Source organism: Schistocerca americana, chromosome 9 (genome assembly GCF_021461395.2).
Source record: "Schistocerca americana isolate TAMUIC-IGC-003095 chromosome 9, iqSchAmer2.1, whole genome shotgun sequence".
Classification (NCBI taxonomy): domain Eukaryota; kingdom Metazoa; phylum Arthropoda; class Insecta; order Orthoptera; family Acrididae; genus Schistocerca; species Schistocerca americana.
The window spans coordinates 180,457,684-180,746,041 of NC_060127.1; the positions used below are offsets into that span (position 1 = coordinate 180,457,684).

The 288,358-nt window shown below is 43.8% G+C and overlaps 1 protein-coding gene and 1 non-coding gene across 2 annotated transcripts; one reads left to right on the forward strand and one right to left on the reverse strand.

Annotated features, from left to right (window-relative positions):
* Window positions 1-28,819: 28,819 nt before the first annotated feature.
* LOC124550801 lies at window positions 28,820-216,969 on the reverse strand. The gene is made up of 4 exons (XM_047125526.1): window positions 216,781-216,969; window positions 60,087-60,280; window positions 51,827-52,058; window positions 28,820-29,101 (listed from the first exon to the last, which is right to left on the reverse strand). The coding sequence occupies exons 1-4, from the start codon at window positions 216,967-216,969 to the stop codon at window positions 28,928-28,930; spliced, it is 789 nt and encodes a 262-aa protein (XP_046981482.1). The 3' UTR covers window positions 28,820-28,927.
* On the forward strand, window positions 128,236-128,313 carry Trnad-guc. Its single transcript has one exon. It is a non-coding gene; the product is annotated as a tRNA-Asp (tRNA).
* Window positions 216,970-288,358: the final 71,389 nt, after the last annotated feature.

Sequence of the window (288,358 nt, forward strand, 5' to 3'; positions counted from 1 at the left end):
AACAATACTGTCCGTTAATTCTGTTTCTCAAATTACACAATAAATTGCAGGAAACCACCCAAGGAGCAATATTGCTATTTTTTATTAGTTTTGGGCCTAAGTTCATTATCAAATCATCTGCTAAGCTATGCAACAAAATCAGTTACTACAGCCAAATGCCTTTACATTCCAGTTAAACACATCGAGTAAATTAGAGCAGCACTGAACTTCACGATGTTTTGAAAAAACCAGAGGCAACTTCAGCAGTTATACCCCAAGCAGTTGATAGAATAAGTGTTACTAAATTCTTTGCTATTTTAGACGATGGCCAGAAAAGTCACTTATATCCACCTCATAGGGTTTACAATGTAGAGGAAATCAAAGTTTTGACTGTAAAATCAAAATTATTTAAAATTTTGCACTAAAAGATAGATTTGCATGTAGGCTTGCTAACATCCACAGAGATGTCTTCCCTCTATGCCTGCAATTTTTATGTCAACAGGAGGGTCTTTTATCCCTCCTTTTGTCTTCTTCCCCAATCAGCAGATGGAAGTAGAAGTTAAAGATGGCTCTCCACTTGGAACAGTTTTTGCTTGTCACCTGTCAGGGTGGATATGAAGTGAGATATTTACGCAATGGTTTGACAATTTTTTGAAGTATGCTGAATCAACAAAAGATGACCCTGTATTATTAATGTTTGATGGACATGCTATGAACATGGGACACCTTGACTTCATTAAAAAGGCCAGGAATAAGCAAACAACTGCATTTTGCATCCCCCCCCCCCTGCCACTGCAGCCACAAGCTGCAGCTGCTGGATATAACTTTTATGGGATATTTCAACACCTCTTACATTTCTTGCAAAATAACCCTGGCAGGCAAGTAAATCAGTATTAGGTGTCTTGCCTGCTTGGGGAGGCATTTTTAAGTGCAGCTACTCCTGTTGTTGCCATAGATCTTTTTCAAAGACGTGGCATAGTAGCAAACAACAAGGACTTGTTTACTGAAGCAGATTTTGCTACAGCTACAACCACAGAAGTTCCCAACACATATGCCTCTTCAAAATGCCCATCAGTTGTATATAATCAAACTCACAGGTCCTAGGCCTAGAAGAAACTTGTTCTGCTGAGACTGAATATGGATCTGCAGATCCTCAACCCCAGCAATGCACTTCCTGCACTTTCTGGAGATGGCAGTACAGCATTTACTGTAGGATCTGGAAACTCCAACAATGAATTTGTTCTGGTCTATTGAGACTGATGAAATGCTAGTGCCTCATCTGTAGTTAATCCATCCATAAAGCCCACTGTATCTAGTGAAGGGAACAATCGGTTGTTGGAAAACGATCAACTCACTCACTTGTAACTTTATACATATCAGTTGAATTATTCATTCATTCTATTGAGTGAAATCACTCAATAGGAACAACTGAATGGAAACAACTGAATCAGCTGAATTACTATTCATTCATTTCTTTCATGTGAAACAAGTCTCTGGGAGTAACCGAATGAAAACAATTGACAGAATCTGGTAGTGTTTTGCATACTGACTCAGTTATTCATTCTTTCTTTCCAAGTGAAACCAGTCTTTAGTTTTTCTGTCAGTTGAAGCATGTATTCATTCATTCATTCAATTGAAACTAATGTTTGACGATTTAGGGGACTGAGTTTTCTAGTCATTCTCCTGAGTGAAATCTGTCTGTAGTGCTTTCATTAGGTAAAGTGATACAGTGATACACAATTCAAACTGGAGTACACATACTTCCAGATAATAGCCCCATCCAGGACTATGTGAAGACATCTCAGTGGGTATGCCAAAGTTAAAATCAGATATGTGAATTATGTGGAACACATGTATTTGAAATGCAAATACAAAGTGCAAAATACCTATTTTTATTTTACATTTGTAATACTTTTTTTCAAAAAGCACTTTGCATTTTATTTGAAATATTTAAGCTATAGGCATTTTGTATTTGTAAAGTTCAAAATGCTTCTCTTGAATTTTTTTTTAAATTTATACTTTGTAGTTTTTATTCATTTAATGAACCATTTGCCTGAAAAAAAAATAGTTTCACAACAGATACAGATGCTGCAGTATGCACCAAAGTCAAGCGAATATGACAATGATGCTAAGTATTAGAAAAGGCAGTAAGAGTTCACTGCACATTATGTGTTTATGTTTGTTTGTGTAATGTAAAGTGTACCAAAATCAGCTGAGAATGCCTACTTATCTCAAAAGGAAGTGAAGGAAGGAGGGAGTGTCAACATTACATTTTTGTGAGGTCATGAGTTTCCTCGCAGCTATACCTTTGTAAACAATGTTTACACGTGTGGAGAACTAGAAACACTGCTTTTTCATTTCATCAGTTAGATTAATATCAATAATTTTTTACTATCATCAACCTGTTAAACATCATAATATAGTTATTTCTAGTAATTTAACCCATTTACTGTTATCAACCTCTGTTTGGTAACGAGTAAAATAGTATTCAAAACTTTTTAATTTATGCTGGCTGGAGTACACAGCATTGCTTGTGAATCTACATTTTATGAACTTCATAATGTACCCCAAGAGTTTCTGGTGTTCATCATTATAGTACTCTCAGGTATTGTATATCTACATGACAGGAAATGTCTTGCTGCTTGGTTCTTTTCATGCCATGTCAGTAGAATTCAGAACATTTCGTACAGGCTGTCTTCTGTTTTCAAGTTCTGCTCCTGCTGAATAACTATGATAATGAGGCCACGTTGGTAGAACATGGAAGATGAAATATTTGAACAATTTGTGGTGTTAAAATCAGTGAAATAAAGGATACATATAATGTTCTCTACCTAGAGGTATTTTATTTGAATGTTAGAATGAAATCAGGCGATGATTCTTCTTCTCTGCAGGCTCGTGCTTTGCGGCAGTCTGGTAATCTGTACAAATAGAATGCCTCATAATTTTGGGAGCGTTGTATAATCAGTCGGGAAACCTCAGATCAAGCGGATATTTGGCTTTGATGAAGTTTAACCTTCCGAAGAAGTAATGGAGCTCTTGGATTATTAAATGCAGGTTTGTATCCAGTCTTTCGGAAGTTCCCTTCTGATTAACAACTACGCAATATATCGATGAATATCAAACCTACTTTGCGCATGGATTCTGCTAGTATGAAGATAGAAAATTATTAAAGGTCATTCAAGGGTACAATCGTATCAGAATAATTCATTTTTTTTTTTTTTCCTTTATTGTAATTTTCAGCACCTCATACAAGGCGGGCTGGCAGCAGTTTAATACGCCGCTCTTCAGCCGTATGAGGTACAATAATATGAGATAGGTGACACAGAAAATACAAAAAATGGCGGGCAAAGAAAGTAGTCACAAAAAAACAAAAAAACAAGAAGCCGTTCACGTTGGACGAAAAAACACTAACACTTGTTGACACGGCGCACAAAACACGGAGAGCTGCGACGGCACATGTGAACAGTGGAGTTGTAACTGCACGAAACACAAAACGAAGACACACACTAGACACTGACGGCGATGATCTCCGGCGCGCGAATGTTCACCATGCGTGTGCGAGTCCGGGGACCTGCCAAGAGAGGGGGAGGAGGAAGGGGAGTGGGAGAGGGAGAGGAGAGAGCAGAGATGCCACGGGCAGGGGAGAAAGGGGGGAGGGAGGAAGGGGGAGGGGAAGCCCGGGGGGGAAGAGTGGTGGAGGGAGGGGACGGGGGAAAAGGAAAGAGAAGGGGAGGGGAGGGAAGGGAAGGGAAGAGAAGGGAGGGAGGGAGGGAGGGTGCCTTAAGGAAAGGACATCGGAATTGGGTGGTGGGGCAGGGTCAAAGTTGATAGGAGGGGTAGATGGAGGGGAGGAGGACATCATCAGGGAGGGGGAGCTGGCGGAAGCCACCTTGGGAGAGAGTAAGGAGGGTGGAGAGATGGAGACCGGGCGGGACGTGGGAATACAGGCGCGGCAGCGGGCGGGGATGGGAGAGGATTGGGGAGACGAGCGGGTGAGGAGGATCGAGTTTACGGGAGGTGTACAGGATCCGTATCCTTTCAAGGAAAAGGAGGAGGTGGGGGAAGGGGATGAGATCATACAGGATCCGCGTGGGGGAGGGGAGACGGATGCGATAGGCGAGGCGGAGAGCATGGCGTTCAAGGATTTGGAGGGATTTATAAAAGGTAGGGGGGGGGCGGAGATCCAGGCTGGATGGGCATAACAAAGGATAGGGCGGATGAGGGATTTATAGGTGTGGAGGATTGTGTAAGGGTCCAGACCCCACGTACGGCCGGAAAGGAGCTTGAGAAGACGGAGTCGGGAACGTGCCTTGGCTTGGATTGTATGGAGATGGGGAGTCCAGGAGAGGCGACGGTCGAGGGTGACGCCAAGGTACTTAAGGGTGGGAGTGAGGGCGATGGGACGGCCATAGACGGTGAGATAGAAATCAAGGAGGTGGAAGGAAGGGGTGGTTTTGCCTACAATGATCGCCTGGGTTTTCGAAGGATTGACCTTGAGCAACCACTGGTTACACCAAGCGGTGAATCGGTCGAGATGGGATTGGAGAAGGCGTTGGGAGCGTTGCAGGGTGGGGGCAAGGGCGAGGAAGGCGGTGTCATCGGCAAACTGGAGGAGGTGGACGGGGGGCGATGGCGGCGGCATGTCCGCCGTGTACAAAAGGTACAGAAGGGGGGAGAGGACGGAGCCTTGGGGCACACCGGCGGAGGGGAAAAAGGTGTAGGAATCTGTGTTATGGATGGTGACATAGGAAGGACGGCGGGAGAGAAAGGAACCGATCAGACGGACGTAGTTAATGGGAAGGGCAAAGGTTTGGAGCTTGAAGAGGAGACCGGAATGCCAGACGCGGTCATAAGCGCGTTCGAGGTCAAGGGAGAGGAAGATTGCGGAGCGACGGGAATTAAGCTGTTCGGAAAGGAGATGAGTGAGGTGAAGGAGAAGATCGTCGGAAGAGAAGGATGGCCGAAAGCCACACTGGGTGACGGGAAGGAGGCGGTGCTGGCGGAGATGCTGGTGGATGCGGCGGGTGAGGATAGATTCCAGGACCTTGCTGAAGACCGAGGTAGGGCTGATGGGACAGTAGGAGGAGACGGCGGACGGCGGTTTGCCAGGTTTAAGGAACATGAGGATACGGGAGGTTTTCCACAGGTCGGGGTAGTAACCGGTGGACAGGACTACATTGTAGAGCCTGGCCAGGGTGGAGAGGAAAGAGACAGGAGCTTCACGAAGGTGACGGTAGGTGGCACGATCGTGACCAGGAGCGGTGTTGCGTTTTGTGTGGAGTGTATCAATGAGATCCTGTGTAGTGATAGGGGCATTGAGTTCCGTGTGGGTAATGTTGTCCAAGTACTGGAAACCAGGAGCGAGGGGAGGGACAGAGGGGTCAGTTCGACCGCGGATATCCGGGAAGAGGGAGTAATCGAACTGGGGATCGTCGGGGATGGAGAAGACATCGGAGAGGTAGGAGGCAAAGTGATTGGCCTTACTAAGGGTGTCAGGGAAGGGGTGATCATCGTGGAGAAGAGGATAGTAGGGGGAGGGTTTAGTTCCGGTAAGGCGACGGAAGGCCGACCAGAACTTGGACGAGTTGATTGGTAGGGTGGCATTTCAACGGGTGCATGTCTGTCGCCAGTCCCGGCGTTTCTTAGCCGTGAGCAAATTACGAACGTGTCGCTGGAGTTGCCGGTGGCGTCGTAGTGTGTCCGGGTCACGCGTGCGGAGGAAGGCACGGTAGAGACGACGGGATTCACGGAGGAGGAGAACGGCCTGTGGGGGTAAGGTAGGACGGTGGGGGTGGATGGCGACAGTAGGGACGTGGGCCTTCACGGCCTCAGACAAGGTCTGCTGGAGAAAGGAGGCGGCATGGGTGACATCCTCAGGGTGGTGGTAGGTGAGAGGGTGGCTATCGACCTGGGTGGAAAGGGTATCCCGGTAGGCATTCCAGTCGGCTCGGGAATAGTCGTGGACATACTTAGGGGGAGGGTCAGTACGAGGGTCGGGGTGAGGGCGACGACCGTCTGAAACGGTGAGGAGGACAGGGAGATGGTCGCTACCAATAGGCTCCAGGACATCCACCGTTATGCGGCCAAGGAGGTTGGGGGAGGAGAGGATAACATCAGGAGTGGAGTTGGATTCAGGACGGGTATGCCGGGGGATGGGGACGAGGTCACCTTGAAGGGTGGAGAGGAACCGATGCCATCGCCGTAACTGGGCAGCGGAACGACTATGGATGTTGAGGTCGGCGGCGATCACGTAGGAGGAAAAGGTACGATCGACGTGGGAGAGGAAGTCGAAGGGAATAGGAGTGTTGGGGCGGACATAGATGGTGGCGCAGGTAACGGTAAGGCCGGGGAAGAAGAGACTAAGGATCAGGTGTTCGGTGGGGTCGGGAAGGAGAGGTTGGAGCCGAACGGGGATCTGGCGGTGGTGACCAATGGCAACTCCGCCACGCGCAATCGGGAGGGGATTATCGGAGCGGTGGAGGAGGTAGGGCGAAGTGTGAATGGTGTGATGGGGTTGGAGGAAGGTTTCATTAAGGAGGAAGGCATCCACGCAGTGGGTGGCAAGGGTGTGCAGGAAGAGGTTCCTGTTGGCGGGTAGGGAGCGGATGTTGTTGAAAAGGATACGTTGCTGTCGCGCCATGATAGGGATTTAGACGAGGGAATAATTCATCGAATATAAAGAGATATTACACTTTTTTGTTATTACACATGCAAAGAACGTTGGTACGGCACACACGAGTTTCCATTTTCCATCTTTTTTTTATCCAAAGTAAAAGAGCATGCTCATTGTTGTGGAAGGCAGTCCGACTTTCAACCAAATGAAGCCCGCCATTCGTAATCGAGTGTATGGTGTCACTTTTGTAAAGAGAATATGATAACTGCTACAATATTATTTCAGTGGTACAGGGTGGCGCACGAAAAATCGGCCCCGGGTACTAGACTGCTCATTGTCGCCCAGAAATCGTCACCTATTGTTTGGAAGTTGTTTTTTGCATTAGCTTATTTTTTATTTCTTCACTGCCTAATTATTACATGTTTATCTATTCTACTGGTAGCAGTCAACAAATCGGCGAGCACTCTGTACTCGGGGCCGGATTTTCGGGTGCCACCTTACATTATTTCACTGCGCTCAGCTACATAACGTTACAGTTGAAACTCTGTACTCCAGGGCGGAGGCCAGTGCCCCCTCTTGGCGCTTTCCATCTTCAGTCACCTATGCTACTAATTTTCAATTTTTCATAAGAACTATATACCAATCACAATAAATGGTGAAAGAGTAAAAATGAACGGTTCCCAAAAAATAGAGCGATCACCAGTGAACTAGTTCCCAAGGATGAATGAGTTTGCCCATCTCTAGTCCCAGCAATGCTGCGCTCACAATGAACACCGCGCCACCTCCTCGCGGCGGCTGTTGCCCAAGCCCAGGTCCCGGTCCCGGCAGCCCCTCACTCGGGCCGCCCACTGCGCCACCTCCTCACCGCGGCTGTTGCCCTAGCCCAGTCTCGGTCTCGGCATCCCTTCGCTCGGACCGGTGACTGCGCCACCTCCTTGCGGCGGCTGTTGCCCTGGTGCTGGCAGCACGACCGTCGTCGTCCCCCCCCCCTCCACCCCCCACGGAAATAGATGAAAAAAGTGAATAAATATGTAAGTGAAATTATCACTCAAATCAATAGAGTGAATGAAAAAATTCGTGTAAATGGCGACGATACTTACGTCAGTCAGTTGTCTCACGTTAAGTGGAAACCAGTCATATCTGTAGAGCGACGAGGCCACAGACTAATTTCATTCGATTGTTGAATGAAACCACCGACTTAACGAAATAACAATCGACTGACCAAGCGGTTGTTGAAAACAGTCAGTTGTTACAACATTAACGGCACATCCGCTGCACTCTCCACGTCCAGTAGGCCAACCTCGTCCCAATCTCAATAGTAAACATTAACAAACGACAAAATAGTGAAAAAGGGTTCAGCAGCAGTTTTAAGTTCAACCCTGTACATGACTGTTCCTGTAACAGGAAAGACAGGAAACGAAGAAGTAGGAAGATTGAAGAAAATTAAAATACAATTACAAAACGAAGAGAAGGATAAAAATAAGGAATTAATAAAGAAGAAAGAAGTTCAAGGAAAAAAGAAATCGAAAATGGCAAAACAAGCTTCGTTGTGAGACACTGATAGTGATGTCATTGACACGGACTTTTAAGTCCAGAGAAAATGAACGACGCATCACGTGCCCAGACTGTCTAAACAGGACACACAATGATTGCGCCAGGTTTATGGACGAAGGCAGTGAGTTCATCTGCGATTTGTACAAATACAGGCAGTAGGCAAAAAAATGTTGCGAAGAAATATTGAAACGCCATTTTTGATAAATTGTTTAATTTAGCTTAGGACACAATTTTAAAATAGTTTTCTAATTTGTTAAAGCTTTCTATAAAATGACAAAGGTCTTATTATTTGAGACAATTACACACTTCTAAAATGCAGTTAAATGTTATTTTTTATATCGGGCACACAGTGGCCATTTTACCCTACTCAACAGTAACTTAAAAACTGTTTTTTTTTTTTCACAGAAGTAACTGAAATACAGTAAAAGTGAAAATTTTCGCATAAACGTAGATGACTAAGCTAACTATCGCCGAATTTTAATTTCCCTGTCAGTTTTTACTTATGAAAACAGAAACATTTTTTCCTTACTGTGGCCACTATCCCCATCCTTCCCCTAAACGGAAAGTGTTGATGTGTCTAACTGCAAACCTCTGGAAGCTTCTGACTAATTGCTTTGAAATTTTGACACAAAATTCTGTTCATCTGTGTGTTCTTATTCACCTATTTCTTAAAATATATGTTGCACATAAATTTATATGAACGTAATAACAGGGAGACAGTGTTGCAAAAATCTCAAAAAGTTACGTATGAGGTATGTGCATTATATATCATATATTAAAGAAATAGATACCTAAACACACACCTGTGTTAGAATGCAATGTAGTGTCATAATTTCAAAGCAACTGCTCACGAACTTTCGGAGATATATGATTTTGAACAAACAAAGATTTATATATTTATTTATATGAATTTCTTACTGTTCAGGATGTCTCGATTAATGTCAGAAGACACTTTGACTCTTTTGCAATCCTTGCCATACAAGAGAGATGATTCAGATTCAGAGCAGTCTGATTCTGATTAACAAGCAGATTTGCCAAACACTTCAGAATTCAAACAACATTAGGAAATTTTTATACTGAGTAACGTTAATGGTTTGGAGCTTACAACAGAAGCTCATGACACTGGAAATGTTTTCCAGTGTCATCCTAGTGCATCTGCTAATTTGACCCTAAAAACAACTGCTTCCGCATCTCTCCCAGCGCTTAGATATAAAAAGAGATCATTTCTTACATTGAAAATCTTTCAGAGCGTCTGGAAAAAAAGTCTAGAACATCTAACAGTTCTGAAGATACTACAACTGTGATTAGAAGGAATAAGACGCTAGCAGAAGTGAAATATTCTGCGCTATGGCTGTGGTTGAGCTACAGCAAATTAATGGGAGGGGTTGAGGAATTTGACCAGTTGCGAGAACGATGTACTGTAGGGCACCATTCTTCGAAGTAGTGGAAGACACTGTTTTTCTTCACCTTTGTACATTTGGCAAATGTCAACTCTTACATAATGTGGAAGCTTCATAAAACCAGCAAAATTTTTGGTGACATCTAGCCAGGCGGTTCATATCTGGCTTCTCAAGTCGTAATCAAGAAGAAATGTCTGTACATTTCCACACACCAAAAAGACGTTTATCTTTATGTTGACTGAAAAGTAATGCCCCCACCTTCGTAACTCTTCAACAGTTTGCAGCATTGGTATGCGGCAGGTGCTGGCTTGTTCCGTAGCCTCTGCTCTACAGCTCCAGTTGGCGGGAAGCCTTAGCATTGACCGGTTGTGTTGTTGCATTGTAAAGTATGGAAACCTACACAGACGGTCGACCCCAAAGGAGATTCATCAGAGAATGAAAGCAGTTTATGGTGATTGTGCGTCGTTGGGCGAGTGAGTTTAAAGACGTTGAGGCAGGACCATCTGACATGCGTGGCAAACAAAGAGTTGGACGTCCTTTGACAGGAACCAGCGAGTTTCACTAGCAAAATGTTGACAGATTGAGTCAGGACGATCGTCGCATCACTCAGATGCAAGCACAATCGGCATTTCACAAGAACGTGTGGGTCACGTTATTGCTTTGTTTGGTTATCAGAAGATCTGTGCACACTTGACGTGCCACCACAGCAGAACTTCAGAGACTGAATATCACCACCGTACAGCATCGTCCATGCAGTTCAGATTTAGCACCATCTGACTTCTATCTGTTCCCGATAATGAAAGATGATCTGCGGGGACATCATTATGCTTCCGATGAAGACGTTGAGAGAACTGTGAGACTGTGGTTGCGGAAACAGAGTGTCGACTTCTTCTGTGACAGCTTTAGATAAGTTTCCAGAATGATATTTTCACTCTGCAGCGGAGTGTGCGCTGAAATGAAACTTCCTGGCAGTTTAAAACAGATAACTTGTTCGTTGTTGGCAGAAATGTATCCGATTGGCTGGTGATTATGTGGAAAAGTGAATATTGAGAATTAAAGATCACATTCTAAGGATTATTTCTGCATTTGATTTATTAAAATATTTCGATCCAAATTCAGTTAACGGAGGTGGAGGCATTACTTTTCATTCATCCCACGTATTTGCAAAATGCTCCATTACTATATTTGTAATACTGCATCTTTTATATGTGTGTGTGTGTATGCTGTAATATTCATGTAGAGGTAGAGGGTAAAACACTGTGCTGGCACATAGCCTACCCCTTGCCAATGGCACCTAGGGGGCCGAGAAGCTTAACGACCCCATCTGACAGACGGATTGCCAACAACAGTGACGACTTCATGAGACTCAGCAGAGAGGTTTGAGGTAATCCAAGACGCGGCATTTGGCCTGCAAGGAGAGAAGAGGTGGTGGTATAAAGTACTTGATCACCAGACTGAGCTCTGCTATTATTTCACGCAGTGTTGCTTGTCTGCTAGCACTGACAGCCGCTGGCCATTGCATCGTCTGTGATGAGAGGTACTGCCTGAAATTTGGTGTTCTTGGCACACTCTTCACAATGTGGACCTCGGAATATTGAATTCCCTAATGATATCCGAAATGGAGTGTTCCATGTGTCTAGCTCCAACTATCATTCCATGTTCAAAATCTCTTAATTGCCGTCTTGTGGCCGTAATCACATCAGAAAGCTTTTCACATGAATCTCCATATTGCCCTCTTTACTCTTCTTCCAAATATTAATAGCTTTTCTGTTACGTCTGCCACAGACGGCCCCTGCCAGAGAGACTACACTCAAGACACCCCTGTGTACCATATAACATACACAAGCACTTGCAGGCGCAACCAAGAGGAAAACAATTCTTCAAAACAAACAGAGCTTGCTAGAGACTAATGCAAACCTTTTTCTGCAGAGGTCGCCTCACTGATACAGGGAAAGTTGGAGTACTCTGCCGGCCTCCGCCAGCTTTATAAGGCCAGCACAGCAGCAGCACAGCCAGTTCCTCACTGAACTAGGACCATCTATGACGGACCTCACTGACACTCTTGATGTATGGTCGTCTACAAGTTATTTGTTTGTGTGTGTATATAGTGATTGTTCGAGAAGAGTAGTTCAGTTTCAATAAATGACATTATACTGAGTGTTCTACAATACCGTGTATTCTCCAGTGGCGACGAGGATGGGATACTGGAGAATACTCCTATAAGTTATTACAGTGATATACACTCTCAACTACACTATGTGATCAAAAGTATCCAGACATGCCCCAAAACATATGTTTTTCATATTACGTGCCTTGTGCTGCCACCTACTACCACATACCCCATATCAGCGACCTCAGTAGTCAATAGACATCGTGAGAGAACAGAATGGGGCACTCTGCGGAACTCATGGACTTCGAATGTGGTCAGGTGATTGGGTGTCACTTGTGTCATACGTCCGATTTACATACTCCTAAACATCCCTAAGTCCACTATTTCTGATGTGGTAATGAAGTGGAAACATGAAGGGACACCTACAGCACAAAAGCGTACAGCCCGACCTCGTTTGTTGACTGACAGAGACCGCTGCCAGTTGAAGATGGTCGTAATGTGTAACAGGCAGACGACTATGCAGACCATCACACAGGAATTCCAAACTGCATCAGGATCCTCTGCAAGTACTATGACAGTCAGGCTAGCGATGAGAACACTTGGATTTCATTGTTGAGCGGCTGCTCATAAGCCACATATCACACTGGTATATGCCAAATGACGCTTTGCTTGGTTTAAGGAGCGTAAACATTTGACGATTGAATGGTGGAAAAGCATAGTGTGGAGTGACGAATCACGGTACATGATGTGGTGATACGATGGCAGGATGTGGGTATGGCGAATGCCCAGTGAACGTCATCTGCCAGCGTATGTAGTGCCAACAGTAGAATTCGGGGGCGATGGTGTTATGGTGTGGTCATGTTTTTCATGGTGGGATATTGCACCCCTTGTTGTTTTGCGTGGCACTATCACAGCACTGCCCTACATTGATGTTTTAAGCACTTTCTTGCTTCCCACTGTTGAAGAGCAATTCGAGGATGGTGACCACATCTTTCAACACGATCGAGCTCCTGCTCATAATGCACGGACTGTGGTAAAGAGGCTACATGGCAATAACATCCTTGTAATGGACTGGCCTGCACAGAGTCCTGACTTGAATCCTATAGAATACCTTTGGGATGCTGGGGTGTTTTGGAACGCCGACTTCGCGTCAAGCCTCACCGACCGACATCGATACCTCTTCTCAGGGTAGCACTCTGTGAAGAATGTGCTACAGTTCCCCAAGAAACCTTCCACCACCTGGCTGAACGTATGCCTGCAAGAGTAGAAGCTGTCATCAAGGCTAAGGTTGGGTCAACCACATATTGAATTCCTGCATTATTGATGGAGGGCACCACAGACTTGTTACTCATTTGCAGCCAGGTGTCCTGATACTTTTCATTACATAGTGTGTGTGAGTTTAACTTTGGATGCAAATGACATTGTACCTGTACCTTAGATTATGTATACGGTGCTGTTTTTATGTTTGTTTTAGTTCGCTGCCTCTTTGATGGATCTGGAGATGTTCATTAGTGAAGGACGTTTATTATCTGAGCATTTAAAAAACTGAATAAAATAGTTCCAGTAATATCAGATTTTTAGTCTATTTATTTTTCCAATCATAGATTATTATTGATACCTTAGGAAATGTGTAGGGAGAGGATATTGGCTACAACTTTCAATTAGTGTCATAATTGTGTGCATTAAGTGTCAAAGTGCCCTGATTTGTTTCCCAGGAAATATAACAGTTATGTATTTTGGCAATTTTTAGATTGTGGTATGCTTTTTGCTAAATGTGTACAAGAAGTGGGTTCCCTGTTGCTATCAATAATGGTTTCAACTGCATCATAGGTATGCAGAAAATGCACAAAAGATTATTATTTTGTCACCTAAAACCATAAATAAAATACCTGTATGTACCAGAAGTGTAGTAGGTTATTATATGGAAATCAACAATTTGGTCAGCTGACAGTTTGACACAGCTTGCAGGCAGCTTATGGAGCAAGCAATCATTTTTCTTTGTAGTGTTGTAAGTCAATTTTTTTTTTGTTATAATGGTGAGGTATTGGGCAGCATTCAATTGCACTAAATTTTCTTTTCTGTGCAACAGATCAACAGGTATGGTTATTTCAAACATGCTAACACATTTATCGAGACCAAGTGGAAGAATTATAATGTGAAGCTAGGAAGTTATATTATTACTGACCTCATGCTAATGGTTTTCCATTTAAAAATATGTATTTCCTTGTAAGAGTTATGCATTTATTGGTGAAGGTCATAGCCTACGTTTCTCATAAATGTATGTCGAGAAATTTGTTAAATACTAATTATAATATCTTTTTTTCTGTTCTCTGTATATCACATGTGCATTTATATTTTTTCTTGGAACCGATCTGTAGTAGAGCTTCAGAAAGAGATGAAATGAAAGTTAGTTAACAAATCCCCACATTATTTATTCATATTTTAATATTTCTCTTGAGTGGATAATAAACTGTAGCAATGGCAAAACAAAAAAATTAAATCCAGCAATAATCATTATTTGAAAATTATTCAGCTTACACGAACTTTTTGTTTACACATACATGGAGCATGGAGCTCGGCCACTACCTCAACAAACTGATTTCATTGGTAGGATAATATGAAAATACAATCACCCCACGAAGAAGAGTGCTTTCGTAACACTCATGCAGCTCACTCTAGAATGTTGCTCAGATATGTTCTGTATTGAAGAAGGGAGATTAGTTGCGGATCATTGAGCTACACAGATACAGTGGAATATCTCAATGGCTAAACAAAGAGTATGAAGCATGCAGACAACTTAACATGATGGTGATTGTGATGTTGATATTCAAGATGAACTTGTAGTAGGATTTGAAATCACTGAACAAGGATCTTTGATTACAATTTTTTCGATACCAGATAAAATAGTTTCAATAGTATTGAATGTCTTCCTTACCTTTACAGTCATAGATTACTGGTGCCCTAAGAAATGTGTAAAAATTAATTTTAAACAAAATGAAGGCCCAGAACAGATTCAGCAAGCAAATGTTGAACAACTTTATTTAAATAACAACCACAAAGTGTAGAAAAGGCTCATTTAAGCAAAATAAAATAGTACTTGTCTGAATATAAATATTATTTTATCTTAATAGGAGAGATTTGCCGGGTGTATGTTTGTATATATTCTTTGAACTGATCTGTAGAAGAGCTTTGAAAAGAGTTGTAGCGGTAGCTAATAAAAGAAAGTTATCTTGTTCATCCAGTCACATTTCAATATTTTTGGTTGTGTGTATAATATAACAAAGTGAGTGAATTTTTTGATCCTTGCATAGTCTATATGTCAAATTTACAAATAATATATGGTTTCTCGATGAAGCAACTGATGTCAGGTGAGACTACAACTAATTTTTTGTTGTTAAATTAATTGTGTAAATTTTGAATGAAACAAAGTGTTGATTGGGTTTTCTCTCTCTTCTTTTTTAGAACAATAAAGGGCCATGGATATGACATTGTGTATTATGCTGTCATTAAGTTACAAACTCTTGAAGAGAAAAATAATTACTTTTTTGGCAATGTACTCACACTGTACAGATATAAACATTTCCCAGATGTTTTATATTAAAGAGGAGTTTGTTAATACTTGTACTCATAACATTAAGGAATAATAAGTCATGGAGAAACACTGTGTATGCATGTTTATTAGTATAATTGCAATAGAAATGCCCACACATATAATGAAGTGTTTACACACAAACCACTCCCATTACCTGTAGGGCACACTATCTATCCTATTACATGACAACGATGTGACACAGACATTAATTACACATTTTTACACACATATTAATAATATTTTCCATAATTGGAATTAAACAACAACATACATATGTATATATCACTTTATATTTGCTGCCAACGATTGTGCTATATTGACTATTAACATGTGAACGTTTGGGTCATCAGTACATACAAATAGATAGTTACTAACACAGACGCCTACTGACATTCTTTCCAGCTGTCTGTCGTTTTATCAACAATTGGCTATGGAAGCCTTTCAAAGCGTTGCACATCAAATAATTAACACTTGTAATATTCACAGAATGACGCTACATATCAACATTTTTATCAGTTAACACATTCAGTAGGAGAATGTCTGAATGTTCACAAACAAAACTGGTCGTTTCTGTATAAGACACAGAAAAAAAGTTCGTTAACTACATTTCAAGAAATAACTTTGCCTCTTCCTGGCAAAAAGCTGAAATAGAGGTCTCCTCGAAAACCTGTGGTAAATTTCCTCTTAAAATATCAAAACGTGTAGTGAAGGCAACTAGATCCACATTTTATTTATGTCATCTCTCTAAATGGGGTACGTGAAATGGGAAAGTAGATTCAAGTAAAAATATAATATTTAGTTTTGTCTGATATTGAATTACTTATAGAAAAAGTACTATCATTTTGAGTAACCTGGTGAAAAAGTTTGTTTTGGTGAAGTCGTTGAGGGTGGTAGGGTTTTGTGCCCTTATTTTACCATGGAAAGAAAACTAATAGTGTGGACAGTTTTTTATAGGAACAATTATCCTTTTTTCCCCGAGAACTTCCAAGAACGTTGACAAAATACTACTTCTGGGGATGGGTAATGTTTACGAAATTTGGGAATTCCACAGAATATCCTTGCGATCCAGTCCCTGAGCTTATAAAACGTGCACCGTATTTTCTTTTAAGTCAAAACCAGTCTGGTGTATCCGACACATATAACTCATCCAATACTCCACGATTATGGAATGCGTCTTGATACGTTCTCCTGGGATATTGATACATGTGTGGGATTTCAATATTGCACATGGATTTCTTTGACCAATTTCCACGATGTTTCGGCTGACAGTCATAAGTTGGGTACCCCGAAGGAAGGTGTGAACTAGAGGGAACAGAACAAAGACAGCTGATTGCCGCATTCAGATCTGCCATTATGCACAAAATTTGTTGTTTCTGTACGGTATCCTACTACCCCGAAACGGGCGTACAGATTTGCTTAGAGGTTTGCATTTCGATCCTACCTCTGTATAGATCTTATATGTTTACCTGTTATTTTCAGGCCATTTCATTACTTTGTACATTTTACTCCCCGTGAGGAGCCCCTCTTTTACCTTATAATTTTTAATTCTGAAGTGATGCAGTATTGCTGCATATTGTATATAAAAATATTTTTGCGAGACGATACCAGACTGTTCTGTAGTGGGGGTCCATCATGTTGTTTTACGAAAAAGTCATATCTCTTCTGTCACCTATCATATCAAAGAAGTGAAAGTCGTCAAATTGTGAGATGTAGAGACAGAGCTGACACTGTACATAGCCAACACAGTTCTGATTTTTGGAGTCTCAGTTTTAATTAACTTTCTTTAAGGCGAATAAATACATTGAAAAATAAATTAGAGCTCAGATTTTATATGTGCATGTGTCAACTATATGTATTCTATATAAATTACCTTACTCATGGTTGTTCGTGTTTCTTCAGATTTTTATTTGCAATTTTGAATATGGTGGTGTGCTATACAACCTTGTATTTTTTGGTGCTATGTATTTTATGATGAAATACATTCAGTGTATATTGTCTCTGGATGAGTAAGCCATTACATCACTTGTGGAAGTTCAAATGGCTCTGAGCACTATGGGACTTAACTTCTGTGGTCATCAGTCCCCTAGAACTTAGAACTACTTAAACCTAACTAACCTAAGGACATCACACACATCCATGCCCGAGGCAGGATTCGAACCTGCGACCGTAGCGGTCACGCGGTTCCAGACTGAAGCGCCTTTAACCGCACGGCCACACCGGCCGGCTTGTGGAAGTAATTCATTCACGAGGTATAGGTGATGTCATGTGTGTGACATGAAATGACAAATGTTTAGTGCAGACTGACGCAAGAGAGTTGGAAGCATGAACTGGTAACGATGCTGAGGACAAGAAACGCAGAAGTGCGTTGCACAAGTGCCAGTGACATTTGTACACTGGGAATCAGTGGACCTCTATCCCATATGAAGTGACAACTTAACTAGTCAATAAATAATCATTTGGAGTTCAACTGTTATAAGGAATTATATCTAATATCTGTAATACAGTTCCTCATACATTATATACAAGCTACAATAGTATACAGTTCAACTGGAAAATGAAACTTAATTATACCTTGAAGGGATGAGGTGAAGAATTCTGAACTGGAACAGACGAAAAAGGCCTAAAACTTGAAGACAGCGATGATAACAATCATGCGTACCAGAGATTTAAAATTGATGGTTAAATTCCAATAATAATGTATATTTTCAGGACGTGCAGTATAGCAACGGTACAAGCCTCATCTACATCTATTAAGTATTAATTAAAAGATGCGAGGCAGTCCATGCATTGGGTTCTCTTTGTAGTGGGTGGGGCAGAAGAAAGTGTGGAACACTTAAGACACTCGCCAGTGGAACTAACGCAGTTGAACTATGGACCTAACCGCAAACTCCTCATCCACACAGTAGCTTGGCGACCCAGCCGGCATGCATATGAAGGACTTATTATAAGCCAAAGACCTCGAATATATTCTTTCCCAGGAATCCAGCTTACTGACCCCAATCAGCAGCAATGACTACCAAGAGCAGAGAACGCTCGTCAGATACTGTCGCAGCAAATCAGAAAACGGAGCTGACTGGAGTCATACACCAACAGCAAGAGAGAAATGCATGCAGCGACTTCGACTAGTAATCAAAATGTCCTGCATTTGATCTCACCCAGTGCAATATGCTACATGACAATCTATGGAAGGTAAATTTGCTAAATCGGGACAAACTGCAGGAAACAGTATGTGAGAGCACAAGTAGTCAGTAAGGTCATATGGACACATGGCGAGAAACACGTTCCAAAGCAGGTACACGGACTAGAATATGCATGTAAAAGATCTTTGACAGTTTTTGTTTCATTGATTAAAAGCACACATGAGAATACTCCAAGCAAGTGGGAATATTATGTGGTATGGTAGCAGCAAACCAACAGTATTTATTCAGCCACAGTACATGGGTCGGGATTATTGGTGACTGCCTCACAGCTAATGTCACATAGATGAGGCATATGTGCACTTTCTGTGTGTCACCCTGGCTGTCATGGTGGAAGATGTACCTTTGGTGGTATAAAGGGTGCTGTGGCTATCCCACTTTTTAGTCTGCCCAGCACCCCTTCATATCTTCCACATACCTCATGCATCTCCCTTCCCCTCTTCCTGTCAATTTTCTCCTTCCCCCCCCCCCCCCCACTCTACCCACCTCAGCCTGTCCTCAGTCATGCTCATTGGCACATTTAGTCCCTGCATCACAGTCCAATAAAGCATACCGATATTACTCCCACAACATTGCTGTCATGCAGGACAGGCTAAACATCAATGGCTTAAAAATGATTAATTTGCCCTGATGTACGGGCTGCCATACAAAGCATGTCGATATAGCAGTCCAAACTACTCCAACACAGCACACCTGGCAGAGCAACCTACATGTTGGGGCTAGGAAACCACTTCCTGTCCCTGACATGTAGGCTGACCTACAAAGCAAGTTGATTTTGGCAGTTTGATGCTGTTCCCTAACGCCATGTCTGTCATGCAGTGCAGCCTATGTGCCTTGGATAAAAAAAACAGATTTTTGCCCTTATCTCCGCACCTGTTGAAGCTAGGAGGTTATAAACCCCACAGCACTGATATCTGTGAGGTCTGGTGTTACTGTGCTAAATTGGGTTGAAACTGGTCTAGTGGTTCGGGAGCAGATCCTGAACAGACACATATACGCTCTGCTTTATATGCCTATAACGTATATTAATGAATTTTAGTCAGTCTTGTCATTGGTACTTCAGCACATGGTGTTCATTACTTTTTTTCAAGGAGTGCCAGAAGTGGTTGAGGTGTGAGTTGGAGAAAATTGAGGCTTGTAGTGGGACAAAGTTCTTGAATTTGAAGTGTAGGAGATATTGGGAAATCTATGGTGAGATGTTGACTTTTTATGGAGATTATTTCCTGTCTTATGACACTATTGTGCGGTGGAAAAGGAATAGGAGCACGCCACTGATGGACAAGCCTAGTGAAAAAGTCAGCTGGGTAGGTCATGCTTTCATGTTTTGAGACTGCCAGCGAGATATCCTCACAGATTACCTTAACAAGGGTGAAACCACCACTGGTAGACACTACAGCAACATTCTGGACAAGTTACGAGAAGCTCTGATTAAAAAAAAAAAGTCACTGTAACCTCTCCAGAGGCGTTCATGTCATGGCTGACCATATACTGGTTTGTTCGTTTCAAGTTATGATTGACGAAACGAAATCATGTGGCTTTGCACTTTTGCAGCATCTTCCTTGTTTTCCTGGTCTCGCTCCAAACGAATTTTCTTATTCCCAGAAATTACGAATTCGTTGTGTAGCCATCGACTTGTCAACATGTATGAAGTCATTAATGAATGGTTTAAGAGAAAATCTGCAGACGTGTACATCAAGGAATTCTGAAGGTCTTGAAACGCTGGGAAAATGTATAAATTTGGATGGTGACTGAGTAAAGAAGACTTAACACCAACAAATCAACACAAACTCGTTATCATGTTTGTTGAAGGTGATAATTAGAACTGTACAATATACCCTTGTATAACCAATGTGGATGACATTATGGTGTTTGTTGAGGGTGATAATTAGAACTGTACAATACGCCCATGTATAACCAAGGTGGATGACATTATCACATGTTTTCTCGACATTATATCAGAAATACCTCATCATTACTTATTTTTAATTTGGTTTCCAATTCTAAGACTGTAAAAGATTTATGGATGCTGTTTTACCCCTTTATTTACAACTGACATGTCTTACTAAATTAAGGTATATTGCATGCGAGACAAAAGCAGCATGACTTGGTCTCTATAGCTGCCAGACCCCTGCTGTTTACTGAATAGTTCTGCTCACCACTTAACAGATGCGGTTCGGTATTACCCTGACACTCACATCGCTGCTGCCTGAAATGTAAGGCTTTCAAGTATTTCTCCACTTTTTTGCTGTGTTATGCCAAAATTTTAGATCTTATGAACCCCATTTTGTCTTTAACAGGTGCCCACTGGCTGGAGACACTAATGGCAGTAGGTAAAACGAGATTGTTTACCAGCCTAACTGGCTTTCAAAGATTCTGAGAAAAAAAAAGCATTTGACATTCCGGATAGGGAGGGCCTGTGGAAAATTATGGCAAAGTGTGGTTGCCCAAATCACTTAAGAAACTGGATCGAGAGTCTGTATAATGGAACTTACACTATACGGACTGTAGAGGATGTCTTGAGGCACAAATTGGGGACAGGAACCTGTACTGGTAAACACCATTCAGCAGTGTTACAAAGGATTGAAGTTGTAGGCTCTGGCGCCTGTCATTAGGCTACCCACTCAGCACCAAACGTGACTTTGTACATAGATAGCCTGTAGGCGGAATGTCTCTCAACGGTGTTCGTTATTCAGTGATTGTGCTTGATGGACATGATCGTCAGTCTCTGCTGCATAGACAGTCCTTGTCTCCTATGAATGCGATACTCTGTTGCCTTGGTGGACGATGGTTTCATACACATGTTTCCATTTGCAGTCTATTTTTTTTTCCTGTTTCAGAGGGTCTCAGGAGAAAAATAAACTCCATATGTACACCCTTGTCTGAAACCTTCATCCACCTATGGAACAGATCGTTGCATGCACAGGAGACAAGGACTGTTTAAGCAGCAGCTAGCGCCATCTTCTCCACTAGCAATCGTGGCAATCAGTCACAATCGCTGAATAACAAACAAAATTGCGAGACGTTCCGACTACGCTCCGTCAGCGTACAAAGTCACTTTTGTTGCTGAAGGGGTGGATTAGTGGCAAGTGTTGGCAACTATGACTTCGACGCTGTGTAGAATCGTTTTATTATGTTTCCAGACACAATGTTCTATCCTCGATTTGTTCCTCAAGATACCCTCTACACAACTCGAAGTTTGTCACGCTTATGGGACACACTGTGTGGCTTTTCATGAATATAAGGACGTAGATATTAAATTACAGAGATATGAGAGTATATGTGCTCAGTATAAGCAGGACATTAAAAGACACATAAGGAGACAAAAAAATTAAATGGTGCTGGCTTTTGCTATACAGCAGTGAAACCTGTGTTATGAAGAGATAAAGTTCTACCCGTGTTGAGGCGGCTAATATTAATTTTTTATGAGCAGTCAAACGATGCTCTAAGTTTTACAGGATTCCTAAAGAAAAAATTAGACAAGAACTGAATATTTTATTTTTGCAGTAAATGACAAAACAGAAGAACAGAAATAAAACTGGAAGGAACATGTGAATCGAATGGCAGAAACAGGGATTCGTAAGACGTTTTTACAATACAAACCCAAAGAAAGAGGGACATGGGGCGACCAGTTAAAAGAGAGAATTGAAGGTAGAACAGGTCATATATGTGGAAAACAGAATAACAAGAAGAGACCATTTTTATAAATAACTTTAGAGCGAATTGCAAAATAACCATGTAGAAGTTGAAACTGAGATGTGGATAGAAAGAGAGAGAGAGAGAGAGACAGTGACAGTTGAATACCATGAGAAACAGTAAGTTTGAAACAAAATTTTAAGTTGAAAAATATGTAAAAGTCTGCCAACCAGTTGCATAGCTTTTCTATATATCTTGACCAGGTTTCGTCACCTCTAAGGGTGACTTCATCAGAAGGTAAGGTAATTATCTAAAATGAATATGTCAGATTAAACATCTTATCTAATAAAAATTTACATTAATGTAAACGAGTGTAAAACAAATAGTACTTACATGAAGAACATCTTTGACCATATGTTCTTCAATTTTAATTGAAGATTAGAGGGTTGTGTTGGGTTGCTTGGGGAAGGAGACCAGACAGCGAGGTCATCGGATTAGGGAAGGACGGGAAAGGAAGTCGGTCGTGCCCTTTGGAAGGAACCATCCCGGCATTTGCCTGGAGCGATTTAGGGAAATCACGGAAAACCTAAATCAGGATGGCCGGACGTGGGATTGAACCGTCGTCCTCCAGAATGCGAGTCCGGTGTGCAAGCCACTGCGCCACCTCGTTCGGTGAAGATTAGATCGTAGCACAAGTTTAACACTTCAATTACTTAGGGCGCCAAACAGGGTGTCCCAGAAATATTGCAATAAGCTTTGACGGATTGTAGAGGGTGTCTTGAAGAATAAATCGAGGACAGGAACCTGGGAGAGAGAGAGAGAGAGTGCGTGGGTGGGGAAGAGGGGTAGTCACTATTGACAGGCTGTGACGTATTGTTGTAGCGGGCACCGGTGCGTGTCGAGCGCTGGGAGATTCACCCTCACTCCGTCCCGGGAAATTTAATGGCTCCGCCAGCCACGCCCCAATCCACAGCCTCCACCCCCTCCCCCACCCTCGGACACCCCCGTAATTCCGTAATGAAGTGGCCCGCCGTCCGCTAATGAGTCCGAAAACAGTCGACAGTCGGCACGCGCCGGCCATCAACGCTAATGGGATGACAGGATTCGGAGCCCAGTAAAGGGCCCGAGCGTGGGAATCTCTGACGGCCCCTCCCTCGCTATTGCGTAGCGTCCCACGGCTTCGCGAAAAGAATCCATTACGATATTGCCAGCTAGCGTCCTTACGAGTACCCCTTCATGTACTGAGCTGCAACGCGCTACACACTGGTCAGCAGCGTGTGAACAATATATCGTAAGAATTTGAAAAGAGTACATTTTGTCGAAAAATGACAGGCTGAGACACCGTGTAAATAAAATTTTTAATTCCTATAAAAAGAAGGAAAAGCAATAACCAGCGACTGTAAATAACTGTGTTGTTAACGACAAAAATCGTCGTTAGGGGCGAATAACTTAGTTGAAATATATGGCACGCAGAGTTAGTCAACTGCAAACAAATTACTCAATTGTTTAGAGAAGAAAAATAAACACTGCAAACTGCACTGAATTTTGGTGATCTGTTTCGAGTGAACGTCTGGAAGAAAAAGAATGTACCACGAGCCAATTACCCAAAAGCGATGGAAATTGGTACATTTGATGTACATGTACAGGAAAATAAATGATTAGACTTTCATAAAAATTGGATGTTTTATTCAAGAAAAGAAATTGGGCAAGTCAATGACGCGTTGGTCCACTTCTGGACACTATGAAAGTAGTTATTTGACTTGGTATCGATTGACAACTCTTGGAAGTCCTCCTGAGGGATATCGTTTCCAGTTCTTTCCAACTGGTGTGTTAGACTGTTAAAGTCATGAGATGGTTGGAGTGCCCTGCCCAAAATACTCCAAAAAATGTTCGAGAGAGATTTGGTGATCTTGATGGCCAAGGTACAGTCTGACAAGCATCAAGATACGCAGAGAAACTCTCTGCGTGTGCAGGCGGGAATTATCTTGATGAGAAGAAGGCCCAGGGTAGCAAGCCATGAAGGGCACCAAAACTATGAGTGAAATATCGTCGACGTTCAGCTGCACTGTAAGGCTGCTGAGGATGACAACCAATGGGGTACTGCTACGAAATGAAATGGCTCTCCAGGACATCAATCCTGGTTGCAGTGTGGTGGGCAACAGGCAGGCTCGTATCCCACCACTGCCTCGGGCGGCCCCTGACATGTATTTTCTGGTCATGAGGATCTGGAATCTCATGGAGAATAATTGTCTTCAGTGATAAGTCCAGCACCGAACTGAGCTCCAGTGGCCAGCGACGACGTGCCAGGAAATAGTATGTCACCTGACCACCCGCCATAAGGCTCGACAAGCGGAAGTGATGGTCTAGGTGCAGGACCCCTTTGGTTGCCACCCACGGCACCCTTACAGTACAGCGGTTCGTCGACGATATATTACGCCCCGTTTTGACACCTTGGGCTTACATTTCAGCAAGTTGATGCCCTCCCGCACACAGCGAGAGTTACTACTGCTTGTCTTCTTGCTTGCCAAACCCTACCTTGACCACCAAGATCATTGGATCTCTTCCCAATTTGGAGGATCATGGCTGTGGGCCTCCAACTGTCTTGTGATTTTCACGACCTCATGCACCAGTTGGACGGAATTTGGCGCGATATCCCTCAGGACGACATCCAGCACTCACTGCCAAGCGGAATAACTGCTCGCATAAGGGCTAGATTTGAACTATTGTGTTATTGACCTACTTCAGTTTGTGAAGCTGTTTCTCTTTAATAAACCATTCAATTTTTCTGAAATTGTAATCATTTGTTTGTCTCTACACGTATGTCACATATCGTGTTTTTCATCCCATTCGGATAATTCCTATGTGGCTCGTCTTTTCTTTCTTGTCTTAGACTGTAACACAAGTATACGGTCACTGATCTGCCCAGATAGCAGCGTGCGCTAGCGGGATTCGGAGAGAAGCGGGGCCAGAGGATAGAGTCCGGTCGGCAAATTAACGACGAAGGCTGGCTTGCCAGCCAGCCTGGATATGATTTTAAGCGGTTTGCCACGTCCGATTAGGTGAAAACTGGGCTGGTACCCATGGCTAGCCTCAATTACACGATTCGCAAACATACTGAAAACGTTCTCACATTTTCACATGGGATAACATTAGATGTGGACGGTTGGAGTTTACAGATTGTGTTCCAGGGTGGGAAGAAGTGGGTATGGGAAAGAACATCCAGCCATCGTCTACCTCCAACACTGACATATCCAGATTAAGGTACCGTCCTCTTTAAAATAGGGGATATGCAAGAAAAACGACAAGAGGGAAAAGAAGAGCTCTAAAAGTGCGACAGATTATGGGACTAAATTGATAAGTGAAATATTATTGTAACTATATAAAATAAAATTATAAGGAAGATAAAATAAAGTAAAATATGGAGCATAAAAAAATTAAAAAATCACTGATTAAACTGGATTACATGTGAATGAAGAAAAGACAGAGTAGTGGCTCATAAGAAAGAAAATCCAAAGTGACGCACTTTTGAATCTAGGTGGAGTCATTTTCATTGACTACTCCAGTACGTAGTGCGTTTTTTCAGTAACAACAGTAGAACAAATACAAAAATAGAAGCCCATCTAGCAGAAGTGAAAAAAGTCAATTTTCAGTTGTAGCAACATATTAAGGAAAAGATCACTTAGTAACAACACAAAAATTCGGTTGTATCAATCAGGTGCTAGACCCATGACATTATAGAGGTGTCAAGCATTCATATTTACGAACGAAGATGAAGAAAAACTGATAATATTCGACAGAAAAATATTAAGGAAAATTTTGAGACCTGTATGCGAGAAAAATAACATGGAATGAAGGGTAAGAAAGAATGAAGAACTACGGGAACTGTACGAATGACTTAAGACTGTCGAAGTGCTGAAGAAGAAAAGGTTACGCTGGACTGGTCACATAGCATGAACGACGTAGACTACGTAGAATATCATTCTGCAGTAGAATTGAGGGAACGAGAGGAAGAGAAAAACCCAGCATTAGGTGGAGAGATAAAATCCAAAAGGACACAGCTGTGACGAACATTAGCTTCAAATGGGCAAACAGAATGGGAGAGGCTGCTAGAGCAGGTGTACTGTCGGTGGGGTCGTCCCAGCATGTGAAGTAGTGAATGGGGCCGATAAGTAGGAGAGGTAATTTACAAAGTAGTCTGGATGAGTTTATTTGCAGTGCTTTTGCAGGTGGTAATACGCCCCATGCTTAACTTCATTTCAATTATTGTGGTTTCACTGACCCTATAATTTAAAATTGTATATTTACAGTTATTTAACTTACAGTTTAGTCTCATCTTTGTCTCATTTATAATTTGTTTAAGACAAGTTTATGTTGATCAGTCATGCCCTTGAAACCTGTCACTCAAGTGTACTGTATTTTTTTCTATTTATTATAATTCTCTGAACAACTCGTACAATTTTTTATTTAGTTCATTAACTCAGTGTGTCATACATTTTATCTAAATTAATTGTTTTACTTCGCATTTTAATCGAAATGATTCTTCTCACTTTATTCTTGTGTCTAACGATAATAATTGTTATTTTTGACAGCCTCTTGAGAGATTCTTTGGGTTCACCAAGTTTAAAATCTCTGTTCTCTCACATTTCACAGCCACAGACGCTAATCTCTGTGTCTGATGATGGCATAATAGATGAAAACAGTTTACTTAAATAATAAATATTGTACTGTATGATTTTCAGTAATAGCCTTTAGGTCCTTTGGAGAATTACAGAACCAATATTTCCCACTGGTGTATACGATTTAGAACAGTCTTTGCCATTTAAGGCACTCCAGCGCGGACTATGTGTGGAAGGACATTTCGTAATGTCATCTAAATACTGCGTTTCAACATTTAAAATTTTGGGTGGCGTCTGGTATTTCCGAGCAATCAGTCACGCCGTTGAAAGATGATGACAGATTGCCGCGCACCTCCTTGCAGTCATTGAGAAAGGAATGCGGTCGCATTCGCTCTAATTCGAGTAGGGATTTGTCTGTCCACTCGTAACCATTTACTTGTGACAGAGAACATACTTTGTGATGCTTGCGTTGTACGCATTTGAGCATTCCCTTTTTCATTACGTGTATAATATTTTCTGACATGTGGAGAATGGCGAATCCGTCAAGGGAACAGAAAACGTTACTGAAATGTCAGAACAGGATAAGTTGCTTAGAATCGAGAAAAATTTGCTGCATTATAATAAGTTCGATATGTACCACAGTGGAATTACGCTCACAAAACTTCAGCCAATTAATGACCAGGCGTAGAAGCGAACAGCCGTTGAAGGCTGGTGGCAAGAATTGTAGGGTTTACTGCGAAAAGCATAGGGGATGAGGGTGGGAATGATAACTCCATCCTGGGAAGGTTTGGTGTTGTGTAAATTACCTTGTTGTAAAAGCGAGTCTCTCCCAGAGTCATTTCAGTTAGTAGTTCTTTTTAACCCAGGAGATAGGGCTGCCAGTATTGATATTTTGTCACAAGGTGGAGGTAGCTCCTGGTATTAAAAAAAGTTTCATTAAAACTGTATACATTTATTAAAGCACCACCAACAACTAAATCCAGCACGCGTAGCTTTGAGGGAAATGTTTCTAACAATAAACATTTTCCTAGATATTAAGCTGTGGTCGCGTGGATTTCCTTGATAAGCCCAACGCTTCGTCCCTACCTGTGGAGAACATCTTCATGAAGATCATGACCTAGATTCACTGAAAAGATTGGTTCATTGCTGCCACTGTGTGTAGTAACTCGAAGCTACGAATATAGTGAGTATATCCTCTGTGTGTGGCAATGAAGTGATACGTTTCTGAAGAAGATCCATTCTGACCACCGCTTAGCAGCCAGGAAACTGTTTAATAATTGTACTATTCTGGGCGTGTAAGCTTACATTTTACGGTCAAACCATGTAAGCGCGAGGGAAGATTTTACCGGAGGGCATATCTAAACTCTAGCGACTATAGACTTTCTCTCTGTTGAGCTGATTACGATATACGCCCACACTGGATTTCTGTTACTGGTGGGCAGTATGAAGACCGCATCTGTACCACAGATACTGCGATTTTCTTTGGTAGAGACTAGGTTCAAAAATTAAATTCTTCATTCACCGTGTTAATCCTGAGAAATTTCCATGAAAGCTGTATCTAAACCATCGAAACTACTTGGAAAATATGTTCGCTCGAATGTGTGCTCTTCCACTAATATAGTTCCCATTGAATTTCTCTTACTGGTGGGGTAGTCTGGGTAATCTCAAGAACATGCCTGTACCACAGACCCAGGCCTTTTTTTGGCGGATCTGATGCTGAAAAAGTTATTTATGGACCAAGGTCACCCTCAACACTAACATGAGCTATATCTACACCATCTATATGGGCAATATGTTTGCACAAATGAGATTTCTGTACTGATATAGCTGTTTATAATTCTTTTGGCCTTTATGTACTTCTCCCAGAGAACATCCTTTGTTGGTGAGTAACCTCACGGTCATGTAACAGAACCTGGGACCATTTTTCCTCAAAGAGGGGCTTTTCATAAGTTCATTTCTTCGAGCTTCATCACGATGAGAACATCCCTAGCTGCTAGTACGTCCATCACAGATACCATGTGAATACTGCACTTGATATATAACGTGCCAGACAAATGGTCAGATCCAGAACTGTGGATGGCACGGGCAGTGGTCCACTATCGTAATGCTTGTGAACGTCCCTGGAAGGCTCCAGTGGTGCCGTCGGAAGTTCCAGCTCCACCGATACGGCTAGTGTTCCAGTTGGGAGCCTGGAGGGGCGCTGAGGACCCCAGGTTCGTCAGCTGGCGACTCCTCACGAGGACTGCTCCTTCTGCTGCACCTGCGGGTTGTCCTGTGCGTTGTTGAATCCGTTGATGAGAGTCTCGATGATGAGTTTGATGGTCGCCCGGTAGAGAGTGTCCACGTTGTCCGTGTACCGGTCTCCCAGCGTCGTCTTCACTGCGTCAAGGAAAGGCTTCTCGATTTTCTGAAACATACGAGAGACATACCATAAATAATGTACTGGTTGGTATGACTGTGAATCGTTTGATGCAACAACAATGAAAATTACGTCAGCTATAGTTGGGAGGTTGGCCGATGACATTGTAATTCTGTCAGAGACAGCAAAGGACTTGGAAGAGCAGTTGAACGGAATGGACAGTGTCTTGAAAGGAGGGTATAAGATGAACATCAACAAAAGCAAAACGAGGATAATGGAATGTAGTCGAATTACGTCGGGTGATGCTGAGGGAATTAGATTAGGAAATGAGACACTTAAAGTAGTGAAGGAGTTTTGCTATTTGGGGAGCAAAATAACTGATGATGGTCGAAGCAGAGAGGATATCAAATGTAGACTGGCAATGGCAAGGAAAGCGTTTCTTAAGAAGAGAAATTTGTTAACATCGAGTATAGATTTAAGTGTCAGGAAGTCGTTTCTCAAAGTATTTGTACGGAGTGTAGCCATGTATGGAAGTGAAACATGGACGATAACTAACTTGGAAAAGAAGAGAATGGAAGCTTTCGAAATGTGGTGCTAGAGAAGAATGCTGAAGATTAGATGGGTAGATCATATAACCAATAAGGAGGTATTCAATAAGATTGAGGAGAAGAGAAGTTTGTGGCACAACGTGACTAGAAGAAGGGATCGGCTGGTAGGACGTGTTCTGAGGCATCAAGGGATCACCAATTTAGCATTGGAGGGCAGCGTGGAGGGTAAAAATCGTAAAAGGAGACCAAGAGATGAATACACTAAACAGATTCAGAAGGATGTAGGTTGCAGTAGGTACTGGGAGATGAAGAAGCTTGCACAGGATAGAGTAGCATGGAGAGCTGCATCAAACCAGTCTCAGGACTGAAGACTACAACAACAACAACATAGTTGGGAGCTTGAGAAGCATGTGTTTTTGTTTTTTTGCTGTGAATTCTAACATTGAATTGGTGAGAGATAGAAATGGACCCTGCAGTGGTGTCGGGTACTGTGACTGTACCAGAGGTCGTACGTCAAGATCGAAACTTAATGCAGCAAAATCCCGACAGAAATCCAGAGTGCGTTATGTGAAGTCTGTGGTGGGTTTACAGTGGACCGTAGTACAGTTTCACGTTGGGTTAATCGTTTTCGGAGTGGTCATATGAACACAGGCGATAATCCAATACTGGGAAGGCCTAAAACGTCAACAGATGAACGGTTGGTTCGTTGGTTGGTTTAAAAGAGGGGGGAAAGGACCAAACAGTTAGGTCATCGGTCCCTTGTTACGAATAAAACAATGCCACACGGGTGAGAATAAAACAAGTAAGACTGATAACACAAAATGGAGAGAAAGAAAAAACGACAAAAACCATGGAAGGGCAACAAACACTTAAATGAAAAAAAAAAAGGGAAGAAGAAAACCACAGATACGCAAGAATCAGATAGAAGAGATTAAAACGACAAAACAGATTACCATGGCTGGCTGACCATGAGAATAAAAAGGAGAAGCCAGCCACTCTGCAACACATTAAAACCTCGACCCTGAAAGCACTAAGGTGGAGGACACAGAGGGACAAAGGATATGCGCTAAAACTCAATCATCCTATGAGGCGTTGTTAGATAAAAGTAGCGGCAACGAATCCGGTAACCGAAGATTTCGTCGCAGGGCTGTCAACCTGGCGCCGCATCGACGCTGAGACGGGTGTTCACGGCGCAGGAGGAAGCCGTGGGTCGCCCAAGCGTGGCCAACGCGGAGCCGGCAGAGAACCACAGAGTCCCTGCGAGAGGCCCGCATGGAGGACTGCCACACAGTCGTAGTCTCCTCAATGGCACGCAGTTTGTTGTGCGTACTGAGACTATGCCATTCAGTCTCCCAGTGCCGAAAAGCAGGTCAATTATTGGAATGCCGATCTCCATAAGCGTGTAAGTAGGCTGTTTAGGTTTTTATGTTGGTAACACCACGTAGCGCTCTGTATAAAAATCACCGACTGTGCTGTGTGCAGTCTGTTGCTGGTTGGCATTGCTGAAATATTCGCTATTGTAGCGTTGGGCAGTTGGATGTGAACAGCGCATAGCGTTGCGCAGTTGGAGCTGAGCCGCCAGCAGTGGTAGATGTGGGGAGAGAGATGGCAGAATTTTAAGAGCGGACGATCTGGACGTGTGTCCGCCAGAAAGAGTAAATACTTGTAATATTGGATATCATGAACTGACATATACACTCCTGAAAAGGAAAAAAGAACACATTGACACCGGTGTGTCAGACCCACCATACTTGCTCCAAACACTGCGAGAGGGCTGTACAAGCAATGATCACACGCACGGCACAGCGGACACACCAGGAACCGCGGTGTTGGCCGTCGAATGGCGCTAGCTGCGCAGCATTTGTGCACCGCCGCCGTCAGTGTCAACCAGTTTGCCGTGGCATACGGAGCTCCATCGCAGTCTTTAACACTGGTAGCATGCCGCGACAGCGTGGACGTGAACCGTATGTGCAGTTGACGGACTTTGAGCGAGGGCGTATAGTGGGCATGCGGGAGGCCGGGTGGACGTACCGCCGAATTGCTCAACACGTGGGGCGTGAGGTCTCCACAGTACATCGATGTTGTCGCCAGTGGTCGGCGGAAGGTGCGCGTGCCCGTCGACCTGGGACCGGACCGCAGCGACGCACGGATGCACGCCAAGACCGTAGGATCCTACGTAGTGCCGTAGGGGACCGCACCGCCACTTCCCAGCAAATTAGGGACACTGTTGCTCCTGGGGTATCGGCGAGGACCATTCGCAACCGTCTCCATGAAGCTGGGCTACGGTCCCGCACACCGTTAGGCCGTCTTCCGCTCACGCCCCAACATCGTGCAGCCCGCCTCCAGTGGTGTCGCGACAGGCGTGAATGGAGGGACGAATGGAGACGTGTCGTCTTCAGCGGTGAGAGTCGCTTCTGCCTTGGTGCCAACGATGGTCGTATGCGTGTTTGGCGCCGTGCAGGTGAGCGCCACAATCAGGACTGCATACGACCGAGGCACACAGGGCCAACACCTGGCATCATGGTGTGGGGAGCGATCTCCTACACTGGCCGTACACCACTGGTGATCGTCGAGGGGACACTGAATAGTGCACGGTACATCCAAACCGTCATCGAACCCATCGTTCTACCATTCCTAGACCGGCAAGGGAACTTGCTGTTCCAACAGGACAATGCACGTCCGCATGGATCCCGTTCCACCCAACGTGCTCTAGAAGGTGTAAGTCAACTACCCTGGCCAGCAAGATCTCCGGATCTGTCCCCCATTGAGCATGTTTGGGACTGGATGAAGCGTCGTCTCACGCGGTCTGCACGTCCAGCACGAACGCTGGTCCAACTGAGGCGCCAGGTGGAAATGGCATGGCAAGCCGTTCCACAGGACTACATCCAGCATCTCTACGATCGTCTCCATGGGAGAATAGCAGCCTACATTGCTGCGAAAGGTGGATATACACTGTACTAGTGCCGACATTGTGCATGCTCTGTTGCCTGTGTCTATGTGCCTGTGGTTCTGTCAGTGTGATCATGTGATGTATCTGACCCCAGGAATGTGTCTATAAAGTTTCCCCTTCCTGGGACAATTAATTCACGGTGTTCTTATTTCAATTTCCAGGAGTGTATATATATGATTACTTTTGAACACTATTAAGGTAAATACATTGTTTGTTCTCTATCAAAATCTTTCATTTGCTAAGTATGCCTATCAGTAGTTAGTGCCTTCAGTAGTTAGAATCTTTTATTTAGCTGGCAGTAGTGGCGCTCGCTTTATTGCAGTAGTTCGAGTAACGAAGTTTTCTGTGAGGTAAGTGATTCATGAAAGGTATAAGTTATTATTAGGGCCATTCTTTTGTAGGGATTTTTGAAAGTCAGATTGCGCTGCGCTAAATATATTGTGTGTCAGTTTAGTGTCGATCAGAATACGTAAAGAGAGTACTGTCTGAGTACGTTCAGTTTTGCTCAGCTGTTTGAAAATCAAATAACGTAAAGGTTTATCAGCACAGTAATTCATTAATTTTTCTAAGTGGACGTTTCAAGCGGTCTCCGTGTAGCCTGTTTGGCCACCCTGTCAGCAAGTTCGTTGCCTGAGATTCCGACGTGTCCTGAGGTCCACTCAAACACCACTGATCGACCGGACCGTTCCTGGGCATAGATGGACTCCTGGACGGTCGCTACCAAAGGAGATGAATGAAGTGTGGAACTTGTGGTAGACGCTCTTGAAGAAGATCACAGTGTGTTTTTTGAGGAACTCTCTGAAGCCACGGGAATTTCCCAAACGTCAGTATTCCGTATTATGAGAAATGATCTGAAGAAGAGAAAAATTTCTGCGATATGGGTGCCACGTTCTGTGACTGCTAAGGAGAAGCGGAAAAGCCCGGACATTGCAACTTGCTCAAACAACGATCGACAGTAACTGTCAAGGATTCTTGTGACGAATTGTCGCTGTTGATGAAACGTGGACTAGAGACTTTGAACAGGAGTTGAAATCATTGTCCAATGAGTGGAGAGCTTCAGATTCTCCACGCCCAAACAAATTTTGGCGCACTCAATAAAAGCCCAAGCAAATGATGCTTTTGATTATGATCACCAAGGAATCATCACCTCAGACAGGGCTTCGTGTGAAGAAAGTGACACAGCAGGGTATTACCGTAACTTCATGCAAAACCTGCGCAGAGAAATCCACAAAACTCAGACCTCAGCTGCTCGAGGCTGGGTCACTCATCTTTCGCGACAATGCTCGCCGCATATCCGCGGTTTTGAAGCCCAAAAGCAGCGCGAATACGGATGGGAAGTGTTGCCGCATCCTCCCTACAGCCCGGATATGTGTCCACCAGACTTCGACTTGTTCCCGAAGTTGATAAAGAAAAAAACCCGCATGTGGACGTCGTTAACTTCCTGTGGGAGAGCTTTCTACCACCGTTGCCCGAGCCATTCGACAGATGTACAGAAGTGGTGTCCTGGCTGGAATAACAGAGCTTCCGAGACGAGATTCAGTCACAGAGAAGGAAGGAGACCATACTGAAGGGCGGTAATACTGAAAAAAAATAAACGTGAAAGTAAAAAGATTTGTGTGCGTTATTTATGAAATGTCTCTCGATACATGAAAATGGAAACTTTAGAACCATGGACCTTATTACTACTGTTACAAAAATCACCATCAGTCTACATTTTCAGAAATGATTTTATTTACACGACCAGTTTCGGAATCACATTAATGACGTCTTCGGGTTTCTGCATGTTAAAACAACGAGTATGTAGTATGTGTCAAGCCTTACCACTAACTGACATTACAGAAAATGAAGCGTAGTAGTAGAAAGTGCTTAAAACCTACAAAACGGCAGAGGGTTCATCGAACCACCTTCAGAATTCTCTGTTATTCCAATCTCGTTTAGCGCGCGGAAAGAAAGAACACATCTTTCCGTACGAGCTCTGATTTCCCTTATTTTATCGTGGTGATCGTTTCTCCCTATGTAGGTCAGTGACAACAAAATATTTTCACATTCGGAGGAGAAAGTTGGTGATTGAAATTTCCTGAAAAGATTCCATCGCAACGAAAAACGCCTTTCTTTTAATGATGTCCAGACGCCTTTCTTTTAATGATGTACAGCCCAAATCCTGTACTATTTCTGTGACTCTTTTCTAAACCGTTTTGCAGTTTCTTTTGATCTTCTGATGACTTTATTAGTCGATAAACGACAGCGTCATTTGCAAACAACCTTAGACGGCTGCTCAGGTTATCTCCTAAATCGTTTTATAGATAAGGAACAGCAAAGGGCCTATAACACTACCTTGGGGAACGCCAGAAATCACTTCTGTTTTACTCGATGACTTTCCGTCAATTACTACGAACTATGACCTCTCTGACAGTAAATCACAAATCAAGTCACATAAGTAAGACGATATTCCATAAGCACGCAATATCACTACAAGCCGCTTGTGTGGTACAGTGTCAAAATCCAGAAATACGGAATCGATCTGAAATCCCTTGTCAATAGCAGTCAACACTTCAAGTGAATACAGAGCCAGTTGTGTTTTACAGGAACGATGTTTTCTAAATCCATGTTGACTGTGTGTCCGTAGACAGTTTTCTTCGAGGTAATTCATAATATTTGAACATAATGTATGTTCCAAAATCCTGCTGTATATCGACGTGAACGATATGAGCCTCTAATTTAGTGGATTACTCCTACTAACTTTCTTGAATATTGGTGTGACCTGTGCAGCTTTCCAGTCTTTGGATACGGATCTTTCGTCGAGCGAACGGTTGTATATGATTGTTAAGTATGGAGCTAATGCATCAGCATACTCCGAAAGGAACCTAATTGGTATACAGTCTGGACCAGAAGACTTGCTTTTATTAAGTGATTTGAGTAACTTCACTACTCCGGGGATATTTACTTCTACGTTACTCATATTGGCCGCTGTTATCGATTCCAATTCTAGAATATTTACTTCGTCTTCTTTTGTGAAGGCATTTCTGAAGGCTGTGTTTAGAAACTCTGTGTGACGGTACCTCACATAAATGGACATTTGGAGAAAGGGAAAGGAAGTTTTTGTTATGAGACGTGTGAATTATAAATTATTTCAAGACTGTGTACGTGTGCGCGATGTATAACAAATGGTAAAGAACGTAAGTTATTATTATCAAAACACGAATATCGATGTAATTAACAAAACATTGTTTTTTTTGGTATAATCTCTGTGTAACATAGGCCATGAAGATCAGAGACAATGCTTTGATTGAACTAGCTCTCCTGTTTTGTTTCGTCTAGCGGTAGGCCCCCATTGCAGTGCTGTCTGATAATTAACGTAAGTTTTATCTGTATTTTGAAAAGTATAATAGAAATTGTTATTAGAAAGTGTGTATTATTGACTTAGTTGTCACCTCTCATGATCGCAACCAGTAATTATAATTAAAAAAGTTTTTACAGAATTTCGCAGTACAGGGAGCTCATCTCCCCTAACAGGATTTAGTCGGCCACTACGCCAACTGTTTTATTTAATTAAAATATCACCTCATAATGTTAAATGTAAATGCGAGAGACTTCTCAATTTTGATCTTTCATTAATTTCAAAGTTAAAAAGAGTCAAAATAGATTTCGTTTATCAATATTTAGAATACTGAGTGAGTTCGGTATGTTTCATTTTGGCCGCCTAACGGCAGACGAGATTCTCTCCAGTTTTGCCTTGCAAATAATGAAAAATAAATATTAAAAAATCATTACATTACGCAATATCTCAGTTCATCTTTGTGTACTTCGGTACATAAATAACCAGTAGCCCCTGAGACTTACATTAATAATTACAGTTTGCGTAAGAATACGCATATTTTCTTTTCTAAATAGCAGCGCATACGCAAACTATTTATTAGAAGGCGGTGAGTCGCGCGCTGTGTTTTAAAAAATATTATATCGTACGTACTTCGGGGCAGCCGATGTCCATACAGTGTTATCGCGGGATAAGTTAATTAAAAGTCTCATTCTAGCCCACAATATTTAAAGCCACCCCAACCAAAATCATGAAATATATAATTATAAAAATAAAAATATACACTTATACCGTGATATCTGCTTTGGCAGCACTGACGTCCATAGTACCTCCATTGCTGTTGCGCAGAGAAGGCGTTGATTGTTTCTTGCCGCTAACGTACTTCACATACGACCAGAATCTTTTTGGATTTTCTGCCAGGTTTCGAGACAAAGTTTCGTTGAGGAAACTGTAACATCTCGCACTGAATTCCGCGCTAAATTTCGAGCTTCTGTAAAGAATCGCAAATCTTGGGGGTTTTGCGTCTGTTTGAATTTGGGATGTTTGTTTAGTTGTTTCTGCAACAGTGTTCTAACCTTCTAACCAGTTTTGTGTACCAAGGAGGATCAGCTCCGTAGTTTGTTAATTTATTTGGTATAAATCTCTCCATTGCTGCCGGTACTATCTCTTTGAATTCAAGCCACATCTGCTCTACACTTCTACTATTAATTTGAAATGAGTGGAGATTGTCTCTTAGGAAGGTGTCAAGTGAAGTTTTATCTGCTTTTTTGAATACGTATATACTTCGCTTATTTTTGGAACCCGTGTTAATCCCTGTATCATTGCGCTAAATTGTGATGGTTCAAATGGCTCTAAGCACTATGGGACTTAACATCTGAGGTCATCAGTCCCCTAGACTTTTTTTTTCTTTTTTTTGGTCATCAGTCTACTGACTGGTTTGATGCGGCCCGCCACGAATTCCTTTCCTGTGCTAACCTCTTCATCTCAGAGTAGCACTTGCAACCTACGTCCTCAATTATTTGCTTGACGTTTTCCAATCTCTGTCTTCCTTTACAGTTTTTGCCCTCTACAGCTCCTTCTAGTACCATGGAAGTCATTCCCTCATGTCTTAGCAGATGTCCTATCATCCTGTCCCTTCGCCTTATCAGTGTTTTCCACATATTCCTTCGATTCTGCGTAGAACCTCCTCATTCCTTACCTTATCAGTCCACCTAATTTTCAACATTCGTCTATAGCACCACATCTCAAATGCTTCGATTCTCTTCTGTTCCGGTTTTCCCACAATCCATGTTTCACTACCATACAATGCTGTACTCCAGACGTACATCCTCAGAAATTTCTTCCTCAAATTAAGGCCGGTATTTGATATTAGTAGACTTCTCTTGGCCAGAACTGCCTTTTTTGCCATAGCGAGTCTGCTTTTGATGTCCTCCTTGCTCCGTCGGTCATTGGTTATTTTACTGCCTAGGTAGCAGAATTCCTTAACTTCATTGACATCGTGACCATCAATCCTGATGTTAAGTTTCTCGCTGTTCTCATTTCTACTACTTCTCATCACCTTCGTCTTTCTCCGATTTACTCTCAAACCATACTGTGTACTCATTAGACTGTTCATTCCGTTCAGCATATCATTTAATTCTTCTTCACTTTCACTCAGGATAGCAATGTCATCAGCGAATCGTATCATTGATATCCTTTCACCTTGTATTTTCATTCCACTCCTGAACCTTTATTTTATTTCCATCATTGCTTCCTCGATGTACAGATTGAAGAGTAGGGGCGAAAGGCTACAGCCTTGTCTTACACCCTTCTTAATACGAGCACTTTGTTCTTGCTCGTCCACTCTTATTATTCCCTCTTGGTTGCTGTACATATTGTATATGACCCGTCTCTACCTATAGCTTACCCCCACTTTTTTCGGAATCTCTAACAGCTTGCACTATTTTATATTGTCGAACGCATTTTCCAGGTCGACAAATCCTATGAAAGTGTCTTGATTTTTCTTTAGCCTTGCTTCCATTATTAGCCGTAACGTCAGAATTGCCTCTCTCGTCCCTTTACTTTTCCTAAAGCCAAACTGATCGTCACCTAGCGCATTCTCAATTTTTTTTTCCATTCTTCTGTATATTATTCTTGTAAGCAGCTTCGATGCATGAGCTGTTAAGCTGATTGAGCGATAATTCTCGCACTTGTCAGCTCTTGCCGTCTTCTGAATTGTGTGGATGATGCTTTTTCGAAAGTCAGATGGTATATCGCCAGACTCATATATTCTACACATCAACGTGAATAGTCGTTTTGTTGCCACTTCCCCCAATGATTTTAGAAATTCTGATGGAATGTTATCTATCCCTTCTGCCTTATTTGACCGTAAGTCCTCCAAAGCTCTTTTAAATTCCGATTCTAATACTGGATCCACTATCTCTTCTAAATCGACTCCTGTTTCTTCTTCTATCACATCAGACAAATCTTCACCCTCATAGAGGCTTTCAGTGTATTCTTTCCACCTATCTGAGCTCTCCTCTGCATTTAACAGTGGAATTCCCGTTGCACTCTTAATGTTACCACCGTTGCTTTTAATGTCACCAAAGGTTGTTTTGACTTTCCTGTATGCTCAGTCTGTCCTTCCGACAATCATATCTTTTTCGATGTCTTCACATTTTTCCTGCAGCCATTTCGTCTTAGCTTCCCTGCACTTCCTATTTATTTCATTCCTCAGCGACTTGTATTTTTGTATTCCTGATTTTCCCGGAACATGTTTGTACTTCCTCCTTTCATCAATCAACTGAAGTATTTCTTCTGTTACCCATGGTTTCTTCGCAGCTACCTTCTTTGTACCTATGTTTTCCTTCCCAACTTCTGTGATGGCCCTTTTTAGAGATGTCCATTCCTCTTCAACTGTACTGCCTACTGCGCTATTCCTTATTGCTGTATCTATAGCGTTAGAGAACTTCAAACGTATCTCGTCATTCCTTAGTACTTCCGTATCCCACTTCTTTGCGTAATGTTTCTTCCTGACAAATGTCTTGAACTTCAGCCTACTCTTCATCACTACTATATTGTGATCTGAGTCTATATCTGCTCCTGGGTACGCCTTACAATCCAGTATCTGCTTTCGGAATCTCTGTCTGACCATGATGTAATCTAATTGAAATCGTTCCGTATCTCCCGGCCTTTTCCAAGTATACCTCCTCCTCTTGTGATTCTTGAACAGGGTATTCGCTATTACTAGCTGAAACTTGTTACAGAACTCAATTAGTCTTTCTCCTCTTTCATTCCTAGTCCCAAGCCCATATTCTCCTGTAACCTTTTCTTCTACTCCTTCCCCTACAACTGCATTCCAGTCGCCCATGACTATTAGATTTTCGTCCCCCTTTACATACTGCATTACCCTTTCAATACCCTCATACACTTTATCTGTTCATTCTCAGCTTGCGACGTCGGCATGCATACCTGAGCTATCGTTGTCGGTGTTGGTCTGCTGTCGATTCTGATTAGAACCACTCGGTCACTGAACTGTTCACAGTAACACACCCTCTGCCCTACCTTCCTATTCATAACGAATCCTACACCTGTTATACCATTTTCTGCTGCTGTTGATATTACCCGATACTCATCTGACCAGAAATCCTTGTTTTCCTTCCACTTCACTTCACTGACCCCTAATATATCTAGATTGAGCCTTTGCATTTCCCTTTTCAGATTTTCTAGTTTCCCTACCACGTTCAAGCTTCTGACATTCCACGCCCCGACTCGTAGAACGTTATCCTTTCGTTGATTATTCAGTCTTTTTCTCATGGTAACCTCCCCCTTGGCAGTCCCCTCCCGGAGATCCGAATGGGGGATTATTCCGAAATCTTTTGCCAATGGAGAGATCATCATGACACTTCTTCAATTACAGGCCACATGTCCTGTGGATACACGTTACGTGTCTTTAATGCAGTGGTTTCCATTGCCTTCTGCATCCTCATATCGTTGATCATTGCTGATTCTTCCGCCTTTAGGGGCAATTTCCCACCCCTGGGACAAGAGAGTGCCCTGAACCTCTATCCGCTCCTCCGCCCTCTTTGACAAGGCCGTTGGCAGATTGAGGCTGACTTCTTATGCCGGAAGTCTTCGGCCGCCAATGCTGATTATTTATCAAAATTTAGGCAGTGGCGGGGATCGAACCCGGGACCGAAGACGTTTTGATTATGAATCAAAGACGCTAACCCTTTTTTTTTTTTTTTTTTTTTTTTTTTCGTTGCTGATCGCTGTGTTTGGTCGTTGCGGACGTCACATGACATCGAGTCAAGTTCGTTTTTTGATCCTTCCACTCAGTTTTTCATTACAGAGGCCAACCAGCTCTCTGACTGAACACGCTGAGCTACCGTGCCAGCTATCCCTAGACCACGGCCAGACTTAGAACTACTAACTAACCCTAACTAACCTAAGGACATCACACTCATTCATGCCCGAGGCAGGATTCGAACCTGGGACCGAAGCAGCAGCACGACTCCGTACTGAAGGCCTAGAACCGTCCGGCCACAGCGGCCTGCTAAACAGTGATGCCAAACGGGGACATACTGCAAGAAACGATCCTAGAGAGGATAATACGCAAAAAAGGCAATGTGGCAAAAAATGCGTTCCAAGGAAGTTACATTAACTTCAAGTGGAGCTAAAAGATCTTTGACAGCGTAGGTTTAAAGTGGACATGAGAAAGCACCAGGCAAATGAGATTGTTCTGTCTGTACTCATGTTTTAGCTCGATACTCAAAAGGGCAGTAATGTTGTCCACGTCGGCAGCACGCCCTCGCATTGATACCACTCACTTCACTGCTGTTGCAAACTCACTGTGTCGTGGACCGGTGTCGTGAAGTGCAGCGCTGACAGGCGATGTGCTGGTGTACCAACCAGGAATAGAATAGTTTTCTATGTCCATCCTTGTGATTGGAGGTCTGAGGAACTTCGGTCGTCCACTTATATGATAAAATAGAACACCTACACCCGTCCTTACGATGTCATTAATTATATGGCTACCAGTTTCGGTGCTTTAGTCGACCATCTTCAGGTCTTAAATGACGCTGAGAGGGTTAACACCACCCGTATACACGATTGATCAGTGGCTAACATCTACAACTGGCTATCGCAGACTACCTGAAACAGCGATGTTGTCTCTCCAACTATCAATTATCAGTTTGAGTTGATAGCTGATAATTTTTGCCTCGCAAGGGCTGAGTGCACCCTGCTTGTCAACAGCGCTCGGCAGACTGCATGGTCACCCATCCAAGTGCTAGCCCAGCCCGATAGCGCTTAACTTCGGTGATCTGACGGGAACCGGTGTTACTACAGCGACAAGGTCGTTGGCAATTAGACAATATATAGCTTCAGACAAATAATTCCGGTTTTTTTGCATTTGCCCTCGCACAGAAGATCCAAAAAGAGCAACCCTTTCTTTTTACACGGCGACGCTCGCGCAGCTCCTGCGGTAGACACTAAAAGACGCGTTGTGTATCACGTATGCTTTACTGGTAAATATCCAGGAGAGTGCGCTTCTAGAAGAATGAAGTAATGAATTTCTTACTTGCTTGTGTATTATAGTGAGGTAGAATCAGAAACGTTTGAGTTCACACGGAGACATACCAACAATCGCGGTTCCCGCACACTATTCACTACTGGAACAGGAAAGGGGTGAAATATCAGTAGCACATATTATATTCTCTAACACTCACTATCGGGTGGCTTGACAAATACAGAAGCAGATGTCGGATCTCGCCTTTCATTAGGCAAACAGTCTGAGAACGACACCCGTCCCACAATGGATGTACACTGCAGCTCCAAAGAAACTGGTATAGGCAAGCGTATTCAAATACAGAGACATGTAAAGAATACGACGTTGCGGTCGGCAGCGCCTGTACAGCACAAGTGTCTGGAGGCGTTGTTAGATCGTTACTGCTGCTACAATGGCAGATTATCAAGATTGAGTTTGAACGTGGTGTTATGGTCGGCGCACGAGCGATGGGACACAGCATCTCCGAGGTAGTGATGAAGTGGGGACTTTCCCGTACGATCATTTCAGGAGTGTAGCGTGAATATCAGGAATCCAGTAAAACATCAAATCTCCGACATCGGTGAGGCAGGAAAAAGATCCTGCAAGAACGGTACCAACGACGACTGAAGAGAATCGTTCAACGTGACAGAACTGTAGCCCTTCAGAAAATTGCTGCTGATTTCAGCGATGGGCCATGGAGAGCTGTCAGCGTGCGAACCACTCAATGAAACATCATCGAAACAGGCTTTCGGAGCCGGAGGCCCACTGGTGAACCCTTGATGATTGCACGACACAAAACTTTACGCCTCGCCTGGCCCCGTCAACACCGACGTTGGACTGTTGATGGCTGAAAACATGTTGCCTGGTCGGACGAGTCTCGTTTCAAATTGTATCGAGTGGATGGACGTGTACGGGTATCGAGACAACCTCATGAATCCACGGCCCCTGCATGTCAGCAGCGGACTGTTCAAGCTGGTGGACGCTGTGTAAAGGGGTGGGGCGTGTACAGTTGGAGTGATATGTGATCCCTCATACTTCTGGATACGACTCTGACAGGTGACACGTACGTAAGCATCCTATGATCCCTTGCATCTACTCATGCCCATTGTCCATTCCGACACACTTGGGCAATTACAGCAGGACACTGCGACACCCCACACGTCCAGAATTGCTACAGAGTGGCTCCAAGAACACTCTTCTGAGTTGTAAACACTCCCGCTGGCCACCTACCTCCCCAGGCATGAACATTAGTGAGCATATTTGTGATGCCTTGCAACGTGCTGTTCAGAAGAGATCTCCACTCCCTCGCACTCTTGCGGATTTATGGGTAGCCCTGCAGGATTAATGGTGTCAGTTCACTCCAGAAACACTTCAGACATTAGTGGAGTCCACGCCACGTCGTGTTGCGGCATTTATGTGTGCTCGTGGTGGCGCTACACGATATTAAGCAGGTGTACCAGCTTGTTTGTGTAATTTGCTGTAAGCTGTTATTTCAGAGGAATTGATGTCAACTGGTAGTTAACCTTCATTACGACAGTCTGTAACATTATTACAGCAGCCGGTCGGGGTGGCCGAGCGGTTCTAGGCGCTACAGTCTGGAACCGCGAGACCGCTACGGTTGCAGGTTCGAATCCTGCCTCGGGCGTGGGTGCTTGTGATGTCCTTAGGTTAGTTAGGTTTAAGCAGTTCTAAGTTCTAGGGGACTGGTGACCTCAGAAGTTAAGTCCCATAGTGCTCCGAGCCATTTTTTTATTACAGCACAACAATAGTACTTTTTATTGATCAGGAGACAGAACTACGAGCAAATGAAGTATTCAGAATGAGATTTTCACTCTGCAGCGGAGTGTGCGCTGATATGAAACTTCCTGGAAGATTAAAACTGTGTGCCGGACCGAGACTCGAACTCGGGACATTTGCCTTTCGCGGGCAAGTGCTCTACCAGCTGAGCTACCCAAGCACTACTTACGACCCGTCCTCACAGCTTTACTTCTGCCAGTATCTCGTCTCCCACCTTCCAAACTTTACAGAAGCTCTCCTGCAAACCCTGCAGAACTAGCACTCCTGAAAGAAAGGATATTGCGGAGACATGGCTTAGCCACAGCCAGGGGGATGTTTCCAGAATGAGGACGGGGAGTGAGTCGTGCTTGGGTAGTTCAGTTGGTAGAGCACTTGCCCGCGAAAGGCAAAGGTCCCGAGTTCGAGTTTCGGTCCGGCACACAGTTTTAATCTGCCAGGAAGTTTCATATCAGCGCACACTCCGCTGTAGAGTGAAAATCTCATTCTGGAAACATCCCCCAGGCTGTGGCTAAGCCATGTATCCGCAATATCCTTTCTTTCAGGAGTGCTAGTTCTGCAGGGTTTGCAGGAAGCTTCTGTAAAGTTTGGAAGGTGGGGGACGAGATACCGGTAGAAGTAAAGCTGTGAGGACGGGGTGTGAGTCGTGCTTGGGTAGCTCAGACGGTAGAGCACTCGCCCGCGAAAGGCAAAGGTCCCGAGTTCGAGTCTCGGTCCGGTACACAGTTTTAATCTGCCAGGAAGTTTCAAATGAAGTATTGTTTGATTCACGATGAGGTAAACTTTAGGCGGTAATGCACAGTCAGAAAAGTAGCATAATAACGCGAGGATGAAAGGTATGCAATGTCCAGACAAAAATTATGAAACAAATAATTTATCGGATATCAAATTTCATTTCAATACCCTTTACTTTCAGCATTCTCAAGAACGTGAATTGTCACAACGACGCACAAAACTACACGTGATAAATGAAGAAAGTATAAGAGGTAGTCAATTGAAAACGAGACAGATGGAAAAAAATCAGTTAAACTACATCATTTCAAAAGTAATCGCCGTAACTGTTAATACATTTATCCCACTATATGATAAGATGATCAATGCCGTCACGGAAAAATGTGATTGCCTTCGGAGCCTTGATTGTACCCAGTTGTGCATCTCTTCGTCCGAAAAAAAACGACGACCATGAATGACTTTCTTCAGGGCTCCAAAAATATGGAAACTGCATGGGGAGAATCGGAACTGTATGAAATATGTGCAAGGGCTTCCCAGTGAAATTACTGCAGCGTATTCGAAATTGGCACCGCCCACATGTTACCATTGTTGTTTCTAGTACGCTGCAAAAGTTTCGCCGGGTAAGCTCTTACACATCCTGAAGAGTAGATAACACAACGTCTTAATTTAAAAGTTTCAGCCAAGTATGTGCATCAATCATACTAAGTAACTGATTTCCCAATAAACAATTTAAGGCAAAAGTCAAAATCATTCCTTTGAAAAAGTCACGGGTGATGTGCTGTCCTGTTATTGGCGAGTCTAAAGTAGTTCTCCGACTCCAATAACCACGTCGGCAGTGGAATGTTAAACTAGAATCTTTTGTTACAGCTTCCTGTCCGTGCATATAAAACCCATGTAATCAGCACAAATATTTCTGTGTGGTTTTTGTATTTATGTTGAGTGCTGCTGAATAAATCTGATCATATCATCCGCTATTTTATAATAGGAATGAGTTAGGACGTTTGAATGTAGGGCTGAATCTGAATTACAATTGGAATAAAATAATTTGTAAGCAACGTAGTGAAAAAATAATCGTACAGATGAACAATGAGTCATAGAAAGTAGTTGAAGAGTTTCTGTATTTAGGACAGTTAAGGATATTGACTGGATGGACGTGAAAATCAATGAACAAAAGAATAAAAGTGACCTGCTAACCTGGAGGTTTCAGTGTGGCTGGAACAGTAAATATACAGTATTATCAATGCATATTTTCTCTTTTGACTTAGCAGAATGAGACTTGGTTTAAACGTCAAAACTACTCAATCCCCAACGGAAAGACACAGGTTGGGAAGTATTGGGAGAAATAGGAGAATAAAAAAATAGATCAAAGAAAAAGCTGATGTGGAAGATGTAATTAAAACTGTAATAAAAATGAAATGGAGATTGACAGAACATATATCCAGATGAGGTAGCGTTCGCTGTGCTAGGGAATTTCTTTAACTAAATGGAGAACTTGGCATTAGAAAACACAGAGGACCTACATGGATGTGTACAGGAAATTATGGGGAGCTCTGGAAGAGAATTTATCGAGCGTAGAACGACTATTGACCTGCTGCTAATGAATCAGGAATACAACATACAATGGCTATTCCTTGCCTAGCAGTATAATTATCGTCTCTGGCAGGCATGACCTAAATGTATACGTATAAGTTGTTTCTGCGTCATGGCAACACTTGTAGACTATCTGCAGTGAGCCGAATAGACCTAAGTAGGAATAGCATAGGAACCAACACTGAAGTGTGTGGGACACTAATGATAAGATCTTTCCTAGTACTATTATTCCTACCTAGTACATACACATTACATCCAGCTGGCTCTACCTCTCCCTATGACGACAGTAATTGTGGGACATCAGCAGTGAGCTGAATAGATCAAGCTAGGAATAGTACAATTGGTACTTTCTTACCTAACAGTATTATTATTACTTCATATGTGCAGTACCTAATCAGCTATGTAAGGACTGGTTCTCTCTCTTATGTTTCAGGAAAATTATTAGGTCAGAGCGATAGTAAGTTGAACGGACGGAGGTACGATTATTTTAAGACCAAATATTGACCTTTTGGGATGCAACTGTTAACTTCTTTGCTAGCAGTATTATTATTATTATCTGTAATATGCATCATCTAAGCAATATGTAGTGGCTGATACTATCTCTCTCTGACGCAGTATTATTGTGGAACAGCAGCAGACTGGGACAGGAATAGCAGTGCAACCAACATTGAACCCTGTGAGACTGAAGTTGTTTCATTCCCAACAGTATTACAGTTACCTCCTGTACCCATTATCCTATCACCTGTGTAATGGGTGGCTATCTCTCGCTGTTACAGAAATGATTATAGAATACAGGTGGAAAGCTGGACTGAGGCAGGAATAGCATAGGGCGAACTTTGAATTCTGTGGAATGAAACTGGTAGCAGATAATATTCTTATTACTAATGGCATTGCTTAACAGTCTATATAAAGGCTGGTTCTGTCTCTCCCTGTCTGCGTGATAATTGTGGAACAGTAGCTCTAAGTTGAATGGATTGTCGTAGGACTAGCAGAGAACCTTCAGTGGACCCCTGTTTGACACAATTGGTACTTCCTATCATAACAGTATCATTCATATACACTTCCTACATTCATTAATTTGTCAGCTAAGTGGATAGTAATTCAGTCTCTCTCTATTAAGGTAGTAATTTTGTATTAGTAGTGTGGAAGCCACACTGATGCAAGTGAGAAACATCTGATAACTTCTTTGGCAACAGTATTATTGTTATCTCGTATCTGAAGTATGTAAAATGTAAGCAATTATGTCAAGGCTGGTTCTACATATTCGTGTCAGCGCGATAACTGTAGTACAGTAGCAGTAACTAGACTTAGCTAAGAACAGCAGAGAAACCAACTTTGAACCCTAAAGACGCAATTGGTTCATTGTTTCCTAGCAGTATTAATACTACCTTCTCCATCTATTACAGTAAATAATTAACGATGTAAATGATGTTTTCATCTCTTTCTGTCTGCGGAACAAATGTGAGTAATGGTGAGATGAGTATACCGAACTACAAACAGCACAGACTGAGATAGGACCAGCAGAGAAACCAACTTTGAACCCTAGAGAGGCAATTGGTTCATTTTTCCCTAGCAATATTATTACTACCCTCTACATTTATTACGGTAAATAGTGAACTATGTAAAGGATGTTTTCATCTCTCTCTCTGTCTGAGGAATAACTGTGAGTAGTGGTCAGATTAGTATACCAAACTACAAACAGCATAGACTGAGGTAAGAACAACAGAGAAACCAACTTTGAACCCTAAAGACACAACAAAGAACCCTGTGGGACACAGTTTATTGTTTCCTAGCACCATTATTACTATATACTACGTGCAGCACTCAATAAACTATAAAGGATGGTTCCATACCCTACCATGGAAGTAACTGTGGATAACAGCAGTGAGCTAAAAGGGGCTCGACATTGGTCCTTGGAGGCAGAACTAGTAATTCTCTTCTGACCAGTATTATAGTAACCTCTAATATGTGTTCCCTAACCAACTATAACTTCTTCTCCGCTGATCCCATGGCTTGTATAAGGTCGTAAAATGACATCATCTTTATACTTTTGATAAAATTAGCTGCAAATTGCTTCATGTTAATTACGTAAGTTCACGGCAAGCTTGTTTCGGCACATATGCTATTATAAAGTGTTCCTGTTGACATTGCATTTACGTATTATTTTATTCTTCGTCTATGGACTGGTGCTATGTCAATAAAGTTTTCCACATAATTTTTCTGTTTGATGTCTGTCTATTCGTTGACATAATAGAAAAAGAAAACAGGTAAAGAACACGATAAACAAAAAACAATAGACAGCATCAACATCGTACATTCACATAACGTACAGTATGTCTGACAAAAACATCTCTAAGATACAATTTACTTGTAAACATAAAACATCATCGGAAAAATAGTCTGTCATTTTGCTATTGCTAAAAAAAACACGACATTTCGCTATTACTCATCTATAGAAAGTAAATATGTAACCAATGTTTATAAAAGATCTCACGTTCCAAGATGGTTTATGGACTTCTTCTCTCCATCTAGATGTAGTAAATCATAGTAGCATCACACAGACTTACTAAAAAATTACATACACTACAAGACAAAAAGAAGAACGACGTTCCAAAAAGAAATCATCCGAATGGGAGGGAATCAGTAGATGTGATGTCGATGTACAGACAAAGAAATGATTACTGTTTCAGAAAAACTGGATGATTTATTCAAGAGAAAGAGCTTCGCAAACTGAGATAGTCATTAATGTGTTGAGCCACCTTTGGCACTGATGCAAGCAGTTAATCGGCTTGTCGTTGATTGACAGAGTTGCTGGATGTCCTCCTGAGGGATATCGTGCCATATTACGTCCAGTTGTGGTGTCCTGCCCATAATGCTCCAAATGTTCTCAGTTGGCAAGAGATCAGGCAACCTTGCAGGCCGAGGTGGGGTTTGGCAAGCAGTAAGACGAAGAGTTGAAACTCTCGCTGTGTGTGGTAGGGCATTATCTCGCTGAATGTAAGCCCAGAATGGCTTGTCATGGATGGCAACGAAATGAAACCTAGAATGTCGCCAACGTTGCTCTGTGCTGTTAGGATGCCGCAGATGACAACCAAAGGATTCTGCTATTAAATGAAATGGCCCCTGGACCATCACTTCTGATTTTCAGGCCGTATGGCGGCCGACAGCCAGGTTGGTGTCCCACCAGTACCCATGAAGCCATCAGACACTTCTTCGCTGGTTATCGAGGCGCATTTCGACGTGAGACTCATCACTGAACACAATTCTGCTCCAGTCAGCGAGCTTGCAGGATGAAGACAAATCCGGACACGGCCCAGACAGCAGTGGGATATCGACCTGATTGTCGGCCGCCATATGGCGGGGGACTTGGGTCGATTTGGGGGAGGAGACCAAACTGCGAGGTCATCGGTCTCATGGAAGAATGGGGAAGGAAGTCAGCCGTGCTCTTTCAAAGGAACCACTCCTGCACATGCCTGAAGCGATTTAGGGAAATCACGGAAAACCTAAATCAGGATGGCCGGACGTGTGATTGAACCATCGTTCTCCGGAATACGAGTCCATTGTGTTAGTCACTGCGCCACCTCGCTCGGGCCGTCATGTGGCCCGAAAACCAGACGCGATAGTCTTGTGTGGCATTTCATTTCATAGCAGGATGCCTTTGGTTGTCGTGCGCTGCACCCTTGCAGCACGGCGGTACGTCGACGATGTTCTACACCTCGCTTTGTTGCACTTCATAGGAAGCCACCCTCGGTTTACATTTCACCAAGATAATGCCCTCACTCACTCGGCAGTCTCTACCCATTATCTCCATTTTTGCCAAACCCCACCTTGGACAGTAAGGTCGCCGGATCTCACCCAAACAGAGAAAGTTTGGAGCATTATTGGCAGGATTCTCCAACCGTGTCGGGATTTTCACAATCTAACGCGCCAGTTCGAAAGAAATTGGCGCGGTATCCCTCGTGAGTACAAGGCGAATAACTGGCTGCATAAGGGCCAGAGGTGTACGAAGGCGTTGTTGGCTTGCTCAGTTTGTGAAGCTCTTTCTCTAGAATAAATCGTCCAATATTTCTGAACCTGTTATCATTTAGATATAATGAAATTTTGACCAAGAGATCTAATGATGGAAGGTGAAAAAATGAATTAAAAATTTGTGCTACGGCTGGGACTTGAACACGGGTCTCCTTGCTCTAGCAGTTCACGGGTGTACTGCCGGTCCATAGTGTCCAACGGGCACAATATTTCGGCTATCAGACATGTCGCCATCGTCAGGTGCGCTGACGAACTGAGCTCCTGAGGGCGGACGGCCTCGCAGGTGGAGGGGATTTAAGACGGCCACCCGCCCTCAGGAGCTCAGTTCGTCAGCGCACCTGACGATGGCGACATGTCTGATAGCCAAAATATTGTGCCCGTTGGACACTATGGACCGGCAGTACACCCGTGGACTGTTCGAGCAAGAAATACGCCGGGAGAAACTGAAGAATCACGGGTCTCCTTGCTTACTAAGCAGAAATGGTGACCATTACACCGCCTTTGCGATGCTATTCCGGTACCAGAGAGTCCCTGCAAAGCGACAATTTAGGGGAGGGGGGGAAATAAGCCGAAGATATGAATTGAAGTTTGTATTGGGGAGGGCGTAGTGTGCTGCCGTGACGTAGCGGTCAGAATTTCTGTCTACTAAGCAAGGACGCCTGGGTTCGAGTCCCAGCTGTAGGACAATTTTTAAGTCATTTCTTCAGTTCCCGTCATTACTGTTATCATTTGCTTGACTGTACAAGTGTCACATGTATCAATTTCCGTCCCATTCAGGTAATTCCTTCCTGGTGCGTCGATTTTTTTGTCTTACGGTGTATAACTATAATGTCAGCAGAAATACTTGAATACTTGATAATGTATGTTAGAAGAAGCTTGTCGTGAACTTACGTAATCAACAAGAACAATTGGAAAATGTACCGGGTGATCAAAAAGTCAGTATAAATTTGAAAACTGAATAAATCACGGAATGATGTAGATAGAGAGGTACAAATTGACACACATGCTTGGAATGGCATGGGGTTTTATTAGAACAAAAAAAGAAAAATACAAATGTTCAAAAAATGACCGACAGATGGCGCTTCATCTGATCAGAATAGCAATAATTAGCATAACAAAGTAAGACAAAGCAAAGATGATGTTCTTTACAGGAAATGCTCAATATGTCCACCATCATTCCTCAACAATAGCTGCAGTAGAGGAATAATGTTGCGAACAGCACTGTAAAGCATGTCCGGAGTTATGGTGAGGCATTGGCGTTGGATGTTGTCTTTCAGCATCTCTAGCGATGTCGGTCGATCACGATACACTTGCGTCTTCAGGTAACCCCAAAGCCAATACTCGCACGGGCTGAGGTCTGGGGACCTGGGAGGCAAGCATGACGAAAGTAGCGGCTGAGCGCACGATCATCACCAAACAACGCGCATTTGTCGCACATTGTGTGGACTTTGTTTTTTTTTGTTCTAATAAAACCCCATGTCATTCCAAGCGTGTGTGCTAATTTTTACCTCTCTATCTACATTAATGCGTGATTTATTCAGTTTTCAAATTTATACTGACTTTTTGATCACCCGGTATGTTTGAAGAAGCTTGTCGTGAACTTACGTAATCAACAAGAACAATTTGGAGCTGGTTTTGTGAAAAGCATAGAGAAGATGTCATATTCTAACCAACTGGGAAAGGGTGGTTCTGTCCCTCCCTCTCAGGGCAGTAACTGTGCAAGAGTAGGAGTGACCTGCTGGTTCCAGTAGTTGCGCAGGGCGGTGGGCTGGGTAGCGCTGCGACTCACCCAGAAGAGCTCCGGCTGGAAGCCCGGGATGCGGCGGTGCGACGCGCCGACCTGCTCCACGAAGGTGAAGAAGGTGTCGGCGTCGTCGAGCGCCCGGATGGCCTCGTCCAGCGAGTTCATCACGGTGGTCGCGTGCTCGGCCAGCTCCATGCTGCTCGCCTGCTCCTCGCGCGTCTTCAGCGACCGGAAGCGCTCGAACAGCTCCAGCAGGTCGGAGTGCTCCTCGAACAACCTGCAACCAGAGCGAGTGGTCCGTCACTGGGGGTCCTCGGCAGGTACTGGCGGTCAGCTGAGCCTGCACTACGAGCCGGGTATACGAGGGCCGCTGAATAAGTAAGGCTACACATTTCGTTCTCGGCCAATTTCGGTTGAAAAGATCAAAAATTTGTTGTTGAATAGCGTTGAATATTCGCGCTTCAACCACTGTATTTTCATGAAATTCTGTTATGGGGCGGCGCCGCTACACACAGCCTTGAAAATGCGTATACAGGGTGAAAAGTATTTAAACCGACAAACTCTGGGAGGTTGTAGGGGACATCAAAACAAATATTTTTCCCTAATTTCATTTTTTCCTATGAGGTTTAAATACTTTTCACCCTGTATAACGGTGGTGTGTTCTTTTCGCGGAAAATCAGGCATTGAAGTTATTCGTATGCGCTTGCAAAATGTGCACAGACACAGTGAACAAAAGCGCGGTGAGTCGTTGGGCGAGGCATCTGTTTTCGTCGGCTCTTCTCCGTGACGACGCATGGCCTCTGCGTACCGAGAAGAGCTGACAAAACTTGATTGGACTTCTTCCTAATCCAGCCTACAGCTCTGATGTCGCACCTTCCGACTTCCATTCGTTTGGCCCAATGAAGGATGCACTCCGCTGGAAGTGATTCATGGATGATGAGGAGGTTATTGATGGAGTCAGCCGTCGGCTCCGACGTCGACTAGCAGACTGGTACCTCACAGCCGTACAGCACCTCCCTCCTCCCACATGGCCTTCGCACTGAACGGAGATTATGTTGAAAACTAGGGTTTTGTAGCCAGAAGATTGGAATCCTGATTAGAACCAACCCACTTTTAGAAAAAAAAGTGTTTATCATTACTTAGTGAATGCCACTAGTGGACACTTGTTTGTTTATTTACAGGCTGTGCAGTGAAGGACTCCCTGATTTCAAAATTACATATCTTGAAAACTTTTAATTGAATCAGCTTTGGGTTCTTGGTGAAACATTGTAAATTTACTAAACGAACACTGTTTTTAGCCTTGTTTCATAATTTATTATTAATGTTATTTCTTATCCAAGGTTTCGGGTATAAGCTCATTTTTCAGTGCATTACTGATTCCCAAAGATTATAATGCACAGAGAAACATGATGACAAGGCAAAGATAATCGTCTCAACTTCTTAGGGTATCGATCCAAAGCTTAATGTGCAATTACGTTAATGACCATTTTTAACAAATTACGTACGTTATTATCCATTCAACAATTATACTACAATGACCGGACTAAAGTTATGCATCAACCGAGATATTTTTAACTACGATGGACTGGGGCTCAAAGTTTTGCCTCTATCTTGGAGTTGTGATGTCATCTAAAAAAAGTGAATAATTGAATTTGGTTTGCTCGTTTAATAATAGGTATGGGGTATACACTTCATCTAAAATTTCTAATTGGTTGAGTTTGGCACCCTTTTCCTCTGTTAGTAGGACCTGTACATCTATTGTATATGTGTGATTATTGTTCAGGCAATGTTCTGCAAAGACTGAAACAGGCTTCCTCAATCTCCAGCTTCTGTGGTGTTCCTTAAACCTGGTACAGATTGACCTCCCAGTCTGTCCAATGTAGCAAGACTGACACTCACAACATGTGATTTTATGAACCCCAGTTTCTGTGATAGCCCGTTGTTTGTCTTTTGAATTAAACAAGAAACTACCTACTGTCTAAGGGACATAGAAAAACCCAGAGAAACCCTTTGCCTTCAAGATGTTATTTATGCTATTTGATGTTTTCCCTATAAAAGGTAATCTGCACCATTTCTTTTACTGTTTGTATTTTTCATTGGCAACAGTAGGGACCAGACTTGCTTCTTCTTCTTCTTCTTATCTAAAACTTTTGTCAGTGGTGTTGGGGTCAAATTCATTATTCATGGCTACTGTTTTTATTGTGTTATGTTCCTGGTCAAAGTCTTCTTGGCACATAGGGATAGAAAGGAGAAGGTGGTTCATGTGATGGAATGCTGCACGTTTGTAGGTTGTAGGCTGTTGGCAGGAAGCTCTAGTATCATGTCCTGTCTTCTTTTCAGTGTTTTCCATACATTCTTTTCCTCGCCTAATCTCCGGAGAACTTCCTCGTTCCTTACCTTATCAGTCCGCCTAATTTTGAAAATTCTTCTGTAACACCATATTTGAAATCGTCCGATTTTCTTCTTTTCCGGTTTTCACGCAGTCCATATTTCACTATCCTACAATTCTGTGCGCAGAACGTACATTCCCAGAATTTGATCCTCGCATTAGGCCAATGTTTGATACTAGCAGACTTCTCTTCGCCAGGAATGCCCTTTTGGTCAGTGGCAATATACTTTTGATGTCCTCCTTGCTCCATCCATCATGGGTTATTTTGCTGCCTACGTAGCAGAATTCCTTAACTTCTTCTGCTTCGTGATCACCAATTATGATGTCAAGTATCTCGCTACATCTACATCTACATTTATACTTCGCAAGCCACCCAACGGTGTGTGGCGGAGGGCACTTTACGTGCCACTGTCATTACCTCCCTTTCCTGTTCTAGTCGCGTATGGATCGCGGGAAGAACGACTGTCTGAAGCCTCCGTGCGCGCTCTAATCTCTCTAATTTTACAATCGTGATCTCCTCGGGAGGTATAAGTAGGGGGAAGCAATATATTCGATACCTCATCCAGAAACGCACCCTCTCGAAACCTGGACAGCAAGCTACACCGCGATGCAGAGCGCCTCTCTTGCAGAGTCTGCCACTTGAGTTTGTTAAACATCTTCGTAACGCTATCACGGTTACCAAATAACCCTGTGACGAAACGCGCCGCTCTTCTTTGGATCTTCTCTATCTCCTCCGTCAACCCGATCTGGTACGGATCCCACACTGATGAGCAATACTCAAGTATAGGTCGAACGAGTGTTTTGTAAGCCACCTCCTTTGTTGATGGACTACATTTTCTAAGGACTCTCCCAATGAATCTCAACCTGGTACCCGCCTTACCAGCAATTAATTTTATATGATCATTCCCCTTCAAATCGTTCCGCACGCATACTCCCAGATATTTTACAGAAGTAACTGCTACCAGTGTTTGTTCCGCTATCATATAATCGTACAATAAAGGATCCTTCTTTCTATGTATTCGCAATACATTACATTTGTCTATGTTAAGGGTCAGTTGCCACTCCCTGCACCAAGTGCCTATCCGCTGCAGATCTTCCTGCATTTCGCTACAATTTTCTAATGCTGCAACTTCTCTGTATACTACAGCATCATCCGCGAAAAGCCGCATGGAACTTCCGACACTATCTACTAGGTCATTTATATATATTGTGAAAAGCAATGGTCCCATAACACTCCCCTGTGGCACGCCAGATGTTACTTTAACGTCTGTAGACGTCTCTCCATTGATAAAACATGCTGTGTTCTGTTTGCTAAAAACTCTTCAATCCAGCCACACAGCTGGTCTGATATTCCGTAGGCTCTTACTTTGTTTATTTATCAGGCGACAGTGCGGAACTGTATCGAACGCCTTCCGGAAGTCAAGAAAAATAGCATCTACCTGGGAGCCTGTATCTAATATTTTCTGGGTCTCATGAACAAATAAGGCGAGTTGGGTCTCACACGATCGCTGTTTCCGGAATCCATGTTGATTCCTACATAGTAGATTCTGGGTTTCCAAAAACGGCATGATACTCGAACAAAAAACATGTTCTAAAATTCTACAACAGATCGACGTCAGAGATATAGGTCTATAGTTTTGCGCATCTGCTCGACGACCCTTCTTGAAGACTGGGACTACCTGTGCTCTTTTCCAATCATTTGGAACCTTCCGTTCCTCTAGAGACTTGCGGTACACGGCTGTTAGAAGGGGGGCAAGTTCTTTCGCGTACTCTGTGTAGAATCGAATTGGTATCACGTCAGGTCCAGTGGACTTTCCTCTGTTGAGTGATTCCAGTTGCTTTTCTATTCCTTGGACACTTATTTCGATGTCAGCCATTTTTTCGTTTGTGCGAGGATTTAGAGAAGGAACTGCAGTGCGGTCTTCCTCTGTGAAACAGCTTTGGAAAAAGGTGTTTAGTATTTCAGCTTTACGCGTGTCACCCTCTGTTTCAATGCCATCATCATCCCGGAGTGTCTGGACATGCTGTTTCGAGCGACTTACTGATTTAACGTAAGACCAGAAATTCCTAGGATTTTCTGTCAAGTCGGTACATAGAATTTTACTTTCGAATTCACTGAACGCTTCACGCATAGCCCTCCTTACGCTACCTTTGACATCGTTTAGCTTCTGTTTGTCTGAGAGGTTTTGGCTGCGTTTAAACTTACAGTGAAGCTCTCTTTGCTTTCGCAGTAGTTTCCTAACTTTGTTGTTGTACCACGGCGGGTTTTTCCCGTCCCTCACAGTTTTACTCGACACGTACCTGTCTAAAACGCATCTTACGATTGCCTTGAACTTTTTCCATAAACACTCAACATTGTCAGTGTCGGAACAGAAATTTTCGTTTTGATCTGTTAGGTAGTCTGAAATCTGAAATTATTACTCTTGCTAAACCCTCCTCCCCTTTTTTATATTCCTATTAACTTCCATATTCAGGAATGCTGCAACGGCCTTATGATAACTGATTCCCTGTTCTGTACATACAGAGTCGAAAAGTTCGGGTCTGTTTGTTATTAGTAGGTCCAAGGTGTTATCTCCACGAGTCGGTTCTCTGTTTAATTGCTCGAGGTAATTTTCGGATAGTGCACTCAGTATAATGTCACTCGATGCTCCGTCCCTACCACCCGTCCTAAACATCTGAGTGTCCCAGTCTATATCTGGTAAATTGAAATCTCCACCTAAGACTATAACGTGCTGAGAAAATTTATGTGAAATGTATTCCAAATTTTCTCTGTTGTTCTGCCACTAATGCTGCTGAGTCGGGAGGTCGGTAAAAGGAGCCAATTATTAACCTAGCTCGGTTGTTGAGTGTAACCTCCACCCATAATAATTCACAGGAACTATCCACTTCTATTTCACTACAGGATAAACTACTACTAACAGCGACGAACACTCCACCACCGGTTGCATGCAATCTATCCTTTCTAAACACCGTCTGTACCTTTGCAAAATTTCGGCAGAATTTATCTCTGGCTTCAACCAGCTTTCTGTACCTATAACGATTTCGGCTTCGGTGCTTTCTATCAGCGCTTGAAGTTCCGGTACTTTACCAACGCAGCTTCGACAGTTTACAGTTACAATACCGATTGCTGCTTGGTCCCCGCATGTCCTGACTTTGCCCTGCACCCGTTGAGGCTGTTGCCCTTTCTGTACTTGCCCAAGGTCATATAACCTAAAAAACCGCTCAGCCCACGCCACACAACCCCTGCTACCCGTGTAGCCGCTTGTTGCGTGTAGTGGACTCCTGACCTATCCAGCGGAACCCGAAACCCCACCACCCTATGGCGCAAGTCGAGGAATCTGCAGCCCACACGGTCGCAGAACCGTCTCAGCCTCTGAATCAGACCCTCCAGTCGGCTCTGTACCAAAGGTCCGCAGTCAGTCCTGTCGACGATGCTGCAGATGGTGAGCTCTGCTTTCATCCCGCTAGCGAGACTGGCAGTCTTCACCAAATCAGATAGCCGCCGGAAGCCAGAGAGGATTTCCTCGGAACCATAGCGACACACATCATTGGTGCCGACATGAGCGACCACCTGCAGATGGGTGCACCCTGTACCCTTCATGGCATCCGGAAGGACCCTTTCCACATCTGGAATGACTCCCCCCGGTATGCACACGGGGTGCACATTGGTTTTCTTCCCCTCTCTTGTTGCCATATCCCTAAGGGGCCCCATCACGCGCCTGACGTTGGAGCTCCCAACTACCAGTAAGCCCACCCTCTGCTGTTGTTATTTCTTCTACTTCACACAACTTTCATCTTTTTTCGATTTATTCACAGTCCACATCTGTACAAGTTATGATCAGATTGTTCGTTCCATTCAGCAGATCCTGTAATGCTTCTTCATTTTCACTGAGGATAGCAATGTCATTAGCGAACCTTATGACTAATATCCCTTCACCCTGAATTTTGATTCCACTGTTGTGCCTTTCATTTATTTCCGTGACTGCATCATCAATGTATAGGTTAAACAGTAGCGGCGAGAGACTACATCTCTGTCTTACACACATTTTAATTCGAGCACTGCTTTCTTGGTCTTCCACTCTTACTGTTCCGCTTTGGCTGTTGTAGATATTGTATATTACCTTCATTTCCCTACATCTCATCCCTGTTTTCCTCATAACTTCGACTATATTGCACCGTTTGACATTGTGGAACGGTTTGCCATGTCGACAAATCCAGTGAACATGTCTTGATTTTTCTTTAGTGTTTCTTTCATTACAGCAAGTGGTAAGTCTTGTTTAAATATTGCAGGGTAGAACAGAAAATCCAGCAAGCTCCACTTCCGAAACCCGTATCTGTTCCGACTGAACGTGTATACAGGGGGAAAAGTATTTAAACCGACAAACTCTGGGAAGTTGTAGGGGACATAAAAACAAATATTTTTCCCTAATGTCATTTTTTCCCATGAAGATTATTTAAACCGGTGGAAGCCGTATTACGCTCTTCAGTTGTAGGCAACTGCTGTACACCAGTGTAGTAGTTCATTGTTTCTGTTTACAAATGGAACGATACACCTGGAGTGAGTACACTGATATGGTTGGTGCGTACTACGTAGCGCACCACAACGGACGAGCTGCACAGCGGGTTTATCAACAACAATATCCTAATCGCCGTATCCCGCATCATACGACCTTTGCTGCTGTGTACCAACGTCTGCGTGAGACCGGGCCATTTAGCAGATTACCTGGACAGGGACGCCGTCGCACGGCAAGAACGCTGCAATTTGAGGAAACTGTCTTGCAGCTTGTGGAGCAGGATCCTTCAATCACCACTCGTGCAATTGCACGTAACATGGGAACGAATCAGACGAATGTAAGAACAGTCCTTCTAGAGCAATTGTTACGTCCATTTCACTTACAGCGTGTCCACAACCTGGAACCAGTTGATTATCCACCCAGAGCCCAGTTATCGCAGTGGAACCTGGAACAGTGTGAAGTGCATCCTACATTTCCATGTTCTGTGTAGTTTACCGATGAAGCAACGTCTTCAACATGCACAATTCGCATTTTTGGAGTGAGGATAACCCACATGCCACAGTTACTAGCGCTCATCAAGTGCGGTTCTTCGTTAATGTGTGGGTCAGTGTTAGTTGTTTAATTGGGCCGTATCTCCTACTTAGGCCATTAAATGGCAGGCACTATTACAATTTTCTCGCCAGAGCATTGTCAGAATTTCTGGAAGACATCCCGCTCCCTACAAGACAACGCATGTGCTTCCAACATGACGGGGCGCCGGCACATTTCAGTCGTCGTGTGCGTCGATTCCTGGACCGACGGTTCCCAGAAACGTGGATTGGCAGAGGTGGTCCTGTACCATGGCCTGCTCGATCCCCAGATATGTCCCCTCTGGACTTTGTTGTGTGGAGAGAGATGCGCAACCTTGTTTACGCAACTCCTGTTGCATCAGACGAGGATCTGGTTTTCCGGATAGTAGCAGCAGCAGGAACAATTCGGGATTCTCCTGGGGGTTTTGCCTGTGTCAGACAGAACATGATCCGACGGTGTAACCTTTGTTTACGAGTCAATGGAGGCATTTTTGAAAATCTACTGCAATTGAAATTGGGTTGTGTTAGTGTCATGTCTCTTGTTCATAAAAAAATGGAAAAGTGTTTGTTGGTTTAGTTAATTTGCCGCCAGAGAAATCTTCCTCTGCCGGTTTAAATACTCCTCATAGGAAAAAATGACATTAGGGAAAAATATTTGTTTTGAAGTCCCCTACAACCTCCCAGAGTTTGTCGGTTTAAATACTTTTCACCCTGTATACAGTATCCAGACATCATCGATATAGAAAAACTGTGAGAGGGGCTCCACACGTGGGTGGAGGAATCATGGGACACGGCTCGTGTGAGACAGCAACTGGCTACTGGCTTCTGGCTACCCCAGCTGTGCGGCAGCTTCTGCGGTGTCGCAGAGCGTGGCGGGGCGGAACCAATCTGCTGCGGAGCCCATCTTGCCAGCTGATAGGCTATTAGGAGCACACTGCCGTGACGTCACTGCGTCGTCCGTGGGGGGACGGCGTCCCAACCCCACACCTCTGGTGCCCCACAGGGCGGCCGCGAGGGACAGCCAGGTCTGGCCAACGGAAGGGGGCTGTCACCCAAACCGAGTCACGTGAACCTCCTTCCAGTACAGAACCTGCGATTCTGTACGACTGAGCGTCTTTACGACGAGGTCGTCCGGATGAAAACCCTCAGAGCTCTCCCACCACTTTCTCCGCTATTTTTTTTCTTTTACTAGCTGACATACTGGACAATGTCCAGGTATTCATTTTGTCAATTTTGTTTTTTTTGGTCTACTGACTGGTTTGATGCGGCCCACCACGAATTCCTTTCCTGTGCTAACCTCTTCATCTCAGAGTAGCATTTGCAGCCTACGTCCTCAATTATTTGCTTGACGTATTCCAATCTCTGTCTTCCTCTACAGTTTTTGCCGTCTACCGCTCCCTCTAGTACCATGGAAGTCATTCCCTCATGACTTAGCAGATGTCCTATCATCCTGTCCCTTCTCCTTATCAGTGTTTTCCACATATTCCTTTCCTCTCCGATTCTGCGTAGAACCTCCTCATTCCTTACCTTATCAGTCCACCTAATTTTCAACATTCGTCTGTAGCACCACATCTCAAATGCTTCGATTCTCTTCTGTTCCGGTTTTCCCACAGTCCATGTTTCACTACCATACAATGCTGTACTCCAGACGTACATCCTCAGAAATTTCTTCCTCAAATTAAGGCCGGTATTTGATATTAGTAGACTTCTCTTGGCCAGAAATGCCTTTTTTGCCATAGCGAGTCTGCTTTTGATGTCCTCCTTGCTCCGTCCGTCATTGGTTATTTTACTGCCTGGGTAGCAGAATTCCTTAACTTCATTGACTTCGTGACCATCAATCCTGATGTTAAGTTTCTCGCTCTTCTCATTTCTGCTACATCTCATTACCTTCGTCTTTCTCCGATTTACTCTCAAACCATACTGTGTACTCATTAGACTGTTCATTCCGTTCAGCAGATCATTTAATTCTTCTTCACTTTCACTCAGGATAGCAATGTCATCAGCGAATCGTATCATTGATATCCTTTCACCTTGTATTTTAATTCCACTCCTGAACCTTTCTTTTATTTCCATCATTGCTTCCTCGATGTACAGATTGAAGAGTAGGGGCGAAAGGCTACAGCCTTGTCTTACACCCTTCTTAATACGAGTACTTCGTTCTTGATCGTCCACTCTTACTATTCCCTCTTTGTTGTTGTACATATTGTATACGACCCGTCTATCTCTACAGCTTACCCCTACTTTTTTCAGAATCTCGAACAGCTTGCACGATTTTATATTGTCGAACGCTTTTTCCAGGTCGATAAAGCCTATGAAAGTGTCTTGATTTTTCTTTAGCCTTGCTTCCAGTATTAGCCGTAACGTCAGAATTGCCTCTCTCGTCCCTTTACTTTTCCTAAAGCCAAACTGATCGTCACCTAGAGCACTCTCAATTTTCTTTTCCATTCTTCTGTATGTTATTCTTGTAAGCAGCTTCGATGCATGAGCTGTTAAGCTGATTGTGCGATAATTCTCGCACTTGTCAGCTCTTGCCGTCTTCGGAATTGTGTGGATGATGCTTTTCCGAAAGTCAGATGGTATGTCGCCAGACTCATATATTCTACACACCAACGTGAATAGTCGTTTTGTTGCCACTTCCCCCAATGATTTTAGAAATTCTGATGGAATGTTATCTATCCCTTCTGCCTTATTTGACCGTAAGTCCTCCAAAGCTCTTTTAAATTCCGATTCTAATACTGGATCCATCTCTTCTAAATCGACTCCTGCTTCTTCTATCACATCAGACAAATCTTCACCCTCATAGAGGCTCTCAGTGTATTTTTTCCACCTATCTGCTCTCTCCTCTGCATTTAACAGTGGAGTTCCCATTGCACTCTTAATGTTACCACCGTTGCTTTTAATGTCACCAAAGGTTGTTTTGACTTTCCTGTATGGTGAGTCTGTCCTTCCGACAATCATATCTTTTTCGATGTCTTCACATTTTTCCTGCAGCCATTTCGTCTTAGCTTCCCTGCACTTCCTATTTCTTGTATGACGTGGCAAGTCTGTTGTGCCTCCTCTCACTTTTAATTTTTAAAACTTGCGAAGCATTCGCTGCATCTGTACTTCGTAACTTTCATACTAGGGACGGTACCATTCCGCAGTGTAGCCGTTGTCTGAGAACAACAGTGAGAAACTGCTTTATAGACCAGGTGGGAGCATGTCTTGCACGTTGCAGGCACATGCTTACCGTCTAATGTACCACACTACGTGCCATCTGGTAACCGTTGTGTCAGCAGTGCCGTGCTGATTCTTACATCAGTTCTCAACTGCCCTCATTCTTTTCGAAATTGGACTGATACATTCTACTCTGAAGTGCCAAAGATGCTGGTATAGGCACGCGTATTCAAATAAAGAGATACGTAAACAGGCAGAATACGGCGCTGCGGTCGGCAACGCCTATGTAAGACAACAAGTGTCTGGCGAAAGAGTTGGATCGGTTACTGCTGCTACAATGGCAGCTTATCAAGATTTTAAGCGGGTTTGAAGGTGGTGTTGCAGTCACCGCGCACCAGCTATGGGACACAGCATCTGCAAGGTAGCGACGGAATTTGGATTTTCCCGTACGGCCATTTCACGAGTGTACCGTGAATACCAGGAATCCGGCAAAACATCAAATCTCAGACATGGCTAAGGCCGGAAAATATCCTGCAAGAACGGGACCAAAGGCGACTCAAGAGAATCGTTCAAGGTGACAGAAGTGCAACCCTTCCGAAAATTGCTGCAGATTTCAATGCTGGGCCATCAACAAGTGTCTAACCATTCAACGAAATACCATCGATATGGGCTTTCGGAGACGAATGATCACTCGTGTACCGCTGATGACTGCGCGACACAAAGCCTTATGCGTCGCCTGGGCCCGTCAACACCGGCATTGGACTCTTGATGTGTGTGTGTGTGAATTCCTAGGGGACCTAACTGCTTTGGTCATTGGTCCCTAGACTTACACACTACTTAAACTAACACTAACTTATGCTAAGAACAACACACACAGACATGCCCGAGGGAGGACTCGAACCTCGCCGGCCGCTTCTGTCTGGAACCGCGCCGTTGCTACGGTCGCAGATTCGAATCCTGCCTCGGGTATGGCTGTGTGTGTTGTCCTTAGGTTAGTTAGGTTTAAGTAGTTCTAAGTCTAGGAGACTGATGACCTTATATGTTAAGTCCCATAGTGCTTAGAGCCATTTGAACCATTTTTGTCTCGAACCTCCGGCAGGAGGGGGGCTCTTGATGGCTGGGAACATGTTGCCTGGTAGGACGAGTCTCGTTTCAAATTCTGTCAATCAAATGGACGTGTGTGGCTATGCAGACAACCCCATGAATCCATAGACCACGCACATCTGCAGTGAGTGGTGCTAGCTCTGTAATGGTGTGAGGCGTGTGCAGTTGGTGTGATGTGGGGCCCCTGATACGTCTAGATACGACTATGACAGTGACACGTACGTAAGCATCCTGTCTGATCACCTGCATCCATTAATGTGCATTGTGCATTCAGACGGACTTGGGCAATTCCAGCAGGACAATGCGACACCCCGTACGTCCAAAAATGCCACAGAGGGTCTTCAGGAACATTCTTCCGAGTTTAAACTGTTTCGCTGTCCACGAAACTCCCCAAACATGAACACTGTTGAGCGTATCTGTGATGCCTTGCAACGTGCTGTTCAGAAGAGATCTTCATCCTCTTACGGATTTATTGACAGCCCTGCAATATTAATGGGGTCAATTCCCTCCAGCGCAACTTCAGACATTAGTCGAGTCCATGCCATGTCATGTGCTCGCGGAAGGTCCTACACGATATCAGGCAGGTGTACAAATATCTTTGGCTCTCCAGTATAAAACGGCACAGTATTTCAAAGCATTGGGATTTTTACGAATATACATTACTATGTTTTCTAAAAAGAGTCATTTAAAACCGAAGAAATCTAGCACTGCTGCTAGGCTAAATTGATATGCTAACTTTTTTACCTTGTTATAAGCCAGACCAAAGAAATACCGAAAACATAGGTTACGCGGAACTAAAAGTTTGAACCGGTCGGTTTTTTCCGTCATTACCTCATACCAGACTGATGACCATACATGTTAAGTCCCATAGTACTCAGAGCCATTTGAACCATTCGAACCTCATACTATGACGCAACCGCTGTGCCTCTCCAGAGCTGTGGAAGAAAGGGTCTCCTCCCCTGGTTGCTCTCGTACCCTGAACAATGATCATTTGGATTAGTGCTGAACCGGATTGATCACTAAGGACAATGCAACCCCATCCATCAGCAGTCCAGCCCTCCCAGTCACCACTCCAAATGGAGGCAATTGTGTTGTGGTGTTAACGGCAGCCAACGCATGAGACTGTAATTACCTAGTGTGGCTGCTACTGGATTCTGACCGTTGGTGCTGGATGACACAAAATGTTACTGTGACACCATTTCTCAGACAGCAGGTGTAGATGTGATGATGTGGTGCACAATACGGCAATCCTCCTTCGTGATGGTCAAATACGGTCAACTAGAACCTTGATGAGGAGTATGCCTGCCCTTACGTTACCATTTAGTCCAACATGCCAATGCCTCACAATTCTGGCTATTACACAATTCGACCAGTCGGCAAAATGGAGACAACTCTGTGAAGTGTTGAAACATTGTCTCACACGAGTATGTGGCATCTCCATGCCGTTGACAGTGGTCACTCAACATCTGAGCTGTTGACGCCCCTTATACACCCTACCAGGCGTTCACTTCCTCAAAACACGCCTCAGAAGGCCGAACGGTACCAACCGACCGCCAGCCCACCCTCAGCCGATAGGTATCACCAAATGCGGATACAGGGCAGCATGTGGTCAGCACAATGCTCTCCTGACCATTGTCAGTTTTCATGACGGCAGCTGCTACTCCTCAATCAAGGAGCTTCTCAGTTGGCCTCACAAGGGCTGAGGGCACTCCACTTGCCAACAGCACTCGGCAGACCCAGACGGCGAGCCACCCAAGTGGTAGCCAAGCCCGACAGGCCTTAACTTTGGTGATCTGACAGGAACTACACTCATGCTCATAAATTAAGGATAATTGCAGAATGTGGTGCCACACATAACGTGGCACTACACAAAACTGGCGCTAATAGCACAGGCACATAGGAAACACACACGACACGGATCTGCAAGTCCACGGTATTGGTGTTGAGAAAACCGTCCCGAAACACATGTGCTACGAAACGCCACTGTTTCCTGCGCATGTACCCCGAAAACAGTATGGGATATGATCACCATGCAAACGAACACAGGCTGCACAACGGGTTGGCATACTCTGGATCAGGTGGTCGAGCAGCTGCTGGGGTATAGCCTCCCATTCTTCAAAAATGGCTCTGAGCACTATGGGATTAAACATCTATGGTCATCAGTCCAGAACTTAGAACTACTTAAACCTAACTAACCTAAGGACATCACACAACACCCAGCCATCACGAGGCAGAGAAAATCCCTGACCCCGCCGGGAATCGAACCTGGGAACCCGGGCGTGGGAAGCGATAACGCTACCGCACGACCACGAGCTGCGGGCCTCCCATTCTTGCACCAGTGCCTGTCGGAGCTCCTGAAGTGTCGTAGGCGTTTGAAGACGTGCAGCGATACGCCGACCGAGAGTATCCCAGACGTGCTCGATGGGGTTTAGGTCTGGAAAACAGGCAGACCCCCCATTCGCCTGATACCTTCTGTTTCAAGGTACTCTTCCACGACGTCAGTTCGTGGGGCCGTGCGTTATCATCCATCAACAGGAAGGTGGGACCCACTGCACCCCTGAAAAGCGGATATACTGGTGCAAAATGACTTCCCGATACACCTGACCTGATACAGTTCCTCTGGCAAAGACATGCAGGGGTGTACGTGCACCAATTCTAATCGCACCCCAAACCATCAAACCACGACCTCCACACAGGTCCCTTTCAAAGACCTTTAAGGGGTTTGGTATCTGGTTCCTGGTTGACGCCAGATGAAAACCCGGCGAGAATCACTGTTCAGACTATACCTGGACTCGTCTGTGAACATAACCTGGGACCACTGTTCCAGTGACCATGTACTGTGTTCTTGACACCGGGCTTTACGGGCTCTCCTGTGACCAGGGGTCAGTGGAATGCACTTTGCTCCTCTGTGGGCTGTGTGTCTGGAGACAACTGTTCCAGTGGCTGCGGTAAGGTCCCGAGCAAGGCTACCTGCAGTACTCCGTGGCCGTCTGCGGGCACTGATGGTGAGATATCGGTCTTCTTGTGGTGTTGTACACTGTGGACGTCCCGTACTGTAGCGCCTGGACACTTTTCCTGTCTGCTGGAATCCTTGCCATAATCTTGAGATCACACTTTGCGGCACATTGAGGGGCCGTGCTACGACCTGCTGTGTTTGACCAGCCTCCAGGCGCCCTAGTATCATACCCCTCATAACGTCATCAATATGAGTTCTGTGAGCCTATTTCAACACACAGTCACCATTAGAACGTCTGAAAACGTCTGCACACTTACTCGCTGCACTGTACTCTGACAAGCATCAAGACACCTTTGCATATTTGGACTGCTGCCAGCGCCACTGCGCGATGACCGCAGGTCAAATGCACTGCATGGTCATACCTCGAGGTGATTTAAACCTGCAGGCCGCCCACCAGAGCTTTGCTCCACCATGTATCAGCATTATCCTTAATTTATGAGCATGAGTGCAGTATTACTTATGTGGCAAGACTGTTGGTTTAGTAGGTTTGGCAATAACACCAAACATGTACAACATTAATGCAGTCTGGAGTCCGTCCTACCTGTCAAAATACAGTTCTAATCATTTACATACCCACTGATGGTGTGACGAAGATATATTTACCTCTAAGCATCTTCTATGTGGTTCGCTTTTTTGTCAGGGAGTGCATTTAAATAAGAGAGACAGGAATAACATTTTGGTGTCGAAATCTTGGGTCCAGAAAGTGCATTTTATCTTCCTAGTCCCGTAACCAGCCTCTAGAGGTGTACAGGTCCATTTGTGAAAGGCCCTGTATACAGTAGAATAGCAAACATCAGTAATGAAGCACCGATAAAGTCTGTTGCTGGAGAGACCTAACAGGTATTTGTAAATTTAATGAGTTCGTCGGAGGTACGCCGGTCGCTGGGACAGGGGGCACAAAAGACAGGGGGATGGAGATCGAGAAAAAACAAAAGAGAATCGAAGGCTGGGAAGAGGGGAACGGGAAAATGGAGTAGCATTCGGCGTTGCTCCGATGCAGCTGTTATCGGGAAATATGGGGGCGGAACGGCTTCCGCGTGATTGGCTGCCGGGGTAACGATGTGACATCATTACGGCCGGTCGGCCCGCCTGTTAAGGTTGAGGATCGCGTCCTCCCTCTCATCCCTTTCTGCGAAGGAAGAACTTCACCATTCCCGTCTCTTGCGAAAGCGCTCTCGTCTTGAGTGGTAGCGAGAGGCGGAAGGGGCGATTTGCTAGCAGCTGGTCCTCTCTCTCGTTATGCGCACGTTCTCTGGCACACAATAACAACAATCGTTCCTAACGGTTCTAATAACAGCTGCACCACACGTTAATTTCGTGGTATTACCCTGAAAAAGCAAAGTCTTGCCTTGTTGCTTCTGACCTTCTTGACAATTTCTACTACGTTTCTTTGAAACTAATTTCATTGTCGTGGACCTACATGCAGGGTGTTTAAAAAATGACCGGTATATTTGAAACGGCAATAAAAACTAAACGAGCAGCGATAGAAATACACCGTTTGTTGCAATATGCTTGGGACAACAGTACATTTTCAGGCAGACAAACCGAGCGGGGTGGCGCAGTGGTTAGACACTGGACTCGCATTCGGGAGGACGACGGTTCAATCCCGCGTCCGGCCATCCTGATTTAGGTTTTCCGTGATTTCCCTAAATCACTCCAGGCTAATGCCGGGATGGTTCCTCTGAAAGGGCACGGCCGACTTCCTTCCCAATCCTTCCCTAATCCGATGAGACCGATGACCACGCTGTCTGGTCTCCTTCCCCAAACCAACCAACCAGGCAGACAAACTTCCGAAATTACAGTAGTTACAATTTTCAACAACCGATGGCGCTGCAAGTGATGTGAAAGATATAGAAGACAACGCAGTCTGTGGGTGCGCCATTCTGTACGTCGTCTTTCTGCTGTAAGCGTGTGCTGTTCACAACGTGCAAGTGTGCTGTAGACAACATGGTTTATTCCTTAGAACAGAGGATTTTTCTGGTGTTGGAATTCCACCGCCTACAACACAGTGTTGTTACAACAAGACGAAGTTTTCAACGGAGGTTTAATGTAACCAAAGGACCGAAAAGCGATACAATAAAGGATCTGTTTGAAAAATTTCAACGGACTGGGAACGTGACGGATGAACGTGCTGGAAACGTAGGGCGACCGCGTACAGCAACCACAGAGGGCAACGCGCAGCTAGTGCAGCAGGTGATCCGACAGCGGCCTCGGGTTTCCGTTCGCCGTGTTGCAGCTGCGGTCCAAATGACGCCAACGTCCACGTATCGTCTCATGCGCCAGAGTTTACACCTCTATCCATACAAAATTCAAACGCGGCAACCCCTCAGCGCCGCTACCATTGCTGCACGAGAGACATTCGCTAACGATATAGTGCACAGGATTGATGACGGCGATATGCATGTGGGCAGCATTTGGTTTACTGACGAAGCTTATTTTTACCTGGACGGCTTCGTCAATAAACAGAACTGGCGCATATGGGGAACCAAAAAGCCCCATGTTGCAGTCCCATCGTCCCTGCATCCTCAAAAAGTACTGGTCTGGGCCGCCATTTCTTCCAAAGGAATCATTGGCCCATTTTTCAGATCCGAAACTATTACTGCATCACGCTATCTGGACATTCTTCGTGAATTTGTGGCGGTACAAACTGCCTTAGACGACACTGCGAACACCTTGTGGTTTATGCAAGATGGTGCCCGGCCACATCGCACGGCCGACGCCTTTAATTTCCTGAATGAATATTTCGATGATCGTGTGATTGCTTTGGGCTATCCGAAACATACAGGAGGCGGCGTGGATTGGCCTCCCTATTCGCCAGACATGAACCCCTGTGACTTCTTTCTGTGGGGACACTTGAAAGACCAGGTGTACCGCCAGAATCCAGAAACAATTGAACAGCTGAAGCAGTACATCTCATCTGCATGTGAAGCCATTCCGCCAGGCACGTTGTCAAAGGTTTCGGGTAATTTCATTCAGAGACTACTCCATATTATTGCTACGCATGGTGGATATGTGGAAAATATCGTACTATAGAGTTTCCCAGACCGCAGCGCCATCTGTTGTTGAAAATTGTAACTACTGTAATTTCGAAATTTTGTCTGCCTGAAAATGTACTGTTGTCCCAAGCATATTGCAACAAACGGTGTATTTCTATCGCTGCTCGTTTAGTTTTTATTGCCGTTTCAAATATACCGGTCATTTTTCAAACACCCTGTACCATGCATATTTTACTAGCAGTATATACACCGGAGAACCAAAAGATAACGGCTACGTGCTTAGCAACATGTTGGGCCACCTCCGGAACGGAGTAGAATAACAGTTTCTCCATGACATAAATTCAACTAGTCCATGGTAGGTTTCCGAAAGTATGTCGCATCTAATGTCGAGGCACAGGTCACGCAATTCGTATTTGCTTGTTTTCTGGGAATCGTCTTGAATAGTTAATTATGTCTTTTTTCCCTCGTGACTTGCAGTATAGAAATAAGCGGAACTGAAATTCAGATAATTTCAAAACGCATTAAAATGCTCCATTTGGGTCACGTGATGCTGGTGACGTCACTGGCTGGCATGCTGCTCCTACTGTCGTAAAGTTCATTGACACTGATATTTTGTTCTGGAACTTATTTTTCGGAAAATTGGTTACAAATTGTGTGTCGTACCATATTGTACAAGTGCATCTATAAAAACACCCGAAGAATTGTTTCTCAGCATTTCAAAGAATGAGAAGATATATAAAATGTTGTTGCAGCTCGCTCGTAGAGATCAAAATGATATAGTCGTCACTGGATTTGTTTATTTACTTCTATGAGGAACATTTTGATGTAAGTAAACTCTACACAAGAACACATTGCTTGTAGCATAAGATGTAGTGTGCTAGACTCCTAAAGCAATTCATGGAGGTATGTTCAGTCTACGCAAGTAAATAAAAGGCGGTTTGTTTTTTGCCATATGCGTTTCGCTTCTTTTTTTTAAAGATCTTCAGTTGCCTGCAATACATATTTATTTTTATACCTATAGTAAATGTATAATGTGGTAGTTACAACGTGTTTGGTGTTTCATTTTGTTACGTTTTTCCCTTGTTTTCAATTTAGGAGTAACGTTTGTAGCACAGATGTCGAGAGATTAAAATATCGATTTGTGTTACTTACGATTTCTAGTGTTGTTAGTCCATATGTGTGGTCTTGGAGATGTGTTCATTCTGTTCTCACGCTCCAGTTCGCTGATTTCTAGCGTTTTTTTCACCTGCATGCATCACATTGTATCATTTTGTGATCAACATGTGTTTGTTTGCAGTGTGTAGTGTTGCCAACTGTGGTTGTGTTTCTTTCTTTCGTCTATTGTCGGTGCTGTGCTATGGTCTCATCTGCTTTGGGTGTGTTTGTGTGTATGTGTATTTTGTTATGTGTGATGTGTCGTTTCTTGAGAGAGTTGTTTGTGTTTGAGTGGTGTGCGACTGTGTGTGTGTGTGTGTGTGTGCTTGTGTGTGTGTGTGTGTGTGTGTGTGTGTGTGTGTTAGAGAGAGAGAGAGGGAGAGAGAGAGAGAGAGAGAGAGAGAGAGAGAAGGGGGAGGAGACGAAGATTCATTAATTATTTACTCTGCTTATGTTTCACATTTCTTTTTGTTATTGTTGTAGTGGCTAACATGATCAGTCACTTGTTATTTATATTCATTTAGTCATTAATTACTTTCTTTGTAAGGGCTTTTTGTGTCGAAAGTTTTTTGTATTGTTGTGATTCTTCACTCTAATAACTTTCCTGTCTTGTTCCATGTTGGATGGTTCATGTTCATGTTTTATCAGCTGTTTGGCAAAGATAGAGTGGCTATTTTCATACTTCCAGATTCTTATTTGTTCTTAATACGCAGCTTTTGAAATTTCTGCCTGCCATCGCCAGATATACTGATTCACGTTCTTGGCACTATAACTGGTAGATATCTGTTCGTTGGTATTTATCTGGTTTGTCTGTTGTTGGTTGTAAATGTGATTGGTGTGTGTTTCTTGTTCTGTTTCTTTAATATATTTACTGTCCTGTGTATTGATTTGTGTTTTTACGTTAAATTGCATCATTTCTTTGCGTTAGTCATGTCATGAGTGTTACTGTTTTGTGTTTCTGTGCGTGCTGTAGCGTCTGTGGGCGTTTTGGGTGTTCGTGTTCTCGGCTTGTTTTCATTTTTTCTTCAGCTGTGTTTTGACTCTTTGGTTAAGTCTTTGTACTGTATAAGTCTTGCAAAAGTTGTTTGTGACTATAAGCTGTATTTTTTTCTGTAGCTTTATTTCCTTAGTGGGATGTTATTTAGTGTGTATAACATGTGTCGTAGGACCGCTAATTCTTGATTTTGCAAGTGGTTGGATGAAGCATGCATTGTTATATCTGTGGCTGTTGGCTTTCTCAAGATGTTAGGTAGTAGTTTTTCTTTTAATTTCTTAGTGGTGTTGTTTTGTGTTTGAAGTTTCCTTTCTTGCTCTTTATTTGACACGGTGATTATGTTATTAATTTCTTTCTTCACTAGTTCTCGTGTTGGCTCCATATTTACAGTGTTATTTTCTGGTTTCTCTTCCTCTGTCACGATGCGTTCTTTTCTATGTAGTGGTCGCCTACTGGGGGTTGTGTTTGAGTCCTTTCTCTAACAGCTCTGTTCCATTATCTGTTAAGTCGATATCTGTGACGTTTATTTGTTTTGGGTGAAATTGTGCTGGTCTGTGTGTTGTAATTTGTCATGTTCTCCTTTCTGGTTGTTTTTGTTAATGGGTGTTCTAATTTTTGGTTTGTGTTTGTTCTGTATATACTGAAGTGTTCCCGCTGTGATGCTTTCAGTTTTTACTGTTGAGCTGTTAATAAATGCAGATAAATCAAAATGTACATCACGTAACATTTTATTAAGCATTGATATCTTGGTATAAAGCGATTGGATTTCATTTTCTTACCACGTCTTTCCTGCCAATAATGTCGTTCTTTGTGCTACCAACAAGTTGTTTCTGATCTTTACATTAATATCACTTGGAATTACATGATTTATTTCGTAAGCCTGATTGAATATGATGTGTTGGATGGTCTTGTGGAGTCTGAGATGGATATTCTTGAAACTGTTGTACAATTTGACTGGGAAACCGTGACATGGATAGCCACAACCAACGGTTACAATACCTATGTAGTACAAAGACTCAACCAAAAAATCAAAACACAGCTAAAGAAAAAAAGAAAACAAGCGGAGAACACAAACACCGAAAAACCCCGTAGATGATACAACACACAGAAACGCAAAACAGTGACAGTAACGGTAATGACCTAGAAGATAGTGTTGGAAGTTCCATGCGGCTTTTCGCGGATGATGCTGTAGTACACAGAGAAGTTGCAGCATTAGAAAATTGCAGCGAAATGCAGGAAGATCTGCAGTGGATAGGCACTTGGTGCAGGGAGTGGCAACTGACGCTTAACATAGACAAATGTAATGTATTACGAATACATAGAAAGAAGGATCCTTTAATGTACGATTATATGATAGCGGAACAAACACTGGTAGCAGTTACTTCTGTAAAATATCTGGGAGTATGCGTACGGAACGATTTGAGGTGGAATGATCATTTAAAATTAATTGTTGGTAAGGCGCGTACCAGGTTGAGGTTCATTGGGAGAGACCTTAGAAAATGTAGTCCATCAACAAAGGAGGTGGCTTACAAAGCACTCGTTCGACCTATACTTGAGTATTGCTCATCAGTGTGGGAACTGTACCAGGTCGGGTTGACGGAGGAGACAGAGAAGATCCAAAGAAGAGCGGCGCGTCTCGTCACAGTGTTATTTGGTAAGCGTGATAGCGTTACGGAGATGTTTAGCAAGCTCAAGTGGCAGACTCTGCAAGAAAGGCGCTTTGCATCGCGGTGTAGCTTGCTGTCCAGGTTTCGAGAGGGTGCGTTTCTGGATGAGGTATCGAATATATTGCTTCCCCCTACTTATACCTCCCGAGGAAATCACGAATGTAAAATTAGAGAGATTAGAGCGCGCACGGAGGCTTTCCGGCAGTGGTTGTTCCCGTGAACCATACGCGACTGGAACAGGAAAGGGAGGTAATGACAGTGGCACGTAAAGTGCCCTCCGCCACACATCGTTGGGTGGCTTGCGGAGTATAAATGTAGATGTAGATGACACACCTAACACAAAGAAATGGTACACTTTAACACAGAAACACAAGTCGACACACAGGGTAGCAAATACATTAAAGAAATAGGAATTGCACATTGCTTACAGAAAAAGAAACACACTCCAATCACATTTACAAACAACAATAGACTAACCAGATATATACCAAGGAGCAGCTGTATATCAGTTGGAGTGCCAAGAATGTGAATCAGTATATCTGAGGATGACAGACAGGAATTGCAGAACTGGGTATAAAGAATATATAAGAAGCTGGAAGTATGAGAAGAGCCACTCTACCTTTGCCAAACAGCTGATAAAATATGGTTATGAACGTCCAACATGGAACAAGGCATGAAAATTATGAGAGTGAAGAATCGCAACCTACTACTCCTGACGTTACAAATAAAACCTTCACGCAGAAAGAGCCCTTGCAAGGTAAGTAATTAATGACCAAATGAATACAAGCAGCAACTCACTGATCATGTTAGCCACTAAAACAATAACAGACGGAAGTCTGAAGGTAAACCGGAGTAAATAATTAGTGAATCGTCTTCACCTCCCCCTTCTCTCTCTCTCTCTCTCTCTCTCTCTCTCTCTCTCTCTCTCTCTCTCTCTCTCTCTGTGTGTGCGTGTGTGTGTCACACAAACACACACACACACACACACACACACACAAAACATTCTGACAAGAAACGACACATGCACACATAACAACAGACACATACAAGCAAACATACACAAAAATATCACACCTTACGCAAAACACAAACAAAAGACGAAAAAATAAACACTCAACAACAGTTGGCAATGCTACGCGCTGTAAACACACACAAATTGACCATAAAATGAAAAGCGCAAGTGATGTAATATATGTGGATGAAAAAACGCTCGAAATTGGTCAACTGACGCAAGTGGCCAAAAGAATACATCTCGAGGACCACAAATATGAACTAAAACCACTAGAAATCGTAAGTAAAACAAACGATAATTTAAAATCACAAAATCTAGTCTACAAAAGTTGTTTCTAATCTTGAAAACGAGAGAAAAACCTTACAAAATGAAACATAGTAACACATTGTAAGTACTACATAACATATTTGTTAAACGTATAAAAATTAACATATATTACAGGCTACTGAAGATGCTTCATAAATAAAAGATGCGAAACGTGCATGGCAAACAACAGACTGCCTTTCATTTAGTTGTATACGTGAAACGTATCTCCATGAAATTTGAAGCAAATGACGATTGGTCCTCTGCCGCCCGGTCTAGGCGCTGCAGTCATGGACTGTGCGGTTGGTCCCGGCGGAGGTTCGAGTCCTCCCCCGGGCATGGATGTGTGTGTTTGTCCTTAGGATAATTTGGGTTAAGTAGTGTGTAAGCTTAGGGACTGATGACCTTAGCAGTTAAGTCCCATAAGATTTCACACACATTTGAACATTTGAATTTTTGGTCCTCTCGGTGCATGGTTGGCTTTTTCCGCTTAATACTGCCGTCTTTTTAACTTTACGTTATTCGTAATGCATTTATGTAATAGCTTTAAATTGTATATCATATTACATTTTAATATCTATTTTCATTTATTGTCTTCGTTGTACACCTAGTCAATTTTAAATGAATCACGAGGATGGTGTTTGGAAACTGTGAATGTTGCCTCATGTAACACTTATTCTGATGAACCTAAGGAACTATTTAACGGTTTACGACCACATTATTCTTTCCCAACAAGTCGGTGAAGGTAATATTTGCCACTTCCTAGTGTCTGCATTGAGTGTGTTGTAAAGCTGTATCTTTTGACAAAAAGAACACTTGAACACTTGCTCGCAAAAGGCAATGGTCCCGAGTTCAAGTCTCGGTTTGGCAGACAGTTTTAATCTGACAGGAAGTTCAAAAATTGAACTTTTCTTGGAAACTACGAGGAAATGTAATAAGACTAAGGTATCAAGATAAAATGAAAGTTGGTCCTGCTTCAGCACTTTTAAATTATGGTATTAAGTATGCAGTAGAACAACAGATACCATAAAATTTTGCTACGTCAACTGCATATTTTCCAGACATAATTTTTCAGTGGTTTAAATTAATGATCTGGAGGAACAGAAAAACTGCAATGTGTAAAGCTGTTGATGGCAAACACGATGGTGCCCTCCTATTCCTCATGAGTGTTATTACGCTGTCTGGTAATTTGAAAACTGAGAAAAGAAATATCCGGAAAACAGTAGTAGTTTTGGCAGCAATCACAGCAATTAATAATCAGAATTATCTTCTGAACGAAGAAATTTCCAATTTGCTTTATTGTACAGGCTTGCACAAGTTCTCTTGGAAAACGTTTTCAGCACGATCTGTGCAAATAATCCAGAAGTAAAGCTGTGAGTACCGGGCGTGAGTCGTGCTTCGGTAGCTCAGATGGTAGAGCACTTGCCCACGAAAGGCAGAGGTCCCGAGTTCGAGTCTCGGTCGGACACACAGTTTGAATCTGCCAGGAAGTTTCATATCAGCGCACACTCCGCTGCAGAGTGAAAATCTCATTCTGAATCCAGACCCATTTTCCCTCAGTTTTAAGACAATTCTGCGAACTTTTGTTGTGTCACAGTGCTTCCTTCACAGTCGCCATGCAGTGCAGTTTTCACGTTTCTTATTTCCGAAACATAATTATCTGCATTGTTTTTGAAGAAATAAGGGATCATAAACGCACCAACTTTTGAAAGGTTCCAGCCATCAGCCTTCACAGAATTCCTTTACATTGCTAGTAAAAGTTCTAAATGCATTTTCCAACTTTAAATAATTAAACTGTTTGCGAAAAAACACTAGTTACTTCAGGTAACACTGCTGGAACACACAGATATTTCCTAGCCTGTGACGTCACCTGAGCTTCAGCCAATAGCAGACCGTTTTCGATCAGTGAGTAAACCTTGAGATTTAATGTTTTTTAAGCATTAGTTACATAAAAATAGATATTTTGGGAGAATTGAGGGAAGTCGATGCGTTATTGTCCCTAAACATGCTTAGTGAGGTAGTACGCTGTTTTCATCTTATTAACTCTTGCTTCGATGGCTGCTCTCTTCGAAATGTTCAATGACTTCTCCTAGATACATATATTTGTTAACTCCTCCAATTTTTCCATATTTAGTTTTCCCTATCTTGGGAGCACCCTTAATGTTTTCTATAAATTTGGTTTTTCCCCAAGGAGATTCGTAAGCCCGACTTTTCAGCTTGTTCTTTCAGCATCTGTGTCTGTCTAGTAGCTGTTTCCATTGTCTGAAAAATACTTAGGCTGCCAATTTTTAGCTCGTCCCTATTGTAACCTTATCTAACTCGCTCAATGATTTGGCTTTCTCTTAATGATGTTGTCCATTCACCTCTGACATTTCCTAGAACACATCTAAAGACCAGTACGGAGAGATACTCTACCTTTCTGACTCCAGTTTTAATCCCAAAACTTCTACAAATGTCACCTTTACATTTCACATTGGAATGGGCTTTTGTAACTGTTTGCTTAAATGGAACTGTGGTTTTACTATCTAAGCCGAGTTCACTGAGAATTTTATTTTATTTTTGACACCACAGGAAGATCCTTGCCATATAGCCGGCCGGAATGGCCGTGCGGTTCTAGGCGCTACAGTCTGGAGCCGAGCGACCGCTCCGGTCGCAGGTTCGAATCCTGCCTCGGGCATGGATGTGTGTGATGTCCTTAGGTTAGTTAGGTTTAATTAGTTCTAAGTTCTAGGCGACTGATGACCTTAGAAGTTAAGTCGCATAGTGCTCAGAGCCATTTGCCTTGCCATATAGGCTGTTCATAAATAATTTTATCTTACTTGACGATGAGTAGTTCATCGAAACGGGTATTGACTAAAGGGCTGTTTCACCAGCAGCAACTAGTGTTTGGGAAATACGGCTTTTTTCAGGTACTAGTGAACTGTGAGGCACCATCAGCACAAAATATACCGACACTGAACAAATGAATAAAATCCAAAAATTAAAGTCAGTCACTTTAAAAATAAAAGGTCTCCACGCTTCATATTGATCTTGTTGTTCCTTTTTGTACCCCGTTATTACTGACGTAAAGCGCATCCAAAATTTGTTGAGAAGGAGAAAGAGAGAGAGAGACGGAGAGAAGAAGGAGGTAGAGAGAGGAGGGAAGAGAAGCTCAGAGAAATCAGGCAGCTATTGCGAGGCAGTGTGCCGGAATCCAATGCCCCGGCCAGCTGCGATTTTCCGCGCAAACCGCTGCCTCCGGGCCGCTTGCGTCATCACCCCCACCACCTGCCGCTGCCCCCCTCCCCCCCGCCCCCGCGTTGTGATAAACCACATGGCCCGGCTCTCGCTCCACAGGTCGCCGCCAGGTGTCGCACCAGTCGCTTCTCCCGCTCCGCTATCTGTTGCTGACGTCACAGTTTTCCAGATTTATGACGAATCACCCGCTGTCTGTCACTAAGTGATGACTTCTTTAATTCTGCACTTCCAGAGCCGGGTCTCATCCCGCCATCAGGTATGGCGCAACTTCATCAAAGTCATCATCAGTCATTCGAAACCCTCTACTGGATGAATGTCTCCGCCTCTAGAGTTCCATCACACCGACCACTGGCTCCCAATCTCCACTACTTGGACAGCACATCACAAACAGATTAAACACATCTGTCACAGTACATGACTACAATAAGTACTTCACAAAAAACGGAACACTTGCCCTGGTCACGACCGTATTACCTACTGGCACCTCAAAGAATGACCTATTATCTTTCTTGCCACCTTTGCAATGCTTTATAACACGATCTTCTCCACAGGTTATCATCCTTAACTGTGAAAAACCTTATAAATCCCACTTTTTTTCGAACCACCTCTTATCATCTCATTAGCCTCCACCAGTATTTGAAAAGTTCTTTGAGTCCACCCTCTCCCAACAGATCCAGCAACATGACCTCCACCCTGATAGTCAGTACGGTTTCCATCCCAGTTTTTCCTCCGATAACGAACTCCTTTACCTCGCTCACCTTCTATCTTACCAGCTAAACACCGAAAAACCCAGCATTTTTGTTTCCCTCGCCATGGAGAGGCATTCTGGTCTCGTTTTCAACCTCCAAACTTATTCATCTCCAATTAATTAAGTCCGCCTCATTGTATGGTTCGTATCTAATAGCTCATTCTTTGTCACTATTAACAATATCATCTCACATACCCTCCATATCACTGCAGATGTGTCCCAAGGCTCTGACCTCTCTTCATTCCTTTATCTCCTTAAAAAGGCCGCTGAACATGGAAACGCTATATGAAGGCATATTAGAGGCACTAAATGGAGCACCACTGCGCAGGAGAATCGATATGTAGCCCTAATGGCGAAAAGCAACAGACATCTCACTCCTAAGCAGATCACTACAGACATACCACTGTTACCGGTATACGTATCTCATGCCGATTAAATCAGGCTGGTTTGTATGCTTAGAAGCCGGTTAAATGTATTTTCACTTCAACCGCGTCTTTGTCTAGAAGGGGTTCGTTGGTGTAGAGAGTACGTTGGTTGGTGTCATCAACAGTGGTCCGTAGTGATGTTCTCCAACAAAATTTATTAACTGTGTCTTCTCCTCGCAATTGCTGATATGCCTGAACCACCTGCACCAGTCCACCTCCTTCCATATGCTGACGCTGCTTTCCTCATTCCAGAAATTCCAACGAACTCTGAAAATCTCCATCAGTTTACCTCCTGGTGTAACCAATGGCAGATAAAGGTAAACCCCTCCAAAACTAAGCCAATAATTAAAGGATGAACTACCTGCAGCTTCCTGCTACAGGATGTCTACCTCACCATCTGCAACTGTCCTGTCCAATTAGCTAACACACTATAATATCTTCTGCCAACATCCATCGACTAATTTTTCAACAGAAAGCCTAGTATAGACTAAAACTACTAACTGTCCAAACTTGGGGTTTTCACCTCTCCACTATTCTCCACTCTTACAAAACCCTGATCCAGCCCATCCTCTCCTACCCAAAAGCTGCATGGATAGCTTCTCCTCCAAAATTCTGTAAGTCCCTCCAAATCCTTGAACATCTTCCACTCCATCCCGCTTTCTGCATCCTTTTACCTTCCTCCTTCTGCCCTGAACACCCTCATTGGACACCTCCACATATTCTAAACACCTCCGCATATTCCATGCTATTTGTGAAGTTGATTCCAACCTTATTGGTTCCCCTATTATCACCAATTCTTGAGCACTCTGGATTCTGTCTTGCCTTCCACATCCACGTACCTTCCAAACATAGTTTCTCTACTATCTTATCATATTTCCACGCCTCATCACCCATTCTGGACATCTCTGTGTGTACTACATTTCCTGTAAGCTAGATTTCAAGAACCCCTCTGTACCAATCATGGTACACTGCCACAGCATTATCAATGCAGCCCACCGTGCCTCCACTTATAGACACTGTAGCTACATAACTTCATCCATTCCAATGTATTAGAAACAATTACTTATTTATCTTTACTTTTTAGTCTTTTCGATTTTAATTAAAGAATGGAGAAAATCAAGAGTCCAGTTATATGTAAATAGTTCGACATCAACAGGCTGCAGGTGGCACTTCTAGCGGGGCAGATATATGAGACGCATCGAGGGATGCAGAAAACAGTGTAGGCGTTCGAATTCAAATGGCTCTGAGCACTATGGGACTTAACTGCTGAGGTCATCAGTCCCCTAGAACTTAGAACTACTTAAACCTAACTAACCTAAGGACATCACACACATCCATGTCCGAGGAGTGTAGTCGTTGTCGAAATGTGGAGACGGAGTGCTTTATGTAACGTCCAGAAGGATGTTCAGGCCAATGGTAGGACAACTTCGAAAAGGTGAAATTTGTAAACTGTTTCCTATTGTGGGTAAAGTATATATTGCATGGCAAAACGGCGCTATCCAAAACTGGCGTTGAGGCAACTGTGATGCACCATGGTGGATAGATTACAGAGTGAACAAGGGCTGTGGAGATGTTTTCGGGCGAATAGATCTGCAACTGTAGAGCAGCTGACCGCCCAGATAAACCAAGGGGCTACGAACAGTGCCTCCATAAGCTTTCCCAGCATAATAAGTCTTGAAAGTCTCTTCGGGTTTGCTGCTGGGTTCTAAAATGAACTGGATCCAATATTTCAGCGATTCAGCTGCTCGCCATCTTCAGGAGAACGCTGCTTCTACTGCAGAGTCCCGCTGAGAAGTGATGACAAGGCTTTTTTCCTTTATTGTATTTCAATGCCCCATATGGGGCGGGCTGGCAGTGGTATTGGCGTCGCTCTTCAGCCGGGAGGCAAACATTAAGTACAGAACATGGAGACATAAAAAAAAACACACACAGAAAGGAGGAAATACAGCGAAACAGACATATGAACTGGGAAACATAATAGTAGACAGTGTAAAAAAAGGGGGTGACTGCAAAATATTGATAAAAAGCTAAAAACGGTACACATAAAACCACTCACTGCGACAATTAAAAGAAACACAAGGCAAAACATGGCCAGAGCATAAAAGTAGCGATGGACGGCGTAGCACATAACAATCACTGACACTAACACTATGTAGGAGACCAGCACACAATGAAAATCAGAGCTCGATGTCACAGGAGAACAGGACCAAACACGAAACGTAGCACACTGATGATGATGAGCAAACTGTGGGGATCCACCAGGGGGATGGAGACAAGGGAGAAGGGAAAAAGCGAGGGAGAGGGTAGGAGAGGGGGGGGGGGGAGATGGGAGGGGAGCACGCCGAAGGGGGCCAGGGAGGGAAGGACATGGGAGAGACTCAGGAGGGAGGGGAAGGAGGAAAATCCTCTCCGGGAGAAGGAGGGGAGAGGGAATGGGGGGCCCTGGGGGAGGGGAGGGGCAGGCTACAGTCAGTGGGAAGGATAGATGTCACAGCGAAGTTCAGCGTCCGGGAGGGGGAGGTGCTGGAAATTTCCCTGATGAAGGAGTGTCAAGGCTGCAAATCGACGTCCTATATAGGTGTCCACGTCTCACACAGCACATGCGCTGCCAGTCACAGTTGCTGCCCTCCAACAACTGAGCAGGTTGCGCCGCCCTTGGCATCAGCTCTCAGTGGGACTCACCAGCAGAAGCAGGGTTCTCCTGAAGATGTGGAACAGCTGGATCGCCGAAATATTGGATCCAGTTGATTTTAGTATCCGGCAGCAAACCCGAAGAGACTTTCGAGGCTACCGACAGTGTCTCCTCAATGAGCACTCAGGTAAAGTAGCTGAATATGGCGTCCACAGTAGGTGCCTGGTCGGAGTGTGCAGGCCAGTACTGTAGCTGGACCTTTGCAAAGGAATCGCGTTTATTCTCCATCGGACAGATAGTGGTCGGCGAATTCGGCGGGAAACTTCTGAAAGCAAACATCCTGCAACCATGAGAGGGGTTATGGTCTGAGAAATGTTTTCGTGGCAGTGTCGTTATTCTGGAAGGCATAGTGGACCAGCACGAGTATGCATCTACCCTTGAAGACCAAATCCATCTGTACATGTTGTTTATTTTTTCTTGGCACAATGACATCTACCAGAAGGTCAATGCAAAAAAAAAAAAAAAAAAAAAAAAAAAAAAAAAAAAAAAAAAAAAAAAAAAAAGGGTCAAATGGCTCTGAGCACTATGGGACTTAACATCTATGGTCATCAGTCCCCTAGAACTTAGAACTACTTAAACCTAATTAACCTAAGGACATCACATAACACCCAGTCATCACGAGGCAGAGAAAATACCTGACCCCGCCGGGAATCGAACCCAGGAACCCGGGCGCGGGAAGCGAGAACGCTACCGCACGACCTGGAGCTGCGGACAAAGCCAATGCAACGTGCCACACAGCTAGCAGTGTATCTGTGCAGTTCGGAGAGCACCAGGATGAGTTTACCTTACTGCCTTGTCGACCAGAGTCCCAGGAGAATTTGTGGGACCACCTCGATCAGGCTGTTGGTGCTATGGATCCTCAACCGAGAAACCAAGCGCAGTAGGCCACAACAATGAATGAACTGAGACATCGCATAACAGCAGTCGTCGAAGGAGTAACTCAAGACGTGATCGCTGCAGTGTGGGAACAATTTGAATACCGCATTGACATATGCGGGCCAAAAAAAACTTTTTAAGTTTCCCATTCACCAAAAAGCAAAATTCATTGTATATGTTTATTAATTCAGAAACACAGACGTGTCAAATCGGATGACTCTTTTTTGATGCGCCCTGAATTTTCAGCAGTGTAACTTGCAAAAATAGCGTTAAGCTTTGTTGACACGTTTCGCCTTTTTCAGGTATCTTCAGAAATTCTACACGGTAAAAATACAGAAAAGCGGATTAGAGATATGGTCGCATCCAGCATGTAAACGCCACCTAACGGAGATTCGGTCCGCTGCAACGGTAGCGTCCGATCTGCCGGTCTCACGCAGTTTGCGCACACGTCATCGTGTATTCGGGGCCACTACAATTTGTATACCAATGTTTGTGTCAAGATTAGAAGTGTGGCCTCAGCCTAGCACAGCTGCATGACTTCTCCAAAGGTAAAGATTGTCGTCTCTTTCGCGGTTACACTGCCAATGTCCAATCTGACTCTCCGTTACGAGTCTAAGGCAACGTCTTTTTGAAATTCTTTTCCGTTTGCACTTTATGTGTACACCAGAATTTCGGCTACTTATGACTATGCGTTACACGCAGTTCCTACACGTAAGTCCCTCTTCACTCTGATGGTTTTATAAAATTTTAAAAGAAGGTTTTACCACCTTTTCGTGCTAGATAGGGCCATCTAATCTGCTTTTACGTATTTTTACCATGTAGGATTTCTAAAGATGCCTGAAAAAGTCGAAACGTTGCAATAAAAGTTACGCTACTTTTGCGACCTAGATTATTTTTTTCCTACTGAAGAGCTCATATTTGTGAGTAGTTTTCTTTGAGAATAAAACTTTAACTTTGGGCCATGATACAACCGCGAGTGGGTACTTTACAGTTCGTTGTTTTGCAGCCTGAACCAGTAAGCGCAAGGATTTCCTTTCAACAGAAATTTCGTCTCCTTTCAGTAACCGGCCTTTGTCTACTTCTTTAATGGTCGCTATTGAGACAGGGTTGCTGATGCAGTATATTTAAGTACAAACGCTGCGAGATCCCACCGACAGCTCCTGATGCAGGCTTAAATTTGGGAACTTAGTGAGAATCTGCCGGTGGATGTCTGAGTAAATGAATGTTTCCTTTTGGAAGCCACGCATAATTGTCGCTTCCTCACCACCGATCGATGCCGTGCAAGGTTAAGCGACCCAAAGTCTGATGGAATTCAGCTTAAGGGAACGTTTTTATAATAAATATTTTTTCTGCACTGGAAATTAAAGATAACGTAAGCTCTTAGCATGTCAAGTTTGGTTCAGTCACCCCGAATCTCTTCTTTCCCCGCCATGTCCTCATTGTAAGCAACTTAAAAACTCTATTTGTTACTATATGACGCGCAGTACAAATAACAGAAAGAGCTGATTACCTATATCAGCGAAGGACAGAAAATCTCCCACGTTTATGACACAATTCTCTCCAATCGTTACAAGCTCGTAATTATTCGTGTAGATCAGCATTCATGTTATCCGTTGCGTGGTTAAATAATTTATTAATGATCATTTCAGATTTTTTTATCTGACCAACCGTTTGGTCTCTCGGCTAGAATCCCAGCATTGGTGTATTGGGAAACGAATTTGGGGCAAGTAAATTGAAAATGCACGACCTCAGTCGGTTGTGGCAACAAATACAGTCAATATCAGCGATTTAAGCGCGTAGTTTAAACTGAAAGCAGGTGAAGAAACCTTTCGATATGTCCAAAATTGTTAAGGCTTTCGTCACCACTTGCTGACTGTTGGCGCCTTTATCGGGTTCTTCAAAATGGCTCTGAGCACTATGGGACTTAACATCAGGGGCCATCAGTCCCCTAGAACTTAGAACTACTTAAACCCAAATAACCTAAGGACATCACACACATCCATGCCCGACGCAGGATTCAAATCTGCGACCGTAGCAGTTGCGCGGTTCCGGACTGAAGCATCTAGAACTGCTCGATCACCGCGACCGGCTCTCGGGTTCTTCGGTGGACGTTTCTTTGGTGATTTTTTTCTGACGTTCCGCCAGCATGAGTACTTGGCGTTGTCAAAGCTTCACCCATCATTCCTGGTGGTGCCCTGGAGTCGAGCTGGTGATCTCAAATTACACACTGAAGAACCAAAAAACTGGTACACCTCATATCGTGTAGGGCCCCCGTGAGCCCCCGTGAGCACACGAGGTGGCATGGACTTGATTAATGTCTCAAGTAGAGCTGGAGGCAACTGACACCATAAATCCTGCAAGGCTCTCCATAAATAAGTACGAGGGGATGGAGATCTCTTCTGAACAGCACGTTGCGAGCCATCCTAGGTATGCTCAATACCATCCATGTCTGGAGTGTTTGGTGGCAAGTGGAACTGTTTAAACACAGAAGAGTGTTCCTAGAGCCACTCTGTAGCAATTCCGGACTTCTGGGGTGTCGCATTGTCCTGTTGGAAATGACCAAGTCTGTTGGAATGCACTATGGACATCAATGGATGCAGGTGATCAGCTATGATGCTTATGTACGTATCACCTGTCAGAGTCGTATCTAGCCGTAGCAGGGGTCCTATATCACTCCAACTGCACACACCCCACGCCATTACAGAGTCTCCACCAGCTTGAACAGTCCCCTCCTGATATGCACGGTCGATGGATTCATGACCTTGTTTCCATAACCGTGCACGTCCATCCGCTCGATACAATCTGAAACGAGACACGTCCAACCAGGCAACGTGTTTCCAGTCATCAACAGTCCAATGTAGGTGTTGACAGCTCAGGCTAGGAATAAAGGTTTGTACCGTGCAGTCATCAACCGTACACGAGTGGGCCTTCGGCTCCGAAAGCCCATATCGATGATGTTTCGTTGAATGGTTCGTACGCTGACAATTGTTGATGGTCCAGCATTGAAATCTGCATCAATTTGAGGAAAGGTTGCACTTCTGTTACGTTGAACGATTCTCTTCCGAAGTCGTTGGTCCCGTTCCTGCAGGGTCTTTCTCCGGCCCCAGCGATGTCGAATTCTTGATGTTTTACCGGATTTCTGATATGTACGATACACTCGTGAAATGGTAGTAAGCGAAAATCCCCACTTCATCGCTACCTCGGAGATGCTGTGTCCCACCGCTCGTGCGCCGACTAGCAAGTTCAAACTCAGCTAAATCTTGATAACCTGCCATTGTAGCAGCAGTATCCGATCCAGCAACTGTCTTTTATAGGTGTCACCGTCCGCAGCGCCGTATTCTCCTCTTCACGTATCTCTGTATCTGAATACGCACGTCTATACCAGTTTCTTTACCGAGCGAGGTGGCGCAGTGGTTAGGCACTGGACTCGCAATTGGAAGGACGACGGTTCAAGACCGGCCATCCTGATTTAGGTTTTCCGTGATTTCCCTAAATCGTTCCAGGCAAATGCCGGGATGGTTCCTTTCAAAGGGCACGGCCGACTTGCTTCCCCGTCCTTCCCTAATCCGATGAGACCGATGACCTCGCTGTCTGGTCTCCTTCCTCAAAACAACCAACCAGTTTCTTTGGTTCTTCAGTGGGGCACGCCAACGTCCGAGGGCTTTTCCGTGGTCACTTCCGGTGCGGTTCTCCCCTTTCATTCCCGTTGAAGCTCCTCTCTCATGTGAATTTTTATAGCCTCACTAAACAAGCGCGTGTGATAACTTTTCTCTATAGCGAGAACTACGTGGTCGGTCTCACACAGCGCGTGCTCTGTCACGGCCAATTTCTCCATCTGCCCCAACCCACTTGTGTTCTTTGAACCTCATGTTGATTGATCGTCCAGTTATATACTGTCCGACTCTTCCCGGGAAGCGCTCTCTCGAAATTTCAATAGCGAACCTCTCCGTGACGCACAACGCCTCTCTTGTAACGCCTACCGTAACGGTCTCGCGCCGACTGCACGATCCCATGACGAAACGCATCGCCCTGTGTTGGATCATCTCCATCTCTTGTATCAGTCCTAACCGGTAAGAATTCCGTACTGATGAACAATATTCAAGAATTCAAAATGAAATTTTCACTTTGCGGCGGAGATGGTGGAGCACTTGCCCGCGAAAGGCAAAGGTCCCGAGTCTTAATCTGCCAGGAAGTTACATAACAGTGCACAATCCGCTGCAGAGCGAAAATTTCATTCTGGAAACATCCCCCAGGCTGTGGCTAAGCCATGTCTCCGCTATATACTTTCTTACAGAGTGCTAGTTCTGCAAGTTTCGCATGGGAGCTTCTGTGAATATTAAAAAACTAAAACCCGCCTCGATTGCGAAAAAAGCACCTAGTGTTAAGTGTTACCCAGGTTTCGGCGTAGATAACACCTTCTTCAGAACAACAATAAAACCCACAAGTGCCTAAGAAGACCTTTGTCAGTGATTAAAAGAACACCATAGCTATACATTTATAAACTAAAAAGAAAAGGAAAACACAAACAGTACATGTGTACAAAGTCAGAACCACTACTTAACTTGATAGTGTACGCTCCACCTCACACCGGCCTATGTTCGATGGGCCATGACCCGCCATAAATATATTAACCAACGATTGCTGACGCGCTGCGATGTTGAAGGTTCTTAGCTTCAGTGAAGTTTGGAAGTAGGAGACGAGGTGCTAGCGGAAGTAAAGCCGTGAGGACAGGTTGTGAATCGTGCTTGGGTAGCTCAGATGGTAGAGCAGTTGCCCGCGAAAGGCAAAGGTCCTGTGTTCGAGTCTCGGTCCGGCACACAGTTTTAATTTGCCAGGAAGTTTCAATACAGAAGAATTCGTCGAACGAGTGCCTTATAAGCCAATTACGTCCTAGCTAAATTACATTTCCTTGAGCTTCTTCTTACGAATTTCAGCTTTAACTGTTATTTGTTTTGTGTGACCATTGCAATTAACGTCGTTCTGAATAGTTACTCCTAGTTTTTTTGCAGTTTGTCATCAATAACGTAGTCGTACAGTAGTGGATTTCTTTTTCCGTTTATGCGCAGCATGCGATATTTTGTTTATGTTCACGGTCAACTGATAGAGTCTGCACCATCCATCAATTCTCTGCAAGTCATTGCGTAAATCGTTCCTGCCTTCTGGCGTTGCTACTTTCTTATAGACAACCTCATCGCCGGCCGGGGTGGCCGAGCGGTTCTAGGCGCTACAGTTTGGAACCGCGCGACCGCTACGGTCGGAGGTTCGAATCCTCCATCGGGCATGGATGTGTGTGATGTCCTTAGGTTAGTTAGGTTTAAGTAGTTCTAAGTTCTAGGCGACTGATGACCTCACATGTTAAGTCCCACAGTGCATACAGCCATTTTGAACAACCTCATCTTCTGCGCATAGTCAAAGATCTTGCGACGCTTTTTACAAGAGCATCTACATATACTGTAAACAGTAAGGGCCCCATGACACTTCCCTGGGGTACTCAGGAAATTATCTTAGCATCTGTCGATTTTGTTCCATCAGGAGCGACGTGTTTAGTTCCATCTGCAACCAAGTCGCAAGTCGCAAATCTGGTCAGGTACTCGTTAAGCTCGTATTATTTTCACTAAAAGGCAGTGCGGGACGGTGTCTAATGTCTTTCTGAAGACAAGGAACGCAGCCTCAACCTGAGGGCCATTGTCTACGGCGCTGTGGATCTCATGGAGATCTCTGTTCGCGGAATCCATGTTGGTTTTTATATTGAGGAGATTTCAGTTCTACAACAATGTAATAATTCCTGACCATAAAACATATGCCACAATTCAACAGATTGATTTCAACGGTATAGGCATATAAATATGTGCGCCTATCCTACGGCCATACTTGAAAACTGGAATGACCAGCGCTTTCTTCCAGTTGATAGGTACCCTCCGTTGCTCCAGCGATCTACGATAAACTACTGCTAGAAGTGGTACAAGTTTTTTCGCATAATCTTTGCAGAATCTTATAGATATCTCATCTGGTCCTTCCACTACTAAACGATTGTCGTTGCCTTTCTATTCCTTGATAGGTTATCTCAATATCTATCATTACGACGCTCGTAACATGACTGGAAGCAGGCGGCGCGTTACTATCTTCCGCGGTGGGATAGTTTTGGAAGACCGAATTCAGTATTTCGGCCTTCTCTCTGTTATCTTACGTATCGGTGCCAGTGTGGTCTCTAAGTGAATGAACAGAGGGTTTCGAACCACCAGTTGAAATGGTTCAAATGGCTCTGAGCACTATGGGACTTGACGTCTGACGTCATCAGTCGCCTAGAACTTAGAACTAATTAAACCTAACTAACCTAAGGACATCACACACATCCATGCCCGAGGCAGGATTCGAACCTGGGAACGTAGCAGTCGCGCGGTTCCAGACTGAAGCGCCTAGAACCGCTCGGCCACACAGGCCGGCGAACCGCTAGTAAGCCTGCTTCGTGACCTCCTTATCGTACAGTCGTGGTACGACAGAAGTTATGGCCCTCTAGGCGCCAAACGGTGCAGTTACATTGGACGGTTGCGAGTGGTGGGGGCGGTAACGTCCTCCATCAAATAGTTATTACAGTTGTCTGCCGTTCCAGCCTCAATAAACGCAAACCTTCTTTATGTGTTCTGTTGTTATTAGGGCAACTGCACTCACAAACCGGCTAAATTGGATATGACCTTTTATTATGAAAATAATCGCAGTGTTTATTACATACACGTCAAGTTCCGTAGTACCAAACTGAGGAGCAAATCTCCAAGGTCATGGAACGTGTCGGTACATGAAGTTACATCATAAAAGTAATAACAGATAAAAATAAAATATTTATGAACCCGAAAAAAGTCAATCCATAAGTTTAAGTAAGCGCAATCAATAATACAACGAGAATCAGCTTAATTTTTCGAGGAACTCCTCCACAGAATAGAAGGCGTGACCCATGAGGAAACTCTTCAGTTTCGATTACTGCCATGATTTTTTAATTCTTGTGGTAGCTTCTTGAAAACGGATGCAGCAGTATACTGCACACCTTTCTGCACAAGAGCTAAGGAAGTCCGATCCTAATGCAGGTTTGATTTCTGCCGAGTATATACTGAGTGAAAGCTGCTTATCCTTGGGAATAAGCTAATATTGTTAACAAGAAATGACAGTAAGGAATGTATATGTTGAGAGGCCAATGTCAAAATACCCAGACTCGTGAATATGGGTCGACAAGAGGTTTGTGAACTTACACCACTTATTGCTCGAACCGCACGTTTCTGAGCCAAAAATATTGTTTTAGAATGGGAACAGTTACCCCAAAATATAATACCATACGACACAAGCGAATGAAAATAAGCAAATCAGACTAATTTTCGTGTCGAACGATCACTTACTTCAGATACCGTTCGAATAGTAAAAATGACAGCATTAAGTCTTTGAACAAGATCCTGAACGTGAGCTTTTCACAATGTACTATCTATCTCAACACCTAGAAATTTTAAGTGTTAAGTTTCACTAGCCATATGGCCATTGTGTGAAATTAAAACGTCAAGTTTTGTTAAATTGTGTGTTAGAAACTGTAAAAACTGAGTCTTACTGTGATTTAGCGTTAGTTTATTTTCTATAAGCCATGAACTTATGTCATGAACTGCAGTATTTGAAACAGAGCAAATGTTGCACGCAACATCCTTTAGTACCAAGCTAGTGTCATCAGCAAACAGAAATATTTTAGAAGGCGTATCATTTATACGAGGGTTGGAACTTTAATAGTGGCAACTATTTATTTACAGCGCGTACAAAATAGATACGTGTTTCAAAGTTCTACTGACCTTCAAAGCAGTCACCAGCATTGTGTATAACCCGCTGCCAGCGATGTGGAAGTCGTAGGATACTCTTAGCAGTGTCAGTTGTGCTGACAGTTCGAACGGCGCTGTCTGTTGCCCGACGAATTTCTAGCAGTTCTGAAGCGCATGCCGTGAAGTGTTTCCTTCAGTTTAGAAATCGAGTTGAGCTTACAAGAGCTTAAGTCAGGGGAGTGCAGAAGGTGGTATAGCACTTAGCAGTCCCATCAGTTAAACAAATCAGTAACAGAAACTTCCTGGCAGATTAAAACTGTGTGCCCGACCGAGACTCGAACTCGGGACCTTTGCCTTTCGCGGGCAAGTGCTCTACCAACTGAGCTACCTAAGCACGACTCACGCCCCGTCCTCACAGCTTTACTTCTGCCAGTGTCTCCTCCCTTCCAAACTTGCGCGATAGGCAAAGATCCCGAGTTCGAGTCTCGGTCGGGCACACAGATTTAATCTGCCAGGAAGTTTCATATCAGCGCACACTCCGCTGCAGAGTGAAAATCTCATTCTGGAAATCAGTAACAGCTTGCACTGTACGTGCTTGAGCATTGCCCTGCAAAATGATTGTCAGGTCCAGCACAAAGTGGCATCACTTTTGCTTCTATGCTGTTCATTTTTGGAACACAACCTACGACCAGCTTAGAAGTGATGACACTTTCCGCAGGTGTGTTGCTATTGTCAATGTCCCTGTAATGATCATGAGTTCACGTTGTTTGTAAAGATACCCATAGTTACCGTGAGCGCTACCTGTGTGTAGAACGCCACAGTCAAATGGATTGCAGCATTTCAGCTGAAGGTATTAAAACGGTAGAGACGTCTGTGGACCTTTAGAAAAGTCGGGTGAACATCCACCACGCCACGAGCGAAAATCGCGACTAGAGAGTGGGTCCATATCACGGGTTACGGGCAGATGGGTTGTCAAGCAGGGAAGTTGCTCGAGGTCTGTATTTTTACAGTCTTCAAGGCAGCTTCTCCATTACTTTCAATCAAATAGGCGCTGTTCTGAAACTTTGAGGTTTCCCGATGACATTGTAATTCTGTCAGACAGCAAAGGACCTGGAAGAGCACCTGAACGGAATGGACAGTGTCTTGAAGGGAGGCTATAAGATGAACGTCAACAAAAGCAGAACGAGGGTAAAGGAATGCTGTCGAATCAAATCAGGTGATTCTGAGGGAATTAGATTAGGAAATGAGACACTTAAAGTAGTAGATGAGTTTTGCTATTTGGGGAGCAAAATAACTGACGATAGAGAAAATGGCTCTGAGCACTATGGGACTTAACTTCTGAGGTCATCAGTCCCCTAGAACTTAGAACTACTTAAACCTAACCAACCTAAGGACATCACACACATCCATGCCCGAGGCAGGATTCGAACCTGCGACCGTAGCGCTCGCGCGGTCCCAGACTGTAGCGCCTAGAACCGCTCGGCCACCCTGGCCGGCGACGGTAGAGAGGATATAAAATGTTGACTGGCAAGGAAAGCGTTTCTGAAGAAGAGAAATTTGTTACTATCAAGTATACATTTAAGTGTCAGGATGTCTTTTCTGAAAGTATGGAGTGTAGCCATGTATGGAAGTGAAACGTGGACGATAAATGGTTTAGACAAGAAGAGAATAGAAGCTTTCGAAATGTGGTGCTACAGAAGAATGCTGAAGATTAGATGGGTAGATCACATAACTAATGAGGAGATATTGAATAGAATTGGGGAGAAGGGAAGTTTGTGTCGCAACTTGACAAGAAGAAGGGATTGGTTGGTAGGACATGTTCTGAGGCATCAAGTGATCACGAATTTAGTATTGGAGGGCAGCGTGGAGGGTAAAAATCGAAGAGGAAGACCACGAGATGAATACACTACGCAGATTCAGAAGGGTGTTTGGTGCAGTAGGTATCCGGAAACGAAGAAGCTTGCACAGGATAGAGTAGCATGGAGAGCTGCATCAAACCAGTCACTGGACTGAATACCACAACACAACAGCCGGCCGGTGTGGCCGTGCGGTTCTAGGCGCTTCAGTCTGGAACTGGGTGACCGCTACGGTCGCAGGTTCGAATCCTGCCTCGGGCATGGATGTGTGTGATATCCTTAGGTTAGTTAGGTTTAAGTAGTTCTAAGTTCTAGGGGACTGATGACCACAGAATTTAAGTCCGATAGTGCTCAGACGCCACAAGGTGGAACAAGGGTACTTTTTAAAGGAACCACTTTATTTTCGTGTCTATTACTTTCAATCAAACAGGCGCTGTTTTATATGGTCTTTATTAGATTCTTTTACCTCTCTATAGAACTAGACGTCACAAGGTGGAACAAGAGTAGTTTTTGAAACAACTACTTTAATTTCGGGTCTACTACTTTCAATCAAAGAGGCGCTGTTTTTGCATGCTATATAAAAATTTTGTACCTTTCAATAAAAATAGACTTCAGAAGATGGAACATGAGTATTTTTTGGAGAAACCTCTTTAATTGAGCGTCTCTATTATTTTCATTAAAGTAGGCACTCTTTTGTGTGTGCTTTATTAGATTTTTTTACATGTCTGTAAAAATAGACTTCACAACGTGGAACGTGAGTACTTTTTGGAGGAACCTGTTTAATTTCGTGTCGCTGTTATTTTCAATCAAATAGGCGCTGTTTCGTATATTCTTTGTTAGATGTTTTCGACCTATCTATAAAAATAGACTTACAACATGGAACAAGAGTACTTTTGAAGGAACCACTTCAGTGTACATGTTGGTGATATCTCGTCACACTGAAATATTTCGTCATAAAATTCAGGCTTTGCTTGCCCTCCCCGAGAGCTAATAATTAATAGAAACTGTTCTTTTCCAACACAATACTTTAATCGAGGGTATACAGTCCTGTCGCTAGTTCCCAGATTTCGGAGATAATATTTTAGACAACTAACATTATTTAAAAGTTGTTATAATTACAAAACATTAAAAAAAAAATAACAACTTACCTGGATGTAGGATAGAACGCGGATCGACCGCGTAACAAGCTAGCTGCTACAGGGACAGCCATTTCGCTGTGCTACCAGAGCGTATAAACTGGCCGGTATACAACGAAGTGACAGAAGTCATGGCATAGCGATATGTACATATACAGATGGCGACAATATCGTGAACACAAGCTGTAAAGGGCAGCGCATTAGCGAAGCTGTCGTTTGCAATCAGGTGACAAAGTTTCAGACGTGATTATGGCCGCACGGCGGCAATCAACAGAGTCTGAACGCGGAACGGTTGTCGAAGCAAGACCCATTGGAAATAACATCTCGGAAATCGTCAGGGGAATTCAATATTGCGAAATCCACAGTGCCAAGATTGTGCCGAGAAACCCAAATTTCAGGCATTACTTCTCAGAACGTGTAACGCAGTCGACGACGACCTTCACGTAGCAACCGAGAGCAACGGACAAGCAACACTCTGCGACGAAATTTGGCGTTAATGGGCGATGGCAGCGGACGACATCGCCTGCAGCGCCTCTCCCGGGCTCGTCACCATATTGGCTGGAACCTAGACGAATGGAAAACCGCTGTCTGGTCAGATGAGTCCCGATTTCAGTTGGCAAGAGGTGATTGTAGGGTTCGAATGTGGCGCAGACCCCACGAAACCATGGACCCAAGCTGTCAACAAAACACTGTGCAAGTTGATAGTGGCTAATAATGTCGGCTGTGTTTACATGGAATGGACTGAACCGATCACTGAATGGAAATGGTTATATTCTTTATTTGCAATCATAATAATTATACAAGAATAACCCACAACAGGGTTGTAGCCTCTCCCCGATGTTATTCAATCTGTATATTGAGCAAGCAGTAAAGGAAACAAAAGAATAATTCGGAGTAGGTATTAAAATTCATGGAGAAGAAGTAAAAACTTTGAGGTTCGCCGATGACATTGTAATTCTGTCAGAGACAGCAAAGGACTTGGAAGAGCAGTTGAATGGAATGGACAGTGTCTTGAAAGGAGGATATAAGATGAACATCAACAAAAGCAAAACGAGGATAATGGAATGTAGTCAAATTAAATCGGGTGATGCTGAGGGGCTTAGATTAGGAAATGACACACTTAAAGTACTAAAGGAGTTTTGCTATTTAGGGAGTAAAATAACTGATGATGGTCGAAGTAGAGAGGATATAAAGTGTAGACTGGCAATGGCAAGGAAATCGTTTCTGAAGAAGAGAAATTTGTTAACATCGAGTATAGATTTAAGTGTCAGGAAGTCGTTTCTGAAAGTATTTGTATGGAGTGTAGCCATGTATGGAAGTGAAACATGGACAATAAATAATTTGGACAAGAAGAGAATAGAAGCTTTAGAAATGTGGTGCTACAGAAGAATGCTGATGATTAGGTGGGTAGGATTGGGGAGAAGAGAAGTTTGTGGCACAACTTGACTAGAAGAAGGGATCGGTTGGTAGGACATGTTTTGAGGCATCAAGGGATCACAAATTTAGCATTGGAGGGCAGCGTGGAGGGTAAAAATCGTAGAGGGAGACCAAGAGATGAATACACTAAGCAGATTCAGAAGGATGTAGGTTGCAGTAGGTACTGGGAGATGAAGAAGCTTGCACAGGATAGAGTAGCATGGAGAGCTGCATCAAACCAGTCTCACGACTGAAGACCACAACAACAACAACCCACCACCTTAATGATTAGAGGGTCCTAGTATTCTACAATGTTATTTACAATTGCAGCTACTTCATATTAATTTGCAAGACTACAGACAGTATTACTTGTGTTAATGGGCAGACTATTTCTAATGTTAACATTACTTTCTAATAACTACTGGTGATTTATGTTAACTGCCTGCAGCGTTGCATGTGTGCCAGTGTTAGTATAAACCTACTTGAGTGCCATGCTCATGGACCTAAAGCCGATGAGCGTGCCCCTGACACAAGGCAGGCCAGGAGTTTATTGTCGCTGCAGGTTCCTGCTCTACTATCCTATTCTATTCTACTAAACTAGTAACTAATCTACGTCATATCCGGCGCATGTGTCAAATCCGTGAAATACATCACCCCACTCCCCCTAGTCCTGCACGTGGCGGATTCCAACTGTTTATTCGACCTATCCACGAACAGGCGGTACGGGATCGGGGTGCTGGACGCGATTGGTGATTAGCAACTAGTCACGAAAGTCTTTCAAGAATATTGTCGATACTTTTCGTGATACCTCGTTGGCTAATGTATTCAGTGTTTGAAACGTCTCTTCTTGTCTCAGTAGGTCGTAAGTATTGTTACTCGGCAGTTGTTGTCATAGTGAGGCTGCTGCATCATCGAAAAGGGGGCACTCGTAAGCCACATGGTCAGGAGTACCCTCTGATGCGCCACAGTCACACGCGGGCGTCGCCCTCTTCCCAAACCGACATAGATATGTGAGGAAGTCCAACAATCCCCGAGTCGGCTCAAAATATTTCATTCCCACTCTCTTCCTCACATTCGGTAAGAACTGAAAAATCCTTCTGCCAATTTCGTCCATCTCCCATAACTCCTGCCATAAATCTTCACCCCTCCTCCTTATCTCACCCTTATCCCTAACAGGTGCTCCCATAATTTCTTCTATTTTTGTGATGTTGTCTGTCTTAACCCAGTACCATGCGGCCTGCTCTCTGATTTTGATGTCCAGAGGACAGAGCCCCATTAAGACTAAGAGGGCTCCCCCTGGGGATGTTCTATAAGCCCCCACAGATCTTAGTTAACATGTTGAAATGGTTATATTCGGGTACATGGTCAACATTTGCACCCATTCACGGACTTCATTTTCCCAGACAACGATGCAATTTTCATCGGGCCACAATCGTTCGCGATTGGTTTGATGAACGTACTGAACATTTCGAGCGAGCGATTTGGCGACCCAAATCGCCCGACATGAATCCCATGGTAGATTTATGGCGCATAACCTAAAGATGGCGCATAAAATCCTGCAGCGGCAACACTTTAGCAATTATGGACGGCTATGGAGGCAACATACTCAGCCTCGTGAAGCCAATTGAGGAGCTACTCGACCGAATAGTAGCGGCTGCGGTCAAAGAAAACCGTCATAACGACCGGTAGAGCGGTGTGCTGACCACACGCCCCTCCTATAAGCTTCGTATGAGCAGTTGCCAGCGACCTCGTGCGCATGCGCAGAGCTGAATTCGCGTATGAGCAGTGCCTTCCTCCCGCTTCTGGCTACTTGGAGCGTGGCTGTTTGGTGTATGAGCAGTAGCAGCAAGCAGCCAGAAGCTACCCGGAAAAATTTTCCTGGCGCGCCCAAACTGCCAGATTCGCGCATGCGCAGAGCAAGCTGAGTTATAGTGGGGGGTCCTTCCCCACGTGACCCGTAGCCGTGTATATGTTTCGTGTCTTCGTTTACAGCTCCCACGACAAATGAAAACAAAACAGATTTCTGTGGCCGGGAGCCATCAAGTGAATTAATATACATTCTCATAACCATGAAAGACCAAAATAAGTTAGTAGTTTCAATTTTCTGATTTTATATTATTTCCACGTTATTAGCAATCAACCATTAATGTCTTAATGAAGCTATTTCTGTCTGTTTTATAGAGAAATTTGCTTCAGTTAATTTTTTTTCCGCTGAGGCAGTTAGTTTATACGAAACGAAGTGTTTCATTCCGCGCTATTGGCTACTTTCAACCTCATTCAATTTAAAGTGCAAATTTTCATTTTCTGGGACGAATGACGTTATACCATAATAAAGAACCAAACATAAGAATACAGTACTGGACCTCCAAGAAAATTGGTATCACAAGAACCACATGAGAAGCTGAATATCAGGTACTTCAGTGTCCCTCTGGACATAGAAATGTGCAATTAGAGCGGAATGAAGCATTTTAGAATGGTTTATGAAATTCCGATGCTGCTGGAGTAGTCTCTGATGTCCTGTTCCTTTTATGACACTGTAAGATCTCTTAATGCTATATATGTACGAAAATATGTAAACATTGACTTGAAGCTAAGTAGGCAAATTTGGTCAGTAGTTTTGAACTAAATATTTTGTTTCAAATATAATGACAGCTGTCGCAGAATTTTATAGATCTGCCTTCTGTGAAAGTGTTGTTCAATCACAAGGCACTTGTCTAGTACTTCCTCTGGGCCTGAAGTTATTTCTTAATTTGTGTTTACGTCTTAAATTTATAGAATGCCATTCTACGCTAAATTTTAGACTGGCAGCATACCATGTTTTATCGTTCTAACTTCCCACATGGCTTCATATTTATTCCTAGAGTAGAATATAAACTGTCAGTTGTACAGTTTCTTTGCCTCACAGACAACCATGTTAATTTTTTCACATTTTGAAATAGTATTGAAATTTATTGTCCCTTATTCCGGTGTAAGCTACACAAGAAACTGTCTTTTTTTCTTGCAAGTAATTTGTATTCCATCCTAGTAGCTTTTTGCAGTGCTGTGCAGATGTAAACCTGTTGGAAATGCTACGTAACAATACTGCACAGTACGAATTAAAAAAAAAAACTGTCAGTCACCCCTTAGCAAAATTTTATGGTACTTCGAGCTGTGGAGTCTAATTTTGAAATGATATTTTGCCAAGAACTGCTTCCTTATTTACATCCTTTATCTGTATGGGATATGATAAAACAATTGCTCTAAGTACAACTCAGTATGTCCTTTCAACAACATGCCACACGAGCGGCACGGCTGCACACGGTCACGTGATGCCCCACCAGAAATACGACGAAAAGCGTATGAGCAGAGCAAGCACCAAGCACGGGCTGCCTACGTCATCGTAGCTTCGCATGCGCAGTACAGCCTGTTGTCTGGCGCTTTCTGGTAACTGCTCAAACGAACCTATAGTCTGTCGGTAAACTGAAGAGCGAGCGAGCGAGTCCCCACTTTGCCTACCCAGCTACGTCACGAGGCGCTTCTACAGGCTGTTTCACACCGTAGTACCGCCCCTGCCGCGGCGCGCGACTTAAATCTGTGGCAGCGCCGTGTAAAGATACGTCGCGGCTGCGTTTATTTTTAGACAAATGCTTTAATACCATAAGGAATATAGAAAACGATAGCTTCTTTCGAAACACAGCATTACTGAGTAAATAATATCAACATAAGAACGGAAGTCAGGGTTCTACTACAAACATAGGACCGAACGGCTGTTCATGTGAATGTATGTTCCTCTATTGCTATTCGTAAAACGAGCCCCATATAATGCAATCAAAATGTTGAATTTAAAGCTTGTTCCTACTTTGTGTTTCTACTAAAAGGTAGAAGTTTTCTTTGCAGGACTGCACTGAAACTGAGCGAGGTGACGCAGTGAGTGGCTAGCACACTTGACTCGCATTCGGGAGGACGACGGTTCAATCCCGCGTCCGGCCATCCTGATTTAGGTTTTCCGTGATATCCCTACATCGCTCCAGGCAAATGCCGAGATGGTTCCTGTGAAAAGGCACGGCCGACTTCCTTCCCCGTCCTCCCATAATCCGATGGGACCGATGACCTCGCTGCCTGGTCTCCTCCCCCAAACAACCCAATCCCAACCCAACCCCAACCCAATTGCACTAAAACTTAACAATTCTTGCAACACGAAGGTTGTTTAAAAAGTAAGCAGAAATTTATAATTTTGTGTATTGTATTAGTCCGATCTGCACTACTTCATTATCACTGTATTCGTAAACATGTCTCAAAAGTATATCTACAATGTTATGCGTATTGGGTATTTACTCTGTTGTCAGCTGTCAACATGTGTTGTGGTAGCATCAACGAATATTTGTTTTGTATAAAAATAGATTAGGGGTCCTGCATTATTTATTTATTTTATATATTTATTGTTCCGTGGGACCAAATTAAGGAGAAGTCTCCAAGGTCATGGAACGAGTCAATACATGAAATTATAACACGATATTAGAAACAGATAAAACGAAATATAAAAAAAAACATATTCAGGTGACAAGTCGTAAGTTTAAATAAAGAAACTCAACAATGAAACACAGGAGTTTGCTTAATTTTGTAGCTCTTCCAGGAGCTCCTCGACAGAATAGAAGGAGTGAGCCATGAGGAAACTCTTCAGTTTAGACTTAAAAGAGTTTGGGCTACTGCTAAGATTTTTGAGTTCTTGTGGTAGCTTATTGAAAATGGATGCAGCAGAATACTGCACTCCTTTCTGCACAAGAGTCAAGGAAGTGCATTCTACATGCAGATTTGATTTCTGCCTAGTATTAACTGAGTGAAAGCTGCTAACTCTTGGGAATAGGCTAATATTGCTAACAACAAACGACATTAAAGAAAATATATACTGTGAGGGCAATGTCAGAATTCCAAGATTTTTGAATAAGGGTCGACAAGAGGTTTTCGAACTTACACCACATATAGCTCGAACAGCCCGTTTTTGAGCCAAAAATACCCTTTTTGAATCAGAAGAATTACCCCAAAAAATAATACCATATGACATAAGTGTATGAAAATATGCGAAGTAGACTACTTTTCGTGTTGAAGTGTCACTTATTCCAGATACTGTTCTAATGGTAAATAAAGCAGCATTTAGCTTCTGAACAAGATCCTGGACATGGGCTTTCCACAACAGCTTACTATCTATCCGAACGCCTAGGAACTTGAACTGTTGTGTCTCGCTTATAATATGCCTATTCTGTCTGATCAAAATATCGGATCTTGTTGAATTGTGAGTTAGAAACTGTAAAAACTGGGTCTTACTGTGATTTAGCATCAAATTATTTTCCACAAGCCACAAACTTATTTCATGAACTGCATTATTTGTTACTGTTTCAATATTACACACAAGATCCTTCACTATCAAGCTGGTGTCATCAGGAAACAGAAATATTTTTGAATCACCTGTAATACTAGAATGCATATCATTTATATAAATAAGAAACAGCAGTGGCCCCAGCACCGACCCTTGGGGAACGCCCCACTTAACAGTGCCCCATTGAGACTGAACATCACTACCACTCTCAATATTGCGGAGAATTACCCTCTGCTTTCTGTTCTTAAAGTAAGAGGCGAACCAATTGTAAGCTACTCCCCTTACTCCATAATGGTCCAACTTCTGCAGTAATATTTTGTGGTCAACACAGCCAAAAGCCTTCGTTAACTCAAAGAAAACACCTAGCGTTCGCAACCTTTTATTTAATCCGTCCAAAACCTCACAGAGAAAAGAGAATATAGCATTTTCAGTTGTTAAACCATTTCTAAAACCAAACTGAACATTTGACAGCAAATTATGTGAATTTAAGTGCTCCAGTAACCTTGTATATACAACCTTCTCGATAACTTTAGCAAACACCGATGGCATAGAAATAGGTCTAAAATTGTCAACATTATCAATGTCTCCCTTTTTATAAAGTGGCTTCGCTACCGAGTACTTTAATCGGTCAGGAAACCGACCACTCCTAAAGGAAAAGTTACAGATATGGCTGAGAACTGGGCTAACATACATAGAACAATACTTCAGTATTCTGCTAGATACCCCGTCATATCCATGAGAGTTCTTGGTCTTTAGTGATTTAATTATTAACTCAATCTCCCTCTTGTCAGTATCATGGAGAAGCAATTCAGGTAACAGTCTCGGAACACTTTTTTTTAAGAGCGCTATATGATTCCCTGTTGGGACTAGGTTTCTATTTAGTTCGCCTGCTATATTCAGAAAGTGATTATTAAATACTGTACATATATGCGACTTATCAGTAACACGGACATTCCCACTACGCACTGATTCTATATCCTCGACTTGACTCTGCAGACCAGCAACTTCCTTTACGACTGACCATATGGTTTTAATATTATCCTGAGACTTAGCTGTTCTATCTGCATACCACATACTTTTTGCCTTCCTAATAACATTTTTAAGCACCTTACAATACTGTTTGTAATGGGCTGCTGCATTTAGATTTTGACTGTTTCTAACGTTTTGATATAATTGCCACTTTGTTCTACAAGATATTCTTATCCCTCTAGTCAGCCACCCAGGCTGCCTGTTTGTGCTAGTACCCTGTTTTAAACGTTCTAACGGAAAGCAACTTTCAAAGAGCATGAGAAAAGTCTTGAGAAAAGCATTATATTTATCGTCTACTGTATCAGCGCTACAAACATCTTGCCACTCTTGTTCCTTTATAAAGTTTACAAAGGTCTTTACAGCAACTGGATCAGCTTTCCTGAACAGCTGATGACTATATTTAACACGTGTTGCAGCAAAAAAATCTTTTAAAGTTAAAATTTGTGCATCATGATCTGAAAGGCCATTCACCTTTTTGCTAACAGAATGCCCCTCTAGTAATGAGGAATGAACAAAAATGTTATCTATGGTTGTTCTACTGTTCCCTTGCACTCTCGTTGGAAAGAATACGGTTTGCATAAGATTATATGAATTAAAGAGGTCTACCAGCAGCCTCTTCCATGCACAATCACTTATAAATTAATATTGAAATCACCACATATAACTAACTTTTTGTATTTCCTATAAAGTGAACCGAGAACCTCCTCTAGCTTTAGCAAAAATGTTGTGAAATCGGAGTCTGGGGATCTATAAATAACAACAGTTAGAAGTTTAGCTCCGTTAAATTTAACCACACCTGCACAACATTCAAACACCTTTTCAGTGCAGTACTTTGAAACATCAATTGACTCAAATGGGATGCCGTTTTTCACATACATGGCTACTCCCCCACACCGCAAAGAGCTCCTCGAAAAGCTGCCAGCCAAACTGTATCCTGGTAAAGGAAGCCTCTGAATTATCTCCTTATTTAAGAAGTGTTCAGATATACCAATAATTTCAGAGTCAACATCTATAAGCAGTTCACTAACTTTATCTCTAATACCTTGTATATTTTGATGAAATATACTAATTCCCTCATTACTCGGATACCTAAGCTTTGTCAAAAGTGATTCCCTTGTTAGAGAGACTTCCCTTAAGCAGGAATACCTATCAGCTGACTTCAATCTAAAAAAGGTGCAGCTCTAACACCCAATACTGCAGGAATTTTCCCATGAGTGATCCCACCAACCCCACCTATGCTGTCACCTACAAGCGTTGCCAACCTCCCCTTCCCATAGCTGTTGAGGTGCAGGCCATGTCTAGTGAAACCCGTCCTGCTAATAGACTCCACCGACACCACTGAAATGTGACCCATGCTTTCTGTCATCAGCGCACCCGCAAGTCTCATGTTATTACGCCTGACGGCTGTATTAAGATGAGGCCGATCGTGACGCTGGAACAGTTCCACGAAATGCACATTCGTGTTGCCAGTCTGAGTGGCTATCTTTTCCAGGTCACCATCTATGTTATACTCCCCATCCCTATCAATACTATTACCAGCCCCACCCACAATCACTACCTGATCCTCTTTAGTAAAATCCCTACATAACCCCTCTATGTTGTCACCTGAACCAATCCTGCATTAGGCTTCACAATGCTGGTGACCTGGTACTCATTCCCCAGCACTTCCTGCAACTGCTGGCCTACACCTCTGCCATGAGAACTACCTAAGAGCAGAACCTTCTTCTTCCTCTTCGACTTTGCAACTGTTCTAGGCACAGTAACTACTGAGGTCTGCTGCATACTTCCTATAACTACTACTAGAGATTCCTCTCCACTGCCGGCCGTGGTGGCCAAGCGGTTAAAGGCGCTGTAGTCTGGAACCGCGCGACCGCTACGGTCGCAGGTTCGAATCCTGCCTCGGGCATGGATGTGTGTGATGTCCTTAGGTTAGTTAGGTTCTAAGTTCTAGGGGACTGATGACCTTAGAAGTTAAGTCCCATAGTGCTCAGAGCCATTTGAACCATTTTAACCATTCCTCTCCACTAGACTCTGACAGTTAGTCATATCTATTGTAAACACCAATAGTAAAACTATCTGAAAATCTTCTTCTCCTAGCAGATCTCTTGCCAGCAGCCAGCTCCCATTCCCCAACCCCCTTCTCCCTCCTCATCCTATCTAGCTCCTCCTGTGCGTTTTCCAGCTGCACCTGAAGGGCACAGATCTTACGCTCCTGCTCCTCTATCAACTTACTCTTGCTACATAACCTGCAGTTCCAGGAGAGGATCTCACCAGAATGCCCACTGGCTTCCCCACTGCATTCCCCCCAGTGAAAATACTTCGAACAAGTCTCACACCGCAATCCACTACTCACGAACCTACGGCAAAGCCCACCCTTCTCACTCATGGTAAAATTTTACTTTTTCCTAAGTTACGCTACTACAATAAGATGTTAAAACCTGACTACAATAATCACAAGCTTACTCTACAAGGGAAGTAACTACTATTATTAACAGTATTAATAAACAACAAATGTGAATATAACAAAAGACTAATACAGAAAGAGAATCAAACGTCTAATGACACAGTAACGAAGCTGAAAACAGTTCCCAAAAGGTTCTTCTGAAATTATTTCACCAGATAACACCAAGAACACCGGTTGATTCCTAAATAAACCACTGTACACAAACAATTAATTAGTACTTAGCTTTCGATGCGCCGCTACAGCTGCAACTGGTCAGTGCGGAATGTAAACACAGGCAAGAGGTTAAGTTGCTCGATACGAAACAGTCACAAATATCAGGTCACAACACAAGAAAGGCAGAGGTGAATGAAGAAACCACTAATACGTCACTTATATAGTAAATATTATCACAAAACCCGTTAAAATATGTATCTGAAACCTAAAAATACATGAAAAACTTAGAGAGCGATCTCACACGCAGTCACTCGCTTATGACGTCACACCAAAATTTTGTTATAAGAATGGAACAAAGTTTATGAAATTTTTAGAAATGTTACATTTTGCTTTTGGTGAACCTGCCGCGCGGGATTAGCCGAGCGGTCTAAGGCGCTGCAGCCATGGACTGTGTGGCTGGTCCCGGCGGAGGTTCGAGTCCTCCCTCGGGCATGGGTGCGTGTGTTTGGCCTTAGGATAATTTAGGTTAAGTAGTGTGTAAGCTTAGAGACTGATGACCTTAGCAGTTAAGTCCCATAAGATTTCACACACATTTGAACATTTAGTGAACCTCTTATGAGTAAACCAAGGGCATAGAAGTAGTACAAACATTTCAAAGCAGGCCTTAAAGGACAGCGGTTTTACATGCATGGATGAGATTAAAAATTCACAGTTAAGAGACCTATAAACTATCCCGAAGAAACGGTTTGTAAAGTGTTTCGGGAATTGGAAAAAGCACTGGCATAAGTGTACAGTATGTAATGAGGAATATTTTGAAGAGGATAACATTGCTGTAGATTAACAAATAAAGTTCCTACCAAAAAATAAAAATTAATATGTGAACGAACCTTGCAAACTTTTTACTTAGAAGTCCAGAATCGGTGTACATGTTTCGAAGAAAATTTCAGCAATGTTTGGAATAGCTATAGGGCACATGTTTTAAGCAATTTTTCTTAGAATCATGTGAATAGTGACTGAGACAGAGATTTAGTGTTCCATAAGCATCAAAGGCTTGCGTGCCTCAACGATACAGATAGCCATACCGTAGGTGCAACCACAACGGAGGGGTAACTGTTGAGAGGCCAGACAAACGTGTGGTTCCTGAAGAGGGGCAGCAGCCTTTTCAGTAGTTGCAGGGGCAACAGTCTGGATGATTGACTGATCTGGCCTTGTAACACTAACCAAAACGGCCTTGCTGTGCTGGTACTGCGAACGGCTGAAAGCAAGGGGAAACTACAGCCGTAATTTTTCCGAGGGCATGCAGCTTTACTGTATGGTTAAATGATGATGGCGTCCTCTTGGGTAAAATATTCCGGAGGTAAAATAGTCCCCCATTCGGATCTCCGGGCGGGGACTACTCAGGAGGACGTCGTTATCAGGAGAAAGAAAACTGGCGTTCTACGGATCGAAGTGTGGAATGTCAGATCCATTAATCGGGCAGATAGGTTAGAAAATGTAAAAATGGAAATGGATAGGTTGCAGTTAGATATAGTGGGAATTAGTGAAGTTTGGTGGCAGGAGGAACAAGACTTCTGATCAGGCGAATACAGGGTTATAAATACAAAATCAAATAGGGGTAACGCAGGGGTAGGTTTAATAATGAATAAAAAAGTAGGAGTGCGAGTAAGCTACTACAAACAGCATAGTGAACGCATTATTGTGGCCAAGATAGACACAAAGCCCACGCCTACTACAGTAGTACAAGTTTATATGCCAACTAGCTCTGCAGATGACGAAGAAATTGAAGAAATGTATGATGAGATAAAAGAAATTATTCAGGTAGTGAAGGGAGATGAAAATTTAATAGTCATTGGTGACTGGAATTCGACAGTAGGAAAAGGAAAAGAAGGAAACGTAGTAGGTGAATATGGATTGGGGCTAAGAAATGAAAGAGGTAGCCGTCTGTTAGAATTTTGCACACAGCATAACTTAATCATAGCTAACACTTGGTTCAAGAATCCTGGAGATTCTATAATGGTAAGACAGAGATTTAGGAACCAGGTTTTAAATTGTAGGACATTTCCAGGGGCAGATGTGGACTCTGACCACAATTAAAACTGAAGAAATTGCAAAAAAGTGGGAATTTAAGGAGATGGGACCTGGATAAACTGACTAAACCAGAGATTGTACAGAGTTTCAGGGAGAGCATAAGGGAACGATTGACAGGAATGGGGGAAAGAAATACAGTAGAAGAAGAATGGGTAGCTCTGAGGTATGAAGTAGTGAAGGCAGCAGAGGATCAAGTAGGTAAAAAGACGAGGGCTAGTAGAAATCCTTGGGTAGCAGAAGAAATATTGAATTTAATTGATGAAAGAAGAAAATAAGGATGTGGAGGCTTATCTCACTAGGGGTAAGATAGATACAGCCTACAGGAAAATTAAAGAGACCTTTGGAGGAAAGAGAGCCACTTGCATGAAAATCAAGAGCTCAGATGGAAACCCAGTTCTAAGCAAAGAGGGGAAAGCAGAAAGGTGGAAGGAGTATATAGAGGGTCTATACAAGGGCGATGTACTTGAGGACAATATTATGGAAATGGAAGAGGATGTAGATGAAGATGAAATGGGAGATACGATACTGCGTGAAGAGTTTGACATAGCACTGAAAGACCTGAGTCGTAACAAGGCCCCGGGAGTAGACAACATTCGATTAGAACTACTGATGGCCTTGGGAGAGCCAATTCTGACAAAACTCTACCATCTGGTGAGCAAGATGTATGAGACAGGCGAAATACCCTCAGACTTCAAGAAGAAGATAATAATTCCAATCCCAAAGAAAGCAGGTGTTGACAGATGTGAAAGTTACCGAACTATCAGTTTAATAAGTCACAGCTGCAAAATAATAACACGAATTATTTGCAAACGAATGTAAAAACTGGTAGAAGCCGACCTCGGGGAAGATCAGTTTGGATTCCGTAGAAATGTTGGAACACGTGAGGCAATACTGACCCTACGACTTTTCTTAGAAGCTAGATTAAGGAAAGGTAAACTTACGTTTCTAGCATTTGTAGACTTAGAGAAAGCTTTTGACAAAGTTGACTGGAATACTCTCTTTCAAATTCTATAGGTGGCAGGGGTAAAATACAGAGAGCGAAAGGCTATTTACAATTTGTACAGAAACCAGATGGCAGTTATGAGAGTCGAGGGGTATGAAAGGGAAGCAGTGGTTGGGAAGGGAGTGAGACAGGGTTGTAGCCCTTTCCCCGATGTTATTCAATCTGTATATTGAGCAAGCAGTAAAGGAAGCAAAAGAAAATTTGGAGTAGGTATTAAAATCCAGGGAGAAGAAATAAAAACTTTGAGGTTCGCTGATGACATTGTAATTCTATCAGAGGCAGCAAAGGACCTGGAAGAGCAGTTGAATGGAATGGACAGTGTCTTGAAAGGAGGATATAAGATGAACATCAACAAAAGCAAAACAAGGATAATGGAATGTAGTCGAATTAAGTCGGGTGATGCTGAGGGAATTAGATTAGGAAATGAGACACTTAAAGTAGTAAAGGAGTTTTGCTGGGGAGCAAAATAACTGATGATGGTCGAAGTAGAGAGGATATAAAATGTAGACTGGCAATGGCAAGGAAATCGTTTCTGAAGAAGAGAAATTTGTTAACATCGAGTATAGATTTAAGTGTCAGGAAGTCGTTTCTGAAAGTATTTGTATGGAGTGTAGCCATGTATGGAAGTGAAACATGGACAACAAATAATTTGGACAAGAAGAGAATAGAAGCTTTCGAAATGTGGTGTTACAGAAGAATGTTGAAGATTAGGTGGGTAGATCACATAACTAATGAGGAGGTATTGAATAGGATTGGGGAGAAGAGGAGTTTGTGGCACAACTTGACTAGGAGAACGGATCGGTTGGTAGGACATGTTCTGAGGCATCAAGGGATCACCAATTTACCATTGGAGGGCAGCGTGGAGGGTAAAAATCGTAGAGGGAGACCAAGAGATGAATACACTAAGCAGATTCAGAAAGATGTAGGTTGTAGTAGGTACTGGGAGATGAAGGAGCTTGCACAGGATAGATTAGCATGGAGAGCTGCATCAAACCAGTCTCAGGACTGAAGACCACAACAACAACAAGCAACAAAGGTTTTACATGATTTTGAAACTGTTTATAACGATGGGTTTTCTGTCAAAATTATTAGTATTCCTTCGTGGCGATTACAGTAAAGCATGCGGCTTATTTTCACGTTCCTTCCTTAGTCGTCCTATTGCGCGCGGCTGACGTTAGCATAAATTGCCGCCCTTTGACTGGGACTGGTAATATTGTTATAGTTCTTTTTGTGTCGCCTCCTTAACACAGGCTGTAATAACGTTAGAGACGATTGAACGCTCGTTATTCCGCAAATACCTCCTCTTCTTCGTATTCTACACATTTTCTTGCAATGCTAGACGATTATCCATCACCTCCGGATATCGAAGCATATCAGTAAGTATACAAACTTAACTGATTGACACCGGCAACTAAGATCCAACGGACAGAAAAGACGTATATCACCGCACACCGATCTACGCCTCTAGACAGGTAATGGGCAATAGATTTTGGGTGCCCCTGTAGGCCACTTCCCCCAACAAAAGCGTTGCTCGCTCTTCAGTTTACAGACAGACTATACCCGCATCCTCATCTGAGGATGACACGGCGGTCGGATGGTCCCGACGGGCCACTTGTCGCCTGAGTGCTATAGAGGCCACATTGCTGCATATTTTTGCAGGGGAACTTGTTGAGTCGGTGTCACGTCGAGTTGCTGGACTACCGCGTCAAAAGGAGGTCCGACACGGTATTAAGAGGTATTCTTTGACTCTTGTCGCAGTATATGAGCGGCGCGTAAAACTTTAGAGCTTTTTTGATCGGAATTTCATGGCGGGTGCGCTTTACAACTTTTACGGTCGGCCCACCAACCTGCGAAGAGTCATCCCGAACTGAATCGGAATCTCACAACTACGGCCGAGGTAGTCCGCCATATACCGTCCAGCGTGACTTGGCTCGGCGCGGCTAGCGGTTCGGCAATCGATAGCCGCGCGCGCCGTCGCGACCTGTGTCTGGCTGCAGCCTGCTCCGCTACCTTGCGGCTGGCTGCTACGTCGGGCCCCCGGGACACGAGGCGACGACTGCCCGCGGCTGTGGTCGGGACTCTTCAAACACCAGCAGCCGCCGCTTTGCTCATTGCCCGAGACAGGACCCACAGGTGGTTGTAGCGGGGGTGGCGGGCGTCGCTTCAGTCGCCGCACTACGGTTATCCGCCAAACACCTGTTCGCTTAACTTCGAGCGCAGCACGGAGGCAGCATTGGGTATTTCCCACGATAGCGGACTACTACTTCTAAAGCTCTCCCTACCGTGTCGTCCGAATCTACAGGGTGAAAAGTATTTAAACCGACAAACTCTGGGAGGTTGCAGGGGACATCAAAACAAATATTTTTCCCTAATGTCATTTTTTCGTATGAGGATTGTTTAAACCGGTGGAGTGCGTATTACGCTCTTCTTTTGTTAGAGGCCGTACTACGCTCTTCAGTTGTAGGCAACTGCTGTCCACCAGTGCAGTATTGCATTGTCTCTGTTTACTAACGGAGCGATACACCTGGAGTGAGTACACTGATATGGTTGGTGCGTACTACACTACTGGTCATTAAAATTTCTACACCAAAAAGAAATACAGATGATAAACGGGTATTCATTGGACAAATATATTATACTAGAACTGACATGTGATTACATTTTCACGCAATTTGGGTGCATAGATCCTGAGAAATCAGTACCCAGAACAACAACCTCTGGTCGTAATAACGCCCTTGATACGCCTGGGCATTGAGTCAAACAGAGCTTGGATGGCGTGTATAGGTACAGCTGCCCATGCAGCTTCAACACGATACCACAGTTCATCAAGAGTAGTGACTGGCGTATTGTGAGGAGCCAGTTGCTCGGCCACCATTGACTAGACGTTTTCAGTTGGTGAGAGATCTGGAGAATGTGCTGGCAAGGGCAGCGGTCAAACATTTTCTGTATGCAGAAAGGCCCGTACACGACCTGCAACATGCGGTCGTGCATTATCCTGCTGAAATGTAGGCTTTCGCAGGTATCGAATGGAGGCTAGAGCCACGGGTCGTAACACATCTGAAATCTAACGTCCACTGTTCAAAGCGCCGTCAATGTGAACAAGAGGTGACCGAGACGTGTAACCAATGGCACCCCATACCATCACGCCGGGTGATACGCCAGTATGGAGATGACGAATACACGCTACCAATGTGCGTTCACCGCAATGTCGCCAAACATGGATGCGATCATCACGATGCTGTAAACAGAACGTGGATTCATCCGAAAAAATGTTTTGCCATTCGTGCACCCAGGTTCGTCGTTGAGTACATCATCGCAGGCGCTCCTGTCTGTGATGCAGCGTTAAGTGTAGCCGCAGACATGGTCTCCGAGCTGATAGCCCATGCTGCTGCAAAAGTCGTCGAACTGTTCGTGCAGATGGTTATTGCCTTGACTCAGGGATCGAGACGTGGCTGCACGATCTGTTACAGCCATGCGAATAAGATGCCTGTCATCTCGACTGCTAGTGATACGAGGCCGTTGGGATCCAGCACGGCGTTCCGTATTACCCTCCTGAACCCACCGATTCCATATTCTGGTAGCAGTCATTGGATTTCGACCAACGCGAGCAGCAATGTCGTGATGCGATTAACCGCAATCGCGATAGGCTACAATCCGACCTTTATCAAAGTCGGAAACGTGATGGTACGCATTTCTCCTCCTTACACGAGGCATCACAACAACATTTCACCAGGCAACGCCGGTCAACTGCTGTTTGTCTATGAGAAATCGGTTGGGAACATTCCTCATGTCAGCACGTTGTAGGTGTCGCCAGCGGCACCAACCTTGTGCGAATGCTCTGAAAAGGTAATCATTTGCATATCACAGCATCTTCTTCCTGTCGCTTAAATTTCGCGTCTGTAGCACGTCATCTTCGTGGTGTAGCAATTTTGATGGCCAGCAGTGTACGTAGCGCACCACGACGGGCGATCAGCACAGCGGGTTTATCAACAACAATATCCTAATCGCCGTATCCCGCATCATACGACCTTTGCTGCTGTGTGCCAACGTCTGCGTGAGACCGGGCATTTAGCAGGTTACCCGGACAGGGACGCCGTCGCACGGTAAGAACGCTGCAGTTTGAGGAAGCTGTCTTGCAGCATGTGGAGCGGGATCCTTCAATCAGCACTCGTGCAATTGCACGTTAACATGGGGACGAATCAGACGAATGTAAGAACAGTCCTTCGAGAGCAGTTGTTACGTCCATTTCACTTACAGCGTGTCCACAACCTGGAACCAGTTGATTATACACCCAGAGCACAGTTTTCGCAGTGGTACCTGGAACACTGTGAAATGCAACCTACATTTCCATCCTGTGTGTTGTTTACCGGTCGTGATGGAGTCTTCAACATGGGCAGTTCGCATGTTTGGAGTGAGGATAACCAACATGCCACAGTTACTAGGACTCATCAAGTTCGGTTCTTCGTTAATGCGTGGGTCGGTGTTGTTGGGGACTGTTTAACTGGACCGTATCTGCTACCTAGGCCATTAAATGGCAGGCACTATTATAATTTTTCCGCCAGAGCATTGCCAGAATTGCTGGAAGACGTCCCGCTCCCTACAAGACAAAGCGTGTGGTTCCAACATGACGGGACGCCGGCACATTTCAGTCGTCGTGTGCGTCGATTCCTGGACCGACGGTCCCCAGAAGCATGGATTCGTAGAGATGGTCCTGTACCATGGCCTGCTCGATCCCCAGATATGTCCCCTCTGGACTTTTACGTGTGGAGGGAGATGCGCAACCTTGTTTACGCAACTCTTGTTGCATCAGAAGAGGATCTGGTTGCCCGGATAGTAGCAGCAGCAGGAACAATTCAGGATACTCCTGGGGTTTTTACCTGTGTCAGACAGAACGTGATCCGACGGTGTAACCTTTGTTTACGTGTCAATGGAGGCATTTTTGAAAATCTACTGTAATTGAAATTGGGTTGTGTTAATGTGTTTTCTCTTCATCATAAAAAAAATGGAAAAGTGTTTGATGGTTTAATTAATTTGCCGCCACAGAAATTTTCCTCTACCGATTTAAATACTACTCATAGGAAAAAATGACATTAGAAAAAAATATTTGTTTTGATGTCCCTTGCAACCTCCCAGAGTTTTCGGTTTAAATACTTGTCACCCTGTACATGTTCAAGTTAGTACAGGCGGCAGACAACTTGGAAATACGACGTCGATTTTGATCTGATGATCTGATGTTAGCTGGGTGGTACCGTGCTCGCCTCCCATGCAAGCGGAAATTTTTGGAAATTTGTGGTAAGTTCCTATGGGACCAAATTGCTAAGGTCATCGGTTCCTAGGGTTACACACCAGTTAATGTAACTGAAAGTAACTTACGCTAACAACACACACACCCATGCCCGAGAGAGGACTCGACCCTCCGACTGGGGTACCCGCGCGAGCCGTGGCAAGGCGCCCCAGACCGCACGGTCTATGCAAGCGGGCCCGGGTTCGATTCCCGGCCGGGCTGGAGATTTTCTCCGCTCGGGGACTGGATGTTGTCCACCTCATGGTTCAAGTGGCTCTGAACACTATGGGACTTAACATCTGAGGTTATCAGTCCTCTAGAACTTAGAACTACTTAAACCTAACTAACCTAAGGACATCATACACATCCATGCCCGAGGCAGGATTCGTACCTCCGACCGTAGCGGTCGCGCAGTTCCAGACTGAAGCGCCTAGAACCGCTCGGCCACAGCGGCCGGCTGTCCTCATCACCGGCGCTGAAATCGCCCAGTGTGGTGCCGACTCAGATAAGACTTGTACTTGGCGGCCGAACTTCCCCAATTGGGGCGTCCCGGCCAACGACGCCATAGGCTCATTTCCATCTTTTTTTATGATCTGTTGGTTTCAACGTCGTTCGCCAACAGACAAAAAAATGTGTGTGAAATCTTATGGGTCTTAACTGCTAAGGTCATCAGTCCCTAAGCTTACACGTAAACTATCTTAAGGACTAACACACACACCCATGCCCGAGGGAGGACTCGAACCTCCGCCAATAGACAGCGTAGAGGCACAGGTATCAGAGCGCCGTCTGTGTCTACCCTGAAGGCTCAGTGGGTTGCAAACGAGTGAAGCAAGCAGACGACCATGCCGCCCAGATGCACTTGTGCCAACTGAGCGAGTTTGGAAGGGATCAAACTGTGGCAGGGTGCTTTCAGAGAACTGTGCAACGATGCTGCTATCACGTGAACATTCCCACAATCGTAGAAGAGGTTCTGGACGTCCGCACGCCCTTCCAAACCGATTTCATACGAGCGTGAGTCAAATGAAAACCTTAAATTTGTAGTAACAAAACGAAATTTCGCGCCGGTATCCTGTAAGCTGGTAAGCGTGCTACAAACAGCCTGCAAAATGGCCTGTAGGTGGAAGCATAGTGCAGATGCACCTATACCGTCGCAGTATCAGTATAAAGATGGCCGCCCCACTTACACCAGGGAAGAACAACGTTCTGTTATTTGGTTTTTGGTTTTTGCGCAGTGAAGGTGTGAAGCCTATTGAAATTCATCGACGAATGAAGGATCAATACGGTGATGCACGTTTGTCACAGCAGCAAGTCTATGAATGAAGTAGGAAGTTTGGAAGGGTGTGACTTTAGTGGAAGATGCACCTCGTCCAGGTCAGGGACGAGTTGTGACTCCACAGAACATTGGCAGCAGTTGAAGCCATAGTGAAGGAAAACCGCCGAGTGACACTGAATGACATTGCAGCATGTTTACAGATTAGTCATGCGTCAGCACACCACATTATCCATGTCTGCAAGATGGGTGCCTCGGCAGCTGACTCCTGAAATGAGAGAACGACGTGTTGATAGTGAAGAACTTCTTCGGCGCTTTGAACGGGAAGGTGACAGCTTCCTTGCAAGAATCGTCCCTGGAGACAAAACCTGGGTTCACTTCCACCAACCTGAAACGAAGAGAGCGAGCAAGGATGGCGCCATTCCTCATCACCAAAACCAAAGAAGTTTCGAACAGAAGCATCACAGGGAAAGTTTTGTTGGCTCTTCTGGGACGAAAAAGGCGTCATTTTGAAGCATTAGTGCCGGCCGGTGTGGCCAAGCGGTTAAAGGCGCTTCAGTCTGGAACCGCGCGACCGCTATGGCCGCAGGTTCGAATCCTGCCTCGGGCATGGATGTGTGTGATGTCCTTAGGTTAGTTAGGTTTAAGTAGTTCTAAGTTCTAGGGGACTGATGACCTCAGATGTTAAGCCCATAGTGCTCAGAGCCATTTGAACCATTTTTTTGAAGCATTAGTTGCCTAGAGGGACCACTGTCACCAGTGCATCATACACAGATCTCCTATGAAATCATCTGCGGCCTGCAATCAAATCAAAGAGACGTGGATTGCTGTCAGCAGGTGTCCTTTTGCAACGTGACAATGCAAGGCCCCACACTGCCCGTACAATAGTTGCAACAATCACAGACCTGCGTTTTGAGTGTCTTCCTCATCCACCACACTCAACAGACCTTGCCCCCAAGTGATTTCCATACGTTTGGACCACTCGAAGACGAAATGGGAGAAAAGAAGTTCGGTTCTGACGAAGAGGTAAGCCACACGGTGCATGAGTGGTTGCGCGGACTATCAAAAGAATTTTTTTAAAGGGAATTTATGCACTTTGTAAGCGCTGGAGTACTTGCATTGAACATGGGGTGGATTATGTTGAAAAGTGATACAGTTCTGTACCACTTCTGCACAATAAATAATGTTTAAAAAAATATTTAAGGTTTTCATTTGACTCACCCTCGTAGGTGCATCCAACGACAGGGGGTGAGAGATCAAATTTACAAGCTGGTTCATACTGCCAAGTTCTTTGTAAATTTTACTCCATTTTGCAATGACTGAAATAACATCACCTATTTTCTCAACGAATGAAGTAACGACTACTATTTCTCTTCTCCGTCAGCTACTGTAATTCATGCGTTCTTTAATATTTACTGATATAAGAGAGCTATTTGGAAAGTATGTACTGATCAGTCGTTAAAAGGAAACCACTGTGAAAATCAGAAATATTTTATTTGCAACAGTTATCTACACCTTTTTGTATCCTGCCTGGATAGGCGGCCCCTGGGTCTGCTCCTGTAAACTGAAAGGTAGGCCAAAAGTACGAAGCGAGTAGCAGCAGGTGAGGTAAAAATCTCTCGGTACAGCTTTTAATTTAAAGGTGGTTTTACTATCTCACAACAATAATAACATGAATACATAATGACGGAATACCTAACTTTGCACTGAGGAGCACATATGTGCGAAGCCGGATGTATCAAAGGTCACAAAAGTTACACAGGCAAAATCTGTAGTGGCTCGCCCACTAAGAAAATGAAACAATGTTGCTTGGCCGCCTGCTCGGCATCAGATGGGTAGAATCTGGACCGCCGCTCGTAGATCTGCACAGCGCCGGCTAGAGGGCGCTGTCGTCGGTGTCGGTCTCGTAGTGCCAACCTAAGAACTTGCACCTACGCCGTGGCATCGTAGCTATCGACACCACACACCTCCCAGCTACTCTACATAGTCGCCGCTCTCACTTATACATTTGTCGTAGCGTAGAGTCAACTTCCTAATACTCTCGTGGTAGAAGGCAGCCGCCTGTGCTTTCCGCCAATACTCTACATCGGTCTACATCTCGTTGACTGGCCCAAAGTATTGTCTTCCAAGCCAGTGGTTCATGTGGGCAGAGATGAAACTCAGGAGCATCCAGTTATGGGCTGTACTGTTGGTGACCAAACACATCCCATCGAAAACGTTGCAGGAGCATCTTCATTGCCCCTGCAGAGTGCGGCCGAGAATTGTCGTGAAGAAGGAATCGCATGAGAGTTGTGTCATGTGGGCTGCATGAGATTAGGCGAAATCTCTCACCAGGCTTCATACTTTTCTTGATACAATAATTCACCAAAGCCGCATATATTGCAGAAATCTATTTCCTGAACTTCTTACAGGCAACCAGTTTCGGCATTACATTGATGCCATCTTCAGGCCCCTGTACAATGAGTAGAACAAATGTACTATTATATAAATTCGTGAATGCTATTGGGTTTTAGGACAAACTTTTTCATGCTTCTTATCGTCAATATTGCGGCAGCTATTAATCGTACTGCACATAACACGACCTGGGCTACACATACTTAACTTATGTAGTCTGGCATGGTTATGTCACATTGTGTTGTATTTTAATTTATTTCATTATTCATTTACATTAGTTAATTATTATAATAAAAAAATTCTTCCACTGGGCATATTATTGTATCCAGTACAGACAAACGTCTCAAAAATGAGATCGACAGGAAGGGCAAAATGTCTAAGCAGGCATGGCTAGAGGACAAATGTAAGGATGTAGAGGCTTAACTCACTAGGGGTAAGATAGATACTGCCTACAGGAAAATTAAAGAGACCTTTGGAGAAACGAGAGCCACTTGTATGAATATCAAGAGCTCAGATGGAAAACCAGTTCTAAGCAAAGAAGGGAAAGCAGAAACGTGAAAGGAGTATAAAGACGGTCTATACAACGGCGATGTACTTGAGGACAGTATTATGGAAATGGAAGAGGATGTAGATGAAGATGAAATGGGAGATATGATACTGCGTGAAGAGTTTGACGGAGCAATGAAAGACCTAAGTCGAAACAAGGCCCCGGGAGTAGACAACATTCCATTAGAACTATTGTTGAGCAAGATGTATGAGACAGACAAAATACCCTCAGACTTCAAGAAGAATATAATAATTCGAATCCCAAAGAAAGCAGGTGTTGAGAGATGTAAAAATTAACGAACTATCAGTTTAACAAGTCACAGCTCCAAAATACTGACGCGAATTCTTTACAGACGAATGGAAAAACTGGTAGAAGCCGACCTCGGGGAAGATCAGTTTGGATTCTGTAGAAATATTGGAACAAGTGAGGCAATACTGACCCTACGACTTATCTTAGAAGAAAGATTAAGGAAAGGCAAACCTACGTTTCTAGCATTTGTAGACTTAGAGAAAGCCTTTGACAATGTTGACTGGAATACTCTCTTTCAAATTTTGAAGGTGCCAGGGGTAAAATACAGGGAGCGAAGAGCTATTTACAATTTGTACAGAAACCAGATGACAGTTATAAGAGTCGAGGGACATGAAAGGGAAGCCGTGGTTGGGAAGGGAGTGAGACAGGGATGTAGCCTCTCCCCGATGTTATTCAATCTGTATATTGAGCAAGCAGTAAAGGAAACAAAAGAAAAGTTCGGAGTAGGTATTAAAATCCATGGAGAAGAAATAAAAACTTTGAGGTTCCCCGATGACGTTGTCATTCTGTCAGAGATAGCAAAGGACTTGGAAGAGCAATTGAAAGGAATGGTTAGTGTCTTGAAAGGAGGATATAAGATGAACATCAACTAAAGCTAAACGAGGATATTGGAATGTAGTCGAATTAAGTCGGGCGATGCTGAGGGAATTAGATTAGGAAAGGAGATACTTAAAGTAGTAAAGGAGTTTTGCTGTTTGTGGAGCAAAATAACTAATGATGGTAGAAGTAAAGAAGATATAAAATGTAGACTGGCAATGCCAAGGAAAGCGTTCCCGAAGAAGAGAAATTTGTTAACATCGAGTATAGATTTAAGTGTCAGGAAGTCGTTAGTGAAAGTATTTGTATGGAGTGTTGCCATGTATGGAAGTGAAACGTGGACGATAAATAGTTTAGACAAAAAGAGAGTGGTGCTACAGAAGAATGTTGAAGATTAGGTGGGTAGATCACGTAACTAATGAGGAGGTATTGAATAGGATTGGGGAGAAGTTTGTGGCACAACTTGACTAGAAGAAGGGATCGGTTGGTAAGGCATGTCCTGAGGCATCAAGGGATCACAAATTTAGCATTGGAGGGCAGCGTGGAGGGTAAAAATCGTAGAGGGAGACCGAGATATGAATACACTAAGCAGATTCAGAAGGATGTAAGTTGCAGTAAGTACTGGGAGATGAAGAAGCTTGCACAGGGTGGAGTAGCATGGAGAGCTGCATCAAACCAGTGTCAGGACTGACGACCACAACAACACATTTGATTGTTGTGATGCATGACCTATTACAACTGTGTGGTACGGATTTATGAATAATAGCGAATACATATATTCATCTATTATGCTATATTCCAGTAAAACAGTGAAAACTATTAACAACAACATGACATAGGTTGAAGCATATTTGCCCTAGTATTACATATAATTTTAATGATATACAATACATCTTTTTGAGACACTTACATAGTTAAGATAGATACTTGTCAGTTGTTAACGTATGTTCTATATTTTTATTGTATCAGGAAATACATGTCAGCTGTTGTCCCACAGTCCATAATGGATGAACAAAGACTTCATACTCGTCGGGAGACGCTATTTCCTCAGCATCTGACTTGCTCACTATGCACTCAGAACTCAGAAGCGCAACGTGACACGGTTGACAGGCGTCATCGAATTTTCACAGTGGTTTCAATTTCGCGACCGATTGGAACTTCCGAATAGCCCTCATATAACTGCATAGCATTTTTTCTTTATTGTCTCAATAAGTAAGAAAAAACTTTTTGGAGAGCCAGTTTCGTAAGGTCAAATCAGCAACTGGTTCTACTTATGATCTTATGAGATGATGTTATCACGCATGTGTCGCCCTAGAATTATGTGTCGTTTCGATTATCCAGTGCCAGTGTTGTTCAGACGTATGATGCCACGTTCCTTCGGACACACATGCAGGCATCTTTGAAGGAATACTGCGTTGCATTTCTGAACAACACAGCCACTGCAATATCATATTTATCCGACATCACTGGGCAAGTGGCTTTCAGTTAAAATGTCTCCCTAGTGTGGGGATATACACAAAGAATGTACGAGTGCAGATTGTAGACATATGGTTGTCGACACATGGAAGTTTGAGTCGGGCTGTGACTGATGCTCAGATAGTCTAACAGTAAGTTGACCGCTCACAATAAACGGGAAACCCGGTTCGAGTCCTGCTTTGGAAAAAATTTTCAATGTCATCATTCCTTTATACAGGTCATGGTTGCTCACATTCGCTACTCCGAATGCATTTCTTACATTAGGTAAGCGTCGCTGTCCTTCATACACCACGTGTACACCAATACGTTGTAGTTTCAGCATTGACGGTCACATGTCCCGAAATTCTTCACATTTTCATAATGTTTCTTGTTTTATCTTTTTTTTTTTTTTTTTGAACTGTCGCTGTGTGTTGTGTGTTTTTCAGTCTTCATTGTACTGTGTGTGTGTGTGTGTGTGTGTGTGTGTGTGTGTCTGCTGTTGGATATTGCTTTGTTTCTTATGTAGGTGCATGTGTTGTTGTGAATGGTGGGGGATACTCTGAGCAAATAGAGGCATCTGAATCGATCTTTAATGGAAATATCAGTGGTTAGAGGGACTACGTTATTATTTCATCCGATTATGCAATACATCTCGGTTTGTTATTGTTATACCGGTACACATTAACAGTGATTTGCTATTTTTATTAATTTGTTCATTTATTGCTCCCTCGATCACTGAAAGGCCTCTTGCAGTAGACAAACCCTATAATTGGTTTCAAAATTTGTGGTTCGTCACTACCAGCCGTCAGAACGTCTGGAATCTTATTGAAACTATATGTTACAGACCACTGCACATTTCTGTACCCTTGCAGCGTGTCCAAAACCAATGGATGACTGATGGACAAGCATTGGCACCTACAACGACACGACCAACTCTATCCTTCTTGGATCAAACAGACTTTCAACTTGAGCTGCGTCAAGATGTCGCATTGCATCTGCTTGGTTGAATGCAGTGCCCACAAATGACAACTGCCATCCGTGTACGCACCTAGAGAACGCTAGGACAACGCCACTCACTTCTTTCTGAGGAGTCTCCTGATGCTGTAAAGCATAACACAGCCGACAGATGACGAATGACTTTAGTTATTGCATACACTAAAAATGAAGATCTCTAGCTATGCAATAAGACCACAGGTACTGCCTGTACGAAAAACAGATTTCACATACGGGACGTTGTCAGATGTGTGTCTCTAATTCTTTTGAGCAGTGTATTTGTTCCCTGACGTAGAAAAAAGGCCTGTGAAATACCGGTGTGCTCCCAGAAACTTACTTACTGAGGAGTTGGAATAGGTGGTAAATTTGAAACGGCAAAGGAATAATGGTGTGTCCACACGATGCCTTTTTTGTGTTCAACTTTGCGCACGCGCCTTCATTTTCAATAGCGCAACTACGGTTGCGCATTTGTTCATGCTTAATTTCCTGGAAACTAAGGCCATCCGTAAAGTGTATTAGTACCCTCCTTCTGTGAGAACCTTCGCACTTTGCCGGCCGGAGTGGCCGAGCGGTTCTAGGCGCTACAGCCTTGAACCGCGCGGCCGCCACGGTCGCAGGTTCCAATCCTGCCTCGGGCATGGATGTGTGTGATGTTCTTAGGCTAGTTAGGTTTAAGTAGTTCTAAATTCTATGGGACTGATGACCTCAGCAGTTAAGTTCCATAGGACTAAGAGCCATTTGAACCATTTTGAACCTTTGCGCTTTTTAGCAGACAACAGGAGGCTGGGCCCCATGTGTTTGATTGTTTAGTCTATTGAGGTTATGCTGTAAAGCGACTTCTACGCAAGTGTCTGTTGACTCCAAAGGAAACACGTTTAAGTTTATAGGAGATTACAGACAAAGAAGAAGTCGTGTGGAACGCCACTTCTGAAAAGTATTTGAATAAAAATTCTAGATGTGTTGCCCTGAGTATCACTTATTAGACAGAATTTCTCCGATTACACTTCTGCAAAGCATAAGATATCTTAAGTATTGAAGTATGAAAACTGAGAAGAATAAGCCAAAAGTCTGTGAAAAGTGAACATGTATGAAAACTTAGAAGCATAACAACTGAGCAGCCTGACGTATGTACAAAAGAAGTGGTGTGGTTTGTGTAGCTCCTCAACAAACTACTAGAAATGAAGCATTTTGATGATGCAAAAAACTACGAAACTGAAAAGCACAACTTCGTTATAGTGGATTCTGACGTCTATGAAATTCCCACATTTGAGGATGTTAATCTACATATCATATTTCATGATTAAATATACACTACTGGCCATTAAAATTGCTACACCAAGAAGAAATGCAGCTAATAAACGCGTATTCATTGGACAAATATATTATACTATAACTGACATGTGATTACATTTTCACGCAATTTGGGTGCATAGATCCTGAGAAATCAGTACCCAGAACAACCAGCTCTGGCTGTAATAACGGCCTTGATACGCCCTGGAATTGAGTCAAACAGAGCTTGCATGGCGTGTATAGGTACAGCTGCCCATGCAACTTCAACACGATACCACAGTTCACGCTTCCAATGTGCGTTCACCGCGATGTCGCCAAACACGGATGCGACCATCATGATGCTGTAAACAGAACCTGGATTCATCCGAAAAAATGACGTTTTGCCATTCGTGCACCCAGGTTCGTCGTTGAGTACACCATCGCAGGCGCTCCTGTCTGTGATGCAGCGTCAAGGGTAACCGCAGCCATGGTCTCCAAGCTTATAGTCCATGCTGCTGCAAAGGTCGTCGAACTGTTCGTGCAGATGGTTATTGTCTTGCAAACATCCCCATCTGTTGACTCAGGGATCGAGACGTGGCCGCACGATCCGTTACAGCCATGCGGATGCCTGTCATCTCGACTGCTAGTGATGCGAGGCCGTTGAGATCCAGCACGGCGTTCCGTTTTTCCCTCCTGAACCCACCGAGTCCATATTCTGCTAACAGTCATTGGATGTCGATCAACGCGAGTAGCAATTCGCGATACGATAAACTGCAATCGCGATAGGCTACAATCCGACCTTTATCAAAGTCGGAAACGTGATGGTACGCATGTCTCCTCCTTACACGAGGCATCACAACAACGTTTCACCAGGGAACGCCGGTCAACTGCTGTTTGTGTACGAGAAATCGGTTGGAAACTTTCCTCATGTCAGCACGTTGTAGATGTCGCCACCAGCGCCAACCTTGTGTGAATGCTCTGAAAAGATAATCATTTGCATATCACAGCATCTTCTTTCTGTCGGTTAAATTTCGCGTCTGTAGCACGTCATCTTCGTGGTGTAGCAATTTTAATGGTCAGTAGTGTGTGATAAGCATTGAAAGTAAATTAACCTTCACGTAACGACTAAGAACGTCCCTTGACTATTTCGAAGTTTAAGGAATAATCACTTTTATTTTTATTTATTTATTGGTGTTCTGTTGATCCAGTATGCAAGAGGATTGCGTGGATATGGAACGTGTCAATTATACATGAGAACAGTACTTGTAGATGCTTCAAATGGTTCAAATGGCTCTAAGGACTATAGGACTTAACATCTGAGGTCATCAGTCACCTAGGCTTAAAGCTACTCAAACCAATTAAACCTAAGAGCATCACACAAATCCGTGCCCGAGGCAGGATTCGAACCTGGGACCATGGCAGCAGGGCGGTTGCAGACTGAAGCGCCTAGAGCACTTATAGATGCTAATATATAGAAATTGTAGTATTGCGTAGGAACAAAATATGCTAATAATTTGAAGCTTAGACATTTCCTTCAGTGAGAAGAGGTAGAATTATTCCACGTTTCAAGCTACAAATTTGATAGAATTGAAACGCTTCGTTTTAGGATGACGAAGAAATAATTTAAACAAGTATATAGTTACCAGTTAGCAAAATTTTATTGCTAGTCTTATCGCTGCAGCTTTCCGAGCAGAAAATCTAAAATCTCGTTGTGACCTCTTCCTGGAATTTGTAGAAAAAACGTCTTAATAACTTTGTATTTCTCGTACTTCTCTTGTTTGTATACTTCTTTACCTACTATCGCTTTTGCGTTTTCTTTTTTTGTCGCCTTTCATCGCAATGCATTGGCGCAGTGGTAACACCGGTTGTCGTGAGATCGTCGAAGTTAAGTGCTGTGGGAGTGGGCTAGCGCTTAAATGGTTGATCATCAGGTGTGCCGAGCGCTGATGGCAAGAGGGGTGCACTCAGCCCTTGTGAGGCAAACTGAGGAGCTACTTGGCTGAGAAGTAGCGGCTCCGGTCTCGGAAACTGACGTACGGACGGGAGAGCGGTGTGCTGACCACATGCCCCGCATCCAGTGACGCCTGCGGACTCAGGACGACACGGCGGCCGGTCGGTACCGTTGGACCTTCACGGGCTGTTCGGGTGGAGTTTTTTAGTTTAGTTTTCAGCACGATAAACGTAGCTCAAGCGCCCAAGCAAAGAAGGGGTTTCACAGCAGCCGGCTTGCGTAATGAGGTAATGTGTGGACGCGTGAATGCTCCATGCTTACATGCGTTCCTTCCACAAATTTTTATGCAGGCCATTTTATTCCTGTCCGTCTGCGGTTGCGCACAATGACAGAGGCATCGTGTGGACATACGTTAACAGAGAGCTTGTTGGGTGATAGAATACTTCGCGCCACTTTTGAGGCGAGGGATGGTATGATGTGTTTGTAGGCGATGCGGCACAGCTGCGAAGGGAGCAAAATGGAAGGAGGGTTGAGAGTGCGTCTGGAGGGATGCGTGGGGAGGGGGTGGAGTTAGAAATGGCAGTGACGTGCCGACGCGGAAAGTGCCGACTCGCAGGCCATCTTTTATGGCCGCCAGCGACGCGACCAGCGAATTGAGCGGACTTGTGCGTGGGTGTACCCTCCTCGCAGGAGAGAGTGTGAGAGAGAGAGAGAGAGAGAGAGAGAGCGGGAGGGAGGGGGAGGGGGGAGATTTGCGGTGTTGTGTGGAGGGATGGTGTGAGGCGGGACAGTTTTACTGGGGTCCACGCGCAGCGGGCCGGAAAACGCCGACGGAAGCCTGGCCAATGCGATGGATTGCTCGCCGAGTTATCTGCGCGGGCTTTCCGCTGCGAACCCCTGACTCATGTCCAGCAAGCACGCTACTAACGACGCGAGATACACGGCGCCCTCCTATGCCGCACTGTGCATTCATCACTGCAGCAGGCTCCGCATGTGCCTGTTGTGACTAAACACTAAAAAGTGTCACGTACCCCACATTAGTACTAAAAAATTCCTCTAATTTTCGGTTACGTGACAAATAACACAATTAAAGGTTGTAGATTCAACTAAATACGGGAGCTGAAACTTCCTGGCAGATTAAAACGGTGTGCCGGACCGAGACTCGAACTCGGGACCTTCGCCTTTCGCGGGCAAGTGCTCGTCTAGGAGACGAGCTACTGGCAGAAAAAAAAGCTGTGAGGACGGGGCGTGAGTCGTGCTTGGGTACCTCAGTTGGTAGAGCACTTGCCCGCGAAAGGCAAAGGTCCCGAGTTCGAGTCTCGGTCCGGCACACCGTTTTAATCTGCCAGGAAGTTTCATATCAGCGCACACTCCGCTGCAGAGTGAAAATTTCATTCTAAATACGAGGGCTATTTGGAAAGTAAGGTCCGATCGGTTGCGAAATGGAAACCACTGTAAAAATGAAAAACGTTTTTAGAGTGAAATTTTCACTCTGCACCGCAGTGTGCGCTGATAACCTGAGGAACGTCATATATCTGATGTTGTGAAAACAAACAATATGTCAAAGTCTGGGATCAAAAATAGTTTTATTTTGGAAATTTTTAGTAAAATTCCATTAAAAAAACGTAATTTTCCGACAGTCAAGAATTTAAATAAATACAGTGATGTAATAGTTCACTTTCAGTGACTATGTACGATGATCTGATAACACTTTCAGTGTTCATATATAAATTTGGAAAGTTTTTAGTTTCAGAAAACCTCTGTGACTTTTCTATTATAATAATTTCAAGAATTCTAAGTAAATATGTGTATTGTGTGTTACGGTGCGTGTAGCTGAGAATGCGTGCGTGAGAGTATGTGGGACGTCCGGCATTATTAAAAATCATTCATGTAATTCTGTACAGGAACTGGCAAGTGTTCCAACTCTGTAACGTGGGAACGAATCCACTAGTGGTTCCCCTACTAGTGAATGTCGGATGTCCAAGTATGTATGCTTATGTATAAGACAGCCAGAACATTCGCGACTACATAATAAATTTCCAGATGTAGAGAATGCTTATAGTTCATTTTGTTTTGTTTATTTGATTTGAGAGCTTTGTGTTGCTGAAATTGATGACGTCAATTAGCCTAGAGAAGTGGTTGGTGCCTGCTAGATTTTGGCGCGAGCCGCTCCCAAGAAATGAGTTTTCATTGGTCGTAAGTGCTGACAGCCAATGAGAAGCGGACGGTTGGCCGCCTAGCGACGAGATATAATTTTGAGTGTGGGAGAGCGACAAGGAGAGTCGCGAGCTAGCTTTGATTGGAGGCGGTTATGCTGGATGTGACTTTTCGCATTATGTGTAAGATGAAGTCTTGGGATGACTTCCGCGTTATGGTCCAGTGTTAATGGTATTTGGTAGTGACCGGAAACTGTTTATGAAAACTTTAGAGTGTTGTGATAATTCGTTGCGACGACAATCGCGAGTGAACTTTGAATTATATAGCGTGGCGCTACTGAGTATATTCTTACTGAGTCTTTTATGACGAGCATAAACTTCAACTAAAGACAACCACTGAATATCGTGTGCAGAAGTAATTGGCCGATCATTTACTGTGTTACAAGTAATTGGTTTCGGAATTTGGGAAGGTAAAAGTTCTGGCTGTTTTATGTATGGTGATAACTGTGAGCAGAAACTTTATTAATTTTCGTAAATGCTGATGATCTTGCTTAATGGCAATAAATATCTATTGAAGGTTTTAATTTGAACTTCATGTTTAAAGTACGAGTGACATCCCCTTTCCGAATCATTTCTTTAAAGTACATAGACAATTTTCAGCAAATTTTACTTATAGCGGCCTCCGTCGTGTAGCTGTGAGGTTACGGTTTCCTCAACACTGCTTTTCTGTGATCTCGTAAGTAGCTGCAGTCAGGAGTTTACATGCGAAGATCTACCGCTGTTAAGAGGTAGGTCAACAAAAATGATAAAAGAAATTGCATTGCAGCAGCAACGCATAATCCGTCGCAATTGGAGCATCGCACGCACGCATGTAAAAAAATGCGTCGCAACTTCCCATCGAAAACGCTGCAGGAGCATCTTCATTGCTCCTGCAGAGTGAGAGCGAGAATTGTCGTGTAGAACGAAACGCATGACAGTTATTTTATGTGGGTTGCATAGCTTCAGGCGAAATCTTTCACGAGGCCCTCATACTTGGCGGGAGACACTACTTTCTAGCCGTCTTTACCTCCTGTGACCTCATAACTGAAAAGAGCGATGTGATGCAATCGATGGGCATACTAGATGCAGTGCCCAATGCATCTGTGAAAAGTTTCATGAGATTTTCGCTGTGTTCTCTTTCACTCCAGATCGGACCCTACTTTCGAAATAGCCCTCACACCTAGGCATCACAGTTATGGAAAACGTTAATTTGGACAACCACATATAATTTTTTGTCTCCATCATAGTTTTTGTCCGCCTCCGGTAGCCGAGTCATCAGCGTCACAGAATGTCAATCCTAAGGGCCCGGGTTCGATTCTTGGCTGGGTTGGAGATTTTCTCTACTCAGGGACTGGGTGTTGTGTTGTCCTAATCATCATCATTTCATCCCCATCGACGCACAAGTCGCCAAAGTGGCATCAAATCGAAAGAATGGCACCTGGCGAACTGTCTACCTATGGGAGGCCCTAGTCACACGACATTTATTTATCATAGTTTCTTATTTCTTATTATTTATCAAGAAATAATAAGGACAGAAAAATGGTTGTGTGTTAGCGCATGATTATAGCCGCTGGTATTTTAAACTTTATTTGAAACTATCAAACAGAAAACGTAGTGTGGAAAATTACTAATCCTATTACTTCAGGAAAATGTAACACTGCTATTTTTCCTTCAAACAACTATGGATAAATTTGTCAAGTACAAAGGATGTGTTAGATGACGACCAGTTTGGCGTTAGGAAAGGAAAAGGCACCAGAGAGACAATTCTGACGTACCGGCTGATAATCGAAGCAATTTCTAAAGGAAAGTCAAGACACGTTCATAGAATTTGTCGACCTGGAAAAGCATTCGACAATGTAAAATGGCGCAAGGAGTTCAAAATCAGGAGAAAAATTGGTGTAAGCTATAGGAAAAAAATGGTTCAAATGGCTCTGAGCATTATGGGACTTAACGTCTAAGGTCATCAGTCCCCTAGAACTTAGAACTACTTAAACCTAACTAACCTAAGGACATTACACACATCCATGCCCGAGGCAGGATTCGAACCTGCGACCGTTGCGGTGGCGTGGTAAGCTATAGGAAGAGACGGATAATACACAACATGTATAAGAGCAAAGAGGGAATAATTAGGGTGGAAGTGTTCGGATCAAAAAGTGTATAAGACAGGGCTGTAATGTTTGACTCCTACTGTTCAGTCTGTATATCGAAGAAGCAATGATGGAAATGAAAGAAAGGTTCAGGAGTGGGATGAAAATTTAGTGTGAAAGGATATCAGTGATACAATTCGCTGATAACATTGGTATCCTGAGTGAAAGTGAAGAAGATTACATGATCTGCTGAATGGAATGAACATTTTAAAGAGTACAGAATATCGATTGAGAGTAAATCGAAGAAAGACCAAAGTAATGGGAAGTAGCAGAAATGAGAATAGCGAGAAACGTAACATCAGGATTGATGATGACGAAGTGGATGAATTTAAAGAATTCTGCTACCTAAACAGCAAAATAACTAATGATGGACAAAGAGGACAGCGAAAGCAGAGTAGCAACGGTAAAAGGGGCATTCTTGGCCAAGAGAAATCTACTAGTATCAGACATAGGCCTTAATTTGAAAAAGAAATTTCTGAGAATGTACGTCTGGAGTACAGCATTATAGGGTAGTGAAACACGGACAGTGGGAAAACCGGGCCAGAATAGAATCGAAGAATTTGAGATGAGGTGCTGCAAGCGGATGTTGAAAATTAGGTGAACTGATAAGGTAAGGAATGAGGAGGTTCTGCGCAGAATAGGAGATGAAAGGAATATGTGGGGAACACTGCCAAGGAGAAGAGACAAAATGATAACACATCTGTTAAGACTTCACGGAATGACTTCCACGGTGCTAGAGGGAGATGCAGAGGACAAGAAGTGCAGAGGAAGACAGAGATTGGAATACATTCAGCAAAAGTTGAGGACTTACGTTGCAAGTGCTACACTGAGGTTCTGGCAGGAGAGGAGGAATTCGTGGCGGGCCGCATGAAACCACTGATGACTGAAAAAAAAACGCGTGTTGATGACTATAGCATCATGTGATAGTACACTGTCCAGTCACATTAATGCGACTAGCTTGTCCGTCCCCGGTAGCTCAATGGTCAGAGTGACGGACTGTCAATCCTCTGGTCCCAGGTTCGATTCCCGGCTGGGTCGGGGAATTTTCTCTGCCAAGGGACTGGGTGTTGTGCTGTCCTCATCCTATCATCCTCACCAACTACAGGTCGCCGAAGTAGTCTGCAAGCGGTCTGCCCAATGGGGGACCCTAGCCATACGATTATATTAAATTAAAATGCGACCAGCTGTCAGAAGCTTGAACAACCGCCTTTTGCAATGTGGGCAGCTGCGAAACGCCTAGGAAGAGAGTCAATGACGTCCTGGAAGGTACCGACAGAGATGTCGAGCCAAGGCGATTCCAGTCTCGTAGCCAGCTGTGCCAGGTTTCTCAGCTGAGACTCAATGGCGCGTACAGCCGATCGTGGTGTCACCACAGATTCTCGTTTGGGTTTAAATCCAGGCAGTGTGTTAGCCAGGGAAGCACGGTAAACTCACTGTGACGCTCTTCCAATCACGGACGTACACTGGGAGCTGTGTGTCACGTTGCCTTGTCCTGCTGATAAATGCCTTCGTGCCGAGGAAAAACAAATTGCATGAAGTGGTGGACGCGCGCCCCAAGGATAGGTGTATATTTGTGTCGATCCGCTGTGCCTTTCAGAATGACGCGAACAACCAGAGAATGCCACGAAAATATTCCCCAGATCATAGCGCTCCCTCCTCTGGCCTGGACTCTTCCGACGGTTGTTGCAGAGTATGCGCTTTCAGTCCAATGGAGCACAAACCTTGATTCATCTGAAAAGGCCACCTGTCATTCAGTGGAAATACAGTTGTGGTACTGGCGTGTAGATTCCAGCCTTTGTCGTCTATGAACAGCAGTTTGCGAGGCGCCGGGGCTAGCAGTGTATTTAACACTAAATTCTTCTAGAATCTACATATGTAAATGATGCTCTAAGCCCCTCCCCCCCCCTTATTCTAACTCCGACTTTTGCTGTTGCACATGGATTAAAAAGAAACTCGAACTGACTGTAATCGACCCTGCAAGTGGAGTAGAAAAGAGTTTGGCACCTGCAATAATTTAATTTGATAAAAAGTTAAATAAAGGGAAGTTTCATTAACGTAGTGAGAAATGATAGGATTATAGTATGAAGGCTTTCACGACCGGATGACATATCTTCTGGTAAACCTTCCGGGATGTAAGGTCGTGGTCCATGAAACTCTTCAGCCCCTAACGTTTCGACCAGAGCTGCGCTGGACATCTTCAGAGGGGTGTTTCTCCTCTTTTTTTTCCCGGAAAGACTCACCGGAGGAGAAACATCCCTCTGAAGATCCCAGCGCAGCTCTGGACGAAACGTTAGGAGCTGAAGAGTTTCATGGACCACGACCTTACATCCCGGAAGGTTTACCAGAAGATAAGAAATGATAGGATTGCTCTACCGATTAACAGAATGAAAGTTCTGTCCAAAATAACAATATGATTTATTATGACTAAACTCAAAATAATAATCAAAAACACATGAAACATTTACAATACATCAAATTGGCTCCAATTGGATACTCAAATAAATGTTGTGAAGGTGAAGTTGTCCCTAAACTAGATTGTGACATTTATAACGAAGTGGTATGTGGAGCCAATTCCTTGCAACTCAAATCTTAAGAGAGACACACAGCCAACCCAACATTAATTGCTGCTACATTAGTGAGAGCTCAGACAATGAACACCCAAGACAGAACAAAGTTAGAAAAGACAAACAGGCGCGCTCTGCTGAGCTCTGATTATCACCTAGCAAAATTGCCTTCTTTGCCAGTGCTGTGGACGTACATTACCAAGCTGTCTTCTTAAATGCACGGACACGATCTGGCTTACTGGAGGCGATGGCTGGTTGCTTCGACGTCCTGTCGTGGTGATGATAATGCCGCGAGTATAGCCCGAAACAAATTATCCTAGTCTGGTTGTTCCTGACTAAAGACTTCCTAACAATACAAATGGACCTCTGAGGGAGACAAAGAAAGCTCGCCACACAACTGATTGATTTTAACAAGCGAAGTCACATGGTAACTCCGATACAGTCAACTTCAGCCAAAACTGCTCAAGACATAGGCCGCTTGTACGCAGAACGCTCAATTGCCAACTGTACTCGGAAAGTTACGTTGAAGTCGAAACTTCAGCAACTTCGTCAAACAGCTCCAATTAAATAAAAGTATATTAGACAGCCAACGGAAGGCAGGCTGTCCAGAGCAGCGAGAGCTTAGTCTTGTAACCTACTCTGACCAAAAGGCGAGAGCCGACCACCACAAGAGCACCCGTACAAACCGAACACAGAACATTCCCGCCCCCACGACAGTGGCCGTGGTTAAACGTTCCAATCAGCAACTCGAAAACCGGGGGAAAAATCCACTCTATTGCCGAAGCACTACCATTCCACCAATGGAGATTCTTGGCGCCAATTTCTGCGCCGATTTTGCTACGTCACGGAGCTATGCCCTGAGCAAGCCAATCACAGTTACGATTTTTCAGGAAACGCGGGATTTGCCCGCCAAGACTGCTTGGGAACACAAGTCATTCCCACGCCTCGCTGGTAGCCCACCAGAAAGTGTTTTGGCTAAGTTTCTGCTAAGCCGCTCCTTCAGGCCCCTGCAGGCGTGTCTCCGCCGCTATTATGACAATGTCGGCGTCTGGAAAGCATTCACTCGATTCCCTCACACCCGTCGGCTTAACCCTTTCAAGATCAGCTGACCCTGCCTGTCACCGGACCCCCCTGGTGACGAGAGACGCTGCGTGGTAAGTCTGCGTGTGAAGGAATAGCAACTTTTCACCGCATGCAATTAGAGAGGAGAATCTAATTACTTAGAGTAAGATAGAAATATGAGAACGGGCTTCTTCCACCTCTCAGCATAGGTGCATGAACTCGGCGTCTGCAGAATAGGCTGACATACAGCCATGTCCGGTGAATAGTCATTGAGGAGACACTGTACGTGGTCCCTTGGTTGATCTGGGCAGTCTGTCGCTCAACCGTTCCATGTCTCCAGAGTGAGGTTTTCACTCGGGTCCCGAGTTCGAGTCTCGATCCGCCTCACAGTTTTAATCTGCCACGAAGTTTCATACCAGCGCACATTCCGCTTCAGAGTGAAAATCTCAATCTGGAAACATCCCCCAGGCTATGGCTAAGCCATGTCCCCGCAATATCCTTTCTTTCAGGAGTGCTAGTTCTGCTAGGTTCGCACAAGAGCTTCTGTGAAGCTTTGAAGGTAGGGGACGAAGTACTGGCAGAACTGAAGCTGTGAAGACGTTTCGTCAATCGTGCTTGGGTAGCTCAGATGGTAGAGCACTTGCCCGCGAAAGGCAAAGATCCCGAATTCGAGTCTCGGTCTGGCACACAGTATTAATCTGCCAGGAATTTGCGTTCCATGTCTATTCGCGCGCACATATCTGCGCAGCCGGCGTTCACCCCAGTTTTCTCGGAGTCGGTTTTAGACAGCTCTGTTTTGTCATGCTCAGTATACTTTAATCAGGGCGGCAAGAAAGCAGTTTATAAACATAGCCGTTTAGGGAATGCTTGGCGTAAAAGCTAATGATCACGCTCTTTGGGACTCAGATAAGCTGCGTTTCTGCATTACGACACTAAGCGACTGCACCCCCCCCCCCCATTCGCTTTATATACCCTCCACTGCCAGTGCTGCCATCAGCCGTCTGTGATTGGTTATTGCACGTTGCCCTCGAACATAGGCGGTGGTCACATAAATGTTACTGGGCCATGTAATACGCTCAGAGGTGCATCACATGGAGTTAAATCCCAAATTATGGACGCAGACACGCTAGGTACACACCATGGAGCAGGTAATTTATCTAGCCGCTCAGCCAACTATGTCACTGAATACTCAGGTGCGAATCGAAGGACAGCAGGAACTACGACTGTTGATATTTTTAAAAATATAGGATCCGAGATATATCGAGATTAAAAGATGTCGCAGTCGGCCAACGGTACATCGATGAAAGGGTCTATATACCGACGGAAAAGATATCGATGTGCCGGCCCGTAAAAATATCGGCTGGACATTGTAAAATACACTCCTGGAAATTGAAATAAGAACACCGTGAATTCATTGTCCCAGGAAGGGGAAACTTTATTGACACATTCCTGGGGTCAGATACATCACATGATCACACTGACAGAACCACAGGCACATAGACACAGGCAACAGAGCACGCACAATGTCGGCACTAGTACAGTGTATATCCACCTTTCGCAGCAATGCAGGCTGCTATTCTCCCATGGAGACGATCGTAGAGATGCTGGATGTAGTCCTGTGGAACGGCTTGCCATGCCATTTCCACCTGGCGCCTCAGTTGGACCAGCGTTCGTGCTGGACGTGCAGACCGCGTGAGACGACGCTTCATCCAGTCCCAAACATGCTCAATGGGGGACAGATCCGGAGATCTTGCTGGCCAGGGTAGTTGACTTACACCTTCTAGAGCACATTGGGTGGTACGGGATACATGCGGACGTGCATTGTCCTGTTGGAACAGAAAGTTCCCTTGCCGGTCTAGGAATGGTAGAACGATGGGTTCGATGACGGTTTGGATGTACCGTGCACTATTCAGTGTCCCCTCGACGATCACCAGTGGTGTACGGCCAGTATAGGAGATCGCTCCCCACACCATGATGCCGGGTGTTGGCCCTGTGTGCCTCGGTCGTATGCAGTCCTGATTGTGGCGCTCACCTGCACGGCGCCAAACACGCATACGACCATCATTGGCACCAAGGCAGAAGCGACTCTCATCGCTGAAGACGACACGTCTCCATTCGTCCCTCCATTCACGCCTGTCGCGACACCACTGGAGGCGGGCTGCACGATGTTGGGGCGTGAGCGGAAGACGGCCTAACGGTGTGCGGGACCGTAGCCCAGCTTCATGGAGACGGTTGCGAATGGTCCTCGCCGATACCCCAGGAGCAACAGTGTCCCTAATTTGCTGGGAAGTGGCGGTGCGGTCCCCTGCGGCACTGCGTAGGATCCTACGGTCTTGGCGTGCATCCGTGCGTCGCTGCGGTCCGGTCCCAGGTCGACGGGCACGTGCACCTTCCGCCGACCACTGGCGACAACATCGATGTACTGTGGAGACCTCACGCCCCACGTGTTGAGCAATTCGGCGATACGTCCACCCGGCCTCCCGCATGCCCACTATACGCCCTCGCTCAAAGTCCGTCAACTGCACATACGGTTCACGTCCACGCTGTCGCGGCATGCTACCAGTGTTAAAGACTGCGATGGAGCTCCGTATGCCACGGCAAACTGGCTGACACTAACGGCGGCGGTGCACAAATGCTGCGCAGCTAGCGCCATTCGACGGCCAACACCGCGGTTCCTGGTGTGCCCGCTGTGCCGTGCGTGTGATCATTGCTTGTACAGCCCTCTCGCAGTGTCCGGAGCAAGTATGGTGGGTCTGACACACCGGTGTCAATGTGTTCTTTTTTCCATTTCCAGGAGTGTATATTGCCGGTTTTAGAAATGTATATTTAAATACTGATCAGATATTCAGTACGTCAAAAAGCTAGCAGACTGCGTATCCCTCTCAGAACAAGAACTGAAAGGAAAACGATGTATGTTCACCGTTCGCAGTAACTACTTTGCCAGTAATGGTAACTGCATGTTTGTGGCACAATAAGAGATGTCCGATGCATCCGTCGTTCGGTTTATTCACATATCTAATTTGTTGAGAACACTCCATGTCGACTTTCCTGTTTTTTTCATTTCTGCAAACGCCAGCGACTTAGCAGCTGTCAAAACTGCGTGGTAAAGTTAAACGTTGCTGTTTTGTTGGTAGCGTTGAGCGCCGAAAACGTCAACAAATCCTAAGTCTCCGCGCACCGCAAAGACCAATCTTTGTTCATTATTGTCAGCAACTGTTTTTGAAGAACGACGAAGTGAATTCACAACGCCACCATGCCCCCCCCCCCCCCCCCCCCAGTGCAGTCGGATTTTTTTTTATGTCATCTGTCGTCTATACTTGCTTAATAACTCGAAGAGAAAGACTGGTCGTGATGACGGCTGAAAAAATAGTAAGACTCCTTCACACAGTGCAAGAAAAATTACTAAGGGCGTCTCAATTTTTATTTTTATTTTTCGCAGGATGAGAATGATATGTTTTGTGAGGATACTTGGAACATTTAGCTATACGTTGGCATATAAAAGTATTTTCTTTCATTTACGGGTGAGCCATAATGGAGCGTGAAGTAGATGTCAGGTTGCGACGACGGTCGGTGATGGAGTTCCTCTTCAAGACCGGCGATGACCCTGCCACATCGATTCACAGGAAGTTGCTCCCTGTTTATGGGGAGGACACAGTGGATCGCAGCAGCATCCAGCGGTGGTTGCAGACGTTTAAAAAAGGTGATTTCTCTCTACTGGACAGTCCACGATGCGGTAGCCCATCGACAGCAGTGAGTGATGTGAATAAAGGGACCGTTGATCAGATAATCCAAAATGACAGATGTGTGACGACACGACAGCTTGCTGGAATGACTGGTTTGTCATTGGGTAGTGTGGTATCACTGGTACAGTCACTAGGGCACAGAAAAATTGGTGCACGGTGAGTGCCGAAATTATTGACAAGAGAAGTGAAAACGACGAGGAAGAATGTGTGCGAGGGTCTCATGAAGACCTTTACTGAAGAGTGGAAACAGTGTTCTGACGGCGTCATTGCCAAGGACGAAACATGGTTGTTTTTGTCCGAACCTGAGAGCAAAACCCAATCCGTGGAGTGGCGTCATCCGGATTCCCCTCGGAAGAAGAAACCAAGACTTTCACGAACAGCAGGTTGAAAGGTGATGGCCTCCTTCTTCTGGGATCAGTGTGGTATCATTTTCATTGCCTTTTTGGAACCTGGCTCCACAATTAACCGGGACCGTTACTGTTTGTCACTGGACAAGCTGCGACTTGCCATCAAGACCCACAAACCACAACTTCAGGGTCAGCTCATCAGACTGCACCATAACAATGTCAAACCCCATACAGCCCTAATGACACAGGAGAAAATCAGGAAAAGTGGTTGGAAAATTGTTCCTCATCCTCCCTACAGTACGGAACTGCCTCCGTCTGATTTTTACCTCTTTGGTCGTCTGAAGGCCCACCTGCGAGATAGAACACTTCATAGAAAATTCTTATTTCCTGTGTCAAGCGATGGTGTAAAAGTCAATCCCCTGACTTTTACCAAAGTGCATTTACATCATGGAAAGAATGTCGGGCCAGATGCGTTACAGCTGATGGAGGCTACATTGAGTAGTCTCAGTGTATAGCAAAATGCTCCAAGTATGTTACACAAAATTTCATTCTCCTCCTGCAAAAAATTAAAAAAAATAGAGGCGACTGTGCAAAACTTTTTGAGCGCAATTTGTATGTTCTACCACAATTTCGGAAGAATAATTTCAAACATTTACCGAAAATGGCGAAAAAATATTATATAAAAGTAAAATATCACCACTCGATCACTGCCGTTTAGATATCGATATATAGGCAAAAGAAATATCGCCGATATTTTTCCCTATTTTTATGAACAATATTGATGTATCGATAAAACGATATTTTATCAACAGCCCTAGTAGGAAGGGAGACACAGTCCTAAAAACAAAGAACGTATTAAAACATTTTACTATTGCAATTGTTATTAAAACCCTATGAATCTGTGGCACGTTAAATGTAGGGGCTAAGCAAATTATATTTTTTTTTGGAGGGGGGGGGGGGAGGAATGGGATGGGGGTTGAGAGGAACAATGAAAAACTCCGTCACCACCTCCCCCTCCCCGCTCTTACAAGGGAACCTTCACATCCTACCCCATCAGATTTAGTTATGCGCTGGTACAGGCCTTGAAAAACAGAACACAGATCAATCGAGAAAACCGGAAGAACTTGTGTGGAACTATGAAAAAATAAGCAAAATATACAAACTGAGTAGTCTACGCGCAACATAGGCAACATCAAGGATAATATGAGTTTAGGAGCGCCGTGGTCCCTTGGTTAGCGTGAGCAGCTCCGCAACGAGCGGTCCTTGGTTCAAGACTTCCCTCGAGGGAAAAGTTTAATTTTTTATTTTCAGTTTATGTGACAAACTCTTATGTTTTCATCACTTTTTTGGGAATGATTATCACATCCACGAAAAAATCTAAATCGGGAAAGGTAGAAGAATCTTTTTACCCATTCGCCAAGTGTACAAGTTAGGTGGGTCGACAACATATTCCTGTCATGTGACGCACATGCCGTCGCCAGTGTCGTATAGAATATATCAGACGTGTTTTCCTGTGGAGGAATCGGTTGACCTATGACCTTGCGATCAAATGTTTTCGGTTCCCATTGGAGAGGCACGTCGTTTTGTCTACTAATCGCACGGTTTTGCGGTGCGGTCGCAAAACACAGACACTAAACTTATTACAGTGAACAGAGACGTCAGTGAACGAACGGACAGAACTTTGCGAAAATAAGGAAAGTAAACTTTTCACACGAGGGAAGACTTGAACCAAGGACCTCTCGTGCCGCAGCGGCTCACGCTAAAGGCCGTCTCACACGGAGCAAGGTTCGCCGCAAGTTTGCGAGATGGCGTGCATGCCTGCCGGCTTGCAGTGAAGGAGCCGGCTGTCTTCCATGTCGAAGCTCTCCCACAGTGCAAGATCGGCAGCTAGTTGTGTTGTGATCGGCTGCATGTTGTATCGAACGTAGGTGGCTGCTTCAGGTACAAATGTTCAGAGCAAGCTGGCGTTATTAGCTGTTTTGGTGCTTAACGATGCAGAAATGCATGCTAATGAGAGAAGAAGAAAGAAAGAATGGACGAAAAACTGGATTAAGAAGAGCAACGCTGGAAAAGGGGTGCTCTCCATGCTTCATAAAGAGTTGAGGTTAGTTCGCATAACACCTACTTTTGTTTGAAAAGTATCACCATTTCACTATTGTTTGACTTTATAAATGTACGAATAATGACTGTTATATACGACCTTATTTTATAGGGTAGAAGATCGTACATCCTTAGCAAATTTTATACGAATGGATATATTGGTATTTGAAGAACTGCTTTGTGTGGTTTCGCCTCTGATTCAGAAGAAAGCTACATCGTAATCCATTAACATTCAAGATTATGTGCTTTCAAAAATCGGGTGAATATTCAGTGTGATATTTCTAGGAAATAGTCTATGTCCTATTTTTCCAAGTAGTAGGTTTCTACATTCAACACAAAATTCATAATTTTGTACTTACGTCGTTGATCCCAGTGCCACTGCTTTTCGATGATTTTACTTTGGCGTACTCCACTTTAAATTAAGTACGTAAATTGTGCATTTTGCTGTAGCAAAAAAAAAAAAAAAAAAAAAAAAAAAAAGGTTCAAATGGCTCTGAGCACTATGGGACTTAACATATATGGTCTGGTCATCAGTCCCCTAGAACTTAGAACTACTTAAACCTAACTAACCTAAGGACATCACACAACACCCAGTCATCACAAGGCAGAGAAAATTCCTGACTCCGCCGGGAATCGAACCCAGGAGCCCGGGCGTGGGAAGTGAGAACGCTACCGCACGACCACGAGCTGCGGACTTGCTGTAGCATTCCTTGCTCGTCGTATATGGTCGAACAAGACACGCGGCACTTGCAACTCTTTCGAGTGCCTCTGTACGCAAGTGTTTATTATAATAGTTTGCACTTTTCACTGTTCTTCCCCATAAGTACGTATCAATGCTTCAATCGCTTCCTTGGACCACTGCGGTGCCATTACGTAATAATTATAATAACTTGCTACCGCACCGCACAACAGCAGAGAAGCGACTATCAACAAAGGCTTCCCGCCCAAGCTTTCCGCGTCTGACGTCACAAACGAAACGTCTCATGATTGGCCAACGCAGGGTAGCACGCAGGGAACCTTACAAGAAAAATAGCACCGGACCTATCCTGGAAATCTTACAAGGTTCCCAGCAAGGTAGCCCGCTAGCAGACGACGGAGCCCGCAAGGTAGCCGTCGCGCGAGCCAGCAAGGAAACTTACATCGAATCTTGCTCCGTGTGAGACGGGCTTAACCACAGGACCACGGCGCTCCTGCGCTCAAATCATCCTTGATGCTGCCTATCTTGCGCATGGACTACTCAGTTTGTATATTTTGCTTTTTTTTTTCATAGTTCCACACAACTTCTTCCTGTTTTCTCGATTGATCTGTGTTCAGTTCTTCAAGGCCTGTCCACTGTGCCAACTTATAATTAAATCTGAGGGGGGTGCGATGGGGAGGTTCTCTTGCTAGAACCGATTCCCGGATCAGACTATGAAGAGTGCTGTTCTCTGGTGTGTATTCGATCCGTCTTGTTTCTGCAGAGCAGAGTTACAAAATGGTTCAAATGGCTCTGAGCACTATGGGACTCAACTGCTGAGGTCATCAGTCCCCTAGAACTTATAACTACTTAAACTAAACTAACCTAAGGACATCACACACATCCATGCCCGAAGCAGGAACCTGCGACCGCAGTGGTCACTCGGCTCCAGACTGTAGCGCCTAGAACCGCTCGGTCACTACGGCCGACAGCAGAGTTACAGATTCATCGTTACAGATTCGTTCCGCGCTCTGGTTCGAAGTCAGTGGAGAATACTTCGACAGAGCATTTCGTCTCCAGCTCTGGCCGGTACAGACCTCCTGTACCCGCGGCGAATCCCAGTAATTGCGGTCGCTAAGTGAGAGGACGGGCCGCTTGGTTAGTAGTTTGTGACACGACACGCCGTTAATTAAACGACTTCAGCGAAACGGGCCGACCCAGCGTGGCACGGCAGCTGAGGCCATAGCATTTCAGAGCCGCTGTCTCTGGTACTGCTGACCGTAATCGCTGGCTTACAAAGTGGTCACCTCTGCCACGGATAGCCGGTACTCCAGGGGCGAGTCGTATGCCTCCCTGGCTCGCACTGACTGCTGCATCGCCATCAGCTGCACCGCTCAATCGCTGCTGGATAACTGGCTGCTCTTCGACTTTTACTGTCCCGTTAACGATCCATTTTCCTCAGTCATATAAAATATCGATTTTTTTTTGGAGAATCTTATGAATCAATCAACCTAAATCTTTTTGCACATTTCTTATTGATTCTTGGACAACTTTCTGTGATTTTTTAAAAAAACTCAGTCATTAAGCCCCCATCTGAGGAAATAAAGTTGTACAATGAAGGCTTTCACGACCGGATGGTACTGTTGTTGATAATCCTTCCGGGTTATATGGCCGTTGTCCGTGGAATTCTTCTATTCCTAACGTTTCGTCCAATACTACGTTGGACATCTTCAGAGGTATGGCTGGTTCTGCTGAGTCCTGCTAACTGACGAGTCGGCCGTCGGAGAGCGGCCTAAATCCTGAGGAAAGTGGGCGTGGTCTATCTTGCACATAGTAGCAGAGAGAAAACTAGTCAAATATAAAATGTAACTATCGATAATAGTTCGTCATAGATAAAAATTACTTATCGATTCTGTAACGCCACTGTCCATATCTCGCTTAATTTCAAGGCCTCTTCTTTTCTGTTAAAATTATCTTCATGTTTATAAATTTCAAAAGCCTCCCTATACAGTCGTGGCTAATAGTTCGTGGTAGCACTTAAAATTGTAGTTTCAGAAAACTTAACTACATGGTCCCCTGAAACTACAGTTTTAAGTGCTACCACTATTATCCACGACTGTATAGGGAGGCTTTGAAATTTATAAACATGAAGATAATTTTAATAGAAAAGAAGAGGCCTTGAAATTAAGCGAGGTATAGACAGTGGCGTTACAGAATCGATAAGTGATTTTGGTCTATGACGGACTATTATCGATAGTTACATTTTATATTTGACTAGTTTTCTTTCTGCTACTATGTGCAAGATAGACCACGCCCACTTTCCTCAGGATTTAGGCCGCTCTCCGACGCCCGACTCGTCAGTCAGCAGGACCAGCCATACCTCTGAAGATGTCCAACGTAGTATTGGACGAAACGTTAGGAATAGAAGAATTCCATGGACAACGCCCATATAAAAGAATTATCAACAACAGAAATAAAGTTGCTTTGCCCCAAATGAGATGCATCGGTGACGGCGATTCTCCAGTTTGCAAAAAAAGAAAATTATGTTAATTATGTATAAAGCCAGTTCCTTCATTCATCCAGGAAGGGAATCGAGGTTATCGACGATTTATGCCTGTTACCGACATTGATACTGAGATGATATCGGTCCCAACGGTGCCAACACTTCCGAGAATGTTTTCAAAAATGGTTGAAATGGCTCTGAGCACTATAGGACTTATCTTCTGAGGCCATCAGTCCCCTAGAGCTTAGAACTACTTAAACCTAACTAAACTAAGGACATCACACACATCCATGCCCGAGGTAGGATTCGAACCTGCGACCGTAGCGGTCGCGCGGTTCCACACTGAAGCGCCTAGAACCACTCGGCCACTCCGACCGGCCGAGAATGTTTTATCATCAAGTTCGAACTCGTATAACAACTGACAAAAGAAAATTTTTTTCGTGTGATTTCATAACGAATTAATAATTTTCCTGATTCTCTTCCTTTGCTTTTACTGTGAAAAGCTACTTCTTGCCAAACTTTATTTTACGTCAAGGGGAAGTAACCTATAGGTTTTAACGAGTGAGTTTGCGAGTATCAAAGTATATGACTGAAGCGCCAAAGAAACTAGTATAGGCATGGGTGTGCAAATACACAGATATTTAAACAAGCAGAATACGTTGATGTGGTCGGCAACGCCTATGTAAGACGTGAGTATGTGGCGCAATTGTTATATTGGTTACTGCTGCTAGAGTGGCAAGTTACCAAGATTTAAATGAGTTTCAACGTGATGTTACAGTCGGTGCACGAGCGATGGGGCATCTCCGAGGTAGCGATGAAATGGGGATTTTGCCGTTCGACCGTTTCACTAGTGTACCATGAATATCAGGAATCAGGTAAAACGTCAGAACTCCGACACCGCTGCGGCTGGAAAAAGATCCTACAAGAACAGGACCAACGACGACTGAAGATAATCGTTCAACGTGACGGAAAAATTGCTGCAGATGTCAGTACTGTGCCATCATCAAGTGTCAACGTGTGAAGCATTCAACGAAACATCATCCATAAGGGCTCTCGGAGCCGGAGGCCCACTCGAGTACCCTTGATGACTGCACGACACAAGGCTTTACGCCTCGTCTGAGCCCGTCAACAACGACATTGGACTGTTGATGACTGGAAACATGTTGCCTGGTCGGACGAATAGCGTTTCCAGTTATATAGAGCAGATGGTCGTGTACGGGTATCGGTACACTTTCATGAATTCGTGGACCCTGCATGTCAGCAGGGGACTTTAATGATGTGAGGCGTGCGCAGTTGGAGTGATATGGGAATACGACTCTCACAGCTGACACGTACGTGAGCATCGTGTCTGATCACCTGCATCCATTTATGCACATTGTGCATTCCGATGGACTTGGGAAATTCCAGCAGGACAATGCGACACCCCACATGTCGAGAATTGCTACAGAGTGGCTGCTGGAACAATCTTCTGAGTTTAAACGCTTCCGCTGGCTACCAAACTTTCCAGACATGAAAATTATTGAGCATATCTGGGATGCTATGCAACGTGCTGTTCAAAAGAGATCTCTATCCCCTCGTACTCCTACGGATTAATGGACAACCCTGCAGGATTCATGGTGTCAGTTCCCTCCAGCACTACTTCAGACATTAGTCGTATCCATGCCACGTCGTGTTGGGCCACTTCTGCTTGTTCACTGGGTCCCTACATGATATTAGGCAGGTGTACCGGTTTCTTTGGCTCTTCAGTGTGTATAACCGTATCTTTTGATTACATTGACCTACAAGCTTCACTATTTTACATCTCCAAGGGACCGTAGACCTCATTATGTGACATAAATTTCTACTCGATACGCCGTATTCACGTTCCTTATTTAAAGGATTTTTAACAGTCGGACAGGCAGCTAGACAGACGGACCAATATGATGCTATTACATTTTTTTTTCTTTTTTTCCCCACTGGAGTATGAAACTGCCAAAACAATCAAGTTTCTTAATCTATAGGATATTGCGCATGGAGAAATAGTAGGATTTTTTTTTAATTTGAAAAGAATAATAAAATGGCGGACGTTTGAATCAAAGATTTAGTTTTGCCGTGTGTTTTTGGTCACGTTTTCTCTAATAACTTGTGAATAAATTTAAATAAAATTTATTAGCCTATTATTCCTTGGGGACATAACTCAGCCAAAATTCAGAAAAATATCGTTATTAGTGTGCCCGCAATCCAATCTATCAGCCTGAAATACACAGATGTGAAAATTACCGAACTATTAGTTTAATAAATCACGGCTTTACAGACGAATGGAAAAACTAGTAGAAGACGACCTCGGGGAAGATCAGTTTGGATTCCGTAGAAATATTGGAACACGTGAGGCAATACTGATCCTACGACTTATCCTAGAAGCTACATTAAAGAAAGGCAAACCTACGTTTCTAGCATTTGTAGACTTAGAGAAAGCTTTTGACAATGTCGACTGGAATACTCTCTTTCACATTCTGAAGCTGGCAGGGGTAAAATACGGGGAGCGAAAAGCTATTTACAATTTGTACAGAAACCAGATGGCAGTTATAAGAGTCGAGGGACATGAAAGGAAAGCAGTGGTTGGGAAGGGAGTGAGACAGGGTTGTAGCCCTTTCCCCGATGTTATTCAATCTGTATATTGAGCAAGCAGTAAAGGAAACAAAAGAAAAATTTGGAGTAGGTATTAAAATCCAGGGAGAAGAAATAAAAGCTTTGAGGTTCCCCGATGACATTGTAATTCTCTCAGAGACAGCAAAGGACTTGGAAGAGCAGTTGAATGGAATGGACAGTGTCTTGAAAGGAGGATGTAAGATGAACATCAACAAAAGCAAAACAAGGATAATGGAATGTAGTCGAATTAAGTCGGGTGATGCTGAGGGAATTAGATTAGGACATGAGACACTTAAAGTAGTAAAGGAGTTTTGCTATTTGGGGAGCAAAATAACTGATGATGGTCGGAGTAGAGAGGATATAAAATGTAGCGTTTCTGAAGAAGAGAAATTTGTTAACATCGAGTATAGATTTAAGTGTCAGGAAATCGTTTCTGAAAGTATTTGTATGGAGTGTAGCCATGTATGGAAGTGAAACATGGACGGTAAATAGTTTGGACAAGAAAAGAATAGAAGCTTTCGAAATGTGGTGCTACAGAAGAATGCTGAAGATTGGATGGGTAGATCACATAACTAATGAGGAGGTACTGAATAGGATTGGGGAGAAGAGGAGTTTGTGGCACAACTTGACTAGGAGAACGGATCGGTTGGTAGGACATGTTCTGAGGCATCAAGGGATCACCAATTTACCATTGGAGGGCAGCGTGGAGGGTAAAAATCATAGAGGGAGACCAAGAGATGAATACACTATGCAGATTCAGAAGGATGTAGGTTGTAGTAGGTACTGGGAGGTGAAGAAGCTTGCACAGGATAGAGTAGCATGGAGAGTTGCATGAAACCAGTCTCAGGACTGAAGGCCACAACAACAGAGGGTACATTACAGCAAACTCGGATTATGGAAAAAAAGATATTCATACATACGAGTATTATGGAAATGTACTGAAAATGTATAAATGTACGTTCAGCAACTCCTGCGAAATACTGGACCGATCTCAACCATACTTGGTACACATTTCACTTACTGTGCGCAACTCGCTGAGTTGGCTGTAGCACGCACAGATGCATCTCCGTGGCAAGGTTGCCAGCTTGCTTCACACGTTCGCTCCACACTGAGGTTTCTACTTGTGAGCCTTTGCTAATAAAGGGTAAACACAGATGGCGCTCTGATAGCTAAGCCACCGTGCTATCTGTTGGCGGACAACACTGAAACTATTACCAGTACGTCCACTATCCCAAAGGTGCTATATGCCATCATCGAATCGAAATTGACATTGCCTTCCCTGGTACATTTTTTTTTCGCAAGTGTAATTAGAAATCTTTTTGAAACTAATCTCACTAACGCCGCTCCACCTCCGGTCACAAAATAATGAAAGCAAATAAGTTTATTATGTACCATATTTTCGCTGTTCATGCAGTAAAACTGTGGCACCAATCATGATGTTACCATTTATTATTTCTTGACTAATGCTCTACTCTCAACACATTTTGCAGACAGTATCCACATGTACCTCTGAATGTGCCTGGAAAATCACATCATTGTATGACAAATAGGTCAGGATATATGACGTCATGAACACTGAGATGCGAAGTGATCACGAAGGCCAGAACTGAGAGATCGTGTGCCAGCACTCTCACCTAAAGATGGCGGCCAGATGGACCGCGGAAACACTGTGTCAAGATGACGTTATGATCCGGCTGCACACCCGAGTAGAATATCGTCACTGAGGTGCGAAATTAGACGTTTGGAGCTGTTCTATTCATAGGAGCTCGACTCTTTAAAGAATCGGCGCTGAGGTGGGAGATTATTGGTTGTAATGATACTCTTCCAGCTCCTTTCTTCATGTTTCCTTTTTCTTCTTTTTTTTGCGGTATTTACACTTCAGGAATGGCATCAACATTGCTTGCATTTCCCAGATATGCCTCTTCGTTCACTATCTATTCTTCTCATTCTACTGCCAGTGCAGAATTTTTCAAGGACCTGAAACTTCAGTTACATCGTGTATAAAAGTGCCAAAAAGTCGAATTTTAGAAAGCTGACAGGTTTAATAAACGGTCATTCAAGCTGGCAAATTCGTGCAAAAAGTTGAGCGAGAAGTTAACAATCGTTGTCTCACCCTTCGTCCAATACATCTTACAAAGGAAAGGCCTTACACGCGGACTACCGATTCGGCTCGTATTTGACAGATCATTTCTGTGCAACAATTTTGGTTTCAGACCCCTTCGTTTCTAAGAGACCACCAATACATTTCTGGGCACGCTATAGATTCAGTATTGGCTCTGAGCACTATGGGACTCAACTGCTGGAGGTCATTAGTCCCCTAGAACTTGGAACTAGTTAAACCTAACTAACCTAAGGACATCACAAACATCCATGCCCGAGGCAGGATTCGAACCTGCGACCGTAGCTGTCACGCGGTTCCAGACTGTAGCGCCTAGAACCGCTCGGCCACACCGGCTATAGATCCAGAATTCACGAGATCGACAGATAAATGAAAACTGAGCATTTCTCATCATCATACCTGGGGACCGCAAAAGCATTTTCCCCAGAAGTCGAGTGAAGAAACTGTTACCAATGTCCTTTACGTACACATAAGGTACAGCTGCCGAACGACAGTGCTGCTGGCATAGAAACCAACAGATATGGCTGGGAAGCGAAAAACCCGCGTTCGATTCTCAAACGAATTCTCCATTCTTTTTTATTTGAACCTTTTTTTTTTTGTATGTCGAAATTAGTAGTAATAGGAGAGTTCATAAGACAAGTAAATCAATAAGGAATAAAAATAAAATTGACAAATAAATATCTCTAATGACTTTGAAAGGTGAATAATTAAAATATGAAGCCTCGTTGTACGCAGACTGTTACGAGTAAGACTGCTGTGAATTTATCACGAGGGACCAAGGTCAGACAATCGAGCGATGGATGCTTGTTTACAGTCAGGCGCGGGACTGAATTTTATTCTGAGGCCTCTGAATCGCAATGTTTTTCTGGAAAGCCAGAGGGAATTGCTCAACCGGGCGGATGCAATAAAGATTCAAAGCACCGTAATTCGTGGTCAAATGTCAGCATCGATTTTTCTGGGGATGTTATCGTATGCCTGGTACGCATCAAATTAATTCCAGAAAAACAAATATTTTAAATGTAAACCAAGTTTGTTTTCCACCGAATTTTCAGAAGGAACAATATACCCTGACAGAAGAAAATCGCAACACCCAAAAATAATTGATGTATAGTAATGAAATTCCAGGAGTACAATTGTCTAGGTTACATATTTAAGTGACTAACATTGCAAGATCACAGATTAATGTAAGTGCGAGATGAGTCATTGCAAATTTGAAATGCTGGGACATTAATAACCGATGTAACTGCCAGAATTTTATTTATTTATTTAACAGTACAGAGTAACTCACCGCCTTGAAATGCAAAGTGGATCGGATGCTTCTGAATCTAACAGCAAAGACTTCTCATTGTTACAGTCTTATTGGCATACAGTTGTTAACGCTTTTCTTAAATAATATAAAGAACATAATATATAAAGATTTATCTGAGGTTACAGCGATTTGAATGCTTAACAATTGTTAAAATGGTCCCATATAATTGGTTACTACCTAGTTGATGAGAATATAATTTATATAATGCAAATGTCAAAGAAAAAGAAAAAAAAAGAAAATGTAACACAATGATCGTGATTAAGAATAATTTGTAGTATATACAGGGAAGTGATATGTTGTATTTGGATGAGTAATACAGTCTAAGTAGCATGTTGGTTGATAATGGCCTACCAGTTTCAGACGAGAAGGTCTCAGTACAACCTCGAGCTATTCTCATTTGAAATGGTTCGTGCTAATGTATGTTTACACAGATTATACAGATTAAATGCCGATTGAGCACTTCATACATGGAATACATGAATTTTAGCTTCACATGAGAAATACACCTATGTTTGTAACTTGTTAGCTGAAGTATAACATAGTTCATTGCTACTTGAGCCGGCCGGTGTGGCCGTGCGGTTAAAGGCGCTTCAGTCTGGAACCGCGTGACCGCTACGGTCGCAGGTTCGAATCCTGCGTCGGGCATGGATGTGTGTGATGTCCTTAGGTTAGTTAGGTTTAATTAGTTCTAAGTTCTAGGCGACTGATGACCTCAGAAGTTAAGTCGCATAGTGCTTTGAACCATTTTGAACCATTGCTACTTGACTGCATTATTCCTTAAATAACTTGACACATTTCTGATATATAAAAGTCATTGATTATAGCTTTGAATAGAGAAGAGAATATATTTCTGTCTGCGCACAATAAGACGAGCAGTACAGTACTGCTTGTGTGCAGTATACTTTAAACACTATGCAGGATGCCATTGAGGAGGAAGACCCTCGGAATAGAAGTTCTTCGAGCCATCTCCTCCAAAGCGACATTACCTTATTACTATAGTCTTAGTATGTGGTGCCGGTGTTTATTTGTTTTATGATTGTTGTGTTGTTTGTGTTTTGGCATGCAGTGTCATGCATTGCTGGTTTTGGTCCCTTACATGTTGGTCCCTTCTGACAAGTTGTGAGTCAAGTTCACGTAGTGTTCCTTCGTCGGTTTCGGAATCTGTGGTCGTGTCCTCCCATGTGGTCTGTTGTGTTGTTTGGGCTTGTCTACGCCTCCTTCCATATGAGTTTTGGCGTTTGCATTCTTCGTGTAGAGTGTTCGATACAATATCGGCTACGCTATTTATTGTGTTCCAGTCATCGGGATTACGCCAGAATGTTGAATGCAAGCATGCAGACGTGCATTCATTGTGTTGTTCGGGAGCTGGATATGTGCCTGTTGCACTTGGCTGGTCAATACATGGACGGTTAATGCTGTTTGTGGAAGACGCAGGAGTTGTTGTACGGTGATGTCCCATATGTGCTCAATTGGAGACCGATCTGGCGATCGAGCAGGCCAAGTCAAGACGTCGACAGTCTACAGAGCATGTTGGGTTACAACAGGGGTATGTGGGCGAGCGTTATCCTGCTAGAAATCACTCCCTGGAATGCTGTTCATGATTGGCAGCACAACTGATCGAATCACTAGGATGACGTACAGATTTGTAGTCAGGGTGCGTGAGATGAATACGAGATTTCTCCTGGTGTCACACGAAATCTCACCCCAGACCATGTTCAGGTCCAGCGTGTCTAGCATGCAGACAAGTTGGTTGCAGGCCCTCAGCTGCTTCCTCCTAACCAACACACGGCCATCAGTGGTGCCGAAGCAGAACCACTCCGTCTTCAGGCCACAAGTAGCCCATCGGGACCATCCGACCGCCGTGTCATCCTCAGATGAGGATGCGGATAAGACGGTCATCACACTGCTCTCCCAGACGTTATGATGGTTTTCTTTGACCGGAGCCGCGACTATGTCGAGTAGATCCTCAATTGGCATCACGAGGCTGAGTGCACCCCGAAAAATGGCAACAGCGCATGATGGCACGGATGGTCACCCATCCAAGTGCCGGCCACACCCGACAGCGCTTAAATTCGGTGATCTGACGGTAACCGGTGTATCCACTGCGGCAAGGCCGTTGCCTGAGGCAGAACCAACTTTCATCAGAAAACACACCAGACCTTCATCCTGCCCTCCAATGAGCTCTCGCTTGAAACCACTGAAGTCGCAAATGGCGGAGGTTTGGGGTAGATGTAAATGTCGTGTGACTAAGGCCTCCTGTCAGGTAGACCGTTCGCCTGGTGCAAGTCTTTCGATTTGACGCCTCTTCGGCGACTTACGCGTCGGTGGGGATGAAATGATGGTGGTTAGGACAACACAACACCCAGTCCCTGAGCGGAGAAAATCTTCGACCCAGCCGGGAATCGAACCCCGGTCCTTAGAATGGACATTCTGTCACGCTGACCAATTTTTTTTTCTTATCTCATTTAGTTCGCTTTTGTTCGCTGCATCTGCTCGGGGCGGACGTCGTAAGAAACCCGTTTAAGTTCGTTATTGATCGAATAAGTCAGTTATTTTATCACAGAGGGCTGCTAACCCTTTGACCGGACACGCATAGCTAGCCTACCGGCACCACTCAGCTACCGGGGGACGGAGGTTTGGGTTCAGTGGAATGCATTGTACAGGGTGTCTCGGTCGGAGCTTCTAACAATATCACCACTTGCAAAGTAGGTTAGAAATCAGATTAATAATGTTGCTCACGCAGCATATGTTCGCTTTATCGGACAACAACAAAGTTATTGACTGTGGATGGTATCGTCAGAATGGATATAATGAAGTCACTGTAAGAAAGTCATTAATTTTGGCACTTATCTTGAATGGATTCCCACGTAGATTTCGTCGAAGTTGTTATGGCTCATATTGTTCATTCTAGGGTGGTTCCACTTTGACTGCTAGACGGTCCTGATCTGTACTTTAGCAATATTTGAAGACCTAACAAATGCGCTGTTCAGGAAATTCTTAATGATCAAACAATCCCAGATCAGAACAATGGTATGGTAGAAATAATTTTTGACTTGGTGTTCACGATCCACATTTTTATTAAACGTCTTGTAAATTCACATATACTTCCTCTTAACTGTCACATCAACAAGAAAACAGTTTTGTAACAATCTTCATATATTTAATTTCCACTTTAACCAAACACAAGATTTGACTGTTTTTATAAAGCGAAATAACAACTTAACTGCCCGCATCTCGTGGTCGTGCGGTAGCGTTCTCGCTTCCCACGCCCGGGTTCCAGGGTTCGATTCCCGGCGGGGTCAGGGATTTTCTCTGCCTCGTGATGGCTGGGTGTTGTGTGCTGTCCTTAGGTTAGTTAGGTTTAAGTAGTTCTAAGTTCTAGGGGACTTATGACCACAGCAGTTGAGTCCCATAGTGCTCAGAGCCATTTGAACCATTTGAACAACTTAACTTCTGCAAAGTGAAACAAAGACTTACAAGTAAGTCAAAGATTATGACAGTCTCACAGAAATGAATACACACAAGAACCATATCACTGTAATGTATCGATACATAGGAGTACCAATACATTAATAAAACCAAATGTGAATATTGTCACAAAATATGTCTGTTACTTCGCAGAAAAGTAGTACGATATTACTGGTATCGAGAACTGGGGTTGGAGTGCCGTAATGGTCACGTAAATAAAGAACCATTACAAGCTGTCATTGAGGTAAGCGATTTGTAACAGTTGGTTGTATCGCTGTGGTGCCAAACGGTGCTGAAATGGCCGCTGCGGATGCAGTACGATGCGCCAGAGATATACGCCCAACACTTCTGTCTTCACTCTCGGTCGTGCCACAGTGCCGTCCGAAATCTAGTCTTCTTACGACCGTACACCCTCGTGAGCACCGCTGCCAGTAATCATGTACAGTGGCTACATTCCTACCAAGTCGTAGCTGAACTCGCTGAAAGAACATTCGCCTTCTCATAGCCCTATTACACAACCTCGTTCAAACTCTGAGGTGTTGGTAATGGTGTCTTTGTCGCCTTGACGGCATTCTTGACTGATGTCAGCTCACCACAACTCAAAGGTAATTAACGCACACAATCGTTACAGCGTGTATTTAGGGCAAACGTGATTTGCATCCTCTTAGTGAACATTCTTTGAGGTGTACAAGCACATAAACAAGCTTTCGTTTACGTCGTACAGCTCCTTCTTGGTGTTGCGATTTCTTTTCCCGTCGGGGTAATTGCGAGAAGATTGTATTCAGCAGATGGTTTTGATACCGCAAGTATACTTGCTTCGATTTTTTATAAGCCAAGTACGATCTGTGTAGCTGTTCGAAGAGAAGTGAGGACATGTTGTAACCTCCCAACAGTTTTTTTATACCCTCCCAATAAAAATGGTGACTAATCTCTCAATAAAATTGTGACTAATATATAACCTTTCAATAATTAACTGACTGTGAATCTAAACTGGTAAATATAGACGTGAGCAATGTTGTGTCATGGCCCTGAAAAGTCATTCTGAATAAACTGTTCTTACTTCAATGAAGTCGCTGGATAACGCGTATATACCTGAGCGTATAAGAAATTTTTTATGGCACATCCCAGTGCAATGCTGGTGTTGTGTACATAGTTCTGCATAGTCAGCGCGTACACAAATGTCCCACTAGAGCGCGCCCCGCAAAGCACAACAGCGCAGGCGCAGCGCTCGTCTGTCTCCGCACTACGAGATGGCGCTGCCTTAGAGACGGACCAAATTCTGCTTCCGCTGATCCACGTATTAATATGTAACGCAGCCAATGAGATTGCTGCTAAAGTAGAACCTTTTCTCCTTGCGGATCATACTCGCGCAGTGATACCTGAACGCGCGAGGTATTATAACGAGTGTACAGACCTCCGATTAGTCAGTCTGCATTTGTCTGCAACAGTCTCTACGAGTTCTACATTTGTCTATACCAATCTGTAGTCAAGTTTCAGTCTGTGCCCAATAATATTACCATATTCCTGTACATAGCCATGAAGATAAATGTATATACACTTTTGTCAAGTATCAGAGATATATGTGAGAATAAGATTAACGTACCAATACCAAAGGAACTTCAGATTGTCAATTGTAAATAGCATCCAGAACCAAGTTAAGTAATTTTTATGCTTGTTAGTATTTTAATAAATGTGTGTGAAAATTAATCAAGTTCTGTTTAAAGTTGGTCACCGTCACTCTGCTACTCTAAGCGTGCAAGTGGCATTTCTATCGTCTGACCTAACGGCAGAAGATAAACACGCCACGATAAGACCACGAGACATATTGCTGACACTCGCCTACTTCGTTAGAGCGACAAGTCAAATAATCTGATGGTGTGTGTACCGAAGGTCTTACAGTACGCACACCACAGCTGGCCACTAGATTTTGTAATGTATGAAAAGCAACTGATATTATTTATGATAACTGGCATGACTATGGATAGGAGAAATTAGTAAAAACATTAAATTCAGTGAATGACTGTCAAAAGTTATCTTTATAAGAAAGATTATTATTGAAAAATTATTGAAAAATATTTATATGTGACTTTGATGTAACAGTAGTACAAAATGAGTTGTTTGCAAATTACGTATGCACGCGGCAATAAATAATAATAATTTTTGCTTTTACCTTATACTACATCTCTGAGGCACCGCCATCGTTGTCCACGACCAGCCTTGGTAATTCCATACAGGACGCAAGTGCCCTCTGTGAGCTATACGACTAGACAACTGCTCTCTAAGAGTGACCTGACCCAACCGCCCGACTGCGACCTGCTACTACTACTACTACTACCTCCACTACTGCTGCACCGACTCTGCTCTCTGGTCTGCGATTCTATTGTAGCACACTTATAGCAGGCAGCGCGTGAGCAGTCCATCGAAGTTACATCTGCTCGAGTCTACAAGCAATACATTCCTCAATCACGGACCTCTTACAATGTAACAGATTAAGTGATGATGTGAGGTCCAAGTGAAGCACGGTTAAATGGGGGGGGGGGGGGGGGGGTGCCCCAGAGATCAGTGTTGGGGCCACACCTGTTCCTTATTTACACAAATGATATGCCCTCTAATATTACGGGTAACTCTAAAAGAGTTCTGTTTGCTGATGACACTAGCTTGGTAGTAAAGGATGTTGTGTGTAATGTAGGCACTGTTTTAGATAGAGTAGTTCAAGACATAAGCTCATGTCTTGTAGAAAATAAACTCACGCTACATCACCCTAAAACTCAGTTTTTGCAGTTTCTAACGCACAATTCAACAGAACTTAACGTTCTCATTAGCAGAATGGGCATATGATTAGTGAGACTGGACAGTTCAAATTTCCAGGCGTTGAGATAGCTAGCAAACTGTCGCAGAAAGCCCGCGTTCATGATCTTGTTCAGAGACTTAATGCTGCCATTTTTGATATTAGAACGTTATCTGAAGTAAGCAATATTTCGATACGAAAAGTAGTCTACTTTGCTTATTTTCATTCGCTTATGACGTATGATATCATATTTTGGTGTAAGTCTTCCCAACCACACCTGGAAGGAAACTTGGTTTTCAGCCGGTCCCAATCCCGGATGAAGTGGGAGGGTTAATCGATGGGCTAACCATCCAACACTGTAAAAAACTGACGGGTTCCAAACTCTCACAGCCAGCCTCGTATTGGAATGAATGTAACGGAAAACCACCCAACCTTATGAATAAAGCACTGCGAATAGGTACATGGAAAAAAACACTGTACGCTGCAGGACAGACAAAGATACTTGATGAAGAACTAACAGAGTGCAAGATGGATACGACACTCCTGCAGGAGATAATATGGCCTGGACAAGGTATGCACAGAGAGAAAAACTACACGGTCATACACAGTGGAAACAAGCATGTTCGGGACAGGATTTGCGGTTGATAATAAAATAATGGCCAATGTGATGACACTAGAAAATGTCAATGAAAGAATATGCTACATCATAATTAAAGGCACACATAGAAATATCTCGTTAATAAATGTCCGTGCCCCAACTGAGAACAAAGAGGAAGACAATAAAGGCGAATTTATGACACCTTAGACCAGGTGTACTCGAGACTAGCAAAGTATGACATCAAAATTGTGCTTGGAAACTTAAATGCCAAAATAGGACAAGAACAGCAATGGGAACCATATATAGGCATGTTCAGCATTCACACTGAATCTAATCATAATGGTATAAGGCTTATCAGCTTCGCCACGGCTTATCAACTTCGCCACAGCTAGAAAAATGAAAATACATCATTCCCCCAGAAAGACATACATAAAGCAACATGGACCTCGCCGAATGGATTAACTAGGAACCAAATAGACCATGTTTTGAGAAAGAAGAAACAGAAAAAGGCAATAACAGATTTTAGGACAATGAGAGGGGTAAGATAGGATCAGATCATTCTCTTGTGCTATTAAAGATGAAACAATCATTATCAAAACCACCAAGTAAGAACAACAGTGGTAAAAGAATCCAAAGAGTAGATGTGAGTAGGCTAAAAGAGGAGGAGGTGAATGAACGGTTTAACAGGACGAGGAATTCCGCCTTATGCAAGACACATTTTTTCTGTCCTCGTCCTATTTTCGTAGTAAGCATGAACATAACAAGAAGAACTGCAACACCGCAAGATGTTTAAAGAGTTTAAGCTTAAAAATAGATTCGCTGAATTAGAGAATGACAACAGAAAAGAAGATGAAGATATCAACACAAAATGGAAGAAGATGACAACAGTTATGAGGGTGACAGTGCATGAACTACTACGAGATGATAATAATAATAATAGCAATATAAAGCGCAAATAATGGTTCAATGAAACATGTAGAAAAGCAGTACAGGACAGAAAGAGAGCCAGACAGACAATGATGAACAATAACAAACATGAAAGCCAAACAACATACAGGAAAGCCACGAGAGAAATGAGAACAGTAATGCGAGAGAAACGGGCATTCATATACAAAATGACAGAGAAGGCTGAGCAGGACTATAACCAGGACAATAGTAAACAGTTTTACAGGACAGTGAATATCTATAGAAAAGAGTACAGAGCTAAGGTTGTGATAATGAGGGACGAGATTGGAAAACTGGTCACTACGAATGAAGGAAATTTACAGAACTGGAGGAAATACATCAAAGATACCTACAACAATGAAAACAAGGCGTAAAACAATCAGAACGAACAACCATTAGTCTAAGAACCAACTCTGATGGAGGTGAAGCAGGCAATAAGAAGACTGAAAAATTGGAAGGCCCCCTGACATAGTCATGATACCAGCAGAGTTCATCAAAGAAGGGGAAGAGAAAATACATGAATGGTTAGCCGAACTGATAAAAGAGATATGGAGAAAAGAATTAATGCCGGAGGAATGGAAAATTGCTGCTGTTTGTCCCATATAAAAGAAAGGAGACAAAATGCTGCCACAGAACTACAGAGGGATATCTCTCCTATGCACATGCTATAAAATAATATCAATAATTATACTGAGCAGGCTCAACCCATACATAGAGGAAATATTAAACACAGCACAAGCAGGGTTCAGGAAATCAACAATCGAACAAATATTCACACTAAGACAAATATTAGATAAGAACTGGGAGTGCAATCTTGATACCATTTACCTGTTTACAGATTTCAACAAAGCATATGACAGCATAGTAAGAGAGGAAATGTGGAGGATAATGACACAGTGTGGGATACCTGAAAAACTGATAAAACTAACTTAAACGTGTGTGATGAAATGGAAGTGCACGAAATGATTTATTTTCCCAGCATATTAATCTGTGTGTTACTCAGAAAGAAACAAAGAATGGTACAACCACTTGAGGGTTACTGAAGTAATTTCAAACAATTTCTTTAACCTTATCTCTTTAAGAACTGAGTTAACTTTTAATCCTTTGAATTAACTGAAAATGTTTTAAACCGGAGGTGAAGCCTCGCTTAATCCTTGCGGTGTTCACTCTCAAAATAAGTTTCGTAATCAAAAATATTAACTAACTTTGATATTGAAAACTGACTGTAAAAATTGATGAAAGCACTTAGGATCATTTTCCTTTGAGAGTGATGCTCATGAACACTGAAATATTCTTTAGTACACGTAATGGTGGACTCTGCGCCACCGAAACAGTCGAAGCTGAAAAACTGATAAAGCTAACTAAAATGTGTGTGATGGAATGGAAGTGTAGAGTGAAAGTACAGGGGGAGTCCTCAGAAGCATTTGAAGTAAAAACAGGAGTGAGGCAGGGAGATATTATATCACCAACCCTGTTCAATTTGGCGCTCAACAACACCCTGAGGAGAGTAACATGTCAAAGTGCAAGAGTCACCACAGGAAAAAAAATGTCCTGGCTTTTGTAGATGATACTGTGCTGATAGAAAAGAACGCGGAAGACCAGGAGAAAATGGGGACTCTGCCAGTGGAGGAAGCTAAGAAAGTAGGTCTAAGTATAAATGAAAGTAAAGCAAAGTTCATGGTAGTAGGAAGAAGAGCTCATTTAGGGCCAAACCATCTAAAAACCGGAAATCTAACAATACAGGAGACAGACACATTAACTTACCTCGGTGAGGACATCAACGAACAAAACATTGTAGAAGATGACAAATGGCTCTGAGCACCATGGGTCTTAAATTCTGAGGTCATCAGTCCCCTAGAACTACCTAAGGACATCACACACATCCATGCCCGAGGCGTCATTCGAACCTGCAACCGTAGCGGTCACGAGGTTCCAGACTGTAGCGCCTAGAACCGCTCGGTCACTCCGGCCGGCCTATAGAACATGAGATAATAACAAGAATTCAAGCGGGGGAGGGGGGGGGGGGAGATGTCTAGGAGCTATGCACAATGCACAACATCATACGTTTGAAGTTACTACCTAGACTGACAAAATTAAGAATATATCAGACTATCATCAAGCCAATCGTGTGCTATGCAAGTGAGACATGGACCCTGAAATAGAAAACAGAGAAAAGACTCATCACTTTTGAAAATTAAGTACTGAGAAAAATACATGGACCAGTGAAAGAAAAATAATAGTGGAAAATAAGGGAAAACAGAGAACTCAGACAATTGTACACTCTGCCTGAGGTCGTATCGAGTGTGAAAACTAAGAGACTAAGATGGTACGGACAAGTGGGGAGGAGAGGGGAGAACAGGGTAATAAAGGCTGTAATGGATGGAGAAGCTGAAGGAAAGAGACCGGTGGGACGGCAGAGAATGAGATGGAAGGATAATACCGTGGGAGACAAGCAGATGAAGATGCAGATGACAAGAAAGTGTGGGAGGCTGGACTGAGTGAGGCCGATGACCGGCTGCGATTTGGGTGGCCAGTATAAGTACGTAAGTAAAAGTAAGTAACTCTCCCCATTCTCAAAGGGTAATTTTGGCTCAGAAATGGCCGGTTCGGGCAATCAGTGGTACAAGTTCGCGAATCTCTTGTCGACACTTGTTCATTAGTCTGGGTATTCTGACACTGGCCTCTCAATATATACATTCTTTGCTGTCGTTTCTTCTTAACAATATCAGCTTATTTCCAAGAATCAGCAGCTTCTACTCAGTCAGTGCTGGGAAGAAATCCAATCTGCATTTGGATCCAACTTCCTTCATTCTTGTGTAGAAAGGTGTGCAGTACAGTCCTGCATTCATTTGCAATAAGCTACCACAAGAATTCAGAAATCTTAGCAGTAGTCCACGCGCTTTCAAATCTAAACTGAAGAGTTTCCTCATGCGTCACTCGTTCTATTCTGTCGAGCAGTTCCTTTAAAAATGAAGCTGATTCCATTGTTGATTGCGTTTACGACTTATTGCTTGTCATTTATTTGGATTCATAAACATTGTATTTTATCTATAATTACGTTTCTGTTGTAATTTCATGTACTGACACGTTCCATGACCTTGGAGATTTGCTCATCAATTTGGCCCTGTGGAACTAGACGTGTAAAATAAATAAAAAAGCGGTTGTAACCTGACCGGGATTAAAATTTTAATCCCTTACTAATAATAGTCGTTTGACCGGTTTATTTGCGTACTTTGTTATTGTTTTATTTACTTTATTAAGCCTCCTGTTCTTACTAAATTCAATATGGAAAGATATACAATTAAAAAGAAGCAAAATTCGTTCGGAAATCGGACATGGGCTTTCCGCTCCCCAGCCAAATGCCTTGGCTGTTGCGTTAGCGCCGCTTTCGTTCAGCGGCCCGTACATTATGGGCATGTAAGAGTCAGTCGTAACACTTCATAATTCGATTTCTAGGAAAATATGTATTTGCGGAACCCCGCATAGGCTGATGATAAACGCTCAATTATTTATCGATCCCGTCAATTCTGAGTCGATTGTGCGTACTGAGGTTTAAGGGTGGTTTTACTCAAGGACAAGAAGGCCTTTTATTTTAGGTTGCACACGAGCGACATGGCAAATATGAGCCGAATCGGTTGGCTATGTCTGAGGCCTTCCCGTTGTTTTTTGGAGAAAAACGAAAAATCCAATACTTGTTATTTGAATACGCCCATTGTTTTGTAGGAAAGATGTGGTCTCACACGAGCATGAGTGATATGCGATGTAGAAACATGGAAAGCAATCATTTTTACGACATCGAACACACTGTATAAATGCTGAAATTTTACAGTTGTTAAAATGGTTCAAATGGCGCTGAGCACTATGGGACTTAACATCTGAGGTCATCAGCCCCGTGGACTTAGAACTACTTAAACCTAACTAACCTAAAAACATCACACACATCCATGCCCGAGGCAGGATTCGAACCTGCGACTGTAGCAGCATTGCGGTTCCGGGCTGAAGTGCCTAGAACTGCTCGGCCACAGCGGCCGGCGACTGTAACACCACGTTCAGACTCACTTAAATCTTGATAACATGCCGTTGTAACAGCAGTAACCGATCTAACAACTGCGCCAGACACTTGTTGTCCTATATAGACGTTGCCAACCGCTGCGCCGTATTCTGCCTGTTATATATCTCTTTGTTTGAATACACATGCCTGTAACAGTTTCTTAGTCGATTCAGTGCATAATGCCAATGTTTAGTTTTACAACTGGCGTGTATCCGTATTCCTATCCTTGTGCCGTGTCTCATTTTGGAGCTTCTTGCGTTTCCACCACTTATGAAATCTGACTCCATCGCCGTGGATTCACCGTGTATAACAAGTGATTGAGCGTTTCCTCTGCCACCGCGGCGTAGATATTGGCTCTGACAAAGTGGTTAACGCCGTGGGAGCTCAGAAAGCTAAGCAGGGGCTTTATAACTTCCTAACAAGGCTATTAACGGGATTTCAGCGCTGTAAACGATATCGGAGGGGGAGGGATATACGTTCACTGGAGGGTTTGTGAAGGAGACTGGAGGAAGTCGATTGAAATGATAGAGAGGGTGGGACGGTGGATATTGGAAGTCCAGAAAGTAACGCTGGACGGACGGTCTGTGCCTAGATCCTCAGAGACCACTGGCATTTAACCACGTGGGTCAAGATCAAAAGTTGCGTCCCACCAGTCGTGCAGATCGCCATGAGTCAAAGTGAGCCTTGGAACCAAAATCACATTTCTCGCATTTATTACAAAGCGCTAGCGCCTTTCGACTACATATCTGTCATTTTTTCATGCGATTTTCGTGAATTGCTGCTCAAATCTCACCAACCGACGTAATGTATTGCGAATACATAGAAAGAAGGATCCTTTATTGTATGATTATATGATAGCGGAACAGACACTGGTAGCAGTTACTTCTGTAAAATATCTGGGAGTATGCGTGCGGAACGATTTGAAGTGGAATGATCATATAAAATTAATTGTTGGTAAGGCGGGTACCAGGTTGAGATTCATTGGGAGAGTGCTTAGAAAATGTAGTCCATCAGCAAAGGAAGTGGCTTACAAAACACTCGTTCGACCTATACTTGAGTATTGCTCATCAGTGTGGGATCCGTACCAGATCGGTCTGACGCAGGAGATAGAGAAGATCCAAAGAAGAGCGGCGCGTTTCGTCACAGGGTTATTTGGTAACCGTGATAGCGTTACGGAGATGTTTAATAAACTCAAGTGGCAGACTCTGCAAGAGAGGCGCTCTGCATCGCGGTGTAGCTTGCTCGCCGGGTTTCGAGAGGGTGCGTTTCTGGATGAGTTATCGAATATATTGCTTCCCCCTACTTATACCTCCCGAGGAGATCACGAGTGTAAAATTAGAGAGATTAGAGCGCGCACGGAGGCTTTCAGACAGTCGTTCTTCCCGCGAACCATACGCGACTGGAACAGGAAAGGGAGGTAATGACAGTGGCACGTAAAGTGCCCTCCGCCACACACCGTTGGGTGGCTTGCGGAGTATCAATGTAGATGTAGATGTAGATGTAGATAATTTACCCCCCCCCCCCTCCCCGTTAAGCTGTTCTTCTGCAATGTCGTTAGATTTAAGAATTCACAATCTATTATAAAGTATCTATACTTAAGAATTTATATTTGCAATGAAAACCAGAATTTCGTGTGCGATATGTAATCAGAAACTAGAGGACGTGCATTTTTCTTCAATTAAATATGAGTTAATTAACATCTACTTGATGGATTACATATTTAAATGATCGAAGTATTAAAAGCGAAAGAAATTATAGGCCATAATGAGGTCTGAGCTGTCGCCCCAAAACGAACATAGCTATCATTCCACGGCAATACTGATTACGATACACATGTAGCTTGAATATAAGCTGCTCGAAAAACGTCAGAACTGATTTTTATCTGTAAGCTAGTGAAAAATATTAAGAACAGCTCGTTTCTCGACATTAAAAGTGTTCCGCGAGCATGTTTCACGACGAAGCAGGAAGTGGCGTCATCCATTTTCACGGTACGTATGAACACAGATACAATCGGAGCTCAAGTACACTATGTGATCAAAAGTATCCGGACACCTGGCTGAAAAAGACTTAAAAGTTCGTGGCACCGGTAATGCAGGAATCCAATATGGCGTTGCCCCCCCCCCCCCCCCACCCCCTAGCCCTGATGACAGCTTCCACTCTCGCAAGCATACGTTGAATGAGATGCTGGAAGGTTTCATGGAGAATGGCAGCCCATTCTTCACGGAGTTCTGCACTGAGGAGAGGTATCGATGTCGGTCGGTGAGGCTTGCACGATGTCGGCGTTCGAAAACATCCCAAAATCTATAGGATTCAGGTCAGGACTCTGTGCAGGCCAGTCCTTTACAGGGATGTTATTGTCGTGCAACAACTCTGCCACAGGCCGTGCGTTATGAACAGATGCTCGAACGTGTTCAAAGGGGCAATCGCCATCCCTGAACTGCTCTTTACAGTGGGAAGCAAGGAGGTGCTTAAAACATCAATGTAGGTCTGTGCTGTGGTAGTGCCACGAGAAACAACAAGGGGTGCAAGCCCCCTCCACGAAAAACACGACCACACAGTAACACCACCGCCTCCGTGCGCCCCCGATAGATTTTCTCCGGTCAGGGACTGGGTGTTGTGTTTTCCTAATCATCATCATTTCGTCCCCATCGACGCCCAAGTCGCCGAAGTGGCGTCGAATCGAAAGAGTTGCACCCGGCGATCGGTCTACTCGACGGGAGGCCCTAGTCACACAACATTTACATTTTACAATCGCCTCCGAATTTTACTATTGGCACTACACACGCTGGCAGATAACGTTCATCGGGAATTCACCATACTCACACCTTGCCATCGGTTCGCCACATTGTGTACCATGATTCGTCACTCCACACAACGTTTCTCCACTGTTCAGTAGTCCAATATTTACGCTCCTTACATCAAGCGAGACGTCGTTTGGTCTTTACCGGCGTGATGTGTGGTTTATGAATAGTCGCTCGAACATGAATACCAAGTTTTCTCACCTCCCACCTAACTACCATAGTACTTGCATTGGATCCTGATGCAGTTTGGGATTCCTGTGTGATGGTCTGGATAGATGTCTGCCTGTTACACATCACGACCCTCTTCATCTGTCGGCCGTCTCTGTGTCAACAGGCGAGGTCGGCCTGTACGCTTTTGTGCTGTATATCTCTCTTCACTTTTCCACTTCACTATCCAATCGGAAACAGTGGACCTAGGGATGTTTAGGAGTGTGGGAATCGCGTGTACAGACGTATAACACAAATGACACCCAAGCACCTGACCACGTTCGAAGTCGGTGAGTTCCGCGGAACGTCCGATTCTGCTCTCTCACCATGTCCAATGACTACTGAGGTCGCTGATATGGAGTACCTGGCAGTAGGCGGCAGCACAATGCACCTAATATGAAAAACGTATGTTTTTGGGGAGTGTCCGGATACTTTTGATCACATAGTATACCTTTTACGGAGACGGTGGCAGTACACGAGTTTTGAAAAAAAAAACAAAAAACAAATAAAAAACATTACGTAGCTAAAGTACTATTAAGAAGAACGTGGATGGCTGTTAATTCATCAGAATGTCTTATTGTTTCATTTACCGTGACATTGTAATATAATACACGGATTTGACCTACTTCCAAGAGCGGAACAACACCAGTGTATGAGAGTTTCGGTTGTTGGCCATAGCCATTGTGTTTGTTTACATCAGATTTGTTTTTATGATGAACGGAGTATAATTTCATGTTGTCGTTCCATTTCAAATCACTCCGTACACATTCTCCTACATCTTTTACGGCAGCAGTCGTGTAATCATACAAAAATGGGTACGTATAAGCAATATGCTATATGTGTTTACGTTGACGGTCAATTGCCACTTACTGCACCAAGCATCGATCTTCTGCAGGTCTTCCTGTGTTTCTCTAAAATACTGTAGCGTCGTGGATTGTCTGTATACAACAACACCGTCGGCGGAAAGCTTCGTGGAACTAGCAGCGATATATTTTGTGAAAATTAGTAGCTCTGTAGCACCTAGCTGGGTCAGGCCTGAAGTTTTACGTGTTAAGTCCTCTCTCCGTTCAGAATCACATGCTGTATTCTGTGCCGGCCGGTGTGGCCGAGCGGTTCTGGGCGCTTCAGTCCGGAACTGCGCTGCTGCTACGGTCGCAGGTTCGAATCCAGCCTCGGGTATGGATGTGTGTGTGATGTCCTTAGGTTAGTTAGGTTTAAGTAGTTCTAAGTTCTAGGGTACTGATGACCTCAGAAGTTAAGTCCCATAGTGCTCAGAGCCATTTGAACCATCTGAGCTGTGTTCTGTTCGTTAGACTCTCTTCAACCAGTCAGTTGATCTAATATTCTGTACCCTCGTATTTTATTCATGAATGATTATAAAGAATCCGCCTCGACTGGAAATGGAAACCGGATGTTGACCTAGGTTTCGGAGCGGATAACCACGCCTTCTTTGGAACACACTAAAACTACAAACTGCCTAAAGAGGCGTGATCCAACATTGATACAGAACGTCCTCAAGGGCAAAAGACTCGCATAAAATGTAAAATAAACGGTACGTGTGTACCATGTCAATAGCTGTACTCAGCTCAAAAGTCAGAAGGGTGCTTCCTCAACGCAGCCAACGTTCGGTGGGCCGCGGATCTCAGGCAGTTTGAAGTTATAGCGTGTTCCGAAGAAGGCTTGGTTATCCGCGCCGAAACCTAGGTCGGCACCCGGTTTCTATTTCCAATCGAGGCGGATTCTTTATAATAATTAAATTATTCACGATTGCTGACGCGCTGCAATGTTAAAAGTTCTTTTATTCATTAGGTAACAGTGTGGAACTGTACCAAATACCTTCCGGAAGTCACGGAACGCGGCATATACCTGGGCTTTCTGTTTCTCCTGGACGAACAGGACGGGCTGGGTTTCACACGATCGTTGTTTTCGGAACTCATGTTGGTTACTATAGATATTTTCGGACACGGAAATCTCAGTGCGAGCGAGTATAAAACAAGTTCCAAAATTCTGCATGAGATCGACGTCAGAGATATATCCCTATAGTTTTATGCGTCTGTACAACGACGTTTCTTGAAAATGGAAATGACCTGTCCTTTTTTTTTCAATTATCAGGAACCACACCTATGCTTCATTACTGCTAGAAGAGGAGCAAGTTCTTTCACATACCCTATGCGTGACGGCGCATGTATGAATATCATTATCGATCAACCAGAATCGGTTTTCGTTCCATGAGTTGGCAGTGCGTGTATTTAGTGTAGACTATCTGTCCGAAGGACGACGCCTAAGTTACAGTGAATTATGTGTAATCATACGCCACCTAGCGTCAATTGTACGGAAGAAAGTAGAGTGACATCATGTGCCGAGAGGTTTACAATAGAGCGCTGTCAGCGACAAAATATGAACATAATGCATTCTTTTCTGCATTGTATATAAAATTTATTATTCGTTCAAATGTTTAACATTGAGAGTTTTCTATATGAAAAACAAAGAACTCAGTAATATTGCAAAAAGCATTACGTATTTGAAGAGAGAGAAATGTCTATGACCTATTTGCTGTGACTTGGTTTAGGGGACGTACCATGGGACAAAGGACGCTATGCAACCCCGTCTTTTAAAAGTTTCTGTTGTTTTCTTTCATTTCTCTCTACAACGTTTAAGGTTAGTTGACCAAAAGACTCCCCATCATTCGGTATCTATGTATAAAAGTATGGCAGTAATTGCTGGATTACTCAATACATTGCACTATTTTTTTTACTTTTAATTTATTATATTCAGAAAATTGATTATTTAAATGCTGACAAATTTTTACCACAGTCTTTTAGTTATTCCACAGTGTTATACTCAATGAACACGTTTCTGGCAACAGTAAAGATACTAATATCACTGATTATGTAGGCTTTCCCGGCGTAATGAGTCTTGAAAGTTTCTTCGGGTTTGCTGCCGGATCCTAAAATCAACTTGACTCGATATTTCGGCGATCCAACTGGTCGCCATCTTCAGGAAAATGCTGCTTCTGCTGATGAGTCCCGCTGAGAACTGATGCCAGGCTGCAAATCGACGACCTATATAGGCCACCGTTCGGTACACGGCGCATGCGCCGTCCATCACGGTTGCTGCCCTCCAAGACAGGGAGGTGGCGCCGCCCTTAGCGCAATTTTAACATTAAGAGTGTGTTCCTTCCACCTTCTAAGATTAGGATACTGCTCGGCTCTGTGAAAGATGATTTGGGGCTTAGGAAACCCGGCAGTAGCAGAACACTGCTTAAATGAGGGACACAGTATGAAATTTGATGAAACTGTGGTAGTTGCCAACATTTCCGGCTTTTGGAACAGTGTCTATAAAGGTGTGATCGAAATTAGGTTGGCTGATAATGTAATCAACAGAGACAATGGGTTTCCTCTTAGCAAGACGTGGAATCCTGTATTATCTCGCATCAAAATTGAACGTTCTTCGGTGCGGCCCTGAGTGCGATATATCGTTGCCAGAAGTGTTCCACTAAGAGTGGCGCCACCTCCCTGTTTTGGAGGGCAGCAACCGTGATGGCCGGCGCATGCGCCGTGTATCGAACGGTGGCCTATATAGGACGTCGATTTGCAGCCTGGCGTCTCCAGACCTATGCTCTCCCCATCAACTTCGTCCGTCTCGTTGCTTCCTTCCTCTCTCATCGTCCCTTCTATGTGACTATCCACAATTCCAACTCCCATACTTTATATCCCTCTGCCAGCGTGCCCCAAGGTTCTGTCCTTTCCCCTCTCCTCTATCTCCTGTACACTGCTGATATGCACAAACCTCCCCCTCCTGTTCATCTTCTCCAGTTTGCTGATGACACGGCCTTCCTATATCCTATCCTTCAATGGTCCCAATGTACCCTCCAAACCCGCCTTCACCAACTCACCGCTTGGTGCAACCAGTGGTTCCTCCGTGTTAATCCCTCCAAGACCCAGGCGATCATCATAGGCTGCACCACCTGCTCCTTCCGCCTCCATGATTTCTATCTCACCATTTATGGCCGTCCTATCCACCTCACTCCTACCCTCAAATACCTTGGCCTCACCCTCGACCACTACCTCACCTGGACTCCCCATCTCCTTACCATCCAACACAAAGCTCATCACCGCCTCCGCCTCCTGAAACTCCTGTCCAGCCGGACATGGGGTCTGCATCCTTCCACCATCCTTCACACCTACAAATCCTTGATCCGCCCCATCCTCTGTTATGCCAGCGTGGCTTGGCTTTCTGCCCCTCCCCGGTTCTATAAAGCCCTCCAAATCCTCGAACGCCATGCACTCCGCCTCACCTTCCACATCCGCCTTCCGTCCCCCACGCGCAGCCTCTACGACCTCATCCCCTTCCCCCACCTTCTCCTTTTCCTTGAACACATCCGCACACTATATATTGTCCGCCGCCTTGATCCCCCTCACGCCCTGGTGTCTCCCTTCCTCTCCACTCCCAACCGATTGCCGCGCCTTTACCGATGTGTCCTACCCTCTCTCCATCTCCACACCCTCCATCTCCTTTCCCAATGCAACATCCACCGTCTACCCCTCCCGGATGATGAGCTTTGCCCTGACATCTACCCTTCCTACCGACTCCAACCCCATCTTCCTGCCTCCTCCTCAGGGCTAGGGCTCCCTCTCCTCCCCCTCCCTCCTCCTGAGCGGCTTCCCCCTCCTGCTCCCCCTCCATCTCTTGTGCCTCCTTTCAGTGTCTCTGGGCTCCCTCCTGCCCTGTCTTCCCTCTTCATCTCCCACCCCACGTGTCTCCCGCCTCTTTGTGAACCCACGGTTGCCCCTCCTCTCATCATCCCGCCGCTTCCCCTGCTGCCCCTTGCTCTCCCCTCCTTTTCCATCCTCTCTGACCTCTCCCTCGGCAGGTTCCACCTGGCAGTTTTATTCTTCGTCGTGTGTGCTCCAAGTGGGTTTTAAGTGTGTTGTTCCAGAGTGTTTTTACTACTGTAGCCGACTTTTAACCTGTGCTTGTCCATTCAGTGTCTTCTCTGAGTTTTTAAGAATTGCCAACTGCTTTTTAACTTTCTGGTGACTGTTTTTTTAGCTGTCCTTCATGATCGTCTCCGTGTTAGTCTATTTTTTATCTCCATTTTCTCCCATTATTCTGTTTTAAGTTCCCCTTTATCACCTTATGTATGTATCATTTTATTCTTGTTTTAAGTTGTCATGTCACTCGGCTGAAGAGCGGCGGATTGTGCCACTGACAGCCCTCCCCGGCCCATGTGGGGCTGGGGAATGAAATCACAATGAAGAAAAAAAAAAGCCTGGCGTTAGTTCTCAGCGGGCCTCATCAGCGGAAGCAGCAATTCCTGAAGATGGCGACCAGCTGGATCGCCGAAATATCGAGTTTATTTTAGGATCCGGCAGCAAACCCGAAGAGACTTTCGAGACTAATATTACTGTTACTGTATCCATACATAAATCTGACAAAATCCCTGCAGTGTGCAAGCAACCATAATTACGTGCAGCAAATAGGCATGTTACCAAGAAATCCTTAATTAGTACCAAAGTCTCCTCTGGCGCTACTATCACGATCACGGCAGCAGCCACCTCTCATGTCGTGAGCTTCTCTCCAACGAAGGCTGCGTCCGACCACTTCCGACTCCACAACTGCTCCCTCGCTACTACTCGCGCTAATAATATCTCAGACTCAGAATTTGTGTACGCACAAGGCAGAGTCGTAGACGTCCAACTTTCAATATTTTCTACATAGAGGAATGTTCGCCCCCTGGTAGCTGAGTGGTCAGCGTGACAGAAAGTCAATCTTTAGGGTCTGGCTTCGATTCCCGGCTAGGTCAGAGATTTTCTCCTCTTAGGGACTGGGTTTGTGTCGTCCTAGTCATCATCATTTCATCCCCATCGACGCGCAAGTCTCCGAAGTGGCGTCATAATCGAAAGACTTGCACCTGGCCAACGGTCTACCTGAAGGGAGGCCCTACACACGACTTTTTTTTACATAGATGAATTTGAGACAAAGGTAAAGAGCTGCAGGTAAAACTTCTGTGCTTTCTGGCATCACATGCTATAACCCGTCCCACCACCCCCATCGACCCAACCAATATTACGAATCATCATATTTCCAAAGTGTATCACGAAAAAATACACTACTGGCCATTAAAATTGCTACACCAAGAAGAAATGCAGATGATAAACGGGTATTCATTGGACAAATATATTATACTAGAACTGACATGTGGTTACATTTTCACGCAATTTGGATGCATAGATCCTGAGAAATCAGTACCGAGGACAAACACCTCTGGCCGTAATAACGGCCTTGATACGCCTGGGCATTGAGTCAAACAGAGCGTTGATGGCGTGTACAGGTACAGCTGCCCATGCAGCTTCAACACGATACCACAGTTCATCAAGAGTAGTGACTGGCATACTGTGACGAGCCAGTTGCTCGCCCACCATTGACCAGATGTTTTCAATTTTTGAGAGATCTGGAGAATGTGCTGGCCAGGGCAGCAGTCGAACATTTTCTGTATCCTGAAAGGTCCGCGCAGGACCTGCTACATGCTGTCGTGCATTATCCTGCTGAAATGTAGGGTTTCGCAGTGATCGAATGGAGGGCAGAGCCACGGGTCGTAACACTTCTGAAATGTAACGTCCACTGTTCAATGTGCAGTCAATACGAACAAGAGGTGACCGAGATGTGTAACTAACGACACTCCATACCATCACGCCGGGTGATACGCCAGTATGGCGATGACCTGGATTCATTCGAAAAAATGACGTTTTGCCATTCGTGCACCCACGTACGTCGTTGAGTACACCACCGCAGGCGCTCCTGTGTGTGATGCAGCGTCAAGTGTAACCGCAGCCATGGTCTCCGAGCTGATAGTCCATGCTGCTGCAAACGTCATCCAACTGTTCGTGCAGATGGTTGTTGTCTTGCAAACGTCCCCATCTGTTGACTCAGGGATCGAGACGTGGCTGCACGATCCGTTACAGCCATGCGGATAAGATGCCTGTCATCTCCACTGCTAGTGATACGAGGCCGTTGGGATCCAGCAAGGCGTTCCGTATTACCGTCTTGAACCCACTGATTCCATATTCTGCTAACAGTCATTGTATCTCGACCAACGCGAGCAGCAATGTCGCGATACGATAAACCGCAATCGCGATAGGCTACAATTCGACCTTTATCAAACTCGGTAACGTGATGGTATGCATTTTTCCTCCTTACACGAGGCATAGCAACGTTTCACCAGGCAACGCCGGTCAACTGCTGTCTGTGTATGAGAAATCGGTTGGAAACTTTCGTCATGTCAGCACGTTGTAGGTGTCGCCACCGGCTCCAACCTTGTGTGAATGCTCAGAAAAGCTAATCATTTGCGTATCACAGCATCTTCCTCCTGTCGGTTAAATTTCGCGCCTGTAGCACGTCATCTTCGTGCTGTAGCAATTTTAATGGCCAGTAGTGTATTATGATCGATGTGGTGGAAGCGATCTAGTGTGGGACGGGGGTGGGTTGGGTTGGAGGGGGGGGGGGGGGGAGGGGATAGAAGGCCTATAAACTCAACCAGCAGAATTACATAGTCGCTGAAGTATAAAGCAGTAAACTTCGAGCACTCCCTCGCACATCATTGCTTCCATGAATAAAACGGCAATAACGTAAAGACTCCCTTTCGCAGGCGCCGCATTTCCTACCGTCTCAGGGCTCGCGCGTCTCCGCCTCCTTCCGGGAAAAAAGAAGGCCGCAACCGGCATCGTAAAATACCTCTTTTAAATCTAGCTATATTTTTCACCGCTTGTTTCCCATCTGCACGGAAGATCTGCCGGGATACTTCCAGAAAACATAAAAAAATTGTTTTAATTTGTATAAGTAGTTTTTCTGTAATTCAGAACGCTATTTTTCTCAGTCCCGGACAATACTACACACAATATTGTACGAGCCATGCTGACATGACGATTCTGTAAATGCATCAAAAATATTAAACAAGCGAAGGCGAACATTCTACTACAATGTTAAAAAAAATGTGGAAACACTTTGCAAGTTCCTCACTATGTGTGTCTGTATGAAATTCAGCCGAACCTTACGGCCCAGTATGTACGCCCAAATTGCTATTCACCTTAAACTTGTATGCTAGTCTTTGACTAAGCAGATCGTAATTTGAAGTGAACTGTAACTGGTCTGAATACAACCTGTCTTTATATTAATGTGCAATTGAAGTGAAATAATTATCTGGCCCTCATCAAATTTCCACTTGCCTCGCGTCTTGACAAAATTGTTGCAAATTTCTCGAAGGCACAACAGTACAGAGCAAGCAGGCAGCGGCTAAGATAGATTTCTGTTTTTAAATAAAATATCCGAAATGTTCAAAGTTCCATACCATAAGGTGCAATGTAGTAATGCATCGTGACAGACCTTCTTTAAACAGTGGAATGATTTTCCAAGAGAACGATTTTACACTAATCCTCATAAATTAAGGATAATTGCAGAATGTGGTGCCACACAACGTGGCACTACACAAAACTGGCGCTAATACCATAGGCACATAGGGAACACATACGACACAGATCTGTAAGTCCACGATACTAGTGATAAGTTGAGAAAACCGTACCGAAACACATGTGCTACAAAACGCCACTGTTTCCTGCGAATGTACCCCGACATCAGTATGGGATATGATCACCAAGCACACGTACACAGGCCGCACAACGGGTTGGCATACTTTGGATCGGGTGGTCGAGCATCTGCTGGGGTATAGCCTCCTATTCTTGCACCAGTGCCTGTCGGAGCTCCTGAAGTCGGGGTTTGAAGACGTTCAGCGATACGTCGACCGAGAGCATCCCAGACGTGCTCGATGGGGTTTAGGTCTGGAGAACAGGCAGGCCACTCCATTCGCCTGATATCTTCTATTTCAGGGTACTCCTCAACGATGGCAGCTCGGTGGGGCTGTGCGTTATCACCCATCAGTAGGAAGGTGGGAGCCACTGCACCCCTGAAAAGGTGAACATACTGGTGGAAAATGACGCCCCGATACACCTGACCTGTTACAGTTCCTCTGTCAAAGACATGCAGGGGTGTACGTGCACCAATCACAATCCAACCCTACGCTATCAAACCACGATCTCCACACAGGTCCCTTTGAAGGACAGTAAGGGGTTGGTATCTGGTTCCTGGTTCATGCCAGATGAAAACCTGGCGAGAATCACTGTTCAGATTATACCAGGGCTCGTCCGTGAACATAACCTGCGGCCACTGTTCCAATGGCCATGTACTGTGTTCTTGACACCAGGCTTTACGGGCTCACCTGTGAGCAGGGGTCAGTAGAATGCACCTTGCAAGTCCCCGGGCGAATAAACCATGTCTGTTCAGTCGTCTGTAGACTGTGTGTCTGGAGAAAACAGTTCCAGTGGCTGCGGTAAGATCCCGAGCAAGGCTACCTGCAGTACTCCGTGGCCGTCTGCGGGCACAGATGGTGAGATATCGGTCTTCTTGTGGTGTTGTACACTGTGCACGTTCCGTACTGTAGCGCCTCGACACGTTTCCTGTCTGCTGGAATCGTTGCCATAATCTCGAGATCACACTTTGTGGCACATGGAGGGGCCGTGCTACGACCTGCTTTGTTTGACCAGCCTCCAGTCGCCCTGATATTCTACCCCTCATAACGTCATCAATATGTGTTCTTTGGGCCATTTTCGACACGCAGTCACCATTAGCACGTCTGAAAACGTCTGCACACTTACTCGCTGCACCGCACTCTGATATGCACCAACATACACTCCTGGAAATGGAAAAAAGAACACATTGACACCGGTGTGTCAGACCCACCATACTTGCTCCGGACACTGCGAGAGGGCTGTACAAGCAATGATCACACGCACGGCACAGCGGACACACCAGGAACCGCGGTGTTGGCCGTCGAATGGCGCTAGCTGCGCAGCATTTGTGCACCGCCGCCGTCAGTGTCAGCCAGTTTGCCGTGGCATACGGAGCTCCATCGCAGTCTTTAACACTGGTAGCATGCCGCGACAGCGTGGACGTGAACTGTATGTGCAGTTGACGGACTTTGAGCGAGGGCGTATAGTGGGCATGCGGGAGGCTGGGAGGACGTACCGCCAAATTGCTCAACACGTGGGGCGTGTGGTCTCCACAGTACATCGATGTTGTCGCCAGTGGTCGGCGGAAGGTGCACGTGCCCGTCGACCTGGGACCGGACCGCAGCGACGCACGGATGCACGCCAAGACCGTAGGATCCCACGCATTGCCGTAGGGGACCGCACCGCTACTTCCCAGCAAATTAGGGACACTGTTGCTCCTGGGGTATCGGCGAGGACCATTCGCAACCGTCTCCATGAAGCTGGGCTACGGTCCCGCACACCGTTAGGCCGTCTTCCGCTCACGCCCCAACATCGTGCAGCCCGCCTCCAGTGGTGTCGCGACAGGCGTGAATGGAGGGACGAATGGAGACGTGTCGTCTTCAGCGATGCGAGTCGCTTCTGCCTTGGTGCCAATGATGGTCGTATGCGTGTTTGGCGCCGTGCAGGTGAGCGCCACAATCAGGACTGCATACGACCGAGGCACACAGGGCCAACACCCGGCATCATGGTGTGGGGAGCGATCTCCTACACTGGCCGTACACCACTGGTGATCGTCGAGGGGACACTGAATAGTGCACGGTACATCCAAACCGTCATCGAACCCATCGTTCTACCATTCCTAGACCGGCAAGGGAACTGGCTGTTCCAACAGGACAATGCACGTCCGCATGTATCCCGTGCCACCCAACGTGCTCTAGAAGGTGTAAGTCAACTACCCTGGCCAGCAAGATCTCCGGATCTGTCCCCCGTTGAGCATGTTTGGGACTGGATGAAGCGTCGTCTCACGCGGTCTGCACGTCCAGCACGAACGCTGGTCCAACTGAGGCGCCAAGTGGAAATGGCATGGCAAGCCGTTCCACAGGACTACATCCAGCATCTCTACGATCGTCTCCATGGGAGAATAGCAGCCTGCATTGCTGCGAAAGGTGGATATACACTGTAGTAGTGCCGACATTGTGCATGCTCTGTTGCCTGTGTCTATGTGCCTGTGGTTCTGTCAGTGTGATCATGTGATGCATCCGACCCCAGGAATGTGTCAATAAAGTTTCCCCTTCCTGGGACAATGAATTCACGGTGTTCTTATTTCAATTTCCAGGAGTGTACCTCTGCGTATGTGGACTGCTGCCAGCGCCACCGTGCGACGACCGCAGGTCAAATGCACCGCATGGTCATACCCCGAGGTGCTTTAAACCCGCAAACCGCCCACCAGAGCGTTGTTTCACTATGTATCAGCATTATCCTTAATTTATGAGGACGAGTGTAGAATGAAGTACGTATTCAAAGAGACAGAGTAAAACTTCACTTGATCTTCGCACTTATACTGGTCTGAACAATACTATGCCAAACTAAGTGAACAATGTTTTAAAAAGGGTATAATCTTAAGAGGGAATTTCTATAAAAACCAAACAGCTTAACCAGTTGATCTGTTAATACATGATCTTTCTCTCAGTGCCGGCCGCGGTGGTCTCGCGGTTCTAGCCGCTCAGTCCGGAGCCGCGTGACTGCTACGGTCGCAGGTTCGAATCCTGCCTCGGGCATGGATGTGTGTGATGTCCTTAGGTTAGTTAGGTTTAAGTAGTTCTAAGTTCTAGGGGGCTGATGACCACAGATGTTAAGTCCCATAGTGCTCAGAGCCATTTGAACCATTTTTTTTTTCTCTCAGCTCTGAGCAAGTGAACAAAGTTAAGTAGCTAACAATAATCATTCGGACAAAGAAACTGCGCAGTGTTGCAGTCTTACCCCAAACTTATTCTTACAGCAAATCTTGCTTCATCTAACAGACGCAATCACATGTCAACACAGCACTGTTGAACACGTCCATCACCTACCAATATTCGACTGAGATTGTATCAGACAGCGCAGAGGCAAATTCCGTGTCACAGCAGGACCAAAGATTGTTTAACATAACTTGCTCTCTCTCTCTCTGATGTGCACATCGGTAACTTAGACACATCAGAATGGTATGCCTACCTTACAACTTCTAACAGCATCCGGTATGTTAAATCTGTTTTGATGCAGGAAGTAGCTGTGGTCTAATTGCTTGCCTTGAGATCTTCGCTTTCAGTGTAGGCAACATTTTAAATCACTCGCCATTTATTGACTGAGTTATGCATTACAGTGTCCGCTGACCCCTCAGACGGAAGGGAGTGCCGGTGTCCCAGTGTTTTCTAGTGAGGTACGCAGACGGCAGTTCTCACTTGTGAACGTTTATGCAACGAGGCACATGCTATGTGACATCTTGAATGCAGTGCAAGTTGCAAGGATGGTCTATTTGATCCAAAAAGGAAGGATTTTCGATAGTGTTACTACGGACGGTAATGCCTCTCAGTATGGCCTTCACAGGTTCCGGACACACTACAGGGACAATAAAACTCTTCTGGGTTTGAGGCTGCATTGGCAACTATCCGACGTTTCGACGACTCTTGCAAGAAGCCTTCCTCAGGGTGTACTGCTAATTCACTGACAAATGTGACAACGGCCGCGGAAGCCTACTTTTGCACACTACAGGGAGTGCACAAGGCGGGTAGCATAAGGTCGCCGACGCATTACAACCACACGTCGTACGGGCAACGCCAGAATACTGCCAAGACGGTCTCAGAAGGACCAATGCAGCCGCTCTCTCCGATCAGACTACAATGCACAATTTACGAGAAAGTGCCTTAGGACCCAGAAAATTCAAATGGCTCTGAGCACTACGGGGCATCTGAGGTCATCAGTCCCCTAGACTTAGAACTACTTACACCTAACTAACCAAATGACAGCACACACATCCATGCCCGAGGCAGGATTCGAACCTGCGACCGTAGCGTTCGCGCGGTTCCAGACTGTAGCACCTAGAACAGCTCGGCCACTCCGGCCGACCTTAGGACCCACACATCCTGTTCGAGTACCCAGCTTGACACGACAGCACATCTCGCAGCCCGCCTTCACTTCTCCCTCTCCCAACGTGCAGCTTCGTCACTGGCGAAACGTTTTGTTCACGCCGTGTTCGTGTGCGGTGAGTGGTACTTGCCAAATGTTGTCCAATGAGTGCACTCATTTCTAAGTTTCTGTGATGTTGCGGGGAGGATTCAGTGCTGACAGCCATACCAATCTTGTCGTTGTCCATGGTCGCCTTATCCCAGGCAGTGAATCGAACAGATCCTGTTGGATCTTGTGGTGGCTGCTGCATGTGGCCCTGAACTCCTGCTCATGTCAAGGCCTATGTGGCGGATGTCAGCAGCAATATCTTGCGAAGCATTGTAATTGAAGTAGCGGAATGGCCAGCAGTGAGTACCTACCTAACCACCATCGTGCATATGTGGGACGTGCTTGACAGGCGTGTTATAACGTGGTCATCCTTTTGCACCTCAGACTCCCCAAGAACTCGCGTTGCCACTCTGTTGATTCAAACGTGCCTGTCGGGCAACAACAAACGCTCATGGAGGGTACTAACGTTACTGAAAATCTCAAGGTTCAAATGGCTCTAAGCACTATGGAACTTAACATCTGTGGTCATCAGTCCTCTAGAACTTAGAACTGCTTAAACCTAACTAACCTAAAGACATCACACACATCCATGCCCGAGGCAGGATTCGAACCTGCGACCGTAGCAGCAGCGCGGTTCCGGACTGAAGCGCCTAGAACCGCTCGGCCACAGCAGCCGGCTATATCTCAAGGTTCAGTAAAAAGCACCCAGGATGACAGCATGATTGTTTTCTCTTTATTTCCGACACATGTCGGACATTTAATTTCTTTTTATGTAAGCGATCTGGGATGTAATGATGTTTTGCTGTGTACTTAATTTCTGAAAGATTACACTTTGGCAACATTGTAAGGCTTTTGTTCTATACCGAAACATGTAATATTTTGGATGTCACACGGAAAAGTAAAGCATCAATAGCATCCGAGTTATAGCGGGCATTATCTCTCCAAAGTGTTTGCGCTGCGAGAGACTGTTAGCAGAACCTTTGCATGTGAGAGGAGTGCAGTCTTGTAGAGAGAGGAGGAGTCAAGGGGTATCTTGCGATGGAGGATTGTACAAACATACCGCCGTTCGAGTCTCGTACAGATCCCCGTATCGAGGACATAGTGATAGACATCCCTGGAGTTGTGAACCAGCTGAATGGGTTGAAAATCAATAAATCGCCAGGTCCTGATGGGATTCCAATTCGGTTTTACATACAATACTCTACTGCATTGGCTCCTTACTTAGCTTGCATTTACCGCAAATCTCTTGCCAAACGTAAAGTCCCGAACGACTGGAAAAAAGCGCAGGTCACGCCTGTATATAAGAAGAGTAAAAGGACGGATCCTCAAAATTACAGACCAATATCTTTAACATCGGTTTGTTGCAGGATTCTCGAACATATTCTCAGTTCGAATATAATGAATTTCCTTGAGACAGAGAAGTTGCTGTCTATGCATCAACACGGCTTTAGAAAGCATCGCTCCTTCGAAACGCAACTCGCCCATTTTCACATGATATCTTGCGAACCATGAATGAAGGGTATCAGATGGATGCCATATTCCTTGACTTCCGGAAATCGTTTGACTCGGTGCCCCACTGCAGACTCCTAACTAAGGTACGAGCATATGGGACTGGTTCCCAAATATGTGAGTCGCTCGAAGACTTCTTAAGTAATAGAACCCGGTACGTTGTCCTCGATAGTGAGTGTTCATCGGAGGTGAGGGTATCATCTGGAGTGCCCCAGGGAAGTGTGGTAGGCCTGCTGTTGTTTTCTATCTACATAAATGATCTTTTGGATAGGGTGGATAGCAATGTGCGGCTGTTTGCCGATGATGCTGTGGCGTGCGGGAAGGTGTCGTCGTTGAGTGACTGTAGGAGGATACAAGATCACTTGGTCAGGATTTGTGATTGGTGTAAAGAATGGCAGCTAACTGCAAATATAGATAAATGTAAATTAATGCGGATGAATAAGAAAAAGAATCCTGTAATGTTTGAATACTCCATTAGTAGTGTAGCGCTTGACACTGTCACGTCGATTAAATATTTGGGCGTAACACTGCAGAGCGATATGAAGTGGGACAAGCATGTAATTGCAGTCGTGGCGAAGGCGTATAGTCGTCTTCGGTTCATTGGTAGAATTTTGGGAAGATGTGGTTCATCCGTAAAAGAGACCGCTAATAAAACACTAATACGACCTATTCTTGAGTACTGCTCGAAAGTTTGGGATCCCTATCAGGTCAGATTGAGGGAGGACATAGAAGCAATTCAGAGGCGGGCTGCTAGATTTGTTACTGGTAGGTTTGATCATCACGCGAGTGTTACGGAAATGCTTCAGGAACTCGGGTAGGAGTCTCTAGAGGAAAGCAGGTGTTCTTTTCGTGAATCGCTACTGAGGAAATTTAGAGAACAAGCATATTTCAGTACAGTTTTACTGCCGCCAACTTACATTTCGCGGAAAGACCACAAAGATAAGATAAGAGAGATTAGGGCTCGTACAGAGGCATATACACAGTCATTTTCCCCTCGTTCTGTTTGGGAGTGGAACAGGGAGAGAAGATGCTAGTTGTGGTTCGAGGTACCCTCCGCCACGCACCATATGGTGGCTTGCGGAGTATGTATGTAGATGTAAATGTAGATGTACAGTAAGATGTGTTTAGGCCATGCTGTGTGCCCGCATAATTTTCGTATATTACTTTTCATTGATGTATTGCCCCCGCGAGCACGCAGAAGTACCGCAACACGACGTGGAGTGGACTCGAATAATATCTGAAGTAGTGCTGGACAGAAATGACACCATGAATCCTGCAGGGCTGTCAATAAATCCGTAAGAGTGCGAGGGCGTGGAGATCTCTTATGAACAGCATGTTGCATGCCACCCCAGATATGCACAATAATGTTCATGTCTGGGGAGTTTGGTGGCCAGAAGAAGTCTTTAAACTCAGAAGAGTGTTTCTGGAGCCACTCTGTAGAAATTCAGGACTTATGGGGTGTCGCATTGTCCTGCTGGAATTGCCCAAGTCCGTCGAAATGTAAAATGGACATGAATATATGCAGGTGATCGGCAGGATGCGTACGTACGTGTCACCTGTCAGAGTCGTATCCAGAAGTATGAGGGCTCCCAAATCACTCCAACTGCACACGCCATACCATTACAGAGCCTCCACCAGCCACGCGGAGTGGTCGTGCGGTTTGAGGCGTCGTGTAAAGGACTGCGCGTCCCCTCCCGCTGGAGGTTCGAGTCTTCCCTCGCGCATGGGTGTGTGTGTAGTTCTTAGCGTAGGTTAGTTTAAGTAGTGTGTAAGTCTAAAGACCTAAGCATTTTGGTCCCTTAGGAATTCACACACGTTTGAACATTTTTTTAGCCTCCACCAGCTTGAACAGTCCCCTGCTGACATGCAGGGTCCATGGATTCATGAATTTGTCTCCATACCCGTACATCTCCATGCACTCGATACAACTTGAAACGAGGCTTGTCTGACCCGGCAACATGTTGTTGTTGTTGTTGTTGTCTCCAGTCTTAAGACTTGTTTGATGCAGCTCTCCATGCTACTCTATCCGGTGCAAGCTTCTTCATCTCCCAGTACCTACTGCAACCTACATCCTTCTGAATCTGCTTAATGTATTCATCTCTTGGTCTGCCTCTACGATTTTTACCCTCCACGCTGCCCTCCAATACTAAATTGGTGATGCCTCAGAACATGTCCTACCAACCGATCCCTTCTTCTAGTCAAGTTGTGCCACAAACTCCTCTTCACCCCAATTCTATTCAATACCTCCCCATTAGTTATGTGATCTACCCATATAATCTTCAGCATTCTTCTGTAGCACCACATTTCGAAAGCTTCTATTCTCTTCTTGTCTAAACTATTTATCATCCACGTTTCACTTCCATACATGGCTACACACTATACAAATACTTAAATCTATACTCGATGTTAACAAATTTTTCTTCTTCGGAAACGCTTTCCTTGCCATTGCCAGTCTACTTTTTATATCCTCTCTACTTCGACCATCATCAGTTATTTTGCTCCCCAAATAGCAAAACTCCTTCACTACTTTAAGCTTCTCATTTCCTAATCTAATTCCCTCAGCATCACCCGTCTTAATTCGACTACATTCCAACTTATAGCCTACTTTCAAGACTCTGTCCATTCCGTTCAACTGCTCTTGCAAGTCCTTTGCTGTCTCTGACTGAATTACAATGTTATCGGCGAACCTCAAAGTTTTTATTTCTTATCCATGGATTTTAATACCTACTCCGAACTTTTCTTTTGTTTCCTTTACTGCTTGCTCAATATACAGATTGAATAGCATCGGGGAGAGGCTACAACCCTGTCTCACTCCCTTCACAACCATTGCTTCCCTTTCATGTCCCTCGACTCTTATAACTGCCATCTGGTTTCTGTACAAATTGTAAATAGCCTTTCCCTCCCTGTATTTTATCCCTGCCACCTTCAGAATTTGAAAGAGAATATTCCATTCAACATTGTCAAAAGCTTTCTCTAAGTCTACAAATGCTAGAAACGTAGGTTTGCCTTTCCTTAATCTTTCTTCTAAGATAAATCGTAGGGTCAGTATTGCCTCACGTGTTCCAGCATTTCTACGGAATCCAAACTGATCTTCCCCGAGGTCGGCTACTATCCGTATTTCCATTCGTCTGTAAAGAATTCGCGTTAGTATTTTGCAGCTGTGACTTATTAAACTGATAGTTCGGTAATTTTCACATCTGTCAACACCTGCTTTCTTTGGGATTGGAATTATTATATTCTTCTTGAAGTCTGAGGGAATTTCACCTGTCTCATACATCTTGCTCACCAGATGGTAGGGTTTTGTCAGGACTGTCTCTCCCAAGGCTGTCAGTAGCTCTAATGGAATGTTGTCTACTCGCGGGGCCTTGTTTCGACATAGGTCTCTCAGTGCTCTGTCAAACTCTTCACACAGTATCGTATCTCCGATTTCATCTTCATCTACATCCTCTTCCATTTCCATAATATTGTCCTCAAGAACATCGCTCCTGTATAGACTCTCTATATACTCCTTCCACCTTTCTGCTTTCCCTTCTTTGCTTAGAACTGTGTTTCCATCTGAGCTGTTGATATTCATGCAAGTGGTTTCTTTTCTTCGAACGGTCTCTTTAATTTTCCTGTAGGCAGTATCTATCTTACCCCTCGTGAGATAAGCCTCTACATCCCTACATTTGTCCTCTAGCCATCCCTGCTTAGTCATTTTGCACTTCCTGTCGATCTCATTTTTGAGACGTTTGTATTCCTTTTTGCCTGCCTCAGATAGTGCATTTTTGTATTTTTTCCTTTCATCAATTAAATTCAGTATCTCTTCTGTTACCCATGGATTTCTACTAGCCCTCGTGTTCTTACCTACTGGATCCTCTGGTGCCTTCACAATTTCATTCCTCAAAGCTACCCATTCTTCTTCTACTGTATTTCTTTTCCCCATTCCGGTCGTTCCCTTATGCTCTCCCTGAATCTCTGAACAATCTCTGGTTCTTTCAGTTTATCCAGGTCCCATCTCCTTAAATGCCTACCTTTTCGCAGTTTCTTCAGTTTTAATCTACAGGTCATAACCAATAGATTGTGGTCAGAGTCCACATCTGCCCCTGGAAATGTCTCACAGTTCCTAAATCTCTGCCTTACCATTATATAATCTGTCTGAAACCTTCTAGTGTCTCCAGGGTTCTTCCATGTATACAACCGTCTTTCATGATTCTTGAACCAAGTGTTAGCTATGATTAAGTTATGCTGTGCAAAATTCTACCAGGCGGCTTCCTCTTTTATTTCTTAGCCGCAATCCATATTCACTTACTACGTTTCCATCTCTCCCTTTTCCTTCTGTCGAATTCCAGTCACCCATGACTATTAAATTTTCGTCTCCCTTCACTACCTGAATAATTTCTTTTACCTCATCATACATTTCATCAATTTCTTCATCATCTGCAGAGCTAGTTGGCATATAAACTACTGTAGTAGACGTGGCCTTGTGTCTATCTTGGCCACAATAATGCGTTCACTATGCTGTTTGTAGTAGCTTACCCGCATTCCTATTGCTTTATTCATTATTAAACCTACTCCTGTATTACCCCTATTTGATTTTGTATTTATAACCCTGTATTCACCAAAAGTCTTGTTCCTCCTGCCACCGAACTTCACTAATTCCCACTATATCTAACTTTAACCTATCCATTTCCCGTTTTAAATTTTCTAACCTATCTGCCCGATTAAGGGATCTCACATTCCACGCTCCGATCCGTGGAACGCCAGTTTTCTTTCTCCTGATAACGACGTCCTCATGAGTAGTCCCCGCCCGGAGATCCGAATGGGGGACTATTTTACCTCCGGAATATTTTACCCAAGAGGCCGCCATCATCATTTATCCATACAGTAAAGCTGCATACCCTCGGGAAAAATTACGGTTGTAGTTTCCCCTTGCTTTCAGCCGTTCGCAGTACCAGCACAGCAAGGCCGGTTTGGTTAGGCCAGATCAGTCAATCATCCAGACTGTTGCCCCTGAAACTACTGAAAAGGCTGCTGCCCCTCTTCAGGAACCACACGTTTGTCTGGCCGCTCAACAGATACCCCTCCGTTGTGGTTGCACCTACGGTTCGGCTATCTGTATCGTTGAGGCACACAAGTAGCGTCCCCACCAACGGCAAGGTCCATGTTCCATGGTTCATGGTTCATGTATCCAGTCATAAACACTTCAATGCCGGTGTTGACGTGCCCAGGCGAGGCTAAATCTTTGTGTCGTGCAATCATCAAGGTCACACGAGAGGGCCTTCGGCTCCGAAAGCCCATATCGATGCTGTTTCGTTGAATGGTTCGCACGCTGACACTTGCTGATGGCCCAGCATTGGCATCTGCTGCAATTTGCGGAAGGTTTACACTTCTGTCACGTTGAACGATTCTCATCAGTCGTCGTTGGTCCTGTTCTTGCAGGATCTTTTTCCGGTTGCAGCAATGTCGGAGATTTGATGTTTTACAGAATTCCTGACATTCACGGTACACTGAAATGGTCGTATGAGGAAATAGCCACTTCATCGCTACCTCGGAAATGCCGTATCCCATCCCTCGCGCGCCGACTATAACACCACGTTCAAACTCATTTAAATGTTGATAACCTGCCATTTTAGCAGTAGTAACTGATCTAACAACTGCGCCAGACACTTGTTGGCCTATACAGAATTTTCCAACCGCAGCGCCGTATTCTGCCTGTTTAGTTATCTCTGTATTTGAAAGCGCATACCTATACCAGTTTCTTTGGCGCTTCAGTATTTTGCCACAGATGTGCACAAAGAAAACAATCATTTATGTACGTAACCGTTAAGTGTGGTAAAAATAAATAGATGATTTCATATTCATAACTCTGATAATAGCTTCTCTATCACGCATTAAAATCTCCAATATGTGAACACCGAAAACCGAAGTGCTACCACGTTCTGCATTTGTACCGATTAGGTTATACCGTAGAAATGGCCCACTAAAGTAATAACGTTTCGTGAAATCTCATTCTAGAGACGTCGATTTTTACATGGTTAATTTGCAGTAAAACACGAATACGGGGTAGTTGCATCACGACAGCTACTTGGTCGATGATGCTGTCAGCAGCGAAAATAAAAATACCGCAGTAACGAAGTCTGTAACTGAAGTTGTATTTTGGCATCATTATTTCGCTTACTTTTCTGGAAGAGTGATTTTGTGGTCATTTGCTGTCGTTACCAGAAGATTTGGAGTAGTTTCCTAATTTTTAATGTCTTCGTTTTGAAAATCTACAACTTTTTACTTCCCTTATTATACCGAAACTGTATTTCTTTTAGGCTATGCTTAGAAGGACAAGGCTAAATGGCGGAGGTAAAAGACACACACAATTTCAAGTAAGAGGAATGTGGCAATTCATGATGACAATGGAACTGTGTTTTTTTTTGCTGAACGGTATATTTAAATGTGTGCTAAGGAAAAAATTAATTTGCCGGCGTTAACACAAAATTTATTTCTCAACGCACTTAAAATGATCCAAGAATTTGAAGGAAATCAAAGAATTATTTTCATAATATTCGTAGCTACAATGCGTCCGCTATAGTCAGTTCTGACGCTAATATTCACAGATACAGTTTTACGTGGAGTAAAGATATACGATAGTCTTTTAATCATCGGTCGCGAAAGACTTCTATGTATAGCCGTTCACCGTGTTACGTGCAGTTATATTTTGTGACATCGACCACAGGCCATACAAGTAGGAATGATTAGTTTAACACATTGAGCCAAGCATGCTGACTGCACATAACATATCTACGAGGCGGGTTACTTAGTGCTATAAGTTTGTCACAAGTTAGTGTGATCACAGAATTCATTCAAACCATCAATTTGTCGAGCTGCTATTTCGTTGCACAAAGTAAGCTATTGCTATGCTTCAATATGTTCAATACGTTCACGCCGGGGTGAACAACCAGTGGCTCAAGGGCGACCCTAGCAATTATGCTACCAGCAATACACTAGTGTATGATATATTACCTGTCAACCAGGGGCAACGAACAGCTCTGAATATACACTGTCCATTCACAATGTGACACCGGCCTGTACCCTTCCGACGATTGTTGAAGGGCTGCAGTTGCCAAATGTCGTCTGTCCGATGGAGAACAAATCGAGATTCACATTAAGAGCCATACGCAGCAACGTTCGTTGAACGTTCGTTGAAGAGGCACTGTTGTTAACGCCATGGTTTATCTGGGTAGTTAATTGCCTGTACACATGTCCTGTCCTCTATGACCCGTGGTGCACCACAGATGCCTCGAAGCCAGTTTACGATAGCGCCGTAGTGCCATGTACGAGGTGCATTCAAGTTCTAAGGCCTCCGATTTTTTTTCTAATTAACTACTCACCCGAAATCGATGAAACTGGCGTTACTTCTCAACGTAATCGCCCTGCAGACGTACACATTTTTCACAACGCTGACGCCATGATTCCACGGCAGCGGCGAACGCTTCTTTAGGAGTCTGTTTTGACCACTGGAAAATAGAAAATCGCTGAGGCAATAGCAGCACGGCTGGTGAATGTGCGGCCACGGAGAGAGTCTTTCATTGTTGGAAAAAGCCAAAAGTCACTAGGAGCCAGGACAGGTGAGTAGGGAGCATGAGGAATCGCTTCAAAGTTGTTATCACGAAGAAACTGTTGCGTAACGTTAGCTCGATGTGCGGGTGCGTTGTCTTGGTGAAACAGCTCACGCGCAGCCCTTCCCGGACGTTTTTGTTGCAGTGCAGGAAGGAATTTGTTCTTCAAAACATTTTCGTAGAGTGCACCTGTTACCGTAGTGCCCTTTGGAACGCAATGGGTAAGGATTACGCCCTCGCTGTCCCAGAACATGGACACCATCAGTTTTTCAGCACTGGCGGTTACCCGAAATTTTTTTGGTGGCGGTGAATCTGTGTGCTTCCATTGCGCTGACTGGCGCTTTGTTTCTGGGTTGAATAATGGCATCCACGTCTCATCCATTGTCACAACCGCCGGAAAGAAAGTCCCATTCATGCTGTCGTTGCGCGTCAACATTGCTTGGCAACATGCCACACGGGCAGCCATGTGGTCGTCCGTCAGCATTCGAGGCACGCACCTGCATGACAATTTTTGCATTTTCTGGTCGTCATGCAGGATTGTGTGCACAGAATCCACAGAAATGCCAACTCTGGAGGCGATCTGTTCAACAGTCATTTGGCGATCCCCCAAAACAATTCTCTCCACTTTCTCGATCATGTCGTCAGACCGGCTTGTGCGAGCCCGAGGTTGTTTCGGTTTGCTGTCACACGATGTTCTGCCTTCATTAAACTGTCGCACCCACGAACGCACTTTCGACACATCCATAACTCCATCACCACATGTCTCGTTCAACTGTCGATGAAGTTCAGTTGGTTTCACACCACGCAAATGCAGAAAACAAATGATTGCACGATGTTCAAGTAAGGAAAACGTCGCCATTTTAAGTATTTAAAACAGTTCTCATTCTCGCCGCTGGCGGTAAAATTCCATCTGCCGTACGGTGCTGCCATCTCTGGGACGTATTGACAATGAACGCGGCCTCATTTTAAAACAATGCGCATGTTTCTATCTCTTTCCAGTCCGGAGAAAAAAAATCGGAGGCCTTAGAACTTGAATGCACCTCGTACAGCATATTTTAACAATGGCGGCATGCGAACAGTATACAAAGAAAGCCGTTTCGCAAATTCTTCCAACCCTCCGCCAAAAGCTAATGATCATGCCCTTTTGGACGTATTACGTCAACGACTGCATCGATTTCCGCGTCCATCAGACACGCTTTATATACCCTCCACTGCTAGTGCTGCCACCTTCCGTCTGTGAGTGGTTATTGCACGTTGACGTCTAACGTAGGCGGTGGCCACATTAAAGTGGCTGGACCGTGTAACTGTGTACACATGGGATATCACGTAATTTGCGATTGTGTGTGTCCTCACCCCACGGTGAGGAAGAGGAAATGCAGCGCCAGCAGATGAGGGAAAGCATGAATACATGCCACCCCACAACGAGGAACAAAATTTTCAGCGCCGACATGTTAAAAGACTGTAGTCAAATAGCGTTATAATTTCTTAGGTCTCAATTTCACCGAGAATTGGCATTTATTTAGGCCATGTTCCAGGATGCACAGTGCGTGTAATCCGAATTTATCCGAAGGACAGGCAATATAAGGGCTTCACGTCGTTAAGTGCAATATCAACCGACATCTCCGGTGCTCACAGAATTATTTTATCCTTGATATAATCTGCGGTAACACGACAAAGCTGTTGCCTGGCGATGGCCTAAGTACTTGAAAACCAATTGTCGACTAAACAAAATTTGTTGCATAACATCTGTGTACTTCTTGTTACGCATATTTATTTTTCTATTTTTCTATATATCAAAATGATGGAAATAAAAGGAAGATTCTAGAGTGGTATTAAATTTCTACGTGAAAGAATATTAGTGATAAGATTCGTTCATGACATTGATATCCTGAGTGAAAGTGAAGAATAATTACAGGATCCGCTGAATGGAATGGACAGTCTACTGAGTACAGAATATGGACTGAGAGTAAATCGAAGAAAGCCGAAAGACATGAGAGGTGGCAGCGAGAAAACATCGGCACTGATGGGAGCAACGAGGACGCCAAAAGAAGTCTCGCACTGGCGAAAGGGCATTCCTGGCCAAGAGAAGTGTGCCAATATCAACAGGACTGTGGCAAAACCGGAGCAGAACAGAACTGATGCATTTGAGACGTGGTGCCACAGACAAATGTTGAAAATTAGGTGGAGTGATAAGGTAAGGAATGAAGAGGTCTTGCGCAGAATCGGAAAGGAAAGGAATATGTGGAAAACTCTGACAAGGAGAAGGGACAGCAGGATGACAGGACGTCTGTTAAGACATTAGGGAGTAACTTTTATGGTACTAGAGGGAGCAGTAGAGGGTAAAAGCTGTAGAGGAAGGTTGGAAGTGCTATTCTGAGATGAAGAGTTTGGCACGGAGAGAAGCGTTCAGAAGTCTGAACGCAAGAGAGAGAGAGAGAGAGAGAGAGAAAGAGAGAGACCCACCAAATGGCGTGACCGGAACATTTAGTGATAAATGAGATCTCAAAAGTGGTACAATTTTATTCTGACATAGTTACCAGCATTCCATTTATGTCAAGAGTTGCTTTCGGAATACTTTTGCAATAAAAGTTTTTCCTATGTCATTGTGAAAGTTTATAGTCTCAACATGCTTAGTCAATAAGCACACCTACGTGCGTGCGTCTGCACTGCGTGCGTGAGTGGAAAGAGTCGGAAATGGTTGTCAGTCGATGTGCTGCCGGGCAGTGCATTTCGCTGATTGGAAACGCGGCAAAAACTGGCCGGCGCCAAACAGCGGGGCTGCTCTGTATTCCGAACTTGGTGCGGACAGGGGCAGTTATCGCAAAACATCTCGCGGAACCGAAAGGGCCCCGGTTTGCGTCACCAAACGTGTTGAAACATACGAATCGCGTAAAGCCGACTACATTCTGCATATTGTTGTTCTCATAACACATTCCTCTCAACCCGTACGTGCATTTCAGTTTTGTGTCAAAGCTAGAGTTCTAAGGCTACCGTAGGCTATCATACACTTATCAGCCAGTACATTATGACCACCGATCTGCTATCGATATAAACCCATCCAGACAATAGCAGCGTCAGCTGGCGAGGAATGACTGCTAGTGAGACACACGCACGGTGCGTGTAGTACACCACCGGCCATTATAATTGCTACACCAAGAAGAAATCCAGGTGATAACGGGTATTCATTGGACAAATATATTACACTAGTACTGACATGTGATTACATTTTCAAGCAATTTGGGTGCATTGATCCTGAGAAATCAGTACCCAGAACAACCACCTCTGGCAGTGGTAACGGTCTTGATACGCCTGGGCATTGAGTAAGAGCTTGGATGGCATGTACAGGTACAGCTGACCATGCAGCTTCAACACGATACCACAATTCATCAAGAGTAGTGACTGGCATACTGTGACGAGCCAGTTGCTCGGCCACCATTGACCAGACGTTTTGAGTTGCTGAGAGATCTGGAGAATGTGCTGGCCAGGACAGCAGTCGAACATTTTCTGTATCCAGAAAGGCCCGTACAGGATCTGCAACATGCGGTCGTGCACTATCCTGCTGAAATGTAGGGTTTCGCAGGGATCGAATGGAGGGTAGAGCCACGGGTCATAACACATCTGAAATGTAACGTACACTGTTCAAAGTGCCGTCAATGCGAACAAGAGGTGACCGAGACGTGTAACCAATGGCACCCCATATCATCACGCAGGGTGATACGCCAGTATGGTGATGACGAATACACGCTTCCAATGAGCGAACACCGCGATGTCGCCAAACACGGATGCGACCATTATGATGCTGTAAACAGAACCTGGATTCATCCGAAAAAATGACGTTTCGCCATTCGTGCACCCAGGTTCATCGTTGAGTACACCATCGCAGGCGCTCCTGTCTGTGATGCAGCATCAAGGGTAACCGCAGTCACCGTCTCCCAGCTGATAGTCCGTGCTGCTGCAAACGTCGGCGTATTGTTCGTGCAGATGGTTGTTGTCTTGCAAACGTCCTCATTTGTTGACTCAGGGATCGAGACGTGGCTGCCAGATCCGTTACAGCCACGCGGATAAGATGCCTGCCATCTCGACTGCTAGTGATACGAGGCCGTTGGGATCCAGCACGGCGTTCCGTATTACCCTCCTGAACCCACCGATTCCATATTCTGCTAACAGTCACTGGATCTCGACCAACGCGAGCAGCAATGTCGCGATACGATAAACCGCAATCGCGATAGGCTACAATCCGACTTTTATCAAAGTCGGAAACGTGATGGTACGCATTTCTCCTCCTTACACGAGGCACAACAACAACGTCTCCCCAGGAAACGCCGGTCAACTGCTGTTTGTGTATGAGAAATCGATTGGAAACTTTCCTCATGTCAGCACGTTGTGGGTGTCGCCACCGGCACCAGCCTTGTGTGAATGCTCTGAATAGGTAATAATTTGCATATCACAGCATCTTATTCCTGTCGGTTAAATTCCGCGTCTGTAGCACGTCAACTTCGTGGTGTAGCAATTTTAATGGCCAGTGGTGTATATCAAGTATTGATCTTAAATTAAATTCTTATGTAGTACTGTAAATCAGTAAGACATAATAGCAGATACCAGTGGAAGGTGCAATTCTCGTTAATACTTACACTCTCAGCTGCGAGTTAACAGGTTTAGAAACGCATTTTGTCTGGTGACCTGCGCGAGCAAGCGAGTTCAGGCCTACCTTCGTGACGTACGCGCAGCGGCCTGTCTTTCTCGTGTGTCTCGGCGCTGTCGGACTTGGCTAACACCTGGATGGGTCACCGTCTGGGTCTGCCGAGCGCTGTTTGCTAATAGTGTCCTCTAAGCCATTGGGAGGCCAGTTGACGGGGTGCATCATGGGAACTAGCGGCTCTGGTCACAAAACCTGGCAGCGGCCGGGAGACCGGTGTGCTGACCACGTGCGCCTCCATATCCGCATCCAGTGACGCCTGTGGTCTGAGGATGACACGGCGGTCGGTCGGTTCCGTTGTGCCTTCAAGGCATGTTCGGACGGAGTTTAGTTTATTAACCGTTTCACATCAAACGATGAGCTGTTTGGAATCGTCCAGTGACTGCAGGACCCTACACCAAAGTCGGCAACACACGTCGACACGACAGACATTAGCAATGCCTTGCTGCTATCTGCAACGAAAAATGCCCTCATCCTCAGCACAGCAGCATCCTCGCACACAGATCGATATAGAGCAAAGCACGGAAGTACTCTCCCCCAGTTTGTGGTCACAAATGAAGCAGTCAACATCATCGAGTAGAAGAGTTATTCAGGCCTCAGATAAAACTGTGCTTTTGTAAACATCGAACACTGTACTTAAAGAGAAAAGTGTGTTAATTAATGCATCAAGTGAGGCTTTAATACTACATGACAGCTACAAATTATCGAGCACTCCTGTGGTAAATGATTGTATCAGGTTAACTAAATCTTTTTTTATCATTCATGTAATAAGGTGGAGATACTGGATATTATATGAGGCGTATTTGGAAAGTAAGGTCCGATTAGGCGCGAATTGGAAACACAGTGATAATCCGATTAACTTTGCACAGATGTGTTGGGTAGTATGTTTAGTACGCGCGTCGATCCCTACACATTGCTCTTTTCAGTTCAGACCGTAAAGCAGTCTGATAGAAATGCCTAAAAGAACAGCGCCTCCTGCCAGGCATGTGAGTCTGGTGAGAGATTTCACCTGAATCTATGCAACCCACATAACGCAAATGTGATGCATTTCTTTCTTCAAGACAATTTTCAGCCGCATTCTGTAGGGCAATGAAGACGCTCCTGCAGCGTTTTCGGTTGGAAGTGTTTGATCACCCACAATATAGCCCTTAATTGGCTTCCTCCGTTGTTCATCTGTGCTCACGTGAACCGCTGGCTGCGAAGACAACATTTTGGACAAACAACGAAAGGGGGACCAGCGTAGAGAACCGGCGGAAAGGACAGGCAGCTGCTTTGTGCGGCGAGGGAACTGGAAAGTTTGTGCAACGCTGCGACAAATGTCTAAGTCGAAGCGGCGACTATTAGAGAGGTAGCTGGAAAGTGTGGCTAACTGTTGCGACCGAAGAACAGGGGGCCTAAGGACAACGATAGGACACAGCGATGGAAGAACACGGTTTCTCTACCCTTCATCAAAAAAGTAACGGATCAAATCGGCAAGATTTCAAGGAAACATAACGTTCGACCGATTTTCAGACCAACTAAGAAAGTAGGCCAAGCACTTCGTTCCGTTATGGATAAGCGTCTGCAAGTGGTGTATACGAGATTCCGTGTACGTGTGGTAGGGTCTACATTGGAACTACAAAGAGAAGTGTGAATACACGGTTAAAGGGACATAAAAGTCTTTGCCGACTAGGGAAAACAGACAAGTGAGGCGTGGCAGACCATGAGGTCGGGTGATCACGTAGTGAAATTTTCGGAAACTGAAGTTCTATGTACTATGACGAATTATTTTCCACGGCTAAATAGAAAAGCCATCGAAATATATAAATAAGGGGATAATTTTAACAGAAAAGAAGGAGCTATAGAACTCAGCGATATATGGACAGTGGCGTTACAGAATCGATGAGAAATTTTCATCTATGACGTACTGTGATCGATAGTTATATTTCATCCTTGACAAGGTTTATGTGTGCTATCACGTGAAATCGAGACCACGCCCACTTTCCACCGTATTTAGGCCGTTCTTCGACGTCCGACTCGTCAGTCGGCAAGACTCAGAACAATCCGGAGCACCTGCGGAGATGTCCAACGTAGCTTTGGACGAAACGTCAGGGATAGAAGAGTTCCATGGACCACGGCCGTACAGCCCGGAAGAATACTCTGGACCTGAAACATCAGGTCGTGATAGCCTTCATTGTATAACTGATCAAACGGTTCAAATGGCTCTGAGCACTATGGGACTTCTGAGGTCATCAGTCCTCCAGAACTTAGAGCTACTTAAACCTAACTGTTCACTGTGTACATCAATGATATAATAACTCAAAAAATGCAGACCTTGTGAATTATGCCGACCACACCTCCTTCATAAGCTGGGGCCCTACAAAACAGCTAGCAGTGCAAAATAATATGAAGAACACTAGCCTCATCACAGAACATATGACTAAAAATAAATTGGCATTAAATAAGGAAAAGACAATTCTAATGCAGTTTATGCTAAATTACAAATCAAGACAAGTGGATAGTAAGCCAGTGTTATCAATTGAAACAATTGATAAACATAAATTCCTGGGTATTATAGTTGATGAACATCTTACATGGAAGGAGAACATCAGCTACATGTGTAAAAAATCTCGTGTCATACCTACCTGTTAAAACGCCATTCTAGCATAATAGCGTCACCAGTCTTAAGACAAATCTATCTTGGTATTATACACTCCCACGTACAATACGGTATTGAGATTTGGGGCGGGGCAACAACGGTATACATGTATAGGGCTTTTAGAGCCCACAAGAGAGCAATTAGGATAATAGCGAATATTAGTAAACGTCAATCCTGCAGAGCATACTTCATTAAGTGTAATATACTAACAGTGTATTCATTATATGTTCTAAGGACTATACTGTTTGTAAAAGAAAATATGGAGCACAGTATAATTAATAGTGATATCCATAGTTATAATACAAGGAAGAAAGAGGATTACCACATAAAGTTCAGAAATAAAAAAGCCACCGATCATAATCCATTTTATGCTGGAAGATTTTTTTTTACAGCAGAGTGCCAAATACCATAAAAATGTTAAAAGGAAACATATTTAAAATAAAATTAAAGCAGCTGTTAATTGCTAAATGTTTGTACTCTATCAAGGATTTTTAATGTTTTATGTACTTTATTTCTAATTCTAAACTATTATTATTGTTCATGTATGGACTGACTGACTATGTCCACGACTGTAAAAGTTATTATGAACAAATAAACCATTATTATTATTATTATTATTATGGCACAAATCCATGCCCGAGGCAGGATTCGAACCTGCGACCGTAGCATTCGCGCGGTTCCGGACTGAAGCGCCTAGAACCGGTCGGCTGTATAACTGTTGCGAATAAAATATTTTCATTTCGCGACCGATACGACCTTACTTTCCAAACAGCCCTCGTAGTTCAGACAAGCCATCTGCCACAGCAAATAAAGAACCCACAGGCATGGTTCGCAGTTGTAGTTCCTTCTGGCCATAACAACCTGCAGTCGCACGAAGCTGCTCAGGGATTCAAATAGTACGTAGAGCTACGCTTGAAAGTGTGCGCTTGTCTATATGAATCCATCGACTTCATTGTCTGCCTAATAGAGAGCTCTTAAACGTATTCTAAAACGAAGCGCAGGTCACGAGTGTAACGTGGTATCTGGATTTAGTAAACAAAGTGAAAAATCAGATGGCTGGCGCAGAACGTCAGACGAGACTCTCTTTCCAATGATGTGACGCAAATGAAGGGTACAGATAGATATTTTTTATCGCATGCAAAGGAAATTCTTTAATCATAATGCATGAAAGGGAATATGTAGAGAAAACCTTGCAATTTTTCCATAGCAACAATATTACTGAAATAAAGACGGATCCAACAGTAAAATTTCAAAGTAAACTCCGAAAGCTACTACAAAACTGTAACTTTTTACTGAACAAATATGAAATACGTAACTGCATAACAATGAATCCCTCAGCACCAAAACTGCGTGCACAGCCAAAGGTTCATAAAGAAAATTGTCCCATTCGCCCGATTGTTAACTCAAGAAACAGCCCTGCATACTTCATAAGCCGTAAATTAAAAGGCCTCATTACCAAATACTATACATTTGAAAATAACTACACCATACATAACACACATGAACTCATAAGCTTAATTAAAGACATCCACATCCCACCAACAGCTAAATTAGCATCACTAGACATAGTCAACCTGTACACGAACATCCCTGTAAAAGAGACTATTAACATTATAAGAAACAATCTGCTTAAATATAAGAAAATTAGTGTTGCAGAGATCTGTGAACTCATAGAAATACTTTCACTTATTCTAGACCATAATTACTTTAGCTTCAACAACAAACTGTACCAACAACATGATGGTTTGGCAATGGGAAGTAGCTTAGCTGGGATATTGGCTGACATTTACATCAACCATATAGAACAAAAATTCTTTTCTGCCAACCAGCACATCTCAAACAAAATAATATACTACAGAAGATATGTTGATGATACAATACTGCTTTTTGATGGTACAAGCAATGAAATAGATACATTAGCAGCAGATCTTAGCAAAACGCACAAAAATATTAAATTCACAGTTGAACATGAAACTAATAAAAGCATTAACTTTCTTGACCTGAAAATTTGCAATAGTAACAATAAACATCAATTCAGTATTTACAGAAAACCTACCACCACAGATGTCAGTATTAGCAACTCATCTTGCCACCCCCGCCAACAAAAAATGGCATATTTCAGAACGATGCTACACCGAATTAAAAAAGTACCAATGAGTGACACAGACAAACAAAATGAAATCAATATAATTAAAACAGTTGCTCATAATAATGAATATAAACCCACAATAATAGAAAAACTCCACAACAAAATGCAGACAAAACCCACAGATCCACTTCACAGCAGTCACTTCAAGCCAAATCAGTGTGCCACTGAAGCCAAACCTAAATATGCTACTCTCCCATACATAGGCCCACTTTCATACCAAATAGCAAACTTATTTAAAAAGAAGAACAATATCAGAATCAGCTTTTCCACAAAAAATAAATTACAACAAAAAGTGATACATGATGTAAACACCTCCAAGAGTCCCTACCGTAAATCAGGAATATACAAACTCAAGTGTGATACATGCCCAAAATTCTACATTGGACAGACAGGCAGAAGTTTTGAAATTAGATATAAAGAACATATTGATGCCCTAAGACTTGGTAACTTGAACAAATCAGCATTTGCAGCCCATATTGCTGAAGAAAACCATTCAGTGGGTAACATTGAGGACAACTTAAAGATTTTACATCTAACAGAAAAAGGGGCCACTATGAATATATTAGAAGAATTAGAAATACACACACACACACAAAAACAGCACCCCAGACTATATCCTTAACGAACAAACAGAGTTGGCTAACGCCCCTTTCCTGAAAAATTTCCAAAAATTACTTTCCAGCCTCCAAAGCAAATAATATTAATACACCTATCTGCAGATCAAGTAGGAAATTTATATGTTACTATAATTCTCATGCTGCCAAATGTAATAAAATAATGTACTATTTTACCTATACAGCTCTAAATATATATAAAAAACTTTATAATTAAATTAGCAATAACAGATTATATATATATATATATATATATATATATATATATATATATATAAATATTCAATCTCTCTACACTAATGTAAAAGACATTACAGTTTTGTAAAAGAATATATGATCCTTTCCAAACATAGGACATCATCGTCAAATGTTACGATATATCATAGCATCTGTGACACCCATATGTTTGTAAGCTCTTTGTATGTACCAAAACATGTGGTGCGTGGTTGGAATGAACTCAGTGACAAATCTAAAGTGTAAGGTGAGAACTATTACGTGTGCAACAACGAGGACGCAGTGGGAATGCATTTACATCGAATGGATGAACGTTATAGAAACAATCACTCGAAACCGACGTTTCACGTAAGTCAGATGCAACGAAAATCTGCAACGCAACCATCTGTGTGTGGCGTGTTTGTAATTGTGTTCTATTTATATTTTAGGACAATTAATCTGTAAAAAACACACCAAATGTAGAAAGAAAGCGTGTAAACCGTCTGATGATGAATCGCAACGATTCGAAACCGGTAACGGTTTCCTTTGAATAAAGGAACTCAAAGTAAATTTGTGGCTGGTTGCTGTCCTAACACGATCAATATTTTTTATCTTCTCGATAAGTATATTTTCATGTCTTTCACTGAGCATCACAAGACCAGTGTAAAGAAAAAGGACCTGCACAGTTATTGCTGGAGTGTGTCACAGCTCCCTGCGTACTCTGTGTGCGGGCGACTATGAGCTTTTAAGACTTCAGGCAAAAGCATGGACTCATTTTCCGACTGAGAAGATAAAGGTCAGAAGTATTGTGCACTACTCGGGACGAAAAAGAATGAAAGTGCATGGCAGTGAAATAGCGTCTCGTGTAAAAGACAATTTTTAGGTCTCCCATACCCATCATACTAGGTGATATGTAATAAATCTGATTTCGGACCAACTAGCAATGTATTTAAATGCAAATCCTTAAAACAATTCTTCCTAACAACCGAAACCCTTCTATGTGAACCGACAGATTTCTAGCTCCAGACACCTACGTAACCTTATGCCCGTTATTTACGTGCTGGAACAATGTCGGTGCGACTCGACAATCGACTTGCCGCCTAAAAAAGGCGCGTGTCGTATCGGAGGGTTCAGAATGTCACACACTCATCGGCTAGGCGCGCTAACCAACGAGAACCACACACACTATTCTTATAACCTTCCCCTATCCCCCTTCCCATCCTTGATGATCTGATAAGATAGTTCAGATATCAGAAGAAGGGCTTATCGTATCCAGTAGGACCACTGCTAGTAACGTACCGTGGCGTTCAAAGCCAGCTTCGGCTTGGGGACGGCGGTAGTTTGGTGGTAGTGAAGTCAGAGAGGAGAGAAAACGTATTTTCGGAAGCGGAGCTGGAAAGTACACAAATGTAGAAGGCAGCCTCTAGCGGTCGCCAAAACATCTCCAGCTGGTTGCGAGCTCTGCTGCGGAAGGCAGGAATAATTTCTCTCGGAGTGACGTGTGTTTGGACTGCGAGCCCCCCCGGGCAGTGGGACGCGCAGAAAGCGAGGCAGTGTGCTGTGCGCAGTGGGAGATTGAGTCGGAGGCCTGTGGGCGGACAAGTAGAGTGAGAGAGAAAGAGGGATGGAAGGAGAGAGAGAGAGAGAGAGAGAGATGGGGGGGGGGGGGGGAAGGACGGGGGGAGGGAGTAGGGGGTGAGCTGAGCTCTGCGGCCGCACGGGCAATTTTTCCTCGTTGTTTACAACGGCGCTGCCCAACCGGTGTAAACACGCCATTAACGCTGGGCAGACCGCCCGCTCAAGATCCACAGCTCTTTATTTTTTTTCTTTTTTAGTACGCCATACTCTGGCCACACTCTCCCCTGCCCCAGTGACAGAGTGTATCTGTGCCTCTAATATAGGTTACCAGACTGTCTCCAGTGTTTACACTGCACCGCCTGAAATTTGTCAGTACCAGGTTTCCTAATTTATAGTTGTGTATGTCCTCATCATGCTAGCGGAAGTATGAATATGAGACGAACTTCGGGGAACAGTGGACTATGCCTTGGGTGGGTGACTAGGTGGGGTGGAGGGGGGAGTGAGAATAAAGTTAACATGGCTTTGTGACTATCTTTGCTACGGAAATGCTTTCGTAATGGGGAAATGGGTGGGGTGGAGGGGGTGGAGCGGGGGTGAGAATAAAGTTAAAATGGCTTTGTGACTATCTTTACTACGGAAATACTTTCGTAATCTAGACCTATATCTGTACTTCGATGTCCACTGTGAAGCGCATTGAAGACCGTACGTCCCATTGTACTTATTATTAGGGCTTCTTTCAAATGAAAAAAACATTCAAACGTGTGTGAAATCTTATGGGACTTAACTGCTAAGGTCATCAGTCGCTAAGCTTACACACTACTTAACCTAAATTATCCTAAGGACAAACACACACACCCATGCTCGAGGGAGGACTCTTAATCTTCGCCGGGACCAACCGCACAGTCCATGACTGCAGCGCCTGAGACCGCTCCCCTAATCCCACGCGCCAGGGCATCTTTCCATTCCATGCGCATATGCAGTGCGGGAATAATCATTGCTTAAATGTCCCTATGCACGCTGTAGTTAGCCTAATCTTGTCTTCGCGATCACTATGGGAGCGATATGTGGGTGGTTGTATATATTCTTGGCTTAAGCACTTACAGGGTGTTTCAAAAATGACCGGTATATTTGAAACGGCAATAAAAACTAAACGAGCAGCGATAGAAATACACCATTTGTTGCAATATGCTTGGGACAACAGTACATTTTCAGGCAGACAAACTTTCGAAATTACAGTAGTTACAATTTTTAACAACAGATGGCGCTGCGGTCTGGGAAACTCTATAGTACGATATTTTCCACATATCCACCATGCGTAGCAATAATATGGCGTAGTCTCTGAATGAAATTACCCGAAACCTTTGACAACGTGTCTGGCGGAATGGCTTCACATGCAAATGGGATGTACTGCTTCAGCTGTTTAATTGTTTCTGGATTCTGGCGGTACACCTGGTCTTTCAAGTGTCCCCACAGAAAGAAGTCACAGGGGTTCATGTCTGGCGAATAGGGAGGCCAATCCACGCCGCCTCCCGTATGTTTCGGATAGCCCAAAGCAATCACACGATCATCGAAATAATCATTCAGGAAATTAAAGACGTCGGCCGTGCGATGTGGCCGGGCACCATCTTGCATAAACCACGAGGTGTTCGCAGTGTCGTCTAAGGCAGTTTGTACCGCCACAAATTCACGAACAATGTCCAGATAGCGTGATGCAGTAATCGTTTCGGATCTGAAAAATGGGCCAATGATTCCTTTGGAAGAAATGGCGGCCCAGACCAGTACTTTTTGAGGATGCAGGGACGATGGGACTACAACATGGGGCTTTTCGGTTCCCCATATGCGCCAGTTCTGTTTATTGACGAAGCCGTCCAGGTAAAAATAAGCTTCGTCAGTAAACCAAATGCTGCCCACATGCATATCGCCGTCATCAATCCTGTGCACTATATCGTTAGCGAATGTCTCTCGTGCAGCAATGGTAGCGGCGCTGAGGGGTTGCCGCGTTTGAATTTTGTATGGATAGAGGTGTAAACTCTGGCGCATGAGACGATACGTGGACGTTGGCGTCATTTGGACCGCAGCTGCAACACGGCGAACGGAAACCCGAGGCCGCTGTTGGATCACCTGCTGCACTAGCTGCGCGTTGCCCTCTGTGGTTGCCGTACGCGGTCGCCCTACCTTTCCAGCACATTCATCCGTCACGTTCCCAGTCCGTTTAAATTTTTCAAACAGATCCTTTATTGTATCGCTTTTCGGTCCTTTGGTTACATTAAACCTCCATTGAAAACTTCGTCGTGTTGCAACAACACTGTGTTCTAGGCGGTGGAATTCCAACACCAGAAAAATCCTCTGTTCTAAGGAATAAACCATGTTGTCTACAGCACACTTGCACGTTGTGAACAGCACACGCTTACAGCAGAAGGACGACGTACAGAATGGCGCACCCACAGACTGCGTTGTCTTCTATATCGTTCACATCACTTGCAGCGCCATCTGTTGTCGAAAATTGTAACTACTGTAATTTCGAAAGTTTGTCCGCCTGGAAATGTACTGTTGTCCCAAGCATATTGCAACAAACGGCGTATTTCTATCGCTGCTCGTTTAGTTTTTATTGCCGTTTCAAATATACCGGTCATTTTTGAAACACCCTGTATTATTGGTTATAGAAATTTTCTAAGAACGTTTCACCAGGACAGTTTCCATCTATCTTCAAACGCCTGCTAGAGTAGTTCTTTCAGTCTCTTTGTGATGCTCTTCCACAGGCCAAACTAATCTGTGACTATTCGAGATGACCTTCTCTGTATATATTCATCATCTCCTATTATTCCTTTTTGGATCCGGTTCCATACAGTTCAGGAATATTCCAGGATTTTGTAATGAATCTCTTTTTCAGACTGTTTGTATTTCCATAGTATTCTACCGATGAACCAAAACGTACCAAACGACTTTCCTGCGAATAAGCCTATGTTATCGTTTCATTTAAAATCCCTGCAAATTGTTACATCCAGGTATTTTAACATATTAATTCACTGCAGCTGTGACTCGATGATATACTTGTCATAAAATCGTAACTTGTCTCGTTTTGTGGTGCAAAACTTACATACCTGTACATTTAAAGCAAGGTGCCAGTCTTTTCAAAACTTTGTTTGACTCTGCATTACATATGAGGTTTTTAATAAGTATTCGTCATATAGCTATTACGCTCGATTCCATGGTCATTAGTTTCACCTACGTTACTCAATAGCGAAGTTTTTTTTCTTGCACGAGTACATTGTCGAACTGCGAACGTCAATTAGCCATTGATTGTGTTGCTGATTGGAATGTGACAAGCATGTATGTAGGCACGATTCTCACTGTGACTACGGTGTTGCAATTTACTCGTTTTGAAAACATTGTAATGCAGTGTGATAAAGTCGAACTGTTCAAAAATACTTCCTGAACAGTGTGAGATATCGTAATTCTGAACTACGTAAAATCCTCGCTAAATGATGTTGGACTGATTACTGCGCTTTTTCAAATGGATCTGTAGTAATATCTGGGACAAATCGAACGTCGTTTCACTCTTAAAAATCTTACAAGTAGTTTCGGAGAAATTACAATAACCAGAACTTTGGGTTATGTGTTTTGAACACGAAACCGATTGCCGACTTATACGGAAGGCTCATGTGATATCAATAGAATACCCTTTTTCTTCAGATTTACTGATGAAGCTCTCATCAAAAAATCATTATTTGTGAGGAGAAACGTTTGATGAAAGAACCCATTGTCCGGATGTCGCAATAGAGCCGAGTGACAGAATTATCCAGTCCCACTGGCTACTCTGCTGGTAAAGCATCATATGATATGGATGGAAGCTACACACGCACGATGAAAGAGAAATACCGACGGCAGCGGAATGAGCCCACTGAAATATTTCAATGGCGAAACGCGACAATTTTTGCCGGACTGCGACTGGAGCGGTCGCATTAACCACTCCAGCTATCCGAGCACACTTTCCTTCCAGCCCAAATTCCCAACTTGTCACTCACTACTTTCGTAACGATCCCTGTCCTCCACCCTCATTGCTCGTGGCTTTAAGCACGATTCCTACAAGAGGTCGGGCTTAGGGTGCACCCACACTGAAGATATCGTGAAATGCCAACAAGGCGTATGCAGGGTCATTCAGCTGCCCTTACTGATACGTTTCTTGCAACCTGCAACACTTTCAAAAAACCATGCATTAGATTTTCGTATTTTCTTTGTCGATACGTGTTTACTATCAGTGCTAAAGAAAAAAAAATAACAAGATCATTTTTGAAGGAAATCCAGCGTTGTTAAATTTTGTACTAGGATACGCTTTCGCTGAAGGCCACGGTCTACATCTACATCTACATGGACACTCTGCAAATCACATTTGAGTGCCTGGCAGAGGGTTCATCGAACGACCTTCACAATTCTCTATCATTCCAATCTCGTATAGCGCGCGGAAAGAACGAACACCTATATCTTTCCGTACGAGCTCTGATTTCCCTTATTTTATCGTGGTGATCGTTTCTCCCTATGTAGGTCGCTGTCAACAAAATATTTTCGCATTCGGAGGAGGAAGTTGGTGATTGTAATTCCGTGAGAAGATTCCGTCGCAACGAAAAACGCCTTTCTTTTAATGATGTCCAACCCAAATCCTGCATCATTTCTGTGGCACTCTCTCCCATATTTCGCGATAATACAAAACGTACTGCCTGTCTTTGAACTTTTTCGATGTACTCCGTCAGTCCTATCTGGTAAGGATTCCACACCGCGCAGCAGTATTCTAAAAGAGGACGGACAAGCGTAGTGTAGGCAGCCTCCTTAGTAGATCTGTTACATTTTCTAAGTGTCCTGCTCATAAAACGCAGTCTTTGGTTAGCCTTCCCCACAACATTTTCTGTGTGTTACTTCCAATTTAAGTTGTTCGTAATTGTAATACTTAGGTATTTGCTTGAATTTACGGCTTTTAGATTAAACTGATTTGTCGTGTAATCGAAGTTTCACGAATTCCTTTTAGCACCCATGTGGATGACCTCACATTTTTCATTATTTAGAGTCAACTGCCAATTTTCGCACCATTCAGATATCTTTACTAAATCGTTTTGCAATTTGTTTTGATCTTCTGGTGACTTTATTAGTCGATAAACGACAGCGTCACCTGCAAACATCTGCTCAGATTGTCTCCAAAATCGTTTATATAGATAAGGAACAGCAAAGGGTCTATAACACTACCTGGGGGAATGCCAGAAATCACTTCTGTTTTACTCGATTACTTTCCGTCAATTACTACGAACTGTGACCTCTCTGACACGAAATCATAAATCCAGCCACATAACTGAGACGATATTCTGTAAGCACGCAATTTCACTAATATATATATATATATATATATATATATATATATATATATATATATATATATATATATATATAAACCTTCCTGAAATCCAGAAACACGGAATCGATCTGAAATACCTTGTCAGAAGCACTCAACACTTCGTGTGAATAAAGAGCTAGTTGTGTATCACAGGAACGTTTTCTAAACCCATGATGACTGTGTGTCAATAGACAGTTTTCTTCGAGGTAATTCATGATGTCTGAACACAATATATGTTCTAAAATCCTGCCGCATATCGACGTTAATGACATGGGCCTGTAATTTAGTGGATTACTCCTACTACTTTTCTTGAAAATTGGTGTGACTCGTGCAACTTTCCAGTCTCTGGGTACGGATCTTTCGTCTAGAGAACTGTTGTGTACGATTGTTAAGTATGGAGGTAATGCATCAGCATACTCCGAGAGGAACCTAATTGGTATACAGTGTGAACCAGAAGACTTGATTTTATTAAGTGATTTAAGTTGCTTCACTACTCCGAGGATATTTACTTCCACATTACTCATGTTGATAGCTGTTCTCGATGCGAATTCTGGAATATTTACTTCGTCTTATTTTATGAAGGCATTTCGGAAGGCTGTGTTTAGTAAATCTGCTTTGGCAGCACTGTCTCCGATAGTATCTCCATTGCTATCGTGCAGAGTTATTCAAGAGAAGCGCGTTTGAAGGTCATGTTTGTAGTTTTCCTTGAATAATTCGAGAACTACGGCCTCTAGTGAAAACGTTTTCGATGAAGGCCACGATTTTTGAGGTATTCAAGAGAAACGTGTTTGAAGGTCAATTTCGTACTTGGTCTTGAATAATTCTGGAAGTATGGCCTCTAGTGAAAATGTATTCCAGTACAAAATTTAACTTCATTAAATTTACAACAACAGGGTATTGTTCTAAATTTATATAGGACTAACAGTTTGTGCATAGCGAGTGAGAAGATCTGAAATTCTTGTGCATGGTACTTGGAGATGTTGCGGGTTGCATAAAACACATCGGTAGGGACAGCCGCCAAAAGATCTATTATCTCGCTCTGCTCGTTGGAGACTTACTGCTTTCCCGTGCGTAGTATTCCAGCGTCCACCGAACAACAATTTTTTCCACACTCGATAGACAGTTTTTTTTGTTGGACGCGACAACCTTTCGCGATACCAATGTTCGCACAACTCTTACTATTCTCTTCACATACTTTACCGACTACAACACACACTTTGTTCTTCTAAAAATTGCTTCCAAAGGTCAAGTGCTCCTTGTACTCGAAATTAATATAAAAATGTGCAGTGTTTGATTTAAACTTCGTGCCAGACTTAAAAATAGCAATATGTTTGATGCCGCGGGATATCTATCTCTATCTGGCAACACTGGATCCAACTGGCAGCAGCACTGCACCGATGCGACGAACATGAGTTGCGGGGTTCCACGAGCTCATAAAACGAGAACATTGTCTAGCGTATGATGATGCGTCAGTGTAGTCTACGGTGCCAGTGAACTTGAACTGATTTGTGTTATCGGTAAGAGCACAATCTTTTCTTAGTAGCTAGTTTCGTAATGGAATAACATAAAAGGTATGACATGATGCGGGCTGTACATTTAAAGCAATAGCATGTGCACAAGAACATGGAAAAAGAGAAGCCGAGCGGTATTTTCGGACTCCACAAACAGAAAAAAATGTCGGACTAAGATAGAACAACTGAAGAAAATGAGGAAGACTAAATGCGCAAATGGAGGACTGAATGCAAAATGACCAAAACTAGAAGATGACGATTGAAACGGATTCGGCGACACTGCCAAAATGACACTGGAATAAATACAAAAACCATTCAAATACGTGCTTGTAAGTTGGCGCTAGAGTGGAACTTAATGGATTTAAAGGTTATCGTTGGTTGGTGCTACAGTTTTATGAACGGTCGTGGACTTAGCATGTGAACCAAAAGCAAAATATCTCAGAAAGATCCACAAGACTATGAAGAGAAAATATTATCTTTCCATCTCTTTATTACTCAACAGCGAAAGAAAACCAGAGTGGGACTAAGCTAAATAGCGAATATGAATGAAACTCCTCTGATATTTGATGTGCCGAGTAACGGAACTGTTGCCATGAGAGGTGCTAAAACTGTAACTATGAAAACATGGCAGCAAGAAAAAATGTAATCTTCGTTGATCCATTATGGATGGTGGGACGATGGCTGGCATGAACTTCTAGATGCAATAATTTACCAACAGCCGTATGTATTGTAGAAATTTATTTTATTTTATGAAATTCTATGTGTTACCAGTTTCGGCATTGCATTGATGCCATCTTCAGGTCCCACTCGTCATAGTCGTAAAACCGCTGTACACGGAAGATCCGTGTGTGATTCCGTGGATCCGTGAATCAATCGTCCTGCAACAGCTCGTGGTAGCCAGGCGACACAGACGGAGGCGATGGGCAAACCGCATCAATATAATGCCGAAACTGGTAGCACATAGAAGTTCGTAAAATAAAATAAATTTCTACAATACACACGGCTGTTGGTAAATTATTACATCAAGCAGAAAAAATGTACTACACTTTTGTTCTTTGATGTTGTGTTGATGGCACTAAACGTAATCCAAAGATCATTTTCAAGCACAAAACAATTCCAAAATCTTCTGAAATACCACCAAATGGTGACTGTTCGCTTAAATGACAAGGGTTGGAAAGGACGGGGCTTTTCTGAAATTACGGTTTAAAATCGTGTGGAAGAGAAAGAAAGGTGCTTTATCGAAGAAGAGTTCTCTTCTTGTGCTAGATCAGTTTAATTGTCATTTGAAAAATTTTGTGAAAGAGAAAACGAGACAGGGAAATACAGAGCTTGTTGTTATTCCTGGAGGACTTACTTAACAACTGTAACTTCTTGATGTCTCGGTAAGCAAACTGTTTACAGCGTATATGAGAGAGGAATGGAACAAATGGATGATGGATGAAACGCAAGACGAATTTATGCCGAAGGGGGGTTTAAAGCGATCTACAATCAAACAAGTGCGTCAGTCGATAGAACATTCGAGGTCTAGAATGGGATAAGACATTATTATTAAGTCTATCAAGAAGAGCAGCATACGTAACGCTCTTGAATGTAGTAAGGGCATCTTATACAGGGTGGTCCATTGATAGTGATCGGGCCAAATATCTCACGAGATAAGCATCAAACGAAAAAACTACAAAGAACGAAACTCATCTAGCTTGAAGGGGGATACCAGATGGCGCTATGGTAGGCCCGCTAGATGGCGCTGCCATAGGTCAAACGGATCTCAACTGCGTTTTTTAAATAGGGACCCCAAATTTTTATTGCATATTCGTGTAGTACGTAAAGAAATATGAATGTTTTAGTTGGACCACTTTTTTCGCTTTCTCATAGATGGCACTCTAATAGTCACAGACGTATTAGTACATGGTATCACGTAACATTCCGCCAGTGCGGACGGTATTCGCTTCGTGATACATTACCCGTGTTAAAATGGACCGTTTACCAACTGCGGAAAGGGTCGATATCGTGTTGTTGTATGGCTATTGTGATTAAAATACCCAACGGGGGTGTGTTATGTATGCTGCTCGGTATCCTGGACGACATCATCCAAATGTCCGGACCGTTCGCCGGATAGTTACGTTATTTAAGGAAACAGGAAGTGTCCAGCTACATGTGAAATGTCAGCCACGACCTGCAACAAATGATGATGCCCAAGTAGGTGTTTTAGCTGCTGTCGCGGCTAGTCCGCACATCAGTAACAGACAAATTGCGCGAGAATCTGGAATCTCAAAAAGATCGGTGTTGAGAATCCTACATCAACATCGATTGCACTCGTACCATATTTCTATGCACAGGGAATCGCATGGCGGCGACTTTGAACGTCGTGTACAGTTCTGCCACTGGGTACAAGAGAAATTACGGGACGATGACAGATGTTTTGCACGCGTTCTTTTTAGCGGCGAAGCGTCATTCACCAACAGCGGTCACGTAAACCGGCATGACATGCACTGTTGGGCAACGGAAAATCCACGATGGCTGTGACAAATGGAACATCAGCGACCTTGGCGGGTTAATGTATGGTGCGGCATCATGGGAAGAAGGATAATTGTCTCCCATTTTATCGATGGCAATCTAAATGGTGCAATGTATGCTGATTTCCTACGCAATGTTCTGCCGATATTACTACAAGATGTTTCACTGCATGACGGAATGGTGATGTACTTCCAACATGATGGAAGTCCGGCACATAGCTCGCGTGCGGTTGATGGCTTCAAATGGCTCTGAGCACTATGGGACTCAACTGCTGAGGTCATTAGTCCCCTAGAACTTAGAACTAGTTAAACCTAACTAACCTAAGGACATCACAAACATCCATGCCCGAGGCAGGATTCGAACCTGCGACCGTAGCGGTCTTGCGGTTCCAGACTGTAGCGCCTTTAACCGCACGGCCACTTCGGCCGGCCGCGTGCGGTTGAAGCGGTATTGAATAGCATATTTCATGACAGGTGGATTGGTCGTCGAAGCACCATACCATGGCCCGCACGTTCGCCGGATCTGACGTCCCTGGATTTCTTTCTGTGGGGAAAGTTGGAGGATATTTGCTATCGTGATCCACCGACAATGCCTGACAACATGTGTCAGCGAATTGTCAATGCATGCGCGAACATTACGGAAGGCGAACCACTCGCTATTGAGACGAGTGTTGTTACACGCATTGCCAAATGCGTTGAGGTTGACGGACATCATTTTGAGCATTTATTGCATTAATGTGGTATTTACAGGTAATCACGCTGTAACAGCATGCGTTATCAGAAATGATAAGTTCACAAAGGTACATGTATCACATTGGAACAGCCGAAATAAAATGTTCAAACGTACCTTCGTTCTGTATTTTAATTTAAAAAACCTACCTGTTACCAACTGTTCGTCAAAATTGTGAGCTATATGTTTGTGACTATTACAGCGCCATCTATCACAAAGCGAAAAATGTGGTCCAACTAGAACATTCATATTTCTTTACGTACTACACGAATATGTAATAAAAATGAGGGTTCCTATTTAAAAAAAACGCAGTTGATATCCGTTTGACCTATGGCAGCGCCATCTAGCGGGCCAACCATAGCGCCATCTGGTTACCCCCTTCAAGCTAGACAAGTTTCGTTCTATGTAGTTTTTTCGTTTGACGCTTATTTTGTGAGATATATGATGGATCTCGGCCGAAACACAACATGCAATGATAAGTAAAATTACTAAAGTCATGGCTGTACCTATTCTTGTATATGGTTCTGGAACACGGACAGTAAGAAATTCTTGAGATACGAAAGAGGCTGTAATAAAATCGATAAAATACGGAATGAAATGAAAAGATCAGATTTAAAAAATTTTGCAGTTATTGACAAGACAGAAGAGAATAGAGTGATATGAAAGGATCACGTGGATAGAATGATAGAAAATAGATTGCCGAAAAAGATAATGAATTATCAGCCGACTGGAAAGGAAGAACTAGGTACAACTCTTAATTAGTGGATGGATGATGACAGATACCTGAACAGGTGACTGCAGCACCTAACTCGTGGGAGGAGATGATGATGCCAGTTAGGGCTTTGTGTCCTCAACCATGAAAGTTTTACGTTCTTGACGTCCAATATTTAACAAATTAACTCATTGGTGATCAGACGTTTGAAACTGTTTTATACATAAGCGTTCTGTTCTTTGAATATTCAAGGGTATGTCTGAGGAGGACGGGGGGGGGGGGGGGGGGGGGGTAGGGCGTTCGTGGTGGTTAACCAGAATTGTTCAGAAACAGGAGCTTGTCTAATCAAAAGCGTCGTAGCCTCGCAGAGTTACGCGCCGTGTGGAAGCATCCAGGCAGCAGCTGCGGTAAAGATCTGTGCTTGCGTCGAGCGTAATCCGATCCTCGCCTGTCGAGAACCCCCACCTCTAATCCGGATTACGGCGACGAGTGCGGGGGCACAATTTGAGCCAGAGGCCGTCTGAAATGCGACGCCCGCCCTCTGTGCGCAAAGGTCGCGAGGCGAAGCACTCGTGACGTCATTGGTGTTTCGCGTACGCCACGTAATAAGGGAACCGTGTAGGAGTTAGGGGTTGGGGGAGGATTACTGCCGGCCGCGGTGGTCTCGCGGTTCTAGGCGCTCAGTCCGGAACCGTGCGACTTCTACGTTCGCAGGTTCGAATCCTGCCTCGGGCATGGATGTGTGTGATGTCCTTAGGTTAGTTAGGTTTAAATAGTTCTAAGTTCTAGGGGAGTGATGACCTAAGATGTTAAGTCACGTAGTGCTCAGAACCATCTGAACCATTTTTTGGAGGATTACTGTCAGTAGTCAGTTGCCGTACACATCGCAACAGGAACGAATTGGTGAGCGTGTCCAGTCGCTAGAGACTGTTAAAATGGCTCTGAGCACTATGGCACTTAACATCTGAGGGCATCAGTCCCCTAGAACGAAGAACAACTTAAACCTAACTAACCTAAGGACATCACACACAGACATGCCCGAGGCGGGATTCGAACCTGTGACCTTAGCGGTCGCGCGTCTCCTGACTGTAGCGCCTAGAACCGCTCGGCCACACCGGCCGCCCTAATCTGATGTCCTGTCCGCAAGCTCTAGAGGCGTGCAGTAAACGATCTCTAATACGAAAGTTCTCAAGGCTGAAGAATCAGCAAAGATCAACAGTATGAGGATGCATAAAACAAATGGAAACCACTGTATTAAAGACACGTAAAGCGTATCCACAAGAGACATGACCAGTAATTGGAAAAGTGTCTTGATGATTACTCCATTGGTAAAAGATTCTAGAATAGTTCCCTATTCGGATCTCCGGGAGGAGACTGCAAAGGGGAAGGTGACCATGGGAAGAAGATCGAATAACCAATCAAAGGATAATGTTCTACGAGTCGTGGTGTGCAATACCAGAAGTTTTAACGTCTCAGGGGAGCTAGAAAATCTTAAAAGTGAAGTGCAAAGGCTGAATCTAGGTATAGTGGGGGTCAGTGAAGTGAAATGCAAAGAACACAAGGACTTCTGGTCAGACGAGTGTAGGGTAATATTAACAGCAGCAAAAAATGGTATAACGAAAGTAGGAATCGTTGTGAATAGGAAGGTAGGGCTGAGAGAGAGTTTCTCTGAACACTTCAGTGATAGTATTGATCTTATCAGAATCGACAGCAAACCAACACCGACAACTATAGTTCGATACACTGCCGACGTTGCAAGTCAGACAAGAAAGAGAAAGTGTATGAGGATATTGAAAGGGTAATGCATACGTAAAGGGAAATGAAAATCTAGCAGTCATAGAAGAGTGGAATAAGTTATAGGGGAAGGAGTAGACGAAAGGGCTACGGAAGAATATGGATTTGGTACTGAGAATGAGAGAGGAGAAAGACTGTAAGTTCTACAATAAATTTCAACTACTAAAGAGAATAGCCTGTTCAAGAATCGCAAAAGGCGGAAGTATACTTGGAAAATGCCGAGAGATACGGGAAGGTTTCAGTTAGATTTGATCATGGTCAGCAGAGATCCCAAAATCAAATACTGAATTGTAAAGCATACCCAGGAGTGGACGTAGACTCAGATCATAGTTCAGTAGTGATAAACAGATAAAAGATTAGTCAGGAAGCATTAGTGTCTGAAGAAAAGTGATTCGGATGTTCTAAGGGATGATGAGATATACTTGAAGTTCTCTAAGGCTGTAGGTAGAGCAATAAGGAATAGCTCAGCTGAAGAGGAATGGACATCTCTAAAAATGGAAATCCCAGAAGTTGGAAAGAGAAACATAGCTAGAAAGAAGATAATTGCGAAGAAACCACGGGTAACAGAAGAAAGACGTCAGTTAATCAATGAAAGAAGGAAGTACAAAAATGTTGAAGGAAATTCAAGAATACGGAAATACAAGTCGCTGAGGAATGAAGTAAATAGGAAGTGCAAGGAAGGTAAGAAGAAATAGCTGAATGAAACATGAAGAAATCGAAAAATAAATGATTGTCGAAAGAAATGACGCAGCATATAGAAAAGTCAAAAAACCTGTGGTGAAATTAAATGCCATGGTAGCAACATTAAGCGTACAATGGGAATTCCACTGTTAAATGCACAGTCTCGAGCAGACTGGTGGAAAGAGAACAGGGAAAGCTCTATGAGGGGGAGACTAGTCTGATTTGATAGAAAAAGAAATAGGAGTCGATATAGAAAAGACACGGTATCCAGTATTAGGGTCAAAATTTAAAAGAACTTTAGAAGACTTAAGATCGAATAAGACAGAAGGGACCGATAACATTCCATCAGAATTTCTAAACTCATTCGGGGAAGTGGTAACAAAACGACTATTCACGTTGGTGCGTAGAATGTACGAGTCTGACGGTATACCATCTGATTTTAGGAAAAATATCATCCATACCATTCCAAAGATTGCAAGGGCCGACAATTCTAGAATTATCGCACAATCAGCTTAATAGCTCATGGACCCAAGTAGCTGATCAGAATAACATACAGCAGAATGAAAAACAAAAATTGAGGGTGTTTTATATGACTATGGTTTACTGCTCAGTCTATAGATCGAAGAAGCAATGATGAAAATAAAAGAAAGTTTCAAGAGTGGAACTGAAATCAAGGTGAAACAGTATCAGTGATAAGATTCGCTGTTGACATTGCTCTCCTCAATGAAAGTGAAGAAGAATCATAAGATCTGCCGAACGGAATCAAGAATCTACTGAGTACAGAATATGGACTCATAGTAAATCGACGAAAGACATAAATAATGAAAAGTAACAGAAACGATAAAAGAGAGGAACTTGACATTAACATTGACGGTCACGAAGTAGATGAAGTTAAGGAATTCTACAAAAATAATATCCGGCGTTCCCCAAGGAAGTGTTATAGGCCCTCTATTGTTCCTGATCTATATTAACGACATGGAAGACAATCTGAGTAGCCCTCTTAGGTTGTTCGCAGATGATGCTGTCATTTGCCGTTTGTAAATTCATCAGATGACCAAAACGAATTGTAAAATGATTTTGATAAGATACCTTGAAAGGGTACAGTACCGCCCGACATTGAAAATAGGTACAACATTCTTCGTTATTCTTGTCAAAACAACATACTTTTTTCTAATAATAACTCAATTTCAATTAATACACCGAAGCCGGATACCAGTGTAGGAAAGAATGACAATTTATTTATTTAATTGGTCACAGGTGCACTCCCACAAAATAAATCCCTACACCCAATTTGGTGAGATCTGTGAAATGAATGAATGTATGGTCGCCTGCTAACCGCAGATAGTGAATGTGCAATATATGATCATCTTTGAGACGGTCCTTTGGTCACCTTTGGTGGAACCAAAGAGATGAAATTTACCGGACCTTTGAGCGCCTGAAATGTGGCTGACCAATACGGTAGCAAGGTGCTCCCCCACTTCGGCAGAGGTGCGAGAGGACCTGAAGAACGGCCATGTTTCAGCACTCTGCCGCTGGATCTAGTGTTGGTAAGACCTGTCTTAGGTGTGCTCCGTAAAGACAAAAGAGTGGAGACATGGTATGCATGTGAAATACTTAAGAGTAGTTTGGAATAATAATTTCTCTATTTCAGGAACTTTTGTGGGGAGAATTAAATGTCAGGCAGGTAATATTAAGGGGATTGTAGTAATCTTCGGAAGTGACCAACGGTCACAATGAAACCACGTGTAGCAATAAGTTGAAATACTTCCGAGTGCTTAAGTTAAGCTGAATTACTAGCGTGTGTACTATAAGTTAGAAATATTTAAGAAATGGCGTGTGCAGGACTTGAAATTAGAGACGAGTACTTCCACGTGGTGAGTACTGTGTGAGTCTCAATCTGTGTATGAGACAAAGGATAAGGAGAAGTACTCGTTCATGGTATCAGTTGAGGACTCGCGTGTGTGACGAATATGTTCTTAGTATTACTTTGCGTGTTATCTTTCCGTGTGACGCTAGATTCAAACTCTAATACTCTGAGAGTGAAGTAAGGTGAGTCAGCCGTCTATCCAGCAATGCCACTTGGCTTGTATTGTACAGGAAGACGTACATATATCCTCCAGAGTTCGTAGTAGGAAAGAAAAGTTACGAAGTGGGGCAGTGTCGTGTGAAACTGGGATAAATACTAATTGAAGTGGGAAAGCTGAAAGTGATATGATTATAACGTTGTAACTATTCTTTGTATTGTATGTTGCCAGTGTGATGTATTTCATGAAATTTAAGTATGTGTGGTTGGCATGGGAGAGTAACAAGATAGTTTCAGAGGCAGTGGGTTATGCATGTTTCTTTTTGTACCACTCGGTCTGGAGGAAATTTTCGTGATGATGGGTGTGAGAATCGAAGTGTGAGATATAGCAAAAGATTCACCATCCTATCCAGAAAGTGCACCGTAGCGTTAAATAATTACGAGACCATAAATAGAGAATCACCAATGTAAAGCCATGCCCACTGGGCGGAATTTCTCATGTGTTATTGTTGTAGATTATAGAATTTGTGTGTTTAGGTTATAGAATTTATCGGAATAAATAAGATAGTGAAAAGAAAAAGATTGGTGGCCTTTTCCTTCGAATAGTAATGTGTGCGCCATTCATATTCAGTGCGATGGCCACGCGTTGATCAAAGCCATTAAATAAGAAAGAAAATGTGGTATTGCCAGTGCGTAGTGAACAGTCAGAGTTGTGTAAATTACTAATAGTCAGACGTGCATTATCCGTTTCCGTTGCGTAATATTCAAACAGGAGAATAATTTGTAACTTAATTGTGATTACTAGAGCTCATGTTACTTGATAAATACGAATGAATCCACTCGCTTGGCAGACCACTCATCTTGCAGGCCTGACTACTTGATGCCACAGTATGAGCAAGGTATTTGGGTGCCTCTCAACCTATATAGTCCGAAAAGTGGCGATTGACCCTCAATAAAGAAAAGTGTGAAGTTATTAACATGAGTACTAAAAGAAATCCGCTAAACTTCGATTATGCGGTAAGTCACACAAACTTGAAGGCTGTAAATTCAACTAAATACTTCGCGATTACGATTTCAAATAACCTAAAGTGGAAGATCACATAGATAATATTGTGGGTAGAGCAAACCAAAGCCTGCGATTCATTGGCAGAAGGTGCAACAGGTCTGCCAAAGAGACTGCTTACACCACGCTTGTCCGCCCTACTCTGGAATACTGCTGTGTGGTGTGGGATCCGCATCAGGTGGGACTGACAGATGACATCGAAAAAGCACAAAGAAGGACAGCTCGTTTTGTATTATCGCGAAATGGGGGAGATAGTGCCACAGACGAAATACATGAATTGGTGTGGCAATCATTAAAACAAAGGAGTTTTAGGTTGCGACGGGATCTTCTCATAAAATATCAAACACCAGCTATCTGCTCCGCTTGCAAAACCATTCTGTTGTCCACCTACATGGGGAGAAATGATCATCACGATAAAATAAGAAAAATGAGGGCTAGCTCAGAAAAATTTAAGTGCTCGTTTTTCCCGCGCGATTTTCGAGAGTGGAACGGTAGAGAGACAGTTCGAAGGTGGTTCACAAAGCCCTCTGTCAGACACTTTATTGTGAATAGTAGAGTAATGACATAGACGTAGGCGAAGACAGTAAAATAAACTATGACGGACGGAGCGGACAGGACATCAGACTAAGGCGGCAGGAGCGTCCGAGCGATTCTAGGCGCTACAGTCTGTAATCGCGCGACCGCTACGGTCGCAGGTTAGAATCCTGCCTCGGGCATGGATGTGTGTGATGTCCTTAGATTAGTTAGGTTTAAGTAGTTCTAAGTTCTAGGGGACTGATGACCTCAGAAGTTAAGTCCCATACTGCTCTGAGCCATTTGAACCATTTGAACATCAGACTAGTAATGGCTGTTACATAGGCCTTAATTTGAGGAACAAATATATGAGAATGCACATCTGGAACACAGCATTATATAATAGCGAAAGATGCACTGTGAGAAACCCGGAACCGAAGAGAATCGAAGCATTTGAGATGTGGTGCTGCATATGAATGTTGAAAATCAAGTGGAATGATAAGGTAAAAAATGAGGAGATTCTTTTCCGAATCGGAGACGAAAGGAATATATGGCAAACATTGACAAGGAGATGAGACGGTATAATGGGACGTCTCTTAAAAGATCAGGGAATAACTCACATGGTACCAGAGGGAGCTGTAGAGGGTAAGAACTGTTGAGGAAGACAGAGATTGGCATACATCCATGAAATAATTGAGGACTTAGGTTTCAAGTGCTACTCTGAGATGATGATGGTTGGTACAGAAGAGGAATTCGTGGCGGGCTGCATCAAACCAGTCAGAAGACCGATGACTCATAGAAAGAAAAAAAAAAAAAAGGCTGATATACAGAAAGTGGGTAGTGGATTCAGTCTGAGCCATTGGCGTGTGACTGGCTACATGAAGCGAAGAGCCCGATCCAGCATCATGGCGTATTGTCTCTGAAGCCAGAGAAAAAATAGTTGTTACAGCTTCTCTCGCAGAGTTGCGTCTGAAGAAGGGAACAGCACTTGTTCCTGGCCGATACGAAATGCATACTATCGTTTCGGCAGGGGTCTCATGTTGTTTCCTGGGAAGCTTCCTGTGAGGCTGGTATGAACTACGTCGGCTTTTTAAAGTAGATGCGCAATACCACACGGTTTCCCCCGCACGCAAATCAAGAGTGTGTTGGTTCAAATGGCTCTGAACACTATGGGACTTAACTGCGGAGGTCATCAGTCCCCTAGAACTTAGTACTTAAACCTAACTAACCTAAGGACAGCACACACATCCACACCCGCGGTAGGATTCGAATCTGCGACCGCAGCGGTCGCGCTGTTTCAGACTGTAGCGCCTAGAACCGCTCGGCCGCCCCGGCCGGCGAAGAGTGTGTTGACTGGCACGTGTAGCGTGACATCACGAATCGTCACAGTGAAGGCCTGTTCGATGCCTCGAGATGTAGAGGGAATGGACGAACAGCTTTTTCCTGTCTTGTGGAGGGAGGCTGTACAGTGCAAGAACGGATGTGCAATTGGCACAGGAGCTCTTTTCGACCCCTCAGTTGGTGGTTTTAGCTTGTTGGTACAAAGTCCACATTGAGCTTGCCGTTTACTTGCGTGTAGTGCGAGGAGCAGAGAATCAGCCGTGAACCGCAGGGGACTGTAATTGAATTTCAATCGTGAACCAGGGAAGGGACTTCGTTTTGGAGTCTGGGTGCGAAGGTGGACTCAAACGATAGGAGGGGAAGGAGGTTCGTCGTGTGAACCGACGCCGAGGCACCTGGGCACTGCATCTCGACTTGTCAACTTGCATACGGCGAGCACTTCGCAGCACCAGCACTAGGAATCTCTAGAGCGTCCACAGCAGCAGCAGCTGTTGCCCAGTTTCAGGGCATTGTGGTAGTTTGTTTCAGGGTACAGTCCACAATCACTGTCATTCGTAATAATCACAGTCGGCTCACGTTATCCAAGTAAACAATTCAACTCATAACAATTTTAATAAACATTTTTGTAACAGTGATTAAAATTTAATTTTTTTTTTTGTATTTTGTTTCTAAAATTCTGTCTTAATCACACCACGTATGTTAGAAGAACATAGGTGACCGGTTTCGGTCATATCACATGACCATCATCAGACCCATGGCATCCTTCGAAGATGGCAGGTGGAGCACTCTTCTCAGCTGCTGTGATGTCAACTGATCAGTTGACATCACAGCAGCTGAGAAGAGTGCTCCACTTACCAAGGATGACATGGGTCTGATGATGGTCATCTGATATGACCGAAACCGGTCATCTATGTTCTTCTAACATACGTGGTGTGATTAAGACTGAATTTTAAAAACAAAAAATTCAACTCGCGGTTCAACATTGTGAACTGCCCAGCAGAGCACCTCACCTCACGAACACGAGGCAGAATATATTCACTATGTTATATAGACATGTGCTCCATTAACTCATGTTTTAATAAATAAATCTACCATCATATCGAATTCTGTCTATTACTCAAATAGACGAGATCCCTTGAACACTTTCAAATAATTTTGCTTAAGTGGGAAATAAGAGAACGGCCTTGCCGCAGCGGAAACACCGGCTCCCGTTAGATCATCGACGCTAAGCGGTGTCGGACTGGGCTAGCACTTGGCTGGGTGACCATCCGGTCTGGCGGGCGCTGTCGGCAAGTGGGGTGCACTCAGCCCCTGTGAGGCAAATTGAGGAGCTGCTTGATTGAGAAGTGGCGCCTCCGGTCTCGTAAACTGACATACGGTGTGCTAATCACACGCACCTCCACATCCACATCCAGTGACACATGTAGGCTGAGGACGACACGGCGGCCGGTCGGTACCGTTGAGCTTTCATAGCCTGTTCGGGCGGAGTTTTGTTATTTTATGTGGTAAATAATAGGAGTTATCTTGGAGTAAAAAATTACCATGTGTCCTCTTCAGTTTCACTAATCAGGACCATATTTTATAATCATTTTTCTTTAAATCCATTGCGTATAATTTTCACAGTAATGTAAATGAAGCGGTGCGACTTTAGAGATAGAGGCAGAAGTTCATGTGAGGTGCCCACATGCCTGTCCACCACAGAGAGATATTCAAGCCATCACAAAGGTGAACGCATACCTTATTGTGTGTGTGTATGTTGGGGCTTACGGGTGCTCAAGGTCAAGGTCATCAGCGCCCTGACACATATTAAAAGGAACGAATGTGGACATACCTAATAAAACTGAAGCACACACGCAAAGAAAGCAGGAAAAGAAGTGAAATGCTACATAAGAAAGTAAAACGTAAGGAAAGGGAAAACGTAGCAACAAGAATGCCACAGGAAAGTGTCATTGGCTCGCCACTTACATGAAATATGGGCGAGCTTGTCACACAGTGAGCAAATTAAGATCTTCTCCCTAAAATATTTGTAAAAACATTTGACATGGCACAGCACTTTAAAATTTTTATCACATTCGTCCGAGAGTTGCCTAAAAGAGATGGCAGGTCCGCTGGCAAGTCAGCCGCGGCCCGCTGGTCAGAAAATAAAACGCAGTCCAATAAAACGTGGCGCACAGTGACCTGGACGCCGCAAGCACCACACATTGGAGGGTCCTCTCGCCGGAGCAGGAAGCCATGCGTCATAGGACTGTGGCCTATTCGAAGCCGAGTGAGGAGAATCTCGTCCCGTCGACGGGGCTGGGAGGAAGTACACCACACACGCGTTGTGGGCTTGACTATACGGAGCTTATTGTCAGTCACTTCCAGCCACTCACCCTCCCACCGACGCATGACTCGTGAGCTCAACAGCGAGGTGAGTGCGTGCAGGGGTATAGCACACTGAGATACTTGTGGATCGAGACACGCCTCCTTGGCTGCGAGATCTGCCCTTTCATTCCCAGCAATGCCAACATGCCCTGGAACCCAGCAGAAAGCCACCACCTTCCCCAGTCGCTGTAGTTGGAGGAGGGCATCCTGGATGGTCTGGACTATTTCATCTGCTGGATACACACGTTACAATGAGTGGACGGCACTTACTGAATCGGAACAGACAAGAAATTTAGGACAGGAAGAATGTCTCATCTGCTCTAGTGCCCTCACGATCGTAGACAATTCTGCATCGAAGACAGTAAAAGTCTGAGGCAGTCGGACCTTGAGGACATGATCCGGAAAAACAACAGAGCAACGAACGGAATCCCCTCGCATACGTTATTAATATCCATTAATAGGTGTGGGGATACTCTTGATGAGACCATTAATAGGTGTGGGGATACTTTTGATGAGACAGTGTAACACAAGCTGCGACATTATCGCTGAAAAACAGTGACCCGTATATACAATAAGTTTCCTTTACTTTACGTCTATGGTCACAAGATTACCGATTTCGGTCTTTAATGACCATCATCAGATCTGTTTCATAAAAACAATGTTCTAAAACCAACGTCATCTAGCTTACCGACGAATTCCTCACAACAATACTTGCAGCTTTGTATCACAGCAGAATTCCTTTTTGGTCTGTCTTCGTGCTGCCTGTGAAGTATCTGGAACAATAGGGAAGAGTTTCTACACGGTTGCCCCTGGGCTGACAGCGCGCGGCCCACATTTGTCGCTGCACGCTGTCCCCCCCACCCCCCGCACACACACACACACCGCAGCACCTTTAATATCTGGCCAGCAGCGCGACGCTCCCCGGCTGTCCTGCTACCGCGGCCTTTCTGGGGACAAACAAGTCGTCTGTAGCGGCCGTCGCCGCTATCTGGGGACGGCACGGCGCCGCCGCCCTTTGTCTCCGCGTCGCCCTCTTTTGTTTCAGCGGGCGGCCATTGTCCACGCACAGCGTCCGGCGCGGCGGCGTCCCCTCTGTTTGTCGCCACCGCCTCTCCGCCCCCTTCCACCCCCGCTGCTCCAGCGCTCATCCACCCCCACAGCCTCCCCGACTGTCTCAGCGTTTGTCGCGCGCTGCTGCGACAGCAGCCTGTCCCCTGTCACTGCACGCCTCCGCGGTGGTCTTCAGCTCCGGCTCAAAGGAGCCGAGGATTTTCTCGCACACAACCCAGCAGTCACTAATGCGGCCACTCCGTCATCTCCACTGACGGCGTACCAGCCACTCAATCGCGAAAGAGCACGGCCCTAACCTCATTCATGACTTCATCACAAACTACGGTCTCATGGAATGTCCTTTATCCTTCCTGGGATTCCAAACAGCCCTGCATCATATCACCATTTTTTTTTCATCAGTAGTCTTCTGACTGCTTTGATGTGCCCCGCTACGAATATCTCTCCTACGCCAACCTCTTCATCTCAGACTAGGAACTGCAACCAACGTCCTCAAAAACACTACTGGCCATTAAAATTGCTACACCAAGAAGAAATGCAGACGATAAACGGGTATTCATTGGACAAATACGAGTATATTATACTAGAACTGACATGTGATTACATTTTCACGCAGTTTGGGTGCATAGATCCTGAGAAATCAGTACCCAGAACAACCACCTCTGGCCGTAATAACGGCCCTGATACGCCTGGGCATTGAGTCAAACAGAGCTTGAATGGGGTGTACAGGTACAGCTGCCCACTCAGCTTCAACACGATACCACAGTTCATCAAGAGTAGTGACTGGCGTATTGTGACGAGGCAGTACAGCCAGCATTAACTTCATTAGTTTATAGTCAGTATTATTTACTTACACTGTCTCTAAAGACACTCAGATTATTTTAATACTATTTGTCAAATATAAATTGTTGTTTCTAAGGTAACTATCATGTGAAAAATGTATATTTTATACCTGATGTTTTCTGCTCCGTTATAGCTGTACCACTAAGTGGACTACACCTGTCAGTATAGACTATCCATTTTGACATGCTGCCCAGCGGAAAATAAGCATTATTGGTTTGCTCTTGCCACTGTACTTCTACATCTACATCTACATCCATACTCCGCAAGCCACCTGACGGTGTGTGGCGGAGAGTACTTTGAGTACCTCTATCGGTTCTCCCTTCTATTCCAGGTGCCAACCAACCTAAGAACATACTAGTAGCTATTGCTCGAATTGTCAGTGTGAAAATGAAGTAAATAATGGTGTAATGATGTTCAGTACGATTTCCTCGGTCTTCAACAAAAATACCTGCACGTATACCCCTAAAACGCCGTATATACAGGCTGTCCAATAAAGAATGGTCAACATTCAGGATATGGCAGGAAAAATCATTCGAAGCAAAAACGTCTGGCAAACATGGACTGAAAAATGCGTTTCACCAGAGCTGTTAACACTTCTTCTTCATACTGTGAAAGAAATCTCTTCTACTGCAACCTCCTTGCTTTCCATATTTTGAAGAATGATAATGTGGATCAAAATAAGAAAAAACTAGGTAGTAAATATGGGCTCTGAAGAGCATACCTAACGTGAGCCGGACGTCTCGGCCTGTAGGTTTTACTAGTATTTTGAAATTTAATAACTCAAAATTATTATTAGGTAATGGATTGAAATTTTAACCAAATAATTAGTATATTGAAACCTGTGTGTGAAAAAATTTAAAAGCTCTGGAATACATAGTGGACTGAATACATATTTATCTTATGTACTGAATTACGTGTAATTTTTTTAGGTACACTATACTTCCACAATAATCAAAATAATAGGTCAGAACAAATTTTATTCCTTTAACTATTAACTAGTTAAATAGTATACAAAGAATGTTTCGTAATTTGTTGTTTTGTGCATTTTTTTTAAATGTTCTTAGAAGTCAATTTTTTTTCCTGCTAATTGAAGAATTTATGAGATGTTCCAGCTTAAAATGTTCAGTACACTGTAGAATAATGTGGTTCGCTGTGTAGACATGAACTATGTTACTCGTATTATTCATGCAAAATTTAGCTTTTGTAGTTTCAACCCACATCTACACAAATAATGCACAAGCCACAGTACGGTGCGTGGCGGAGGGTACACTGTACCACTACTAGTAGTTTCCTTTCCTGTTCCGAGGGGAAAACGACTGCCTGTATACCTCCGCATGAGTCCTAATTTCTCGTACTTATCTTCGTAGGACTTACGCGATAGGTATGCTAGCTGCAGTAGGATAGTTCTGCAGTCAGCTTCGAACGCCGGTTCTCTAAATTTCCTCACTACTGTTCCTCGAAAAGAACGTCGCCTTCCCTCCGGAAATTCCCATTTGGGTTCCCGAAACACTTCCGTAACACTTGTGTGTTGTTCGAACCCACCAGTAACAAATCTAGTGGCCCACCCCTGAATTGCTTTGACGTATTCCTTCAATCCGACCTGATGCTGATTCCAATCAGTAGTCAAGATTGGATCATACTAGCTAGTGTTCTTACCTATATGTGGTCTCGTTAACAGATGAATCGCACTGTGTTAAAATTCCTCCAATAAACCGAAGTCGAGCATTCGCCTTCCCTACCACAATCCTAACATGCTCGTACCATTTTACACTCCTGGAAATGGAAAAAAGAACACATTGACACCGGTGTGTCAGACCCACCATACTTGCTCCGGACACTGCGAGAGGGCTGTACAAGCAATGATCACACGCACGGCACAGCGGACACACCAGGAACCGCGGTGTTGGCCGTCGAATGGCGCTAGCTGCGCAGCATTTGTGCACCGCCGCCGTCAGTGTCAGCCAGTTTGCCGTGGCATACGGAGCTCCATCGCAGTCTTTAACACTGGTAGCATGCCGCGACAGCGTGGACGTGAACCGTATGTGCAGTTGACGGACTTTGAGCGAGAGCGTATAGTGGGCATGCGGGAGGCCGGGTGGACGTACCGCCGAATTGCTCAACACGTGGGGCGTGAGGTCTCCACAGTACATCGATGTTGTCGCCAGTGGTCGGCGGAAGGTGCACGTGCCCGTCGACCTGGGACCGGACCGCAGCGACGCACGGATGCACGCCAAGACCGTAGGATCCTACGCAGTGCCGTAGGGGACCGCACCGCCACTTCCCAGCAAATTAGGGACACTGTTGCTCCTGGGGTATCGGCGAGGACCATTCGCAACCGTCTCCATGAAGCTGGGCTACGGTCCCGCACACCGTTAGGCCGTCTTCCGCTCACGCCCCAACATCGTGCAGCCCGCCTCCAGTGGTGTCGCGACAGGCGTGAATGGAGGGACGAATGGAGACGTGTCGTCTTCAGCGATGAGAGTCGCTTCTGCCTTGGTGCCAATGATGGTCGTATGCGTGTTTGGCGCCGTGCAGGTGAGCGCCACAATCAGGACTGCATACGACCGAGGCACACAGGGCCAACATCCGGCATCATGGTGTGGGGAGCGATCTCCTACACTGGCCGTACACCACTGGTGATCGTCGAGGGGACACTGAATAGTGCACGGTACATCAAAACCGTCATCGAACCCATCGTTCTACCATTCCTAGACCGGCAAGGGAACGTGCTGTTCCAACAGGACAATGCACGTCCGCATGTATCCCGTGCCACCCAACGTGCTCTAGAAGGTGTAATACCCTGGCCAGCAAGATCTCCGGATCTGTCCCCCATTGAGCATGTTTGGGACTGGATGAAGCGTCGTCTCACGCGGTCTGCACGTCCAGCACGAACGCTGGTCCAACTGAGGCACCAGGTGGAAATGGCATGGCAAGCCGTTCCACAGGACTACATCCAGCATCTTTACGATCGTCTCCATGGGAGAATAGCAGCCTGCATTGCTGCGAAAGGTGGATATACACTGTACTAGTGCCGACATTGTGCATGCTCTGTTGCCTGTGTCTATGTGCCTGTGGTTCTGTCAGTGTGATCATGTGATGTATCTGACCCCAGGAATGTGTCAATAAAGTTTCCCCTTCCTGGGACAATGAATTCACGGTGTTCTTATTTCAATTTCCAGGAGTGTATATCGCTCTGCAACGTTACGCTCAGATACTTCAACGACGTGACTGTATCAAGCAGTACACGACTAATGCTGTATCCGAACGTAACAGGTTTGTTTTTCCCACTCATATGCAGTAACTTATATTGGATGAGATAATAATACCCAAGCGTGAAAAAACGTAGATTGTCACTTAAGACGTGCATGCCGTTTTCTTCTCATTTGGATGTCCAAACATTCCAACTCCACAATCTTGTTGATTCTGTCTTTTCATCTTCTTTGGTTTTCTTAGTTGTTCTCAACTTCTTTGTCATGCTCTCAGCACCTTTTCCAGTAGACATTGGCTGTCTACACGTAGCCGAACACTTTTCGTGTTAACAGTTTTGATGCCTAGTCTACTCATGGTTTTTAGTCTGCTTGTTGCACTCTCATTAAAACATACTAGATGGGGAACCCAGCTTCGCTCAGGGAGTTGATATGGGATTGTGTGGTAGCTAGAATAAAAGGATAAACTTTAAAATATAAGAGACACAAATTTTTTATTGAAAACGTTTTCTAACTATGTCCAATATTTGTTAAAGTATAAGAGGTAAAAAAAAATTAAAACATGTTCTAACTACAGTATTTTATCCATATTCATCAACTGCAGTCGTATATAATGAAATAATAACAACTAGTTGCATAATAGAAATTTAATTTCTTTAGCTGTTTCGGGTACTTAATGCCCTTCTTTAGAAGGCTATACCTACCGCATTATTTTCGAATGTAAGTAATAGTGTGCATACAGGAAAATGTTATGGGCCTAAAAAATATGCAGGAACAAGAAGTAACGCAATAAGTGCTCCTACCCTATAGCCATCTAAGAGCTCCTATTGATGGATTAAGTATTGTGTTACTCATTGCGCCTGCATATTTTTTAGGACCATGGAGTCTTGTTGTATGCGTTTATTATTGGCACTTGCAAATAATGCGGTAAGTACAACCTTGTGAGGAAGGGCACTAAGTGGCCGAAACTGGTAAAGAAATTAAATTTATTTGATGCTACTGGTTGCTTATTATTTCATTATATATTCAATCTGTTTACGATACTTGTTCATAAAGAACTTTTTCACTTTGTTATCCACATATGCTCAAATTATCCGTATCTCCTACTCGAGAGCAAGTTATGTGTAGTTAACCGTGAGAGAAGCAGGGGTCTTTGAAATTGATGCCGAAATATTTTAAAGTTTCTCCTTGCGCTTTGTTAATTGTAAAACTGTTCGCTAATTTGATTGGAAATAGCAGTCTTTTAAATCGGAATGGCAGTTCAGTAGAGATAATTGGTATTTTCGTGATAAACAGTGCGTGTCTATACTTTCCAATCGTAATTTTGGTTTCGACGATCGTGTTCATGAGCTGTTTGACGATCATTCTTAATCCATTACGTAGTTTTGGTGAGTTGAGATTTCTGAGTAGTATTATTGGAGATCGAATTTTAACCCGAAGGCAATGTAACAGCATTCTTGGTGCTTGCAAAGAGTTTAGAAATTCTGTGCGGAAGTTTACACTTTCTTCAACGTTTACTATCCTGTTGATCGATTTGTGTATTCTCTCTTCACCGGGAATTTTCTTTTGAATATTAAGGTTCATATCGTCGACAATATCATTAGTCGTCAAAAGTGCCCTTTAAAATAGCCAGTTCGGATTGGTATAGTTGGGAAGAATGTTTGGATAAATTCAGTGGCTACATTTCAGAAGTCACTGTTGAGTTTAATGAGGACGGTTGTCGAGTCAGTAGGACAGCATGTGCCTTCTCCTATTTCCAAAAGTTGTTGAGCAAAATGTGCTGTTGTTTCGTCTTTCGATAGTCCCACTCTCAGATTTTTTTCTTAGACGCAATATTTGTATGTGTGACCAGAGATGTTATTTTTGTAAGCATGCATTGATCTCTTGTGCTGGTGTTGGCTTGGGGATAACTGGAAGCGTTCGTCGAAAATCTCTTGGGAGTACGAGCAGAGCTACCCGCAATTCTTGTTATGTTCTGTACATGGCTCGAGTGATTTTTATGGGCCATTGTGCATTCGTCACAGAAGATAATCTTGGCTTAACTTTAGAAGTTCACTCCGTCCAGATGCTCTTGAGATTTTTCATACTAGGAATTGTTCTTCGGCGATGTTCAACGGCAGTTGTAGGGCGGAATGGGCAGTTGGTCCTCCTTTGATAAGTGTGGCTGCAATGCCGGATGATGCTAGTACAAGTTCAGTGTACTGTTTAGGAAGCATTTACGCCGGCAACACATTTATTAGAAACGTTTTCCCGGTTCCGCCTGATGCGACCCAGTAAATAATTTCGCCAATGTTGCCGATCCGGTCCATGACAATGTTGTAAATTCCGTTTTGACTGTCACTGAGAAGTGGTTTGTCCTGAGCAATGTATTGAAATAGTTCGTTGATGTTGCAACTTTTTTTCCTTTTTAATTTAGAAGTTTACCACCCTGATAGCATCTTTCCGTGGTGCTAGCATCCCAATTTGTCTCTGGTTGTTTATTGGCAAACATTTATCTACTAGGAGAATGAGTGTTTCATTTTAGACGTCGCCGTTGAATTCGATGGTCAGTTCAGGATAAGCCTGTAAGATATGGTAACAGTATGTCATCGCTCATACTGCCTTTAAAGGAATCCCATAGCTGTATTGGATTCGATGGGTTACATGTTGTTAGAAATATTTACTATCAAAAACAGTCTTGATCACAAATTATGTATTCCGGTGACCGGTTTCGACCAAAACTGTGGCCATCTTCTGATCAATGAGTAAGAACCTCCTTCTGGTGGTACTGATTTACGACCAGAAGGAGGTTCTTACTCATTGGTCAGAAGATGGCCACAGTTGTGGTCGAAACCGGTCACCGGAATACATAATTTGTGATCAAGACTGTTTTTGATAGTAAATATTTGTAATAACAAAATGGGATGAGAAGTTCCGCCTTATGCAAGACACCTTTTTTCTTTTGTTTCACCCATACATGTTTCAGCACTTTTGTGCTATCATTCTTAGCAAGCACGGAGACAACAAGAAGAACTGCACCGCAAGATGATTATTTCTACACCAAGCAAGGTATTTCCATCGCAGCTCTTCAACAAATATTAGAACACAACCATCAGACTTCATAAAACCATACTCAACATTAAGTTCAATAAACTATGTTTGGCATGTAAAATTACCTAACTATGTAACAATAACTGTAAACAACATGTCACCAGAAGCACAGCAGACAAAACGTAAGGCAGAAATCATGTGGATAAAGCAAGAAATCCGGTCTTTCTATTCCAAAAAACAGACTCTGAATATTGAATTAAACAGATTGCATTTCGAATTAGCTAATCACATAACATACCCACCATTTTTGACGAGCTAATATACAGGGTTAGAACATACACTGAGACCACAATAGGCAGAAAACAGACAACCCAACAAAAGAAACCCACAAAAATGTTAAATCACACAAACACCCACCAATACAACAAACACACCTTTCACAAAAGAGTGATTAATCTAACAGACATAAAATTATCTGAACAAGAAAGCAGCCTACTTTAAAAGGGTCCCAAACATAACATTAACACAATGGTGTCACATAGGACAGTAGAAAATATCTTAACAGAAACTGAAAACATCATAAAGCAACAAGAAAAACTAAACACACCTGAATTTAATGCAAACCTAACAAGAGAACTAGTTGCTGAGTAAATAAGAAATATAATCAAACAGAACAAAATCACCGTAAAAGAAAACACAAGGACTCATGAAGAAAAAACCTACAGAAAACTACAGAATAAATTAACACAAGAAAATGCCATCATCACAAAACCTGACAAAGGTAATTCAATAGTAGTCATAAACAAACAGGAATACATTCACAAAACATTAGAATTCATCCAAAGCAACAACATCACTGAATTAACAAGTGACCCAACAAACCGATACCAAAGTAAGTTACAGAAAACCCTGAGAAACATAGAAACAATTTTCACAGAAACACAGATTAAAAAAATGATACAGAAAAATCCCAAGGCCCCCACCCTAAAATCATTGCCTAAAGTTCACAAACCCGGAATACCCATATGTCCATTAATTAACTTCACCAAAGCACCAACATACCACTTAGCCAAACACACACACACTCTGCTACAGACAATATACAAATACACTGACAACTGAAGTCTAAAGAACTCAAGTGACTTAATAGAAAAAATAAAAAATGAAAACATACCAAACACAGCAGCATTGGTTTCATTTGATACAATTTCAATGTACACACACATCCCAACAGAAGAAGCCATCAACATAATAGAAAGAAACCTCCAACTGCAAGGAAGCATACGCACAACAAACATACAAGAAATATTAGCCATACTCAGGCTAATCAAAGAACAGAACTACTTCACATTCAACAACAGATTTTACTCTCAACAAGATGGACTACCCATGGGATCCCCAATCAGTGGCCTCCTAGCTGACATTTTCCTCAACCAGATAGAAAAACAAATCTTTGACAAAATAGTAATACCAAAACAGTACAAAATAATATATTCGTACTGATACATAGATGACATAATTTGCTTAATAGATGAACCACTGTCCCGCATAAAAGAACTTCATGATAACATAAACTCTATCCATCCACAAATACAATTCACCATAGAAACACAAACAGATGAAAAACTTAATTTCTTAGATCTCACTATACACGAGAGAAACAACAAACGTGAATTCACAATCTACAGAAAACCCACACTCACCAGCACCATTATTCATAACCAATCCAATCACCCAGTAACCCACAAAGAAGCCAGCTTCAGATATTTACTTCACAGCCTGAACAAAATACCCATGAATAAGCATGACTACACACAAGAACTGAACACAATAAAACAAATTGCGCAGGAGAATGGATATGACGCAAAGAGAGTAGACAAAATAAACCACAAAATACAAAAACAAACAGCACGTAACCACGAAACACACACACATACAAACACAAGTCATCACATAACAAATCGGCAGACTGTAAGCAACAAATGGCACATAATGACATATAACAACAAAGTCACACACAGGGTGGGTAATATACTAAAGAAACAAGGACTCAACATAGCATACAGAACCAACAACACAATACAGAGCAGACTCGGAAGAATTACCACCAACACTGACAAATACAGCCAGTCTGGCATCCACCAACTTACTTGCAACTACTGTCAATCTGCATATGTGGGCCAAACATGCAGGACCTTCAGAACCAGATATAATGAACACCTCAGAGCACTGAAAAGCAATAGCACACACTCAACATTTGCAGACCACCTGGTAGCACACAACCACCACCCAACAAACATTGAAACTGACCTTCACATCCTAAAAACTAGCAGCAGCCTATACCAAAAATTAACTATAGAAGAAAACTACCACATCCAAAATTCAATAGCCCAAGGAAAGAAAGTACTCAATGAATACACATCACTGTGCAACAAAACTCTCTTCGCCACAATAGAAGAACTATACAAATAAAACACACACACACAAATCCTCTCTCTTTTCTTTCTTTCTTTCTTTCTTTGTCTCTCTCTCTCTCTCTCTCTCTCTCTCTCACACACACACACACACACACACACACACACACACACACACACACTCTGCCCCAGTACTCATAACACACGCAAACCCACATAAACCACACACCACTAACACCAAATACAATTCAAACTCGCGCGCCTCACCCAGCAGAACACGCTACGAAACAAATGAACGCCACACAGCCACAACAACACGTAATGGCAGCGAAAACTCCGCCTATGCTTTGAGTAATCGAAAAACTGCATTGCCACGCGAACACAGGCAAAGAAGTAAGCCTATATACTTCGCCAACAAAACAGGAAAACGTACCACAACTTCAAAACTGTAAGTTACAGAAAGAAAACGTGATACAGTCTTATTTCCGTTCGTAAACACATAACAAATAGAAAATAAATTACGTTTTGCTGTTTGCAGATGACATGTTGTATATTGTGTAGCATAACAGCTACCAAAACAAGAGGACAATAACATAATGTAAGGTATGTTACTTTTCGCCAATTAAGTTATAAATGCAACTTTTACATACTGTTGTAAACGACGCAAATGTTAATATGTTAACAACAAATTTACAGTTAAAAATAAAAATAGAACCCACTGATGATAGCACAAAAGTGGTGAAACATGTATGGGTGAAACAAGAGAAAAAAGGTGTCTTGCATAAGGCGGAACTTCTCATCCCATTTGCTTAGCAAGCACGGAGACAACAAGAAGAACTGCACCACAAGATGATTATTTGTAATGACATTGATCACTGCATACTCCCACAATGTATTCAAAAGTAACACGTTACAATTATGGCGAAGAAATCTCTCATTTGTTCAGCTGACGCTGTGAGTGAGTAGCTTGTAGTGTTAATTCCCACTGTTTGTCGTTTTCCAGTAGTCCTCAGCGTTGGCATGCTTCTCTGTACGTCTGGCATAGGTAAGCGTCAACAGTCTTGAGATCTGTTTAACGCGTTGGTCACCGTAGTTTGTGTAGCAACATCCGGACACAGAAACATACGGCGTTGTTCGGATGTACGATTTACACTTTCCCTAGTGCGCAAGTTTTCCCGATTCCTAGATGAACGTCTACTGGAAGTCCTTATTTTCGTCGTTGAAAGATTTTTTTTGACGTGTTCCACGTATAACAGATAAGAACGTTGACATATAGTAACGATTTGGCGAATGGATCCGTTTGGCACAGTGGGTAAAAAGCTGTCAATGTTGTGCTCTGAGGTCGTTCACTTGCAATTTTTCTGTCGGTGTCTTTTGTGAAGTAAGCTCTCTGTCTATTCTCCAAATATACTACTAGGAGTTACGCAGTTATTTCGCATTCGTGTATGGAAAAACTGAAAATCTGCCACGCTGCTTCGTTACTGTTGAAGTATCTCCCCACCTTGTACACGAAGAACCTAACAGTGTCCCGAAAGGATATGCTAAACACGGTTGGCGGTGGCGTGTTTGTTGCTGTTAGAAGTAGTTAAACTTGTCGCGAAATTGAAGTAGATACTTCCTGTGAATTAATATGGGCAGAGGTCATTGTTGGCAACCGCAATAAAATAATAACAGGATCCTTTTACGGATCTCCCAGTTCAGATAAAACAACTGCTGAAAGGTTCAAAGAAAACTTGAGTTTGATTTCAAATACGTACCCGACTCATACGATAATAGTTGCTGCTGACTTTCATTCACCCTCGATATGCTGGCGAAAATACATGTTTAATTCCGGAGGTACGCATAAAATATCATCCGAAATTGTGCTAGGGGCATTCTCAGAAAATTATTTGGAGCAGTTAGTTCATGAATCCACGCGAACAGTAAACGGTTGTGAAAACACACTTGACCTCTAAGCAGCAAATAATCCTGAGTTAATAACGAGCATCAAAACCGATACAGGGTTTAGTGAACACAGGGTTGTCGTTGCGAGACTGAATATTGTAATACCCAAATACCCCAAAAATAAACGGAATATATACCTATTCAGAAAAGCAGATAAAAATTCAGATGACGCCTTCCTGAGAGACAATCTCCACTCATTTCAGATTAATAATATAAATGTAGACCAGATGTGGCCCGAATTCAAAGAAATAGTATCGGCAGCAATTGAGAGATTTATACCAAATAAATTAACAAACTACGGACCTGATCCTCCTTGGTACACAAAACGGGTTAGAACAATGTTGCAGATATAACGAAACAAACATGCCAAATTTAAACAGACGAAAAATTCCCATGATTGGTGATCTTCCACAGAAGCTCGAAATTTAACGCGGACTTCAATTCGAGATGTTTATAACAGTTTCCACAACTAAACTTTGTCTCGAAACCTTCCAGAAAATCCAAAGAGATTCTGGTTGTATGTGAAGTATGTCAGCGGCAAGAAACAATCAATGCCTTCTCTGTGCGATAGCAATGGAGATACTATCGAAGACAGTACTGCCAAAGCAGAGTTACTAAACACAGCCTTCCGAAATGCCTTCACAAAAGAAGACGAAGTAAATATTCCAGAATTCGACTCGAGAACAGCTGCCAACATGACTAACGTAGAAGTAAAAATCCTCGGTTTAATGAAGCAACTTAAATCACTTAATAAAAGCAAGTCTTCTGGTCCAGACTGTATACCAATTAGGTTCCTTTCGGAGTATGCAGATGCATTAGCTCCATACTTAACAATCATATACAACAGTTCGCTCGACGAAAGATCCGTACCCAAAGACTGGAAAGTTGCACAGGTCACACCAGTATTCAAGAAAGGTAGTAGAAGTAATCCACTAAATTACAGGCGCGTATAGTTAACGTCGATATGCAGCAGGATTTTGGAACATATATTGTGTTCAAACATTATGAAGTACCTCGAAGAAAACTGCCTATTGACACACAGTCAACATGGGTTTAGAAAACATCGTTCCTGTGAAACACAACTAGGTCTTTACTCACATGAAGTGCTGAGTGCTATTGGCGAGGGATTTCAGATCGATTCCGTATTTCTGGATTTCCGGAAGGCTTTTGACACGGTACCACACAAGCGGCTCGTAGTGAAATTGCGTGCTTATGGAATATCGTCTCAGTTACGAGACTGGATCTGTGATTTCCTGTCAGAGAGGACATAGTTCGTAGTAACTGACGGAAAGTCATCGAGTAAAGCAGAAGTGATTTCTGGCATTCCGCAAGGTAGTGTTATAGGCCCTTTGCTGTTCCTTATCTGTATAAACGATTTGGGAGACAATCTGAGCAGCCGTCTTAGGTCCTTTGCAGATGACGCTGTCGTTTGTCGACTAATAAAGTCAAGATCAAAACAAATTGCAAAACGATTTGGAAAAGATATCCGAATGGTGCGAAAATTGGCAGTTGTCCCAAAATAACGAAAAGTGTGAGGCCATCCACATGAGTGCTAAAAGCAATTCGCTAAACTTCGGTTGCACGATAAATCAGTCAAATATAAAGGCCGTAAATTTAACTAAATACCTAGGTATTACAATTACGAACAACTTAAATTGGAAGGAACACATAGAAAACGTTGTGGGGATGGCTAACCAAAGACTGCGTATTATTGGCGGGACACTCAGAAAATGTAACAGACCTACTAAGGAGACTGTCTACACTACGCTTGTCCGTCCTCTTTTAGAATACTGCTGCGCGGTGTGAGATCCTTACCAGATAGGACTGACGGAGTACATCGAAGAAGATCAAGGAACGGCAGCACGTTTTGTATTGTCGCTAAATATGGAAGAGAGTGTCACGGTCGTGATACAGGATTTGGGCTGGGCATCATTAAAAGAAAGGCGGTTTTCGTTGCGACGGAATTTTCTCGCGAAATTTGTAAGAGGTATGCGCTCCCTGCGATATGTAAACTATAAGAGAATCTGAGACCAAAGAGCAGTGTTGACTGCAGTACGAACTGTGTAGCAGTAGCAGTAGGTTGTTGCTGGCGGGCAGTCGCCTGTCTGCGCTCGTCAGTCCAGTCTGGTGTATCGTGTTGGCTGGGCCGGTCGCGGAGCAGCGATGCCGGAGCCTGAGTATTATTGTATAAGGTAAAAAAGCAGCCTCGCGCATATCTAGTAATGTTATGTGAAGTCCCATGTAAATCTTTTAAAAATGTCCTAATAATAATCTTCGTGATATAAAGTAATTTCTAACAAACATTCATTTCAATTTAAAGAATTTACTAATTTCTTCAATCCATGATCATTCCTGTTGTTGCAAAAGAAAAATCAGTTGCTTCCTTTCATAAATGACAAATCTATCGGCCAGCATTGCACAGAGCTGACTTCAATAAATCTCATTTGTTTTTGTCGGAAAACTCGGGTTATTATGGCGTGTCCATGCACAAGGACTTACTTGTCCGTGGCTTAGTTATTCTTTGATTTCTGGCCGCAGTGAGTTGCATGTGAATGTTATGAAGAGGTCAGGTCGTCCGTATTTTCGTACGTAGGTCATGGCATCTTAGTGTATTCGTGGACGAGTCTCGGACTTTATATGAATGACTGCCATTGTTCCGGTGTCGTCAATGTTTACGTCATTTATGACTGCTTCTCGAAGTTGGATGTATTCTCCCGTGCGTAGTTTCTTCTGATTCAGTATTATGTAAAGCATCCTTTCCGCTTCTGTTTTTGAATACGTATCTAGTAGGAATTGTTGGAATAACAAGCGAGTGCTGAGAAAGTGATTGTATGTTTCATTGTCTCCGTTCATTAAGCGGTAAGCATAAAACTTCTTGGAAGTGACTTTTTTGTTTGTTTCTACCCTTGTTTCAGGTTGGATTTGTTTCACGTTAAAATGATATCGTCCTTTCCGTGAAGGAATACTACTGGATATTGGAGGGCATCATATGAACGTTGTGTCTCTGAAATGAGCTGTAGTCCTTCTCTTCTTCGTTGTACAATTATGTCATGTCTTGCGTTTTCATTTTCCGTAATTCCGATGGCGGCTTCGTCTATCAGAGATCCATTAAATCGACGTTCGTATTCTCCAGGTGGTCTTTTGTCGGCTCGAATTATAACTTTATAGTCATCAAATATCATTCGGTCTAGTGCTCTTTTGGATGTGTGAAGAAGTTGATTGTATTTGTGTAAGAAGTACATCTTGGGCTACTTCTCGTCTCAAACCACTGATAGTTGTGCATCGTTTATCAATTTCTCTGTCTTCATTTAAGATGAAAAATCCTTGTAGAAATTTATGGTGTTCATTGGGTAGTGGTAGTAACGATACCATGTTGTGACAGATTTATCTTTGGATGGAAAACACGTAATCACTTCATCTCTGTTAGTGTTGATCGAAGTGACCAGGAAAAAAGTAACTTGGAAGCAGGCGATGTACACTTTTATATTTTGAAGAAAGTGTTTCGATTCTGGATTCTCTCCGAGCATGTAAACATTCCTGCGGAGATGCTTTCAGAGGTGGTAATCGAATCTTTTCCATTCGTGCTACAGAAACCTGGTGTTTATTTACTGAATTTTTTCGCGTAGCAAAATTGGCAGATGTTATACATTTTTCCGATTCCAACGTGTTTGTGATTTTATATTCTTTCATCGTAGTGGAATGCTTCATTTGTTTGGTTGTATTGTTTAAGTGTCCGTGCTTCTTGTAGGATGATACTTTCATGTCCGGCTCGAGTTCGCAGTATTTTAGTATACGATTGTGTAACAATTCTTGATTTTTCATTCCGTTCTTTTCGGTGTTCTTCGGTTTCTCTGATTTCCACGGTGCTCATTGTCGTTCGTTGGAAACTTAAACGTGCTTCGCGCTCTTCGTCTGTTTCGTTTTTTCGCTGTTCTTTTTGTTTTCGCCTTTTTGCTTCACAATTGGCAATACTTCCTCCTCTTTTACGTTTGGGAATTGTCTACAACATAAATCAACTTTTCATTAACAAATACACTAAGTACACTTTAGACGATTTTCACACACTATTTTCGATTTATAATCAGTCACTGTATCTCTTTCAATACTCTCACTTCACTGTTTTTATTCGCTCACTGTACTAGTTTTTCGGTTGCTCCCTTCCACACTGATAAGAAACTGACATTCGAACCCACTAGGCGTCTTGTTTTGTATACTCCTGACAACAGGTAACCCCATCAGTGGCGAATTCCAGAACGTACCAAAAAGACTTCGAATGGTTCTCGTGTTCCAGAACATTCCACAGCATTCGAGAGTCTTTTGGAATGCTCCACAAAGATCTGGGATGCTCCCGAACATTCTTGATCTTCCCGAATGTTCCAGACCAACCCCGAACATTCCAGAACATCCTGGACCATTGTGGAACATACCGAAACATTCTGCAATGTTGTGGAATGCTCTCGAATACTCTAGAATGTTGTCGAATATTTTGGAGTATTGTAGAAATTTCTAAATTTCTTAGCTCTTGTATCTTCAAAACCACACCCTTCAAGTAAAAACGGGAACCTCCTTCATGGACGGGGGACAGAGGGCTACCCTTGACTGTAGCGGGACTCATTTCTGAGTTTTAGCGGCTAGCACATTGTACACTTACTTTTGTAACATATTTATTATGAAGTCTATCATACCAATCTGGAAAGCTGACATGGCAACAAAAAACCAGTTTGCGGCACGTATTCCCAAATGAAACTACTGAAGTTTTCATTCGGGCTCTGTGTTTTGCCATGTAAAGCTTTCTACAAGAGTTTAGAATGTGAAAGGTCTCTATACAACGACCTTAGTTCTACCATAACAGTTTCCGGCATTGGTTGTGCATGTATATATTTTTGTCTGTTTGCTTCACACCTATTATACTTGCATCATCATGTGTTTCCTTTTGGGCAGAAGCCATGCTGTGGACACTCATCAGTGGATATTCTGTGAAACAGAGCTGCCCAAACTGCGTTCTTCTTCTCACTGACGTATCCGCAGATTCTCCTGACGACTAGACTATACCGTTCTGTGAATTTCTGTATTTGGGAATTCGTGAGTCTGCCCTGTCCACCAACTGCTTTGTTATCAGAGTTTTTCTGTCACGTTCCAGCAGAATTTCCTAAGTCTTCCACCGTTCTCTTTTGCATATCTATACATTGTATTTCACTACACGGTTTAGCAGCCACAACACTACTGAAGCTTTCAGAACCGCCATCGCCGAGGTAATGAGTGTATCGCACACCACATCTAGCAAACAGAGACTGTCCGCTTGCTTTCGATACCACCACTGAAAACTTTAATTTTTTTGTCAAATTTGTGTTCATTTACCTTACTGCCACAACTGCGGCAGTATTTTGTGAGACATTCATAGTCCATCATTTGGCTGTATCTACAGTTGTAACTGTGACAACTCCATTCAGCAATGTTTGGCCTATCTTCTTACAAAAACCGTTCAATGCAGCAACAATATCAGCAGATGGGTAAATATGTGCGCTTTCTTACGCTGCCCTCTGCATAGATGCTTAACTGACTGCTGTTAGGGCGTTATGCAAACGTGTAAAATACCTCTAAAATTTGAGAAGTAGTGGTAAATCCGTTATAGCACATATTTGAGCTGCATTTCTTCCCTTCGGAATACATCTCACAGCATAATCGGAACGAATATTCAATTCACTATATTTTGTGAATGTTCTGGGGATGTAATTGTACACTTAATTACTTTACACAGTTGACATTCCAGTATAATTTCGCTGGCTGGTCCTCTTCCCTTACTTGTTGTTTTCTGTCCGAAGACTGGTTTGACGCAGCTCTCCATGGTACTCTATCTTCTGAAAGCCTCTTCGTCTCCGAGTAACTACTGCAACCCACATCCTTCTGAATCTACTTACCGTATTCATCTCTTCGTCCCTCTCTACCATTTTTGCCGCCCCCCCGCCCCTCTTCTCTCCAGTGCTAAACTAGTGATCCCCTGATGTCTCAGAATGTGTCCTACCAACCGTTCCCTTCTTCTAGTCAGTTTGTGCCACAAAATTCTTTTCTCTCCAGTTCTGTTCAGTACCTCCTAATTAGTTACTTGATGTACTCACTTTATCTTCAGCCCTCTTCTGTAGCACCACATTTCAAAAGCTTCTACTCTCTTCTTGTCTAAACTGTTGATCATCCATGTTTCACTTCTATATATTGCTACACTCCATACAAGTATTTTCAGAAAAGACTTCCTGATACGGAAATCACGTTAAAAATATTTCTCTTCGTCAGAAAAGCTTTTCTTGGCATTGCCAGCCAACATTTTATATCCTCTCTACTTCGGCAATCATGTTATTTTGCTGACCAAATAGCAAAACTCATCTAGTACTTTAAGTGGTTCACTTCTTTATCTAATTTCATCAGCATCACCTGATTTAATTCGACTAGATTCCATTATCCTCGTTTTGCTTTTCTTGATCTTCATCTTACATCCTCTTTTCAAGACATTGTCCAATACATTCAACTGCCCTTCCAGGTCCTTTGCTGTCTCTAAGAGATTTACAATGTCATCGGAAAATCTCAGAGTTTTTATTTCTTCTCCCTGAACCTTAATACCTACTCCAAATTTCTCTTTTGTTTCCTTTACTGCTTGCTCAGTGTACATTGGCAATAGGCAACAACCCTGTCTCACTTCCTTCTCAACCACTGCTTTTATGACAGTTGACTCATAACTGCCATCTGCTTTCTGTACGAACTGTAAATAGCCTTCCGCTCCCTGTATTTTACCCCTGCCACCTATAGATTTCGAAAGAGTTTCCAGTCATTTGTCAGAAGGTTTCTCTAAGTCTACAAATGCTACAAATGTTGGTTTGTCTTTCCTTAGCCTATCTTCTATGAGAAGTCGTACGGTCAGTTTTGCCTCGCGTGTTCCTACATCCCTCCGGAATCCACACTGATCTTCCTCGAGGTCAGCTTCTACCAGTTTTTCCATTCTTCTGTAAATAATTCATCTTAGTATTTTGCAACAGTGACTTATTAAACTGATAGTTCGGTAAGTTTCACACCTGCTAGAACCTACTTTCTTTGGAATTGAAATTTTTGTATTCTTCTTGAACTCTGAGGGTGTTTCGGCTGTCTCAAAAATCTTGCTCACCAGCTGGAAGAGTTACGACACAGCTGCCTTTCCCAAGGCTATCAGTAGTTCTAATGAAATGTTACGTATTCCCGGGGCCTTGTTTCGTCTTTGGTCTTTCAGTGATCTGTCTAATTCTTCACACAGTTTCATGTGTTCCGTCTCATCTCCAATTACGTCGGCTTCCATTTCCAAAATATTGCCCTCAAATACATCTCTCTTGTCTAGATCACTTTTCCTCCTTTGCTTAGGACTGATTTCCCATCTGAGTTCTTGATATTCATACAGGTGATTCTCTTCTCCCCAAAGGTCTCTTCAATTTTCCTGTAGGCGGCATCTGTCTAGTGATATATGTTTTTAAATCCTTACATTTGTCCCCTAGCTATTCCTGCCTAGTCATTTTACACTTTCTATCAATCCATGCTGCACTTACTGTCAATTTCATCTCTTAGACGTTAGGATTCCCTTTCTGCTTCATTTACTGTATTTTTATGTTCCCTCTTTTAATCAGTTAAATTCAGTACCTCCTCTGTTGCCCAAAAATTTCTACTAGCCCTCGTTTTCTTTTACTTATGTCCTCACTAAACGTAAGGCTTTTACACTATTACGCTATTTACTGTTAGCAACAAAAAAAGCCATTATGAAACCTTGCAATTACTAATTAAAACGTAACCGTTTAGGCCTAATCTCCCTTCGCTACATCGTAACGACTTCTTCATTTTTACGATTTACAATAACACGTTTGTGTTGATTACCGTAAAAGTTACGGCTGCAATTAAAGTTCTTCGTTTGTGGCATTTTACGGTGCAAAATATTTGAAATACGCAGTCACAACAACAAGTTTAGAACATAAATGCGCGCGAAAAGCATAAATAAACTCGAGTGATCTACTTGTACCGGAAGAAAGAGCGATTGCAATAAATCCTTACTCATAGCACAATCGAAATGTTCTTCAAGGATATTACACATACGAGTAAAACTAAATAACGACACATTGTAGGTATGGTTTCATGTCTGACAGCTGGGCATTCACGCACCGCGTCTCCTTTAGAAAAGCCTTAAACACGAAAATGATGAGGTACTACATATAAAGCACATATTTTTAAAATCAGGAAAAATCACAGAATTTTATTAAATAAAAAAATGTTAATTTTTTGGCTCTCATTTTCGCTAGTTTGAAACACATCTCTTCCACTAAGGAAGTGCTCTTAGCTATTAAGGTACGCATTTTGGAACCGAAGTATACAATTTTTTTTCTCGTTTTAATTCTTTCCATCTCCTCACAGAATAAGGAACACAAAGAGCTTGTGGTTGAAGATATTTGTTGCATAGTATCGAATATACAGGGTTTGCGAGAATGAACTTCCTATAGAAAATTGTTTATAACCTTTTTTATTACTTAAATAACTTTCATGAAACAAAAACCTTTCGTTCTCTGCAGTGGTAGGATTTGTTACATTATAACTCGTTTATGTCATTGCAACTGTCAGTCGCGGACCATTGCGCTATGTCTAACCCTGTGTGAGTGGTCTCAGCCAGCGTCGAGGTACGAACTGTGGCGACCTGTGGTGCAAGTACAGGGGGGACTGCGAAAGGACCCCGTGCCTCGGTAGCTGCAAAGACCGTAAGGCATTGCCACTCGCAGCTAGCGGACACAGATTGTGTGATGTTAGGGCAAACAGGACATGTGGCCTGTAATTGAAGAAGTGTCATGATGATCTCTCCATTGGCAAAAGATTCCGGAATAGTCCCCCATTCGGATCTCCGGGAGGGGACTGCCAAGGGGAGGTTACCATGAGAAAAAGATTGAATAATCAACGAAAGGATAACGTTCTACGAGTCGGGGGGTGGAATGGCAGAAGCTTTAACGTGGTAGGGAAGCTAGAAAATCTGAAAAGGGAAATGCAAAGGCTCAATCTAGATATAGTAGGGGTCAGTGAAGTGAAGTGGAAGGAAAACAAGGATTTCTGGTCAGATGAGTATCGAGTAATATCAACAGCAGCAGAAAATGGTATAACAGATGTAGGATTCGTTATGAACAGGAAGGTACGGCAGAGGGTGTGTTACTGTGAACAGTTCAGTGACCGGGTTGTTCTAATCAGAATCGACAGCAGACCAACACCGACAACGATAGTTCAGGTATACATGCCGACGTCGCAAGCTGAAGATGAACAGATAGAGAAAGTGTATGAGGATATTGAAAGGGTAATGCAGTATGTAAAGGGGGACGAAAATCTAATAGTCATGGGCGACTGGAATGCAGTTGTAGGGGAAGGAGTAGAAGAAAAGGTTACAGGAGAATATGGGCTTGAGACAAGGAATGAAGAGGAGAAAGACTAATTGGGTTCTGTAACAAGTTTCAGCTAGTAATAGCGAATACCCTGTTCAAGAATCACAAGAGGAGGAGGTATACTCGGAAAAGGCCGGGAGATACGGGAAGATTTCAATTAGATTACATCATGGTCAGACAGAGATTCCGAAATCAGATACTGGATTGTAACGCGTACCCAGGAGCAGATATAGACTCAGATCACAATATAGTAGTGATGAAGAGTAGGCTGAAGTTCAAGACATTAGTCAGGAAGAATCAATACGCAAAGAAGTGGGATACGGAAGTACTAAGGAATGACGAGATACGTTTGAAGTTCTCTTACGCTATAGATACAGCAATAAGGAATAGCGCATTAGGCAGTACAGTTGAAGAGGAATGGACATCTCTAAAAAGGGCCATCACAGAAGTTGGGAAGGAAAACATAGGTACAAAGAAGGTAGCTGCGAAGAAACCATGGGTAACAGAAGAAACACTTCAGTTGATTGATGAAAGGACGAAGTACAAACATGTTCCGGGAAAATCAGGAATACAGAAATACAAGTCGCTGAGGAATGAAATAAATAGGAAGTGCAGGGAAGCTAAGACGAAATGGCTGCAGGAAAAATGTGAAGACATCGAAAAAGATATGATTGTCGGAAGGACAGACTCAGCATACAGGAAAGTCAAAACAACCTTTGGTGACATTAAAAGCAACGGTGGCAACATTAAGAGTGCAACGGGAATTCCACTGTTAAATGCAGAGGAGAGAGCAGATAGGTGGAAAGAATACATTGAAAGCCTCTATGAGGGTGAAGATTTGTCTGATGTGATAGAAGAAGAAACAGGAGTCGATTTAGAAGAGATAGGAGATCCAGTATTAGAATCGGAATTTAAAAGAGCTTTGGAGGACTTACGGTCAAATAAGGCAGAAGGGATAGATAACATTCCATCAGAATTTCTAAAATCATTGGGGGAAGTGGCAACAAAACGACTATTCACGTTGGTGTGTAGAATATATGAGTCTGGCGATATACCATCTGACTTTCGGAAAAGCATCATCCACACAATTCCGAAGACGGCAAGAGCTGACAAGTGCGAGAATTATCGCACAATCAGCTTAACAGCTCATGCATCGAAGCTGCTTACAAGAATAATATATGGAAGAATGGAAAAGAAAATTGAGAATGTGCTAGGTGACGATCAGTTTGGCTTTAGGAAAAGTAAAGGGACGAGAGAGGCAATTCTGACGTTACGGCTAATAATGGAAGCAAGGCTAAAGGGGTTTGCTAACCTGCACGATTGCTATTAGTGGGCAACAGAGGATTCGTGTGTGATTGTTGATCAACGCCGACATAAGGTGGTGTGGCTTGACAGTCAAGAAAATTGTGCGTCCATATCCCGTTCAGGACACAATGAATGTAGAATGGTACCTTGATAGGCTTGAAAATTATGTTCACTGTATTGTATCCACATGGGACAGATGTAGTGACGTAATTTTTTTGCGAGATTGGGCTATGACATACTTCAGATACCTTACCCAAGCGTTGTTCGGCACCCATTTTCCAGGACGCTGGTTGGGACTCCGTGTCATGCCCTCCCCCCACCTCGTCCATCCCCCCACCCTCCGTTGAATTGTCAGCAAGGACTCCAGACCTAAGGGGAAGTTCATCGCACAAAACCAAAAACTCTTGGTAAATTCTTGGTGAAGTACCGCTGCATTATGTGCACAAATCTGTCGGAAACATCCATATCCGCTTAACAGTTCTACCGTGTAAGAAACAAACTGTTTCTAGTCTCATGGAAATTGGTTAAATATATAAAACGTTATAAGTAATTTTAAATAGAGAGTAAATTCTCGCCCACCCTGTATATCAAGGGTATAACGGTGGTAGGTGGAGATACTTCTGTTGGTGACTGAGGACCGTGTACTCAACAACATTTACGTCATTTGCAGAGTAATAATTGCAGCTATTACAAGACGTATATTTTTAGGTTGAGTAGTACCTCCGCCTACATACGTCAAGAACAAACTATTAACGCTTGTTTTCCCCTGCGCTGCAGGTCACCTGTTGAAGTGTGGACACGTGAACTCTAAATGGTTAGTCTACACTGACAGAGGCAGTCCTTTTAGTGATACATTACGGCCATGCAGAAAACATTAGGTCGTAAAGTTTGTGACGTGTTTGTGGGAACGCTGTTCAACACAGAGAAAAAATAGTCAACGCAATAATGTGTGTAAAACTTAAGGTACGACATATAAACATATCGGTACTTATATCCGTTACACCGTGTACATATTTATTGTTGCCGCGCGGGGTAGCTGCACGGTCTCAGGCGTCTAGTCACGGTTCGCGCGGCTCCCACCGTCACAGGTTAGAGTCCTCCCTCGGGCATGGGTGTGTGTGCTGCCCTTAGCGTAAGTTAGTTTAAGCTAAATTAAGTAGTGCGTAAGCTTAGGGACCGATGACCTCAGCAGTTTGGTCCCATAAGACCTTACCACAAATTTCCAAATTTACTGTTGTCGCCCTTATGCAGGCACATTTAGGGGTTTGCAGTTCCCGGTACAAGCAAGTTTGTGCACCCCTGCTGTAAACCGTCTTCTACCCAGACCCATGGAAGTCCTCAAAATTTGTCCCCTCGCAAAACCAAAAGAACGACCTAGCGAGGCCTCCTCCTGGCGACCCACCAGTCTTTTGAATGAAGGAAGATTAGTTTAACATGTCGTTGACAGGGTAACGGCCTTGCTGCAGTGAATACATCGGTTCCTGTCAGATCACCCAAGTTAAGCGCTGTCGGGCGTTGCCGGCACTTGGATGGGAGACCATCCAGACCGACATGCGCTGTCGCCATTTTTCGGGGTGCTCTCGGCCTCGTGATGCCAACTGAGAAGCTACTCGACCGAATAGTAGCGGCTCCGGTCAAGGAATCCATCATAACTACTGGGAGAGCACACGCCCCTCCTACCCGCATCCTCCGGTGAGGCCGACACGGCGGTCGGGTGGTCCCGATGAGGACTCCTGAAGACGGAGTTCTGAGTGCTTGTCGACAGCTATGTCATTACAAACAGAGCACAATCTCGTATTACAAAACGATAACGAAGGAAATCGGAAGTGCTATTTTCAATGAAAACATCCCATCATTTGCCTGGAGCGATTTACGGAAATCTCGGCTAACCTAAGTCAGGATGGCACCGAGATATGAACCGTCGTACTCTCGAATGCGAGTTCAGTATGCTAAGCACCACGCCATCACGCTGCCTTGTACAAGACATTTATATCCACCCTTTCTAAATCCAAAATCGAGGAGTGTGGAGCAATGGTAATAGACTGAATTCATATTTCGGAAGACCCTAGTTCAAAGCCTTGCTGGGCCATGGTTTCCATAAATAGGTATAATTTTGAAAATGATTGACCTGTTCTGTACCTGTTTCAGTTCGAGCTTGTGTTCCACCCCTGACACACCTCAGCAATACTTTAAACCGTGATGCTCCGTACTGCCCGCTACAAACAACTCTATCAACATCTTCGTACACCCATCACCCAGTGTCCCCTGCCAAATAAACTTTCAAGCATAAATGAAATGATCGTATGGCATTGTTGGCCGGGATGTCCCAGTCGGCTGTGATCACCTTGCAGACCTTATTCACTTCCTGTACCCACAAAATTACCATCGCCAAGCCTCCATCTTCCTCTCCCTAGAAATTAAAAATGTCAACAGCCGCGTTTTGCACGCTGTCTGACTGTTGGAACACCACAAGTATGTGCATCCAATCCAATTCGTTATTTCTACATAGCAATTTCCGTATATCGCTCCAGGCAGATGATGGGATGTTTTCATTGAAAATAGCACTTCCGATTTCCTTCGTTATCGTTTTGTAATACGAGATTGTGCTCTGTTTGTAATGACATAGCTGTCGACAAGCACTCAGCACTCCGTCTTCAGGAGTCCCCATCGGGACCGCCCGACCGCCGTGTCGTCCTTACCGGAGGATGCGGGTAGGAGGGGCGTGTGCTCAACACTCCGCTCTCCCAGTAGTTATGATGGATTCCTTGACCGGAGCCGCTACTATTCGGTCGAGTAGCTCCTCAGCTGGCATCGCGAGGCTGAGAGCACCCCGAAAAATGGCAACAGCGCATGGCGGTCCGGATGGTAACACATCCAAGTGCCGGCCACGCCCAACAGCGCTTAACTTGGGTGATCTGACAGGAACCGATGTATCCACTGCAGCAAGGCCGTTACCCTGTCAATGAAACGTTAAATTAATCTTCCCTCATTCAAAAGACTGAAGGCTTGCCCCACGAATCAATCCTTGAATTCCTATTTTACAACCGAAATTCTCCGTCCTGCCTACCTACCGCTGTATGCGGACGACACTGCGCTCCATTCACTCCAAAGATCCCGCAACAGCTTCAAAGTGTAACCGGCGCTATATACCAATTACACTAACACAGTTCGAGGCAACAAGTAAAAGAAAGACCACCAGTGATTTTCCAAGACATCATCCTAACATTTCATATCTATTAAGTCAACTCAACTGCAAGTTATAGGGCATGGATGTGTGTGATGTCCTTAGGTTGGTTAGGTTTAATTAGTTCTAAGTTCTAGGTGATTGATGACCACAGAAGTTAAGTCGCATAGTGCTCAGAGCAACTTGAACCATTTTTTGCATGTTATACTGTCCAGTCACATCAATGCGCCTACCTGTCAGAAGCCTGAGTAACGAATGTCTGCCGCGCCGAGCGCTGCGAAAGATACCAACGGGGATGTGGAGATGTGTGGACTCCAGTGCCATGGTCAGCTGCCTTAGTTTCTCGGTTGAGGATACGTAGCACGATAAGACCGATCGACATGATCCTACAGATTCTGGATTGGGTGTAAATGTGGAGAGTTTGGTGGCGAGGGCATACTGGTAGACTCATCCTTGGAACTATACATGTAAAATTGGTTAAAATAGCTCTGAGCACTATGGGGCCTAACATCTACGGTCATCGGTCCCCTAGAACTTAGAACTACTTGAACCTAACTCACCTAAGGACATCACACACATCCATGCCCGAGGCAGGGTTCGAACCTGCGACCGTAGCGGTCTCGCGGCTCCAGACTGAAGCACCTAGAACAGCTCGGCCACAGCGGCCGGCCATACATGCACACTGCGAGCTTTGTGTGACACGTTGCATTGTCCTGCTGGTAGATTCCATCACGCCGAAGAAAAAGAAACTGCGTTTAGAGGTGGACGTGGAGACTAGATGCATACTTGTGTTGAACCATTGTGCCTTCCAGACCCCAGGGAATGTTACGAAAACATCCCAGACCGTGTAACTCTTCAGGCTTTCCCGGCGAGATCTTGAAATGTGGAATAATCGGGTCTACTGCCGGACGTTTGTGTCACTCTGGCACAATATTTCGGCCACGTAACTCGTTGCCTTCTTCAGGTGCTACTTGTTACGAGTTACGTGGCCGAAATATTCCGGCAGTAGACCCGATTATTCCACATGTCACCACAATGCACCCTCCTCTGGCCTAGACCCTTCCGATGATAATTGTAGTGTGTTTGGATTCAGTCTGATGGAGCATAAAAGGTGATTCATTTTGAACGGTCACCTGTCACCGCTCAGCGCATGTCGAATTGCGGTAGTGGCGTGTAGATTTCAGCGTTTGTAGCCGATAAACAGTACTTAGCATGTGTGCCTGAAACAGGCCCCTGCTGTAGTGGCCCATATGCAGGAACATTCGTTGAACAGTCGTTGGTAGTCACTTGGTTAAACGCGATGGTCAGTCGTTCAACAGCTGCACATTTATTCACCTACGTATGCCGGGTGATCAAAAAGTCAGTATAAATTTGAAAACCTAATAAACCACGGAATAATGAAGGTAGAGAGGTACAAATTGACACACATGCTTGGATTGACATGGGGGTTTTATTAGAACAAAAAAAACAAAGTATTGCTAGACGCGTGAAAGATCTCTTGCGCGCGTCGTTTGGTGATGATCGTGTGCTTAGCCGCCACTTTCGTCATGCTTGGCCTCCCAGATCCCCAGACCTCAGTCCGTGCGATTATTGGCTTTGGGGTTACCTGAAGTCGCAAGTGTATCGTGATCGACCGACATCTCTAGGGATGCTGAAAGACAACATCCGACGCCAATGCCTCACCATAACTCCTGTCATGCTTTACAGCGCTGTTCACAACATTATTCGTCGACTACAGCTAATGTTGAGGAATGATGGTGGACATTTTGAGCATTTCCTGTAAAGAACATCATCTTTGCTTTGTCTTACTTTGTTATGCTATTATTGCTATTCTGAGCACATGAAGCGCCATCTGTCGGACATTTTTTCGACTTTTGTATTTTTTCGGTTCTAATACAACCCCATGTCATTCCAAGCACGTGTGTCAATTTATACCTCTCTATCTACATTATTCTGTGAGTTATTCAGTTTTCAAATTTATACTGACTTTTTCCTTCCCCATGAACCATGGACCTTGCCGTTGGTGGGGAGGCTTGCGTGCCTCAGCGATACAGATGGCCGTACTGTAGGTGCAACCACAACGGAGGGGTATCTGTTGAGAGGCCAGACAAACATGTGATTCCTGAAGAGGGGCAGCAGCCTTTTCAGTAGTTGCAGGGGCAACAGTCTGGATGATTGACTGATCTGGCCTTGTAACATTAACCAAAACGGCCTTGCTGTGCTGGTACTGCGAACGGCTGAAAGCAAGGGGAAACTACAGCCGTAATTTTTCCCGAGGACATGCAGCTTTACTGTATGATTAAATGATGATGGCGTCCTCTTGGGTAAAATATTCCGGAGGTAAAATAGTCCCCCATTCGGATCTCCGGGCGGGGACTACTCAAGAGGACGTCGTTATCAGGAGAAAGAAAACTGGCATTCTACGGATCGGAGCGTGGAATGTCAGATCCCTTAATCGGGCAGGTAGGTTAGAAAATTTAAAAAGGGAAATGGATAGGTTAAAGTTAGATATAGTGGGAATTAGTGAAGTTCGGTGGCAGGAGGAGCAAGACTTTTGGTCAGGTGGTTACAGGGTTATAAATACAAAATCAAATAGGGATAATGCAGGAGTAGGTTTAATAATGAATACAAAAATAGGAGTGCGGGTTAGCTACTACAAACAGCATAGTGAACGCATTATTGTGGCCAAGATAGACACAAAGCCCATGCCTACTACAGTAGTACAAGTTTATATGCCAACTAGCTCTGCAGATGATGAAGAAATTGATGAAATGTATGACGAGATAAAAGAAATTATTCAGGTAGTGAAGGGAGACGAAAATTTAATAGTCATGGGTGACTGGAATTCGTCAGTAGGAAAAGGGAGAGAAGGAAACATAGTAGGTGAATATGGATTGGGGGGAAGAAATGAAAGAGGAAGCCGCCTTGTAGAATTTTGCACAGAGCATAACTTAATCATAGCTAACACTTGGTTCAAGAATCATAAAAGAAGGTTGTATACCTGGAAGAATCCTGGAGATACTAATAGGTATCAGATAGATTATATAATGGTAAGACAGAGATTTAGGAACCAGATTTTAAATTGTAGGACATTTCCAGGGGCAGATGTGGATTCTGACCACAATCTATTGGTTATGAACTGCAGATTGAAACTGAAGAAACTGCAAAAAGGTGGGAATTTAAGGAGATGGGACCTGGATAAACTGAAAGAACCAGAGGTTGTAGAGAGTTTCAGGGAGAGCATAAGGGAACAATTGACAGGAATGGGGGAAAGAAATACAGTAGAAGAAGAATGGGTAGCTCTGAGGGATGAAGTAGTGAAGGCAGCAGAGGATCAAGTAGGTAAAAAGACGAGGGCTAATAGAAATCCTTGGGTAACAGAAGAAATATTGAATTTAATTGATGAAAGGAGAAAATATAAAAATGCAGTAAATGAAGCAGGCAAAAGGGAATACAAACGTCTCAAAAATGAGATCGACAGAAAGTGCAAAATGGCTAAGCAGGGATGGCTAGAGGACAAATGTAAGCATGTACAGGCTTGTCTCACTAGGGGTAAGATAGATACTGCCTACAGGAAAATTAAAGAGACCTTTGGAGAGAAGAGAACCACTTGTATGAATATCAAGAGCTCAGATGGCAACCCAGTTCTAAGCAAAGAAGGGAAGGCAGAAAGGTGGAAGGAGTATATAGAGGGTTTATACAAGGGCAATGTACTTGAGGACAGTATTATGGAAATGGAAGAGGATGTAGATGAACATGAAATGGGAGATAAGATACTGCGTGAAGAGTTTGACAGAGCACTGAAAGACCTGAGTCGAAACAAGGCCCCGGGAGTAGACAACATTCCATTAGAACTACTGACGGCCTTGGGAGAGCCAGTCATGACAAAACTCTACCATCTGGTGAGCAAGATGTATGAGACAGGCGAAATACCCACAGACTTCAAGAAGAATATAATAATTCCAATACCAAAGAAAGCAGGTGTTGACAGATGTGAAAATTACCGAACTATCAGTTTAATAAGTCACAGCTGCAAAATACTAACGCGAATTCTTTACAGACGAATGGAAAAACTGGTAGAAGCCGACCTCGGGGAAGATCAGTTTGGATTCCGTAGAAATGTTGGAACACGTGAGGCAATACTAACCTTACGACTTATCTTAGAAGAAAGATTAAGAAAAGGCAAACCTACGTTTCTAGCATTTGTAGACTTAGAGAAAGCTTTTGACAATGTTAACTGGAATACTCTCTTTCAAATTCTGAAGGTGGCAGGTATAAAATACAGGGGGCGAAAGGCTATTTACAATTTGTACAGAAATCAGATGGCAGTTATAAGAGTCGAGGGGCATGAAAGGGAAGCAGTGGTTGGGAAAGGAGTGAGACAGGGTTGTAGCCTCTCCCCGATGTTATTCAATCTGTATATTGAGCAAGCAGTAAAGAAAACAAAAGAAAAATTCGGAGTAGGTATTAAAATTCATGGAGAAGAAGTAAAAACTTTGAGGTTCGCCGATGACATTGTAATTCTGTCAGAGACAGCAAAGGACTTGGAAGAGCAGTTGAACGGAATGGACAGTGTCTTGGAAGGAGGATATAAGATGAACATCAACAAAAGCAAAACGAGGATAATGGAATGTAGTCAAATTAAATCGGGTGATGCTGAGGGAATTAGATTAGGAAATGAGACACTGAAAGTAGTAAAGGAGTTTTGCTATTTGGGGAGTAAAATAACTGATGATGGTCGAAGTAGAGAGGATATAAAATGTAGACTGGCAATGGCAAGGAAATCGTTTCTGAACAAGAGAAATTTGTTAACATCGAGTATAGATTTAAGTGTCAGGAAGTTGTTTCTGAAAATATTTGTATGGAGTGTAGCCATGTATGGAAGTGAAACATGGACGATAAGTAGTTTGGACAAGAAGAGAATAGAAGCTTTCGAAATGTGGTGCTACAGAAGAATGCTGAAGATAAGGTGGGTAGATCACGTAACTAATGAGGAGGTATTGAGTAGGATTGGGGAGAAGAGAAGTTTGTGGCACAACTTGACTAGAAGAAGGGATCGATTGGTAGGACATGTTCTGAGGCATCAAGGGATCACCAATTTAGCATTGGAGGGCAGCGTGGAGGGTAAAAATCGTAGAGGGAGACCGAGAGATGAATACACTAAACAGATTGAGAAGGATGTAGGTTGCAGTAGGTACTGGGAGATGAAGAAGCTTGCACAGGATAGAGTAGCATGGAGAGCTGCATCAAACCAGTCTCAGGACTGAAGACCACAACAACAACAACACTGACTTTTTGATCACCCGGTATTTCCGTAGCCATCTTTCACACCTGTTATCTATGGCCCGTGGCGCACAACTGTTGCCTCGGTGCCTGTTTCCAACAGCGCCGTTTCCCCAGGCCTGGTGTACTTTAAGCACAGTGGCACGCGAACGGTTTACAGACGGCCGTTTTGGAAATGCTTCCATCCTTCACCCGAAAGCAAATGATCATGACTTTCGGACATCTGGTAAACCGCTCTTTTTCTATATTACTACAACGACTTCACTGACGTCAGAGTCCCCTGACAAGCTTTATTATCCTCCACTGCTAGTGCTGCCACCTGTCGTCTGTTAGTGGTTAGTGCAAGTTGACATCGAACATAGACGGTGATCAAATAAATGTGACTGGATCTCGTATAATGCCTAGCACTAATATTCGCATAAAAATCAACCTTGAATCTCAACCTGCTAATCAACCTTAGGTAATTTCACAAGAGGATTAAACTTCCTGAATTTGGGGGCAACATCTTCCGTCTGCAACCGATACAAAAATGACCTTCATCCATCCCATTATCATCTAAGTTTCAACACTGTTCGTTGCTAAGTTTTAACACTCCATCTGCTGTACTGAGTACGCATAAAATCCTTTATGACCTCTGAATGAAAGTTCACTACGTTTGTCACTGAGTTCAGTATATACAGTAAACTCTGACCGACATTAGACACAATGTTTGACGAAATAACTTTGTATCGGTCCTAATCAGGCTACACGTCCGCAGACTTCTAAGTCCACTCGACAACATCGTACTAGTTAGGAGGGCATCAGCCCTGGAAATAGACCAACTCTTCTGTTCAGTTCCAGTTGACATCACTCTGCTGTAGTTGGGCCATAGAAACAGCTAAATACCGGCACTGGAAGATTAAAGCGCTATGCTCTCAGTCAACACCTTTGACTGGCGAAGCCACTTCGGACTGGAACTATGGTGTCTTCCAGGCACATACGCCTCACGTACAGGCAACCCTTCTGACACTGCTGTACTGCGTGCAGCGACAGTGCTCCGTGTACACAGCACCTACCACATCCTTCAACGACATGCACTATGCCTTACTTACTCGACCAAACTACGAGTGTGAATCAATAAATAAGTCACAAACGCCAGAATGTGGAATATCGTTTTTAATTTCGTGCCTGTTCGTATCTTGAAGGTGGCATGATATGACGATTGGAAGTTAGCTAATACACAGTATTGCGCCGCCTATGATTATTGACCTGTAGTCACACCATGATGGCAGGTGCGCTATGAGTGTATTCCCGACTAGAACAACAAGATTTTTGTGAGGCGAAGGACTGTCCGCAGATTATGTCCGCAGCGAATTTCATCCTGTATTTGTTTACAATTGTATTTCATAGAAATTGTTCAATAATGGCTCTGAGCACTATGGGACTTAACATCAGTCACCTAGATCTTAGAACTACTTAAACCTAACTAACCTAAGGACATCACATAACACCCAGTCATCATGAGGCAGAGAAAATCCCTGACCCCGCCGGGAATCGAACCCGGGAACCCAGGTGCGGGAAGCGAGAACGCTACCGCAAGACCACGAGCTGCGGACTTTTGTTTAATAGGTACAGGAATTCAGCGAAGGACAAAAAAAAAAAAAAACAGGCATTGCTTATCGGTTATAGGACCAGTTTTGCGACTGGATTCAAGACTTTCTCGCAGATAAAGTTCAACGGGTCGCTCTTAACGGAATGAAATCGACAAATATAAAATTAATTTCCGGACTATCCCAAGAAAGTTTGATAGGGCAGTCATTTTTTGCATTGATTATAAACAAACTAGTGGAAAACGTCGAAAACTCTTTACGACAGTTCACTGATGATGGAGTTGTCTATAAGAAAGTAGCAACGCCGTAACACAGTATCTATTTGCAGAATGACTTGCAGAGGACTGATAAATGGTGCAGGCTCAGGCAGCTGAACATGAACGTAAATAAATGAAACATATTGTACATGCATAGGAAAAGAAATCCACTACTGTACAACTACATTGTTCACGACAAATTGCTGGAAACAGTATCACCACAATATACACTGAAGCGCCAAAGGAATAGGTATAGGCATACGTGTTCAGAGATATACAAACAGGCAGAATACCGTTGCTAAAATGGCAGGTTATCAAGACTTACGTGAGTCTGAACGTGGCATAGTCGGCGCACTAGCGATGGGGCTCAGTATCTCCGACGTAGCGATGAAATGTGGATTTTCCAGTAGGACCATTTCACGAGTGTACCGTTAATCTCAGGAATCTCGTAAAACACGAAATCTCCGACATTGCTGCGTCCGGAAAATGATCCTGAATGACGAGACCAACGACGACTTAAGAGCATCGTTCAACGTGACAGAAATGGAACACTTCCGACAAATTTCAGCATATTTCAGTGCTGGGCCATCAACAAGGGTTTGCGTGCAAACCATTCAACGAAACATCATCGATATGGGCTGTCGGAGCCGAAAGCCCGTTCGTGTAGCCTTGACGACTGCACGCTACAAAGCTCTACGCCTCGCCTGGGCTCGGAAACACCGGCAGGGAACGTGTCGCCTGGTCGGACGAGTCTCGTTTCAAATTGTTCGAGCGGGTGGACGTGTACGGGTATGGAAACGACCTCATGAGTTCATGGACCCTGCATGTCGGCAGAGGGCTGTTCAAGCTGATGGTAGCTTTGCAATGGTGTGAGGCGTGTGCAGTTCGAGTGATGTGGGACCCCTGATACGTCCAGATACGACTCTGACAGGTGTCACGCACATAAGCTTCCCGTCTGGCACCTGCATCCATTCATGTCCATTGTGCATTCCGACGGACTGGGCAATTCCAGCAGGACAATGCGACCTCCATACATTCAGAAGCTACGTAGTCTCTCTTCTGAGACTAAACACTTCCGCTGGCCACCAGACTCCCTAGACATGAACATAATGAGCATATCTGGGCTGCCTTGCAACGTGCTGTTCAGAACAGATCTCCAACGCCTCGTATCTTACGGATTTATGGACAGCCCTGCAGGATTCGTGATTTCCTCCAGCACTACTTCAGACATTAGTTGAGTCCTTGCCACGAAGTGTTACGACACTTCTGCGTGCTTGCGGAGGCCCTATACCATACTAGACACGTCTATCTGTGTCCTTGGCTCTTCGGCGTCTCTAGGCGTAAGTATCCAGAGCAGCCTTCAGAGGAACGACCACGTAAAATAAATAGTAGGAAAGCAGACTTAAGGAAATGTAATTCATCCACGAAAGAAGTGGTTCACAAAATACTTATTCGACCAGTTTTTGACCACTGCCCAGCACTCTCAGACCTATGCCAGGATGGACTGATAGAGAAGACCCACTGAAGGACGCCGCGAGAGCGTTACAGGCATGCTCAACAAACTCCAGTGACAGACGCTGCAGAAGAGGCGTTGTGCATCTCGGAGTGGTTTATTACTGAAATTTCGAGAGATTACGTTCCGAGAAGAGTCGGATAGCATGTTACATCCTCCCGCGCACAGCTCCGCGACATTTCGGGAAATTAGACCTGATAAAGAGGGTTACCGGCAACCATTCGCCCCACGCGCTATTTCCTAATGGAATAGGGAAGAGCAAGTCATACAGTGATACCTGAAGGACAATTATTCGAAAACAGTCTAAATCGCTTTCGTTATTATTATACCGCCAACCGGTTTAAGCCCGACGTAGGGGCCGTCTTCCATTGGTCGACTGCTGGTGGTGTTACTCCTGACTACATAGTTTCCTGCCGTTATGTAGACAGGAGTGACACCACCAGCAGTCGACCAATGGAAGACGGCCCCTACGTCGGGCTTAAACCGGTTGGCGGTATAATAATAACGAAAGCGATTTAGACTGTTTTTGAATAATTGTCCTTCAGGTATCACTGTATGTTTTTGAATAATTGTTTAATCATACTAATCGCTGCTTTTTCTCCCCAACCGTGTTGTCCAAAAGTACCTGCAGGAGCTCCCGCCAGAGTGTCGATGTAGACGTGGAAATCGATAAATGGTAGCCAGACAGAACCGTGAACTCTGGATCACTGAGAAGCAGACTACACGACAATCAGATTGTCTCTATCTTCACCTAACTATTGGGAAAGTCCTCAATAGATGCGGTCTTCAGTCCAGAGAATGGGTTGATGCAGCTCTCCATGCTGCTCTATCCTCTGACAGTCTCTTCATCTCCGAGTAATTACTGCCACCCCCCTTCTTCTGAACCTGCTTAGTGTATTCATCTCTTAGCCTCCGTGTACGATTTATACCCTCCACGCTGCCCTCCAATGCTAAATTTGTGATCCCTTGATGCCTCACATGTCCTACCAACCAGTCCCTTCTTCTAGTCAAGTTGTCCCACAAATTCCTCTTCTCCCCAATTCTGTTCAATACCTCCTCATTAGTTATGTGATCTACCCATCTAATCTCCAGCATTCTTCTGTAGCACCACATTTCGAAATCTTCTATTCTGTTCTTGTCCAAACTATTTATCGTCCATGTTTCACTTCCATACATGGCTACACTCCGCACAAATACTCTCAGAAACGACTTCCTGACACGTAAATCTATAGTCGATGTTAACAAATTTCTCTTCTTCAGAAACACTTTCCTTGCCATTGCCATTCTACATTTTATATCCTCTCTACTTCGACCATCATCAGTTATCTTGCTCCCCAAATAGCAAAACTCCTTTACTACTTTAAGTCTCTCATTCCCTAACGTAATTCCCCCAGCATCACCCGACTTAATTCGACTATATTCCATTATCCTCGTTTTGCTTTAGTTGATTGTTGTGTGCATAGTTGCGCGTAGTCAGCGCGTACACAACTTTCCCACTAGAGCGCGCCCCGCTAAGCACAACAGCGCAGGCGCAGCGCTCGTCCGTCTCCGCACTACGAGATGGTGCTGCCATAGAGACGGACCGAATTCTTCTTCCGCTTCTTCCGCCAATCCGCGTATTAATATGTAACGCAGCCACTGAGATTGCTGCTAACGTAGAACCTTTTCTCGTCGCGGATCACACTCGCGCAGTGATTAATGAACGCGCGAGGTGTTATAACGAGTGTACAGACCTCTGATTAGTCAGTCTGCGTTTGTCTGCACCAGTCTGTACCAGTCTACATTTGTCTGTACCAGTCTATAGTCAAGTTTCAGTCTGTTCCTAATAAAATTACCATATTCCTGTACATAGAAATGAAGATAAATGTATAGACACTTTTGTCAAGTATCAGAGATATATGTGAGAATAAGATTGACGTACCAATACCAAACGAACTTCAGATTGTGAATTGTCAATAGCATCCAGAACCAAGTTAAGTAACTTTATGCTTGTTATTATTTTAATAAATGTGTGTGAAAATTAATCAAGTTCTGCTTAAAGTTGGTCACTGTCAATATGCTACTCTAAGTGTGCTAGTGGCATTTCCATTGTCTGACCTAACGGCAGAAAATAAACACGCCACGATAAGACCACGAGACATATTGCTGACACTCGCCTACTTCGTTAGAGCGACAAGTCAAATAATCTGATGGTGTGTGTACTGAAGGTCTTACAGTACGCACACCACATTGATGTTCATCTTATATGCTCCTTTCAAGACACTGTCCATTCCGTTCAAGTGCTCCTCGAAGTCCTTTGCTGTCTCTGACAGAATTACAATGTCATCGGCGAACCTTAATGCAAAAAATCCCATTGCCTTGTGAGCTACGGTAGTGAGCGCCTAGTGAGATGAAGCCACTCGTTGAATTATTCATGAGTGTACGTTATTAGGTGCGCGCGGTCTGCGTTGCTTGCAGCAGGTGGCCCTGATGGTGCAGTAGGACGACAATAACTTTGGGAGTTTGGTGGCGGTGGAAGTGTGGGGGCGGTGTGGTGTGGTGGGATGTGGACCGGAGGCGAGGCGAAGCAAGGCCAGGTGAGGCGAGGTGAGGTGTGACTGCATTAACCGCGGCGCATGCGGGCCCGCCTAGTGGGGCCGTGCTCCAGCCGCCCCCGCCTTTGTGCGGCGCCGCCCGGCGGCCTCTCGAGCACGCTTGCCGGCGGTGCTCCAGCCGCCCCCACCCCCGGGCTCCGCCTCCCGCCGCCCACGACCTCGCAGGCCGACCCGCTCCACCGGTAGGCCGCCTCTGCTTCCGCAACCACCCCCGCGCCGCCACCCTCCTGCCTGCCACTCCAGTCAAGACGGATGGGCAGTCTCCGTCACGGCGGCTGACTGACAGCCACTTACCAGGGCGGCGATCCCGGCCGGACCTAACGGGCCGGAAGACAGCAGCCGACCCACATATCCCGACCCCCGGGCCAGACAGCGAACCAATCTTTGTACCCGCTCGTGCGAGCCATTCGTCTTTCATCGATCCTCATCAAGCGTACTGCGTGGCGTTATTGGCCGTGTAGCAGTGTACTCCGTAGATCCGAACCGCAAGCGCCTGATGTCCGGACGTCACCCTGTAGTGAACCTGGTGAGCCAAAACATCACGAACACTTGCTTAAGGGGGGGTAGGACGTCAAACGGGCCGACTTGGAGCAGGAGAAGCATCACAGGACATTTTAATTTCCACTGTATACTTTTACAAATAAATTCATAAAACTTTGTCAGCAACACCAGGAAGGAGATAGAGAAGATCCAACGGAGAGCAGCGCGCTTCGTTACAGGATCATTTACTAATCGCGAAAGCGTTCCGGAGATGATAGATAAACTCCAGTAGAAAACTCTGCAGGAGAGACGCTCAGTAGCTCGGTAAGGGCTTTTGTTGAAGTGTCGAGAACATACCTTCACCGAGGAGTCAAGCAGTATATTGCTCCCTCCTACGTATATCTCGCGAAGAGACCGTGACGATAAAATCAGAGAGAATAGAGCCCACACAGAGGCATACCGACAATCCTTCTTTCCGAGAACAATACGAGACTGGAACAGAAGGGAGAACCGATAGAGGTACTCAAGGAACCCTCCACCACACACCGTCAGGTGGCTTGCGGAGTATGGATGTAGATGTAGATTTACACTCATTGCGGTGGAAGTTCGAAAACATAACAAAATAAATTTTTTTTGCGTGTGAAAATTCATCATTTTTTCACTTACTAATGGCTGCATTTGTTGCTACAGGTACACTTTTCTTCCTAAGATAGAGCGATTCTTCGATGAATTTTGCACAGCATACATACCATGCTTACAGGTGCACGAACCTCTAGAATTTATTTAATTTATGAAAAACCGAATGAGGTGTTGAATTTTAAACTTCATGTTTAGAAAAAAAACACAAATTTTGTAGTTAATTACCTCAATTTTTACCACAGTTTTCAATAGATTTGAAAAATTCTAGAGTTTCATACACCTTTAAGTATGGTTTGTATGCTGTGCAAACTTATGAACAAAAGTGTACCTATAGCAACAAATGCTGCCATTAGTAAGTGAAAGAAATGATGAAATTTCACATGTAAAAAAAAAATTGGAAGTTTCATATCAGCGCACACTTCGCTGCAGAGTGAAAATCTCATTCTGGAAACATCCCCCAGGCTGTGGCTAAGCCATGTCTCCGCAATATCCTTTCTTTCAGGAGTGCTAGTTCTGCAAGGTTCGCAGGAGAGCTTCTGTAAAGTTTGGAAGGTAGGAGACGAGGTACTGGCAGAAGTAAAGCTGTGAGTGGCGGGCGTGAGTCGTGCTTGGGTAGCTCAGTTTGTAGAGCACTTGCCCGCGAAAGGCAAAGGTCCCGAGTTCGAGTCTCGGTCGGGCACACAGTTTTAATCTGTCAGGAAGTTTCATATCAGCGCACACTCCGCTGCAGAGTGAAAATCTCACTCTTTTATAATATTTGTAAAAGTATACACAGTGGAAATTGAAATGTCCTGTGGTGCCTCTCCTGCTCCAAGTCGGCCCGTTTGACGTCCTATCCCCTTAACATCTTGTTTGTCCGTCTTACATCACTGTATCAGGGATCCTACAGGTTATTTGGTAGGTTTGTGGAGGTACCCTATCTGATCAGAAGTACCCGGACACCTGGCTGAAAATGACTTACAAGTTCGAGGCGCCCTAAATCGGTAATTCTGGAATTCAGTATGGTTTTGGCCCACCTTTAGCCTTGATGACAGCTTACACTCTCGCAGGCATACGTTCAATCAGGTGCTGGAAGGTTTCCTGGGGACTGGGAGCCCATTCTTCACGTAGGGCTTCTCTCAGGAGACCTGTCGATGTCGGTCGGTGAGTCCTGGCACGAAGTCGGCATTCCAAAATATCCCAAAGGTGTTCTATAGGATTCAGGTCATGACTCTTTCCATTACAGGACTAGGACTAGCAACATGCTTTGCAAATAACGTCCAAATTCGGTTATTATTTCTACGTGTTATCACCACGGTCGCATTAAATGTTTCAACTGTTTATTTCTTATGTGTCTAACCACGTATCTGTTGTGTTCAACATTACAAAATGTTGTAAATTTAGGATATGTGTGACATAAGAAACGGTATATATTACAGTATTAAATTTCAGAATGAAATTAGCATATAAAAAATGCGGCCAAACCTAGGGCTGAACCCTCAAGCTCCTGCATGATAACCCAAAACTCAAACCACTGCACCAACTGCACACTACAAGTAAGTGCTGTCTGAGGTAGTTACCCTTCATGTGGTTACAGTGTTGCCAGATTGCCACTCTTTAACGTCCTTCTTCTGCCAGAGGTATTCGCCGGATGAAATTTTGTGAGAGACATTTTTTTTTTATCTCTGGCATTTGAGGAGTCGAGTTGCGAAGCCCGAGTGCGCGAATTTAGCTTCACCCTGTATAAAGGTTCTCGTAACCTACGAGCATTTTCGAAGTACGTAGTTATCCTCCTGTCTGTTACTTAAAAATAAACAGTATATGGTTCAAATGGCTCTGAGCACTATGTGACTTAACTTCTAAGGTCATCAGTCGCCTAGAACTTAGAACTAATTGAACCTAACTAACCTAAGGACATCACAAACGTCCATGCCCGAGGCAGGATTCGAACCTGCGACCGTAGCGGTCGCTCGGTTCAAGATTGTAGCGCCTAGAACCGCACGGCCACTCCGGCCTGCTAAACAGTATACATAGCAAAATTGACTTATCAATCTTTAATTTAGGTTTATTCGAAAACTGTTGATTTTTATCCTGAAATAGAGGGGCGTTTTAGTAAAAATAAACAAAACAATACCGATTTATCATACAGCGTTGTGAAACGCACTTTCATCAATAAAAAGGTAAAATAAAAAAGAGCGAAACAAAAATATATCAAACATCGCTTCAACACTTCTTCGAATTTACAAAAAAACATCTTTCACTTATTCATAAACAACTTCCGCAGTTACCAAAAATAACAGGAAACTGTTGCCTTTCATCACGACGAAGAACATTTTATTGAGTACAAAATTATATATCCCTTTTATGTTGATGCATGGAAACTGTAGTTGTATCAAAAGCAATCGCTTTGGTCACATTCAAGCACAAAATTTATGCAATAAACAAACTTTTATTACTTATGAAATGCAATTTATGTTCTGTAAGGATATAGAATACATAATGGACTGACACTGTATGACGTGCCTTTCTCATTATGTGCAAAACAAACAACCAGACAAGCAAAAGAACAAAGATCAATTATCGGCTCTCAGTTTTTTGATTACACGTTCATTCATGATTATTTCCCTACTAAAGTTATCAATACTACCTGCAATCCTACCATTTACTACGCCAACCAGCTTTAATTCCACCAGGAACCGTTGTGGACAGCGATAGTAGACTATGAGCAAGAAAAGGCACACAGCAGTCAGTAGCAATCCCAGCAACTTTTATTATTATTGCAAATCTAGATTTCAGCCATAAATAGCCATCTTCAGCGCTAAAATACAAGCAAAAGTTACAGAATCAAAAGTAATATACTTAAGACTGAGCAGTAAGTAAACAACGTGCTATCCAATAGCAGCTATCCACTCTCATCAACATATCATTTTCGTTACATTTCAGCAGACTCACGGCAGTTCATGTCACCATATGTTCTTACAGGAGTATAGGCTGAAGGACTCTGAGGCGGTTGTTTACAGCAAGTACAGCAGCCTTAGTTTACATTATGTATTAGAAGTAACGCACTCTATGTTACGAATTAAGGCTGCAAACAACCTGCTCAGTGTCCTTCAGCCTATACTCCTGTAAGAACATATGGTGACAAACTGCCGCGGGTCTGCTGAAATGTAACGAAAATGGTATGTTGATCAGAGTGGATTGCTGCTATTGGACAGAACGGTATTTACTTACTGCTCAGTCTTAAGTATATTACTTTTGATTCTGTAACTTTTCCTTGTATTTTAGCACTGATGATGGCTATTTACAGCCGAAATCTAGATTTGCAAGAATAATAAAAGGTAATGGGATTGCTCCTGACTGCTATGTGCCTCTCCTTCCTTATTTACCACGTCAGTTATGTAGTGTACCAAAATTACCGAACCGCAGTTTCAGCAGAACGCAACTCTACTAGTTACATCCGTGCCGACAGTGACGATTCCACAACGCCGTCACTCCCGTGCCAGTATAAGGTTGTTGCTTTATTTGCTATGATGAAAGCGGTGCTGATATTCAAGACCATAAAAGTGGGTTAAAAGCTGTGAGCTGTCTGGGGAAGTTAACCATGCATTACTGAGCAACTGTTTCACCAGGCATCCAGTCTAGCTTACCGAATTACCAACCAGACTAACATTAATTATAATCTTTTAATAGTCATACGACAACCGGTGATATATATATATATAAAAGAGAATTTAAATCAAAAGAAATAAATCAGTTTATATTTGGAAATTTATTTTAAGATTGATCAATGAAATTTCAGCATATTAAATTTGATTCATAAATAAACTGGTGCCTTATTTAGGATTGTGAAAATGTGAGATTGCAATCTTACGGAACACATCAAATATGGAGGCAAGATCGGGAGACTGCATACAACACTGCATTCATAAAACAACATACAAAGAACGTTGAAACGTATGCAAGAGAAAGTTAACCACTACCAACAGATTCAAATTTTCACCCAAAGAAGATACGTTCGTAGCACAATCCTGTCCGTCATGTAATTACCACACACTGGTATACTAAATTCATATTAACTCTTTGTGAAATCTTCGCGAAAAGAATAGCTGAGGGCTACTTTGATGATTACACCACATGCTTCACGTGGTCAACTTGGTTTACACAAAGAGTGTAACTCCACAATAATTTTGATAATTAAAATAAATTAGATCGAAAAGCAATTTACAAAAGAAAAACCTCGAACTGGTTACTAACGTCTTACTGTTAACCTGACGGGTCAAACAGTTATATAAGCACTTGGTACTGGTCTCGCAAAGTACACCCCACGTGGGTTGAACATAAAGAAAAGTTGCTATATTGAAAAATAAGACGAGACGTTATAATCACACAAGCATTCGCATTTAATATTGATCTTAGTTAGAGTTACTGATCAACACGTGGTTCCACTTTACTCATAAAGTAGTGACAAAGCAACTACCGGAAAATAATCTGAACTTCACACGAGAATTACACTGCGCTGCAATTTAAGATAAGATTAGATATTTTAGAGCTAAACCTGAAATAAAGGTGATTAAATTTTCAGTTAGGCTGAACTTAAGAAATCCATTGTCCTACGGACTTAGCAGACACGCGCTTAGCCGGAGATCTTACCACTTCAAACGCTCGCCACGGACCGACTGACCTGGTCCCTTTCTGAGGGTGGCTCCCAAATACAAACGGAAGTGGCCAGAGGGGCAGCTTCCTATACCAACATGACAAGAGACGGCAAGGACCATACTAAGGATAGAAACCTCTTTGCTTTTAGAAAGCGTAGCTACCTGTTCCGACGTTGGTCCTACTGTTCTCTAGCAGACAGCCTTGTCTGCTACCCTCAAGCATGCAACTAGAAATACATTTGCTCATTCATCCTCTCACACAGAAGGGAAGGGGGATGACAGTATCTTATCATATACAGTATATAAAAGAAAGCGGATGTAGGTTACGTATGAGACTGTGTGACGTGAATTACATATAAACTGCGTTTTAAAGTGTAGTAGTGTGACAGATCGTCCTTGTTTATGTGTAAAAGTAACACGTTCCACTGCTCAGTCTCCTCCCAGATAGTCAGAAACGCCACAGTAAATTTAGAAGAGGAATTTATTCCATAAATGACAACAGATTTAAGAAATCAAACATGAAAGGAATCCAACAGAGACCTTTCACCAGTACTAAAATTATTTTCCACCCTCTAACCCATATTGTTTTGTGTGTATGTCAGTGCCTTCCCCTATCACACTGCCCTATGCAATAATGCGTATTGAAAAAAATGGTTCAAATGGCTCTGAGCACTATGGGACTTAACTTCTGAGGTCATCAGTCCCCTAGAACTTAGAACTAATTAAACCTAATTAGCCTAAGGACATCACACACATACATGCCCGAGGCAGGATTCGAACCTGCGACCGTAGCGGACGTGCGGTTCCAGACTGTAGCGCCTAGCACCAATCGGCCACTCAGACCGGCGTAAGTATTGACCATGAAAGTTCAACAATCCAGTGTTCATATGTTGGGCAATTTATTTTTGTTTAAAGTGGGGACCACTCATGTTCATTACGTTATTCAACATAATTCCTTTGTGTATGTTTACACATATCAACGCCACTTTACAGATAAATCATTTGAATGGAGTACTTAAAGGCAATACAGGTCTTATACAGGGTGTCTCGCTAAATGTGTTTGCCTCTCTAAGTTACGAAGTAATAGGCGACGGAAATATTTATTGCGGTATGTCACCATAAGAAACGTTACACTGTCTGCGGAGCTATGAACATAGTTTATTGTAATAAGCTTAAAAACAGCCGACCAGTTGCAAAGGATAAAGTAATCTTTACCTAGGTTTCGATAGATTTAAATCTATCGAAACCTAGGTAAAGATTACTTTATCGTTTGCAACTGGTCGGCTGTTTTTAAGCTTATTACGTGGAACCGCTGCTGTTGCGCAGCTATGTTTAAAATAGTTTATTGTGTTATTATCCAAAGAGTTACAGCAAAAAGATACAATTTTTTACATGGAACAATAGTTGTTTCTATTTTGCACTGGAATCAGTAACACCAGTTGTGTATACAATTTAAATTTCATTCCTATCACTTTTAGTTTGGGAGCTGCAACCTTTCAAAGTTTCAGGGGCAGATACCACAGCCGGGCGGGGTGCCGAGCGGTTCTAGGCGCTACAGTCTGGAACCGCGCGACCGCCACGTTCGCAGGTTCGAATCCGAATCCTGCCTCGGGCATGGATGTGTGTGATGTCCTCAGGTTAGTTAGGTTTAACGTAGTTCTAAGTTCTAGGGGACTGATGACCTCAGGAGTTAAGTCCAATAGTGTTCAGAGCCATTTGAACCAGGTACCACAAACGCTGCTCATAACGCAATGCGCCTTCTGAATGTGGTGCGGCCGAGTTGTAACGTCGCCGGTGTCACGGAGCGAGAAGCTTCCTCGGTGAGCTGTTAGACTGCAGACTGTAGCTGCACATGGCCGTATACCCGACAGTTCGAGCCACACAAACAAACGGGGCTCAATATACCACAGTTACTGACATCGGATGAAGATGGCATACACGAACAACGAGTATGTTGACATGTTGCTGATGACCAGCAAGTGCCGACTCGATGCCACACGCCGAGAGATATTCTAGGCGAAGAGCTCCGACAGCCATTGCGTTCTTACGTGCCGAACAACGACTTCGGGAAACAGGGCGCTTGGTAATGCGCCACAGTAACAGATGAAGAACTGCAAGAAGTGAGGAGACGGAGGTGTTTGTTTTAGCTGCAGTACACCACTATCCTCATGTCAGCTTACGAGCCGTTGCTACAGTCGCTGGTGTCAATCTCACATCTGTGTGGCATATAGTACACGGCCACAAGTTTCACCCGTACCGCCTGTCACTGACCCAGGAGCTGCATGGGAACGATTTCCGTGCGAGAGCTACATTCTGTGAATGGGCCATGCTTAATTTCACGCTGGAGTCTTTACAAGGTGTTATGTTCTCTGATGAGTCCACTTTCAGAAATTATGATGAAGCGAATCGCCATAACGTGCACTACTGGGCAGCAGACCTCGTTGGGTACAACCTGTCGACCGTCAACGTAGGTGGTCTATTAATGTATGGCGTGGAATCCTTGGGGATGAAATCATCGGTCCTCACTACTTCCCAGGTACACTGACAGGTGAGTTGTATCGCGCGTTTATAGTCGACAGTTTGGGTGGTCTCCTTGAACAAGTGTGTCTACACACGAGGGTCCATATGTGGATGCAGCACGATGTTCACCCAGCCCATTCTGCGCGTGCTGTTGTGGAAGAACTAAACAACAGGTTTGCAGGGAGGTGGTTGGGGCGCCACGGTCCTCATTCATGCCCAACAAGGTCGCCCGATTTAACACCATTAGATTTCTTTTTGTGGAGATATCTAAAGGATAGTGTTTAAGTCACTGAGTCCACATCCCCAGATGATCTAAAACGGCGCAACGAGGACGCATGTTGCTCCGTGACACCGGCGATGTTACATCTCGTCCGCAGATCCTTTAGAAGGCGCATTGAATTGTGCATTCAGGAACATGGACACACATTTGACCATCTCATTTAAATCAACTTCCCACCGCCAGAACATCCATCACCCACCACACAGCCAAGTATTACGTACGGCGTCTGGTATCTGCCCCCCTGAATCTTTGAAGGGTTGTAGCTCCCAAACTAATAGTGATAGGAATGTAATGTAATTTGATGTATATACAGCTGGTGTTACTGAATCCAGTGCATGATAGAAATAACTATTGATCCATTTAAAAAACTGTATCTTGTTGCTGTGGATAATAGGACAATAAACTATGTTCATAGCCCCGCAGACAGCGTAACGGTTCTTATGGTGACCTACCGCAATAAATATTTCCGTCGCCTATTACTTCGTAACTTGCAGAGGCAAACACATTCAGTGAAACAGCCTGTATGTTACGACCTCATCAGATCCTTAATCCCCTACTAAATGATAAGACGGACAAAAGTAGATGATTACTTTTTTTTTTTTTTTTTTTTTTGCGTGATTGAATTGAGGTAAGGTTGTCGGCTGCTATTTACAGGAAGTGTGAAACAAAGCATAGTGCAATAGATGGAGAGAAGCAGAATGAAACGCGTTTGGCAGTGAAGAGACCATTAAGCGAAGCGTTCCGTGACTACCGCAGGGGAATATTGGCAAATGATCTTTCAGAAACCCCAAAGAAATTCTTGTAGAAGACCATCGTTCACGCGGACACGAGATAGCGGCTGGTGATATAAGTAAAGAAAACGAACCAACGCCACCGTATCATCAAAGAAATTTATTTCCGACGACTAGTTTCGGAGCCACACTTACGCCATCGCCAAGTCTACTATAAAGCACAAAAGTACTTTCATTCCTTGGCCCACGTGTTTACAACAGGGAGTAGACTATACACTGCTATTGTACGAGTGCGTAACCAAACAACGAGTATGATATGGGTTCTACGATACATGGGCCAAAGAATGAAAGTATTCTTTTAATTTATAGAGGACCAGTGTCGCGCCGAAACTAGTCGTTTCAAATAAATTTCGTTGCTGATACTGCTGTTGTGGTCATATGTAAAGGCTTTAGTGGCACAGAAGTTAGTGTCCAGTCGCTCGTGAATAAGATATCAACTGAAATTGACGGTAGCACAGCAAAAGCTGAAATGCTTTACTGTGTTTTCCGAAGGAGAGTATTGCCCCAACTTAGTTCTCGTAGCGCTGAAAACAGGAGTGAGAGAGATATCCGTGTCAGTGGCGTCGAGTAACAGCTGAAATCGTTAACACTGAACAAAGCCCCATGGTTCGATGGTATCCTTATCAGATTCGATACCCAACTCGCAACTGAGTCGGCTCCTCTTAACTATAATCCAGCGTGAATCTAACCGAAAGACTGATGCCGACAGGCGGAAGGGAGCACACCTGTCTACAAAAGAACATCAGAAGTGATCCACGAAACTACTGTCCAATATCTTTGACATCCATTCGTTGCGGAATCTTAGAACATAATCAAAGCTCAAACATAATGAGGTATCTCGAAGAGAGCGACCACCCCCACGTCAACCAGCGTTTATTTCGAAAATATAGGTCATGTTAAATCCTACTCGCACATTTCTCACCTGACGTCTTATATTAATGATCTTACGAGCAACATTAATAGTAACCTCAAACGTTTCATAAATGATGCAGTTATCTACAATAAGTACAGCCTGAACAAATATTCAATAAGACCTCATACGATTTTAAAGAGATGCAGTGATTGGCAGCTCGCTTTAAATGTTCCAAAATGTAAAATGGAGCACTTTACAAGAAAACGTAGCAAGTATGAATATAATATTAGTGACTTCCAGTCGCAATTTGTACACTCAGACAAATACATGTAACACTTAGTAGGGACATGAAGTGGTATGGTGACATAGGCTCAATGGTGCGTAAAGGAGGTAAGAGTTTTGAAAATGGTTCAAATGGCGCTAAGCACCATGGCACTTAACATCTGAGGTCATCAGTCCCCTAGACTTAGAACTACTTAAACCTAACTAACCTAAGGACATCACACACCTCCATGCACGAGGCAGGATTCGAACCTGCGACTGTAGCAACAGCGCGATTCCGGACTGAAGCGTCTAGAACCGCTCGGCTACAGCGGCCGGCTTAACAGTTTTCGGTTTATTGCTATAATTCTAGGAAATACAATTAGTCTATAAATATAAATCACTCGAGGGACCCATCCTAGAATATTGCTGAAGTGAGTGGGACCGGTACGAAATAGGACTGACAGGGGATAGCGAACGAGTACAGAGAACTGATGACTCTAGGAATATACTACAAACCCTGTCATAGGGACTGTGAGGATAAGATCAGATTAATTACTGCACGCACAGAGACATTTAAACAATAATTTTTCCCGCGCTCCATTCGTGAATGGAACGGGAGAAGGCCTAACAACCGGTGCAGTAGGGAGTACCCTCTGCTATGCACTTCACAGTGGTTCGCAGCGTATAGGTGTAGAGGTAGACATTACTGGCTTTTATTTCTCGTAGGCCTGTTGCGTTGTATATGTCTTGTAAGGACATTATATATTGAAAAACCAATTACGTTGCTATAATGTTTTTATTGACCTCTTCTGACCGCTGTGAGCTCATTTAGAACCCCACGATAATTTTCGAGCTATCTGCAAAAAAGTCAACCTTGAATAAAACGTTTTCGTGCATTTTTATTTTCTACAAATTACATAACGATTTTGAATTACCTACATCCTTAGCACGTCGTTATTGCCGGTGCTGTCGAAATGTTAATATAGCTGGAGATGTATTAAACTTAAGTTTATGTAGGTATTGCACACTATTTTTGAGATGGTCTAATTATAATTGTATTCGACAGCCTTTAACAATTTATTATGGTTACATGTCTGTTGTTCTATGGGTTTGTGAGAAGTTATTATCTTTTTCTTGTTTACCAGAATTATCAATATGTATCTGCTTTATTTTATGGGTTTGCGAGTACATATAATCTTTGTTCTCTTTATTGGTACTATAGTTACGTCTCGGTTATTAATCTGTGGATTTGTAAGAATTTTTAATCTTTGTTTTGTTTACTCGTGGTGTTAATTTATTTACTCATGATCCAGTTGGATGATTTCAATAAAGTTGTCGATATTGTTTTTGTGTTTTAATTCAGTTTGTTCATTTGAGATTTTGTTGGAATATTTACACGGGTTACTGTAAACTTCTATTTCTTCCGAAGGATTTAGTTTCGGGCCCTTCGGTGTTACGTGCGAGATTCCTTTAGCGTGTTATAACTGGTTTAGGTGTTGATTCTCTGTTCTGATTTGATGACACAAATTGGATTGGTTCGTGTCGCTATGTCTTACGAGTTCTTCATATCGTATTTTGAAATTTCTGCCCGTTCGGCCTACACAGCATTTTCACATGAGTCACCTGACTGCAAACGACAGCTTCGCCAGTGCGCTGCCCTCTTCTACTCTGTGTACGCGATGCTACCGCCATCTTTAAATCACATCGCTGTCCCTTGACTTTTGTCACCTCATTGTATGTGAAAACTATATTGCAGCACTGGCGACGAATAATGCAGTGAAAGTTTTACATTTGGTAACCAATTCTCCTGCTCTAAAAATTCGTACTAAAGCAAACCTGTGTGAAATTCTCTACAGTGGGTAGCACATATTTCTTTCCAGTGCCCACGTAATAACACGATGGAAAGAAGTTAAAGAGCGAAGGGCACCAAGCAATTGAGGAGTTGTTTATTCATATTTAAATTTGTCAGTTGAGTTAACCTAACTTCTTACTGGTCTCAAATCATGATATCTGAGCTAATCAAAAAAGAACTGAAAGAAAATTGTACCAATTAAACTAGCACTTTTTTATATGACGACCCTACACAGTTAAGATAGATGCAATTGTTTTGAGTACCAGGGGCACGTTTTATGTAGCTGACCCTGCCAAGATATATTATTTCCTTTATTACAGTCGTTTTACATGAACTGACGACAGTAATGACGAAGATCGCTTTGTACCGTGCTCGAAACACCAGAGGCCCTTCCGTTTGCATGTTCGGAAGAGCCAGTACTGATAATTTATTCCGCGCACAGATAACGCTGCTTGTCACAGCTGGAACCGTGCCACGCTTATGCAGGCCATAAAGTCTAAATCTTCCGGACGCTGGGCAAACATTGCACGTCCGTTCTCCTCTTTTTGGAGCGCGCAAATTTGTACTGGGCACGGTTCCGTGTCACAGACAGGGACACATTACTGTTTAAACAACCCCATGTTTGAGTTAATTCCGTGCCTTAAAGGGGCACCATCTCTTCGCACTTGCCATTGCCGCCACTACACCACGACACAGGCTGTGAAACACTGTCTCCGTCACAGTATGACGGATGTTTTATTTACACTGAAGAGCCAAAGAAACTAGTACACTTGCCTAACATCGTGTAGGGCCCCCTCCCCCCCCCCCCCCCCTCACCCCCAAGACGCAGAAGTACCGCAGCACGACTTGGCATGGACTCGACTAATGTCTGAAATGGTGCTGGAGGGAACTGACACCATGAATCCTGCAGGTCTGTCCATAAATCCGTGATACTAAGAGGATGTGGAGATCTGTTCTGAACAGCACGTTGCAAGGCACTCCAGACATGCTCAATAATGGTCATGTCTAGAGAGTTTGGTGGGAAGAGGAAGTGTTTAAACTCTGAAGAGTGTTCCTGAACGTGTGCGGCGTCGCATTGTTCTGCTGGAATTGCCTAACTCCGTCGGAATGCACAATGGACATGAATGGATGCAGGTGCCAGACAGGAAGCTTACGTGCGTGACACCTGTCAGAGTCGTATCCAGGCGTATCAGGGATCCAATATCACTACAACTGCACATGCCCCACACCATTACGGAGTCTCCACCATCTTGAACAGTCCACTGCTGACACGCACGGTCCATGTATTCATGAGGTTGTCTCCATACCCGTACACCTCCACCCGCTCTATACAATTTGAAACGACACTCGTGCGACCAGGTAATATCTTTCCAGTCATCAACAGGCCAATGACGGTGTTGACGGGCCCAGGTGAGGCGTAAAGCTTTGTGCCGTGCAGTCATCAAGGGTACACGAGTGGGCCTTCGGCTCCGAAAGCCCATATCGATGATGTTTCGTTGAATGGTTCACACGCTGACATTTGTTGATGGGCCAGCGTTGAAATCTCCAGCAATTTGCGGAAGGGCTGCACTTCTGTCACGTTGAACGATTTTCAGTTGTCGTTGGTCCCGTCCTTGCAGAATCTTCTTCCGGCCACAGCGATGTCAGAGATTTGATATTGTACCGCATTCCTGATATTTCACGGTACGAGCATAATGGGGGGCACCTCGGAATTCACGGACTGCGAAAGTGGTCAGGTGGTTCGGTGTCACTTGTGTCATGCGTCTGTACGTGAGATTTCCACACTCCTAAACATCCCTAGGTCCTCTGTTTCCGTTGTGATAGTGAACTGCAAACGTGAAGGGACACGTGCAACACAAAAGCGTTCAGGCCTACCTCGTCTGTTGACTGACAGAGACCGCCGACAGTTGAACAGGATCGTAATGCGTAAGAGGCAGACATCTATCCAGACCATCTCACGGGAATTCCAAACTGCATCAGGATCCACTGCAAGTAGTATGGCAGTTGGGCGGGATCTAAGAAAACGGATTTCATGATCGAGCGGCTGCTCATAAGCCACACATCACGCTGGTAAATGCCAAACGACGCCTCGCTTGGTGTAAGGAGCGTAAACACTGGACGACTGAACAGTGTAAAAACGCTGTGTGGAGTGACGAATCACTGTACACAATGTTGCGATCCGATGGTTGGGTGTAGGTATAGCGAATGCCCGGTGAACGTCATCTGCCAGCGTGTGTAGTGCTAACAGTAAAATTCGGAGACGCTGGTGTTATGCTGTAGTGTTTTTCGTGGAGGGGCTTGCACCCCTTGTTGTTTTGCTTGGCACTATCACAGCACAGGCCTGCATTAATGTTTTAAGCACCTTCTTGCTTCCCAATGTTGAAGAGAATTCGAAGATTGTGATTGCATCTTTCAAAACGATCGATCACTTCTTTATAATGCACGGCCTGTGGCGGAGTGGAAACGTGACAATAACATCCCTGTAGTGGACTGGCCTGCACAGAGTCCTGGCCTGAATCCTATAGAATACCGTTGGGATGTTTCGGAACGCGTACTTCGTGCCAGGCCTCACCTACTGACATCGATACCTCTCGTCAGCGCAGCACTCCGTGAAGAATGGGCTGCCTTTCCCAAAGATACCTTCCAGCACCTGATTGGAAGTATGCCTGTGAAAGTGGAAGCTGTCATCGAAGCTGTGGGTCAACACCATGTTGAATACCAGCGTTACTGATGGAGGGCGCCAAGAACTTGTTAAGTTATTTGCAACCAGGTGTTCGGATACTTTTGATCACATAGTGTACTGAAGCAGATCGACGGAAGAATGAAGTACAAAAATGAAGCCGGCCACTGTAACCGAGCGGTTCTAGGCGCTTCAGTCTGGAACCGCGCGACCGTTACGGTCGCAGGTTCGAATCCTGCCTCGGGCACGGATGTGTGTGATGTCCTTAGGTTAGTTAGGTTTAAGTAGTTCTGAATTCTAGGCGACTGATGACCTCAGATGTTAAGTCCCATAGTGCTCAGGGCCATTTCTCTTAATTCGAGGAAGAAATTTCTGAGTATGTACTTTCGGAGCACAGTGTTGTATGGTAGATAAACATGAACTATGGGACATTCGGAAAAGAAGAGAATCGAAGCATTTGAGATGTAGTGCTACAGAAAAATGTTAAAAATTGGGTGGACTGATAAGATAAAGAATGAGGAGATTCTCTGCGGGATGGGCGGGGAATAAATGGAAAAAACTGACAAGAAGAAGGGACAGGATGATATGGCATTTGCTAAGACATCAGGGAATAACTTGCATGATACTAAACGCAGCTGTGCAAGGTAGAAATTGGAGATGAAGACAGAGATAATTAAGGACGTAGGTTGCAAGCGCTACTGAGAGATGTAGATGTTGGCGAAAAACAAATAAAAATTAAAAAAATACGGCATTGAGATAGACAACCTGTGTCGACAAACAGTTAGGAGCAGTTACGCTATTTTTTCCGCATGCCCAATTGAAAATACCAGCGGTCGGATCCGATCCACCAGCCGTCGGTTGCCCACCCCTGTTTTAGTGCACGCACGCTGAACTTGTTTCTGGCCGACTGACAGTTTAAGTAGTAAGTAAGTAATACATGTCATTTTTCTTCTAGTGTTATAGCTATAGACATCGCTATTGTTCTCAATTTGTGATAGATTGTTCATCACGAATTTCACCAGCGAATACATATATTGTGAATCAAGAGTTAAAATGTCAAATTCTTTGAAGAGCCATCTACGAGACGCAAATGGGTGAACATCAGATATGACTTCTTACTGCTCGCTGTCGTGCAATCAAAACCGTTGCCTAAGTAATGGGTTGTCGCAGAAAGTTATTCCATTAGACAATATTAAACGCAAACATACAAAAAAACGTTAGGAGGTTGTTTCTTTTGTTTACAGAACTAGCCATTATACGAAAAGCGAAACTAGCTAAACTTAATTGTTTGAGAAGTTCAGTAATAAGTTTCTTATGGTTCAATTTTTTCATTAGTATGTACTCTATATTACCGTACACTTGTTCATGTGCTACGTCAGTTATTGGTATTCCCCTGTTTGCAGTACAGAACTGAATATAGTGTGTTCTCAGTGAAACTCAGAATACATCTTTGAGAAACATCATTCACAATTTCTACTATTGGCTTCTCTCTCATGGGATTTATTGTAACGCTAGTGCTGTGAACAAAAGCTGCTGATTTTTCTTGATGATTGTCATGTGGCATGTCATTCAGTTCCGCAGGGTGGTCCAGCTGCCGCTACTGGTGGATTATAAGCAGACAGTAGTGCCTTCGAATACCACTGCCAAGATTTTCATCTTCTCTCGCTCACCCCATGCAAACTCTTACGGAAAAAAATGAACAGGACGTTTTTGTCGGAAATTTAATGTAGTTAAATTGTGATTCGGATGAATTTTCGCTAGAGCCCGTAGCTTTCGAATTATTGGAGGAAAACATAAACGTGACCTTCGAAAGCGTGTTTCTTGAGTACCTCGAAAACTGTGGCCTCCAGCGTAAACGTATCCCAGCAAAAAATTTAACTGTATTAAATTTCCTGCGAAAAAATCCTGTTCACTTTTCTGTGAGACAGTGAGTGTGGACGTAGTTAAAATGTTCTCTTCTTCCAGCTTAGTTTGGATTATTAGCGCAACCTTGGTGAAGTGTAAGTCAAACCAGTTGTTTGTAAATCTAACAATTCCACAAAACTTGAGCTTTTCTAAGAGAGTGGCGTAATCTTCATAATTAAATGACTTGGACAGATCACAAACCCACCAGACGCGCGATGAATGTCTTCAGCTAGTGAGTAGCGGTAGGAACCTACGCAACTGTTAGCAGCTTGGTGGTTGGCAGCACTGACCTGAGGAACATGTAGACTCCAGTGGGCTCCATGGCGCGGCTGATGCCCTTCCAGGAGGCGAGCATGTTGTACTTCTGGCGCGCCGTCAGCGGGATGCGGGGGTCCGTGGCCGGGGGTGGCGGGCCCGCTTGGGGGCAGGACGCTCCGCCCCCGCCGCCTCCGCCGCCGCCACCTCCTCCGCTGCCTCTCTGAAGCACTAGCAGCTTTCCCAGCTCGCAACCCATGGCCGCAACGATCCTCCTGATCTACGTCAACAAATTGCTCGGCTGTTGCTGCTGTTCAATCCCACCCTCAACTCCTTACTCTCCTATGCAATACTTCTCGCTCTACTCCTCACTGACACCTTCAGCCCTCTCAGTTGCTCGTTTGAGCCCAGTAACAACACACTACCTCGGCCAAATATTTTGATGCACACACATGCGCTACTTTCTAGTAAACGCACCACCAATTTTTGGCAATAGCGTAAGGGCTATACAAATAAACTAGTGAACACTGATAAAGCATTCAGATGCGACTGCTATCGACGTAGTTCAATATGAGAGGTTCCGGTCTCCTACCCACATTCAGACGCAGGGTTGTGCACAGAAAATACCACAGTAAGTCTCATTAAATGAGACAATAACAGCATATACGACGTTAATACTGACACTAATTTGCTTGTTAGCAAACAATAACGAATTTCACCTAGATAATGTGGCTCAATAATTCAATAAGACAGCAATAATATTATTTTCAGCTGTCCAATTCCTACTACATTCTGGTCTCATTGAGCATGTAAGTATGTTTTTCTAAAGCCTCTTCACATCAGTAATTACCAAATATATTACGCTGACGTCCGTAGCATTTGAACGGACTGGAAGACTACAGTCTTGAGTAATTGTTTCCGAAGCGACTCTTAGCTTTTACTATTTACACTCTGAACAGAGCCTGGTAGTTTTACACCTAATTTTGAGTGAGCATTGGCAGTGATGGAGGTAAATACATGGAGATCGCTAGTAAAGTGGCGTGTAGAAGACACGTCTATTTACCATCTTACAGATATGAGCAACAGTGTAGTTTTCTGTAGGGTATTGGGGATATTAACTTCGCACTGAACAGAGTGTACAATAGTTCTCCAGTGGGGGATGGACAGCACGTTTTAATTTTTCTTCAGACACCAAACCCTTGTAAGTCTGATACAGTGGTGCATCTGTCGTGGAAGTGCTTAGAATGAACTGAGAAATTGCCAGCGCAGAGCGAGATTCTCATTCCGTCCCCATGAGTCTGACGCCTTCTGAAAAATTCCTCGCGATATCTCGTAGTACTGTCGTCAGCTACCGGAGAACGAACTGTCGTTGCTCGAAAACGACGTAAATGATCCAAGGAACGCTGACGTCACTTACACACCCGCGTCAGTTCACAGTGGCTACCATTCCACATGTTTCGCCGCGCACTCCGCAATACGCCGTTACAGACACACACTTGGAGCTGCTGTCATCGAATCACTAGTCCTCGACATAGCTCTACGCTGGAGCAGTCCGCTTGGAGTTCACCGCCTCGACAGTTCGAAGGCCTCGCAGCAACTGGAGGGAGATTTGTGCGCTCTGACAGACATCCACCTCTGCTCGCACACAGTCCGCAACCTCCCACCCCCGCACTGTGTCCCTTCCAGGAGCTACACTCACTGGAAACCCGTTACGGACGAAGGCGCTCCGGAGCTGCTCCTTTATGGATGGCCCCTTCCAGTGGCGGTATCGCTTCTGTGTGAGCCCTTATCGGATACCATATTGTCCTCGCGTCGTCGCTTTTCGCCGAACGCCGGCCGTCTCGGCGGTCGTTCCGATGAACTCGATGGAGGAAGGCGTTCAGTCAACGTAGCGCCCTCCCATGACACACACGTTCCATCCTTGTCTTCCTGGATTTCCCGGGTCGGGTCTGCAACAGAAAGAAAATGAGTCTTGTTAAACACACAGTTTCAGTAACGCGAGGTGTGTACCTTCTTTCAAGTAACATAAACTAGATATTCTACCTGGGAGGAACAAGATTATTAAAAAAATTAATTTCAGCACAAAAAAAACCGTTCTGCCTGTGCACATTTTTTTTTTAATTTTATGAAACGTAAACGAAATTGCGAAGTATTTCTGACATTAGCTACATATTAGCCTAAAATCTGGTACTTGTGGGGATCTACAGTCTCCACATGCATACTACACGTAGACGTTGTCCGTAGTAGGCTGTAATGTGATGTTTATTTAATCGTCAATGTCAAGCATATTTCTAACGTCAGTACTTCATGAAATTTGCAAATAACTCTTAATCACGAGTAAAAAGTAACCATATTCCGTCATTTTACAAAAAAAGGTCCACACTGCAGTCACACCTTTTAAGATAGTATTCTGAACTTTGCTCTATGTAGAACAACAAATTGTAAATTTGTGGTAAGGCCGGCCAGGGTGGCCAAGCGGTTCTAGGCGCTACAGTCTGGAGCCGCGCGACCACTGCGGTCGCAGGTTCGAATCCTGACTCGGGCTTGGATGTGTGTGATGTCCTTAGGTTAGTTAGGTTTAAGTAGTTCTAAGTTCTAGGGGACTGATGACCTAAGAAGTAAAGTCCCATAGTGCTCAGAACCATTTGAAACATTTTTTTTTTCGTGGTAAGATCTTATGGGACCAAACCGCTTAGGTCACCGGTCTCTAAGCTTACACACTACTTAAACTAACTTAAACAATCTTACACTATGGTCAACACACACATCCAAGCCCGAGGGAGGACTCGAACTTCCGACGGGGGGAGGCGCGCCAACCGTGACAAAACGCCCCAGACCGCGCGGCAACCCCGCGTGGCTGTGCAATAACATTGTAACTCAATTGTACATAGAGCAAAGTTCAGAATACGACCTTAAAAGGTGTCACTATAGTGTGGACCTTTTTGTAAAACGACGGAATATGGCTACTTTTTACTCGTGATTAAGAGTGATTTGAAATTGATATTAAATATAGATGTTACAAATGTGCTTGACAATGACGCATAGTCGAAATTGCCTAATCGCACGATTTAATAAACACAATATTACAGCCAATTACGTATCACGTTTACGATTATTATACACTGAAGCACCAAAGAAACTAGTATGGGCATTTGCACTCAAATACAGAGACATGGAAACATGCACAATACAGCACTGCAGTCGCAAAGCCTACATGAGACAACAAGTTCCTGGCGCAATTGTTAGATCGGTTACTGCTACTAACACGGCGGGTTATCAAGATTTAAGTGAGTTCTAACCTGGTGCTAGAGTCGGCGCGCAGGCGATGATACACAGTATAACAGAGGTAGCGATGAAATGGGGATTTACCCGTACGATCATTTCACGAGTGACCGTGAATATCAGGAATCCGGTGAAACATCAAATCTTCGACATCCCTGCGGCCGGAAGAAGATCCTACAAGAAAGGGACCAACGACGACTGAAGAGAATCGTTTAATGTGACAGAAGTGCAACCCTTTTGTAAATTTCCGCAGCTTTCAAACATTGGCCATCAACAAGTGTCAGCGTGCGAAGCATTCAACGAAACATCCTCGATATGGGCTTTCGGAGCCGAAGGCCCACTCGTGTAACCTTGATGACTGCAGGACATGAAGCATTGCCCCTCACCTGGGCCCTCAACACTGACATGTTGCCTGGTCGGACGAGTCTCGTTTCAAATTGTATTGAGCGGATGACCGTGTAGGAGACAACCCCGTGAGTCCATGGACGCTGCATGTCAGTAGGGGTATGTTTAAGCTAGTGGAGGATTTGTAATGGTATGGGGCGTGTGCAGCTGGAGTGATATGGGAGCTCTGGAACTTCTAGATACGACTCTGGCAGGGGACACGTACGTAAGCATCCTGTGTGATCACCTGCATCCATTGATGTCTACTGTGCATTCCGACGCACATGGGCAATTCCAGCAGGACAATGCGACACCCCACACGTCTATAATTGCTCCAGAGTGGCTCCAGGAACACTCTTCTTACTTAAGACATTTCCGCTGGCCACCAGACTATCCAGACATGAACATTATTGAACATATCTAGGATGCCTTAAAACGTGCTGTTAAGATAAGATTTCCACCCCGTCGTACTCTCACAGATTTATGGACAGCCCTGCAGGATTCATGGTGTGAGTTCCCTCCAGCACTACTTCAGACATTAGTCGAGTCCATGCCACGTGGTGTAGCGGCACTTCTGCGTCCTCGCGGGGGCCCTACACGATATAAGGCAGGTGTACCAGTTTCTTTGTCTCTTCAGTGTACATACTAGGTGTTGCTTACGCACGAAAATTTTTGACGGACAGGATCTTGAATCCAGATTTCCCTCATGTCGCGGACGGTAGGCTTAACGATTACACTGACTGACCCAAACTTTCATACACCGAGGTTAAAAAAGTAGAGGGTTACCATCTATTATCGTGTCACACCTTCTTTTCCCCGGCGTAGTGCATCAACTTGACGTGGAATAGACCAAACAAGTTGTTTGATAGTCCTCACAGAACATTGAACGATATACTTATTTATTTATTTATTTACACGTCAAGTTCCGTAGACCCAAATTGAGCAGCAAATCTCCAAGGTCATGGAACGTGTCAGTACATGAAATCACAGGCTAAAAGTAACATCAGATAAAAATAAAATGTTTAAGAACCCAAAAAAGTCAAGCCGTAAGTTTCAGTAAACGCAGTCAACAATATAACTAAGAATCAATTTAATTCTTCAAGGAACTCCTCAACAGAATAGAAGGAGTGACCCATGGGGAAAGTCTACAGTTTAGATTTGCAAGGGCGTGGAGTACTGCTAAGATTTTTGAATTCTTTTGGTAGCTTAGTGAAAATGGATGTGGAATTACGCTGCAACCTTTCTGCACAAGAGTTAAGGAATTCCGATCCAAATGCAGGTTGGATTTCTGCCGAGTATTGAGTGAAAGATGCTTACTCTTGGGAATAGGCTGATATTGATAACAAGAAACGACAGTGGAGAATATATACATTGAGAGGCCAATCTCAAAATATGCAGACTAGTGAACAGGGGTCGACAGGACGTTCGCGAACTAACTGCCCTTAGTTGACCTGAAACGAAATGGAAATAATAATGAAAAGCAAAAATATGAGTATTACGTAATATTAGCAATTCTGATTGGGACTGTGTACATGTCCGCTGTTTTTTCGGGAACGTCATGACAAATGGCAACGAAATCAATGCAGATCGATGTTATGACAGCCTGTGAAAACTATGCGGGGCAATCTAAACTTGAAAGCGTGGAATGCTTCGTCGCGGTGTTGTCATTGTTCACTAAAAGTCCTCCCTCACACCAGCTTGCTGGATCATTTTGGATGTCAATCTATTGATCTGACCCTCAACAGTACAGGCCTCTCTCCTTTCACCTTTTCGTGAAGCCCACAGTGTTTAGCGAGAGGGACGTTCAGGAACGGGTGCCGATATGAAGGTTGCAGCCAGCAACTTGCGTAATGTACTGGCAGCAGCAGAGTAAGGATTGGAAATTCTGAAGCTCATGGACATATACATTGTTAAATAACGGAGATGATTATGAAGAGAAATAAAGTTAAATTTCGTAAATGAGATGCTTTTTGTCAGCGAAATATGTTTTCACTTCATTAGGCCGTCTGGTAGAGCAACCGTGTGTAGAATGTTTGAATCTAAAACAGTCTTGGTTGCAGTTTCGTCTTTTATTAACAACGCATTTCGAGTACGTGAGGCATCTTCAGACTATGTACAGGGATAACAAGGTAATCAAAAATTAGAGTATGGTCCTAGCAAGCACGATTCTAAATGTGAATGAGGAATTGCTGCTGGTCCTTTACAACATTTTAAAAACGGCTCTGTGCTGGGTTGAAAGACACTTCGGATGAGATGAACCCGCAGAATCCTAGTCAAAGACAACTAATGTAACATCGTTTGACCGCGCGATAGAATTCTAAATAAATAATCAAATCAAACGAAACTTAACTTACTTAAGTCGCACCAGCAGGCCATAATGGTGCAATGACAGCACCACACTCGCAAAGAAGTGTACACATTTTAACATAATACACAGAGATGCCGACGTAATTTCACGGTAGGAGCGTCAGGCGAATGAGGGAATTGTGCTTGCTTACGATTACTGCAGAGAACACACATAGGTGGGCCTCAAAGCAGTCATATAACAGACATCATACTTAACTCCTACGAAAAACGTCTAAAATAACTGAATCATTTTAATGTCGACCATAAAGAAACCTTAAATTATTCCAAAAAGATAAAAAAGTAACACCAGCAGCAACCAATTAAAACTAGAAGATGATTACCATAGATGGGCATCATCCCAATACAGATTTGGGATAAGACAAATTCTTAAAACAGCAAGTCCCGACTCGATTTTAACAGTATAATGCCTAAGAATGAGTCGTTGAGGGGGGCAGGGGAATAATAACATCGAAATGGAATCTGGTTAGAAGAACATTGTCAAAATTATGTAAACATTTCAAAAATTGACTTCACTGCATGGTAATAGCCATTGCTTCTGGGAATGGTTTTTAAAATGTTATAAAAGGAAAATTTTATGTCAGTAGCAGTTCCTTACTCACATTTACAATCTTGCATGCTAGGACCATATCCTAACTTTTGCTTATCTCGTTACACCTCTAGATAATCTGAAGATGCCCCACGAAGGCGAAAAAGACGATCGTGCGAAACCCAGCTCGCGCTATTCGTCCACGAGACTCAGAGGGCCATAGACACGGGTTGCCAGGTAGATGCCGTGTTTCTTGACTTCCGCAAGGCTTTCGAATCAGTTCCCCACAGTCGGTTAATGAACAAAGTAGGAGCAATGGACTATCAGACCAATTGTGTGATTGGATTGAAGATTTCCTAGATAACAGAATGCAGCATATTATTCTCAATGGAGAGAAGTCTTCCGAAGTAAGCGTGATTTCAGGTGTGCCGCAGGGGAGTGTCGTAGGACCGTTGCTATTCACAATATACATAAATGACCTTGTGGATGACATTGGAAGTTCACTGAGGCTTTTTGCGGATGATGCTGTGGTATATCGAGAGGTTGTAACAATAGAAAATTGTACTGAAATGCAGGAATATCTGCAGCGAATTGACGCATGGTGCAGGAAATGGCAATTGAATCTCAATGTAAACAAGTGTAATGTGCTGCGAATACATAGAAAGAAAGATCCCTTATCATTTAACTACAATATAGCAGGTCAGCAACCGGAAGCAGTTAATCCCATAAATTATCCGGGAGTACGCATTAGGAGTGATTTAAAATGGAATGATCATATAAAGTTGATCGTCGGTAAAGCAGATGCCAGACAGATTCATTGGAAGAATCATAAGGAAATGCAATCCGAAAACAAAGGAAGTAGGTTACAGTACGCTTGTTCGCCCACTGCTTGAATACTGCTCAGCAGTGTGGAATCCGTACCAGATACGGTTGATAGAGGAGATAGAGAAGATCCAACGGAGAGCAGCGCGCTTCGTTACAGGATCATTTAGTAATCGCGAAAGCGTTACGGAGATGATAGATAAACTCCAGTGGAAGACTCTGCAGGAGAGACGCTCAGTAGCTCGGTACGGGCTTTTGTTGAAGTTTCGAGAACATACCTTCACCGAGGCGTCAAGCGGTATATTGCTCCCTCCTACGTATATCGCGCGAAGAGACCATGAGGATAAAATCAGAGAGATTAGAGCCCACACGGAGGCAAACCGACAATCTTTCTTTCCACGAACAATACGAGACTGGAATAGAAGGGAGAACCGATAGAGGTACTCAAAGTACCCTCCGCATACACCGTCGGGTGGCTTGCGGAGTATGGATGTAGATGTAGATGTAGAAATGCGTTCTTAATAAAAGAATAAATTGCAACCGGGAGCCGAGCGGGGTAGCCGCGTGTTCTAAGGGCGTCTTGTCACGGTCCGCAAGGGCTGTGTGTGTGTGTGTGTGTTTGTTTGTGTGTGTGTGTCGCCCTTAGGGTAAGTTAGCTTAAGTTAGATTACATATGACCTCAGTAGTTCGGTACCGTAAGACCTTTCCACAAATTTTGCAACCAAGACTGTTTTTAATTCAAATAAAATATATTCTCGAATTTATTAAAACCAGACCGTTGGTATCTGCCCGGTTGCCCTCGTTCTCATGACTCTAGGCAGGCAGCGCAAAATGAATCGAGAGTTACCGGAAAACTCGGTTCGCTGTGGCAGGCAGCTTGACGATCGGGAAAGTGATTTGGACGTTCCCAGCGCAGCGGCGATGGGATGTCAGTCTGCCCTCCCCAGAGACCGCAGTCCCCCCAGGACTACGAGCGCGACTCAGCTGTGCTTCTCTCAGAAATCAATAGGAATCCAGCTACTGCTTCCACGGCTCTGACTAGTGCAGATTCCAGCTGTAAGGTACGCTGTTTTGAAACACGTGGGGCTATTTTCGCTCAATTCTCCACGCATCTCTGCTTGTTGCTTACTTTCATTGCAATGGATTTCGAAGCCTTTATTGGCTCCAGCTTTAGGCAGTCAACACAGTTTTTCCCCACAAGTAGATCTCTTTGCTGTATTAAAGCATCCTCACGGGACCTACACGGCGAGCTATACAACACGCTGCAATAACGGTTTCGCAATGCGTCAGTTTTCCGTGCGAACCTCGTGTTCTCACAAGGGCGATAGGACCATCACTCCGGTTCCCAGAACTCCTGAAGACAGACGTTGACTGTGGGTTTTGTACCACAGACACAGTCCCTTCGACCGTTCAGAGATATCGCTAAACCCGCCCAAAGATGTAAACAACCATGCAGAGGAGCCGACAGCCGATAAGTTCCAGTCGTTCCACCAGGAAGGAGGTACACGGTTCGTGTTGTCTGTAGTTCTACCTTGCCTAAACGGTCAATACCGCGGTGCGATAGCCGCGCGGGATTAGCCGAGCGGTCTAGGGCGCTGCAGTCATGGACTGTGCGGCTGGCTGGCTCTAAGCACTATGGGACTTAACATCTATGGTCATCAGTCCCCTAGAACTTAGAACTACTTAAACCTCACTAACCTAAGGACAGCACACAACACCCAGTCATTACGAGGCAGAGAAAATCCCTGACCCCGCCGGGAATCGAACCCGGAAACCCGGGCGCGGGAAGCGAGAACGCTACCGCACGACCACGAGCTGCGGACGGACTGTGCGGCTGGTCAGGACGGAGGTTCCAGTCCTCCCTCCGGCATGGGTGTGTGAGTGTGTTTGTCCATAGGATAATTTAGGTTAAGTAGTGTGTAAGCTTAGGGACTGATGACCTTAGCAGTTAAGTCCCATAAGATTTCACACATTTTTTTTTTTTTTGCGTTGCGATAGGTTCCGCTTCCGCATTGTTACTTTGCGCCAGGAAGGGCTCTTAACAAGGAAAGATCCAGGCGTCTCGTAGTGAACCAAAGCGATGTTGTCCGGAGATGGAGGGGATACAGAGAGCCGGCGGGAGTAGCCGTGCAGTTCTAGCCGCTACAGTCTGGAACCGTGCGACCGCTACGGTCGCAGGTTTGAATCCTGCCTCGGGCATGGGTGTGTGTGATGTCCTTAGGTTAATTCGGTTTATGTAGTTCTAAGTTCTAGGGGACTGATGACCTCAGAAGGTAAGTCCCACAGCGCTCAGAGCCATTTGAACCATTTTTGGATACAGAGAGACAGAAACTCTCTATGACATGCCTCGCAAAGGCTGACCAAGGGCGGGATGACTGCTCCCTATGGATTATGGCTCGGAGGAATCCTGACAGCAAAGCCACCACAGTTGAATAATGCTTCTCGTGCAGCCACAGGACGTCGTGTTGAGACTTAAGCTGTGCGCAATAGGCTGCATGATGCGCAACTTCACTCCCGACGCCCATGGCGAGGTCCATATTTGCAACCACGACACCATGCAGCATGGTAGAGATGGGCCCAACAACATGCCGAATGGATCACTCAGGATTGGCATCACGTCCTCTTCACCGATGAGTGCCGCATATGCCTTCAACCAGACAATCGTCAGAGACGTTTTTGGAGGCAACCCGGTCAGGGTGAACGCCTTAGACATACTGTCCAGCAGGGTGGAGGTTCCCTGCTGTTTTGGGCTGGCATTATGTGGGGCCGACGTACACCGCCGGTGATCATGGAAGGCGCCGTAGTGGCTGTACGATGCGTGAATATCCATTCTCCGACGCATAGCGCAACCACATCGGCAGCATATTGGCGAGGCATTCGTCTTCGTGGACGACATCGTACACACCTCCAGGATTACGACATCGTCCGACTAGAGTGGAAACCATGTTCTCCAGACATTAACCCTATTGAACATGTGTGGGATGTATAAGCCATTGCTTGAGCTTTGATTCAGATTTCCTCATGCAGTTTACCGGAATGTTGTTTTCCTGTCACAAAAAATAGTTCAAATGGCTCTGAGCACTATGGGACTCAACATCTATGGTCATCAGTCCCCTAGAACTTAGAACTACTTAAACCTAACTAACCTAAGGACAGCACACAACACCCAGTCATTACGAGGCAGAGAAAATCCCTGACCCCGCCGGGAATCGAACCCGGGACCCCGGGCGCGGGAAGCGAGAACGCTACCGCACGACCACGAGCTGCGGACTTTCCTGTCACATGTTTGCTGTTTTCTTGTATGTCATAACTAACGTTTTTTGCGTTACAAAATGTACCACTATTTAAAGCATAAAAATATGTAACTTCATCCTATTATCACTAGTGCTTACGTTATGCCCGAATCAGCTGAATCAGCTGTATCACAATTTCACGTGTCTAATTTTGAATGTACAGGAGCCTAGTTGTTTCTGCGGCTACTAGATGGCGCTCGTAGCAACACCATGTTTACTTGCCCACGCTTTCTAAAGTGGGCACCTCAGTCTTGTTGCAACCCTTGTTCACAGTAGGAGCAGCCCTTAGCGGCTCGCCACCTCACAACTATTCATGACGCCGGCTTTCCGGCTTAGATCTTTTTTAATATGTGACTGCATCTTTTCCAGTCAGTATAATAAAATTAAAGTATTAATGTATTATATACCTAATATGTCTTAATACAGTTAGTGTAATTCTGAAGACGACGCTCATAGTAGCGTCGAAACCTGGTAAATTTTGACCGAGGGCTTATTTATTCTAATATAAATGTGTGGGATGGATTGAGAAGGGCTGTTTATGCACGACGTGACCCACCAACCACTCCGACGGACCTACGCCGAATCGCCGGTGAGGAGTGGGACAATCTGGACCAACAGTGCCTTGATGAACTTGTGGATAGTATGCCACGACGAATACAGAGGACGTGCTACTGGGTATTAGAGGTATCGGTGTGTACAGCAATCTGAACCACCACCTCTGAAGGTCTCGCTGTATGGTGATACAACATCCAATGTGTGGTTTTCATGAGCAATAAAAAGGGCACAATTTTCTGTACAGGCTCCGGAACTCTCGGAACCGAGGTGATGCAAAACTTTCTTTGATGTGTGTATGTCACGTATTTAGCAGAGACTGGAAATACTTATGGCTTCCTTTCCACCGTTAGAAACAATTCCGATACCAAATTTGATATGAAGCACTATATGACCTAAAGTGCGCCAAACGGAAGCTAACCAGTGACTGTATTTTTTACTGCAAACTTTAGAAAATACGTGGTCTGTTTTACACTCATGTTGAGAAAAAAAACAGAACAGCTTGAACGATTAGAGACAGGACGTTCATATTCACAGAATATGTAAATTAGTATGTTCTGCAGCAATGATTAGCATTTGAACCATGTCAGCCCACGGGTTCAAGGTCAACATCGATATCGCTGCGCAACACCACCTGCCGCCGGCCGAAGTGGCCGTGCGGTTAAAGGCGCTGCAGTCTGGAACCGCAAGACCGCTACGGTCGCAGGTTCGAATCCTGCCTCGGGCATGGATGTGTGTGATGTCCTTAGGTTAGTTAGGTTTAATTAGTTCTAAGTTCTAGGGGACTGATGACCACAGTAGTTAAGTCCCATAGTGCTCAGAGCCATTTGAACCATTTTTTTGCTGGCTGTATTTTTACAACATGTGCTATACATATAAATTGTGATAAAAGCAATAGTAATAACAGTAAAAAAAAATCAAACGATAATGATAAACATGAGAAAAATTGGCAATAGTAATGAAGATTGTGCAGACGTACATTAATATCTTGATGTGTAAAGTACATGTTTACTAGTATAGCGAGTTTTGGGGCAGGGAGATTTAAGGAGGGGGAAAGAGGGAAGTAATGAGGTAAAGTGCATTCATGTACAGAGGAAGGCATTACTGTTGCTTGAGTAGATACGTCATTAACTGTTTTTTGAAGCCGGACATGTTTTTAAGTTCTCTAACATAACGAAGGAGGTTATTCCAGAGTCGGGTTCCCTTTACCGTAAAGGACTTGGAGAAGGTGACTGAGCGATGCAGTGGAACAGAGAGGATTTTATTATGATGGGAACGTGTGTTTCTGTCATGTTGTTCTGACATAAGCGTTAAGGCTGAGGAGAGATATGAGGGACAGTGTACATTTACAAGGCAGAGTGTATGGAAATCTCTGCATTTGCCTGCAAGCAGCCAGGACAATTTTGCATATGCCGATGAAATGTGATCAAACAGTCAAACGTCACAGATATATCGGACGCAGGCATTCATTCATTCATAACCAGTTCCAGACGTCGCGAATTTTCCTGAGAGAGGCCTTGTAGGATAATATCGCTGTAGTCAATGATTGGGAATATAAGTGTTTGTACTAATTTCTTTTTCAGATCGAAAGGGAAGAGTTTTTTTGTATTTTTGTAGGACATGAAGAGATGCTGATGCTTTTTTGCACACTGCAGTTACGTGCTCTATCCAATTTAGATTTTAATCTATTATTACCCCCAAACTCGCTGCAGACAGGAGGAGTCGCATCACAGTCACTGCATTCGCACATGAAGTACAACGCCAAATCAAGTGCTTTTGGGTCGGGGCGCTACTGGGCTCAAGCACAAATCACTGTTGGTTCGTGTCCAGGACACTGCCACCAGTGTGACCTACGTGAATGACATCCTGCGACCCGCCATCATACCCTTTCTGCACAACTCCCCAAAAGCCATTTTTCAGCAAGACAATGCGCGAACCACACGTTGCTGCACGAATACATGCCTTCTTGCTGTCACAGGATGTCAGCCTTTTGTCTGGCCCGCCACATCACCAGACCTGTCGCCGATCGAAAATGTGGGACATGGCGAAACGACGGGTGAATTGCTAACCACCACAGATGGACTTTGGAACGAGGTGAATGGAGCATGGATGGGTGTACCACAGAACGCCATTCGCGCCTTATACGCGTCGAAGCCAACACGCATGAAAAAAGTTATCAGGGCCCATGGCGGAGCCTGTGTCTTCTAGCCTGTAGGACGTATGATGAAACGAGTTGACTAAAATGCTAATTATTCTTATAGAACATACCAGTGTACATGACCTGTGAATATGAACGTCCTGTCTCTGGTCGTTCAAGATGATTTTTTTTTCTGAAGACGAGTGTACTTAGTTGCGACGTATCACAATACCTATGGGCAACAGTGAAACGATAACAAGTTCACTATTAAGCTGTGATATCAGACTGTAAGATGAAAAAAAAATCTGTTCTTGGCCGAATAATTTCCTTAAAAAATGGTTCAAATGGCTCTGCGCACTATGGGACTTAACATCTGAAGTCATCAGTCCCCGAGACTCAGAACTACTTAAACCTAACTAACCTAAGGACATCACAGACATCCATGCCCGAGGCCGGATTCGAACCTGCGACCGTAGCAGCAGCGCTGTTCCGGACTGAAGCGCCTAGAACCGCTCGGTCACAGCGGACGGCTTGGTGAGTGCCTCCAAGTACATATGCCAAGAGTAAACCATAAAGGCTTACTTTTTCCTGGGCTGTGGATCATATGCTGAAATTATCTATACTGACAGGTGAATACTATTCAGTGGTGCGGTTAGGACCGAGAAATTATACATTAGATACAAATTATGAGACGTTGTAATGTCAACGCCATGATTTTGTGTCACCAGTGTATGGGACAGTACTCGAGACTTATGAATTAACGAATATTTATTCCAGAAATAACTTTTAACTGAGAAAAGACTTATTATTATGTTGTCACTTATTATTATATTGTGTAATAACAACAATATATTTTATTATTTTATAAACAGTTTGCCACAAAAAATAATTATATAACAGAAGATAATACCACTAAAAGAATGTATTGGCATTGTATAGTCTCTGAAATTTTTCCTTCTTCTCTTGATGTATGAAGCGTATGAGATCGAAGATAAGTTCAGGTCTGTTCTTTTAAATATTGAAAAAGGCAGTCATAAGTGATCAAAAGAAAAATATAACGAAGAATTTCCTAAATGCAATTCTAGTTTTCAGACTTTTATTTGTAACTAGATAACCAACCATGAATGTTTTAAGTTTTGTGTCCGCAGCAGTCCAGACTGTGCTTTGTTTGCCGCCATTTCGTGAGCTTATGGAGCGGCAATTTTAAACTGCAGAAATAATCAGACCTAATTCTTTCGATCGTTATTACAATATTTGAACTCCTAGGACAAGAAACCACAGGAATTTATTATTTTTCTATTGTAAAAGTGAAATTAACATTCAGTAGAACAACCTGTTTTTACGCAAGTCTAATAATTTTATGGCTGGTGCGTAAGATTAATTTTTCCCCGACTAATTTATCAGTGACTTTAAATAAAAATATTTACGACACCAGCGTTGTTATGGCTAGAGGTTGTGGTGTACATGTTAATTATTTGGTGCACATTTTAATTTCTAATAAAGAATTATTGAAACTCGTTATAGCCGGGCTCAGCAGCACATAAATTATCAGAGATTATTTATTTATTTCAAATAATACTGTTATTCTCGCTACTACATTTTTACAATAACACGTACAAACCACCACAACAACATTACATAAAATCCCAAAAAACCCATTACAACGTATCTGCGGGAAGACAAAAAAAAAACAACGGAAAATGCACTTGTGGGTAAATATTTCGGCAGGAATGAGTACGTTATGTGTACTTATACGCGTAACACCCCGCATATTTGAAGCGGACTGGGACGTGTCTAAGTTACACGACAACCTCAAATTTGCTATGCAGAAATGTGAAAAATATCGAAAAGACTGTGCAAATTGATCCTAAATTCAGAACCATGAAGAGGTTCGTATTACCTGATATTTCTCAAGGTGGGTGAAGAAGTCAGAGAAGCCGGTAATGACAAATACCAAGAAGCGAAACGGAAAGAGGTCGATACACAGACAATCAGTATTAAGATTATGTTTCAGTTTGCAAACTGAGTGGCAGTAACTTTTGTTCTCCGCACCTCTCTGTTCCATTTTGCTCTCCTCATTTCCTCATATGAACCAGTTTCCACATCGTACACTATGTGATCAAACGTATCCGGACACCTGGCTGAAAATGACTTACAAGTTCGTGGCGCCCTCCATCGGTAGTACTGGAATTGAGTTTGGTGTTGGCCCACCCTTAGCCTTGATGAGAGCTTCCACTCTCGCAGGCATAGGTTCAATCAGGTGCTGGAAGGTTTCATACGGAATGGCAGCCCATTCTTCACGGAGTGCTGCACTGAGGAGAGACGTGGCACAAGGTCGGCGTTCCAAAACATCCCAAAGGTGTTCTGTAGGATTCAGGTCAGGGCTCTGTGTAGGCCAGTTCATTGCAGGGATGTTATTGTCGTGTAACCACTCGGGAACATGCCATGCATCATGAACAGGTGCTCGATCGTGTTGAAAGATGCTTGAACAGTGGGAGGCAAGAAGGTGGTTAAAACATCAATGTAATCCTATGCTGTGATAGTGGCACGCCAAACAACAAGGGGTGCAAGCTACTCCATGAAAAACACGACCACACCATAACACCACCGTCTCCGAATTCTGCTGTTGGCACTACACACGCTGGCAGACGACTTTCACCAGCCATTCGCCACACTCCGGCATCGGATCGGCATGTTGTGTACCGTGATTCGTCACTCCAGACCACCTTTTTCCACTGTTCAATAGTCCAATGTTACACTTCTTTCACAAAGCGAGGCGTCGTCTGTCATTTACCGGCTTGATGTGTGGCTTCTGAGCAGCCGCTCGACCATGAAATCCAAGTTTTCTTACCTCCCGCCTAAGTGTCGTAGTACTTGCAGTGGATGCTTATGCAGTGTGGAATTCCTGCGTGATGGTCTGGACAGATGTCTTCCTATTACACATTACGACCCTCTTCAACTGTCGGCGGTCTCTGTCAGACGAGATCGGCCTGTACGCTTTTGTGCTGTACGCGTCCCTTCACGTTTGCACTTCACTATCACATAGGTAACAGTTGACCTAGGGATGTTTAGGAGTGTGGAAATCTCGCGTATAGACGTATGACACAAGTGACACCGAACCACCTGTCCACGTTCGAAGTCCGTGAGTTCCGCGGAGCACCCCATTCTGCTTTCTCACGATGTCTAATGACTACTGAGGTCGCTGACATGGAGTACCTGCAGTAGATGACATCACAATGCAACTAATATGAAAAACGTACGTCTTTGGGGCGTTCAGGATACTTTTGGTCACATAGTGTACTTGAACTGCGTGAGGTATAGCTGTCTAGGTCTTCCCCTCTTGTCATGAATCACTCCTTCCGCTACATTAACTAGAAAACTTTTGTGTCGGTAGACGTGGCTAGTTGATTGATCTCTTCTATTGTGTACTGTTGGTTGGACAGACCTTTTTCCGTGTGTTATCCTAAGAAATTCATTTGCTGTGCATGAGACCTTCTGTATCCCCCTCGGGTGTCAGTGGCCCCAAACGTGTATGAGCTGTCCACGCTGACGCTCCAAACAAAGCACTTAATAAATCACTGGTCTCCACATTTAGGTTTTTGATGCAAGCAGCGCGTTCTTCTTGTACTAGGATGTCTTTACCTGTGTAGCTCTGCTCTGTATGTTGCTCCCTATGTCGGCTGAACTTTTGCCGTATGAGTTGATTTTACTTTCTTTGTAGATAAACGTATTTACACTGCCTAACAATAAAAACTAAACCACCTACAAGACGTGGCTGAATGTCAATGTAACTTCTGAAAGGTACACACCATCGACGAGTATGTAAATGATTAGAGATGCAATTCACTATCACTGGTGGAACGGCTACTACTGTGCATTAGTGCTGTTCTTCTTTTGTGTTATTACCAGGCCCGGTAGGGCATATAAAGGGTGTGACGAGCGCCAGCTTGAGTGATGACTTTGGAAGACACGTAGTTTCCTCGCCCTCGTTATCAGTGTCTGGCAGAGATTGAAAGGAGCCTCGTTGTGGGTCGCCGTTTGACTGGTCGAATCGTGGAATATTCAGATTCTTGGAGCTTTCAGACGTGACAGTTGCCCCGACAGTCTTCTGACTGCTTTCCTGCGGCCCGCCACAAATTCCTTTCCCTTTCCATCCTCTTATTCTCAAAGTTCTCAGTTATTTTCTCGATGTATTCCAATCTCTGTCTTTCTCTACAATTTTTACTCACTACAGCTCTTTCTACGACCGTGGAAGTCATTGCCTTATGTCATAACAGATGTCCTATCACCCAGTCACTTCTTCCTGTCGGTGTTTTCCATATGTCCCTTTCCTCACGGATTCTGCAGAGAACCTCCTCATTCCTTACCTTAC

Bases quoted from the DNA above. Each gene is read 5' to 3' on its own strand.
- LOC124550801 (XM_047125526.1), bottom strand. From the start codon at position 216,969: ATGAGCGCTGGAGCAGCGGGGGTGGAAGGGGGCGGAGAGGCGGTGGCG. The intron at 60,281-216,780 runs GTTTGTCCCCAG...TCCGTTGGCCAG, and splicing joins ACGGCCGCTACAGACGACTT to ACCTGGCTGTCCCTCGCGGC. The intron at 29,102-51,826 runs GTGAGTCGCAGC...CGTATGTTTCAG, and splicing joins TCCAGCCGGAGCTCTTCTGG to AAAATCGAGAAGCCTTTCCT.